Raw genomic sequence first — 288358 nt, forward strand, 5'->3', positions numbered from 1 at the left:
TGGCGTTAGATCACATAGTAAAAGCCTCGGCTGTAAGTAGAAACACTTTAGAAATGTTTTTAAAACCCGACAAAAATGACAGCTTGCACAGGATAGAGTAGCATGGAGAGATGCATCAAACCAGTCTCAGGGCTGAAGACCACAACTACAACAACACAAAAATGACTTGCCTGTAAAATCATTAATTACTGTACTAAAAAGTTTGAGGAATTAAAGACTGTCTTGATTGGACACTTCAGTAATTCGGTCAAATACGGTGGCAACTAGGAGCTTTAAATTGGTTTTTCTTTTTTTCACTTTGGGCAACGAACTTCAAACAAATAAGCAGTACGTCAAAATCGTAGAGAGCTGTTTACATACACACATCTACAAGTATTTTTAGAATAACTTCTTACTGTTGTCTATGAATGAAAACCAGTTTGGTTTCAAATCAACCATAAAAGCTATTGAAAGTTCGTTAATTGCAATTCACAGTGCTTGTGAAAGGAAACTGATGACCTGTGCTACACTTAAAACCTTAAGCAAAACTTTTAATTCTGCACCACACGAGCTCATTGGAAAAAAGCTAGAATACTGTAGTTTTGTGGATAAACCAATAAATTTAGTAATATCTTATGTAAGCAACAGGTAACAATTAGTGGGTGTAAAGAAGGATACATTGAAACTAATGAAAATTAAGAGAAGAATCCCACAAGACTCTGACCTTAGATCATTCCCTTTTAATGACTATGTTAATGACTTTCCAAGTTAAATGGCGCGAAAAAATGTTCTATATGCTGGTGCTATGACTATAATTTCATGTGGTGAGAATATGTAGTTATAGACAAAAATAAAAAAAACTAGTTGAAAAAAAATAGCAAGTGGTGTAAGGCTAACTAGCTATGTATAAATAAAACAAAAACCGAGGAAATATAGTTTTAAAGACATAAAAAGAAGGAAACAAAATATCAAACTGTTAGGTCTCATAACAAGCCAAAGGCTATCGTGGGATAGTAAACAAGATGTCTGACCGCTAAACTTACATGTGTAGTTTTTCTACAATATAAACTAAAATATTCTATCAACAAAAAATTACTGCTTTCTGTTACTACACAGTCTCTCAGTGACAGCTGTGGTATGGGCACTGTTATGGGAAAATTCACTAGGTAAAAACTGAGTATTTGCAAGACAGGAAAAACCAGTAAGATATAGTTGAGGATTGAGTTCTAGAGAACTGTAATAAACATTTCAGTCAACTCAGTCTAATCCTACTCCCAAGTTTTTATATGCTAAATATATGCTAAATATATGTCAATGAAAATGTGCAGAAATTTACTCTGAGAATGAATGTACACATACTTAGTAGCAGTACCAGAAACAATTCCATGCTATACATACCATACTCAAGGCTGTCCCTGATGGATAGTAGCAACAAACAGCTAAGTATGAAGGTACAATCAGTAAAAATCCTCGCTCAAGTAAGTGTAATGTAGTATTAGAGGTAGGGTTTAAAAATATGGCATGTTATTCAGTGGAAGAATACTTTCAAAGTAATCCAAAGGATATGTATAATGTGGAAAAAACCTTAATTACTAGCAAGTGTGAGTACTACATCTGTGTACTTGCTCAGATAATATGTGTAATCATAAAACATTTTTTCACTCATGTAAAATGTAGAAACACCATACACACAATCTGAAACAAGAAGAAAATATGTGAACTTCTGTAATTAATATGCAGATATGTAATGGAAGATATGTTGTACTTATTCATATATCATTGAGCAGATATGTAGTGAGAAATGCTTCCATGTAAATAATGTAATCAGAATCATCAATTTGTAAATATCTTAAGAAATTTTTGTGTTTAATTAAAAAGTGAATGTACATATACAACTTCAATAGACAAAGCCAAATGCATAGCACACATGCTGAAAGGCTAATAAATAAACATCTTAACATCCACAACATAATCACTCATATGGGATTGTGAAATTCTGAAAAATTAGATTTTCTGACTTTCTTCTTTGTTGATCTTTAAGCTCAGCTCTGGTTTGTTACTATAGTATAGCCATCACTACAACAGAGATCATCTTCATAATTGATGTCCTGAACATTGTGTGAATACCATGTAGAATTTATATACTCAGCACATGGCTTCATTACAATTATCTGAAGCTACAAACTAAAATCCAGGCTCAGAGGACGTTCTTGAATGTAAATATATAATAACACTTTAGACAGAGAATCATTCAAAAAAGTAATTTTAACAAGAATGTTGAGATAACAAAGATTTATGAAAATAACATCATCAGCAGCAGGATAGGCTGTGTTTATGTTTTCATAAAATTACGAGCAATTTCATATGCTGGCTTGCAGGAATGAAGTTTTCAAAGATAACTGTTCAGCTCTCAGATTGTCAACAATATTAAGGATATCTAGAGGGTAATCACTTCATTTATTCACTTCAGTTACTTGCTAAGCCTACTGCTCCTCCTATGGTTGTTCAATATCAGACACAAAACCCAAGAATTATATTGCACACACTGTGATGCAAACATTAAAAACAAGTTAACAGAAAATCGTTTCAAGTTACTCCACCATTTCAAGTAACTGTATTTTATGGTTAATTTGTTTTTCCTTATTTCATGTCTGATGTATCAGTAATTTTAACATAATTTAATCCACACATACAATGCATACATAGCCATATAAACAGAGATTAGAAATTCCTAACCTACGCATATATAACTGTGGATCATCACTCATTAATTGATTACATTGGTATATGTCCCATAACAAAATACCTCAGTGAGCTCACAGGAGGAGCCTTCAGATGTCTGTAACAGGTAAAAGCATACTTTAACAAAAGACAATCAGATCATATCAGCCTAGACCATAAACTTTATTACACTATGCCAGTTAGGTGTGTATTACATTGTCAGAGGTTTGAATTTTTTTATGGCAGCAGTGACCACACTGCCTCTTATTAAATATATCACAAAACTACAGCAGAACACTATAAAATCTTTTATAAAAAGCATTTTATAAAATATCTCTTGAGAAAGTTATTTAACAGCATAATAGTGCCTTAATACTATTTACACTTACGCCATTTAAATGTAAACAAGGACTTATATTAGAAAGCAAGCGGCTAGCTGGGAAAAGGTTGCTGTTTTTTTTCATATAAATTAAATAACTGCCATTTATCTAGTGTTGGTAGGTATTAACCTATCAATACTAGTATATCTGATTAAACTGGTATTTTTCGGTCAGACCTTTCCTCTGCATCTTCAGTGTAGAGTCCAGTTTACAATATATTACTACTGGTCATTACATTAACAATGAGCATTGCTGCCGGCCACTGTGGCCAAGCGGTTCTAGGCGCTTCAGTCTGGAACCGCACTGCTGCTACAGTCACAGGTTCGAATCCTGCCTCGGGCATGGATGTGTGTGATGTCCTTAGATTAGTTAGGTTCAAGTAGTTCAAAGTCTAGGGGACTGGTGACCTAAGATGTTAAGTCCCATAGTGCTTGGAGCCATTTGATATGATCATTGCTACATGCCATGTGACTGCCACGAAATCTACACTCATTCAATCCAGATAAAACGAAGGAGCGGCTGATGGGGAATGTTTTTAAGTTTCCGTTGAATTGATCATGATTCCCAGCTTGTATATTTCTTTCATCCATTTGATAATGTCAGCTGCAAAAATGTACTGTGATATTGGACACTGTAGTACCCTCTACTACAATATTAAAAATTCATTTACATACTCAGCAGTATACATCCGGATCTGAAATTTCTGTTCAGTACAACAACACAACAAAAGAATTTTTTGTCTTGACTAAAAGAGTAGTTTTCAATGGTATACAGTTTAGATCCAAACTTTATTTACAATACAACAGTACACTGGAGGGATTGTTCACCTCTCAGCATACAATAAAATTTTGTGAGTTACTGTATTTAATTCACATCTCTTCAAAAGAATAGAAATAGTTTTGTAGCGGATATGCACTAAGTGATCTCTGAACTAACTTTATCAACAGTGATCTTAATATGTACAGGTAATTTATAAAATAGCTCAGTTCTCAATTCAAAGTCCCTTTCCGATGAAAACTGAGTTCACATGTAGCAAATACAGTTTGTCTGCTTTCTTGGGCTAGAATTATGGACACTACTATTTATTTGTTTATTTATTTACTTATTTCGGCTGACATCAGCACTAAGGTACTAGTTTTAAGAAATTTCATGAATATAGGGGCAAGATAACAATAACATATCTAGTTTTCTATGAGGATGATAACGTTCTTCAAACTCAGCCACATCCTGCTGTATACATTACGGACTTCAATAGTCATCATGAGCAGTGGAAGTATAAAGACAATGATGCAAATGGAGAAGCACTAGCAAAATGGGCAGAAGACGAATACTTATACCATGTATTCTATGCTAAGGATCGATTTACGTTTAGATCAGCTGCCTGGAGACAGGAAATACAACCCTGACCTGTGTTTCATCTCATGCAACAACAGAGACCAACCTCTCATAGCCTCGCGTAGATTTCTGTCTGACTTTCCGCACAGTCAACACCGTCCAATCGTAATAGAGGTAGGAACTCAGATTCCCCTAATTACCTCTATTCCTCACCCATGATAGAATTTTAAAAAAGCCAATTGGACTGGGTTCTCCACAGATCTGGACAAATGTTTGGGATGGATACCACCTACTAGCAAAAATTGCCAAAGATTTGTTGGTGCCATGATAAGCATGGTCAAGAAGCACATACCAAGAGGGTACCGCAAAGAATACATCCCTGGATGGTCCCAAACCAGCAAAGAACGAACTATACCAGAGCTTGCTTGAATCTGGAGATCAGGAAATAGCAGATGAACTGCTTCACAGCTTGGTTGCTGCCAGAAGACAAAAGTGGATGGAAACTGTAGAAAGCCTCAATTTCCAAACATCTAGCAGGCAAGCATGGTCACTGCTGAGAAAACTAGGTAGCAGCCCACCAGCACAACGACAAAAAGCAGCTGTAAGACCAAATGCTATAGCTGCACATCTAGTTAACACGTCTAGGACACCAAAGGATAAAACTCATACAATCCAAGTGAAGCAAGAACTCAAAATCTTAAAACATGAAGCCACAGAAACTGAACACTCTCGCCCTTTCCCTAGCGAAGACATAAAAAAAAGCTCTGAAAGATGTCAAACCAACAAAGGCACCAGGTTTCGACAACGTTCACCCTGAATTCATAATAAACTGTGGCAAGTATACAAAAGTATGGCTGGCTTAATTTTTCACAAACATAATGCAAACTGGCAATATCCCACAAGAACTCAAACGATCTAAAGTAATAGCTATTCTAAAGCCTGGGAAGCCAGCTGACAACCCAAAAAGCTACAGACCAATTGCCCTGCTGTCTGTAATTTACAAATTACTAGAGAGGCTTATATATAACAGAATTAGCCCAGAATTGTTCAGGTCGATCCCAGTTGAACAGGCAGGCTTTCGGCCAGGAAGAAGTTGTACTGACCAGGTGTTGTCACTCACTACTTACATTGGGGCGGGATTCCAGAGAAAATTGAAAACATCAGTCGCCTTTATTGATCTCTCAGCAGCTTACGACACTATGTGGAGAGAAGGCAGCATGTACAAAATTCTTCGAGTAATTCCTTGCAAATCTATAGCACACTTAATAAACAGCACGCTCAATTATAGGGTGTTCCAAATAAGTATGGACACTGACTACAGCTCCATCTCAAAACTAAAAAATGGCTTACCACAAGGATCAGTGCTTGCACCACTGCTGTTTAGCCTCTATATTGCACACCTGCCGGAAACACAATCAAGAAAGTTCGGGTATGCTGTCGATTGGGCCCTCGCTACAAGATGTAGCACAATTGAAGCATCTGAGGATATCCTAACGAAAGACCTGAAGATAATGGGTGAATATTTCTGTAAGTGGAGACAATTGAAGCATCTGAAGATATCCTAACGAAAGACCTGAAGATAATGGGTGAATATTTCTGTAAGTGGAGACTTCAACCAAATGCTTCCAAAACAGAGGTTAATTGCTTCTATCTCAACAACAAACTCACTGGAAAGGAACTCAACATTCGATTTGAAAACACCATTCTCAGGCATAATAAAACTCCGAAGTACTTGGGCATGATGTTGGACAGAACACTATCTTTTAAAGAGCACCTAACAAAGACTGCCGAAAAATTAAAGACAAGAAACAACATTATTCAAAAGCTCTGTGGTACTACCTAGGGAGCAACGACCTCCACTCTCTGCACCTCTGCTTTAGCAATTGTATTCTCGGCTGCCGAATACTGTGCTCCGATTTGGCTAAACAGCCCACATGTAAAAAAGGTGGATGTCCAGTTGCATAACACTCTAAGGATGATTTCTGAAGTAATTAAACCCACTCCAACGCAATGGCTCCCAATATCAAGCCACATCCCGCCGCCACACCTGTGACATACTGACACCCTTGTACGTGAATACAAAAACATCATGGGAAATCGAAGCCTGCAAATCCACCAAGACATTGAGGCTGCAAACACTAATAGGCTTCAATCTAGGAACCCGCCAACAAGAACAGCAAGGAACTGTGTACAAGAAGGTTTCAGTATCACAAACGCATGGTCTGAAAAATGGAACACATGGCAAAATCATAACATGCCTTGCATCACACAAAAGCCACCTGATTTTGACCTACCATGCAAAACGTGGTCCACTCTAAATAGGATTAGAACGCGTCATGGCAGATGTGCTTACTCCCTGTATAAATGGGGCAAAATACCATCCCCTCAATGTGACTGCGGAGAAAGTCAGACCATCAGCCACATTGTTGAAGAGTATTCCAGAAGAGCCTATAATGGGAGCGCCGACGACTTCCTGCTCGCAACTCCAGAGTCAATAGATTATATTAATAGACTTGATGTTTGTTTATAATCCGCAAACTTTGTTATATTAGTAATGTTGGTTTCCAATTATTAACGTTAGTTATATTAGTGATTTCTCTGTTTGTTTCTTATGTGTCTGTATTGCCATACGATAAATAAATATGAGGATGAAAACCCCAAAAAGCTTCATGAAGTTTCGAAAAATTGTGTGATAGTGTTGGTAGGTGGCAGTTGTGTTCTTTGAAGTTCAGAAAGTGACTGACAGGTGGCTGAGTTATGCTACAATGCAGGAGAAGGCAGCAACGTCCACAACAAGATGGCTGCCCAACTGTCAACATGCACAGCAAATAAGCAGCGATCTGTGATGCGTTTATTGCGTATCGAACATGTCCAACCAATCGAAATTCATCACAGAATGATAGTACAATACAGTGATTCGTGTTCATTCTTGCAGCACGTGTACAAAAGATACAGAAAATTTAAAAGTAGTGTAACTTCTGTAGAGAATGGCCCAAAACCACAGCAGTCTGAACATGTAGTTATGGATGAGAATATTGCGACATTGGAAGTGCTTGTAAAGGAGAACACATGTGTAACTGAACGAAATGGCCATAAGTCTAAAGACTAGTATTGGCTCAGTGCAGAATATTGTTCACAATGCACTGCACTTCAATAAGGTGTCTGCAAGATAGTGCCACATCAATTGAATGCTGAAGCAAAAGACCATCACATCAATGCTTGTGAAAAACTTCTGCATCATTTCCATAGAAAAGATGACGTATTTCTGTGGATAACTGTTACAGGAGATGAGACTTGGGCCCACTATCACCGGAAACGAAAACTTTAAGCAAGTAATGGAGCCACAGCTCATCTACCGAAACAAAAAAAAATTTACCCTCAGCTCTCTGTTGAAAAAGTCACCCTCATCCTCTCTGAAGCATTACATGGATAGGGGAGTGATGGTAACTGGTGCAACTTATTCAGACATGTCTTTGCCCTGCAATTGGGAGTAAATGATGGGGACTTCTGACTTCAGGAGTATTGCTACACCCTGACAATGCCTGACAGCATACAGCCCATAAGACATTTGAGACTGTCCAGGAAATTAAATCTGAATTTCCGGTACATCTTCCTTATTCATTAGACCCCGCTCCTAGTGACTTTCATCTGTTTGGTGCATTTAAAAAAGCAATAGGAGGCAGGCATTATATAAGTGATGAAAGGTGAAAACCATGCTGCACGACTGACGACACACATGACCAAAACAATTCTTTCATAATAGTATCTATCCACTTCCAAAGCAGTGGAATACATGCATTCAGTGCCAGGGAGACTATGCTGAAAAATGACATGTAAGTTTTTGGTCATTGTTACAATTAAAAATATTATTGCACTTTTAAGGTTTTCATTTGAATCGCCCTCATAAATATGTGATTCCCTATTTTTCCACCTTTTTTGCAGGTTATTCTACTAATAACTTTTTGATAGTATTTATTTCTGTTGGTGAGTTTTCCCAGAAGATGAGTCAGTGTGATGAGTGGCTATATAAAAATGAGTAGCATGCGCTTTTTGCAGCACAGGTATGTAAGATTCCAAGTATTTCTCATGGCACCAAAGTTCACATGGAGGAGAAGGGGGGAAACTATTTTCTTTTCTCGGGGATCACTAACCTGCTGGCCAAAGATCACAGTTGTAGCTTATACTTCATTTTTATTGTATTTTCACACCAGTAAAAAACATGAACATTATTCCGATCATCTGCAACGTCTATTAGGGAACTGTTATTAGACCGGTACAACCTACATCAACAGACTAAACATTTTTCTAACAACGAAATAAATGACACAGATTGCATGCATCTGCCTATGCTGTAGCATTTATGAATGGAAGTTGCACCAGCAGACTAAGCAAACATCTTCTCTCATGGTTAAGGAAAGCTGTAATAGACCAAATGTTGGTTCCCACAATTCTAACCATGACACATAAGTAGTCTCATTTGAAGATTTATTTATGGTTCTAGACGCATACCACATTTCAGAGCTTGGGCAAGATTACTTGTCCCATGCTCAGAAACACACTCTCATTCCCAGAGATGTGTAAGTCTACACCTTTCTTCTTAAGGAGGGGGGTGGGAGATTTAACTCAGTTTGCTGTTGTCTGCTGAGCTGTGTGCTTCATCTATTATAAATGATGTGTTCTCTGCCCACCTCAGCTACAGTGCGAAACTGGAGGCATGCAAATGCCAGCTGCTCTGCAACCTTTCTCAAACGATTCTAAAGAAACTATTCAGTAAAAAAAAAAGAAAACTGGTTCTCAGGCAGCTCATTAACTCATTTGTCAGCTTCACGGTCGACTGCCTTTCATTCCATTAACGGCCATAATTATTGTGCTGTTTCTATACTATGTAAGGTACTGAGCTATATTAGAATAGTTTGCAATGAAAAACTGGGGTCACTATGAGTTTGAGTTAGGTTCATGCTACATCACATATTGCTGTATAGAAACTGGAGTGAATGTATTGAATTCTTCTTTACACTTGAGAAGAGATGTATACAGTAGTCAACCTCAGTATAAAGGCATGGATATTAACAAGAAAATTAACACTTTTGGTTGAAATAGTTATGCAAAATGTATATGGAATGGCATGAAATTCAGTATTGCGACAAATTCGATCAAATGGTGTCGCATTGATGTCAGTAGGAGAGTACAAAACAATAAATCAACGTTTCAGCTGGCAGAGATTGGAACTCAGCATAAAGGCAGTCAGCTCTAAGTCACGTCAGTGTGTGCATATGTTCCTTTACTGCAGATAGGAAACACACAATTAGTGACTGTGGATGTTGAATACATAAACCACAATTGTGACAATGCCATACATAAAACGTTTATCATCTGATTATATGACAATGAAATTGGACATTCCAATCGACAAATTCTCAAAAAGATGAACTGTTCATCTACAGCAATTGATATTGTCATTAGATTAGGTGCACGATGTGGACAGAATGGAAAATATGAGCAAAGTGGAAAATTATCTGAGGCATAGGAAGGGTTACTTTTGCACAAAGCAAGAGGCACAAACCGTTATTCTTCTCAACTTGTTGCTGATTTACTGTTGCCAGTAATTGCCAGACGTTGTACGACAAATTTTGTCACACAAGAAACACTTTGCATTCAAAAACAACTGCAGAAACCTGCATTAACACCCAAACATAAAAACGCTAGATCAGAGTTCACTGAAAAACGTGTCATAGACTTCAGAATGGGATAAAGTGATCTTAATTGATGAGAAGAGGTTTAATTTAGATGGGCAGGATGGATTTCAGCATTACTGGCATGATCTGAGAAAAGAGCACTAGGAAAGAATGAGGACAAATTTCGTTGGTGGAAGTATTATGACTTGGTCAGCATCATGTGCTAAAGGTAAATCATGCATTGCTTAGCTAAACACTAGGACAAACTCTAATATGTACACTACCATACTAGGAATAGAAGTGATTAGAATGTGTGAGGACCTAGGAGGCGAAAGTCTAATGCTTTAACAAGATAATGCATCTGTGTATGGTTCTGTTAGAACCAAAAAATGATTTGAAGATAAAGAGATAGATGTCTTATCCTGGCCTGCAAGTAGCCCAGGTCTGAACCCCGTGGAAAACATCTGTAGAATATTTGCAAGCGCTGTCAATTACAATAGAAGGCAATTTGAGGCGATATAGGTGAGCTGAACAGAGCGATACAAGAAGAATGGGTGACAATGTCACTGCAATAACTACAAACCTTAAGAAAATCAATGCTGAATATAATTTTTGAGACAATTAGGAAGAACAGAGGCCTGACAGAGTACTAACAATGCTACAACATCGTAACAGGACAGTAAGTATCCTAACATTAATTGGCGTCCAGGAAATGCTAACTCCTTTCTTATTACTTGTGCTATGAAAGAAACTTTGTAATTCCATTATGATAGTTTATATGTTATATGTATCTACTACTTTCACAGTAAATTCTATCATGTGTGCTTCAGACATTGTACTATTACTTTCATGAATCCCTGCCTTTATAATGATTTCCGTTGCTGTCTTTGTATGTATCACCAGTCTCAAGAAAATGAACTGTATGTAGTGCACTTGGTTCAGATCACATGTGCTAAGGATAGAGTGGAAGTGGTTCGAGATCCTAAAACAAATTTTTGGCAAATAATAGCATGTAAAGTAAGGAATATTTTGCTGAACAGCTAAACTGTAAAACTTTCTTATCTACTGCAATATATAAGTGACTCCAATTTTTTTTCAATAAAGTAGTAGTAGTAGCAGTAGCTTTACTCATCTGTCATCTCTTTTTATAAGGATATAGCACATGTCAATGTATTTATAAGTTTAGAGCAACTTAAAATAAGCTAATTCGTATACACATAAATTTACAGACTTCTAGTTAGACATAATCATTAGATTTAGTCCTGGTACTTTTTTTACAAATAACTTATTAAATAATGTAATGCCACACCGTTCACTCATAGCTCACTATCAGTCACTATAGACACTATACACACATTATTTCTGCAACTGGAAAAGTGAGTCAGCATACCTCCATGATGAGTGAGATGTTTAACTCAGAAAGAGGAAGAGGTGTTACTATTGTGCTATGTGTAGCTTGGGCATAAGTTTTTCTAGAAACGAAAAAAGCATAAAGTGAAGGTGTTATGTGGAATGTTGGATGTTTTATAATCATTATTATTAATTTGAACAACATTTTTTATCAAACCCCTACTCTGTTTTAGCTAAGTAATCCTTCAATGAGTAAAATGTATTGCATAACAGGTACTTTTTAGCTGCCTTTTAAAATAACTGTATTTTTGCAATTTCTTTAATGTCTATTGGTAATTTATTGTACAGTTTAATTCCTTGGTGGAAAATGCTGTTTTGAGTTTTATGTTTATTTTTCCTTGGTAAATGTAAGTTGAGTCTATCTCTTGTTGCATAGTCGTGGACAGAGCTGTTTGTGCAGTAATTACCAATGTTGTTTTTGATGTGTATAACTGACTGGTAAATGTATTCACATAGAGCAGTTAAAATCCCCAGTGTTTTGAATAGGTCTTTACAATGAGCTCAACTAGTATTTTTGGTTATTATTCTTAGGGTTCTCTTCTGGAGTTTGAAAATTGTTTTCATATTTTGTGCATTTGTTCTCCCCAAAAAATAACGTAATTATTTTAAGGGCTATCAACAGCTGGTAAAAAGTGAATTAGTACGAGTTTATAACAACATTTTTTATTTTTGTATTGTGCATAGTAAATTATTGTCCTTACTTGTTTTCAGTCATTTGATTAACAGCAGACTGTTTCAGGATTGCGTCGCAATTGCAACTGCATTAGTATGTTAGTGAGATGAAATTATATAAACCCCACTGTGTTTTTGGAAGAAGAGACTAATTTTAGCATGGCAACAAGAGAAAGAAAGAAAATGTACAAGACAGGTGAAAATAAATCTTTCTCTCTATTGCAGTTCCAGTTGCGTTTTAAAACTAAATTTTTGACATATTACTGGTAATATGATCTATTCCAGACTCACTAGCTGTAGTTTACAATTTCTGTATGGAAGGCATTTGTCTAAAGGATTCAGCATAGAACTAAACCTCCAGGACCACACTGTCCCATTGGCAAGGGAACCCCCACAACTACCATCTGTGCAGCTAGGGCCAAATAATGTTGTATGTACTCTATTCTGTTTTGAGTTCATTGGTTCAATGTTTACTCTATTTAATGTTAGTTTGGTTCCACATAAGCTAGAACTTATTGTTAGGCTCTTTACAGTCTTCAGAATTTTGCTGATTAATACAGACTCTATATATTCTTAATTGCTGAATGAAAGAAACTTATAGAAACAGTTTAAATACTGTTGATCATAAGTTTGTTGCTACAAGCCCAGCTCCTCGGATGAGTTTTAGCAGTATTTATTATTTCCTGATGTCATTCCATTCTTTAAACCTTGACTATTACTGGTGCATTATCTGCGAGCAGTGTTGTCTTATGTTCTTCTATATTCAGATCCTGATCATTTATTAATAAGAGTCGAGGTCCCCATTACAGAACCTTGAGAGACAACATAGTGGGTGGTTATAAGTAAACTGGCAGAGTTTCAGATGATGCAGTATGGGCAATGTTCATCACAGGAATCTGTGACATCGTAGGTGCTGTGTCGTTAGAACAAGGCACAGCCAGGACAAAAGAAGCACAGGTGCAAAATGTGAGCTGGTGCCACTGCCACAGGGACTCGCCATTAGTGCGAGTTCTACCAGTGCCTTGGACGCCGCTGAAGATGAAGATATCGACTTCGCCTGGTCCAATTGCCGGCCGAGTACAATCCGCCAATGACAGGACAACAGACTGAAGCCTACATCGGAGATGAAGAGCAGCTCTCGCCTATTTGGTTATAGATCATTGTCCAGGGCTGACTTACGCAGGGAACGTCGCTCAGTGAACTCTTAGAAGTGAACAGACAGTTGTTGTACATTGCATTTGCTATGAACTGTGAGGTTTACCTACTATTATTTTCACTTAGCCATTGAGGGCCTTTTTTGTGTTGTATCACATGCAGTGTCGCAGACTTCATTATTCAACTAGTCACAAAGATAAGTAAACCTTCCAACTCATTTGTGTTACTTTGTTCCTAATTTTTTGGAGAGTTGTAGAATCTTCGTTCTCCTATGCTGTTACCCGACCCTGGGGAACAGCTGTGTAATAGTGACAGGGAGAAATTGTCTTAAGAGTGTGCTGCACCAGAAGCCGTTTCACAAACTCGGCCTACATAACAACAGTGGCAACTCGGCCTCCACAGCAGTCACGACGAGGCCTTTACAAAAATGACGACGAGGGTTTACAAAAGTGGGTATGTTAATTAATTGGTGTGCTTACGGTGTATGCTGAAAATATAGTAACCCATTTTCTGCCACCAAGTGAAAATATGCCGCTGTATGAACTCAAAATATGATGTGGGTGCAGGAAAAGGGGGGAAATGATCAAACGCATGATAACGGTGGTTCTGGCACCTTTCAAGTTACAACATACATTTAGTATGGTCTTCCAACTCAGCAGCATGCTGCATACGTAGCACGGAATGTTCAACAGCTATTCACAGCATATCTGGTGAACACAAGACGATGTGTCACTATATGCTATCCTTCAGATCCAGAAGAGTCCGGGTACATCCCATATAGACACAGTCTTTCAGATATTCTCACAGGGGATCTGGAAAGCCACATATCTTGACACTGTCTAGGAATGATGCGGTCATCACCAAAAGTTTCTCAAAGAAAATGTTTCACCTGGCAAGCGACATGTGTCGCCACATCATGCATGAAAATAGTGGTATGAACAGAGTTGCTTTCTTGCAAAGCTGAAATCACATGCTTCACATGGAGGTCCTTGAAGTGTGCAAATGTGACTGTACACCTAACAGCCCCGCAAGGTGTCGTCTACTCCAAGAAAAACGGACCAAGAATGAAACAGCTTACGTAACCAGGCCACATTCACATAAGCCAAGTGCAGTGGATGTAACCTGTACAACATGTGGCAGAGTAGAACCCCGTATGTGGAAGGTAAGTGTATTCACAGTACCATGCAGAGTAAAAGGTGGCTCCTCCATTCTGAGAATATTCCGTGCCCACATGTCATCCATTTCCATGCATACCAAAAATCGAAGGGAAAGTTACGGCATTGTTGCCAGTCTTGGGCGTTATTTGGGTGCACATTCTAAATCTTGTAAAGATACCAGTGTAAAGTGTGCCACAAAATCTTCTGAGCTATTGATTGCGGAGAGACAATTACTGTAACACAACTCAAGCACTGGTTGCAAAGTATAAGGCATGTGTTGCACGGTCAGCTATAGCTACAGCAACTCCATCAACTGACATGGGAATAGGCCGCCTTCCTCTCCCTCCTGCATGACCTAATTCGCCTGTTTCTTCAAACTTCTTGATTCGTACTTTCTTTCTCACAGCTGTTGTGTCTGTGATATTCCCGTCACGTAGTGCTGCTATTGCTGCATTCTGATAAAACAACTTTACCAATAGTGCACAGTCATTCTTCTCAATAGCCACTGCGTTTTCTCTTGGCGCCAACAGTCTCTTCGCAAAAGAAATTAACATTTGCCGCCAAGTGACAAACAGTATACTGACCTCAAAACAGGAAGCATTTTACATTCTGACTGCTCACAGCGCATAAAGTGGAACTACGATTTTTTCAGCTTGTCATATATGTGTAAGTAGTCGTGAATCAATTTATAAACTGCATCGGACGGCAAAGACTAAAGGCCCGTCCACACGCAACGATCTGTCTGCGCAAATGTCTGTGCACATCACATCTGCGCAGACAGATCGTTGCGTGTGAACAGAAGATTTGCACCAACCTGAGGTGTGTGCAAACCTGGAAGTTGGAGTTGGAGGTTTGAGCGAAACCTCTCAAATCTGTCGGTTCAAACCACATCTGCGCAGACAAGTTGGAGCGTGTGGACAGGAGATCGTCGCAAATCTGGCGCGAAACAGCTGTTTGCTCAGTCTAGTGTTTGTATTTGTGTGCACAGGGCATTAAAATGGCTGATACTCGTCAGTGTTCTCGAGAGTTTGTAAGTGAATTCATTGAAATATACAGAAACCACCCATGTTTGTGGAAGATTAAAAGTAAAGAATATAGTGACCGAGACAAAAAGACAGCAGCATACAATGCTCTAATTGAAAAATTGCGGGCAGTTGGCGACTCGGCAAACAGAGAAACGGCAATAAAAAAATAATTTCGTTGCGAACTGGCGAAATTATTTGCGGATGGATGTCGAAACTTATAATTATCTCTTAAAGCATGTAACCCCTCATATTATGAGAAAAATACTTGTATGAGAAGGGAAATTTCTCCTCATGAACGCCTGGAAGTAACATTAAGATTCCTAGCAACAGGAAGGAGCTACAATGATTTGGAATTTTCATCTGCAATATCGAAACAAGCATTGAGTGAAATAATACCCAACACATGTGAGGCTATTTACGCTTTCCTGAAAGATGAGTTCATGAAGGCAAGTCAAGTAAATTAGTCTGTCAGCGAACTGTTTACCGAAAAGAGTTATCCAAAGTTCAGAAATCTAGAAGATCTGGTGTAGGAGTAGATCCAATATACCAGCCAACGTTATGGTATTTTGATCTACTTGGCTTTCTTAGTGATCAAGAAACGCCAAGACCAAGCAGGAGTACAATTAAAGATGAAATTGGAGTGCCAATGTGCGAGGAAATGGAACACGAGGTTATGTAAAACAAAACAGGTTCGCCCTGCAACTCTCGCAGTAAATTTACGTGACAAAACTGCTTTCGCTTTAGCAGCCACTGTCTGCACCATTTTGACCGCTTTCTCTGTTTCCTGCGGTTGGTCTGAATGTTTTTTGCAACACAAGTTGCGAACACAGACCACAACAGAACTTCCTCCATTTCTATTTTTCAAAATAACTGAATTAAATTTTGACGTTTTCGGGGAGCGTAGTCGCTTGCCACTGATATTTCTTTTCTACTCTGACAGATGGCGGGCGAGTAGTAGATTGGGGTTTGTGCCGTGTGAACACACCACATTTGCAGCGATCTTTTGCATGTACAGACATCTGCGCCGATGTCTGCGCAGACAGATCGTTGCGTGTGGACCGGGCTTAATTTCTCACCTTAATGTTATATGGGTCAGATACAGTTTCCTGTTAAGCTTCTGCTTACGTTTAAACTCATCACATATTTCACATTTTATCTAGTATTATTCACTACATTGCTGAAATCGAAAGTATACTGTCACAATTTAACCGTACACATCCAAAAATCGGTTTTACTACGAAAGTAGCGAAACAACAGCCCATCCATTTTTTTAGATTTGGCTATAAGGAATGACAAAAGCGCCCACAAATTCGGAATATCACGGAAACCAACCAGCACTGACATCATAATCCACAACAGTTCGTGCCACGCAAAAATGGTTAAGAAAAACTATTTTCTCTACATGACCAACAGAATCATTAACCTCCTTTTACAACAGAACGAAATTACTGAAGAGTGGTGTGTATTAAAACATATAGGAAGAAGTAAAATCTGCAATGCTGATAAACTAGAGAAATGTATACTACAAAATTACATAATAAAACCTATTATACTGATAAAAAAATAACATTGAAAAATACTGATTTACCTCATTAGGGTGCCATATCAGACAGAATAACTGAAAATTTTCGCTAAACTAATGTACGAATTGGGTGGCGCACAAACAATAAAGTAGGGACAATAATCAGACACACAACCCACAAAACAAGACCATTTACACAATCAAGGATTTATAACTCCAATGTGGTGAATGTGAAAATTTCTTTGTGGTGCAAACAGGTAGACGTTTCTCAACCAGATTGAGAGAGCACACAAACATAAGTGAGAACTGTAAACCTTCATTTAGTGCACATCTACGAAACTATAATCATAACACCAACAGCATTGACGATCCCTGAAGGTACTACACACGTAGAGAAAGGAAGATTAATTGACGTTCTAGAACAAATTGACTTTATAGAGCTTTCAAAAAACTACCTCAGTACAAACTCAGTGAACAAACAGACGTCAGCAATAAAAAATTTCTCGTCTGTTTTTGACATTTACTAAAAGTATTGTTTAAGTGCACACTTCTGTTTGAAACTTCTGGCAGATTAAAACTGTGTGCCGGACCGAGACTCGAACTCGGGACCTTTGCCTTTCGCGGGCGAGTGCTCTACCAAGTTTGGAAAGTAGGAAACGAGGTAGTGGCAGAATTGAAGCTGTGAGGATAGGTAGTGAGTCGTGTTTGGGTAGCTCAGTTGGTAAAGCAGTTGCCCGTGAAAGGCAAAGGTCCCGAGTTCGAGTCTCGGTCCGGCACACAGTTTTAATCTGCCAGGAAGTTTCATATCAGCGCACACTCCGCTGCAGAGTGAAAATCTCATTCTGGAAATACTTGTAGTTGTCTGATTTATTCAGTCGACTCAGAATCGCAGTACATAAAATAAGAATGGAGTTGTCATTACGTCATCAACTTAAAGCCAATGTCCACCATCTTATGTAGCCCAAAATATTATGTTCCCAGCTTTCACGTCTCCATCATTCAGCACAGTGATACATGCCTTTGATGTCAGTCTGACGCGCCCGGGCCCATTTCCGACTGTTGGGGATGTCTATGGTCTTTCGTGATCATGTCCTGAATAGCATCGTGTGCTTTGATTGTGTGCAAACGTAGTTGTTCCATCAAAAATGCCCAGCTTGCGACGTTTGCGTGTGTACTAATCGATCTGGCCGTAATATAAAGCTGAAAACAATTAGATTTAACTCGGAAGTAGAGCCATTGGGGGAAGCAATATTTTATTTTGAATGCATGAATTGTGGTTGTGATTTTATTCATTTCCGTGTTTTTCATTGCCTCGCAAACTGCAAACGATCAGAAATCCGAGCCACAACGGCCTCGTCCCCGCACAACACACGACTACGTGACCGCACTTACTGTTGGTGCAGCGTCTCATGCCTTAAATTCCTCCCGTCGGCAATTATTCATTGTTCACATTTCCTCCCTCTTTAAAAAAGATTCTGGCTAGAACAGCCAGAGACAGGGGTCATATGTGTGTATGTTTTGTGTGTATGATTGTATGAATCTGTGAGTGAGTTTTGCTTCCTTTCTGAAGCAGGCTCTGGTCGAAAAATTATTTGAACACTCGTTTCATTGCGCTTGCCTGCTGTTCGACGTGTGAGTAGCAATCTATCTGCTTCACAGAATAGTTAATCCCTCTTGAAGTTTGTTGTAAATAATCCAATGTACTTCAACAGAAACAATGATGTTCATAATTGCAGTATCAGAAGAAAAAAATGACATTCATTACGCCACATTAAGGTTGTCTGCAGCACAAACAGTGCTTCGTAATCCTGTGACCAAAAGTTTTGATCCATTTTCCAGTGATATGAAATACCTGACAAACAGCAAAGTCAAATTGGAAACTAAACTGAAAACATTTCTCTTTGACAACTCCTCCTATTCCACAGAAGACTGACTGTTATTGTAATGTGTAAGTGATGATGGGTAGGAATTACTAACAGCTGTCTGTCTTTAATGAGAAAACACAAATCTAATAAATGATCAGCAAGGAGCCATATTTACGAAACAAATTTTTTGAATATAAAATGACTCGTTCCACTTCATTACGATTTGTCATGCAAATGATACACGGAACATGAAACTAAGTAACTAACTATTGGGATATCATGAAGAATGGTATAGACTTGTATACAGTACTCTGAAAACTTCAAAATGAAATTCAAAAGTAAACTGAAACAGATGATCAAAGCAGATGCACGTTCAAGTTACGCTATAATTGACTGTTTCTGAAAAACTGACAGTTACTGGCGAGAAATATTCTGGTAAAATAGGCAAACAGGCTATTGTTGGATGGGGAGACTTGTACGTACACATGACTTACATAGATATTCAAGCTACATAATCATTTTACGGGATCTAAGCATTTGAAACCATTTGCTTAATCACAGTTATAGCATTGCACAATGCTGAAACACGCCTAAAATTATATCGGTTTTTTACCTTGTAAATTTCTATTATTGGTCACACACTGAATGACGCATATAGATAAGGTTTTACAGAGAAGATGCATAAACTACATTGAAACTAATGCACTGACAATCTAATAAAACAAGTACTCTATTCTGTATGGGGTAAACCTCTATGTTGTTCTATTTCTTTGACATTTCAGCAGTCCTTCACTTTGTTGACATGAACAAGATACGATATGCCTTGTGTCGTCCGGATTTACACACATTTATGGGACAGCAAAAATCACTTAGGTATTTTTATTTATTTATTTATTTATTTTTTGTTACCGTGGACATTACAAATGTTGAGCATACGAGTTGAAAGCTTAAAATGTAACGAACAAAAAGTGGTACCAGTAAGCAAACAAGCATTGGTTTCGGAGTTGCAGCTTCATTTGCTATCGATACAAATACAGTAAAAGTGGAATTAAACGCATTATGAAAGCATGCTTTGCACATAAGTTCCATTTCTTCTTGGTTATTTGAAACGTGTCAACAGAAATAAAGTTACACTAATGGGGCCAAATGTGTCGTATTACCAGAGCAAATACGCATTACAAAACAGAAGAACGTTCGAAATTGGCTTCCTGACACTATGTTATTCACGTAAGCACAGAAATTTTTAGTGTTTAAAACAGTTGTGTGCACAAGTCAGAAATAATGAATAAGGCTTCCCCTGTCCCCGATGATCCCCACACATGCGTTTTGGATAGCACGAACACGAATAGTAGAGAAACAGTCACTTCGTGCCTATATGAAACTGAAGCCTCGATTTATCTCCAACATGTGACAGAGAAATGGAGTACTTCATATACATCTTCGTTCGTCTAGAGGAGGGTACCAAAGCAGGTTTTCCATCGTTGGACATGTTTCATCGTCACACATGAATTGGACGTCCTCTGATGACACTGGTATGGAGACGTTTGCTGTTAACGATCGCAGATTGATAGTGCTCTAAGTCACACACAGGACAAGTAATTGTATAAGAGTCGATCGCAGGTTACACCACACAACTGATACACCATGAGAGAACAACGGAAAAAAATCGTTAAAGGCGTGTTAAAAGACCTGCAGCAACATCTCTCTGTCTCTAGAATGGGTCATCAGTCTACCATTACATCATAACTCGTCACAACCCATCTCAAACGATCACTCCATCTACTTTCTATCATTTTTTAATCCGGATCCATGTCAGTTACGAGGAAGATAACTCTCTTTTCCAGGAAAGCATCAGAGACAGCAGTTAACTTGCATGTTTCACTGTTTGCTCAACAGATACACAGTCGAATGTTGTTAAAAAAACTATACAACAACTGTTTGTAAGGTATTTGTTAGCTGACACCGCATGGTTGTGATTGGTGGAGAATACAAAGAAGCTCTGTAGCAAATACTGATTGTTAAGGTTGAAAACACCTAAATTGTCCTGTACAGGGTCAAACACGCGATCTATTCTGTTGTTGTATACTGCAGTCACACCAGCTGGTAATTCAATACTCTTCAGCTAAGGCACTTTCTAAAAATTTATAAGGCGGTTGCTAATAACTTTGGCGTCACACGTGGGGTTGTGATCCGACATGTATAAATTTATTACTCTACATTTGCTGGTCATTAATGTCAAACAATCTATTCCAACTGCCTTATCGCTGTCGACGAAAAATGATTCTTTCCCTCGTTTCCAGTGCTTCCATGTCAACTTTTTCTCGTATTGCTCTTGCTGTCACAAACTAGTCTCCTGTACAGTACAAGAATTTTCCTGCACCAAGCAGAGCAAATGCAAGTACTCCGTCAATTTCGCCCCGCATTTTTGCGTATCCTCCCTTAATTTACACATGTTTTCCGTCATTTTCCGTACTTTTATAGATTTTATGTCACTTCCACTCATGTAATCATGATATCACTTCTCGTCACGTCTTCCAGAATTGGTTGTAAATCTAGTACAGTTATCAACACCTAGTACAAATGCACTGTTTTACTGGTCGGGCGAAATGGTATAACACTGTACTCGAATGCAGTCAGTCACATCTAACCACATATTCTACAGTTGCAGTGCGTCTGCTTGTTTTCTATAAGTCTGTGTCTGGGGCACAGACACAGCTGTGCTTGTGTCGCAGATGACTCTCATGTCCCATAGTACAGAGGTGGCGGCGCAATATTATTGCGCACATGAGCGATACAGCTTAACATCGGGCTAAGACTTCTGTGTGCAAGAGAAAGTTTATCGGGTGGTGGTAAACTGCGGTAAGACTGTTACGTCTCTGGCTACTGATCGTACTGTTTATTTCCTCGTAACATGTCACTGCTTCTTGGTATGCATTTTTGGTTGTCGATGATCATTTTATAAGGCTGTTGTGAACATATCATAATTTCCGAACCGTAACTGGGTTTAAACTTTGTAAACAGCAGGCGTTATACACCTCTGGAAATCTATGTAGTGTTCTACATCTACATCTACATTGATACTCCGCAAGCCACCCAACGGTGTGTGGCGGAGGGCACTTAACGTGCCACTGTTTGTGATACAAACAGTGATCTCCATACTAGCTGGATGTACATCATCTGTCTTTGACCATAGCGCTTATCCGTGCCGTCTCAGGAGTGTTTGTTTATATCGTCCGCTATCTTCTGGTTAGGCAAAAAGTTTTTCTTGGTGTTAACGAAGTGTATGTTGTGAGTGTAAAATGGTTATTTCGTGCTCTGCATACAACTGTACGAACCGGTGGAACAAGGAAAGTAATTTAACTTTCCACAGGTAATAATTGAATGTCAAGAAATGACAACAATCTCGTAAATATCTTGGTCGTTGCCTTGCATGATACAATATGCCTTCTGTTTTGGACAGGTTTCCTCTGCAAAAAGGCGATTTGCTGAAACCGTGGGTCATTGCCACTAAACGCAAAGGTTTCACGCCTACAAGGGCTAGTTTCTAGTGTGGAGATCACTTCTTGGAAGAAGATTTTTTAGTAAGGCCTGGTACTTCGAGAAGGCATCTCAAGCCTGATGCAGTGCCATCACAGTTTGCGTTTCTGACGCATTTAATGCTCGAGGAAAAGTAACCAAGGCGACAGATTAGAATAACAACTGAGCAGCCTACTGTAGAGACTCATGATTATATTGAACTGGTTAGTCACTTCACATAAACATTGTTTCTGTTTTCAAACAAACATTTTTTCTCATAAGTACTTGCCAAACTTTGTTTCATGCCTATACTACTTGTATTCTATTCTTGTTTCAGTTTTCTCAGAGTTGTGAAACATCTAAGGAACGTTGATCTCAAACACAAATAGAAATGATTGGCAAGGCCACTGACACATGCAGTTTTTTACCAGATGTTGTGGAGACACTGAGAAGAAAAATCAAGAGCCTGCAGGAAACAATTAGGAGAAGAAAGAAGAAAAACTATTCAATCAAAGTGCTCTGAAAAAGAAGGGTCATCTAACAGAGAAGCTGCATGAATTCCTGAATCAACAAACAGGGACTCAGGTGGAATTAGTGTGCAATTTGTTGAATAATAGTGTGTCATCCAAGGGAAACAGGTACAAAACAGACATTAAAATGTTTGCAATGACAGTGTATTTTTACTCTCCTAAGGTGTATGAATATTTACAGACATTAATGCCTCTGCCTCACAAATCACTGATTTCTCGTTGGGCAGGGACTGTGAATTGTGATCCTGGCTTTTTAAGTGATGTGTTTAGGTACTTTGAATTTAACCATCAAGTGAGGACTGAATTTAAAGATTCTAGCCTCATAATAGACAGTATGGCAATTAGAAAACAGGTAGTGTGGGACCAGGAAACTAAGAGGTGTACAGGTTTTGTAGATTTTGGAGGAGAAGTTGAACAATCAAAAGAAGTGAAAGAAGCTTCAGAGGCATTAGTTTTTATGATTGTGTCCATAAAAGGTAAATTTAAGTGTGCTGTAGCGTATTTTTTAGTGAATGGCTTTGATGGTAGTGTGCGGGCGAAGTTAATAAACTCTGCTCTGGAGAGGCTAAGCAATTCAGGCATCAGAATTTGGGCAGTCACTCGTGATGGAACAAGGACAAATATACGTAATCTCCGTTCATTGGAGTGCAGTATTAATTTTCATCAAAACGTTTTTTCTTCTCAGTTCCTTCGCCCAGTTTCAAACCGCAATGTTTACTGTGTTTTGGACATGTATCGTTTAGTGAAACCTGCTCAAAATTCATTATCAGAAATAGGTGTTATAGAGTCTACAAATGGCCATATTAAGTGGCAGTTTTTGAAAGAACTAAATGAGTTGCAAATTGAAGAAGGCATGACATTTGCTAACAAGTTATCAGGACAACATATTAATTATGTTAATAAAAAGATGAATGGCAGCTTAGCAGTTCAAACACTCAGTTCTAGTGTTGCAGATACTATAGATTTTTTGAGAGGAGCTGGCAATCCCAGATTCCATGGTAGTGAGGCAACAGTGGAGTTTTTGAGATTTATAGACAGAATTTTTGATGTCTTTTAACTCCAGAAATCCTCTAGCTTCAGGATATAAAGCCAGCCTGAAACTCAGTAATCAGGCACATTGGCTTGATATTTTTCATCAGACAGAATCTTATATAAGAAGTTTAAAAGTAAACGGTGTTTCTCTCCTGCAGCACCCAAGAAATACTTTTGCCTTTGGCATAATTTTAAACATGCGTTTGATTAAAGCCATTGCACTGGAAATAATGATGAGGGAAAATTCTCCTCTGCAATATTTATTGACATATAAATTTTCCCAAGATCATGTTGAACTCTTCTTCTCATGTGTGAGATCTAGAGGGGGTTGGAATAACAACCCAAATTCATATCAGTTGAAGTGTGCTATGCGCAAGTTGCTTTTAGGCACTAATGTTAGCACTGTTGGGGGAAACTGTACAAATTTTAACATGTGTTCAATGGTACCTGTAGGACTGTATGATTTCCGATCACAAAAGTGTCCTCTTGTATGTTTGTAGACAAAGTTGAAAAATGGCCCTCACTTATTGAAGAGGGTACTCTGTTTTTCACATACAAGCAGAACATTTTGTACTACATTGCAGGGTATGTTGCCCTCACAATTTCAAAACAAGTTACATGTAAAGACTGCCTCTACATTCTTAGGCCACCCATTATTTGCAATGATGCAACATATGCACTTCTTAGTACTGCAGAAAAGAGCTCATTCACAAAATTTGTAAGCCGAGGCAAGCTAATTGAAACAAGTAATGCTGTATACTCTGTGGTGGAGCACTCAGAAAAATTGTTTCAAATGTTTGTTGTCAATGGTGACATGAGGCAAAAGCATTTAATTAGTAAGGTTGTCATGTGTGTTCTTAAAGAAGTTGTGAACTATTCATTCCCTAAACTTGACTATGACTTCCATAATGAATGCGGAATTGAAGATTTGCATGAGACACAGCTTGTACGTAAGATTGCATCCAGGTACATTCAGGTGCGGCTGAAAACATATGGGAAAAGGTTTTCACTTGAGAAAATAGGTCACGATACAACTAGTGTAAGACAAAAACTCAGTAAGATTATTTTATTCAGTAATGTGTAGTGTTGTGCCTGTAACATTGCAGCAGTGGTTAAAAATGTATGGAAATGACAAAAATAAATTTCGTGTTTCAATGTGTTTTTGTGTTCTCATTTCAATACCCTTGCTCATGCTTAATGTTTACAGTATTCATCATTTTACAAATGATAAAAAAAGTACATAGACATATGAGGGCGTTCCTTGGAACGTTACAATCAGGGTAACTTATAACTAATCATAATATCTTTGTACCAATTGCTATTCTTGTTTCAAATGGCTGGTGTTTCACCTGTTTGTATTATTTTGTACCAAATGTAACGTTTTTATTACCTCTTTGATTCATTCAAATGTCTTTCCACCTCCCTAAAAGCTCTTAGGCTTGTGACTTTTCTTTAATTGCTTTGACTGTGAAGTGAGCTTCTGACAGTGATTTAAGTTGAACAGTCAGGTTGATACAGATACCTTGATATTTCAAAGTAAATCTGGAAACTGAATCAACACTGTTTTTACTTCTTATTAACACCTGATTTCCTTTTGTTGGGATGTAAAATTATTCAGAACATTAGATATGGGAAAAATACTATGTTTTTTAAGACTAAAGTTACCTAGAATGACCGAGTAATTTTGTACCAGTATAAAAATTGAAATTTTACTCCAAGAGAGCGTCTGTAGTACACATTTCCTCATTGCCAAACACACAGCAATACGGGTGAATTTTTGTGTCTGTTGTGATGTAGATTGTGTGTGCAGTATTTTCAAAAAGACGGAAAAAAGTGGTGCAAAGTTACCCAGATTGACTGAACTGTTTATATACGTTAGTTCTCAGTTAAATATGTACTTTAAACTAATTGATTTCATCGCAATTTCCACGTTGGTACATTTGAATTAGTTCAGTAAAAGAAGAGAACAATTTTCGTGTCAGTGTCTCACGTAATTTTGGTTGTTTCATATGGTGCCTGACAATAATTAGCATATTGTTGTAGATATCCAAATTCACGTTTAAATACCCCATTACGTTTTTTGCCCACGCCAAAGATGATGTCGCCACTGATAAGTGCATTACATATGTGAATAAAACTGTTCCTTACGCCTGGGAAAAATATTGTTTCGCTTTTAGGTACTTTATATTTACGATATTACAGTAGACTTTAGTGTTCATGAGCGTAAAACGAAATTGGTAGTTCGTTGCTTTAATGTTAATCTAGTTAGTTTTATTATCGTCAAGAATGTATATACTTCCGAACGAAAACGAGTGCCGCCTTTCTAACTAAAATATCACATACAGTTTCTTGCCTAACTGCAATATGGCGGCGCTAACAGACGACGGCACGCTGTGACAGCCGAAGTTCGCCATCCAGTTAGTATAGAGATCACTGGTTACAAAGAATTGAAGTTTTCTTTGGTGTGCAAGGTAGTAGTTTTAATACTTTACAGTTTGTCACCATAGCTTATCATAGAGAATCTTGCAGAGAGAATGTACGTCATGCACGGGGAATATATTTCTTACATTGGAATATTAACAGCGTTGCATTCCACACGACTAATAGCTCGGAAGCACCACTGCTCTAGCATTATGGTGTGTTTTAAGTGCAGAAACATGCAGCATTAGGAATGTATGTGTTTGCTTTCCACGATTATTTATCTCTTACCGATACCTTCTTGTTATTGACCCCAGGCAATAGAACGATACTTCTGAATTGAAGGAGGATTTGATTTACGTAAAATGCTTCAAACTACATCCATCTGGAGATCCATCATGCATAAACCACACAGTTCTTCTTCATAAACGTCTGTTATGTCGTCACAACACTCTCATATCTACTATATACTGATAAGGGGCGGTAACCTCCTCGATATGCACGTCTGGAGAGATCACATGCACTTGGATATGCGCCGTGAGTAAGATTCGTGGGGAAAAGTCTTCGCTGAACAGCAGTTATGGACTCGGTTCACTTTGTTTCTTCACGAGACCTGGGAAGTAGTGCATATAGTAGCCTCTTACTTCTAAGTCAGCTGTAAATTACATCGGTCACAGTTGTGCAGGGAAGGTTGCTCAAAGACAATGTAGGGAGATCTTTCAATCTCCAACTTTATCCTAAGAATGCGAGAATGCTCTGTGAATCTCATCGCATGGGGAAACATGGGCAATCGCAATCGAAATTACGCACTATGGTCGAAGTGCTAAAAATATGTAGATCGGTATAGGACGCTGTCGGGTATACTTTGGTATCGAGAATTAACTATGAATGTATGTAATGCACAGTCATCTACCTACATTCGCAATCTAGTACGTGGTACTCACAAGCATGCTGTCGTGTCACTTTTCAGCATTGAAATTACGGAAAAAAAGTATTACAGCACATTGTCCCTCATCAACGGTGTGTTTTTCCATCCCAATCGTCGACTGGTACGCTGTTGACTACCACATAATCATTGACTAACATCACTTGTTTGAGATGGAGAGAGAGTCTTAGTGGGAGAAACATCTTCCGGTATGACCTGCACTGAAATAGTGATGCCATACAGGACTTCAGTATGAGGGATCAATCGAAATGGAACGCCTAGTCATCTGCTACCACGTCACTCTGAAAGATAACTTTAAATGTAGAGGTGATCATTTACCCTCAGACAGCTGCAAAACTCGCGATGTCTTCCACATTTTCTGTCAATAAGAAATACCGCCTCTGTCTTTTATTTCAATCATTGTGTGTGCGTTGTGGAAGCAGTAGCTGCATAAATCACACCGTGCGATGTATAGCTTTCTGTGAGAGCCAGTGGATCAAGAAGTGTTAATGTCAGTTTAGAACATGATGCAGACCTTGCAGTTGCGACGGTGGTGTATGCAGCTGTAGTCATACACCCCTCGGATGTGTTACACTAGAAAAAAAAAAAAAAACGATGTATCAAATAACAACACAGGGACCCTTTCTTGCGGTGGACAGTCTGTGGGGTATAGTCCTCCTACACCACAGGTGACGAAACTATACATTGGCTGTGGAAGCGACTTCCATCACGACCCACCTACTCCAATGAACCGATACTTGTGTATTTAAAAGGACAGTCACATATGGTCAATGCTGGCACACAGGCGGTATTTGTTTTCGATATATATATCGGGAGACGGGGACGCAGTAAAATCTGATCGAGCTCTCTACAGGGTGACGTTAGTGGAGTTTCTATAGTTCGTAATTTTTTCTCTCTGTTCGATGGTACAAAATAACGATGATAGAGAGAATGGTTGGATGACACACATGACTGTACCCTGAGTGATGCATATCTCCTTCAGACTTCTTGTCTGTATGTAGTTTGGAGACGTACCTCAGTGCAGTAGCAAAATCATCATCCTTCTTCCAGTTCTTGTAACTGCTCATACTGTCTTTTCTAGTACCTAGCGCTGCAGGAGAAAGTTTCGTTTGACACTGGCCTTACACATCGTACACAGTTGGCGGTGCTACAAAGAGCACGCTCTCATTTTACACCCAATGGTCAAAACATGGTCCTGTCGCAATAACTCAGCTCACACTGTTTCTCCGAGGGGAAGCGGAAGGTCTTAGATATAGTGCTCTTCCTTTCAGTTCCGACTTAAACTGGGACGATGATATGGATGAAGCTGCAGGGAGCTGTTACAGGATGCACCGGGACTGTCTGAAAAACCGCACTGGAGTTTATGCTGTATGGATTACTTAGCAGATAGTTTAGAAAAAGGTGATTTGTTTCGAGGTATGAGAGTGGCATGAACATGATTCTCCAGTGACTGAAATCATTAAAAGACGTCTCCATAGAATCCAAAGCAAGTATGTGGTTGAACGGATAGACTTGATTCCAAATTGCAGACGGCATTTCTACCAGAAAGCGCAACGCTATCAGCGACTCTTGTGTGCGCCTATAGAACCAAGACCGCTTTTTGTGCAGAGTAACTGCAACATGGTCGTTGTGATAGTGTTTTTAATAGCGCGGTCCTCACGCGAAATGTACACTCCTGGAAATGGAAAAAAGAACACATTGACACCGGTGTGTCAGACCCACCATACTTGCTCCGGACACTGCGAGAGGGCTGTACAAGCAATGATCACACGCACGGCACAGCGGACACACCAGGAACCGTGGTGTTGGCCGTCGAATGGCGCTAGCTGCGCAGCATTTGTGCACCGCCGCCGTCAGTGTCAGCCAGTTTGCCGTGGCATACGGAGCTCCATCGCAGTCTTTAACACTGGTAGCATGCCGCGACAGCGTGGACGTGAACTGTATGTGCAGTTGACGGACTTTGAGCGAGGGCGTATAGTGGGCATGCGGGAGGCCGGGTGGACGTACCGCCGAATTGCTCAACACGTGGGGCGTGAGGTCTCCACAGTACATCGATGTTGTCGCCAGTGGTCGGCGGAAGGTGCACGTGCCCGTCGACCTGGGACCGGACCGCAGCGACGCACGGATGCACGCCAAGACCGTAGGATCCTACGCAGTGCCGTAGGGGACCGCACCGCCACTTCCCAGCAAATTAGGGACACTGTTGCTCCTGGGGTATCGGCGAGGACCATTCGCAACCGTCTCCATGAAGCTGGGCTACGGTCTCGCACACCGTTAGGCCGTCTTCCCCTCACGCCCCAACATCGTGCAGCCCACCTCCAGTGGTGTCGCGACAGGCGTGAATGGAGGGACGAATGGAGACGTGTCGTCTTCAGCGATGAGAGTCGCTTCTGCCTTGGTGCCAATGATGGTCGTATGCGTGTTTGGCGCCGTGCAGGTGAGCGCCACAATCAGGACTGCATACGACCGAGGCACACAGGGCCAACACCCGGCATCATGGTGTGGGGAGCGATCTCCTACACTGGCCGTACACCACTGGTGATCGTCGAGGGGCACTGAATAGTGCACGGTACATCCAAACCGTCATCGAACCCATCGTTCTACCATTCCTAGACCGGCAAGGGAACTTGCTGTTCCAACAGGACAATGCACGTCCGCATGTATCCCGTGCCACCCAACGTGCTCTAGAAGGTGTAAGTCAACTACCCTGGCCAGCAAGATCTCCGGATCTGTCCCCCATTGAGCATGTTTGGGACTGGATGAAGCGTCGTCTCACGCGGTCTGCACGTCCAGCACGAACGCTGGTCCAACTGAGGCGCCAGGTGGAAATGGCATGGCAAGCCGTTCCACAGGACTACATCCAGCATCTCTACGATCGTCTCCATGGGAGAATAGCAGCCTGCATTGCTGGGAAAGGTGGATATACACTGTACTAGTGCCGACATTGTGCATGCTCTGTTGCCTGTGTCTATGTGCCTGTGGTTCTGTCAGTGTGATCATGTGATGTATCTGACCCCAGGAATGTGTCAATAAAGTTTCCCCTTCCTGGGACAATGAATTCACGGTGTTCTTATTTCAATTTCCAGGAGTGTATGTTCCGGCGGTAGAATCCTTCTGTGGTCAGCATCAAATGTCGGTTATCAATAGTGTTACTTCAAAAGAACATTGTCTTCCCTCCAGGGATTCCCATTTGAACAACCTGGTGAGTGCAATCCAACTGCTGAAAAGGAAAATTACTCGCCATGTAAAGTGACTCTGATGATCAGTCTAATTAATTTGCCAACCAATTTAATATCAATAACATGTTGTCTGTCAGGTGGAGGCGATGGCTAGGGCACCATGGATATGATTCTTGACTTGGAGCGGTAATCAGGCATTTCTTTCGTCGCGGCGAGATTTTTTAACGAAATTTCAATCTCCCACCTGCACAGGGAGAGACAATCATCGTAATAAAATCAGATGTATTACTAAATTTATAAAGTTATACGTAGTGTTAACCTGATATTTACAACTTCTCTGTGCTGTTATCTTAAGAGACTTAGTATGTGGCGAGGCATTTGTTTACCTTAAGAGAGTTCGAAAGAGAGGAGGCATCCTGTGACAGAGGTTGTTGTTGTTGTTGTGGTCTTCAGTCCTGAGACTGGTTTGATGCAGCTCTCCATGCTACTCTATCCTGTGCAAGCTTCTTCATCTCCCAGTACCTACTGCAACCTACATCCTGAATCTCCTTAGTGTATTCGTCTCTTGGTCTCCCTCTACGATTTTTACCCTCCACGCTGCCCTCCAATGCTAGATTTGTGATCCCCTGATGCCTCAGAACATGTCCTACCAACCGGTCCCTTCTTCTTGTCAAGTTGTGCCACAAACTACTCTTCTCCCCAATTCTATTCAATACCTCCTCGTTAGTTATGTGATCTGTCCATCTAATCTTCAGCATTCTTCTGTAACATCACATTTCGAAAGCTTCTTTTCTCTTCTTGTCCAAAGTATTTATCGTCCATGTACCACTTCCATACAGGGCTACACTCCATACAAATACTTTCAGAAACGACTTCCTGACACTTAAATATATACTCGATGTTAACAAATCAGAGGTAGATCTTAGCATTCCGTCATAAGCCAAAAAGCGTTGACAATTCTAGTCCTGTGATGAACGACGAACAGCTATTAAGCTGATTAGAACAGATTTTTTTTCTACTTGATGAGAGAATACTTAGAGGAAATGTAGTGTATGCCATACTGTCACAGGATTTTCACACAAAAGTAACGATATTTAAGCGATGTGAAAAAGCCCCAATTTCTTCTGTCCTCGGAAATAACTTGTGTAAAACGGAGAAACCTACATTTTGTGTGAGAAATTCGAGGTGTATGGTGAACAACATCGCTGCCTCAAATTGGGTAAAGTGGGTTTTGTAAACTGAGGAGGAGGGGTCGGTCTATATCAGGGCGGAATCGGCTAGAGCTACTGTATACGTCCAGCCCGTAGTTGCTTGATTCGCAGTGCACTGAGGATGGCTGCAGAGGCAGTTACGAGGAATCGGCAGCCGGAAGTAACAGATTAGCTCAGCATGTGAAGTGGGTCTAGGTACAAAGAATGCGCCTATCTGCCTGATCTAGCCCATGATAGCGGGGGCTGGTGAAGTGACCAGTGAACCGTGAATTTACACTTTCATAACTTTTTCTTGAGAAATTTACTTTATTTACTAACTCCCGTGGACTCATGTGGGGACCTCTCATGCGCCAACGCTCAAGACGGACTAGTCATCTTGTGTCCCAGTGTGCGACCGACCAACCGATCGATCCAACCGCCAATGACCATTGCCTGAACAAACTCGAGCAGACTGGCGGCCTAAGACATACTAGCACTCCGGACGACAGACAGACACTGATTGCCCCACACTGATCCGGCTGACCAACTGACCCTCTCTCCCCCCTAGCGAGATCATAGCGCCCCTGAAATGCACGTGAACAGGCAACCTTTCCCCTTTCGCACCAGAGGGAGACACCAAAACTGCGATTGCCACAGCGGCGCCACCGCCAGAAACGGAGGGCGACAGCTTCACACTACGCGCTGCGGCGAGCTCTTCAAAACAGCAATTTTTACCACGGCTCAACCAGTCTCCTGAGAGAGGAGTGGGAGAAGCGGATATATGTGTTGTGTGAGAGAATACTCAAAATGATGGGTGTTTACGCTGGATGTATTGGTAACTTCCTAATTTAGTCCAGTCATCACCCTCTGAGGCCGTGGATGGTGCACTCTGGCTTACATGCACTTCCACATCTGTAGCTGCGGCCACGCCCGAAGTTTTCATTGACCTCTGAGCGTTGGCACAGGTGGCATATGAGAGGTTTGGCGCACTGCGTGTGGACCTCGGGTCATGAGCATGCGGGATGTGCGAGTGTTTCAGCGATCTTCGACATCTAACCACGACAACTACTGCTATAGACTGGATTGTGGTTAAAGTGCAGTGGAATTTGTCTTGTAGTGGTATTTGCCGTTGTGTCTATTTGATCATGCAGTAGACCTTTCCTCCTCCTTCCAAATGTGGCAGAGAGAACGAATTTAGGAATTCTGTAGCTCTTGAAATGTCCAATCGTGACGTCAGATTCTCGTATGACAGCGAGCTCGGGCACCTATCCATGACATCTTATTACTACGGACTGGATCGAGGTTTAGGTGTGTCCTGTTTAGTGCTTCTCAATACATCGCAGTGGACTGTCTTGCAGCGGTATTTGTTGTTGTTGTTGTTGTTGTTGCTACTATTCCATCATGTGGTAGACCCTTTCCTCCCTTCTTCTTCGTGATGCTGTAGCAGAGAGAATCAGTTTAGGAATTCTGTAATTCCTTAAATAGAAAATACACTTAGCAGACCTGTAGTGGTCGGAAATTCGATAACCATGACGTATAAATTCATGTCGAAATTTGGAAGTCCAACAATCATTTCATTCGTCTTCGCTTCCAATCGTGATGTCAAATAATAATAGGTTTGGATTATTTAATGAAATTTCTCGTCAGAAACATAACACTGTTGTTTATGCTGTAACCTCCCCGCAAATAATATTGTTAAATAAGAATGCAAATTGGAGGAATGAAAATTGACCATAAACCAACGACAATATTAATCAGATAATGAACCATGAACCGTATGTAACATCTCAACAGAAATAATTAAACCTGATAAATTTTATAAGGACAGCAGCGCTGACCTTCGGCCCTGTATTCTGAATAACAAAAGCAAAAATTCTTACCTCAATAAAAACTGCATCTATATCTGCTCTTATTTATCGACACAGCTTCGTGCAATGCTGGCGTATATTTAATTTTGATTCTTGGAGGAAATGCATAGGAAATATTCTTTAAATTGAAATGAATGTTATTCTTTAAAAGAGTTACTTTATAAAAGATTATTATTGTGGCATTTTTGAACAAATTAATTACAATTAACATACATTACTAGATGTGCGAAATGCTGCTTCATTACCTTGTACAACAATACTCATCGTCCACCACAATCCTGACCAGAGTTGCAAGAAGAGCACGCCGCCGACGCATGCCGACTTCTGCTCAGTACAACTGTCCACTCGCTACTACTATCGACTAACTACTACTGCAGACTCGCGCAGACTAGCGCAGACTGACTTCTACTACCGACTCGCTACACACAACTGTTCCTGCCGACTCGCTACATGCTACTGACGACTCGCGCGGTCAAGCGCAGACAAGCAACGATAAATAACTCTCTGGTCAGAGATTCTGTCATGCCTCGTCATCGCTGGTAATGAATACATACGTGTTTCATAACCCTCCACTGGGTGGGGGGGGGGGGCAAAAATTTGGCAGCGATGGTGAGTCATTTGGACTTACCATGAGCAACAAATTTTTGTTAACTAACCAACTTTACAATCACAGAATATACAGATATATAGGTGTAGAACATGAAGTAAATAAAGTGCACATGCACCAATTACAGAAGATATCAGGTAATGACAAAATATATATACAATGAGTACAAAACAAATTAACAAATGACATAAGTGCACATGCACTGTAGTTCAGAACATATCAGCAAATCAAAATTGTATATGCAATTAGTAGAAATCATGTTAACAAATGACAAAAATGCACACGCACTGTTTTTCATAACATATCAGCAAATCAAAATTGTATAGATCATGAATACAAATCATGTTAGCAAAAATGATTTTCACTATGTTACAAGAATTAGGATAGGAAGGGAAGGATTGCATCATGGTTGTAGCACTTTAGGTTGTACACAGCTGCACTGAAAGTCCATATCTTTCTACAGAAGCACAACACCAAGTGAGACAATCTGAAGTTCTTTTCCCAGAAGTATTAATCAGCGTAGCCAAGACACTGAAATGTCGTAGTAATATTCCATGTTATCTTTTTGGTAGTACATTAGGTACACCAAACAGTGGGACCATAATAGCATCTCCATCGCTCACGGTGGTGGACAGCATGTCGTGTCAACACCACGTTCTTTTAAGGTACACCAACGTAGAATTAGTGCAAAAACCAAATATAGTGCTCCATGATCATGAGGATATACAGGACAAACGGATATTGCAGTAATTCCAGGTAATTAGGTCAGAAGGTGAAGGACATTAAGTCACATACTAGTCTTGATTGAGAATTACACTAATAGTTGGTGGCACTCAGTGCCCAGTTATTGAACATTTCTGTACCATGTATGTAGTATTACAGAATAATGTTCATGAGTTGTTTTACAGAGAACATTGGCACTCATTGTCTAATTATAGACCATCAGAAGTCATCATTGAAAACAAGAGCTACTAAATGACATAGTATTACAGAATAGTGTTCATCAGTCGTTTTACAGAGAACATTGGCACTCATTGCCTAATTATAAACCATTAGAGGTCATCATTGAAAACAGAAGCTAATAAATGACATAGTATTACAGAATAATGTTCATGAGTCGTTTTACAGAGAACATTGGTACTCATTGCCTAATTATAAACCATCAGAAGTTATCATTGAAAACAGGAGCTAATAAGTGGCATAGTATTACAGAATAATGTACATAAATCGTTTTACAGAGAACATTGGCACTCATTGTCTAATTATAGACCATCAGAAGTCATCATTGAAAACAAGAGCTACTAAATGACATAGTATTACAGAATAGTGTTCATCAGTCGTTTTACAGAGAACATTGGCACTCATTGCCTAATTATAAACCATTAGAGGTCATCATTGAAAACAGAAGCTAATAAATGACATAGTATTACAGAATAATGTTCATGAGTCGTTTTACAGAGAACATTGGTACTCATTGCCTAATTATAAACCATCAGAAGTTATCATTGAAAACAGGAGCTAATAAGTGGCATAGTATTACAGAATAATGTACATAAATCGTTTTACAGAGAACATTGGCACTCATTGCCTAATTATAAACCATCAGAAGTCATCATTGAAAACAGGAGGTAATAAATGACATAGTATTACAGAATAATGTACATAAATCATTTTACAGAGAACATTGGCACTCATTGCCTAATTACAAACCATCAGAAGTCATCATTGAAAACAGGAGCTAATAAATGACATAGTATTATAGAATAATGTACATAAATCGTTTTACAGAGAACATTGGCACTCATTGCCTAATTATAAACCATCAGAGGTCATCATTGAAAACAGGAGCTAATAAATGACATAGTATTACAGAACAATGTTCATAAGTCGTTTTACAGAGAACATTGGCACTCACTCCCTAATTATAAACCATCAGAAGTCATCATTGAAAACAAGAGCTAATAAATGACATAGTATTACAGAATAATGTACATAAATCGTTTTACAGAGAACATTGGCACTCATTGCCTAATTACAAAGCATTATATGTATATGTATATATATATATTAAAGCAATGCATTGCATTGGGTAATTACTGAAGAATGAAAATATTTGCTTTTGAGTTGTTGCTGCAAATGAAGATGTGTAACGTCATTCGTCATGAGTCAGCTGTAGCAAGATTATGAAACAAGTAGAGTATATGTAATCACATTCATAAATGACATAGGTTTAATGAACAACTGCTTATAGCACATTAATTTCATAAATAATTTCTCCTGCAAAATACAAAAATGGATTATTAAACTGAAAGAAGAAACGCATTTTTTGCTGAAAAGTAGTGAACTTCGAATTAACAGGTAGTGAAATGTGTATAAAAAAAGTGTTCCCTAGCTGTCCTTTCCAAAACCTTCAGTCATCATACTATGCAATATAACACATACTGTCAAAACAAACTGCAACAAATACTTAAATAACTACATAGCACCTCTTAACTAACAGCAAATATATAAACTTCATCATTATTTTCATCTGCAAAGAAAATCTTCATTATCCATATCACCATAACTCCATTAGTATCATCACCTGTAAAGAAAAACTTCATTATCCATAGTAGCATATTCTTCATCATTATTCATCACCATTCATTATCATGTGCAAAAAAAGTCACTTCATTACTCATTACACAACTATTCCTTATTTCTAGCATATTTCATCACTAAAACTAAAATGTGTAGTTCTGTCTGACAGCCTGCATCAATCGGCTTGTATTCTGAAAGAAAAAATTAGTTAAGACTGCTATTCTACGATGTGAATAGTATATTCTTGTTAATGCTTGATAATCCTGATCCATTTACTCTTCCTCATGAGGTTTTTTTTTTTTTTTTTTTGCATCTTCTTTCGTTCATTCCGAAGGTGAAATTCCCATTTCTGTTTAATTTATTTCTTTTACATGTTATTTCTTTCTGAAAATGATGAACAAAGATTAATGTCTTGCATTTAATTCATATACCTATTAGATAAAAACTGGTTTATAGTAGCATAATTGAGCATACAGCATAGCATGACAGAAAACGTAATATGTCAAAAACATATATAGTGTTCAGAGGCAAAAATGTACCCAGTATATCACAATGTAGCAGCAAAAAAAAGAAAAGAAGTAAAGTAGTCACGATGTTGAGATATCATAAGGGAAAATGTCAAAGTCAACTGGTGTTTGCTATATCTTAACTATTTCATAGTGCATTCAAACAAAACAGGAAAACAATCATACATACATAAAAAATGGAAAATATGCACGGTCTAGGGTATAACGACAAGAAAAGCGACCTGCTAACCCTACCTTGCCGAGCAGTTGCCCAGAAAAAATACAATCATCAGTAAGTATTCATGTGAATATAATCGCATAAGTGGTCATAAAAATTAGCAAATGGCATTACAGCATGTTAAATCATAAAGTATCTTCATTCAATAAAAGGTTTGATATTCGATATGTGGTGGTTTCCTTTGGTTTTTCTGGTTCTCAAAGTTTCGACGTGTACAACATTGGGGTGAGGAATGCTGCGAATCCGATATGGACCTGCGTATAGAAGTTCAAATTTACTGCACTTACTCTTTCCTTTGTTGGATAAATAGTGTGTACGTACTAATATCTTCTGTCCAATGTGAAATTCACGGCGTGTACAAATCTGTTTTTGCTGTCTTCTCCGGCGCTCTGCGGCACGTTTGATGTTGTTCAGCGCAATGTCAATTATTTCATGGTGTCGTAGTCGACGAGAAGTAGGAAAGTTTACTAATTCTTTAATTTTGTTAGGTGGTTCAACATTTTTCAGTATAACAGACGGAGATAGCATAGTGGATTCATTTGGTATGCAATTAATTACATCCTGGAATGAGAGTATGTGTGTGTCCCAATCAATATGTCTTTTATGGCAGTATATTCTACACAGTTTACCAATTTCTTTCATTAATCGTTCACAAGGGTTCGAAGAAGCATGGTACCTGGATATATAGCTCGGAGAAATGTTTCTAGCTCGTAACATACGTGTCCATATAGCAGATCGAAACTGTGATCCATTGTCGGAAATTACTTTCAACACATGCCCTACATGAAATAAAAAATGTGTTACAAATGCTTTCGAAACAGTTTTAGCAGTAGCTTTGCGTAACGGAGTGAAGGTAACAAATTTTGAAGTGAGTTCAACAGCGACAAAGATGTAGCAAAAACCTCTATTAGTTCTGGGAATCGGACCAAAAATGTCTACAGCGGCCATATGTCTCAATTTAACAGGTACAATGGGATGTAATGGAGGAATATGTGAAGTCGTATCTGATTTAGCTTTCTGGCAGATTTTACATGACGCTAAAACTCGTCGAATACGTTTCTCCATGTTCGTAAAATAACAGTTCTGTCTCAGTATAAGAAAACATTTTCTGGCTCCGTAATGTGCGTAACTTAAATGAGTATACCAGATTAATTTGTTAACAAGTTCATCAGGAATGCATAATAACCAATTGTTGCTGTCAGGATGAGAGCGGCGAAACAGAATGTCATTGCGTACAGTGTAAAGGTTTCTAATCGTAACATTTTTCCTATCTTGCCAAAGGTGTTTAATCTCTTTCCACACGTTGTCTTTATTCTGCTCTTGTGCTATGTCCTGTAATGACGACGAAATGAAATTTTCAAATGCAACTTGTTGAATGTACATGACGCTGAAATTTGCTTTGCGGAAGTTGGTTGCGATGTCTTGCTGATTGTTGCTAAGAGAACGAGATAGTGCGTCTGCTACAACATTTTGTGTGCCGGGAATGTGAACAATTGTAAAATTAAATTCCTGCAAGTAAAGTTTCCATCTGCTTAATCTGTCGTGTGTAAATTTAGCCGAAAGTAAAAACTGTATCGCTCTGTGGTCTGTGTAAACTGTCGTGTGTCTTCCATAAAGAAAATGCCTAAATCTGGTAAAAGCCCATACAATACCTAATGTTTCAAGTTCTGTAACAGAATAATTACATTCAGCAGGTGACAGAATGCGACTCGCAAAGGCTATGTTTTTAATTACCGTACAACCATCTTCCTCAATTTTCTGAAAAATATGTACGCCTAAAGCGGTGTTAGAACTGTCGGTGGCAATAGAAAAATTTCTAGTAAGATCTGGGTGCGATAAAAGTGGTGCATTCAACAAAGCATGTTTCAGGTTCAGAAATTCAGAATGTGCTTGCCCAGGACCAAATAGTGTTTTTACCTGTCAATTGACATAATCTAGGAGTGTCTAAAGCAGAGTAATGAATAAATTTACGAAAAAAGTTATTTAAACCCAAAAAACTGCGTAGTTGTTTCATCGTCGTAGGAACAGTAATGTCACGTAAAGCTTGAAGTTTTTCCGGGTCAGGCGCAATGCCTTCTGCTGAAATTACGTGTCCAAGAAATTTTATAGAAGTTTTACCAAAGTGCGATTTACTGAGATTAACTGTGAGTCCTTGTGCATGAAAAGTTTGCAACAGTTGTTCAAGAATCAGATTGTGTTCAGACCAGTTAGCTTCTGCAATAAGAATGTCGTCTACGTACGTTGTGATTCTGTCTTTAAGTTCTGTCGGAAGTATTGTATTCAAACCGCGAATAAAAGCTGCAGAAGTAATAGTTAAACCGAATGGTAATTTAAAAAATTGATAACAGTCACCAAAACAGAGAAATGCTGTGTACTTTCTGCAGTTCGGATGGAGCTGAATTTGCCAAAATCCCGATTTCAGATCTAATGTAGAATAAATAGCAGTACCGTGAAATTTCTGTAGAAGTTCTTCTAGTGTCTCTGGGCGATCTGTTTCATTAATAATAATGTCATTGATGTGACGCGAATCAAGTACGAGGCGAAGTGAGCCATCCTTTTTCTTAACAATATGGAGCGGGTTTATGTACGGACTAACTGCCGGTTCAATAATTCCTTGGTCAAGCAGAGCTTGCAATTCTTTCTTAACTTGTTCTCTATGAATATATGGAATGGGATAATGCTTGGCTTTAAATGTATCGTGCTGTTTGACTTGAAATTCATACATAAAACCGGACATAGTACCAGGAACGTTGTCAAAAACTGGAGCTTGCTGTAAAAGAATTTTGTGTAGTTGCGTGCGTTCGTCGTCTGTATTTGCACTACTATGTTTAACTTTATCAGAAATCGTCTGTATTACGTCATAGTCGGCTTCGTCTGGAGTATTATAGTTGTGTACGTACGTATCTGTGAACAATGTGGAATTACAGTCTATGCTACGTGATACGGAAATGACCTCTGTACAATTAATTGTTTGTTCTTCCGCAGATAAAGAATGCTGAAATTCTAAAGCCAGTTGTACATTTTCATCCTTTAACATTAAATAAGAATTTTGAAAATCAATAATTGCGTCGTGTTGTACCAGAAAATTCGTACCTAAAATAACGTCTGTTGTCAATAAAGGAACAATCCAAAAATTTGAGTGAAATGTGTGACCTGCAATACAAAATGATAAATGTGTCTGTAATTTAACATCTACTCCTTTACTCGATACTACTCCTTTCACTTTCGTTTTGCTTAATGGTAACGTAGGATAGGTATTCTCTTTGTTACACTCGTTGAAAGTTTCTTCCTTTATAACTGACATAGGTGATCCAGAATCGATTACTGCCGAAAATTTCGATGATCCAATTTTAATTTCGATGACAGGGTGTGAAATGGTTTTCTGAACAACTGGTCTTTCCTGCAAAAGAGTGTCTCGTATGTCGTCAAAAGTAATAACATTTTCATGAACAACATTTTGTGTGTCAAAAGTAGTGCTTGCGTTGCTGGAAGATGCAACCTGTACTGTATCTAGTCAAATTCTACCTGACGTGTTATTATTTTCAGGAGGATTCTGTGGCATTTCGACTATTTGAACTGTTCTGTTATTTCTTCCAGACGTATTACGTTCTGGATGATATCTACTGAGAATTCATCAGAATATGTACTTGCGGATGATTTTGCTGTTGGTAAGACCGACTGTTATTGAACGTACGCTGAAAATTGTGCTCATTGTTTTTACGTCTGTCGTGATAGTCATTTCTATACGGTGCATTGCGATAAGAATTGAAGTTGTGTGTTTTCTGTACATACTGATTCCCTTGTTGGTGTGCGTTACTATTTGTTGGGGCTGAGACTATACGTGCACGCGGCGAAACATTAAAGCCTGGCTGACCTTGCACACTGCATTGTTGGTTAGGTATGCTAACCGGCTGGCTTTGATGCTGTTGCGGAGAAAAACGTCTATTGTTACTAAAATGTGGTTCTTCTTGCTGATAATTTTGTCGATACTGATAATCAAAATTTTGTCTGTTATTAAAGTTCTGGTGGTTGTCGTTCCTAAAGCGTCTATTACCTTTGCTATTGAAATTGCGTGGCTGATCGTAATTACTGTAAGTTTGTTGGCCTTGGTTTTTATATGAAAAATTTTTGTTTACGAAGGAATAATCTGATTGCTGCACATCCATATCGACAGATAAGCAATAGTCATGGCGATACATTAAAGCGTGTTCCATCTTTTTGTCATAAAGTGATTATACACAGATACAAGACAATGCTATCTTATGATATAAAAAGTTACAGTTGTTCTCTTCCTTAAATGATGAATTCTATGGGCCCGTTCTTCTGTCAAATTGGTTAATTACATCGTCAATGGGACAATCAATGTCAGGGTGAGCGTTCAACCGAGCTAAGCCATTAAGTCGATTCCTATGTGCCAGGCAGAAACGTATAAAATACGCTGACGCGGACGCGCGTGCTACATAGGAAAGTACAACCACTCGCTAACTCGATTCAGTCAAGTCGACTAACAAAAGAAACGAACGAACAGAGGATGGCGTGACTGGCGGGGGCGGCGCGGGTGGCAATGCGGGCGGCCCCCATATGTATTAGCCACTGCCACTTTGAATCCAGTAATTTATTAAAATAAACAATATTCCACATATTTGCTATATTGTTTGAACAATATTCCATAGACTGCAATCAATTTCCCGCCAAATTCTTTAAATAAATGGATAAACTATAATCCGCATACTGCCATACATCCCATAAACTGTTTAACCCTCTAACCGGAACATCTTTTACTCGGCGGTAAGATGGAACATCGGTCTGCTAGACCGCTAGGACATTTAAAGTGTATTTTTCTCTATTTTTATGACTTTTCCGCACTTCTACGTTGCTTCTCTCTCTCTTTAAGGTGTAATTAAACATAATAATAGGTTTTTGAACCATAATATTTGTTAAAATACCAGTAAATTCAAGTTTATTACTAGGAAAAACTTTAATTTGCAGTGTTTTGTTGTTTACACATTACTCCTTTAGAAATACTTTTTTTTTACATTATTATAGTTACAACACAAAGAAAATGAATACTAAAATGTAATGCAAAGAAAAAATTTAACTTTTATTTTTAATTGCACAAGTCTTGCACACTTTTCGTGAACACTCCAAGCACGTTGGTTCTTCGCAAGAAATACACTTGTAGGCAGTTTTCCTCTTTTTTTGATATGGACAAAATCGACAGGTTTTTCTTTTACCAAGTGTGTCCGTCGGACACTCATCAACTCGAACAACAAATTTATTCCGTTGGCTAACGATTTGCTTTTCTTTTGCTGCCTCTTCTTCTAAAGATGAAATAATACTTTGTAGCTCTTGAGGCAGATTGGAGATTGCCAGTCGGGATTTTACGAAATCGTAGACCAAATATAGAGAAACTCTTTTCAGGAAATCAAAACGTGATACGGTTTTCTTCTCTCCAAAAAGTCCATAAAGTATACTTGCGTTTGATCCAGCCATGGCCACCATGTGGTAAAAAATAGCCAACGGCCACCTTCTTGTTTTGCGATTAGTAGAATAAACACTGCACTTCATATCTAGCGTGTCTATTCCACTTTTTGTGGCGTTATAAAAAGATATGATTTCAGGTTTATCATTTGAAACGTCAGTGTAATTGGAATGATGCATTGACGAAAGAAGTAGGACTGCCTTATTCCTTTTTGGGACATAAGAAAGCAGAGTCATTTCTTTCGTAAAGCCATAAAGGCTGGACCCAATTTCACGATCGCTTCTTGCTTGAAATTCTGCTGGTATCTGGGGTCTGTTTCTTTTTAGTGTCCCAACTAATGTCAAATTGTGAGCTAGTAGCTCCTGGGCAAGTTCCACAGAACAAAACCAATTGTCGCAACTAATATTTCTGTTTGTGCCATACAGCCCTTTAGATAGGCGGATTACAGACTGCGTGGGAATGCTCTTTTTCTTTTCTGCTGTAGAAAGTGTGGCTCCATCACAGCCTTTGCCGGAGTAGATGTAGGCATTGTAAATATATGCATTGTGTGCATCTGCCAGACCCATGACCTTAATGCCATATTTAGCCGGTTTATTCGGCATATATATACGAAATTTAACCCTCCCTCTGAAAGGCACCAAAGTTTCATCAACTGTCAAATGCGCTCCAGGGCTATAAATTTGTTGGCAGTTCCAAATAAACTTATTAAATATGTCTGTAATGGCAGCAGCTGGGTCATATTTTTCCCTCTGTTCCCTCGTGCTCGAGTCATCGAATCTAAATGCCCTAAGCAATATTCCTAATCGCTTTTCTGTTATTATTGATCGAAAAATTGGCCTCCCCAAGACCGAAGTGGAAAACAGCGAGGTCATAGGCTCCCTCGCAGATTTGAATATGCTGCAAAGAACTGTGACTCCAATCACAGCGTTCACTTCCTGCACAGTAGTGTCTCTGTAAGCTACACTTTCTTTTAGTTCAATAACAGAACGAATTTTGGCCAACTTTTCATTAGTATGCTTTACAATCGTCTCAATCATGTCGTCAGTAAACAAAAGGCGCCACACTTCACCTGGGAGTGGGTTTTTCCCCACGGTAAGAGCAGGCCCTTGTATCTTTGATAGCCGTACCTTTATTATATTGGATGCTGCTGTTCGCGTCTTAGAGCGAACAGGAGTTGATGACCATGTGAAACACTTGTTTCTTCCGTAGTAAGAAACTGGAAGACGACTCTCATCTAGAGTGTCATCAGAACGCGTAGATGAGCTAGCAACATCAGCAGGCTTCTGTGGAGTGATTAGTCTGCTTCCACCAGAAGTTATGTCAGACTGTGGTTGCTCTCCAGTTTCTTCGCGAACTGCGGTATTTTCGACTTCAAATATTTCTCGAATAGTTTCATCATCGCGATCATCATCATTGGGAGAGTCATCGTCATTATCTGTTTCATTGCGAGGATCTTGGATAGTAAGGTCCTCATCTGGAATGCATGATTCATCTGAATCCACTTCCGAGTCTGATTCTTCAAGGTAATTTTGAGAGCGTGCAAGGGCTACAATTCTTTTCGACCGATTTGAAACATATTTCGGACCTTCCATTGTAAACCTGCAAGGAAAAAGGGAAAAATGAGTTTTAACGAAATTTAATGGGGATAATTCTATCGCTGTAATAAGTTTGCGCGGTAAATTGGAGAATGTGTGTGAAAAACGGAAAGAGGAAAAATTAAAACGTTAAATACGAGTTGTTACACTTTTTTCTCGTTCTTCTATGAACACAAAAGTATTAAGCATCGTGTGGTGGCAAAAATTTCAATCAAATAGATGAAATGTTGCTACACAGAAAACAGAAGAGTTCAAAGAGTGGAACATCGGTCATACAGACCGACAAATGCGTGATACTTTTAGGAACACCGGTCTGGGAGACCGGCAAAAATTTGACACTTTTAGGAACACCCGGTCTGTCAGACCGGGAGGGGAATGCATTTTTTCGGAACACGGTCTCACAGACCGACAATACGTAACAAAAATTCTACTTACTTGAAAACAATGCATGCGCCGACAATACGTTGTTGGCCAGCTGCGGTTCGGGACCCGACTGAAGATTACTGGGCTTCTCCCCACCCTCACGAACAATGCAGCGCCGTTAGCATTGTTAATGTCAACTATGGCGGTATCTCAGACCGATGTTCCGTTCAAAGGGTTAAATAAACAATATTAAACACGTTGTCTAAATTGTTTAATCAGTGTTACATAGACTTCAACCGATTTCCGTCCAAATTCTTTATACAGGGTGATTATAATTAAAGGCACACTTTCAAACCGCTGTAGAAATAACACTACTGGTCAGAAAGACGTCAAATTGCAACAGAATGTTATTCGAAAAGGGGGAAACGTATAGCAGAAGAAAGATAAATAGTTACAAAATGCAGCATTAGATAGTGCTGTAAGTATCATAATTTAATAGTGGTCGACTACAAATGACAAATGAGTCATACAACAATGACTAAGGTGTACGTTTGACGTTAAACGAACTGTACTGCTCGTGGTGCATGGGTGTACAAGTGTGATACCGTTAGTTGCGTAAGCCCATCCACCACGGCAACGCCATATCACTTCGGATGGGAAGAATCGGTTTTTTACTGTCCTGAGGCCAAAAACCGCATAAAAAGCATCACTCACATCGGTTTTTTATTGTGCTGAGGCCAAAAACCGCATAAAAAGCATCAATCACATCAGCTTTTAATTGTGCTGACCCCAAAAACCGCACAAATATCATCAATCAAAATCAAATCGGATTATTAATTTTCGTGTGACTGGTGCAAAACATGTTCAGTATGCTTGGTTCAAATGGCTCTGAGCACTATGGGACTTAACTTCTGAGGTCATCAGTCCCCTAGAACTTAGTACTACTTAAACCTAACTAACCTAAGGACAGCACACACATCCATGCCCGAGGCAGGAATCGATCCTGTGACCGTAGCAGTCGCACGGTTCCAGACTGTAGCGCCTAGAACCGCTCGTTCACTTCGGCCGGCTGTTCAATATGCTGTAAGTGGCTCTAGGCACTATGGGACTTACCACTTGAGGTCATCAGTCTCCTAGATTTAGAACTACTTAAACCTAACTAACCTAAGGGCATCGCAGACATCCATGCCCGATACAGGATTCGAACCTGCGACCGTAGCAGCAGCGCGGTTTCGGACCGAAGCGCCTAGAACCGCTCGGTCACAGCGGCCGGCTCAATATGCTGTTCACCGTTTTCTGCAACAAGTCGAAATCGAGAAACAGCATGTTCCACAACTGATCGAAGTGTTTCCGGGGTCACCTTCACAATGTGCTGCGCAATGCGTGCCTTCAATGCAGCTAAGTTTGCAATCGGAACACTGACCAGAACATCTTTCAGATAGGCCCACAGCCAGAAGTCACACGGCTTAAGATGAGGTAATCGGGACGGCCAGGCTGTAGGGAAATGGCGGCTGATAATTCTAGCATTACCAATATGGCACTTCAGCAGCTGCTTAACTAGGTTTGCAAAGTGCGGAGGTGCGCCATCTTGCATAAAAGTGATCGCATCCACACGCCCACGCTGTTGGAGAGCTGGAATGACGTGGTTGCGCAGAAGGCACTCATAGCGCTTACCAGTGACAGCATATTACCAGTTACAGGACCGGAAGCACCTATCTCTTCGAAAAAATATGGCCCTATGATAAATGATGCCATAAACCCGTTCCACACACTGACCTTTTCAGGATGAAGCCGTACTGATTGATTTGCGTGTGGATTTTCCGTTGCCCATATTATGTGTATTGACATATCTTGTCAGATGGAAGTGGGCTTCGTCTGTCCACGAATCTTCCACGGTCAATCATTGTCCACTTCCATGCGAGCAAGAAATTCTACAGCAATGGTCTCCCTTGCTGGCAGGTCAACAGGAAGCAACTCGTACACATGGGTAATTTTGAATGGATAGCAAGAAAGGATGTTTCGTAGGATTTTATGCTCCATGCTCAGGGGTATGTCCAGTGTTCGGGCAATTCTCTGTGCGCTACACGTTTGCACACCACTACTCGTCTCCTCCTGCATTGCTGTGGGCACTGCTTCCACTGACGCCGAATCGTTTCCTCTGTCTACCAGGTTGCACACCAAAAGAAACCGTCTTTTCGAATTTCCGAATCATTTTCTCCAGACTCAAGGCAGTCATCAGATTAACGCCTTTTTTCAAACCCTTGAGTGTCCGGAACTTCTGCAGAGCGACGTGTGCACAGTCATCATTCTTGTAATACAGCTTTAAAAGCAGAGCGCGATCCTGCATTGAGACAATCATTGCAAACGTCGCAGACGCGCAAGGAGGAAAAGCCTTGTACCAGGCGTATTTATACCAACTTCAGTAGGTCGTGCCCATGAAAAGTGATTACACTTACGTATTCTGACACATACAGCGTCATCTATTGATCAACTTTCACACTATTTTTGTACTTCTGCCATACGTTTTCCTCCTTCTCCGATAATATTCCGTTACAATTTGACGTCATTCAGACCAGTGGTGTTATTTCTACAGCGTTTTGAAAGTTTAGCTTTAATTATAATCACCCTCTATAAATAAATAAACTATATTCCATACATCGCCCTGTATCCCATAAATTGTTTAAATAAACAATATTCTACATATTTTCTAAATTGTTTAAACAATAAAACATACATTGATATCGATATCCCATCGAATTCTTTACATAAATAAACTATATACTACACAGTCTTGTATCCGACAAATTGACTAAATGAACAATATTCCATACACTGCAACCTATTTACCGGCAAATGGCCAATCAGATGAGCCTTTTTCCCGCCGTTTTCCATGTGGGGGAGTGGGGGGGGGGAGGGAGAGCTGGGGGGTTTCCCATAGTGGGAGGAGTTAATTAATTGATCGATTTAATTGTTTAGTCAATCAAATTGATATCAAAAGTGTGCATGTATCGGTAAGGGGTTTCCCAGAGGGGCGGGGGAGCAGGAGGGGGAGGGGGAAGAGGAGAGGGAGGGGGAGGGGTGGGTTTTTTTCTGATAGCCACGTAACAGAACATGTTAAGGACCTGTCAATTAAAAGAACGGACTATCTCCCAGTGTCATAATACTCTTAGCAGACCGAGCGAGGTGGCGCAGTGGTTAGACACTGCACTCGCATTCGGAAGGACGACGGTTCAATCCTGCTTCCGGCCATCCCGATTTAGGTTTTCCGTGATTACCCTAAATCGCTCCAGGCAAATGCCGGGATGGTTCCTTTCAAAGGGCACGGCCGACTTTCTTCCCCGTCCTTCCCTAATCCGTTGAGACCGATGACCTCGCTGTCTGGTCTCCTTCCCCAAAAACAACCAACAACTCTTAGCAGAACCACGTGTACTAACCGCTAGACCACGCTGCATGGTAACATGATTATTTGATTTTACTGGTTAGGTTTTGACTATTGACGACAGAAAAATTATTTCGAAAAACTAGGGACTTTTTTATTTTATCGCCAATGGTCAAAACCTAGTGAATAAAATCAACGATTTGCTGTGTGCTCAGAATGCTAATTTTTTTCACTAGATATTACGAACCTTCATACTAATGTACCTGTTCAAACAACTATAGACAGCATTAAAAAAATCTACGCACTTTTAAAAAAGATATTTCTTATGAGCAAATCACTGACCTTATTCGTCTGCTAAGAACAGTAGTAAAATATAGCTATTTTGATTTCAGTGACAAACTATACCATCAACCTGACGGCCTGGCAATGGGTAATCCACTGGCCAATATTTTCATTAATTCGCTGGAAGAAAAATTCTTGATTAATTTTTCAGCTACTAATCTGGATATTATGCCATATTCTCGGTACGTAGACATTTTGATAATATACAGTGGTTCCTGGGAAGGTGTTGAGCATTTGTTTGAAATTTTTGATAGCCTTCAAGAAAAAATCAGCTTGACTTGTGAATTAGAAAGTATTGATCGTCAGCTACGATACTTGGACCCCGTATTGCCATAGACAACGACAGACTTCCATTCGGCACTATTCGAGAAGCCACTAATAGAGATCAGATTATTCCCGCTAGTTCAGTGCGTCCTCATTTCCATAAAAAAAGCATTTTTCTATTCAGCCATTCATCTTGGAGTTTCTGTGCCTTCGTCACCAGACAAGCTTAATGATGAGATGGATTTAATAAAAACTGTTGTAGTTAATAGCAGTTATTATTCTCTTCAGAGTTAAAACTGACGCCAAAATGACTCCTTTAGGCATCAGTGCTGTTTCTGACAGTAACGAGTACAAAAATGTTTTTTCGATTCCGTTGTTAGGGCCTGTTTCTTATAGAACTGCAGTTAATAACATTTATGAACGATCTTCAAAGTTAAAACTGACACTAAAGTGGCTCCTTTAGGCATCAGTCCTGTATCTGACCCTAACGAATATAAAAAATATTATTCGATTCCAGTTTTAGGACCTGTTTCTTATAGAATTCGTCGTCTTCTAGTTAAATAATATGGATGCAAAGTTGCCTTTCATATTAGCAATAACTTGCAGAAAAACCCTATTCGCAATCTCAAGACGCTGTTGCTCCTATACACAGTTCAGAAGTTTATAAAATCACTTGTGATACTTGTCATGGTTATTACATAGGATAAACTGGAAATCTTTCATTGTCTGGTATGAAGAATATTTACTGGGTAAAAGAGGCACTAATGCATATAGTTACACTTTTGCTGATCACAAACAGAAAAGTGTTGAAGAAATTTCCATTTTACTTAGGGAAAAGAAAGGTCAGCCTCGACGCACTCGAAGAGCTGGAGATTTTGAAGCATCTTTCTAAGAACGATGGCCTCATCCTCGACGAACAATTACAGTTGCTTAACAAACATTTTTTCAATGGCTTTAATCCATTACTTTTGATTCCTCTATTTTTTTACTACGTTTTACTGCCTCTAGTTCTGAAACATCTTTTCTTCAAATCTCATATAGATGTGTACTACTAAAGTTTCCTTTGACTGTGCAGCTGTTTGTGTAAATATTCTACAATATTCTGTACTTTGTGTAATTGGCATTTCCTAAAGCCCAATAGACGGTTCTTAGCAGAACATCATACGTCATTTACTTGACTACTTTGTACTTTCAAAAATATATTAAGCTCTCATCCTTTGAATATGGTGCTTTCATAATTAACTGTCTTTTAATTCGATTATTACCGTTATAATGGGTACTGTCGGCACCAGGTAGGCGGCGCAACTTGTATCTTGTTTTCGTAGCAGCAATGTAAGCCACTGAGACGCTCAGTCTGACGTTGTTCCTTGCAAGGCGTATGTGCCAAAGACTGTGACGTTTTTTTTAAATTTTTGACTTGAGTATGTTTGCTCTAAAATTTGACTATTGCCTTCTCGCAGTGTTATTTTAAGTAAGTAATCTTTCTATGTTATGACATTTTTCATCTTGGCTAATGTTTCCGTCAAACTTATTTTTCTATTATTATTTTATAGGGCTTTAAATTTTTTATTCTGATGAAGACATTCTTAGAGGTGTCGAAAATAGATAAATGTATTAAAAATTATTTTCAACCAGCTCGCTGTGTTATTATTCCACTGAAAATTTTCTGCAGAACTATCACTTATAACAAATGGTTCAAATGGCTCTGAGCACTATGGGACTTAACACCTATGGTCGTCAGTCCCCTAGAACTTAGAACTACTTAAACCTATCTATCCTAAGGACATCACACAACACCCAGTCATCACGAGGTATCACTTATAACAACTGCTGTGACAGTTTACGTGCAAAATGATCCACACAGTATCAAATCTTCTGGGTCCACAGTTTAAGGGAGGAGCTCATACTGCAAATGAGGAAAATCGAGCAATGGACTATGCAGCATCACTAAGGAATTTACTTCTGCTTGACTCCGGAATTATTGTGCCAAAATTTAGCGGAATTTTGAACTAGTGTTGCTTTCTTGTCGGAAAATTACCCGTGGGCTGCTGCTAATCACATGCCTCCATAGAGCTGGTGGAGATTACTGTGGATTAGGCAAACGCTGCGACAGAACACAACTGGTCCACTCATGGTCGGATTCACACAAGTCCGAAGCAGTTTGGCTCCGGTACGGAGAGAAACACTGGCGTCAGTGCAGTGGGACCTCAGATACAGTTCTAATCTGACATATACACAAGATCCTCCAGAAAATACTTCTCTTTTATCGGATAATGATTCAGTGTAATGGCCGCCCGCATATTTCGAAGTTTGTAAATTTTTATGTCATATCATCTCTCTGTTCGAATTTGGAAGAAATGCTGTGATCTTTTTTGCTGCAATTATATCTTCTAGCCCAAGTGTAAAACTATTGCTTTGAATAAAGAAAACAAACAAATTAAATGACACTATTGAATTTAAAACAACTGTTTTACACAAGAAAGTAAATTGTGAGCCTTTTCTTTATGGTAAGTATTTAACTCTGTCGCGTCCATCCATTTGGATAACTGAAAATCGTTACGAGACGGCTTAAATCAACTTCTTGTTTTAAACCAATCTTACTAAGCCGGCGCATCTCTACTGCGTTCGCACGCCACCCGTTGGACGAAGCAGCTCTGTGCTGCAATCAGTGCCTGCTGCCGTGTTTCAGTTGTGCTGAGGTTGTCCGACGGCACACACATCCTGCCACCACAGCAGTAACTGCGGCCGAGCAGCCTACGTGAAGTGTAAGTAAGCGCCTGTTGGTCATGTGTTGCTAAGAAATAACATCTGCATTGGTGTCCCTTAAGGTAGTCCAAAATCGCCAATGGCCTCGTTAATCAGCAGCTAGCCTAAAAAACAAACAGATTTAACTCGCAAAGTCGTTTACGGTACGTAAGCTGATCTGCTGCAAAATGCAGTATTTGTGAAGTTAAAGCCCGATCATTACTGTGAAAGAATCACGGCTGAAAGCTAAGGTTGATTCGAAGAGGTGAAATAACCGAGGTTGCGATCGCGCTAGCTGGACTCGCGTGCGAACAATTGTCGTCTTTCACACGCAAGAGTTCCGCGGTACGGCGAACTGCTTTGTGCTGTGGTAACCGTTTTTTCACACGATCCAACAATGAGCCGCGCCTAGTAGCTGTGTATCGGCGTGTCCAATTTCATTGTTCTAAGACATTCTTATGTAAATTAAGGTGCCAAATCTGTTACGGGAGTACACAGCTCTGGTACCAATCCCTTACCTTATCACTGTGATTGTGAAATCTCAGTAGTCGGGCCTATGTATTTGATTCACAAATTATGTATTGTAAAAGTGTGATTGCATGTAACCTATCGTTCTCTACATTTTAGAACATACATTACAGCATATGAAATGTTGCTTAAAGTTTGGAAAAGTTTTTAAACTTAAATATCAGTGCATTTCTATCGCTGTAATGTGACAAGCAGACCTATAGCAGGTTTGAGGCGGGCAGTCATTTCTACAGTGGTAGATGAAAGTTCAGTGCTTTGTCTGCTCTGGACAATGGCTCCAGAGGGTCCGCTGGGTTCGTTCCACAAATAAAAAAAAGGAACAAATGTGAGTAGGACTAGCGCTTCGAGGGCTCCGTACAAACTTAGTAATCATATAGGTAAGTCGGCAGTAGCTTTCAGGAGTGAGTTTGTCAGTATTAAAAAATGTGACATAAACGATCGTATCTTTTGACTTTATTGACTTAAAAAATTAAATTTTTCATAACACCAAAGACTTTTGAACTTAGTACTTGCGTGTGTGTGAATTCCTCACGGACCAAACTGCTGAGGTCATCGGTCCCTAGACTTACACACTATTTAAACTAACTTATGCTAAGAACTACACTCACACCCATGCCCGAGGGAGGGGTCGAACCTCCGGCGGGAGGGGACGCGCAGTCCGTGACATGGCGGCCTTAGTATTTAACGTAAATTTCAACTTGTAGTTGGGTCTTAACAGACGGATAGACAGACACAACAGCAATAAGAACGTTTGAGTCATTATTACAAATTAACAATTTTCAGCTTTTTCCTATGCTTATGCTGTGAAACCTTGCTCCTTGCCAAATATCAATTCTAGGTCAACGGGAACTATCCGACAGGTTTTTCTGAGTGAGTTTGACAGTGTCAAAACATCTGACGGACATGGCCGTTATCTTTTGATTGCATTGAATAATAAGAAGATTAAATGTTTTGTATCGCCAAGAGACTGTAAATTAACGCAAATTTCAAGCTGATACCTCTACTACCTCCTGAGAAAAAGGGGACTTAACAGACGGGCTGGCGGACAGACAAACGAACAACAAAGTAATATTGTAAAGATTCCGTTTTACGGATTAAGGTACGGAGCGCTAAAAAGGAAATGGTTCGATGCTTTTCAGCTGCGGTTTGAAGGGGTTAGAATAAACAAGAACAAATTATTTTTAATTTCTACTGGGTGTCTGTTAAATTTCGACAATTGCGTTATCGGTTGAAGAGAAATCTACAAACTTTATGATGAAAAGCAATATGAACTACAGTTTGACAAACACAATGTCTGATGAAACTTCCTGGCAGATTAAAACTGTGTGCCGGACCGAGACTCGAACTCGGGACCTTTGCCTTTCGCGGGCAAGTGCTCTACCATCTGAGCTAACCAAGCACGACTCACGCACCGTCCTCACAGCTTTACTTCTGCCAATACCTCGCCTCCTACCTTCCAAACTTACAGAAGCTCTCATGGGAACCTTGCAGAACTAGCACTCCTGAAAGAAAGGATATTGTGGCTTAGCCACAGCCTGGGGGATGTTTCCAGAATTCTCATTCTGGAGAATGTCTGATTTCAGAGAATACTACTTTTGTGCATATCTATAATCTTGCGCCATATCACAAATCTTTTCTGTATCAAAGCAATTAATTTCAGCATCCACTTCCCTCGAACAGGAAAACATCGAACACACAACAGAGAATGGATGTCTTCTGTATTATCTGCTCATAGTCTCTTTCGTCGCTTTGCTTGAAGACTGCTAGTTGCCTCACATGTCACCATAGGCAGACACTGAACCATACTCAGCCGAATACAGAACGATTTTGAAAATTAAGCAGGAATAGCGGTCCGCCAACAGCCATTTCAGTGGCGTGTATGCGGTACAAATTCACTTGCAATAGCATGTCCCATTGTACATTATCCCTGGAACACTAAAGGGGGAAAATGTTACATTGCTCCTAACCATCGTAAATTTTAGTGTTCCAGATTTATGCAAAGTCAATCATAATTCATAGGTTATGCATTAGTTACTTGCAGTTATTAGATCTCGAATGATATGTTACGTACCAAATTAAGTACAAAATGCTCTGCTTTATACCCTACCGCAACAGCTTGCGTGCGGAGGTGCTTGAGACACACCGCCTTCAGTATGCGGCCAAGTTGATCATTTGCATCTATCATAAAGCGGGATGCGGCACGAATGGGGAAATTGAATTGTGTTGCACGATGGTTTCGATTGATAATAACCTTTTATTGTTACTGTTAACTTTTTACCATAAACAAATTTTACAGAATACCACATAGTGCTGCCTATAACTGAGCTATGTGGTCAGCAGTTTAATTAAACCTTAACCTATGCCTATGGTATATCAGAAAACTTCTTTTCCTCTAACAATCATAAAGTGTATCGCGACTGACCCTTACAAACATCCCCTGCGACAACTCGCCAAAGACAAAGCCGACAGACTACCAGCGCCCTCGGCGATGAATACAGAGCAAACAATCCCACTGTTGAAGCCAGAGATGCAGTTTCTTATTCTCAACTCACCCACATCACTGTTCGTTAGGCCTGTGTGCATACACGGACATTCCGACGAGCTGCGAAGGATAGTACCTTACAACGTGAAGAAGTGCTAACATACGACTCTTGGTTTTGGTGGCAAAATTATGCAAACTACTCACATTGTCTACGATCCGTCCATATTCTTTTTTCACTGACTGGCGTTTCTTTGTAGATACAGCACTTTGGAAATATTATTAACGGTTTATTTTCAAAAACTGAATCTATAAAGTTGTGACACTGATTTGTAGCGTATCCTGAGGTCCACACCAAGCAAGGTGGCGCAGTGGTTAGCACACTGGACTCGCATTCGGGAGGACGACGGTTCAATCCCGCGTCCAGCTATTCTAATTTAGGTTTTCCATGATTTCGCTACATCACTCCAGGCAAATGCTGGGATGGTTCCTTTGAAAGGGCGCGGCAGACTTCCTTCCCTGTCCTTCCCTAATCCGATGAGACTGATAACCACGCTGTTTGGTCTCTTCCCCCCAAACAACCCAACCCCCGAGGTCTACGTTACTTTGGAAGGTGATAATGTGGTTGCGAGTTGGCGAAACCAACGGGCGTGAATATTGATTCTTGGTCGTGAGCGGTAATTACCTTTGAGACTGGTCGTGGTGCGTTAATTAGCCAAGAATGCCTTTAAGGCGACAAAGACGCCATTATCAGCACCTCACAGAGTTGTAGCGAGGTCGTGTAACAGTGCTACGAGATGCCGGATCTTCCTTCTGCGATACTGCAGAAAAGCTTGGCGGGAATTTAGACACTGCACTCGATTGCTGGCAGCGGTGGTCACGAGAATGTACGGTCTCAAGGGTCCGGTCGGCCACGTGGCACTATAGACAGGGAAGATCATCGTAATCGGCGAATGGCTCTGGCGCATCGTACTGCATCTGCAGCAGCAATCTGAGCAGCAGTTGATACCACTGTGGCACAACGAGCTCTTACAAATAGGCTACTTACAGGACAGCTCCGAGCCGAACCTGGTCCCAAGCCAGCGCCATTTGCGACTTCAGTAGTATCACTGATTCCTGGGCATTCATGTTAATGCCAGTCATGATCAAAATATTTGCTATAAACTGCCTGTATTATACGTTAATATGCAAATAGAAATAAGATATCAGATCACCTGAAGTTTGTTCTTGTAGTAATTTATTTATTTATTTTATTTTGTGCTCTGATGTTATCGCTAGTCCGATTAAAATATTTGCCCTTATATGTCAAGATATTTGTTACAAGCAACAGTTTTAAAGCGCATGCTGGTTACTGGAAAAGTCTCGCTGTTCAAAAATGGTTCAAATGGCGCTGAGCACAATGGGATTTAACATCTGAGGTCTTCATCTACATCTACATGATTACTCTGCAATTCACATTTAAGTGCTTGGCAGAAGGTTCAGTTCATCGAACCACAATCGTACTATCTCTCTACCATTCCACTCCCGAACAGCGCGCGGGAAAAACGAACACCTAAACCTTTCTGTTCGAGTTCTGATTTCTCTTACTTTATTTTGATGATCATTCCTACCTATGTAGGTTGGGCTCAACAAAATATTTTCGCATTCGGAAGAGAAAGTTGGTGACTGAAATTTCGTAAATAGATCTTGCGGCGACGAAAAACGTCTTTGCTTTAATGACTTCCATCCCAACTCGCGTATCATATCTGCCACACTCTCTCCCCTATTACGTAATAATACAACACGAGCTGCCCTTTTTTGCACCCTTTCGATGTCCTCCGTCAATCCCACCTGGTAAGGATCCCACACGGCGCAGCAATATTCTAACAGAGGACGAACGAGTGTAGTGTAAGCTGTCTCTTTAGAGGACTTGTTGCATCTTCTAAGTGTCCTGCCAATGAAACGCAACCTTTGGCTCGCCTTCCCCACAATATTATCTATGTGGTCTTTCCAACTGAAGTTGTTCGTAATTTTAACACCCAGGTACTTAGTTGAATTGACAGCCTTGAGAATTGTACTATTTATCGAGTAATCGAATTCCAACGGATTTCTTTTGGAACTCATGTGGCTCACCTCACACTTTTCGTTATTTAGCGTCAACTGCCACCTGCCACACCATACAGCAATCTTTTCTAAATCGCTTTGCATCTGATACTGGTCTTCCGATGACCTTACTAGACGGTATATTACAGCATCATCTGCGAACAACCTAAGAGAACTGCTCAGATTGTCACCCAGCTCATTTATATAGATCAGGAACAGCAGAGGTCCCAGGACGCTTCCCTGGGGAACACCTGATATCACTTCAGTTTTACTCGATGATTTGCCGTGTATTACTACGAACTGCGACCTTCCTGACAGGAAATCACGAATCCACTCGCACAACTGAGACTGTACCCCATAGATCGCTTGTGAGGAACGGTGTCAAAAGTTTTCCGGAAGTTCAGAAATACGGAATCAACTTGAGATCCCCTGTCGATAGCGGCCATTACTTTGTGCGAATAAAGAGCTAGCTGCGTTGCACAAGAACGATGTTTTCCGAAACCATGGTGATTACGTATCAATAGATCGTTCCCTTCGAGGTGATTCATAATGTTTGAATACAGTCCCCTATAACTTAGAACTACTTAACCCTAACTAACCTAAGGCATCACACACATCCATGCCCGAGGCAGGATTCGAACCTGCGACCGTAGCATAAGCGCGGTTCCGGACTGAAGCGGCTAGAACCGCTCGGACAGTGGGTGGCTGCATCCATATCGACAGATAAGCAATAGTCATGGCGATACATTAAAGCGTGTTCCATCTTTTTGTCATAGGCGGTTACACAGGTTATTAATTTCAAGTTTGTAATGGCCTATCTCTTGCTTACTTTAACCTGTGATCTTGCAACGTTAATCACTTACATGTATTACATAGACAAACATATTCTCGGAATTTCATTACCCTGCATTAATAATGTCTTGGTGTTGAGATTCTTACGTCAGTGTAAAATACTGCTTCAGCCTGTTAAAAGTCATAAATCACTGATTTTTCGTACCTCTTAAAAGGCGTTTCACGTGTCATCTTCACATTTGGAGGCAATACTGATATTGTCTCTGCAGTGAGCTACAAATTCTTTCAAACTCCTCCGTATCATTTCGCAGATATTGAAAGGACCGTAGAATCCCTGCACCAATTCTTGAATCATATCAGTGGGAGTGCTGTACAGTTAACTATTGAGATGACCTCAGTCAGAAAAACCCAGAGGACTGAGGTAAGGCAGTAAGATGTCTCCGAGCCACTTCATGCGTCTAGCAAATTATCCAGCGTTGCGCAAAGTAACTTAGGACTTGGGTGTGTGGTGTTTTTTAAAAATATATACATTTATGTTTTGATTAAATTTTTACTCTCTTGTGAAGATTCAGAAATCTGTTCAGAGTTTTGCACCACTTCTTGGCGGGAAGAACAAAGACTTTTCAAAAACTTAAGTACTGTATGTGATAGCTTATACGTCACCTGAAATCGTTTGCAGAAGGCGTAATGTTCTCAAGATTAAGAACAGAGTTCGCATTGCCACTTAATTTGTTTGTGAGGTGATCATGTTCGATCACGACCGGATATGAGACAAAGCAACTACGAACAGAGACACCTAAGGGACCAGACAGAGCTGGGAATTTTCTTTGCTATACTACATCACACATTAAAAGAAATTGGACTTAAATCACAAACAAGGTAACTGGCAATGCGCCTTCTGCCTTAACGACGTTTGCCGACATGCAGTCGGTCCCTGGTAGCTGTATGAAAACTACAAAAACACCGTTATTTCTGTTGCCATTAATAGGAGATGGATAGCATGGAAATACTTTAAGTAATAAGCAGGCACTACAGCATTTGAGAGCACAATAACCAATTTAATAACCTTAGTCAGTATTGCTAACAATAGGCCCCGTAACATATCAATTTTCTATCTCGCTGGCTGTTTCTTTAAATAAAGTCCTATAAAATTTTCGACATTTCATCTTAGCTGCACACACAAATTCTTACAGACCGCTGAACAATAGTAATATTTTTAATAACTAATTAGTGATTGCGGACCACGCCACGTAAGCGTCTGCCGTGGTAAAAGAAGAGGATTACGATTCTTCAGCTGTCAAAAAATAAGAAACAGAGAATATCGCTATCGATACAGTTTATGAACAATTCGTATTCTGCGCCGTGGCGCGTACGATATTGTTTGAAATATGAGGTGGTCGCTAAGAAACTTTACACAAATTGTATGGCTTTTATGAGCCTGCGTGGTTAGATTATCGAATGTAAGTTTCTTTAAGCTATCGAAACAGATACTAATATTACAGGTAAAATTTGAACCTAGTTAGATGGGGACTCAATCGAAAAGTCTACATTTCAAATACATTTATACCAGCTGGGACTATATTTCATACTGAAGTCAGTGGCGGCTCCTAAACAAACATTCGTAATTATCTCACCAAAGACATGTTTGCAGGCCATTGTTTACTGGGACATTTCGAACTTAACTGGAAATAAATTCGCAAATGCAAATATCTTAGCTTCAACTGTATTAGGCTTTGATATACTACTTATTAGTGAAAAATTTGTGTTGGACTGGACACGAACCCGTATTTCCCACTTATCGCTAGCAGTCGTCTTTACGACTTCGGCTATACTCGCACGCCTATCGAACTGACCCAAACGTCCATACGAGTATGTCACGCCTTCTATTTCCTTATACCATTGGAACTTTACACGGATACCCGAATTTGTTAAGGTGACCTCTCGTGATAAGCGGGAAATCCGAGGTATAGTCCCGGTCCGGCAATAATTTTCCAGACATTCGCAACTGCAAATTTATTTAGAATTAATTTCGTACAGATGTCGGTCGTCAATGTGAACAACAGACAGACATTAACCACGGTCTCAGCAGACGGCGTACTTGCTGAAGCAAAGATACAGCGTGAGCATCGATATTCCCGAAGCACGTCTTTGCTAGTCTGGGGTGAGATTGCGTAACGAGACTTTCCGGTGGCACGGAAGCGCCTGGTGGGAATAGACACTATCTGTACGACCATGTGACCAAGGCGATCCGGTACTGATGGCCTGCTCCTCAAGCTGTGAGTAACGTAATCTCCGCACTCCTTGTACGTGCTCCGCGAAAGGGCTTTTGCTCATTCCTATCGCTTTCTTTATTTCGTTATATTGAAGACACATTCAGGCTGTATTACAGCCACAGAATTTAGATTAGATGGTTTTCGCGAATCTTCTGTCTTGCAGGTACCTCTTCAAGCAGTTAGGCTTTTTAACTGCACGGTCGCACGAGGGTTATTCGGAAAGTAAGGAACGATAAGTCGCGAAATGGAAACCACAGTGAAAATCAAAACTGTTTTATATGCAACGGTTAGCTACAACTTTCAGCTACTTATCTTCATAGTCGCCGATCCGATTTAGGAAAAAAAAAAAAAAAAGATTCAAATGGCTCCGACTACTATGGGACTTAATTCTGAAGTAATCAGTCCCCTAGAACTTAGAACTACTTAAACCTAACCAACCTAAGGACATCACACACATCCATGCCCGAGGCAGGATTCGAACCTGTAACCGTAGCGGTCGCGCGGTTCCAGACTGTAGCGCCTAGAACCGCTCGGCCACACAGACCGGCTGTTCAATATGCTGTAAGTGGGTCTGGGCACTGTGGGACTTAACACCTGAGGTCATCAGTCCCCTAGATTTAGAACTACTTAAATCTACCTAACCTAAGGACATCACACACATCCATTCAGGGACTGGGTGTTGTGTTGTGTTCATCATCATTTCATCCCCGTCCGGCGTGCAGGTCGCCCAATGTGGCGCCGAATGTAATAAGACCTGCGATATGGCGGCCGGACCTGCCCCGCGAGGGGCCTCCCGGCCAATGACGCCAAACGCTCATCATCATCATCATTCCCGATGCAGGATTCAAACCTGCGACCGTAGCAGGAGCGCGGTTCCGGACTCAGGCGCCTATAACCGCTCGGTCACACCGGCCGGCCGGCTCCGATTTAGAAGTTTGTCGTAGTGTTGTACCAATTTTCCAATACCCTCGTTATAGTAGGCAGCCACCAGTGCTTTCCGCCAATTCTCTTCGCGGGCCTACAGCTCGTTGTCTGTGCCAAAATGTTGTCTTCATAGCCTGCGGTTCATATGAGCAGAGACGAAACTGAGAGGGAGACAATTACGGGCTGTATTGTGAGTAATCAAACATTTCCAACTGAAAACGATGCAGGAGCATCTTCATTGCCCCTGCGGAATGCGACTAAGATTTGTGTTGGAGAAGAAAACGCACGACAGTTATGTAATGTTGGATGCAAAGCTTCAGGCGAAATTTCTCACCAGGCCCTCGTACTTGGCGGAAGACACTATTGTTGTAGGTATCTTGATGTGCTCCCTGTGCGCTGAGAACTAAAAAAGAGCGACGTAACGCGATCGACGGGCATACTAGAGATACTACCCAACCCACCTGTGCAAAACTTCATCGGGTTTCACTGTGGCTTTCATTTCGCGACCGATCGTTCCTTACTTTCCGAATAACCCTCGTACGATGGCATTCAATAAGCAATAGAACACATTTTCTTTTCACCGCCAATTTCGATGGAAAAAAATGTGGAATTTCTTGTGGGACATCGTGGAATAATTCGCTTCATCCTCTGTAGTTTCATGAGGTTCCTCTAGATGGCAGCGCTGTACATAGCTTTCGCAGTGGCGTCTGCAACGGAGGCGCATTCCAAACAGAGAGCAATCATTGAGTTTCTTTTGGCGGAAGACCAGAGCATCGCAGATATTCACAGGAGCTTGCAGAATGTCTACGGAGACCTAGCACTGAATAGAAGTACGGTGAATTATTGGGCAAGGCGCGTTTTCACCGCAACAAGGTCCCGCAAACCTCTCTAACCGCCGGCGGGCTGCCGACAGCTGTGCTACTCTCAGGAAATTGAAGAAACGACTGCAGCGTGTTGGTCGCCACAAAAAGTGCAAACGAACTACTTCTCCTTGACAATGAAGACCTCACACAAGTTTGCGCACCCGAGAGGGACTCGCAAAACTTCTCTGGACTGTGCTTCCTCATCCATCCTACACCCCGGATCGTGCACCTTCCGATTTTCATCTGTTTCGCCTAAAGAACAACTCACTCCTCGGGACGCAGTACGTGAATGATGGGAGGGTTATTGATGCAGCAAGACGTTTGCTCCGACGTCAACCAGTAGAGTGGTACCATGCGGGGCATACCGGCCCTCCCAGTTAGGAGATGTAAGGCCGTCGCACTGAAGGGAGATTATGTTGAAAAATAGGGTTTTGTAACCAGAAGAGTGTGGAATAATAGGTGCATTGGAATCCTGAATAAAGCCAACCTGCTTTCAGAAAAAAATGTTGCATTACGTATTGAGGGCCCGTCGTATATTCGCTAGCGAAATTCGTCAAAAATAATCCGACAATTTGAGAAAAACGGCAATGTACATACCTTCAACACTACAACAAAAGTATGACCGTCATTACCGATTATTAAAGCTGTTCTTAGCTCAGATAGAATTTCAATACACACCAATAAAAATTTTGGATCATTTGCCCAATAACATGAATTGTGTAACAGGTATCAAAGCAAGTTTTAAATATAATCTAAAATCATTTCTTCTCGACAACTCCTATTTTAGGGGCGAATTTGTTTGAAAACTTATAAAATGATTTTTATCTTAATAATATGAATATTTATATATGTGTTTGGAGAGAGAGAGAGAGAGAGAGAGAGAGAGAGAGAGAGAGAGATTGATTTTTGATTGAGATTTTTCCTTTAAGTCGTAACTGGTACCTGAATTTTGGTTGCTGCCTCCTTGAATGATCAGCTTCTGCACCAGTTGTTGACGTATTACAATTTGGAGGAAGTTATTGTTCTTTAAGGTTTAAAGTACGACTCTGTTAGTTACTTGGCCGTATTGCGGATCGCTTTGAGCCCAAGTTTTCGTAGCTTTTCATACCTAAGGGACCACTGTTATAAGTAAATAAGATCAAACAGCAATCTGCTTTTCGTGAGAAAAGGAGATTGCTCGGCACACAAACTTCCTTCAAACTACACGTCCTGCCACATCAAAATTGGTTAGTGAAGTTCAGCACCATACTATTGTACAAGAACATAATCCAATTACTGTAATTAAGAAATTATGAGAGGTTGTTGTTAATTGAATGAAAACTATAGAGAATGCATTTATTTTCCTGTATTTTAGTGAACTTTGTACACTTACAATTCTGTCGATTGATAGACGGTGACGACAATGTTCACCTCGTTTTCCAAAAACAAGATATTTCTGTTCTTCACTTCCAAAAAATTTGTGTACATAAATGTTTGGCAACTCTTACACATACTTTACTCGGTTATATCACTAAAATATCAATTTTCATTAAATGCACCTATACGTTCTGAGCGACGGCTTAGCAACACGTCCTCTTTCCACAAGATACAGATTGACAGTTCCTTTTTTTAAATAAATCAATTGCCTTTTTTTTTAGAGTCCATAGTCAAAGATTCACAACTACTGTCGTTGCGGGGATAGTGCGCTAAAGAGTTTCTTGCTGTCCAGCTGCGCTTCACTTCAAGTACAGTTTGAATCACATTTACATTTACGATATTTACATACATTACTGAGCTTCTCAGAATAAAATCAGACACAAATTAGTTTAAAAAAGCGGCAGTGAAGCTCACATAACATTACAAACTGGTAGCATGTGAAGAAACTTCTTTTTAAGTGTACTTCCATGAGCAGGATTAAAATTAGTATTCATTGATATTAACACTAATAATGTACATATATCCTATAAACTCAATCGTTCCACATCATTTCGATAAAGTAATCGTTCAAATGACCTATGGAACATGTAACTAACTACATTAGAATGCTTAACGACCGACCGGTACTTTAACAAGTGTTCTGGCCAACATTGAAGGTTTTGCTTCATCTATTCGTTCTTGATATTTTGTGATACCTATTCTTAATCTATTTTTCAACGTCTTTTTGTAATTGTAATCATCGTTAGCGGTTCGTGAGACTTTAATTTTCGTAACACGTGGTCACGCATTGTCTGCCTTTAATATTCGCCCACGTGCGTGCTTGCCTTCTGATCGGAACCGTCATTACGTTTATGTTCGTCTCAACATAGATAAATTTGAAACTGTAGCTACTGATGCGCACACCGCTTCATAATCCCATAACCTACGGACTACCTTTTGAAAGGTCACAATTTCGGATTTTTGTAACATTCAGCTCCAAATATTTACCAGTGTGCAAACACACCTGGTACACAAATGTTCTTTCTTTCAGCGTAAGTGTACTCGAAGCACGAGTCTGTGAAATGTGGCACAGCTACACAGCGGGATTCCGTTGCGCAAATTAAATGCTGATTCATTTCAGGACTATATGAGGTATTGTTAATGCATGTGAGTTAGGAGCCTCGCCCAGTAGTAGAGGTACTGTCGACTCTTAACAAACAAGTTAAAAAATGAAAGCACGAAAGTTTCATTCAGCCAGTAAAAGCACGAAACTTTAACATTTTTCCGTCTGTTATCGAACACTTTCAGGGTGTCAATTTTCGCTAGTAATAGCGATCCACCACGTATATGTATTTTTTTTTTTTCACTGTAGGCTTGTAAAGATCTCAGGAATCACCTTAAATAGAAATGACTTGCTTCTCTTCTTAATATTTAGCAGTGGAATAAGAGTTGAACATTCAGTACTGTTGCAGAGGAATTTCTGTTTAGTACTTACTTTAAAATGCAGTGGTCATAAGATTTAAATTTATTTTTAAAGATCTTTTCAAGACCTCCAAGGAAATGAAAGTCTGGGGGGGGGGGGGGGACAGGGTGTAAAGGGAGAGGGAGCAAATGGAATGTCGCTTGCGAGAGGCGAAAAAATGTTCCCGAACCGGCCCTGTTTCAACAGTTTTTATTTTTCTTCTTGGAATACAGCCTTCTACTCTGATAATGTGTAGTTAATTTTCCACAGTAGATGTGACAGTCTTTTAGGCTGTAAGCCAGCTGGGTCACTTGGTGGCGATTACAGAAAATTGACAGCAACATTTGCTATTAGTCCAGTCTTATAGAATGGCTCAAACTTCTGCAAATAATGATGATGATGATGATAATGATGGCGTGATGGTGATGGCGTGATGATGATGGCGTGATAATGATGGCGTGATAATGATGGCGTGATGATGATGGCGTGATGATGATGGCGTGATAATGATGGCGTGATAATGATGATGGCGTGATAATGATGATGGCGTGATAATGATGATGGCGTGATAATGATGATGGCGTGATAATGATGATGGCGTGATAATGATGATGGCGTGATAATGATGATGGCATGATAATGATGATGGCGTGATAATGATGATGGCGTGATAATGATGATGGTGTGATAATGATGATGGCGTGATAATGATGAGGATGGCGTGATAATGATGAGGATGGCGTGATAATGAAGATGATGGCGTGATAATGATGATGATGGCGTGATAATGAAGATGATGGTGTGATAATGATGATGATGGCGTGATAATGATGATGATGGGGTGATAATGATGATGATGATGATGGGGTGATAATGATGATGATGGGGAGATAATGATGATAATGGGGTGATGATGATAGGGTGATGATGATGATGATGATGGTGTGATGATGATGATGATGGGGTGATGATGATGATGATGGGGTGATGATGATGATGATGGGGAGATGATGATGGGGTGATGATGATGGGGTGATAATGATGATGGGGTGATAGGGTGATAATGAAGAAGATGGGGTGATAATGATAATGGGGTGATAATGATGATGATGGGGTGATAATGATGATGATGGAGTGATAATGATGATGATGGGGTGATAATGATGATGATGGGGTGATAATGATGATGATGGGGTGATAATGATGATGATCAGGTGATGATGATGATGATGATGTGATAATTGTTATGAAGTGGTTGAAAGACAGAAAGAAAAAACATAGTGAACAGATGGAAGAATACTGAAAGGAAAAAGAACAATGAATAAGGAACTCAAAATGGCACGTCGACCTTAGTTGGCCCTCCAAGAAGAGGAGGGGTAAATAATGGTGATGATTCCGTGACAGTCTATCAGAAGGTCAAGACTATCAAAAGCTGATTATTCGGTCCACACAACAGCAGGAGCACGAACACTGAGGTTTTCTTGTGCCTGAATCACTAAAATTTCTGGCTAGGGGAGGCTACCGTCGACGATCCATAGATTTCGACGTGTTTTAACGCACTGATTAAGGCTCACTCAAAAGCAACTCTTGTAAAAGGGTTTGGGTCATTAGGCCTTAGTTCCCGAAAACACATCATTGTGTATTATCGTTCAGTCTCTTTCTGAAAATTTTGGTGACAATACGTAGGATGATAAATATCATAAAAGAATTCAAAACATACAAATCTTCTACATTTTGCATATTAAGACACTTTGGCGCATGCATATTATTTGTTTCGTCTGAAAGTACCCGAAAATAAACTAGGATTATATTATATTACGCGTTAGTGCGTAATTAATTAGCAAATAGACTACCTTGAATGATAATATGAAACAAAACGCGTATGATTATCCATAACTGCATATCGTATTATTCTTACCTACATTAAATTATCTTTCAATTCTTGCACAAAGTAAAGTTAATCTGCAATTTTATTAAATGATATTAATTAGTCGTGGTAAGTAATCGTTCTAATCGCTGCACCAACTTCCCACTTGAAGTAGTAAAGCACTTAAAAGTGATGACTGTATGTTGTTATCTTTTGAAAACTCAGTTATAGTGGCTTTACGGACACCTTCAGAGAGACTAAATGGCTTAATTTCTACATCTACATCATACTTCCCAAGTCATCTTATGTTAAATGGCCGAGGATACTTCTAGTACCATTAACTGGTTCCCTCACCTGTTCCACTCGCCAATGGCACGTCGCAAGGAGGAGTGGCGGCAAGCCCTGTATTTCAATTCCACTCCTAAGTGTGATAAAAATAACTGGCAAAAAGTTGCATGGGGCCACGGCTCTTCCTGGTTCTCTATTTCTCTATACTATCTATCCCTGCGGTGTTTTTCTCGAATTTTATGCAATCACAATATGAGGAATATTTAAGTGTTTAGCAGAGCCAGAAGATTTACGGAGTGCATGCACGGAAAACTAAAAATCCTAATGAAAGTCGGAAGTCTGTGATATGGAAACGTTGCCCCATGACATTTGCTTCTACAACTGCTGTTGAAATTGCAGCGTTGATACATTTTTAAAATTTTTAACTGTGCTAGTTTTGGCAGACTACGAAGTCTACAGAGGCTAGAATTTGATCCAGGAGCTTTCACACTGTCGATATTGAAGGAACTCGATAACAGAAGAACTGCAGCTTACATTGTTGCTACTCACTTTGTAAATTCAATTAACCTAAGAAGCCAAGCAAAGAAAAGACTGCTTGAGAATGAAGAAGAGAATGCATAAGGTATGCACTTTTCACCCAGATAAAATAAAGACTATTGTAAACGCTGTCAAATAATTGCTTCAGGATTCCAATAACTTAAATTTTCGATACTTTATGTACCGCTCCCTCACAAATCACTGACGTTATAGTATTTAAAGTTGGCAGACAACTACTCAATACTACAGTGAAAGATACTGTGGGAGGTATTTTCATTTAATGTGATAATAAGACATTTATGAAAGAGAAAAGCATAAAATTTGGAGCATTTTTTCACAGATATTTGTACAGCTGTAAAAATTCAGGAGAAGATATCAAAATTCTATTCCATAGATGAACGGTGTATCAAACTTTCTACAAAAATGCATTAGTTTAGTTCTGATGGATTTCTGAAAAAGGAACATTTTTACTTGATTTTTGAAAAAAATTCCGTTGTTTGTAATTAAACTCATGTAAAGTCAATTAGCATGAAAACTTGTGTTACTGTCTTGGAAAAGTTGGGTTTTATAAGATTTTTTTTCAAAGTGTTGCAACTTCGCATACGTTCCCCCTTAAATTGAGTGCCTACAGGGTATCATCTCAGTTATGTGACTGGATACGTGATTTCCCGTCAGAAAGGCCACAGTTCGTAATAACTGACGGAAAGACATCGAGTGCAACAAGTAATAACTAGCGTTCCCCAAGAAAGTGTTACAGATCCTCTACTTCCAGAATGAGATATTCACTCTGCTGCGGAGTGTGCGCTGATATGAAACTTCCTGGCAGATTAAAACTATGTGCCGGACCGTGGCTCGAACTCGGGACCTTTGCCTTTCGCAGGAAGTGCTCTACCATCTGAGCTACCCAAGCACGACTCACGCCCCGTCCTCACAGCTTCAGTTCTGCCAGTACCTCGTCTCCTACCTTCCAAACTTCACAGAAGCTCTTCTGCGAACCACGCAGAACTAGCACTCCTGAAAGAAAGGTAGGAAGGTAGGAGACGAGGTACTGGCAGAATTGAAACCCTGGGGGGACGGTCGTGAGTCCTGCTTCAGTAGCTCAGATGATAGAGCACTTGCCCGGGAAGGCAGAGGTCCCGAGTTCGAGTATCGGTACGGCACACAGTTTTAAACTGCCAGGAAGTTTCAGGCCCTCTGTTGTTCCTGATCTACATAAGCGATTTAGGAGACAATCTGAATTGTCCTCTTAGATTGTTTGCAGATGATGCTGTCATGTAATGTCATAAGATGATCAAAACGAATTGCAAAATGATTTAGGCAAGATATCTGTATGGTTCAAAAAGTGGCAATTGACTCTGTCATGAAAAGTGTGAAGTCATCCACATGAACACTAAAAAGAATCCACTAAATTCCAATTACACAAAAAATTACACAAAAAATTACACAAATCTAAACGCTGTAAACTCGACTAAATACTTAGAGATTACAGTTATAACTTGAACGATCCCATAGATAATGCTGTGGGGGAAAGTGAACGAAAGACTGCTATTAATTGGCAGAACACTTAGAAACTAAAACTGGTTTACTAAAGAGACTGGTTACACTACACTTATCCGCTCTCTTCTGTAGTATTGCTGTGCGTTGTGGGATCCACAACAGATAGAACAGACGGAGGGCAGCTAGTTTTGTATCATAGCGACATAGGGAGACAGTGCCACGTATATAATGTACGAATTGGGGTGACAATCATTAAAACAGAGTCGGTTTTCTCTGCGACAGGACCTTCTCATGAAATTTCAATCACCAACTTCCTCCTCAGAGTCCGAAAATATTTTGTTGGCGCCCACCTGCATAGGGAGATATGACCATCATAATCAAATAAGAGAAATCAGACCTCGCACGAAAAGATTTAAGTGTTCGTTTTCTTCGCGCGCTGTTGGAGAGTGGAACGGTAGAGAAATAGCTTAAAGGTGGTTCGATGAGTCCTTTGCCAGGCACTTAGTTGTCAATTGCAGAGTAATCATGTAATCGGATGTAGAGGAAGCGCGTTGTAAGCCACTTGCTTCGTGTGTGAGTCACACTTCCTTAAGATATCTGAGATTTGCATTTACTTTTCCCACTGTCCTTATGTGGTCATTCCGCTTAAGATCGCTCTGAATAGTTACTCCTAGATATTTTAGGGTAGTTACGGTTTCCAATAGTTTCTCATAGGTAGTGTAGTTGTACATCAGTGGCTTGATTTTCCTGTTTTTGCGCAATATGTTACAGTTACGTTCAGCGTCAACTGCCAGAGCCTACACCAATCTTCTGCAGGTCATTCTGCAAATCGATACGGTCTTCTAGCGTTGCTGCTCTGTTATAAACGATCGCTTCATCTGCGAACAGCCTTAAAGACCACCAGACCCTTTTTACTAGCTCATTTGTATACATTGTAAACAATAACAGTCCTATCACACTTCCTTCTGGTACGCCAGAAATTATCTTTACCTATGTTGATTTTTTTTTACGTTACGAGAGACGTGATGAGTTCTATCGGCAAAGAAGTCTTAAATCCAATCGCAAATCTGGTCCGGTACTCGATAAACTCGTTTCTTTTCACGAAACGGTAGTGCGGGACGGTGTCAAATGCTTTCTTGAAGTCAAGAGACACGGCATCAACCTGCGCACCGTTGTCTACGGCGCAATAGATCTTATGCAAGAACAGAGCGAGCTGAGTTTCGCAAGATCTCTGTTTGAGGAACCCATGCGTTTTTTATAGAGGAGATTTTCGTTCTTCAAAAAGTCATAATTCTTGAGCATAAAACATGTTCCATAATTCTGCAACACATTGATGTCAACGATTTGTCAATAACTGTGTGCACCTGCTCTACGGCCCTTCTTAAAAATTGGAATGAACTGAGATTTTTTCCAGTAGCTAGGTGCCCTTCGTTGCTCTAGCGATCAACGGTAAACTGCTACTAAAAGGTGAGAAGTTCATATAGTTTTTGTAGAATCTTATAGGTATTTCATCTGGTCCTGATGCCCTTCCACTAAGCGATTGTCGTTGCTTTTCTGTTCCGCGATCGGTTATCTCGGTGTCTGACATTTCGACGTTTATACGATGACTGAAAGGAGGGATTATGTTCCGATCTTCCGCCAGCGAGGCGGTTGATAAAAGAACGGAAGAGCGATTCCTGGAAGGAATTCAAGACTTCCATTAATCGATCCACTTCCCCTGCGCAATCTTGGGACTCAATAAGGCAGATTTCAGGCTTGGGCAGTACACGTCCCTTTACGGGCTTGTCAGGTAATTGGGTGTTGGTGGACAAGCCAGAAGACATGCCCCGGTTTTAGCTGGACACTTTTTTACTGTCACTACGTCATCCAGACAAGCTTCTGCTTTTCAGGTGTTTCGCATAATAAAGTCTACAACCTTCCATTCTCCATGTGAGAACTGGAATCAGCTGTCTGCGCCAGGAACACTGCTCCAGGACCTGATGAGATTCATTATGCCATGCTTCGTCATCTGTGCCCTGAAGTGAAAGAACAACTCCTTGTTTCAATCAGATCTGATTTGATGAACAGTACTCCACGACTTGGAAGGAGGAACTATTAATTCCTTCTGGAAACCAGACAAGGACCGTAGCGCCCCTAATAGTTACGGGAGTGCAGCCCTTGCCAATTGTACGGGCAAGTCTCTTGAACGCACGGTCAACCGCCGCCTCGCCCGGCTACTCGAATCCCAAGGTCACCTGAGCCGCTCCCAGAGCGGTTTCAGGCGTTACCGGTCCACCCTTGATAACTTAATTCTCCTGGAGACGGCGAAACAGGAGTCGTTCTTACACCGAAACCATCACCGAAACCATTTGCTTTGTTTGTTTGACCTCGAAAACGCACTCGACACTACTTGGAGGTATAACATCCATCGCTCCTTTGCCAGCTTCATGAGTGAGGACTAAATGGATGCTCGCCACTTCTTGTCCATTTCTTTTTCAAGGAGCGGCGTTTTCGATATCGCATGGGCGATGCCTTATCTGATTGCTATGTTCAAGAGAACGGGGTCCCCCAAGATAGTGTCCTCAGTGTCACATTGTTTGCCAGCGCTATCAATGGCATTTCCTCCAGTCAGGAGCCCTGTCAAATGCTCTTTGTTTGTTGATCACTTTGCAATCTTCTACTCTTCCTCTGATCTTAGGACGACGAGTCAGCTACAGCTGACCATTAGGAGGCTGGAAACCTGATTTCGGTCCTCACCAGAGGAGACTACATGTATCAATTGCAACTGTGCTAGTCGAAGTTTTAACCAACCTGTGCTCACAATGGGGGACAATATTTTACATTTTTCAAGAAACTGCGAGCTTTTTGAGTTTATTATTTGACTTGAAATTAACTTAGCTCCCACCTCTGAAAGACCTACGAACTAAGCGCTTCCAGTCATTGAATATTTTGAAATGCCTTACCGGAAAAACATGGGGAGCTGATAGGTCCCACCTCCTGCAGTTTTATAGGGCATTGTTCGATCACTTTTAGATCATCGCAGTGTGATCTGCGAATCAGTCTGTACTTCCCACCTCAAAATATTAGACGCTGTCCAGTATGACGGCATTGGGATGTTGACTAGAGCCTTCGGACTAGACCATTTCAGTCTCTGTGTGCAGAGGCTGGCGAACCATCACTCTGGATTCAGCGATGTATCCTTCTGGCTCGACAGTCAGTGAAAATCTCAGCGTCAGCTCAGTCATTGGCATTTAGGGCAGTGGTCCAAAGGTTGTTCAGGAATTGGCCCCATGTGACCAAGCCATGCGACTTTGGCAACATGTACCCTACATACTGATATTACGGCAGCCCTCAGTATCGATGGAGAGCTGCCTGTCAGCCTCGATGCTGCTGATTCCAGTGTTACAAGAGTGATGAAATTTTGTGAACAGTCAGGCCTCATCCCTAAATCGGTGGCGAAGGAAGGCAGATTTTAATATATTATAAACTGCTCCGCAGGTGGGGACAGCCTTCGTCCCCACTCATAAGATTGGCGTGCTGACTTTTCGTCAGGGCGCTGATGACCAAGATGTTGAGCGCCCCTCACCTCAAATCATCGTTACGATCTTCCGCGGGGAAACAATTTTCTTGTGAGATCACCTTATCCGAAGGCAAGAGTCATTGTGGAGTAATTTATCACGTTAGATATTATTCGCGTATGTGGTGGCAATGTTCTGTTGCGTTGACTGACAGTCCAATGTGGCGAGTTATGTCGTTGCATCATTCATTCTATAATAGCCTACGGAAGTACTTTGTTCAACGTCAGCAAACAGAACCACCTCCCTTTTGACTTCAGCCTCATCAACAGTGTCATTTGCGACCGCGTCATTGCTTTTGTCGAGGCAGAGACTGGTACATGGTACGGCGTTCCTAAGCTCAAAATGCAACGATGACTACTACTAAAACGATATCGTGGTGCTGGAGGATCCAGAAAGAATGTGTAACACTGGTCCAGAACAACGACACTGTAAACATATCAGGGCAAAATCTTTTTTTAACGCGGTGCAATTAAAACATCTTACTGCTAGTCCTGGGTCGGCTGACACTGTTTGGCGTTGGCTTCGGGAGGGTGGATCACGAAGTGTAAGAGTGGCCGACAGGGGATGATAATCGGCTCTACTGGTTAGCGTTTTTTGAGGAAACTATTTGTCGTGACTGGCGAAATGAAACTTTTTAGACAGTTAAAGATTTTCCATAGCGAATGATGGTCCATTAAGAACATAAATGCGGCATTGTGTTAGTTTCGACCCCAAATACGGGGTGTTAAAAAAACTATCCAATATTTCAGGGTATGACAAAAATGTATTGTGACCACGGGTGCTACAAAACATAATTCTGACATACGAAATATGAACACATGTTTGAAGGAGGTGCTCTTGCAACGTCATCCATGGCAATGCATTACTTATCATACTACAGACGAATACCCAATAATTAACGTTAACTACAACCCCTTGCATGGAGTACTGCGACGTAGGAAGGCATCACGAACATGTGTTTGCAGATATGAGGACCGTTGTTGCGTTGACGCTCCATGTCATACCAGGGTCAAAAGCACACTGGAATGCTGTCGTGTAGTATTGATGGAAACATCAGTTGGTTCAGTGGTCTGCAGTGAGTTTCGTGATTGTACTGTAGTCTTGTTACATCTGTTTACTTTCACATACATTTCTCCTAACTCCGAATGCGTACTGTGATGTTTGGCCTACTTACAGGTCATGTTTAAAGCACATGTTATTGTAATGTTTGTGGTGCAGTACAACATGTTTTCTCTCCTGCAGAAACTCTGACAGAACCTAGCAATGGATGCCTTTTATTCTGCAAGGGAAATAGCAGACATGATTTACTGCTATGGTTTAGATGATGAAGTGAATCATTGCAAACCCCTACCTTCCATGGCTATCAGGGCTATTTAAAGACTCTACCTGACTATGACAGATCATTGGGCAGAGTTTGCACTCACATTCTGGGCTCTGTCTACAGCAAGCACACGCCACTCGATAAGATTTAGGGAGCTGTGGCTGTTCGCATGAGATCGTCTCTGGATTTTATCGACTGTAATGTATATCTCCCACCTATTGGTGAAGTGTCTCAGATCACGTTATCTGCACTGATATCTCAGATCCCCACACCATTCCTTATGTTGGATGACTTCAATGCCAACAATCCATTGTGGGATGAAACTATGACCACTGGCGACAGTAAAATTATGGAACCGTTGCTCAAAGAGCACGATCTTTGTCTCTCTAATGCTGGTGCTGCCACACATTACATTGTGACATATGGCTCTTTCCATTTCTAGCCTTGTTGTACCCCCCTCCATCCACTGTAGAGTCCATGATGACTTGTGTGACAGTGATCATTTTGGGATCGTCCTGTTCCTCCCTCAGCACTACTGAGCTGGGCATCCAGTCAGATGGGCTCTCAACAATGCTGACGAGGATGCCTTTGCCTCTACCATAGCCCTTAGCAACCCATCACGTGGAGATACCAATGTGGCTGTCCAGAGTATGGCTGCAGCCTATGCATCAGCAGCAGACTTAGTGATCCTCTATTCCTTAGGATCCCCCTGTCAGGAGACTACCTTGGCGGACTTCAGAAATCGCTGTGGCCATTAGAGATTGCAGACAGGCTCTCCAGCGCTGTAAGTGGCATCCATCGATGGAGCACCTCAATGCCTGTAAACAGCTCCACGCCTACGTCTGATACCTAACAAAATGACAAACAACAATACTGGGAATGGGATGTTACTACAATTGGACCACATACCCCTCCTTCGCAGGGTTGGATAGAGGTTTGATACCTCTGGACACTGGCCCACACAGGTGTACCATGTGTCTCACTGAATGGTGTTGTCTTCACTGACCCAGACACTGACACTATTGCCAGACATTTCGCTGTGCATTGTGCTCGAGCTTCTGCAGGTGAGAAATATCAGCCTGTGTTTCGTGTCCTCAAACAGTGGATGGACCGAATTCACTTACTTTTCACTGCTCATCACGTAGAGCCATACAATTCTCCATTCAGTGAGTGGGAATTCTTCAGTGACACAGCCATTTGCCTTGACTTGGCACACAGGTCAGACTGTATCCACAGCCAAATGATCAGACCCTATTGGTGGATCGCCAGTGTCATGTTCTTGCCTTTTTCAACTGTAACTGAAGCGGGGTTGAGTTCCCATCTCATTGGCGGGAAAGTGTGATCGTCCTGGTAATCAAATGGGCAAACACCCCCTTGAGATGAACAGCTGTCGCCCAATTAGTCTTGCTAAAGTTCTCTGCAAATTGTTTCAACTTATGGTTAGTTGGCAGCTGCATTAGTACCTTGAGTCTTGGTGTCTTTCCTAGAGCGATTTTCGCCAAGGTCGTTCTACTGCTTATAATTTGGTCTGCCTGGAGACTGCTACCCAGTTAGCTTTTGCTCAGTATCACCACCTTACTGCTGTCTTCTTCGACTTGCAATAGGCTTATGACACCACATGGCATCATAACAGTCTTGTTACCTTACATGAGTGGGGTCTCTGGAGCCTGAACCTGATTTTTGTCTGAAATTTACCATCACACTGTGTGCCCCTTTTTCTAGTGGCTATAAAAGGTCTAGCTGCTGTGGAGTCTACAGTGTCACCCTCCCTGTATGCCAACGATATGTGAATTTACAATTGCATCTCCACTGTGGGTGTTGGTGAATACCAACTGCTGGGTGACATATGAAAGGCGCAATCCTGGGTTCCCAACCATGGCATCAGGTTTTCAGCGATCAAGATGTGTCAAGCACTTCTGTCGCCATCATACTGACCGTTCCCACCCAGAACTCTACCTCGATGACCAATTGCTCAATGTCATGGAGTCTTAGTACTTTTTTTGACTGGTCTTTGATGCCTAGTTGACATGACTACACTATCTTTGCCAACTTAAGCTAAAATACTGGTGACACCTCAATGCTCTTCAACGACTCAGTAACACCAACTAGGGCCCAGATCCGCTCAGCATCACTGCAGATGCTGGACCTGATGCGCCATTGTGAGGTCTGACTTTCAGCATATGTCTTATGGACCAGCCCTGCAAACAGCTTACTTGGGGGCAGGAATCCCTCCACTACACATCAGGTGCCAGCAACTGCTGCTCAGTTGTGCTATACGCATAATTACTCCCATGGCCATCTGATCTAACATGTACTTTTATGTACCCAGGACTGAAGTCACAACTGTTCTGAACTTCAGTTCCTCCACTGTCGTCTATTCATAGGGAAGAACTGTTTATCCCCCAACAGTATGTATTTGGTCCTCGAATAAGTCTCGACTACATGTCTCATGACTACATGTTTTTTCGCCGACCGTTTCTGGCTGTCCTTGATGCTTTTCTGGGTTCAGAAGTGGTATACATTGATGGCTCTACAGTTGACAAATGAACCAGTGAACTAGGATACCTACCAAACAGATGCAGTGTATTCACTGCAGCATTGACTTTCATCAGTCGAGCCCACAGTCGTATTCGTTTTTGCATGAGGCGTTCTTAGTTGGCAGTAACTCCTTGAGTAGTCTTCTGGCTATCATCCAATGCTACTCTCAACACCCACTGGTTATGACTAATCAGGATCAATTTTCTAACTTCCATCATGCTGAATGGTTGATCTTCTTTGTCTGGACTTCCTTGTCATCGTGGGATCCCAGGGAATGAACGCGCCGACTGACTGACCACGTTGGCTACCAGGGTGTCAACTTTGGAGATGGAGGTACCGGAACTGGACTCACAGTAGAATCTACACTGTCAATTTTTGGAGGCTTGGAACATGGATTGGTGAACTCTGGTTTCTCCAAACAAACTGTGACGAATGAAAGGGGTGGTGATCATATGGCGGTATTACTTTTGTGCTTCTCATAGAGAATCTACTGTTCTGATGGCCTTGCATTGGCCACACTTGGATGACACATAGCCACATCCTACAATGTGAGGATCAACCACACTGTTGGTGTGGTGCCCATCTGACAGTGGCAAACATCCTGCTCTAATTTGGCCACCTTACGGCGAAACCTTGAACTTGCTGGCACACTGCTTCTGGTGCTTGAGGATAACGCTAAAGTGGCTGAATGGGTCTTACATTTTGCCCATGGTGGTGGTTTCTACTCCTCTCTGTGAAGTAGGTACCTTGTCACCGACTTGAGAAGTTCGGGGAGGGGCATGCACTGTTGGCTACACTGACCCAAAGTCCATGGCTGCCCTAGCTTGATAGTGCATCTTGTTTCCTGTCCTTCTCACCGTTTTAACTCTTCATATTCTTTTACATCTGTCGTTGGTTTACTGTCTTGTCGTCGTTGTTCTCTTTCCTGAGATTTTATCAATTTGTCTGTGTTGCCAGCTTTTTCGTTGTAGTGGGCAGTGAGATTCAAAAGGCGCATCTCCCATTACATAACATGCCTCAAGGGTCTCCAGCTGTTTGCTGGGAGCACCTTTCGCCTCATACCCATCTCTCACTTCTGCTAGCTCCTGTCTATTGGTTTTACTGATTCTCATTTCCAATCGAGTGCCTGAAGATTTTTCTTGTCTGTCTTTCTTCTATGAGGACTCTTCCAGCTTGCAGCTTGATGCATGTAGGATGGAGTTACTGATGAGCACACAGCATGGTCCCTTTAACTCCAAACTAATCTAATCACTTTTGGACTGTCTCCCTAGCTGCTTACCTGCTGGCAGTAAATGAGAGATTTATCATCACCTCATAGACTACATTCCTTGCAGGCTGCAGATGGTCTTTAAAGTGGAATGCCTTTGAACAGTATATTAAGAGTTACAGGAACCAGTGGTGTGCTCTTTGGAGAGTCGAAAAATCTTAAGAGTCGTGAACTATTTGTTCTGTTAATTTCATATTTCTACAGATTGAACAAATTAACACATTTCAGCAACTGAATTACATTCTCCACCAGTGTTTCAACTACCTCTCCTGAAAAAAGAAATGTCCTGACCACTATGCTTCGGCCATCCACCGAACCTGCACAATACACTCATCCATCTCTATCCAGCCCCTGCTCCCAACCCCTTACCTCATGGCTCATACTCTTGCAATAGACCTAGATGCAAGATGTGTCTCATACATGCTCCCACCACCACCACCACCACTACCTACACCAATCCAGTACAAACATCACCTACCTGATCAAAAGCAGGGCTACCTGTGAAACCAGACATGTGGTCTACACGCTAAGCTGCAACCACTGTGCTGCATTCTATGTGGGCATGACAACCAACAAGCTGTCTGTCCACATGAATGGCCACTGTCAAACTGTGGCGAATAAACAAGTGGACCACCCTGTTGCTTAGCACGCTGCCCAATACAACATCCTTCATTTCAATGACTGCTTCACAGCCTGTGTCATATGGATCCTTCCCACCAACACCAGCTTTTCTGAATTGCTCAGGTGGGGTCTTTCTCTGAATATATCCTACGTTCCTGTAACCCTCCTGGCCTCATCCTTCGTCATTGTCCTCACCAATCCAGCCCCTTCCCTGTTCCCATTCCAGGGCTACACATAATAATTTCACCATTGCACACAGTCTTCTTATTTCTTTCCTTTCCGCTACCTCCCTCCCATCTTTCCCCTGCCCTCTCTCTAACCTCCTGACTGTACCTAGCTGCCCTACCCCCTCTCCACGTCGTCCTGCAGGCTCCTGAGCAGCACTTCACTGTTTCCCACCCACACCCTACCGTGTCTCCACCTCCCCGCCACAGCTTCCTCCTTACCCCCACCCAGTTGCCACTCCCATCATGCACTGCTGCTGCTGTTCAGTGTGGCTTCAGCTGACAGATGGCAGTCACGTGTGTGTGTGTGTGTGTGTGTGTGTGTGTGTGTGTGTGTGTGTGTGTCGTCTATTTTAGACAAAGGCATCTCCGCTACATGGTGAGTAGCAACTTTCATTTTCATAATACTGTTAACTATTTATGCATATATTCGTGTCTGTATTTGCAGGCAAGAAGTGAAGAAACTGAAAAAAAAAAAAAAACTCGTGCAGAACGTTCAGGAGACGAAGGTGGTTTGCCACTGTTACAGTCTACTTGACCGTGGTATGAAGTACTGACATCCCTTACAGACATGACTCCACAGCATAAAAAAGGAACATTTCGCAGAAGAAACGAACCACATCTCAACTAGTCGACGCACAGTTGTCAACAGCTGTTACAGATACCCAGAGTGCTTCAAATAACGAGAGCAACCAGTGTTCATCAGAGGCTAGCTGTCTGAGGCTGTTGGAAAGTTCAGAGGGCAACAGTTAAATGCCTCCACCCTCACTCTCCTCACAACTAGACAACCAAAATAAGAGACCAAGGAAATCTACAGATTCGGAGTTACTCAATACAGAAAAACAAAAACTGAAGCCTACGGAGCAACAAACGTCAAAAGGAGTTACCATTTTGTTCTAAGTTTGTTGCCTGTTAGGCGAAAACTATCACCTGAAGCTCAGTTGAGCTAGAATCAAAATGTAGCAGATTTGATTAGAGCGATTGGAACATTGTTCACCCCCTTCAACTGCACATACTTTCATTCTGGAACCTGAAATCAAGTTGAAAGCGTCGTTTCGAATTGAAACCGTATGGAAACTTTGATACTTCCAATGAACTGCCACGAGCATTATTTCAACGTCATTTTAGCTATATTATAATTTAGAAAATGTCACATATAGTAAATTTCAGATGGTAAAATGCGTTTTGTAAACTTAACTATGTGTACTTACCTAATCATGACTACAAATTTCTCTTCAGAGGTAAGAGCCTTCCTGAATTTTGTTTCGCTCCCGTAATGTACTTCAAACAGACAACGCAATACAATCAAACACGAGAGTTACGCGGAAAGTAAGGAACGACCGATCGCGAAATGGAAACCACAGTGAAAATCCGATGAAGTTTTGCACACGCGTGTTGCGCAATACCTCTAGTATGCCCGTCGATCGCGTTACGTCGTTCTTTTTTAGTTCTGAGCGCACAGGGAGCACATCAAGATACCTAGAGCAATAGTGTCAAGTAAGAGGGCCTGGTGAGAAATTTCGCCTGAGGCTCTGCATCCAATGTTACATAACTGTCGTGCGTTTTCTTCTTCAAGACAAATCTCAGCCGCATTATGCAGGGGCAATGAATATGCTCCTGCATCGTTCTCAATTGGAAATGTTTGATTACCCACAACACAGCCCGTAATTGTCACCTTCTGAGTTTTATCTCTGCTCACATGAACCGCTGATATGAAGACAACATTTTGGCACAGACAACGAGCTGTAGGCCAGCGTAGAGATTTGGCGAAAAGCACTGGCGGCTGCCTTCTATAACAAGGATAGTGGAACGTTGGTACAATGCTACGACAAACGTCTAAATCGGATCGGCGACTTTGGAGATAAGTAGCTGGAAGTTGTAGTAACTGTTTCAAAGAAAACAGTTTTGATTTTCACTGTGGTTTCCATTTCGCAACCTATCGCTCCTTACTTTCCGTGTCTCTGTACTCATTTTGAAGTTATTCCAAAATTTGTCTTCGTCTTTTATCAAGCCACTGTATCAATAATGTTATTCTCCTACATCCCCCCCCCCCTCTCCTTGTCGATTTTACGCGCCCATTCACGACTGCCTTGCATTTTGAGAATATTGTTTCCTACTAAAATCGAATTTAGAGGGTCGAAGAAAAACGAGATAGTTTCAAGAATGCTCAGCAACTACTACTCCTCCTCAGTGGCCTGATCGCACTGTCACATCACATCGCATTGGGGAATCTTTCATATCGCTTTGCACCATGGGCAGAGTATATTGGGGTTAAGTCTCAAATGCAAATGGCTACCGCTCGAAGCAATCAATGTCAGACAAAAACTTCGTCACCACACACCAATCTCAATCTTTTGAATCATGGAAACAAAAACGAAGGAACTACCACCAGTCCAAAAGATTATATCTGCTATCAACAAGACATGCCCATAGGCTCCAGTGCTTGAACATCAGCAGCTATAGTAGCCATTTTCCACAGTAAATGCATCCCATGCAATAAGAATTGACATACCAGAAGTGTTCTCCAAAACCCTAACATCGTCCTCAGTTTTACACGAGCTACACACCACCAAAATTATTATGTTCTTCCAATAGAAGTCATAGACTTCAAGGCTACTTCATCATGAGAAATCCGAATGGGCGACAAGAAAATTTCAGCGACATGCGCGCAACAGAAATGCCTACATATTACGGCAGTTCTTACAAAATGACACCGCAGTCGGGCTCCAATACGACTTCTTTATACTTATTAGTCACAAAGGATCAAAAGCACCAGACCCATTTTATATCATTCATGTGCAGGCAACTACTACTTTCCTAGATATGCGACAGTGTTGGAAGCTACCATCTACGCCTAATTCTCACAGCAAACCTACTGCAAAAGACGAAGCTACAAACAGCGAAAGCCTATCGCAGACCTCGAAAACATAGATATCAAGAGGTACTAATAGGAACTTAGTCAAAATACTCCCCACCGTCTGACACCGACAGCATCACTGGGCAGCACCTACGCATTGCTCCACGGAAGTTTACTAAATGCTTACGAACACAGTCCAGTGCTAAACTCAGTCAAAAAAAAAAATGGACAAATTCAAAAATTGCTTTGCCCCCATAACAGGGATCTCCAGATGATCAGCTGTTCTGTATGCCCATTACCCTCCTCCCTGTTATAAGAAACTGCTACGAATGTATCATACTAGCTCGCTTCTGAAAATATGCTAAAAGGCGAAAAAACGCGATCTACTCCCACTAATACAAGCTGTTTTCAGGAAAGGACGTGTTACAGTGGACCCCATCTTGAGAGTTTGTCGTGGGATGATCAGTGCCTTCAGTACTGCAGATTATGCATCAGCAGTTTTCTTGGTAAAGAATGGCATCAAGGGCTCTACTATAAATTTATCAAAGTGAGAATACCAACGCGACTTATTAAAATCTTAGCCAACATATTCGATAAAAGACCAGCAAGAGTCTCTATAAATAACATACCATCGTGCTTACCCGCCAGTTGGCATTCCAGAACAACATATACTTTCACTTCACTTATATAGCTATTACACTGCTGATTTATGATGGCATGATACTATTTGCTGCCGTGCCATGCTCGTTCATCAAAAGAACTAAACCAACAAAGAGAAAAATTTATAGATTTTCTCAAACCTAGGCTCAAAATTGGGAAGGTAAAACCAGATGCACTGAAGACCCAAATGGACGTTTTTTGACACTAAATTTAAGGACGACAACCAAAGCAAAACACCAGTGAGGTGGAAGAAAGCATTTGAAACCTTGACGTCACTTCACAAGATATCACGGAATATCTTGATATCACTTAGCTAGACCAAGCACATACCGGCCGGAGTGGCCGAGCGGTTCTAGGCGCGTCAGTCTGGAACCGCGCGACCGCTGCGGTCGCAGGTTCGAATCCTGCCCCGGGCATGGATGTGTGTGATGTCCTTAGGTTAGTTAGGTTTAAGTAGTTCTAAGTTCTAGGGGACTGATGACCACAGATGTTTAGTCCCATAGTGCTCAGAGCCATTTGAACCATTTGAACCATGAAGGCAGAGTAAATACGAAACAGTATAAAGCCGTCACCCACTACGCAGCAGCAGAACAGCAAGTTACATACTTACCTTTTTCTGTATTAATGTGTAGTTTAAGACTTGAATTCGCTGAGTGTTTTTCTGTTTAAGATGCGTAATCTCGCGTTTTTGTGAAGCGTAAATTCACGCAGTCTGTAGCACAGTTGTCATTTCCTTAGAACGGCTAGCTACACAGCTCAGTATGGCGTCAGACTCCATTTGTAACACGTCAGGAGGATAGCAAGTTGCAAATTTGGTTTCTCTGTGTGCTTTTATAGTTTCCTTCTTATATTTGCTGAGAATAGGATGCGTGCACGCTGTGTGCAGACTCAGGAGGAGCTGGCGGTATTTCGCACACAGCTGAAGGCGCTTTCGGCTACGGTCAGCAGTCTCCACACTGGAACAATAACGGAAAATCTGGTGTGACGCATGAGACACCCCAGGTGACACCAGTGTCGCCCACGGGCTCTGTTGCCGGGACACCTTCCATTGTACCCATTGTGGTAGATCCGCAAGGTGAGTGGCGGACGGTAAGGCGTTTGCTTCGCTCGAGGCAGAAGGTCAGTCTGGCCTTGCCCATTTACCCTGTGAGTGAACAAAAGGCCGTTCTGCAGGTTCCAAGCAGCGCAATGGGGCAGGGGTTCTCTAGTTATTGGGGGCTCCAATATTGGTTGCGTTATGGAGAACCTTATGGAAATAGAATTCAGATTAGGAAAGAAATTCAATGTGCACTCGATGTGTCTGCTGGGGGATCCTGACCTGAAAAGTGAAGGTAGCCCTACCTGCAGCTATTGAGCATGCAGGGAGCATTCGTTTGCAAGTTGTGGCTCATGTCGGCGCCAGTGACGCGTGTTGCTTGGGTTCTGAGGTCATCTTCAGTTTATATGGGCGGCTAGCGGAAGTGGTGAAGACTGCTTGCTTCACACACGGGGTGCAAGCAGATGTCGCAAATTGGAGCGTTGTTCCCAGAGTTGATCAAGGTCCTTTGCTTTGGAGCCGAGTGTAGGGTCTCAACCAATGGCTTCAGTGACGCTACGATGGTCTTGGCTGCAGATATCTGGACATCCGCTAATGGGTGGAGATTTGTAGAACTGCTGTTGATAGGTCAGGTGTGTGTTATGCAAAGACCACATTCAGAGTAAAGATACTTAAACTTTCAAATTTTATAATTGTCGAAATATTCGTAACAAAATTCTCAAACTTACTGCCCTCCATGAAATTTGTCGCGTTCAAATTATTCTCTGGATCGAGAGCTGGCTGAAACCCGAAGAATAATACTATGAAATATTTACCGAAGAGTGGAACATATATCCAAAAGACAGTTTAGTCATCATAGGAGGGAAAGTGTTCTTTGCAGTTGGCAAAAGTATTGTCTCTGTTGAGGTCAAATATATGTGTGACTGTGAAGTTATGTGGATGCGTATAACAGATCTACGTGAAATGGAGTTAATTGTTGTATGGTTTTAGCGGCCTCCCAATTCCATCGTGACAGTCTGTCATTCGAGGAATCGAATACAGGCTGGAACATCTATACAGACTTGTAAAGCACCTATGAACAAGTTTTCTGAAAACTTTCTGGGGCAACTAGTTAGGGAACCCACACAGGAGAGAAATATTTTAGACTTTGTAGCTACAAACAGGCCTGACCTTATCGATGGTGCCAAGTGCAGACAGGGTTCAGTGCTCAATCGTGATGTTATCATAGTGACAATTGTTACTGAAGTTAATAAATCAAGCCAAGAGGGATAGAAGTGTGTTTTTTTTTTTTTTTTTTTTTTTTTTTTTTTTTGCTAGAAAGAGCAGGTAATCAGTTGTTAGCATCCAAATTAGACAATGAATGGACACCATACATCTCCAGTATGATGGACGCAGAGGAATTATGGGCAGTTTAAACGGATTGTGAATCGTACATGCAGAGGTACGTGCCGAGTAAGGGATTAAGGACGGAACAATGGCAAATTTCAGAAAATGCTAAGGAAGCAAAGAATGTCTCACCCTCGGTTCAAAAGAGAATATACAACGGCAGGGTAATGTTAATAGAGATTTGTGCGTCTATAAAAAGATCCTCACGCGAAGCATACAGCAAATATCACCAACATGCCTTAGCAAAAGATCTTGTCGAGAACCAGAAAAAAGTCTGGTCCTACGTAAAGTTGCTCAGCGGTTCGAAGGCTTCTGTCCAGTGACTCATAGACCAGTCTGGTCAGAAGATAACAAAATGAAATCTAAATTTTTATATTTCTCATTTAAAAAATTGTTCACACTGGAGGATCGTACATTCATACCTTAGTTTTACCATCAGACTAACTCCCGTATTGAGGACATAGTAATAGACACTCCCAGGCGTAGAGACACAACTGAAAGAGTTGAAAACAAAGAAGTCACCAGGTCCAGTGGAATTCCACTTCGGTGTTACAAGGAGTATTCTTCAGGGTTGGCCTCTTGCTCTGCTTGCATTTATCGCGGATCTCTCGCTCACTTCAAAGTCTCAAAAGTATGGAAGAATACGCAGGTGACTCTTGTGCTGAAGACAAGGATAAAAGAATGGACCAGCAAAATTACAGACCAAGATCCTCAACAACAGAATTCTTGAAAATTTTCTCAGTTAGAATATGATAAGTTTCATTCAGACACAAGAGCTTCTGCCCACAAATCAGTACCGTTGTAAAAAGCTTCATTCATGCGAAACGCAACTTGCCCCATTTCTCACGTGATGTCCTGCGAACCGTGGATGGAGGGCAACAGGCAGCCTCCATATTCCTAGATATCTAGAAAGCATTTGAGAAACTGCCCCACTGCAGACTGTTAATGAAGGTACGAGCATGTGCAATAGGTTCCCAGATAAGTGAGTGGCTCGAAGACTTCTGAAGTAATAGAATCCAGTATGTTGTCCTCGACAGCGAGTGGTCATCAGACAAGAGTACCGCTAGCAGTGCCCCAGGGAGGTGTGAGAGGACCGCTATTATTATCTATCGTATATTCGTAAATGATGTGACAGGATTAGCAGCAAATTGTGGTTGTTTGCTGATAGGGGGTGTAAGAGGATACAAGATGACTTGGACAAAATTTCTAGTTGGTACAATGTAGGGCAGCTAGCTCTAAATGTATAAAATGTAAGTAAATGCGAATGAGTGGGAAGAACAATCCTGTAATGTTCGAATACAGCATTAGTAGTTTGCAGTGTGGGGGTCGCCGCGATGGCCGCTGGCTACCTAATTCAGAGAGAAATCCGCCGAATCCAACAGCGGACTGAAGGCTTCTGAGGACGCTGCAGTAGCTCAGAGTGGAAGTCGATGAAACCCTGAAGAGGTAGGCACGCCTTGTCGTTAACCCTGCTTGCAGATGATGACGGCCGCGATGTATGTGTTGATTCACACGCCGTTTCAGGAAGTACTGTCACTCCCAGATCACTGCTCACAGTGTCCTATTAGGTGGACCGCGATGTCGGATGCCGCGATTTCGTGCTTAATGCTGAACCTGGCCAACTGGTGTGGTAGGCCGCCGGACTCGTGCGACGCTGGAATTTAGGGCAGTTTCTGTCCTAGATTGGAGCCATGTTGCTAGACCCCTGGACTACCCACCAGTGCCAGCTGCTGTGCTGACTTCACTGCTGGTTACTGGAATTCACTGCCATGGCAAAAGGTCGTTGATTTTCTCGTAAGGCAGCAAGTGCCAGACCAACGCTATAACAATCTCACACAAAACATGTTACCATACCATAAGCAGAGAATCAGTGCGAACGACATGTACGCCATCGATCCAGCGGATCGAGTGTTCTAGGCTAGTGGGTATGGAATATTTATGACGTTGAGAAGGCACTCCACTCCACGACGTCATTCGCAATGATTGAATCAGTTCTACTCTTCTCGAGCCGTCAGCAGTCTTCATTTCCACTAGATGTGCTGGACGAATTTGTTACAGTGTCTTTACTGCTTAATCAAACCCCTGCTAGGCAATGCTGCGTCCTGCTTAGCGTCTCTTAAACAATGTTAAAGGCACGTGTCCACTAGCAAGTTAACTTCGGCAAGTCGGTTGCAGAAGCTACTTCTACAAGTTTCGTCAGCTTGGAGAAGTAGCTTCCGCAAGCTAGTGTAAACGGTTCTCCGTAGCTTGCTGCCATTACTTGCTGGACTTGCCAGTTGCGGAAAGATTTTTCGTAACTTGCAGAAGTGTATACAGTATGAAATGTCAGTCTTGAAGTTCGTGTGAATAAGTGAAAAAACACAATGGCTTATTCAGCGAATGGAGTGTTTTCCCGTGTTGTGGGACACACAACACATGGACTTTAAAAATCGGTTAAAAAACCAAGACGCATTGGAAATTATTGCGTCAGAATTCGACACTACAGAGCCAGAAATACGGAAAAAATCCGCAATTTGCTTACGCAGTATAATCAAGAACTAAATAAATCGGAGAAAAGAAAGAGTGGACAAAGTTCAGACGACTTATATAAAAGTGAATGGGGAAATTTATGTTTCGTTCCTACACACGAAAGAAACCGAAGATAATATGGTAAGTGAAACAAATTTAATATTGTGCATATAGTATTTATTACTTTTATTACAGATGTATTTATGTTTACACTCTCATCAGAAATCAATTGAGATTTAAAGGCGTCTGTATTGCCAGGCTACTTCCCCTTCTGGTGAAACAAAGTAGTTTGTGAATTCATTTCTGACTTCCTTGGCCATCTGTGGCCAATTATGTATATTTATTGGTCCCAGCGGTATATTCGTTTCTCTCCATATGTCTTTGCGCCATGCTCCTTGCGTCTGTAAATCTTGAGAATCAAATGTGCCAGGTGGGGCATAAACGGAATTTCTACTCTCTTCTGTGAGTAAAAAATTGTGGAGAGCACAAATCGCTTTGACAATTTGCCTCGATATCTCTGGGTTTAGAAGAATTTGCGTTCGTAATACTCGAAAACGTGTGCATATAAGCCCAAAAACGTTTTCAGACACATTTCTTACTCTAGAGAGCCGATAGTTAAACACGCGATTTTGCACTGGTTGGCCTCTAAAAGGGTAGGGCTTCATATTATATTTTTTTAGAGCAAATGATCAGCAACAATGACGTAAGGTATCTGCGCAGTTCTACCAGGTAAATTTCGAGGAACTGATAAATTCAAAGAATTAGACTCAAGACATTCTGACAGTCTACAATTATTAAAAACTCCATCAGATATTATACCATTACTGCCCACATCGAAGTATATAACTCTGTAGTCAGTTCCAATCAGTGCCAATAGCACAATACCATGGTTGCCTTTCTAGTTAAAGTTCTTTCTTGGGAGCCTGTATATGTATTCCATCCACAGCGCCAATAATGTTTGGAAAATCCCATCTATTCTCAATATCAGTAGCGATTGGTAAGCATTCTTCTTCTGTTGAGGTACCTAAAATTATAGAAAACAAAATTATACCTGAAATGTATCCCTTTGAAGATAAATATTACATTGCAATGTTTATTTTAGGGATCAGAAAACGCCAGGGAAGATAATGATTGTGAGGCAGATATAGTCTAGGGAAAAGCACAGGAAAGAAGAATTTTGAAAAGAATAAAAAATACTGCGGAAAATTAAGACACTATTCTAAACAAGGCAATAGAAGCGATGCACAAACCTATTGATGAACATCAGGTGTTTGGAGACTGTGTCATCGGAATTACGGTTATTAACACAAATGCCAAGTCGAAAAAAAATTGAGGATAATACAAAAGGCAATACTCGAAGTATCTGAGGAAGATAAAACTATAACTAATTCTTGGATGTCAGGTGAATTATTATTTCTGATACTACACAAGTTCATCACCCACAAGGTAACTGTTTCGTAAATTTTCTGCTTAAGCGAATTATTTGAGAGAGTTATGAAATATCAAAATACTAACCTTCAAATATTCTCTTTTCAAACATTCATATAGAGCCACACAGCAGTCCGTAACAACTCGAGAGATTGTGCAAACGGGTACTCGGAAAAGGAATATCAAAGAGTAAAAACTATCGCCTAAAACTTTTAAAAAAGTAATTCGGTTAAATAAATATAAAAGTACGACTATTGACAATAAATATTTATTTGACATTTACGTGTGGTGTTCTCTTACCTGTGGCTAAAAATTGAAGAGTAATGAACAGACGATCTTTTGGTGATATAGGCTGTCGCAGATTTGTATCCTGTTTCCGTATATTTGATTCTACAATTGAGAAGAGGTGTGCAAAACTTGCAAAAGACATTCTCAGAAAGTTTGTAATGTGAGCAAAATTCTCTAATTTCAGTTCGTTCAGTAGTGCTTCTTGGAAACTTATGTGCACACGACATTGTAATCTACAACTTGCCTGTCTCACAACGCGAGTACTTGCAGTAAGTTCGTGAAATTAATTTGCCGAAGCGACTAGCAGAAGTCAACTTGCGCAAGTTTTCATGCTAATGTAAACACCTCAGCAAGTACTTGCAGAAGTTACTTGCTAGTGGACACGCGCCTTTATGAAGACAGTTCATTCTTCATTTTTCTAAAGATTTTTTGATGAGCTCGCTCGCAGCTTCGCTCAAAAGTGTCGAGGTTGTTATCTTCCTGATCGAGTAACAGTTTTGAAATGTTTAAGCTTCCCAGCGTGGGATCTAATGTATTATTCGGGTAGGTTATGTTGTCCGATAGGTAACACACTAAAACGTTTTTCGTGCCAATACAACATTCGTCGGATTATTGTACTTTTAGTGGTACCTGTAATCGTAGCCGGAAGCTGAAACTTTGTTCTCGCTGTATCACACATGATTCCATTTACTTATAATCCACTTTGTTTTAAGTCTAATTTCGTCATTCTCATAAATGTCTTATTGTACCAATTCACTATTTCTGTCGCTGGCGAAAACACAAAATATAACCAGTGACCGCCAGTCCACTAAAAATGTGGTTAGGATGTTTATACTACTTTTTTACTCTATGGTGCTTCCATATTTCCTAGGGACAACTCAGTTTCACACGATCATTTGTCAGATCGAACCACTTGCATCGGGACCGATGACCGTCGCAGTCTGGTCCCTTTAATCCCTGAAACCAACCAACCAACCACTTGCATCGGATAAATGGTGACAAAATTGCGAAGGTTTGCTATCACGACATATGCAATGCTTTGTTTTGACACTACTAACACTTCATTAGTTTGCATTGTATCCGCTTATCGATAATTTTCCATTTGACTGGATACAGATGGACTATGAATCATTGGTAACGAGAATTTAATAATGTTCAAATGCGTGTGGATTCCTTAGGGACCAAACAGCTGAGGTCATCGGGCTCTACACTTACACACTACTTAAACTAACTTATGCTAAGAACACACACACACACACACACACACACACACACACACACACACACACACACACACACATGCCCGAGGTAGGACTCGAACTCTAGCAGGTGGTGCCGCGCAAACCGTGACATGACGCCTCAAACCGGATGGCCACTCCGCGAGGCGAGATTTTAAACTTGCAGCTGGAAACTGTGTGTTAATATACACCTTAGCTCGGTCTGAATAAACCTTAACTATAGAAATGTGAAAGCAGAATGCCATATTACTTTTCACTAATGTATAACATGTATTCCTGTTAGAAATTCTTTTCCCGCTTGCTGCAGTCCCGTTAGAATATGTTGTGGTGTCAACAACGTTGTACGTAACTATTCCTATGAGACATGATATATTGCTTCTTGTACCACTTCAATTTCTATTCTCCAATGGCTGGATTTTAATCACCTCTGCTTTACATATCTGCAAGAATATTGTATTCGTAATAGCATACTTTGATGTCATCTTCGAAACCACCTAGGAGAAAGGAATTACCATAAGTCCCCACCTTTCTCAGGACTAAAGTGTATGTCATAGAAAACTGCTATAGCAAACAAACAAAACTAATCTAGGTAACCCAACACAAAATTAAACACAGCACACTGCTGTTTCATCACTTATCCCTAGATCTAATCTCATAAGGGTTGCAATGTGCTACTCTCATTTTGTGTGGTAAGTTCTTTTTCTGCAGTACTGCAGTAATGATATTTTTCTGTAACATATCAACTGTGCCCTGTAAAGGTTTAAGTCGACTAATGTACAACCGATATTTTCGTCAGGAACTGCAACTTGAAATGTGACTGGTGAAGTCATGTGTTCTGCTGGGAAGAGTCCTTGAAAGTTTATCAAGAATTTCTTGGTTTTACCCTTTGTGGTATATTAATTTGCTAGTAGCACACTTTGTCCTAATCTCCACTGTGGCAATTTACTCGTACCTTGTCCAATTCGCTCTTGATGTTCCAGTGCCTTCTTATTTGCATGTTTCACTCACTGCCAAATTTCTCTTGATGTTATTGTGAATTGCTTTAAATGTTCGCCCTGAGTTCCAATCTTTGGCTACACTAAATCAAAAGTTGATGGAATCTTTCACCCATACACTACTATGCATGGTTAAAAACTTGTACCTGTGTGGATTTTTTAGTTGTATTCACTCACCACAGCCTAAATAGAAATCCCAGTCTAAATGTGGACTATTCACATAGTGACTTAACATCTTCACTATGGTACAGGAGACTTATTCCAACTGACCATTAGCTTCTGGGCAGAACAGTCTAGTATGTAGTTTCTTTACTTTCAGTAGACAACAGAACTGTTTCATCACATCAGGCACAAAGTTAGCTCCTTGACGTGTGACTATAGTTTCTAGCATACCAAACTTAAGTATATAATTGTTAACCACATCTTGAGCTACAGTGCTTGCTTTTTGGTCTGGTATTGCTATCATTACAAGATCTCTTGAAAATAGCCGATTATCATCAGTACATACTTACTATCCACTAAACTTTTATTGAAAGGTCCCAGTAAATAAATTCCTATCATTTGAAAAGGTTTTTCCAAATCTGGTAATCTCTGAAGCTGTATCTATTGGCGACTCAAATCTGTTCATTGAGCACATGAAATGTAATTTTTTACATATTGCTCCACATCACCAAGTTGTGTTCATCTTTCTGCAACTTGTCTGTTTGACATTCTGTAGCTACTACTTGCACCTTTTTCAAAATTACTAAATGCAATCCCAATACTTGAAACACTGCAATTCTCTTACTGAGTATATCTTTATTCATATGCATGACACCAGGCTTATGAACTACTTCACATTGAAATTCACTTGATTACATTGCCCATCTTATTAATAGACTTAAGGGTCTTTTAGTTCTAATAACCACTTCAAGGATGCATAATCTATAAGAACTTTAAATTTATGCTGTAGAGGTAGTAGTGGAGTTACAAAATACTATATTTCGAAGCTAATATTTGCTTTTCTGTAATAGAATAATTAGGCTCAGCATTATCCAGCTGGCAAGATGCATAAGGTACCACATGTTCTTCTCCAACTACAGTTGGATGTAAAATCACACCCAAAGCTGTGTTGCTTGCATCTCATAGTAATATGAATCATTTAGTAAAATCAGAAAAATTAATACACGGTCTGAAGTCAGTATCTCTTACAGACTTAGAAATGCTGCATCCAGTGGAAAATAACCACTTTTCAGTAACCTAGTCAATGGCTGCACAATTTCCACAAAGCCTTTGACGAATTTTCGGTAATAATTTGTCAATCGAAGAAATGATTGTTTGTGGAACTGAAGAACCATGTAGAGATGATCTGCCCTCACCCCTTGCTTAATAATAAGCCCCACATAAGTAACTTGTAAAGGGCAAAACGACATTTGTCAAAGCTTAATCTGAGACAAGCTGTTTTCAATCTATCACATACCAGTACTTCATTTAGGCACTCTGACTATTCATCTGGATCTATTGGATAACGATATTGTCATCACAATAGTCCATCCTTTTTTTATTTTAACCCTCAAAGGACTCAATCTAATAAGTGCTGAAATGCTGTGGGTGCGTTTTTTAACCTGAAAGGCGTTCTGGAATACTTGTGATGATCAGACAGTATTGTAAAAGCTGTTTTTGGCCTGCCTTCTGGACCTATTTCAATCTGGTGGAACCCACTCTTTAAATCTATTGTAGAAAAGAATTTACACTGCCCAGGTTATCCAAAGTTTCAGGTATATTAGTAATCACATGTGCATTGGGTACTGGTCGCAACAAATTTATATTTTCTTGCTCTGTCTGGTGATATCTTTGGCATGATTACTATACTTGCTAACCAAGAACTATTGCTGTGCACTGTTATGCCGTCTTGATATACAAACTGTTCTATTAATGGCTGCAGACGTTTTGCTAACCTACACTGCTTATGGTGAACTGAATTAAACAAATCTCTGTACTGAACTAACAATGACTCCATGACTGATAGATCATTATCCTGTAAGTGACTAACTTTGTTATGTAGTTATGTATGCAGTTATGTATGTTATGAAAGTGGAAGTGAGTGAGAGTCAGTGATAATGAGAGTCTATGACTATGACAATGACAAGGAATATTATTTATTTATTTATTTGACTCTTCAGCATCTAATGGCCATTTAGCCAGCTAAAACCTAAGTAAGAGCCATGTAGTGTAAATGACAAATTGATGACATAACAGCAGCAAAAGTACAACAATATTAACGATTAATATTGTTCCCAGTGCTGAGTTATAATTACAAAAAGGAAGACAGAGATAATGACAAGAGAAGAGGCGGCAGCAGCAGTGGGAAGAAATGAATGAGATAGTACCAGTAAGACAGAGCAAGAGTCTGACAGTAGTAGTAGTAGTAGTAGTAGTAGACTGTGACTGTGAAACAGATTACAGTTACAGTTATAGAGATACAAAGACATAATGACTGTGAGTTTGGCTGAGTGAATTAGTGAGAATGTGCAAGTGAGAATGATGTATATGTGCGACCTACACTGAGGTAACAAAGGTACAAGATAGCATTACGCACCTATACAGATGGGGAAGAATTGTGTACACAAAATATAAAAGAGCAATGCATTGGCAGAACTACTATTTGTACTCAGATGATTCATGTGGAAATGTTTCTGACATGATTATGGCTGCATGACAGGAATTAACAGACTTTGGACATAGACTGGTATTTGGAATTTCATGCATGAGACATTCCATTTTGTAAATAATTAGGGAATTCAGTATTTCGAGATCCACAGTGTCAAGAGCGTGCTGTGAATACCACATTTCAGGCATTACCTATCACCACGGACAATCTAGTGGCTGACAGCCGTCACTTAACAACCGAGAGCAGTGGTGTCTACGTAGATGTCAGTGCTAGTAGACAAGCAACACTGCCTAAGATATTCACAGAACTCAATCAGGAATATATGACGAACATATCTGTTGGGACAATGCAGTGAAATGTGGTGTAATGGGCTGTGGTAGCAAATGACTCGTACGAATGCCTTTGTTAATAGCACAACATTGCCTACAGCACCTCTCCTGAGCTCGGCACCATATTGATTGGACCCTAGACGACTGTAAAACCTGGTCAGATGAGTCTCGTTATCAGCTGGTAAGAGCTGATGGTAGGGTTCAAATGTAGCACAGACCCCACGAAGCCGTGGATCCAAGCTGTCGACATGACACTGTGCAAACTGGTGGTGGCTTCACAATGGTGTGGGCTGTTTTTTTCATTGAGTGGTCTGGGTCCTCTGGTAAAGCTGAACCAATCATTGACTGGAAATGTTTATGTTCGGCTACGTGGAGATCATTTTCTGCCATTCATGGACTTCACTTTCCCAAACAATCATGGAATTTTTATGAAAGACAGTGCATCATGTCAGAACATTCTGGACTATTCGAGTGATTGATTTGGCTAACCAGATCGCCTAACATGGATACCATTTAAAATTTATTGGACATAACTGAGAGGTAGGTTGGTGTTCAAAATCCTGCATCAGCAACACTTTCGTGATGATGGACGACTACAGAGGCTGCATAGCTCAATATTTCAGCAGGGGATTGTCAACGACTTGTTGAGTCCACGTCACGTTTACTTTCTGCATTACGTTGGGCAAAAGGAGTTTCAACGTGATACTAAGAAGTATCCCATGACTTGTGGGAGTGGGAGGTGAGTTGTATGACAAAAAGAACAAGAATTATTTCGCAAACCAAAATTTTTGGGAAAATTTTTAAAACTGCTGAGCAAGGTAGAGAGTGAGACAGTTGGTACTCCACTTTCCAGTGAGCCTTTTGAATAGGAGCACGTTGGTCTTTCTTATGCTCTGATTGCATTTTTCCGCTGCCTCTAATGTTGAATCTTCTCTTGAAGAAAACTTTGACAATCCCGTGTTGTTCATTTTTTCTTAGGTAAGGGATAAATTAGTCGCATATTTTTGGTTACTCAACATACTCAATGCTTGAAAAAATAAAAAAAACATGGTTTTTTTAACACACGGGAAAAAATCTAGCTTTTTAGTGGGAAATCCTATTTCACTGTTGGAGACATTGTAATCATTCATTTTTTCATTTATAGACAGGGTGACCAACTTAACGACACTCTCGCCAGGTCTAGCGACTCTGAATTCAATCTGGAATCTAGATATTACACTTTGTTCCATGTTCCATTTCTTGAGTTTTTAAATGCAGTTTAGTGACTAATCTGCAGTTTTTTATAGAATGGCAAGAAATAGCAAGTTTCAGTTGGACATGAAATACGAAATGACTGTCACAATTAACTTTTTTCATTCTTCATTAGCCGGCCGAAGTGGCCGCGCGGTTCTGGCGCTGCAGTCTGGAACCGCGAGACCGCTACGGTCGCAGGTTCGAATCCTGCCTCGGGCATGGATGTGTGTGATGTCCTTAGGTTAGTTTGGTTTAACTAGTTCTAAGTTCTAGGGGACTAATGACCTAAGCAGTTGAGTCCCATAGTGCTCAGAGCCACTTGAACCATTCTTCATTAGCATTTCATGGTCAACCGCCACCAGGGAAGACCCTGTTTCGTTGATTCAGCTCCCTCCTGCTGGCAACCAATAGAAACAATATAAAAACTGCCATAAGCAATACTCAGTTATTTTAACACTGCATGAAATCACACCTCACACATGTATAATTTGTGTGTGCACGCTTGTGGGTGGGGGATGGGGGGGAGTGTTGCTACCCAGTATCTGTATTTATATACATACTCCGAAAGCCATCTTATGGTGCATAGTGGAGGGTATTATTTTCTTTCCTGTTCCGTTCACAAATAGAGTAAGGGAAAAACGATGATCTGTATGCCTCCGTATGAGCCCTAAATTCTCTTGTCTTCGTGGTCCTTACAGAAAATGTTCTTTACTTGTTTCAATACGAGTCTTAGCTATTAATTAGTGCATTTTTCTTTTATACTTGCTGTTCATGGCTATATGTTGTCGTTCTTAACAGCATTTATTATTTCATAAAAAATTCGTTGTCACAAGTCTAGAGCTGAAAAAAAATACACTGAAGCGCCAAAGAAACTAGTACAGGCATGCTTATTCAAATACAGATTTACTTAAAAGGGCAGAAAACGACACTGCGGTCGGCAGTGCCTGTATAAGAGAACAAGTGTCTGGCGCAGTTGTCGGATGGCTTACAGGTTATCAAGATTTAAGTGAGATTGCAGGTGGTAGAGGTAGCAATGAAATGGGGATTTTCCCGTACGACCATTTCACGAGTGTACAGTGAATATCAGGAATCCGGCACAATATCAGATCTCTGACATCGCTGCTGCCGGAAAAAGAACTGGACCACCGACAACTAAAGAGAATCGTTCAACGAGATAGAGGAGCAACCCTTCCACAAATTGCTGCAGATTTCAGCACTAGGCCGTGTGCATACCGGGGGGAGTCATTCCAGATGTGGAAAGGGTCCTTCTGGATGCCATGAAGGGTACAGGGTGCACCCATCTGCAGGTGGTCGCTCATGTCGGCACCAATGATGTGCGTCGCTATGGATCGGAGGAAATCCTCTCTGGCTTCCGGCGGCTATCTGATTTGGTGAAGACTGCCAGTCTCGCTAGCGGGATGAAAGCAGAGCTCACCATCTGCAGCATCGTCGGCAGGACAGACTGCGGACCTTTGGTACAGAGCCGAGTGGAGGGTCTGAATCAGAGGCTGAGACGGTGTGCGCTGCAGATTCCTCGACTTGCGCCATAGGGTGGTGGGGTTTCGGGTTCCGCTGGATAGGTCAGGAGTCCACTATACGCAACAAGCGGCTACATGGGTAGCAGGGGTTGTGTGGCGTGGGCTGCGCGGTTTTTTAGGTTAGATGGCCTTGGGCGAGTACAGAAAGGGCAACAGCCTCAACGGGTGCGGGGCAGAGTCAGGACATGGGGGGACCAAGCAGCAATCGATATTGTAATTGTAAACTGTCGAAGCTGCGTTGGTAAAATACCGGAACTTCAAGCGCTGATAGGAAGCACCGCAGCTGAAATCGTTATAGGTACAGAAAGCTGGCTGAAGCCAGAGATAAATTCTGCCGAAATTTTTACAAAGGTACAGACGGTGTTTAGAAAGGATAGATTGCATGCAACCGGTGGTGGAGTGTTCGTCGCTGTTAGTAGTAGTTTATCCTGTAGTGAAGTAGAAGTGGATAGTTCCTGCGAATTATTATGGGTGGAGGTTACACTCAACAACCGAGCTAGGTTAATAATTGGCTCCTTTTACCGACCTCCCGACTCAGCAGCATTAGTGGCAGAACAACTGAGAGAAAATTTGGAATACATTTCACATAAATTTTCTCAGCATGTTATAGTCTTAGGTGGAGATTTCAATTTACCAGATATAGACTGGGACACTCAGATGTTTAGGACGGGTGGTAGGGACAGAGCATCGAGTGACATTATACTGAGTGTACTACCCGAAAATTACCTCGAGCAATTAAACAGAGAACCGACTCGTGGAGATAACATCTTGGACCTACTGATAACAAACAGACCCGAACTTTTCGACTCTGTATGTGCAGAACAGGGAATCAGCGATCATAAGGCCGTTGCAGCATCCCTGACTATGGAAGTTAATAGGAATATAATAAAAAGGGAGGAAGGTTTATCTGTTTAGCAAGAGTAATAGAAGGCAGATTTCAGACTACCTAACAGATCAAAACGAAAATTTCTGTTCCGACACTGACAATGTTGAGTGTTTATGGAAAAAGTTCAAGGCAATCGTAAAATGCGTTTTAGACAGGTACGTGCCGAGTAAAACTGTGAGGGACGGGAAAACCCCACCGTGGTACAGCAACAAAGTTAGGAAACTACTGCGAAAGCAAAGAGAGCTTCACTCCAAGTTTAAACGCAGCCAAAACCTCTCAGACAAACAGAAGCTAAACGATGTCAAAGTTAGCGTAAGGAGGGCTATACATGAAGCATTCAGTGAATTCGAAAGTAAAATTCTATGTACCGACTTGACAGAAAATCCTAGGAAGTTATGGTCTTACGTTAAATCAGTAAGTGGCTCGAAACAGCATATCCAGACACTCCGGGATGATGATGGCATTGAAACAGAGGATGACACGCGTAAAGCTGAAATACTAAACACCTTTTTCCAAACCTGTTTCACAGAGGAAGACCTCACTGCAGTTCCTTTTCTAAATCCTCGCACAAACGAAAAAACGGCTGACATCGAAATAAGTGTCCAAGGAATAGAAAAGCAACTGGAATCGCCTCAACAGAGGAAAGTCCACTGGACCTGACGGGATACCAATTCGATTCTACACAGAGTACGCGAAAGAACTTGCCCCCCTTCTAACAGCCGTGTACCGCAAGTCTCTAGAGGAACGGAAGGTTCCAAATGATTGGAAAAGAGCACAGGTAGTCCCAGTCTTCAAGAAGGGTCGTCGAGCAGATGCGCAAAACTATAGACCTATATCTCTGACGTCGATCTGTTGTAGAATTTTAGAACATGCTTTTTGCTCGAGTATCATGTCGTTTTTGGAAACCCAGAATCTACTATGTAGGAATCAACATGGATTCCGGAAACAGCGATCGTGTGAGACCCAACTCGCTTTATTTGTTCATGAGACCCAGAAAATATTAGATACAGGCTCCCAGGTAGATGCTATTTTCCTTGACTTCCGGAAGGCGTTCGATACAGTTCCGCACTGTCGCCTGATAAACAAAGTAAGAGCCTGCGGAATATCAGACCAGCTGTGTGGCTGGATTGAAGAGTTTTTAGCAAACAGAACACAGCACGTTGTTATCAATGGAGAGATGTCTACAGACGTTAAAGTAACCTCTGGCGTGCCACAGGGGAGTGTTATGGGACCATTGCTTTTCACAATATATATAAATGACCTAGTAGATAGTGTCAGGTGTTCCATGCGGCTTTTCGTGGATGATGCTGTAGTATACAGAGAAGTTGCAGCATTAGAAAATTGAAGCGAAATGCAGGAAGATCTGCAGCGGATAGGCACTTGGTGCAGGGAGCAGCAACTGACCCTTAACATAGACAAATGTAATGTATTGCGAATACATAGAAAGAAGGATCCTTTATTCTATGATTATATGATAGCGGAACAAACACTGGTAGCAGTTACTTCTGTAAAACATGTGGCAGTATGCGTGCAGAACGATTTGAAGTGGAATGATCATATAAAATTAATTGTTGGTAAGGCGGGTACCAGGTTGAGATTCATTGGGAGAGTCCTTAGAAAATGTAGTCCATCAGCAAAGGAGGTGGCTTACAAAACACTCGTTCGACCTATACTTGAGTATTGCTCATCAGTGTGGGATCCGTACCAGATCGGGTTGACGGAGGATATAGAGAAGATCCAAAGAAGAGCGGCGCGTTTCGTCACAGGGTTGTTTGGTAACCGTGATAGCGTTACGGAGATGTTTAACAAACTCAAGTGGCAGACTCTGCAAGAGAGGCGCTCTGCATCGCAGTGTAGCTTGCTCGCCAGGTTTCGAGAGGGTGCGTTTCTGGATGAGGTATCGAATATATTGCTTCCCCCTACTTATACCTCCCGAGGAGATCACGAATGTAAAATTAGAGAGATTAGAGCGCGCACGGAGGCTTTCAGACAGTCGTTCTTCCCGCGAACGCTACGCGACTGGAACAGGAAAGGGAGGTAATGACAGTGGCACGTAAAGTGCCCTCCGCCACACACCGTTGGGTGGCTTGCGGAGTATAAATGTAGATGTAGATAAGTATCAGTGTGCGAAACATTCAACGAATCATCATCGATATGGATTTTCCGAGTTGAAGGCCCATCGTGTACTCTTGATGACTGCACAATACAAAGCTTTATGCCTCGCCTGGGACTATCAACACTAACATTGATTGTTGATGACCGGAAACATGTTGCCTGGTCGGACGAATCTCGTTTCAAATTGTATCGAGCAGATGGACGTGTACGGGTATGGAGACAAGTTCATGAATCCATGGACCCTGCATGTCAGCAGGGGGCTGTTCAAGCTGGTGGAGGCTCTGCAGTGGTGTGGGGGTTGTGCAGTTGGAGTGACATGGGACCCCTGATACTTTTAGATACGACTCTCACAGGTGAAACATACGTAAGGATTCTGTCTGATCACATGCACCATTCAAGTCCATTGTGCTTTCCAACGGACTTGGGAAATTCTAGCAGGACAATGCGACACCCCACACGTCCAGAATTTCTACAGAGTGGCTCCAGAAAAACTCATCTGAGTTTAAACACCTCCGCTGGCCACCAAACTCTCCAGACATGAACATTATTGAGCATATCTGGGTTGCCTTGCAACGTGCTGTATAGAAGAGATCTCCACCCCCTCTTATGGACAGCCCCACAAGATTCATGGTGTCAGTTCCCTCCAGCATTACTTCAGACATTAGTACAGTCTATGCCAGGGTCGTGTTGCAGCACTTCTGCGTGCTCCTGGGGGCCCTACACGTTATTGGGCAAGTGTACCAGTTTCTTCCGCTCGTCAGTGTATTAGGTTGCACAGTAACAATACCTGTCATAATTGAATAACAAAAGCAGCGCATTAAAGTTTAGGGATTACACAGTAGTAGCTGTAGGCCTAGTAGAAGGGAAAAAATACAAATCCATTCTAAAAACTAACGTTTCTAAGGAAGCAGGTATAAGATGGAGGCGCAACACACATAGTAGAGAAGAAGGCATTAACTGCGTTTTCTTCAAATGTGGCGGGGCTATAGCCTGTATTTCATCGTACAATAAATAGCGTATCCAGATATTATACTAAAACTAAAAAGCTAAGACCATCCGAACAGGCCTTTAAGGGCCAATGGTACCGACTGGCCGTGAGTGCACCCTGCTTGCCAACAGCACTTGGCAGACTGGACGAGGACCCTTCTGCGTGCAAGCCAAGCCTGATATCACTTTGGAGATCTGATGGAAACCGGTGTTGACACTGAGACAAGGCTGTCGGCATACAACGACCAAGAAAGGGTAATTTTTTAGGTTGCAGAACCTTCGATCACGAATTTTCATATTGTGAAGGTCTAACTTGAATCAATAGTTTTTGAAATTTGGAAGCAGAACTGTCAGACCACACAAATTTTAATTCGCGGATATTATGACAATGGAAGTTACATATTACCACGAAAAAGTAAAAGAGTTAGTAGCATACATCATTCACAAGTGTTTTTAAATACTGCTTCAGCGATTATGATGCCAGGTAGTGGGAGCCATCACATTGAATGCAGTAAAACTAACTATGGAATCTCCCCATCGCACCCCCTGAGATTTAGTGGTTAGATGACCCAGTGAATAGCTTGTCAAAAACTGAACACAAATCAAGCGTGAAAACAGGAAGAAGGTGTACTGGACTGTGAAAAAAAGAAGCAAAATAGAAACAGTGAACAGTCCAAGCTCAAGATTTGCAACATCAAGCAAATTTGAACTGCTGAAGTGTTGCGGTTATGTGGTCATGGTGCTGGACTGCAATAGGGGAGATCTGTGTTCAAATCTCCCTCAAGCCCCATATTTTTCCCCACAAAATTATGAACTGTCCATCCTGTCATTGATAGATCTGTACACTGTATTCAGCTTTTTGTCATGGTGTAACGTCAATTTGCAATAGCATGCTGTAAGGAAGGGACCTCCAGATATATGTACCTTCTATTTGCCTCACACAAGGACCACATATTATGCCTCTTGAATTCCTTTGTTGCAACATAGCAACATCTGTTTATTTGTTTTAATTTCTGTGGAAGATCTATGCAGCATCTCACCTACTCTTACCATTAATCACATTTACTTGTGATGGTAATATATTCTTAGCACATGATCCACATTGTATAACCAATGTATAGTATGACAACTGCCAAGACTACAGAAGGAGAACAGACAGATCAATTACTGGACAGACAGTTAATAAATTTGTGGAAAAAAGGCATAAAGGAGATCTGAACACGGGTCTACCACTTTACTGTTAAACACCATGACCACAAACCATAATGCCATGGCTTTTGCAGTCCGCTTGGTGTTGTATATTGTAAGTTTGGACCATTCACTGTTTCTGTTTTGCTTCTTTTTTCACAGTTCAGGACACGCCTTTCTGTTTTCATGCTTGATCTGTATTCTGTTTTTAACAGGGTATCCACCGAGCCATTTCAACACTAAGTCTAAGGTGAATGTGATAGGGCGTTTTCCTTGTAACATACACTTTTAAACACTGTGGAAGCAGTTCCTTTTCTACTAATTTCTTCAGAACACTGATTTGAAGGCACTCTGGAGCTTAGCTGAAAGAATATGATGTTTAACATCAAACTGCGCATGTAAGTGAAATGTTACAATAAAACTGTGAACTGCTGTGGTCTCGAGAAAAATTTCAGTCAACTCTAAGTGAAACGTCCCTTTAGAACAATTATACATGACTGTGCTTAAACTGACACACAATATTTTGTTAGCGCAACGCAATCTGACTTTCAAAATTCCCTACAAAAGAATGGCCCTGACTAACATTAAACTATACCTTTCACAAATCACTTACCTCACAAAAATCTTCGCTGCTCAAGCTACTGCAATACAGCGAGCGACACTACTGCCAGCTAAATAAAAGATTCAAACTATGGAAGGCACTAACTACTGATAGGGATAGTTAGCAAATGAAAGATATTAATAGAGAACGAACAATGTATTTACCTTGATATCATCATATATAAATATAGCAGTTCATGACAAATTACAAACCTCCGCCATCTCTCTCCCCACATCCACCACTGCTGGCGGCTCACCTCCAACTGCACAACGCTACACGCTGTTCACATCCAGCTGCCGCTGCCCAACACTACAATGGCGAGTATTACAACAATGCAAAGCAGATACAGACTGCCCACAGCACAGCCAGTGATTTTCATACAGAGGTGGCGTTACCAATAAAAAAACCTAAAGAGCCTACTTACATAGCCCCCATGCTCCCCACAAAAAAATGTTTACAAATTGGATTGGGCAGTGGCCAATACAGATTTGAAAAAAATTTTTCATAATTACAATAACAAAGAAATCAAATGCACACACTTATTGATACAATGTTGGTCAAAAGCTAAAAATTTCTCACAGTCCATAAAGACAGTCCTCATCATTCGTCACAGTAAAATCGCAGTGTTTTTCTCAAAGTCTGACCAGTAAAAGACAATGCACACAGACGTAGTGGATTTCCATGCATTCTTGAAGAAGTAGTGTTGTCCTTCCAACGAAAAGACGGTGCAGACTCTTGACATGCTGACAGGTAATGGGCCACAACATAGCAAACCCACAGCAGAGTCATTCGACGTTTTGAAGAACATTGGTAGGTAGGTCATCACAGAGTAGACCCACTGCAGTCCTGGTAGAGATTACGGTATTAGTGGGCCATCAGAGTCGCAGACCCACTGCAGTCCTTGCAGAAATAATGGTACTGGTGAGTCAGCAAAGGTGTAGACCCACTGTAGTCCTAGTAGAAATAATGGTATTGGTGGGCCATCAAAGATGCAGACCCACTGTAGTCCTTGTAGAGATAATGGTATTGGTGGGCCAAAAGAGGTGCAGACCCACTGTAGTCCTTGTAGAAATGTCCAGCAGCCATCTGTTTCGATTGTGCAGGTGCACATTCACCATCGAAGAGTCTTGCGGAGAATATAGCAAGTCCATAAACCACCACTTGTGCACTCACAAAGGTTTTGGAATTGTCCTTAGAACAAGCAATGCTGTTATCCAGTCCCTTGCTGAATCAGTAACACATGTGCAAACACTAACAGTCTCAACTTCTCACATATTGTCCATATACTATGACCAACAGAAACGTGTGCAATGAAATGTAACTAACAAGTTCATAAGATCATGAACTGGTGACAATTACAATTTTATAACGTAAGAATACAATTACAAAGGTACAAAATACATCATTAAAGAACATAACAATACAGATAACATTTGTAGTACAGGCTTTACAAAAGAATCAAACTAACATATACATCAGTGGAATTATGACATGAGTACATACATAAAAGATCACAATAACTTTTGAAACATCAACTTCACACATGAGCATTAAACAGAACGGAATTAATAATGTATAACATCTTTACAAAGTAAATAACATATTATTAATGCCAATTATATTCGAGGATAACAGTATTCCTCATCATAGTGAATGTAGCTTAATATTAAAAGAAGAAAAAATTCTATGAAACTACACAGAGACAAGAAGAAAACAAATACACAAGGGTACACAAACATATAGTAGGATAACACAAAATGGAAAGGACAGGGTTTGTTTTACTGCAATATTTTGCGTGGAGATCTCCCTTTGTTCATCATTATTCCCAAAAAGTCCTATCTATACCTGCTTTCTGTATTTTGTTCACATCCTCTGTCAATAATAGTTTTTCTCCACTGTACAGTATCCTATTTCTTATAAATTTATAATAGTTAGTTTCTTATATAGTCTACCCCCTCTTAAGCTAACTTAAATCTACTGAGCTCAGATGCTAAACTAAGGGACGAGGCAATGCAGCAGCACATAAAACAATTAATATAAACAGCAATGAAAAAAATGGAAAATCGCAAAGCAAGCTACAGTAAATCTAAATTACCAAGCAATTCAACATTACAACTAATATGAGGCAATGCGCAGCACACAAAAAAATAAATCTGGCTTAGCAGAGTAACACAAATTAAAGTTCAGTGGCACTATGCCTGGCAACCAACAACAGAAAATGAAAGAACTTATACCTAAACATGACAAAGCTCAAGCAGAAAAAATAGTACACTAAAGACAACACTGCAGACAAGGGAAATGTATATTCACATCTTAATGTCTATGTAATTAAAGTGGTGCACCACAAGAAGTTATTCTACCAAAAAGTTACCAAGTACTTGAAAAGAAAATTATGTGTCCAGGTACTGTTACTAGTCCCTTCTTATTGTTCTTTCCTTTCCAAGAGCTCCTTTATCGAAGAATGTGGGTCATAAAATAATTATTTAATAGATCTGTTGACAGAAAGTGTTCACATTAGCAAATGCATTTTATTTTATAAAAGCAATGCTGCAACACAGCTGGAAACCAGATGTCAAACGAAATAAGCAATTACGCAAACCAAAGCATAAAAATATCATTCAATAGCTATGTGGCATTTCGTGTCAGTAGCTCTCAACTCTCGTAGAAAGACACTTGTCATAATCAGGTGTGCAGATGTACGAATATTTCCCATCAATTCATAAGCATTTCAGTAATTAGCACAAAGTACAAGTAACCATATGTTTTCAGGTAATGAGCGTGTAATATTTGCGATGCTTTCTCTAAAGGAATGACAATGGTGAGGATAATCGCCGCCCTTTCTTTTTCTCCACCTGTACCTCTGAATGGCACACGCTAATGGCCCTTTTTTTTTTCTACCTGTGCCGCTGAAAGGCTAATGGCTTTTTTTTTTTTTTTCGGGCGGCTGTTGCCCAGGTGGGTGCCCGCGACGCATTACGTGCAGGTGGTCACTTAACTTTCTTACGGAAATATTTACGACAGCAGTTTCCGCTACAGTGACAGTCTCACATAAAAATATTTCACAGGTCAAGAATTAGCGTTGCAAATCTGTAGGAACAAAATCCTATGAATATAGCAGTGTCCAAAAAAATTTTCAGTGGCATTGTGATACATTCACACATGATTCACACATGTACACACATTTCATAATTCTAAAGTATGATTCTTGGTTTCCAACATCCTTTTCCATAAGTCAGAGTCCCTAATCACTATTCATTACTCCTTACCTTATTACACACATATATATATATTCGTCGACACGTCAATCTTGCGACAGCACTTCAATATTTCATCATAATAAATACATAGCATAACCAAATTCCTCATATAGCATCAGCTTATTGATCATAAACATACCTCAACAGCATAATACACATCGTCGTCGTAAAAATAACATCATAACACCTCAGTCAAATCTCAAAATCGTCGTAGCTTCCTCCAATAATTAAAAAAATTCTCTGCTCATGTCAAAAGTGTCATCTGCCTCAAACGTACTTTAAAAATCATGAATCCATACCAAATACATCATTCAAAGCTCTCATAGTATCACAATGGTTCCGAAAATATATGAACAGTTCACAAAATACAAACAACATACAATTTTGTAAGTGTGAAGTTATCCAACGGTGTAATTACGTAAACGTCTGTCACTGATGTAGTAAAACAAATGCTTGTCTCTCTCAGGTAAATAATCAGACAGCTGTGTAATTTGTGTGTTAGAGAAATATGGTACCGATGTGTAAAGTTGTATAAGCAAATACCATATTAGCTAGGGTTCCTTGTGGTTGCCACACACATGGTACACAAAGTAGGCGTATACCCCCCTGAGGATTAATGTAATTATACCCTCAGGTGTTACAGATTACAGCAATGGAATGAAATGTATCACGGAAAACTTTCTTTGTAATTCAAAAATCTTTAAAAATAAATGTTTTAAGTACAACATTAATCACTGAAATGCGTGTCCTGCAGTGCTAAATGTGCATCTTGTTGTAAGATAATCTCTGTGGAAGTGTCGTAGTTATCGTCCTCCAAAAGCTAAGTTCTGCAGAAGCCAATGTACTTACCTCATGATAAACAAAAGTGAAATGCTTTGCGTATAGATATCTTAGTTATTACGCTTATTGTTGTGATGAAGAAATTACTGTGCTGTAACGTATTGTTGTGCTACGGAAAAGGCTGTCTCATTGTAGCTATATCACAAAAGTTACTATTAAAACATGTTTTACTTTCCAGAATAATACAGAAAAACTGTGCAGATATAAAACAGATACTCCGCAAAAGCAACAATGTAAATTGTCACACATTAGTAACGTCGTGATATAAATCGTGTAGCTGTCCCATAAACTAACCACTGTGTCATCTGGTATCTCACAGAAAGTACTTTAAATACAGAATGTATTTTCAGGTAACCAAAATGTTGCATTAAAATCTCATTAGCAGTACTGGTAAATGTTCTAAGTATGTAAGCCTGATAGTCGTTACGTAATCGTGCAACTAACAAGCAAGAATGTACAAATACAACACTGTGTCGTCTGTTCACTATAACAATACATTCGTAATTTCTGTTTAAAAATGTTCCCTAGGTTCTAGACTGGATATTTAACTTCAAACATTGTTGTATGTTAGCAGTTTCTTAAGTCTAACACAGCATACTAGTAATGTAAAGTGAAAAGTTATATGGCAAAGACAAAGTTAAAAAGCAGATTATCTTTCAATAAACGGTTTTACATGTGAAATGTGGTGTAAACCTTTACTCTTCCTAGTATGCAGAGTTTCAACTTCAACGCAATTATCATGTGGTATATGTCGGATTCTGTAAGGTCCATTGTAAACTAGAAAGAATTTGTGACTCAAGTGTTTCTTCTTATGTGACAATGAATGAGCTTTAATGAGAACTTTCTGACCAATATACAATTTCTTTGCATTTGCTTTACCGTGTAGTTTTCTCCTTTTGTCTGCTGCAGATTTTATATTTTTAAGAGCCAAATCCATTATGTCTTTGTGTCGAAGTTTACGTGTATTTGGGAAAGGCACAAGCTCTCTGATTCTGTTCGGTGGTTCTTTATTCTTTAGTACAAGAGTAGGTGGTAAAGCAGTGGAATCATGAGGCATTTCATTCAGCACATTTTGAAATAAGTGTAAATATCTGTCCCAATGCTGATGCTTTCTATGACAATAAAGTCTGCAAAGCTTATTGATTTCTTTCATAATCCGTTCAGACGGGTTACAATGTGGTGAGTACAATGAAATAAAAACAGGTTTGATTTTATGGTTGCGAAGCATGCGTGACCAAACAGCAGATCTGAATTGAGGTCCGTTATCTGAAATGACTTTGCTAACGTGTCCAACTTCACGTAAGAAATTTTTAACAAAGGCGTTGGATACAGATCGTCCAGTGGCTTTACGTAACGGAGTGAAAGAAACAAATTTTGAAGTAAGTTCAACAGCGACTAAAACGTACGAAAATCCATTAGATGTTCTGACAAGCGGTCCCAAGAGATCAACAGCAGCAAATTCTTTTAATTTAGAAGGAATAATAGGAAATAACGGAGCACGATGTGAGACAGTAGATGGTTTCGCCTTTTGACAAAGTTTACAAATAGACAAGACTCTTCGAATTCTTTTTTCCATATTGTTAAAATAACAAGTCGTTCGAAGAATATGATAACATTTTCGTGGACCAAAATGTGCGTAGCTGAAATGAATGTACCAAATGAGCTTATTAACAAAATCGTCTGGAATGCAAAGTACCCATAGCTTGTCATCAACAGTGCAGCGTTTGAAGAGTATGTTGTTTCTAACCAGGTAATAATGCCGAATCTGAGTGTATGTCTTTTCATGCCATTTATTTTTGATGTCTTTCCAAATCGGATCTTTATCTTGTTCATGGGCAATGTCCTTTAAAGATGTGGTGATGAAGTTTTCAAAGGCGACTTTCTGAATGTAAAGAATACTGAAATTTTTCTCGAGGTTGCCTTGTGTGTTACTTTTCTCAAGCCCAGCCGGTGCGCGTGACAGCGCGTCCGCAACAATGTTCTCCTTGCCGGGAATGTAGACTATTGTAAAGTGGAATAATTGCAGAAACAATGCCCAACGTTTTAACCTGTCATGATTTAATTTTGAAGACATAAGAAATTGTAATGCACGATGATCACTGTATACTTTTACGTGCTTACCAGAAAGAAAGAAACGGAATTTGTTAAATGCCCAAACGATAGCTAAAGCTTCTAATTCAGTAACGGAATAATTTTTTTCAGATTTTGTTAGCACTCGGCTAGCAAAAGCAATGGTTTTCTGAACAGTAATGTCATCTTCTATGGCTTCTTGAAATAAATGGGCACCAAGACCGACTTTGGAAGAATCCGTGCTAAGGCAGAAATCTTGTGACAGATCTGGATGAGCTAGTATTGGCGCGTTAAGTAACGCTTCTTTCAAAGAACTGAATTCCAACTGTGCTTGTTCGTCCCAGTTCCAAATAGTATTTTTTCCAGTGAGAGAACAAAGTTTTGGTGTAACTAGAATTTGCATATTCAGAAAACGACGGTAAAAATTTACGAGACCTAGAAAACTGCGGACTTGTTTTTTTGTGGATGGAACTGGAATGGCTCTGATTGCTTCTAACTTTTCAGGATCCGGCTGAATGCCTTCAGAAGAAATAATATGTCCCAAAAACCTCACCTTTGACCTACCGAATTCAGACTTTTCCAAGTTAACTGTAATTCCAGATTCTGCAAAAATACGTAACAAACTGTTGAGGATGCGATTATGTAGTTCCCATGAAGCTTCTGCTATTAGAATATCGTCCACATATAAGGTGATGTGACGTTTTAAGAACTCAGGTAATATGGAATTTAGCCCGCGAATGAATGCTGCTGAAGAAATGTTCAAACCAAAGGGAAGTTTCCGAAACTGATAACAAACGCCGAAACAAAGGAAAGCTGTGTATTTTCTACATTCTGGATGAAGTTCGATCTGGTAAAAGCTGGATCTGAGATCAATGGAAGACAACACTTTTACACCATTAAAATTTTGAAGAAGTTCTTCCAACGTTTGCGGCCTGTCTGTTTCAGGAATAATGATCGTATTGATTTGTCTCGAATCTAAGACAAGCCTGATTGATCCATTTTTCTTCTCAACAACATGTAATGGATTGTTGTATGAGCTTACTGCAGGCTCAATAATGCCCTCGTCGAGCATAGATTGTATTTCTGTTCTAACACGGTCCCTATAATGTGCTGGAATTACATATGGTCTAACACAAAATTTAGTATGCTCACGAACACGAAATTGGTATTGAAATCCCTTGATTGTTCCTGTTTTGTGCGTAAAAACTGAGGAATGTGCTTGTAAAATCTCAAAAAGGTCCTGCCTATCAGTGTCATTACAATTCTCAATTGTTTGAATTTTATTCTGAATTAACTTATTAGTGTCAAATGCGTCGTCGATATCATCCCTGTCAGTACTTGCAGAATGATTGTTAGCGTCAAGTTCCGTCGAAAATTCCGAACTGTTGTCTAACAGGAGGTAAAGCCGATTAATTTCTTCGTCATGGTTTGAGAGCCAATCTTCAAATTTCAAAGCTACTGACTTACCTTCTTTTTCTAAAGTTATTTCAGCATCGTGAAAGTTTAAGATTGCTTTGTATTCATTCAAAAAGTCTACTCCCAGTATAATTTCCATCGACAATAATGGAACAATAAGAAAGTTCATAGAGAAGCTGTGGCTTTGACAAAAGAATTCTAAGTTGGTTTGTTGGCGTACATCTACACTTTTTCCAAAGATTGCACCTTGTAATTTAATCTTACGTAACGGAAGTGTGGGGCAATCGTTCGATTTGTTGCATTTGCTAAAGGCTGTTTCACTGATTACTGAAATGGGACAGCCAGAGTCAAGTACTGCCGTAAATTTTACGTCATTTACTGTAATGCAAATCACAGGATATACAACGTTGTTATGTTTTACGTCGTGTTCTTGGAGTAAGATGTCCCTAATATCTTCCATTTTTACGTAATTACTAGCTACGGCAGCTGCGTCGTTAGTGTCATAAGAACGTTTTGTGGCTGCCAGCGGTGTGAGTCATTGCCTATTGTCTCTTTGTTGGCGCGCGTCGTTATTGGGATTTGGAGACCTAACTTCTACAAATTCACCGTGACGAGAGGGCCCTGCCCTGTTTAAGTCCCGCCAGTTCCGATGCAATTCAGGTCTGTCGTTACGATCACATCGTCTGTCGTCATGTCGGTAGTTCCTGTAGTTTCTTTCTTGTCGGTTAAGTGGTGGAGAATTTCTCCCTGAATCGTAACTGCGCGCTGGACCGTTGCGTCTAAAGTTATTCTGTCTCCCGTAATAATAATTATTTTGGTTCCCATATTGTCTGTTTCTCTGATTGTCTCTGTGATAGTCACTACTGCGGAGAGGTGATCTTTCCCTGTAATTATTACTACTCTGCCAACGGTTGTCGTACGGGTGGTGTCTGTTTTGGTCACGATATGTGTTGTGAGAATAGCTTTGTCGTGTCCAGTTATTATTTCTTTCATCGCGGAATTGCGACGGATGTGATCTGTAATTGTTGTGCTCCTGCGTTCCGCGATTGTCAGTGTCGATTTCCAGTTTTTGTAACAGTCCCTGAAATGCTTCGATGTCGTCTTTGCAACGTCCTGCCAAAATAATATGTCGTAAATGTTCAGGCAGTTTGATTAAGCAAATGCGGATGAGTTCTGAGGGGCTGTATGGGTTTGAAAGATACTGATTCTTATGCAACATGTCTTCAAAATATTTCACAAGACTGGAAAATTCAGATTGTTCGAAACGTTTCATCATTATGATGCTATGTTTTACTCGATCTTGTGTGGCTTGAGACCAATCTGCTGAGAGGAAGGCATGGTAAAACTCTCCTTCACTGTGGCAATCGTGAATTACCGATCGCATTCTTACAGCTGGTTCATTCTCCAAGTAGCCACACATAAATTCTAATCTGTGTTCTAACGACCAGTTGGGAGGAAAACAATGCGAGAATTGATGAAGCCATGCTTGTGGATGAATGTCGTTGCCAGAATTCTTAAATGTTTTGAATTTACATGTAGTAATGAACAGCTTATAGTCAAAATCATCATGTCGGCGAGTCGCATATCGGTCACTGTTAGGTTGTGTCGGCCGTTCCATCTCAAAATTCGGTGCACATTGCCAATTTCTTTCATAACTTCCGAAATGCCCTGTGTTATTATTTTGTGGCTGTTCCGTATTTCTGTGTCCCTCTTCCCGTATTGGGGCGCGAGTATCCTCTGAAATACGTAATTCTTGTATTACCTGTGTCAGCTGATCTTGTACTTCTCGGATTTCTCTTTTGTACTGTGTATTGATTTGATTTTGATTCTGTTTGAATTTTCTAATTTGTTCATACTCTTCTGTGTCAGTGAAGGCTACAGGTCTTGTGTCATTCAGATCATCATCTACCTTTGTAGATAAGTTAGTGACCTTATCCGAAAGTTCGGCTACTTTCTCCGATAGTGAACACATTTCCTCAGAGTGTTTTTCTGAACCGAGTTTCAGAGTGTCCATTTGTGTTGAAATCATATCTACTGTGTCCTTTAAGTTTTCTTGAGTTTTTGCAAGTTGCGTAACCGAATCGGTAGATGCAACTGAGTCAATTTTAGCTTGCAAGGTGTTGTGATTTTCACGAACAATGGTTTGCAGTTCTTTTATGGCTACTTCGTGATTCTGTAATACATTTTCATGCCGCGAAAAAATGGGTTGAAAATGCTCACAAATTTGTGTTTTTATGTCATTACAGACTTTTTGACATTTCGATTCAATGTTATGTAACTAACTAGTTAAATCTTCACGTGTTTGTTCAAGTGTGGTGTCTAACTTTTGAAGATTTTGTCCCATTGCGTCTAACTGTTGCTGTGTTTGTCTCTGGTGTTGTTCCATTGTGTCTAACTTTTGAAGATTTTGTTCCACTGTGTCTAACTTTTGCTGTGTTTGTCTCTGATTTTGTTCCATTGTGTCTAACTTTTCAAGCTTTTGTCCCATTTGTTGCATTAATTGTAATAACAATGCACTGGTGTCTGAAACATGTTCCTCAGTGCTTTTCGGCAGTGAATTTGCACCGGCAACATTCACATTTTGACAAGCGGAAAATGTGTCTTGACTCATTTGAGAAAACGGTGAGAACCCAAAACCTGAGTCTGCAGTATTTGCAATATTGTGTTCTGTCATTCCCAATTCCTGAGGCGAGCTGTTGCCGACCAATCGATCGATAACGCTTCCCTGTTCACTACCTGTTTCACTGTCTACACCATTGTTTGCCGCCCGCTCCATTTCCCTATGCGCAATTACCAAATTACTACTTTGAACATTAGTTAATTCATTACCCAGTGGTGCTGGCAAGCTACGCTCGTCGTCACTATCATTTCTCAATTTACTTTGGAGCCTAGTGTTACGTTTTTCACACGCCATAATTGTCACAATATTTCACACGATAACACAGAAAAGCACAATTTGAAGTGCAAAAATAGGAGAACACATTAGCATAGCACTGAAAATAATATCTAGTTAATTGCAAGCGTAGCTGCGAAATACTTGGTGCAAATCTATATGCATGCCACAACTGTTTTACTGTACAACAATGAAAGGCTACAACCACAAAGGGGATTCTCTCTACAATTATGCGCTAGCAATAAACAAAAGCTACACTAAATACACAAACTACAAGAAAAAAGCAGAAGATTCCAGTGAGGTATCCTAGGCTAAGGGTCGACATATGAAACGTCCCCTTAGAACAATTATACATGACTGTGCTTAAACTGACACACAATATTTTGTTAGCGCAACGCAATCTGACTTTCAAAATTCCCTACAAAAGAATGGCCCTGACTAACATTAAACTATACCTTTCACAAATCACTTACCTCACAAAAATCTTCGCTGCTCAAGCTACTGCAATACAGCGAGCGCCACTACTGCCAGCTAAATAAAAGATTCAAACTATGGAAGGCACTAACTACTGATAGGGATAGTTAGCAAATGAAAGATATTAATAGAGAACGAACAATGTATTTACCTTGATATCATCATATATAAATATAGCAGTTCATGACAAATTACAAACCTCCGCCATCTCTCTCCCCACATCCACCACTGCTGGCGGCTCACCTCCAACTGCGCAACGCTACGCGCTGTTCACATCCAGCTGCCGCTGCCCAACACTACAATGGCGAGTATTACAACAATGCAAAGCAGACACAGACTGCCCACAGCACAGCCAGTGATTTTCATACAGAGGTGGCGTTACCAATAAAAAAACCTAAACAACCTACTTACATAAGTACGCTTATATGTTTCCTGTACCACACAGAATCGCAATGGTACAGTACCCTAAGCAGATTAGGGAACTGACTTACATCAGATGACAATGAAGAAGTATAATTTCATATGATAATTTTTCCTCTGTTAGATGGTTTACAGTATCACATGATAGGGGTAAACAACCTAATTTCTGCATTTTGCAGTTTTGTGTGCCTGTTCATAGTCACTCTGGGCATCCCTTTTTGTCAGCCACATGAACCAGAGTTGCCCTGCGATACAAGGACACACACATTTTCCCTGGGTTACCACCACTTGACACCAAAAGCTTAATGTTTAATTTATCTGCACTCAGGACCTTAGTTCTTAGCATAGAGTCGAAGTGACAGTAAGAAAATAAATTTAGTTCTCATTCGCTTCTTTAAGAAGCTGGTTAGTATTAATAAAATTAACGAAAAGGGTAAACTGCTGTACCTGCAAAGATTTGGAACAGAGTGGCTAAAAAATGAACACTATAAAAAGTGGTTGTGTATGGTGGAGGGAGACAACACAAAGTGCTATTATAAGTATTTTTAAAGTGCATGTTTAGGCATAATTACGTGATTTAACTAACAAGCATAAAAAGGCAGAAGCACCTTTTTGTGATCCACATCAACATGTGTTACCATTCAAACCAATGAACATTGCAAGTGGAGACACAAATTGCATTATTCATTTCAAAGCAGTATTATTTCAGAGTAACTGATCAGATGTACGTTTTCTATAAATTGAGTTTTTTGTATAGAAGGTGTGCCAGTGAACTGAAGTTACACAGAACAAAATGTGCTGCTGTCATTTGCAATGTCATAACACCATATTTTGAGGAACAGTTGTTAAAAGGTATCGGTAATAAGCGTTACTGCTTACTCATTGATAAAAGTAATGATTGTTCAGTTGTAAAAATTATTAGGTATAGCCATCAGGTACTGTTCACAAACAAGGAAATGCATTGTTACAACCTACTTGCAGGTAATGCAGCTAAATGAATGCACCACTGCTGCTGCTCTTATCTCAGCCTTAAGGACTTGTATAAAGGGCAAAGGTTTTAATTTGGTGAAATTATTGTCAATTGGGAGTGACAGTGCATCGATGATTACTAGTGTCAACAATGGCGTGTATGCCAAGCAGAAATCTGAATTTTCTCGCGCGCAGCTAATTAAATGCATGTGTCATTCTGTACAGCCAGAAATTTCCCATGACACTGCAGAATTTCTTGCTAGGAACTTAGATTTTCTAATCAGAGAAACCTACAAGAGGTTCTCCCACTTGTGAGTTGGGCAACTCGCATACAAGTATGTGTATGGAGCAGTTAATGAAAGAGAACTCACTTCGAAAATTTAAGCGCAAGCGAAACTCATCGGCTGTTCGTCACTATGTTTAAACTGGCCCCCAAAGCCGGATTTTGTAACATGATTTTCCAATACCGCTTCTGGTTGGTCACGTAAACACTCAGAAATCGATTCTGGAAATCCAGATCTAGTTGTCGGTTTTCTATTCTCACACTCGATTTTCGCTCCCTTGTAAACGCACAACCGTTTTTTAAGAGTGCTTCGGTTGTCAGGTTATGTCATGTTCTCAAAATATTCAGCTTAATATGGATGGAGTTACTTTTATTTATTTAGTTATTTATTTGTTGTACAGTGAAAGAGAACCAGAAATATTAGACTGAGCATGAAGCTGACTACCTCTAACAACTAAGTGCAGCCCAGATAGCACAGTAAGCCGGTTTCAAACTTGTTTCCAGATGTAAAGTTCAAGTATGTAAGCTTGATGAAAGCTGGAATATTCAAGCCTGTTAGTTGGATTCAAGCTTGAAACAAACATCAAAGTTGGCAGAGTTCAAGCTATATTTCAAGCTTGACTTATCAAGTTTGGCTCCAGCTGTATCTACACATGTGGAATACAGCCTGGTATTTACAGCTTGTTTTAAGCTATATAATTATTAATTTGAATTTATTGAACCTAATTAATTAAATAAATATCAGAATGGAAATGGTGTGAAAAAAAATTATCAAGACATGTATGTTTAAAAATTTTTATTTTCGAAGTGTTTAAAATTGTTTTATTTTAAAATTTAATTATTCTGAAGCCCCTCCGGCCCCAGCACACAGACCAGAGCAGGATCAAATATCGCTGACTTCTGCTGGTATAATGATCCTGTAACAGGTAAAAGAAAATGTTAGCCATACCTAAACATAAAAAATGTAAAAAGTTGAAACTGATCAACCTAAATATAATTTATGCCCCAGATTAGCAAAATAACTTCAAACTCGCTGATGTAGTAAGAATCATTAACTAGTATAAACGTCACTGAGTAAGCAGCTGCTTCTGGTGACTTCATTCCAAAGTGTTTTTAAAGTAATTTGAAATAACTTTTTGTTTGAAATTTTGAAAGTAAGGATGACATTTGGGTAATTTTGCGATGCCTTCATGAAGAAGCCACACATCACTATTTCTAACAGTTTCAGGGCCATTTAATCTGAATTATAAAGAAACAATTACTTGAAATCATGTACACCTCATACTGTAAGCTTATAAGGAAACTACCGTTTAGAAAAATGTAGACGGTTTATTCTATCCACAATTATATTTTGGTGAGTAAAACTGAATCAAAATGAAATAAAAGATGAAATCGAAATGAATTTAAGAAATTACCAGTTCAGTGGAACTGAAATTTAAAAGAATAAAAAATGTTCTCCTTGTCATATTTTAATATTGCCTTTTATTAGATTTCATCCACATTACAAATAACAATAAAAGTAAGAAGTACCAGTAGGCCTTGCAGTATTATTTCACCCAGGGAACAACAAAATTAAGAGCAATTGAAGACCAGTCAAAGCTACGTAAATAATAAATACTGACACCTATGTAGTGACTGGTTCTTGATGCACTTTTCCCGTTCACCATGTCATTACTATTTGTATTAGCAAAGAAACGTTTCACACTTAACGATTATTCATTCATGGTGTGACACACGCGAGTATTTACAAGTAAACAAATGTAATAGGGCGATATATAAAAAGGCGAGATTTTAAAAAGGTAAAATAACATTAAGTTTTAATTTATTAGTGCCACGTACTAGAGAGCTAGTTTAAAATGACCTCTTCTTGCTGAACAACTTGTAATATGTTTTCTTAGCTGGTAATCCGTTTCACTTTCATCCAGGTTCAATTTTTCTACGTAAAAGAATATGATATTTCTTTACGTTACGTAATAATATTTAACATTTTTAATATGAGAAAAAACGCACCAGCGTACCTGTAATACACTATATATCTTCTTCAGACCCGGTTTAGCAGTAAGGCAGGGGACGCCACACACTTTCCGATCTATTTTCCAGTATAAAACAAACTTCACAACAGTCAACAATCATTAATGTACGTCACAAAAATAAAATGGCCGTAACTAGCAGATTCAGTGCAACTGCAAGGCTTGTGGCGCTTCCCGTGGACGTCTATGGAAGCTATGCTGCGCGCGCATCTGCTGTACAGCCTCCCAGAGAAATTACAGTTTATTTCAAGCTTGGGAAAATTATTTTAATTCAAGCTAAATTTTTACAGCTTGATGTAAACTGTGTAACAGGTTGATTTTTCAATCTTGAATTTTCAGCTGAACCTAAACTCGATATCCACGTTGAAATAAGCTGTGTAACAGGTTGACTTTTCAATCTCGAATTTTCAAGTGAACCTAAACTCAATATCCACCTTGAAATAAGCTTGAGTGCTAGCTGGAAGAGAAGTAGCGACTGTGCTGACTAACTCAGAACAGCTGTTTTCCGTATGTAACTGGACTAGCAAATCCGCTTCACATCAACTCGTAAACATGGCAGCAACAAACGGTTACTGAAATTCGGTTTCGTCTTTCAGATGTGTCGCATGTAAATGCAGAGAGAGTTTCTGTAGCAGCGAACAGAATACTTAAACAGTCGCTTGAGCTGAAAACTCATTTTAGTGTAGCTAGAATCAGTAAGCGTTGTTATCCCGAAGAGATCTGATACCAAATGTATGCAGACCGTCGTAATTATTTCTTGTTTTTCTTAAGTCGATACTCTAGAGCGTTATAGCTAGTTCATACGGCAAACTAAATCTTTGATAGTGAAAATGACGATCCCACAAAACATCTAGATGATTTATTGCTGCTTATTAAATCTCTTATGTACAGTAATTGTGCTTCCGGATTAGATAGTATACAGAAAGAACTGAAAGATCGCTTAGATCCAAAACAGTACTTTGGCAATGAATTTGACTGAAGTGTCTCCTGAAATATTTCTTCAGAGAATTTGGAGCGATATGCGTGAACGGGGTCTGTCTGGGCTAGTAAATCAACTACATCAGCGTCTTCCCAAGAACATTCAAGTTTAAGTATCATATTTTCACTTGACGAATGTCACAGGCCTGTAAAACGGTCTGTATATGGAATATCAAAACTGTTTACAGGCGGTAAACATATATTAGCATCTGTTGAATCACAGAGGAAAAATTTACGCAGCGTAGTGGCATGAACTGAATGACAGTGTTAAATGTTGGGTAGACGTGCACTATTAGAGAGACTCCAGAGAAGAAAAATCCTTTCTAGAAACTAGCCGATTTCGCGGTAAATGTTAATCACTCCCACATTCTAATGCAGATGTCGAATGTATGTTCAGTTTTGTAAATAATACGAAGTCAAAAAAAAAAAGTACAGGATGAAAGTGAGGACATTACATTACGTATTATGTGTCAAATTTGCACTAAAAACGGAGAGCAACGGTTGCTATTCATATGAAATGCCAAAAGAGCTGTCTCAAAGGATAAGGTACAATCATGCAACTCTCTATCATCAACTTCAGCTTGAGAATCAGCTTTAGTCCTATTCTTTGGACAGCGAATTCGAGGAAATATAATTGAGCACGAGGTGGTGACAGCAGAGGATAACACGATTAAACGAGAAACCTGTGTTTAATTTTAAGTCAGTGTTACTATTTTAGTACTTCTTAACTAAAACTTATTAAAATCTGTATTTGTGTATTACACATTCATTTGCACGTTTTGTAGCGTATTTGAGCGATAACTTTTTCCTATGTTTATTATATGGACGGTAAAGTTATTTATTGATGTCAAAAATGTAGCGGCTTTCTAGAGATGTTTTTATGTTGAAACTGGTGACAATTAGAGCTCTCAAGTTGGTCATCCTGTTCAGGTTTTGTGTAACGTAATGCTTTTGCAAGAGACATACGTTGGACAAATTGGTTAGGTGAAGTTACAGTGAAATCAGACCTTTAGCTGCTTGCAGTCGCTGATTAATACCAACCGGAACCGGGACAGTTGGAAAAAAATATGTGCCCCGAGCGGGAATCGAACCCGGGGCTTCCTGCTTCAATTGATTAGGTTTCATAACTTTGGAAACGGAAGAAATTCTTTGTGGAAGAAGGAAATATTTTATAATAAAATTTTCGCGTAGGGAATTGCTGTGTTCATGTATATTTAAATCATTACAGCGCATGCGTTCATTCTCCCAAATTCTGTAGTATGGTGGTGAAGTTGATTTCAGCTTGTGGAGCGTAGGTATCTCCATCTGAAATATGTTACGTCAATTAATCAAGGACTTTCACCTCTGTCATTTATAAGATAAAAAAGATTACAATGATACTCAAAGTTTGACTTGGGATCCACAGTACAATGAGGAGCACTTTTTGATGGGATGACTGGTCGTGAGGTATGTGTGTTAATCGTCTGCTACCGTTTGTTCTCGTTGAAGGAAGTAAATTACCGATATTAATAGCAGAAATTGGACGTGTGTGCATTGCTTGTTGTTACTCGTGCGATTGGCAAAATTTAACTGAAGGCTTAGTGGCGGGAAGACGAGATACGTTTTAAAAAGGCTCTCGGGATTCAATCCATATCGGACTTGAGTATGTTGCCCTATTGCATGCGAAGGTTTTGTAGTGCCGTTAATGTTTATGTAGCTGTCAGTGATCGCATAAACTGTCAAATTACATTTTGGCAAGGATATACGAAAGGATGAGTTGTTTATAAACCAAGAACTGGTCATATTTGAAGAAAAAAATTTGTAATCCGAGCTTGCAAAATAAAATTATCTTCCCTTTGACACTAACTAATTACTATATGTGACTTTGTTTCCTTTCACCATTTGTTGTCTGTGCCTGTTCACATAAAGCCAAAGCATGTTTGGAAAGTCCACAGGATAGAATCCTCAGTGAGTACACAAAAAATTAGCCTTGTTGCGTGTCTCTAAAGGCAGTTTTAATGGCTATCACAAATTGAAAATACTTGCTCGTACCTGAACTGTAAGTTTATCTGACCCTGTGTAATCTCCTGCCTTCAGTTCGTTTTCCAAAAACTTCTTGCTTTAAATGTTGTCTTTTTAGTTCTAATAATACATTCGTGGCACTACAGCTACTGAACATGAAGCTTTGTACATCAGTAACTTTCATGTTGGAGAGTTATTTGTGTTGATACATTAAACGTTTTTGAACTAAGTGCAAAGCAAATGTATAAATAAAGTGTTGCCAATTCTTAAACAGCTTTAGTCATTTTCTTTTTCCTATGTTTATTCCACTCTGCCTTTCAAAAATCACAACATCCCATATGCTTTATAGTTGCCAGTAATTGTGCATTTGAATGATTGTTGACGGTCTTTGAAAATTGCCGATTTGCTTCCAGAAATTAAGACTACAGTCAAGTAGAAGAATAATGTATACCAAATTGAGTGTAATACCTTAGAGATGATGCACTGACAGTGATTTTTATGCGTTTTTTTTTGTTGAGTTTGAAAACACCTCAGTATTGTGGTACTTGACCTGAGGTACCGAATTTGAATCCTGTTGCAGGAAGAAATTCTAGTTTAAATATTATGCTGAAGGGAGGAGAGCTGCTGTTTCAAAGTTCCTAATCACCAGATGATTTACTTAAGTCCTGGCTCAAACCAAATCCTCTACAGTCTCTTGTGGAGTCAAAAGTTATGCCTGATCCATAGTGCTGTTTGAGAACAAAAGAGCCATAATATCAATAATAACTACCACAACAGCAATTAGTTTTGTGGTCTGTGAGCATGTCCCCACTGTATCCAGTTTTTTGCAGTCACTTTTCAGGCTATTGTATTTACAACTATTATATTGGTTGTCGGGACCTGAGCCTTCTTTTGTTCTTTTCATCTCTTCCCATCCACATATATTTAAAATTGTCATGCTTTCTGAGTACATGTTCATTCCAATTTTTTATCCTCTTTAATTACAACCAGTAATTGCTTTTCTTCTCCCACTCTCCTCGGTGTTCTCAACACATCTTCATTTATCACTGTCCACCAGTTTGGCTTTTTTTTTCCACACCAAATCCACACTTCAGAAACCTCAAACTGCTTCATATCTTCTTTCCTATTCGTGTAAGTTTTGGCTCTATATTGTTGGACAGTCCAGAGAACACTTCATTAATCATTTCCTTAATCTTGTTTACACACAGCGCAGAAAATACCTTTGGATAATACCAATTTTGTTGTTGCTATTTCTGATTTAATGTCTGTTGTTCCACCAGTTGATTTAGTCTCCATTTAACATTATTTTTATCCTTTCATCTTCTCTTGTTACGTTAATTTTCTAATTGCTAGTTTTAATCCTTTTCAACTTTTTTGGCCACCTCCACCACTTGTTGGAGCTTGTAGCCACTCCGGATTAGAAGAACCGTATTGTCTGTGAATCTTGAGCATTAACTACATTTTTTGGCCTCTGAGTTTTACTCTCTTGATCGTTAAAAAACATTTAAAAAATGTTTCAGTGTATGTTGAAGAGTGTAGATGATAGACAAAAACTTTGGCTCTACATAATGAAGTGTGTGAGGTCATCACATGAGCGATAAAAGGAATCTGTTAAACTTTGGTTACAAAATAAATCAGTCAAATCTAAAGGCCATAAATTAAACTACATACCTAGGAATTACAATTATGAACAACTTAAATTGGAAAGAACACACAGAAAATCTGGGGAAAGCAAACCAAAAATTGCGTTTTTTCGACAGAACACTTAGAAAATGTTACTGATGTACTAAAGAGACGGCCTACACTACGCTTGTCTGTCCTCTTCCGGAGTATTGCTGGGCAGTCTGGGATCCTTACCAGATAGGATTAACGGAGTACATTGAGAAGGTTCAAAGAAGAGCAGCACATTTTGCATTATCATCAAATCGAGGAGAGTGTGTCGCTGACACAATACAGGATTTGGGGTGGACATCGTTAAAACAAAGACATTTTTTGCTGTGGCTGAGTCTTCTCACAAAATTTCAATCACCATCTTTCTCTTCCGAATGCGAAAATATTTTGCTGACACCGATCTACATAGGGAAAAGCGATCATCATAATAAAATAAGGGAAATCAGGGCTTAACATGGAAATATATAAGTGTTCATTTTTTCCACTCGCTGTTCAAGACTGGAATAATAGAGAATTATTGTGAAGGTAGTTCAATGAACCCTCTGCCAGGCACTTACGTACAATTTGCAGAGTATCCATGCAGATGTAGATGTACATCTTTCCCTGATTCTATCCAGTTAATATTCTTTTCTTTCAGTTTTACTGAAGCTTTTTGGTTCATTTACGAGTTTATAAGTCAAGTCAATTTTCTTTCAATGCATTCATAAGATTTTTCCCAGTTCATGCTGTTGAAAGCTTCGTCAAATGTAGATACACATTCTTTTTCTTCTCAGTAAATCTCTCTCCTAGACTGCTTAAAAGCCCTATTGCGTCCCTTGTCCCACCATTTCTTTTAAATCAAAATCTGCCTTCAGATGTTCCTTCCATTTTAATTTTCAGCGTGTATTTGTGGTTCTTAAACATCATCAGCATGAGAAATGAACCTGGTGGTTCAGTGTGCACTACATTTTCTGATTCCCTGTTTCTTCCCTTGAGATTGTATAAGTTGCTACTGCTACCATTCTTTGTTGCAGTTAAAACAACCTTTACTTATTCTACTAAGATGATTACCCCATGTCCTCCTCGTCCACATCATTCAAAGACTCAAGTTGAAGCTTTGTACTTTGTATCATAAAGCTGTTGCAAGTCCCATTCTTGTAGGACTCTCTCACAAACATTGTGCATTATTATTATTATTATTATTATTTTTATTATCATCATTATTAATATTTTTTGCTAAATTCTCACATCTGTGTTTGTATCATATTGTATATCTCAATCTTTAATACAGGATATCATAACGTATCTTCCTTTAAAGTACCTCAATTTCCTTCCATTCCACTTCATGCCACTTCTTTCCTGGCATGTTCAACTCATCTCTGCAATTCATTATCTAGTCTTCTGCTCATCCTCTTTGGTATTCCTTTTCTTGTCTGAATTTTCTTCTCCTGTCCATTGTATAAATCACTTCTTGTGTTTTTTTGCTCATTTTCCATTCACATATCTTATAAATTTCTTTTTTATTTGTGCTGTTCCTTTCTTAACCCTACTTGGGCTGTTCTTTGACAATGTCATGTATGTATGCATGCCTGCTTAGAGCACTGATCACTTCATTCGAGATATATCAGTATATATTTTGTTTCCCTTGCCTAATTCTGTCTATATCAAACGTCCTTATTGTTGTAATCCTTTTCATTTTCTTTAGTTTTGTTTTTTATTTTGGCTTTTCATAAACCGTGATTACTGTTAGTATTCTTTGCCCTGGTAATGTGTGCACTTTCTGAATTCCATTTATATACCATTGATCCATCTGTATGAAGTTAAGCATTTTAGACGATGCTACAACACAGACTGTTAACGAAAATACAAGCACATGGAATAGGTTCCCAGATATGTGAGTGTCTCAAGACTTCTTAAGTGACAGAACCCAGTATGTTGTCATTGATGGCGAGTGTCCATCAGAGACAAGGATATCATCAGGAATGTCCCAGGGAACTGTGATAGGACCACTATTATTTTCCAGCTACAGTAATGATTTAGCAGACAGGATGAGCAGCAATTTGTGGCTGTTTGCTGATGATGCTGTGGTGTTTTTGATGATATCATCATTCACTGTCTTTCAGAGGATACAAGAAGACTTGGACAAAATATCTAGTTGGTGTGATCAGTGGCAGCTAGCTGTAAATGTAGAAAAATGTAATTTATTACAGATGAGTAGGTAAAAATACTCAATGTTAAGAATATAGCATTATTAGTGTGTTGCTTGACATGGTCACATCAATCAAATATCTAGGTGTAACGTTGCAGAACAATATGAAATGGAATGAGCGCGTAGGGATTGTTGTAGGGAAGGTGAATAACTGACTTCAGTTTTTTGGGAGAATTTTAGGAAAGTGTGGTTCATTTGTGAAGAAGACTGCATATGGGACACTATAGCCTGATTAAATTTACTTGATAGTTGGCACTTCACGCATTGGATTTGGTTTCCTCCAATTGGATTGCTTAACGTCATGCCTGAACCGTTCGCCATTGCCAAACTGCCACAACAGTCGGTCAGTTCACTTTCTGTTCCTTGTCAGACATTCTTTCTTAGTGTGTTTGAATCTGAAACCATGGATCTGGCACTTTTATTTTGTATTTCATCATACATGATAACTACATCACACACACACACACACACACACCACACACACACACACACACACACACACTATATAATGATGCTAATGAAATACACACATTTCATACACAGCACTAACTAAACACCACTGGATACTTTGGCAGAAGACATGATTCAGCATCACATGTGTGGTATCATCATAGAGATCAGCTTGCATTAGATAAGTTTCGTATGACACTGCGTGAAACTAAGTTTTTGAAGGCTGCAATTCATAATTGTGACCAGGTGATCACAGTAAAAAAATATAACAACTTGACTCAGTGATGTACTTTAACGCAACGGTTAGTGTAATCACTTGTCATGCTTAAGGTCATAGATTCAAATCTCATCAAGTGTCATGATAATTTTTTAATTTCTAAATCTAATCAAGAGAGTTTGATTATCATTTTTATTCAATTAACTGGTTTAAATGTAATTTTTTTTTATTTCTAGTTCTTTTGCCACATCATTTTCGTAATCACATTGACTTTTTTGTTTGCTCTTATTTTTCTACCTATCATTATCTTTTCATCTGGAATCTGCCTGTGTCGCCTATAATCTGTAACCAAGTGCCAGCGAGGACTGCTCGTCGGTTGGTAATGTGGCAGCTCATGTAGCCCTTGAGAGGACAGCTTTAGGTTAACAATGATAGCAAGAAATCACGGTTTGCTTTTAGCACTGAAACTGAAGTTTTTTCTGTCTTTGAGTGTTTGTAGAGGTTAGCTTTAATAGCCATGAACAAAGGGATCTTGATTTTAGTTCTGCTGCAGACTGTTGACCACCACTTTCTTGGAGAGTGGATGGTTGTGGTTAGCTTAAGATATGTGTTTAAATTTAGGGCTACCAACAGCAGGTTAGTCATTGGTTGTCTAAAATCAGCTGTTGACAGAGCATCTCTCATTTCCAACATACATTGCTGCATCCACTTCCCACATTGCTCATCACACATTAACAGCATTTGTGAACTGACTTGCTGTGTTTTGTGCGTTATTTATAAACGGCAGCCAATGTGGCAACACTGTAGTGGCAAGTGACAAACAAAAACTATCAAGTAATTTTAAATGGAGTATAGTGTAATCCATTGTTGAGTACTGTTAGAGTGTTTGGGATACGCATTAAGTCGGATTAAAGGAGGACATTGAAGCATTTCAGAGGCAGGTTGCTAGATTTGTTACCAATAGATTCAAACTACACACAGGTATTATGGAGATGCTTTGGGAACTCAAATGGGTCACTTGATGGAAGGCGACATTCTTATCAAGAGGCACTATTGGGAAAATTTGGAGAACCGGCATTTAGGGCTGACTGCAGAACTTTTCTACTACTGCCAATGTGCATTGTGTGTGCAGACTCTGAAGATAAGATTAGAGAGATTAAGGCTCAAATTGAGGCATACAGTCATTTTTACCTTGCTCTATTTGCAAGTGGAACAGGAATGGAAATGACTGGTAGTGGCACAGGGTACTGTCTGCCATGCACCATACGGTGGTTTGCGAAGTATGAATGTAGGTGCTGATGTAGAATTTGATTTCTGAAGTTATCTCCAGGTGGCTTTCAAGTGTATAATGTACTTTTATGATTTATGAACTAATACTAGATTTTTTTTTCCCCTGCAGAAATCAATCAGCCGCACATCCATGTCCTTTCCTAAGACAACCACATGTGTGCTATGGCTCCTGTACTCTCTTCTCCAACAGTAGCATTCAAATAATTCATCGCTACTGTGCAACAACTGCAAACTCCAAACTTCCTTCATAATTCTCTCTATAGTGGTATGTTTCCATGATGAGTTGGTGCATATTCTTGGATAATTAAAATATCCTTTTGTGTACTCATGTCACTCATATACCTTGTACCATAGATTTATTAAAACATTTCAGACATTACAAAATCAGCACTCTGTAATTCTCCACATTATCATTTCTCTTTTATGTCCTCATTCCAGGTTCTTTTCCATATCCCTGTATAGAATACTTCTGGCATATCAAGCAGTGCTCGAAAGTAAGCCACCAAAGTGCGTGCTCATCTGTATTTGAAAATTGAGCAGTATCCTGGAATGGGTGGATCACGTTGCAATGGTGATCCACCAAGCTACCAATGAATCCATCCTGAAGTCTTCAGACTGTCTAAATAACCTGTGGCCTGGTAAAGTAAAGAATGCCACTCCTGCAGCCACGGTCAGGTGGTTGGCCCTGTGCACATTCGAATGCTAGCCAACAGCAGAGAATCTGTTATCCAGATGGCATGGTTCGAATGACAGTGTATTAGTAATGAAGAGTAAATCAAGAATTCCTGAAATTATTGAACCAATTCACTATGTCAGATTATGCCACCAGAACTATTTATGTAAAGCACATTTACCCTACCATGGAAGCAAATGTCTGCAGGCAACGAGGCCATTTAGGATCTGTGCAAAGCAGGACCTAATAGCACTTGGATTATGAAGAGTACAAATTCTAATCCAGGGTTTGGTGTCACTTCTCCATGATATGTTTTTAACTTTAGAATTTTTACAAGATATTGAATCATCTCTTCTACATATGGGTCTAAATAGGGGATACTGCTGGATGTTCAATGGTTTTTCCCAAGAATGTCCTCCAAATTGATTCACCATGTGAATTAATTCTGTTTGTTTTGGTATTATGTAATATTTAAAGGACACTGAAGAAGGTGGGACATATCTGTCCTATCTGCTCTGACTGACTTAGTGCTCCTACCTCCATACAACACACATAATCAGCAAACAGATATGCCCACAACAGCCATGGTTACCTGCTCTGCTTACACAGGCTGAGGAATGAGCTTTCATTGCGCAGGATATCAGGTTACTTAGCAGATGTTGCAGCCTGTTAAGCGTGTACTCAAAATCACATTGCTCCATGTGCCATTCTCCTGCTATTGAGGTACAGAGCTGTGTGCCAGTGGCTAGAAGTGATGGACAATAAGCTGTTGCTGTTAAAATCAACTACACAACAATGGCATACTTCCTGCCAGCCACTGTGATGAGCTGTTCCTTTTGTTTGACTACAGGCAGGGCATAATCCAATGACATGGCTTCCTGCTAGGGTTTTTTGAAGTAATGAGCCACTCGTATTTCTCAGAGTTATGTTTCTCTGATATTCTATAGCTTGATTAGGATTTTACACACACACACACACACACACAGAGAGAGAGATATATATATATATATATATATATATATATATATATATATATATATATATATATATATATATATATATATATATATATATATATATATATATATATATATATATATATATATATATATATATATATATATATATATATATATATATATATATATATATATATATATATATATATATATATATATATATATATATATATATTTTTTCACTTACCAAAGCCTTCGAACGTGAGAAGTGCACTACTTACCGAAGCATTTCAAGGACTATTTTTCTTTGAATCAAAGTGGCTTAACTTGTTGCAATACTTTAGTTGTAGAAAACAGAAGATCACTTTGACAAACACCACCAGAAGAATAAACTAAACTCAGAATGGAAGAATTTAACTGCATAAATAATACTCTTCTAGTGATTTTAAAACAGTTTTCTAAAACTGCAGTGTTTGTTGGTGACACAGGCATACTAACAAAGTGCCCATATTCAGTCATACAAGAAGCAGTCCTAATGATAGCTGAACATGCTTGTAACTGGTTTACAAAGAACAATTTGTCTTAGTCCCACAAAGACTATTGTTGTAAAATTTTGAACAAATAGAAATTACCAGCTAGAATAGACACAAACCATCATATACTAAGTGAAGCACTAAGTGTGACTTTCCTTGGGACCCAGCTAATAAGGCATCAACACACAGAAAAATTGATCAAGAAGCCCAGGACCAGTGTATGTTGCACTTAGTCTCTCTCATTACATTGATTTTAAACCAGGGTATTGGCTTCTTACAGTTTTGTCATAATTAGTGTATTTCTTTTAATTTTACTGTGTTAAACTGAACTTGAGTAATGTCTACTCATTCCACATCTCTGAAGGTTCTCTTTCATGCAGCTGTCTGTGATATTGCCGCATACTGTGCATCATGTTCATCGGTATAGTGGCCTAGCAGTTATAGTCACTGGCTAGTGGTATGTAGGTCACCAGTTCGAGTCCCACTCCTGCAGTTATATTTGATTTCTCGAAGGTTCTGGGACCTTCTTATTTATCAAATATTGTAGGTCACTGGAAAATTCCCTATATTTATAAATAAGAGCACTCACCACTGAAGCAGCAAGTGTGCTCCCTAAATGTCTCCTCAGGGTGAAGTATTAGTTCTTGTTGACAGCCCTTCTCTTATTACGGGTCCTATGTCACACTGTTTGTTGAAGACACCAGATATCATACACATCGACATCGCCATGGCTCCAATAAGACTATATGAAAGCTGAGTCCTTCATGATCAGGACCCAAATACAAACAATACATTCCGCCTGCATTCCCCATTGTCAGAGCAGCACTGAATACTAAAACATTGGTGAATGAGTTGCACATTAGGCTCCCACCAGTATTTTCATTAGATGCTGGTCAGGATCTGATGAAATAGCTTAAAAGAATTTGACAGTACTGCTAAATACAATGGGTGGTTACCTACTTTTACTTGGGTGGTACAACCCAGTAATGAATGGTTTGTATACAGTGAGGAAGAGCTCGGGAGCTGGAACAACTGTCAAAAAAGAATAGGAAAGGCAAGTCATGGCATAACATAAATTTGAGACATGATGAAGAGAGTGAATAGTGACCTGCTGAGGACTGTAATGAAGAAGTTAACATTGAACCACATGGATATAAACAGGACTGTGCAAAACAGATAGGCCTTAAACAACAAAGTATTACACTGCGGAAAGAGATTGAACAAAAAGTGATTGTGAACAGTAAAAACCTGCCAAACTCAAGCAAACAAATTGGGGCATTGATGTCTCCCATACAAAAAATTATCAAGGGCACTAGTTCAAAAGAAAGCATAGCAGTCCACAATAGTATTTTTGAAACATGTGAACTTCCCTCAACAAGCGTAGCTAAATTTGATCTGTTTACAGATAGTCAAGGACAAGGAATAGCCACCGAATTAAGTAATAGATGTATTTACAAAATCAACACCATTGTGAAACCAGGTGCCAATTTCAAAACTGTGACTGCAATAAGCCATGAAAAAGTATTGGAATTGAGCACAAATGACTTCTGTTTTCCTCACTGGAACATACGGAAAAGGAACTCACGATTTCTCTTAAGCGAAGATTGCTTGAGTTCATAAAACACAAATGTGATCGTTTTTTCAGTTGCATATCACCATGACCTACCAGACTGGTCCTGTGTAAATGAAGTGGTACAAAAAGCAACAAAGACATTCAAAATATCTGCAGAGGGTTTAAAAATGCAACATTCATGGATATAAGTGAACTTGGAAGAAGATTCCACCCAAATCATGGCCTTCATCTCAACAGAGTGGGAAAGAAATTCATTATTTGCAAGATTTTAGAAATAGTAGGTCAAAAACTACACCTTAAGCAGAATATCTCGGTAGCCATACCTCTCAACAACAAATGTGTTGTGTCTAATTCTATAAATAAGAAGTTTATGGTAACAGAAGTGACATCTCTCAAGACTGGAAGTGGACCATTTATCTCTGTGCCAGATGAGACCGAAAACCATCAAATGCAAGCAGCCAATGAGCCTAAGCAATCTAAGAAAATCTGCGGAAATGATGGGGTGCAAGAAACCAACAACAGCACCACTAGAGAGGCAGCCACATGGATGAACATCTCAGGAGCAGAAAGCATTCCGAAGTCAAGACAGTTGTTTTATGTATCTATTGCTCTCCAAATGGGAACTTTGAGGTATTTATCAATAAACTTGAAACATTACTAAATAGAATACATGTAGGCAAGAAATCAATAGTACCCTGTGGGGATTTCAACATTGACTTTTTTGCAACAAGCAGGAGAAAAAAACTGTTGCTCAACCTAACAGATACATTCAATTTAAAACAAACAGTTACAGCCCCAACAAGAATTACAAAAACTTCATCCACTGCTGTGGACCAAATATTTGTTAACACACCCTATACTGCAAAATGTGTAAACACAAATTATAGTGATCTTGAAGCTCAAGTGGTAAAGTCATCCTACTACTCCTCTTACTGTCGAACATGTGACACAAAAAGGCAGGTAGAATGAAAGATAGTTAATGATCCTTTTTGACTGACTGAATGATTTACTCAGGAAGACGACAATGGTCATAGCCCATCGTTGTCCACACCAAAACTGAGTTCATTGTGCAATTTGTATTCCTGTAATTCTAGAAAATACAGCCAGTACTTTTAAAGAGTAGTAGGAATTCTTTCATAATTATTTATTAGAGACAGTTCCTTCAGGAATTAATGACCTGAATATACTGTCTTTTGGCCTCCAACACTTCTCACTGGAAAATTAAATGTGGTGCAGTTTCATTACTCTCATGGCATAGCCTGCACTTATTGACTTTTGTCTGTAGCTATTGTGTGTGTCCAGGTTCTGTTTATATAGAGGCTTTCTTTTTTCTATTAAATCTGTTGTCATGTTTATAAATTTCAGTGGCTTCCCGTAACGGAGAGATGAAGTAGCTCTGCTCCACAGTGAGAACCTGCATGTCAGCGAATTTTATTACATGGTCGGTCTCTGTGTGTGCTTCACCACTGCCAATTTCTCCACCTGCTCCAAAGTGCAGTACCGTACGTTCACTGATCCTGGTACTGATGGATCACGTGGTCATTCTAATACAGACTTTTCCACAAGTACATGATATCCAATATAGACCTGTCACTGCAAGTGGATCTCTTTCGATCTTTGCTGATCTAAGACACACTCTGATTATCTTCATAAGCTTGTATGTAGTCTGCAAGCTATATTTATATAATAATATGGTTGATTCCATCCATCAACCTGGGGATGTATGGCAGAAAGGCCATACCCAACCTTTCTTCTTCTGGCATGTTATTCCTCCATGATGTTTCATGAAACTTCTTATATAAGTGGTGGAGTACACATTCCAGGTGTTGCATATTGCATCAGAGGTGCTATGACTCACATACACATCTTGCACTTGTTATGAACACATTTATCATACCTGTTTTCTTTCTTGGCTGGTGGTTTGAAAGTCCTTGCAGGTATCAGTCCATGTGTGTCGGCTTTTGATGTATGCTATTGCTTAGGTTCTCACCACTCCTCATAACTAGATCATCTATAAAAGGTAGTTGTTACCGCTTTTCTACCGCCATACTAAATTTAATGTTGGCATGCAAACAGTTCAGACGTCTTAAGAAGTTACCAAGTTGTTCCTCAACATGGATCCACATGATGTGCCTGTACCACACCTTAGGCTTACAAGATGTCAAGTCCAGTGTCTGTCTTTTGAAATTCTCCATGAAGAAATTGCAACCATAGGACAAAGTGGACTGCCCATGATAACACCCTTCAGCTGCTCAGAGCAATCACCATTCCACATCAACTAGCTCATGGTAAGATATGCATGAAACAGCCTGGTGAAATCCTGTAGGAAAAATGGAATTGATATGCTACAGAGAGCCACTGAGTGCCACTATGGTAAAGAACGTAACAGCAGAAAAGCTGACTAGCATCTCGTCAGGTCCACATTTCTGTTTCTTCATTTCTCAATGAAATATCCCAAGTTCTTTGTGTTTGTGCCAGTCTTTCCAATGTGTGGCTGAAGCAGGGGACAAAAGTTTCACCAGTTTATATGTCAATGAGCTAGGAGTGCTTACGATGTGTGAGACCATCCATGTAATAAAATTTTCTGACATACAAGCCCTTGCTCTGGAGAAGCACCACTAACATATGTTCAAGGAAGCCACTGAAGTTCTTAAACATGACAATAGTTTTAATAAGACAGAAGTAAAGCTCGAGATATGCAGACCCTGGATTCCTTTGCTCCAATAAACAATTGTCATAAGTAATGCTGGAGGAGCTACAGCAATAATGAGCAGGAAAACATCCACTGAGACGTTAACATTGAGAGTACACACACTACCTGACAAAGTGAAGCACCCAGAAGAAATGGTCAGAAGTCAGTATTCCTTCACACACATACACTCCATTAACTAGTATGTAAATGATTAGAGATTCATTTCTCAGTGACAGGTAGAATGGCCACTGGAGAGCTTCAGTGTTCATCTTTGGCATTGTTACATGTCCTGATAGGTATGCAAATGCCAACAGCATCAGATGTTCAGTGATCACTACGAAGGACACAGAGATGGCACATATTCAATTGAGACAGTGTTATTGGCACCAGACAGGTGTTGGAGGCCTCATTTTATTTTGCCATCTAATTGATTTGTGCCGTATCCAGATTCATAAGGATTTGGATATGACAGTAGCCCAGAGGGAGTGTGAGGGCAAGCATACTTTCGTTACGGTTCCAGTTGACCATATCTGACCACCATAAGAAAGGATCAACTTATTTTGCACCCAACACACTGTAACACCCTTTACATCAGGGTGGGCTATCTTAAAACAAGTAATGGACTCCCTGTACAGTCTATATTAACTTGCACCATTGGTCAGAGACTAGCAGTAGCTGGAATGATTAGGCTGCCATTGACACAACACACTGCATTTTGAGTGGTGCTATGATACAGAAGCATGGACTACTGATGAATGGCACTGGATTGTGTTCAGTGATGGATCATGGTTCTCCACTACATCAGATGACCCTCATCACAGAGTATGGTGGCGACCTGGGGAGAGGCCCCATTCTTCCAGTGTTCCATAGAGGCACAGTGGTGTTATCCTTGGTGACTATTGGGTATGAGCTCAGGTCAGAGTTGGTAGTGATTGAACAAACTTTAATGGCACATCATTATATCACAGACATCCTGCACCCTCCTGTGTTATCTCTCATCTGGCGGCATCATAGTACCATTTTTTTATCTGGAAAGTGCACATCCACACTTGGCATACAGCCCTATGAACTGTCCGCATGATGTTGAGGTACTCCTGTGGCCAGCAAGATCCTCAGATCTGTCACCAATATCACATGTGTAGGACCAGCTTGAACATCAGTTCTGTCCCAGTATCAAGGATATCTAGGAGCAGTTACAATAGTTGTGGACTAGTTTGCCTCAAGAGATGATACAATGGTTTTATGAAACCCTTCCTATCTGAATTAATGTATGCATCCAGGCCAGAGGGGTACAAAGTTCTTGGTGTATCTAATTTGATTTTGTAATCATTGAAGTAACATCACATACCTTCTCAACCCATGAAGTTTCATTTCATTTCATCCTCCCCTTCTGTGCACATCATCCTGAGCTCCACTCTGCTACCAACAATGGAGGCCGAATTTTTAAAAATGTCAGTCAGCCACTCATGCTGGCAAAATGTCAGAAACAGATGTCTCTGTGAAAGTGACTACATATGTGGACACCACTTAAGGATGAAAGGTGCAGCATTCTGCTTATTCATTGTAAAGAACCTTTTGCTGAAACCTGCACTGATAAATGTACATTCACTAGATGTGGGCGTGTGAAGACTACAATATGCCACATTAAAAAGATTACCTTGCAATACAGAATCAGCAACCAGCAGTGATGGGAGAGAAGCTTGCAGCTACAGAGAATAACCATACAGAAGCTGCACATTTCAACATTGTCAGATTCCAAGTTGAAGCTATGTGACACACACTTGAAACTCTTAAGAGTTGACAGCACAAAGATGATTGCTTATGGCCACAATTGCAGGAGAAGGAAACCAACCTGAAAAGAAAGAAAATGGCATTATAGCACTGCATCTCAGTTTTGGTGATGCATTTTTTCAAGCATGCTATAATTTGTTGATATACTTTCATGATATTCATGTGGTTTGAAGAGGATTGCTGATTGCTGTGAAAAATAAAAACTGGTAATCTGCCCAATAACTGTGATTTTGTTGGCTGAACATGGATTTCTGAAATGAAATGAAATATTGGTAAACATATCTATCAGGACATAATTTTGTGCTTTAAGAGAATAATTGATTTCTGCTGTTCATGACTTATTTCACTAAAACCTAATAAAAATCAAATATTGTGCACAATAAAATGGTAATATATAGCTTACTCTTACTGCATCTCAATAAGATTGTATGAAACATAATAAAGCTTGCAGTTGTTTCAATTATTAAAATTAACCTTACATGACATATTCTACTTCTAAATACGTACACCTCAAACTGTTGTGAAATACATGGTAGAGGCTACGTAGCATGATACACATGTTAGTTTCTTCCCATTACAGTCACTGCACAGAAAGCGTAACTGCTTAAATGTAGTGCATCTGTAATTAATGTATTTTTGTCTTCACGGTCCTTATGAGAGCGATATGTAGGGCGGTGAAGAATATCTCAAGATTCTTCACTTAATGTGGCTTCATCAAACTTTGTAAGTGGGTTTTCATGGGATAATTGGCATCTATCTTAAAGCATCTAACAAACAAAGTTTTTCAACACTTTTGTAACTATCTCTTATGTGTCAGACCAAGCTGTGAACATTTGTGCCACCCTGCTTTGTATACATAGAGTATTTATTGCTTGTTAGTCCTAATCTGGTATGTATACCACACACTTTAGCAATACTCTAATATGGGACACACAAATGACATATAAGCAATCTCCTTTACAGACTTACTGCATTATCGTAGTATTCTGCTAATGAACTGGCCTCCCACCTGCTTCACACATAACTGAGTCTAAGTGATCATTCCATTTCATACTTCTTCAAACTGTTACTGCCAGGTTTTTGTACAAGTCAGCTGATCCTAATTGTGACTCACTGGTGTTGTAGTGAGGCACTACTTTTCAGCAGTTTTGAAGTTTATGCTTTTACATTTCTGTACATTTAAAGCAAGGTACCTTTATTTGCACCACATTGAAAACTTATCAAGATCTGATGGGAGTATTTCATTTATAGATAACTGCATCATCTGCAAAAATTCTGAGGTTATTATTAATATTGTGTGCCAAATCATTAATATACACTACGAAGAACAAGGATACCAACACATTTCCTTGGCATGCCTGAAGTTTTCTACTTTTTCATTGATGACTCTTAATCCATGAAAACATTTTGTGTCTCACCTAACAAGGAATCCACAATTGAGTCATATTTTTTTTATTTATTTATTTTGGAATACTCCATTTCATTGTAGTTTTGTTAAGAATCAGTGGTCTGGAACAAGTCAAATGTTTTTTCAGAAGTCAAGAAATATTGCATCCACCTGACTCCCTCAGTCCATGGTTTTTGGGATGTCATGACAAATGTGCAACTTGGGATTTACATGATAGATATTTTTGGAACCCATGATGGTTGGCATGAAGCAGGTTATTCTGTTGAAGATAAGTCCTTACGTAAATACTTTAGCAGTAAAGGAGAGAACTCACTAAAGAGAGAAGTGTTGAGTCACTCCCCAAACTCTTGCTCTGTTATCCAGATCACCTTATAACCACCTAACACTTGCACTCATCAATTATTTGCATCACTTTCCGTTTACCTAACACCATCCCTACTCCAATTGACTCTTGCTCCATGCTTTTCAGTGAGTGGTCTCCTTCCTACAAAAAGATAACTCACCTCTGAGATCAGAATATGTTCTAGAATTCTACAAGAGATGGATGGCAATGAGTTGGGATGGAAATTTTGTGGATCATTTCTGTCACCCTTTTTGTGGTGTGGCCTGAGCTAACTTCCAATTATTAGGCACAGTTTTTTGTTCAAAGAACCTACAATATATTGTTGTTAAAATGGGAGCTAAATCGATTGTAAATTCTGTAGACACTAACAAGGATTCCATTGGGTCCTGGGGCTTTGTTTTTATTTCAGTGATTTTTAGGTGTTTCTTAACACCACTGACACTAATGTCTACATCATGCATCTTTGCAATGGCGCAAGAAGCAAATTGGGCAGTACCTCTGTATTTTCCTTAGTAAATTAACATATGAAAAGGAATCCAGCATTTATGCTTTTGCTTTACTACCATCAATTTTAGTTCTTGTGTCATCCATGAGTGTATGGATGCTAACTTTGGTGCTACTGATAGCTCTTATATATGACTTTCTGAGATCTAACAAAAAGATTCTGCTACAGTAGTAACTGCTGGCTTCAAGCATTGCCCCCCTGATGGCCAAAGTAATTTCATTCAGCATCTCTTTCTTACACCTATTACGTAACAGGTGGTGTTTCTTTAGGTTGACTGTATTTGAAGGAGGGTACACCCTTCATGAAATGTTCTACTACATATTTATCTAATCAATACATGCTCAACTATTCTTTTAGTCTTGAACCAAGGTTCTTCTACATGCTCATGGCCAGAGTTAAACATTTTGGATTCCATAATGCCATTCTCCAATACAGCGTGTGGCAAACTTAGAGTGACAACAAAAATTGAAATTGCTTCGTTAGTCACATTACTTGGAAAATAAAATTAAAGCTCTCAGTGCAATAGATGATGATGAACCATGCTGTTGACTGTATATAGATCTATCAAGAACCTTTGATGCTATCTGTCATCAGTTAATTATTGAGAGATATTGTTAACATGTCTAGGAAATGGCATGAACTGTTTCAAGTTCTGACTGCGAGAAAGGTATCAGAAAGTACAGGTGTGCTATAAAGATGAAATATGTGGCCCATCATTCACAAAATGAATCTATCAGACACCCCAAGAATTTTTTTGGGTCCATTGCTGTCCTTAATTTCTGTGTATGTTTTCTCTGCCCAGATGGTATCAATCAGTTTATTAAGAAATTAAGTAAAGATTGTTACAGGAATAGTCCATGTAAAAAACAGAAAAAATATAAAAACTGTGTGAAAGCAACAGTTTGGTGTGGGGGGAATGAGCTACAGCCTTGCAAGGAAGGACAAAATTAATGTAATAGTACAGTTTGGTTTCTGTACAAATATATTGTCCTTATTTCTTAAAAAAGAAAGTTGGGAACATCAATTCATATTCATCTAAAATGGTAAAAAAAATCATAGAAATCCTAATCTAAAAGTAGTTGTGACCTCAAAAAAATCAGCTAAAGACAGCAGGAGCACGGGATCAGAATGTGATTTCATTAGGCTCCTTCTCACCACAGGCAGGTGGACTTCTGGGTAGCACACAATGTTATGGAGGAGAGGGCTAGAATTGAGAGGTAAATCAGAGGAAGGTTGTGGAGAAGATGTGAGAGTGCAAGATGAGTGAAGTTAGGGTTTTGGGGCAAGCATGGAGTTTAGTGTGGGGAAGAGGTTAGCAGAAATTGGGGCAAAGATGATTAAGGGATCAAAGGATATAATATGATTGTTTCATGCCCATGTGTAGCTTACTGACATTTGTGGTAATTTAAAAAAGAAAGACTAATTCTTCAAACTGTAGAAGATCTTGTAATGTTTGCTAACATTTGAGACATTCAAATTGCAACCTATAATGCACCATGCACTAGCCATTACAAAAGCTATTGTTTCTTTTAGGTTGCAACAATGCTTTTCATTACCTGACTTTGTATTAGTGACAATATTAGTTAGATTCAGTATTGTAACATCTGCATCTTCAAAGCAAAGTTTATTGATGATACAAAGATAATTCTATGTAGCCACTGCAAACTCTGTTCCCATTGTGCTAGGGTTGTAAGAGTCTTACAAAAAAAAACCTCTTCCCTTGGCAACAGCTCTAGCAGCAACCTCATCGACTTCCACTCTCTCTAGCCTCTTCCTCAAATTTGAGCATAGCAGACTCACTACAAAGTAAAACTTGTGGTATTCATACCACTGCTTCACATCAACCTGAACTTCACACATCAACCCCCAGCAGTGTGGGATCCGTACCAGATAGGGTTGATAGAAGAGATAGAGAAGATCCAACGGAGAGCAGCGCGTTTCGTCACAGGATCATTTAATAATCGCAAAAGCGTTATGGAGATGTTAGATGAACTCCAGTGGAAGACTCTGCAGGAGTGTGCTCCCTGCCGCCGTTGGATAAGCAGCTGCAGCAGCGAGTCGTATACTCCTAGCTCCCTCATTTGTTACATAGTTTAATTCTTAATTTCTTTGCGTGTTTTTGGTACTTGCATTGTTTAATTCATAAATTTTGGGCGTTTTATAGTATTTGAGAGTTGTAGCATCGCGTTTTAGTACCTGAATAGTGTAAATTCGCGTAGTCGTCTGTCTTCTGTTTTTGTTTTGAACGGCCAGTGTCGGTTGATCACAGTCAGTGTGCTCCCTGCCGCTGTTGGATAAGCAGTTGCAGCAGCAAGTCATATACTCCTAGCTCACTCATTTGTTACATAGTTTAATTCTTCATTTCTTTGCATGTTTTTGGTACTTGCATTGTTTAATTCATAAATTTCGGGCATATTATAGTATTTGAGAATTGTAGCATCGCGTTTAAGTACCTGAATAGTGTAAAATCGCGTAGTCTCCTTCTGCCGCTGAGCAGTGTGTCAGCGGTGTGCAAGTAGCAGCATTACTGCATTTACTAGGCAATCTTGTATTTTAATAACCATTTAAATTTTGTGTCGATTTGTTTGCGCTCTCTGTAGATTAGTTCAGACGTTCTTTGCACAACAGTTTTTAGCATGGATAGGGACTGTAACTGCTGTGTTCGGATGCAGGCTGAGCTGGCATCCCTTCGCGCCCAGCTTCAGGCAGTGTTGGCTTCGGTCACACAGCTTGAGGCTGTTGCCAATGGGCATCACTGTGGGGGTCCGGATGGGGGTTTGTCGGGGACAGCCAGCTCGTCCCATGCATCCCCCAATCAGACTACGACTGTGGTTGTCTGGGATACTGCCCGCATTGAGGCAGATCCCTCACCTGTGCTAGAGTGGGAGATCGTCTCAAGGTGTGGCAGGGGGCGAAAGACATTCCAGAGGGCTGAACGGAAGGCCTCTCCAGTTTGTCTGACGAACCGGTTTCAGGCTCTGTCTCAGGCTGATACTGAGATACTGAGATACTGATCTTCGGCCTGACATGGCTGCTTGTCCTGTTCGAGAGGTTGCCCTTCAGTCTGCAAGATCCGGGTGGTCGCAGAGGGTGGGCTTACTGGTAGTTGGGAGCTCCAACGTCAGGCGCGTAATGGGGCCTCTTAGGGATATGGCAGCAAGAGAGGGGAAGAAAACCAATGTGCACTCCATGTGCATACCGGGGGGAGTCATTCCAGATGTGGAAAGGGTCCTTCCGGATGCCATGAAGGGTACAGGGTGCACCCATCTGCAGGTGGTCACTCATGTCAGCACCAATGAAGTGTGTCGCTATGGATCGGAGGATATTCTCTCTGGCTTCCGGCGGCTATCTGATTTGGTGAAGACTGCCAGTCTCGCTAGCGGGATGAAAGCAGAGCTCACCATCTGCAGCATCGTCGACAGGACAGACTGCGGACCTTTGGTACAGAGCTGAGTGGAGGGTCTGAATCAGAGGCTGAGATGGTTCTGCGACCGTGTGGTCTGCAGATTCCTCGACTTGTGCCATAGGGTGGTGGGGTTTCGGGTTCCGCTGGATAGGTCAGGAGTCCACTACACACAACAAGTGGCTACACGGGTAGCAGGGGTTGTGTGGCGTGGGCTGGGCGGTTTTTTAGGTTAGATGGCCTTGGGATAGTACAGAAAGGGCAACAGCTTCAACGGGTGTGGAGCAAAGTCAGGACATGCGGGGACCAAGCAGCAATCGGTATTGTAATTGTAAACTGTCGAAGCTGCGTTGGTAAAGTATCGGAACTTCAAGCGCTGATAGAAAGCACCGAAGCTGAAATCGTTATAGGTACAGAAAGCTGGCTGAAGCCAGAGATAAATTCTGCCGAAATTTTTACAAAGGTACAGACGGTGTTTAGAAAGGATAGATTGCATGCAACCAATGGTGGAGCGTTCATCGCTGTTAGTAGTCATTTATCCTGTAGTGAAGTAGAAGTGGATAGTTCCTGTGAATTATTATGGGTGGAGGTTACACTCAACAACCGAGCTAGGTTAATAATTGGCTCCTTTTACCGACCTCCTGACTCAGCAGCATTAGTGGCAGAACAACTGAGAGAAAATTTGGAATACATTTCACATAAATTTTCTCAGCATGTTATAGTCTTAGGTGGAGATTTCAATTTACCAGATATAGACTGGGACACTCAAATGTTTAGGACGGGTGGTAGGGACAGAGCATCGAGTGACATTATACTGAGTGCACTATCAGAAAATTACCTCGAGCAATTAAACAGAGAACCGACTCGTGGAGATAACATCTTGGACCTACTGATAACAAACAACCCGAACTTTTCGACTCTGTATGTGCAGAACAGGGAATCAGTGATCATAAGGCCGTTGCAGCATCCCTGAATATGGAAGTTAATAGGAATATAAAAAAAGGGAGGAAGGTTTATCTGTTTAGCAAGAGTAATAGAAGGCAGATTTCAGACTACCTAACAGATCAAAACAAAAATTTCTGTTCCGACACTGACAATGTTGAGTGCTTATGGAAATGGTTCAAGGCAATCGTAAAATGCGTTTTAGACAGGTACGTGCCGAGTAAAACTGTGAGGGACGGGAAAAACCCACCATGGTACAACAACGAAGTTAGGAAACTACTGCGAAAGCAAAGAGAGCTTCACTCCAAGTTTAAACGCAACCAAAACCTCTCAGACAAACAGAAGCTAAACGATGTCAAAGTTAGCGTAAGGAGGGCTATACATGAAGCGTTCAGTGAATTCGAAAGTAAAATTCTATGTACCGACTTGACAGAAAATCCTAGGAAGTTCTGATCTTACGTTAAATCAGTAAGTGGCTCGAAACAGCATATCCAGACACTCCGGGATGATGATGGCATTGAAACAGAGGATGACACGCGTAAAGCTGAAATACTAAACACCTTTTTCCAAAGCTGTTTCACAGAGGAAGACCGCACTGCAGTTCTTTCTCTAAATCCTCGCACAAACGAAAAAATGGCTGACATCGAAATAAGTGTCCAAGGAATAGAAACCAACTGGAATCACTCAACAGAGGAAAGTCCACTGGACCTGACGGGATACCAATTCGATTCTACACAGAGTACGCGAAAGAACTTGCCCCCCTTCTAACAGCCGTGTACCGCAAGTCTCTAGAGGAACGGAAGGTTCCAAATGATTGGAACAGAGCACAGGTAGTCCCAGTCTTCAAGAAGGGTCGTCGAGCAGATGCGCAAAACTATAGACCTATATCTCTGACGTCGATCTGTTGTAGAATTTTAGAACATGTTTTTTGCTCGAGTATCGTGTCGTTTTTGGAAACCCAGAATCTACTATGTAGGAATCAACATGGATTCCGGAAACAGCAATCGTGTGAGACCCAACTCGCTTTATTTGTTCATGAGACCCAGAAAATATTAGATACAGGCTCCCAGGTAGATGCTATTTTTCTTGACTTCCGGAAGGCGTTCGATACAGTTCAACACTGTTGCCTGATAAACAAAGTAAGAGCCTACGGCATATCAGACCAGCTGTGTGGCTGGATTGAAGAGTTTTTAGCAAACAGAACACAGCATGTTGTTATCAATGGAGAGACGTCTACAGATGTTAAAGTAACCTCTGGCGTGCCACAGGGGAGTGTTATGGGACCATTGCTTTTCACAATATATATAAATGACCTAGTAGATAGTGTCGGAAGTTCCATGCGGCTTTTCGCGGATGATGCTGTAGTATACAGAGAAGTTGCAGCATTAGAAAATTGTAGCGAAATGCAGGAAGATCTGCAGCGGATAGGCACTTGGTGCAGGGAGTGGCAACTGACCCTTAACATAGACAAATGTAATGTATTGCGAATACATAGAAAGAAGGTTCCTTTATTGTATGATTATATGATAGTGGAACAAACACTGGTAGCAGTTACTTCTGTAAAATATCTGGGAGTATGCGTGCGGAACGTTTTGAAGTGGAATTATCATATAAAATTAATTGTTGGTAAGGCGGGTACCAGGTTGAGATTCATTGGGAGAGTCCTTAGAAAATGTAGTCCATCAACAAAGGAGGGGCTTACAAAACACTCGTTCGACCTATACTTGAGTATTGCTCATCAGTGTGGGATCCGTACCAGATCGGGTTGACGGAGGAGATAGAGAAGTTCCAAAGAGGAGCAGCGCGTTTCGTCACAGGGTTATTTGGTAACCGTGATAGCGTTACGGAGATGTTTAACAAACTCAAGTGGCAGACTCTGCAAGAGAGGTGCTCTGCATCGCGGTGTATCTTGCTCGCCAGGTTTCGAGAGGGTGCGTTTCTGGATGAAGTATCGAATATATTGCTTCCCCCTACTTATACTTCCCGAGGAGATCACGAATGTAAAATTAGAGAGATTAGAGCATGCACGGAGGCTTTCAGACAGTCGTTCTTCCCGCGAACGCTACGCGACTGGAACAGGAAAAGGAGGTAATGACAGTGGCACGTAAAGTGCCCTCCGCCACACACCGTTGGGTGGCTTGCGGAGTATAAATGTAGATGTAGATGTAGAGACGCTCAGTAGCTCGGTACCGGCTTTTGTTGAAGTTTCGAGAACATACCTTCTCTGAGGAGTCAAGCAGTATATTGCTCCCTCCTACGTGAATCTCACAAAGAGACCATGAGGATAAAATCAGAGAGATTAGAGCCCACACAGAGGAATACCGACAATCCTTCTTTCCACGAACAATACGAAACTGGAATAGAAGGGAGAACCGATAGAGGTACTCAAGGTACCCTTCGCCACACACTGTCAGGTGGCTTGCGGAGAATGGATGTAGATGTAGATGTAGATGTAGATGCAGAACCTGAACTCTGAACACAGTGCACTGGGCAACAATGCTGAAAGGTGAAACTTCCTGGCAGATTAAAACTGTGTGCCGGACCGAGACTCGAACTCGGGACCTTTGCCTTTTGCGGGCAAGTGCTCTACCAATTGACCTACCTGAGCACGACTCACGCCCCGTCCTCACAGCTTTACTTCCGCCAGTACCTCGTCTCCTACCTTCCAAACTTTACAGAAGCTCTCCTGCGAACCTTGCAGAACTAGTGCTCCTGAAAGAAAGGATATTGCGGAGACATAGCTTAGCCACAGCCTGGGGGATGTTTCCAGAATGAGATTTTCACTCTGCAGCGGAGTGTGCGCCAATATGAAACTTCCCCCGTCCTCACGGGGGTGTGAGTCGTGCTCGGGTAGCTCAGTTGGTAGAGCACTTGCCCGCGAAAGGCAAAGGTCCTGAGTTCAAGTCTTGGTCCGGCACACAGTTTTAATCTGCCAGGAAGTTTCATATCAGCGCACACTCTGCTGCAGAGTCAAAATCTCACTCTGGAATCATCCCCCAGGCTGTGGCTAAGCTATGTGTCCGCAATATCCTTTCTTTCAGGAGTGCTAGTTCTGCAAGGTTCGCGGGAGTGCTTCTGTAAAGTTTGGAAGGTAGGAGATGAGGTACTGACGGAAGTAAAGCTGTGAGGATGGGGCGTGAGTCGTGCTTGGGTAGCTCAGTTGGTAGAGCACTTGCCCGCAAAAGGCAAAGGTCCCGAGTTGAGTCTCGCTCCGGCACACAGTTTTAATCTGCCAGAAAGTTTCATATCAGCGCACACTCCGCTGCAGAGTGAAAATCTCATTCTGGAAATGCTGAAAGGTGGTTCTTGAGCTTATGGAAGTAAGTTCCACAAATCCCATCAGTCCAAAAATTTTGTGATTGGATTAATAAAAAATAGAGAAAAGTTAAGATAGTGGTTTAAGCACTTCAGGAGTTCTACGTAGTCTCCCCCCAATTGAGTACCATGCACAGAATGTTCATATGGCTGTGTGAAACCATTAGAAAAATTATCCTGTGGAATATTATTCATTTCACACATGACATTGCTTTGAGAGTCAGTTATGTTGTAAAGTGTTGATCCTTCATATGAGTTTCTGCATTTTGTCAGAGGCTCATATTGATAACACAGTCGTGTCACCTGTGTTGATTTTTTTTCCAAAAAATAATTGTCTGCATTTTGCATTTCAATCAAGTCCCCATGTCATATTTTTTGTTTGGGGGTGAAGGTGCAGGCCAAACTTAGCACAAATTTCTCTCATCTTCAAATCATCTGGAAGAATGTCTTAAACACCTGATTTAAAGATGTTCTTCATTGTAATTTGTGACATGACAACATTGATACACTATTGCCATACATCCACTATTTAACACTGCCTGCTCACAACTGGTTGTCCGAATGCCTGTCTTTTGTTTACACTTGTTATCACCATAATTTCTACACTGATATTGGTTGGACCCAGGAATAAAATTGTTTGCTAAACTTTTTGTATAGATGGTGTTTATAAGAATGAGGTTAAAAATAAAAGTTTCTTATTAATTTTACTACTGAAATTGAAATTTTACTGAAAGAAATTTGTAATTATTGTTTCAGCACCAAGCCACAACAGTGACAGCATTAATCAAGTGAAACGCACTTGATGTAGTTAAGTCTATTATTTGCAATTAAACATGTCATAGTTCTAGGCAGTCTGTAAGTTCAATTACTTGCAATGTCTTTCCAGCATTGTGCAACAGTACTGGTAGTCTATTTCTTTTTTTGGCAGTCCTGGAAGATACTTCCAGAATTCTGTTTGGTGGCCCACATTTGTGTGGGAGGAATGGTGTTGTCAGACAGCTCCCTACCTATTCTGATATTGTACTCCAGTAAATTTTCTGAAATAAAGTTTATAATGCACAGACTCAGTAATTTACAGTGATGATGAGTGGTTCAAATATATTTTATAAATAATGTATTTCCAGCAAACATATATTTTATGTAAAAGCAGTTCTGAACCATTGCTCCAGCTTTAAGATCAGATGGTAAAATGTTCTTCCAGCAAGTCTCTGAAGCTACAGGGGTTGTTTCACAAGATGGCAACAGTCTTTTCCTTTATTTTATGCAGAAAATGGTGGCCTTCTTTACTTTCAAGACCAGTGTCCAGAGAGTCAATGCTCCCTAGGTGTTGTGAGCTGAATTGGCATGTAATTCTGTAGGGAGTCTCCAAAACAGCATCAGAAATTTTGCACATAAAGGCAGGTCAGGTGGAGCTGGTGCCGCATCCTCCTTCGCCAGTTTGTGGTGAAGAGCCCCAGCTGGCTGCAATGGATTTGCCCACTTGCAGCGTTGAGCCTTTGCATTTGTCAAACTTCAGCCACTTCTGTTTCACAAAGGATCCACCCTCATGTGTCTTTCACCACTCACTGCACTCATGAAGAAATGCTCTCATTGGTCGTCTTTCAACCTACTTATTTACATTAATATTTTAGACCACAGGTGGCAACCGGTGGCCCGTGGGCCAGATCCAGCCTGAAATTGATTTCAATCAGGCCTGTGAATGATATCCATGGGAGAGGGCAAGGCACTCATACTGTGCTCCACCAAGGATGCATTTTCTGGTATTCCTGCCAATACTCGGCTAGGCTCAGCACAGGTTTGCAGCTCATGCTGCAGACTAGTGAAAGTCTTGCTTAAAGACTCAAACAGAACACAGCCTGGTGACACATCTAAGGCCATGGTGCTTAACAAACTAGTTCTCTGTTGTCAGTTCATGCGTGAAGTTCTGTGCTAGTTATTTCTTAATTTTGTGCGAGTGTCTCTGTGTGTCAAGTTTATTCACAAAATGGTTGGTGTTAAGAAGAGGAAAGTAAATGCTGAATGTCATCAGTTCCAGGAAAAATCAACTGAGGATTACTTCTTCACATGTACAGCAATAATAAACCTGTTTGCTTGTTGTGTAGTGAATCATTATCTGTTGTAAAAGAATATAACATGAAAAGGCAATTTTCTTTGAAACACACTTCTCAACAACAGCTAACAGGATGACTGCGGAAAGACCAAATTAAGTTATTAATTTCCAATTTGGACAAATGGGGACACAGTGTGACAGTTTGGTTAAAGCTATTTTTATAGTGAGCAGAAACATTGACAAGCCATTAAAGCATTTTTCTGAAGGTGAATTTGTGGAGGAGTGCCTTTGGATGTTGCAGATGTACCATGTCCTGATAATAAAAAAGTTTGAACAAATAAGTTTGTCATGATGAACAGTAGTTTGTTGAACTGGGTTGATGGCTGGTGACATTAAAAAAAGTTTGCATGATTGTGCTGCCACATTCAAAGGATTTTCCATTGCTTTGGACGAGAGCACTCATTTGTCAGACACAGCTCAATTAACAATTTTTGTTCGTGGTGTAGATGTGGACTTCAAAATAACAGAAGAATTACTAGCATTATAGTCATCAAAAGGAGCCACTGCTGGTGAAGATGTTTTTCATGAAGTTGGTGTGAGCAGTTTTGGCCTTTCTGTGCAGTGTAAACAACATATGATTTGTGCATACAATTAGAAATGATACAAATTTCACATAAATGTCAGGAGGCCCTCACAGTTGCAATACTATTGTCAGTATGTCAATATAATGACCATCTGAGGGTGAATGTTATCTTATTGTTAATACTATAAATATCGAGCAACTGTACTGATGTCATCCAAAATATTCTCAGTATTACCGACATGTGTTGTGTGTGAGGACAATTATTATCAGTTTGACAAATTGCCATTCTGTTCACATGTTTACAGTTCTTTCTTACATAAACATTAGCAGCTAGTTCTTGACTGTTATGGACATATTAGAACACTACAGCTGGTGAAATTGTGGGTAATTTATAATGAATTAGTGGCAATCAGTTATTTTTATAGGAATTTATTTCTCCATGATGACATTTCAAGTAGCCTGGCATCCCATCTTCATATAATTTCATTTATTTACATGTCATGAGCATAGTTTCTTTACTAACAGAGTTCCAGAATTTTCCAATGGAAGTTTTAAACCAGTCATTGCAAAATGTCATAGAAAAAGACGCATTGTTTACGACACACAAATAAATGAAAATGTGACCAATGGATGAACGTAAAGTTACATTCAACAGTGTTATTTTCGTATCATAATTTGTTGGTGTGGCTTGTTGGGGAAGAGGTGTCATTCATATCAGTCCGTTACCCCTTAAATACTAATGTCACAGGCCCATTAGTTTTGATCTTGTGTTAGGAGCACTGCTGCCATGTTATGTGGCCTGCGAGCTGAAATGTGTGTGTGTGAATCCAGCCCGTAGGTCACCAAAGTTTGCCCATGCCCATTTTAGACCCTTGCATGATTCAGAATAGCACAAAATTTATTCTAAATGTTATTTGTCTAAAATAAAAATGAAATATTAGTTAGTAATAAATGCAACAGTGTAATAGTCTATACAATAACATAAAAGATTCCTGTTTGGTACAATATCTGAGAAGCAAATTCAATGGCCATCTTTGTACCCTGCAACAGTACTGCACCATATTTGACAATGAGGAAAAACACTTGTCAAAGTAGAGTAGAATAGTTCTTCTGGAAATGAGCTTAACCAAAGATAATAATGTAGAGCATAATTTACAGAACTTCAATAAAGTAATGACACTATAAACTATCTATGCTCAAGCCCAGGGGGCAAGGGGAGCTGCAGGTTGCCCCTGCATCTCAGGGAAAGGAAAAAAAAAGAATATATTGTAGGCAGGTGTTTTTCTTTTAAGCAAATGATTTAAAAGATGGTATTATGTAGGTTTCCAACAGGATTGGAACCGGAACTTTGTTATGGCTATTACAAGTCACCATTCATCTTCCAAAATATTAAAAGTGCCCCATACCCCAAGGTCTAACCTCTCCCCCCCCCCCCCCCCTCCCCTTGCCCCCTCACAAACTTTTGTATGGACACCCATGCTATGAATGCATCAACTTCACGCTCACCCTCTATGTCTTTGTTTCAAGTGTAAAAGACTTGAAGGCATCCATATTTGTACCCTGCAACAGTACTGCACCATATTTGACAACGAGGAAAAACACTTGTCAAAGTAGAGTAGAATAGTTCTTCTGGAATTGAGCTTAACCAAAGATTGAGGATTTTGTTAACACTATACATTGATATTCATGATTATGAAGTACAAGTAAGGTTAAACATTGATAGAAAAATGCATGTGATAGCTTTGTGTCACAAAAATGCACTACACCAACAAAACTTTTATTCATTGTGTTGCACAATTACATTAACAGAATCCTTCAGTTATAAAGATTTACAACAGTTTGAACACTTTGGTAGCTACAGCTTTTACAGTACTGATGATTCTTTTTTTGTGCAAGCCTTTCATTCCAATCTTTATAAGCACTTTATAATTTCATATTTTTTACTCCAGCTGAGCAGGTGATTGCTAAAACATATTGTTCCATTGTTGATTGATTCTACCAAGCAACAACAAATAAGCAAGTGATAATGCACATAAATTTCTTTGGTCTTAAAGGAGTATCTCTGTCTACTGTGATACTGATAGTGATCTCAGGTTTTGTAAGCTTTATAGGTTCTTGTAAATAACTACCACAAAACGAATTAATATTTTCCCTAAGATTTTAGAAAAAAAATAAAATATTATGAAATCAAAGGAAACAACAAAGTCATGCTTTTGCATCAGTTACAGTAACAAAAAAACTTTTTTTTCAGGAGAATGGCTCTCAAAGGACTTCATGTTGTTGAGCTGGCTGGTCTTGCTCCAGCGCCATTCTGTGGTATGATTCTGGCCGAATTTGGAGCTACAGTTGTCAGAATAGATAAGGTATTATTGCTAACATTCTTTATCCATTATTCCATACCTCAGTTTATAATGACTCAATAAATATTTATTAATGCAGGTCAGTGATGGAAATGTATTTGATTGCATAGCAAATGGAAAGAAGTCAGTAGCAATTGACATAACTCATCCTAAAGGAGCAGCAATTTTCAGACACTTATGCAAAACTGCAGATGTTCTGGTAGAACCATATAGAAAAGGTATGTACTGTATACATTAAGTAGCATTAAAAAATCATCCATGATATAATTTTTCACCTGTTCGTATCAACAGAATCAGTGATTGTTATATTTATAAATACAAAGTATTATATTGCCCATTTACTTATCCATGCTGTGAACAGCACAAGCACAAACAGAGTGAGGTGAAGCAGTGGTTAATGCACTGGACTTGCATTCTAGAGGATGCTGGTTCAGATCTGCATCTGGCCATCAAGATATGAGTTTTCTGTGATTTTCCTACATTGCTCCAGGTAAATTCCAGGGTGGTTCCTTTGAAAGGGCACAGATGATTTCCTTCATCATCACTGAAACATCCCAAGCTTGTGCCCCATTTTTAATGATGGACCTTGGTGTTGATGAAGTATTAAATCCTTATCTTCTTTTTATAAAAGCCCAATGTCTAAGGTGATCAGATTTTGCTATAAAACTCATAAAAGTTTTGTCATATTCAGTGAACACTTTCACAAAAATATGAAAAAGGGAAATACTTATGAATAGTTGATTGATGTGTGGTGCCAACACACACTCAACAGCCAGGGACTTAACTACCTTATGAGCTAACACTCCATTTCTTGAGTAAGAACACATACTCACACTTACAATTGTGTGATCAAGGATTTACTGTAATTATTTAAGTGCCGAACAAACACACACCGATGACACCACTTAGCTTTGGATTTCTTGTTTGAACTGGTTGAAATAATTGTGAAAAATAATGCTATCTGTAGTTTTATCATAGGTGTACAGTCATTTTTTAATTCTACAGGAAAAAACATATACATATGGCCACTGTCAACTATTAAATTTTCGTTGGTTCTGCCCATGTATAATGGGCAGTCATAAAGCTTAATCATCCCCTAAAAATAGTTATTTAATTATTTTTTGTTTGTTTGTAGGTACATGTCTACAGTCATGGTACACAATGAAATCACCAAAACAAAAAACTGTAGCATCCCAATATAGTAGCCAAAACAAACTGGCACAACCCACCTCTGTTTTGTCAATGGTCTGTGCTATTATGTTTTGGCTCCTCCAGAGGCCTGCTGTGGTGCTTTGGTGTGGGGATTTCAATGTGTACCAGAACTGCTGACATGTACTTGCAAACAGACAAAAAATTAATAATGTAACTTTTTTTTTTCAAGGCGATAACTTTGAATTAATGACTATCCCTCTTACTTGCTGGGCAGGAAATACTGTGTTTATTTTGTACATGTATCATATCTTATTGTATTAGCTATGTCATCTTTTCACAGTTTTAAACAAAATATTGTAATACTTCTCCTCCGGGCACTGTGGACAAGAGGGGGCCCTTAAGCCATAACTGGTATAACTCTGTCTGCCTGTCTCTCTCTCTCTCTCTCTCTCTCTCTCTCTCTCTCTCTCTCTCTGTGTGTGTGTGTGTGTGTGTGTGTGTGTGTGTGTGTGTGTGTGTGTGTGTGTGTGTGTATGTATTCTTTGTTTGTTTCATGCATCATTTGCATGGTAAACTCTAATGATGTGGAATGAGTCATTTTACATACATACCGAAACTTAAGTTTTAAATATGGCTACATTTTGAACATTTATAAAATTATTGTTCTTGTTTTTTTAAAAAAAAAAAATCTGTAGATGTGAGTTAATAATTCCTAACAACCACCTTTTACATGTTACAGTAATAGAAATTATTTTGCAGAATAGAAGGAATTTTCTAAGAGAAACTTCTTTAGTGTGTTTCGAAATTTTGCTTTATCTGTTAGACATTTTATATCTCTGGATAAATTATCAAAGATTTATGTTGCAGCACAAAGGGTCTATTTTATGCTAGAAACAATGTGGAGTAATGAATATCATTTTTCTTCTGGTATTGTAGTTATGTACATCATTGTTTCTTTTGAACTGCAGTGGATGATTTACAACAAACTTTGTGAGGGAATAAATATGGTGTGAAGCACTTGTCAGACTGACAAACTCCTGAAACAATGTCTACCTGACAATCATGGGTGTGCACCACATATTACTCTTACAGCACATTTTTGAGCAATGAAGACTTTAAGAAAGAAAGACGAGTTGCCCCAGAACATAATCCCAGATGTCACTATTGACTGAAAATATACGAAATATGTCTACTTACTGATTTGTCTCTTCCCAAGATTTGCAATGATTCTAATTGCAAATGTGGCTGAACTAAGTTGTTTTAGGAGTTCCAAAATGTGCTTTTTCCATTTTAAATTCTCACCAACATGAACATATTAGAATTTTGAAGTTTTCACCCTATTTATTATTTCCTCACCATTTGTTGCACTTATCATTGGTGTGGTACCCCTAAATGTGCAGAACTGAATATCTTGTGTCCATTTGAAATTGAGGGTGAGATCATTCACAGAAAACCAGTCAGCGATACTTTTAAGAACATTGTTTACTAACCGTTTCTTCTGTTTCTGCATGTATCCTTGGACTGATTACAATACTAGTGTCATCTGCAAGAAGGACTAATTCTACTTGTATATTAAGCAGAAGATCATTTACATATATGAGAAACAATAGTGGGCCTAAGATTGAGCCTTGGAGAACCCCATATGTGATTTCCTTCCAATCAGAATATTGTCCATGGTCTGCATTGGTTGAAATACGAAGTACAACTTTGACAATGGGCATTCGGTGTGATCCGTTGCATGAATTTTTAAGCATCTGACTGCATTTCCTCACAGCATGTGTGCATTAATTTATTAGGACTCTGTTACTTTATGTTTTTTTACTGAGAATACAACAATTTTGTCTAGTTCATGTGTCCACGAAAGTCTCTGTTAATAGTGCAGTGCAGTTTATCATTAAAAAGAGAATTATCTTGTATACGTACAAACTAGGTAGAGTTGATAATTTAAATTCTTTACACTTATATTCACAGGATTCTTGAAGTTTTAGTTTCCCTATGCATCTGATGGTTTTCTTTTGAAGTTTTAAAATGCTCATAATACTTTCATCTGCTATTCCTCCCCAACTGGTATACAGTACAATGCGCATGGAAAGATAAGCCTGTAATAAAATTTAAATAATGTTTCTGTATCCATTACAGAGGACATTTTCTTTTAAAAATATGTTTATACTTCATTTGGAGTGGATCATGGAAATGTTGTTTTTCCACATCAGAAATTTGTCACATTTTTCCCAAGAACCTATTACAATCCACTCTTATGTCAGTACCCCCAATGCTAAGAATAAGATACTCTGAGTTGTTGGTCTGGTTTGTTCAAAACTTTGTGCATGCTGTTTTCTTTTTATTTATGAATAGGTTATTTTCTCTGAAATACTTTGTGTCATTTGTATTTCCTCACTGGCTCATCTCTCTCTAGTTCTTTTACTGTCACTACACACTAGTAGAGTTGTCATGGGCATACATGATCACCTTGCCATTTACTAGGCATATCACTTACATAAGAGTAAGAGTAGAGATCCTAGTACTGAACCCTGAGCTACTCCATATGTTACCTCAAAAAAATCAGAATAAACACTTTTTCAAAATCACCGGAGTTATGGCTTTATTTTTCGGTGCTGCTGTACATTTTCAAGGAAAGTTTAAATGTTGGAAGAATTCACTCTCATGCCATAGCAGAGCATATCTCTCTCGAAGAATTCTCTAATAGACACAGTTGAAAGCTCTGGGAAGATCTAATTGTACACTGGATACTTTCCTCTGACCTAGAGCTTCAGTACATGGTAAATTTTTTAAGGTGATCATGAAATTATCTATTTTACTATTTTTAGACCGTACATGTACCCATCTCACATTTTGAAGCAACTATATTACCTGTTAGTTACTATTTTTTTATAAACTGGGTGAGGATCCAGTGCCATGTTACAGTTTACTCTTGGCAGAATTAATTTTATGGTCAGATAAGCCAGTGGTGATATTGTGCAGTCACTTGCATGTTTCGTAGATCATAATTGTAACCACTCACTATGATATGAAATGAATCAGTTTCATGATTATAATATACATTCTCTCTCTCTCTCTCTCTCTCTCTCTCTCTCTCTCTCTCTCTCTCTCTCTCTCTCTCTCTCTCTAATAGGAAAAGTAATGTATGTCTAAAATCTGATATTGTCCATAATGTAAATGTTGCAGAGCCTACGTGTTAAGATGATCTGTAATATGTGACACATTTTAAGGTTCTTATGAATATAAATACCTAAGAATTTAGAATAATCTGTTTCACTATTTGTTCACTCCATTGTATTGTTTATAATGATGTGGTCAGGTGTTGTGCATTACAGAACTGCATGTATTGTCCAGGGACACTCCACTTGTATATAACTAGTTACTAAAAACAAAGATGATAAAGCTTACCAAACGAAAGCATTGGTATGTTGATAGAGACACTAACAAACACAAACACACAAAATTCAAGCTTTCGCAACCCACGGTTGCTTCATCAGGAAAGAGGGAAAGGGAGGGAAAGACGAAAGGATGTGGGTTTTAAGGGAGAGGGTAAGGAATCATTCCAGTCCCGGGAGCGGAAATACTTACCTTAGGGAGAAAAAGGGACAGGTATACACTCGCGCGCACACACACACACACACACACACACACACACACACACACACACACACACACACACAGACACACAAGCAGACATATGTAAAGGCAAAGAGTTTGGGCAGAGATGTCAGTCGAGGCAGAAGTACAAAAGCAAAGATGTTGTTGAATGACAGGTGAGGTATGAGCGGCGGCAACTTGAAATTAGTGGAGGTTGAGGCCTGGTGGGTAATGGGAAGAGAAGATATATTGAAGGGCAAGTTCCCATCTCCAGAGTTCTGATAGGTTGGTGTTAGTGGCAAGTATCCAGATAACCCAGACGGTGTAACACTGTGCCAAGATGTGCTGGCCGTGCACCAAGGCATGTTTAGCCACAGGGTGATCCTCATACCAACAAACTCTGTCTGCTTGTGTCCATTCATGCGAATGGACAGTTTGTTGCTGGTCATTCCCACATGGAAAGCTTCATAGTGTAACAGGTCAGTTGGTAAATCACGTGGGTGCTTTCACACGTGGCTCTGCCTTTGATTGTGTACACCTTCCGGGTTACAGGACTGGAGTAGGTGGTGGTGGGAGGGTGCATGGGACAGGTTTTACACTGGGGGCGGTTACCAGGGTAGGAGCCAGAGGGGTAGGGAAGGTGGTTTGGGGATTTCATAGGGATGAACCAAGAGGTTACGAAGGTTAGGTGGACGGCGGAAAGACACTCTTGGTGGAGTGGGGAGGATTTCATGAAGGATGGATCTCATTTCAGGGCAGGATTTGAGCAAGTTGTATCCTTGCTGGAGAGCCACATTCAGAGTCTGATCCAGTCCCAGAAAGTATCCTGTCACAGGTGGGGCACTTTTGGGGTTCTTCTGTGGGAGGTTCTGGGTTTGAGGGGATGAGGAAGTGGCTCTGGTTATTTGCTTCTGTACCAGGTCGGGAGGGTAGTTGTGGGATGCGAAAGCTGTTTTCATGTTGTTGGTGTAATGGTTCAGGGATTCAGGACTGGTTCAGATTCGTTTGCCACGAAGACCTAGGCTGTAGGGAAGGGATCGTTTGATATGGAATGGGTGACAGCTATCATAATGGAGCTACTGTTGCTTGTTGGTGGGTTTGATGTGGACGGATGTGTGAAGCTGGCCATTGAACAGATGGAGGTCAACGTCAAGGAAAGTGGCATGGGATTTGGAGTAGGACCAGGTGTATCTGATGGAACCAAAGGAGTTGAGGTTGGAGAGGAAATTCTGGAGTTCTTCTTCACTGTGAGTCCAGATCATGAAGATGTCATCAATAAATCTGTACCAAACTTTGGGTTGGCAGGCCTGGGTAACCAAGAAGGCTTCCTCTAAGTGACCCATAAATAGGTTGGTGTATGAGGGGGCCATCCTGGTACCCATGGCTGTTCCCTTTAGTTGTTGGTATGTCTGGCCTTCGAAAGTGAAGAAGTTGTGGGTCAGGATGAAGCTGGCTAAGGTAATGAGGAAAGAGGTTTTAGGTAGGGTGGCAGGTGATCGGCATGAAAGTAAGTGCTCCATCACAGTGAGGCCCTGGACGTGCAGAATATTTGTGTATAAGGAATTGGCATCGATGGTTACAAGGATGGTTTCCGGGGGTAACAGACTGGGTAAGGATTCCAGGCGTTCGAGAAAGTGGTTGGTGTCTTTGATGAAGGATGGGAGACTGCATGTAATAGGTTGAAGGTGTTGATCTACCTAGGCAGAGATACCTTCTGTGGGGGCTTGGTAACCAGCTACAATGGGGCAGCCAGGATGATTGGGTTTGTGAATAGTAGGTAGAAGGTAGGGGTGAGGGGTGTCGGTGGGGTCAGGAGGTTGATGGAGTCATTTGAAAGGTTTTGTAGGGGGCTTAAGGTTCTGAGGATTCCTTGAAGCTCTGCCTGGACATCAGGAATGGGATTACCTTGGCAAACTTTGTATGTGGTGTTGTCTGAAAGCTGACGCAGTCCCTCAGCCACATACTCCTGACGATCAAGTACCACAGTCGTGGAACCCTTGTCCGCTGGAAGAATGATGATGGATCGGTCAACCTCCAGATCACAGATAGCCTGGGCTTCAGCTGTGGTGATGTTGGGAGTAGGATTAAAGTTTTTCAAGAAGGATTGAGAGGCAAGGCTGGAAGTGAGAAATTCCTGGAAGGTTTGGAGAGGGTGATTTTGAGGAAGAGGAGGTGGGTCCCACTGTGACGGAGGACGGAACTGTTCCAGGCAGGGTTCAATTTGGATAGTGTCTTCGGGAGTTGCATCATTAGGAGTAGGATTAGGATTATTTTTCTTCATGGCAAAGTGATATTTCCAGCAGAGAGTACGAGTGTAGGACAGTAAATCTTTGACGAGGGCTGTTTGGTTGAATCTGGGAGTAGGGCTGAAGGTGAGGCCTTTGGATAGGACAGAGGTTTCGGATTGGGAGAGAGGTTTGGAGGAAAGGTTAACTACTGAATTAGGGCGTTGTGGTTCCATATTGTGTTGATTAGAATTTTGAGGTTTTGGGGGGAGTGGGGCTGGAAGTGGGAGATTGAGTAGATGGGAGAGACTGGGTGTGTGTGCAATGAGAGGAGGTTGAGGTTTGCTGGAAAGGTTGTGGAGGGTGAGTGAGTTGCCATTCTGGAGGTGGGAAACCAGGAGACTGGATAGTTTTTTGAGGTGGAGGGCGGCATGCTGTTCTAATTTGCAATTGGCCTGCAGGAGGATGCTCTGAACAGCCGGTATGGATGTGGGAGAGGAAAGATTGAGGACTTTTATTAAGGATAGGAGTTGACGGGTGTGTTCAATGGCTGAGTTGATGTGTAGGTGAAGGATTAGGCAGGTGAGGGCTATGGATTGTTCAGTTTGGAACTGGTATAGGGATTGATGGAAAGAAGGGTTACAGCCAGAGATGGGAACTTTAAGTGTGAGGCCTTTGGGGGTAATGTCAAATGTCAGACAAGCATGAGTAAATAAAATATGGGAGCGTAATCTGGCTAGGGTGAAGGCATGTTAGCGGAGGGAAAGTAAATAAAACTTAATGGGGTTGTTATGGGGATGTTGTGAGGGTGACATGGTATTAGAAGGTGGAAAGTGTAACATGAGGCTGAAATGAATACGAAAATAAAAATATATGGGGAGAGATAAACGTAAAGTAGAAAGCAACTGGAGATCTGGTGTGAAAAAAGTTGAAAACGTGTTGGTTAAAGCTGAGCTATGTTGATCCTGTGGTGAACTTCTACCTACTTCCTAAAATTCACAAACCCAATCATCCCGGTCGCCCCATTGTAGCTGGTTACCAAGCCTCCACAGAACGTATCTCTGCCTACGTAGATCAACACGTTCAACCTATTACATGCAGTCTCCCATCCTTCATCAAAGACACCAACCACTTTCTCGAACGCCTGGAATCCTTACCCAATCTGTTACCCCCAGAAACCATCCTTGTAACCATTGATGCCACTTCCCTATACATAAATATTCTGCACGTCCATAGCCTCGCTGCGATGGAGCACTTCCTTTCATGCTGATCACCTGCCACCCTACCTAAAACCTCTTTCCTCATTACCTTAGCCAGCTTCATCCTGACCTATAACTTCTTCACTTTCGAAGGCCAGACATACCAACAACTAAAGGGAACAGCCATGGGTACCAGGATGGCCCCCTCGTACACCAACAGATTTATGGGTCACTTAGAAGAAGCCTTCTTGGTTACCCAGGCCTGCCAACCCAAAGTTTGGTACAGATTTATTGATGACATCTTCATGATCTGGACTCAAGTGAAGAAGAACTCCAGAATTTCCTCTCCAACCTCAACTCCTTTGGTTCCATCAGATTCACCTGGTCCTACTCCAAATCCCATGCCACTTTCCTTGACGTTGACCTCCATCTGTCCAATGGCCAGCTTCACACATCCGTCCACATCAAACCCACCAACAAGCAACAGTAGCTCCATTATGATAGCTGCCACCCATTCCATATCAAACGGTCCCTTACCTACAGCCTAGGACTTCGTGGCAAACGAATCTGCTCCAGTCCGGAATCCCTGAACCATTACACCAACAACCTGAAAACAGCTTTCGCATCCCGCAACTACCCTCCCGACCTGGTACAGAAGCAAATAACCAGAGCCACTTCCTCATCCCCTCAAACCCAGAACCTCCCACAGAAGAACCCAAAAAGTGCCCCACTTGTGACAGGATACTTTCCGGGACTGGATCAGACTCTGAATGTGGCTCTCCAGCAAGGATACAACTTGCTCAAATCCTGCCCTGAAATGAGATCCATCCTTCATGAAATCCTCCCCACTCCACCAAGAGTGTCTTTCCGCTGTCCACCTAACCTTCGTAACCTCTTGGTTCATCCCTATGAAATCCCCAAACCACCTTCCCTACCCCTCTGGCTCCTATCCTTGTAACCGCCCCCAGTGTAAAACCTGTCCCATGCACCCTCCCACCACCACCACCTACTCCAGTCCTGTAACCCGGAAGGTGTACACAATCAAAGGCAGAGCCACGTGTGAAAGCACCCACGTGATTTACCAACTGACCTGTTACACTATGAAGCTTTCTATATGGGAATGACCAGCAACAAACTGTCCATTCACATGAATGGACACAGGCAGACAGTGTTTGTTGGTAATGAGGATCACCCTGTGGCTAAACATGCCTTGGTGCATGGCCAGCACATCTTGGCACAGTGTTACACCGTCCGGGTTATCTGGATACTTGCCACTAACACCAACCTATCAGAACTCCGGATATGGGAACTTGCCCTTCAATATATCTTCTCTTCCCATTACCCACCAGGCCTCAACCTCCACTAATTTCAAGTTGCCGCCGCTCATACCTCACCTGTCATTCAACAACATCTTTGCCTCTGTACTTCCGCCTCGACTGACATCTCTGCCGTGTGTGTGTGTGTGTGTGTGTGTGTGTGTGTGTGTGTGTGTGTGCGCGCGCGCGCACGAGTGTATACCTGTCCCTTTTTCTCCCTAAGGTAAGTATTTCCGCTCCCGGGAGTGGAATGACTCCTTACCCTCTCCCTTAAAACCCACATCCCTTCGTCTTTCCCTCTCCTTCCCTCTTTCCTGATGAAGCAACTGTGGGTTGCGAAAGCTTGAATTTTGTGTGTGTGTTTGTGTTTGTGTTAGTGTCTCTATCAACATACCAATGCTTTCGTTTGGTAAGTTACATCATCTTTGATTTTAGATATATTTTTCCCACGTGGATTGTTTCCCTCTATTATATTTAACTAGTTACTAACTTTGAAGTGTCAGAATTAATAAAGAAATCATCAACTGAGGGATGGGTTGTAACACATATTTGGGTAGCTGTGGTGGATGAATTTTCTAAATTATAACACTCTCAAGTACTGAGTAGATTTTCATGATAGAAATTTTTGCATATGGAATCTATTAAAATCAATGCACATACTGGGTGAGCCCATATCCAGTGATTGATAGATGCAGATGATGATTAATCTGAGTAGTGCAATTTCTTCTATCTGTGTTTGTCATCACTTAAAGGCTACATTAAATTGTAAGTTGACTCTTGATAGAATTCAACGTCTTCTTCTCCTGTAATCAGTTCTTTAGACTTTTTCTACAAAATGGCATCCTGACAGTGAACAGTGAGCAACATCTTTGTCCCTGTCAATTGTCAGCATTACAGATTGTGATACATTGTATTAATTATCTTTATTATCCAGCAAGTTATGGTAAAATGTAAATCATTTGGTGGAGTAAAGGTAATCGCTCTCCAAATAGCAAGTGTCAAGTTGTTGACAGGCACACAAAACACACACAGTACACTGGCTGAAACAAAAATTAGTCCAAAAGCTAGCAAATTGTCATTCTTTTATGTGTACCTGTCGCAATGACTCAGTGCTTCAACTATTTGATGTTTGGTCTCATTTACTCCAGAACTATTTTTATAAGTAGGTTATATTAATTTTCTTGCCTCAATCCTTTACTTATTTCTTGCAGTATTGTATAACCGCATGAAATGGCATACATAACTGTTTCAAGCTGTCTGTCACAAGACCCCAGTGTATGTGTATCAGTAGCATGGAATAGGATGAAAACAAGATTACTCACCACAGGATGTTTACTTATTTGAGAGTACCTGCTGTGTTCTGGTACACTGCTCAAAATGAATATATCTAAGACATTAATCAGAAATAACTTTGTAATAGAAACCAGTTGTTATCAGTTATTTATGGGCAAATAATGATTGTTGACTTGCAGTTGGTTATGAGCTTTCAGATGAAACATCATCCTTCAAAGTTTCGAAATATCCATAAAACTGATTCTCTTTTTCTTAAAAAGATATGTTGCTAGTTCAAAGTGAAGTAACAAAATATTTTTCCTAAAGTTTATCTGTATTCCATTTATGATAGGTGTGATGGAAAAGTTGGGACTTGGACCAGAAATACTGCTTGCTGAAAATCCTTCCTTGATATATGCCAGACTTACAGGATATGGTCAGAGTGGCACCTATTGTGAAAAAGCAGGACATGACCTAAATTATGTGGCAATGAGTGGTAAGTAATGTTTAAGTCAGTAACTTATTAAGTAAAATGTGTTCAAGAAAATAAAATTCAAAAGTTTCTGCTGCAATGACAAATTGAAAAGAAATTCAAATTTTCAATTACAGCATTTGCTAATGAAAGGTGATAAATTCAAACATATTTATTGCTAGCTTTCTCATGTTTTGAGGAGATTCTCTTTGTGCTGCAATTACAATTTAATATATGTTTATTCTGCACTGAGAGGGAATGTTACATGAACATTTGACAATATAAATTCTGATTATAATATGGTGCTGGGAATGCTGGATGGAAGATAAAAATCATGGCAGGAAATGACTCACACCAACCTACTGTACAATTCATTATGGTCTGTGTAAAAAGATTCAAACTTTGATATTAGCATTATGTATTGAAAACAAATTCTTGCTTTTGTTGCTTCTCACAATGAAAACTAATTTAGGAATTAAGAATGATATAGCATCATTTAACCGCATCATACACTGCTGGGAAGGTAGGCGTACAACTTGCTATTAGAGCAAAAATGGTGGCAGGTATTCCAGGCAGGACAACATCATGGAGTTTCTTCCAGCAACTGCTGGGATGTGAACGCATTGCGTTTGGCAGTGCAAATGCATGTTTGATACAGTGTCACACAGCACACGCTGCAGAGTCTGGTTCGCCCTGCATTAGTGTGTCCACAAACACACCGTTGCGTTTGGTACTGTGAGAAGTGGATGGGAAATTGAGTGCTTTTCTTGGGAGGAAAGGGCAGACATGTATTGTGCTTATGGCACAATGGATATAAATGCTCTCACTGCTCAACAGTTGTGGATTCAGCAGTTTATGAAACAGCAAGTGCCATATCCATGCACATTCACTGCCACCCACAGCTGCCTAAGAGAGATAGGTGCACTTCAGTTGTCCACTAATGTATTGTAATGGCACCTGTGCTTTTAAGGTCATCATTGAAACCCAGTAAATTCATTTTGCGATGCAGATGCGAAGGCTGGACAGATGCGGACATTAATGCACAGCGCATATGCCAGAGTTTGAAGAGAAGTTGATAGCACTACTGCAAAACACACCCTGAACAAGCTCACCGAGTGTTACTTGCAAAATGGATGTAAGCCGTTCCACAGTGTACCATGTCTTCAAAAAGTTCTAGCACTTAACTTAGAAGATTTTCCACATTTCATTGACTTCTGCCAGTGGTTTTTGCAGAATTGTGCCATTCAACCTCAATTCCCACACTTTATACATTGTACGGATGAGGCATCCTTTACAACAGAAGGTGTCTTCAAGAGCCACAAAATGTGGGTATGGAAAAATCTGCACACTACCTTTGTTCATGGTCATGAGGAGCACTTTGCCATCAGTGTTTGTGCTGGTTTGGTAGGCAATAATCTGATTGGTCCATACATGCTCCCCGATGACTAACTGCGAACAAATACTTAATCTTCTTTAGAAAAACACTGCCTAAGTTCTTCAAAATGACCCACTCAATGTGCAACAGTGTTTGGTACAATGCTCATGCAATGTGAAATAATTTGTATGAGACCTTCGTTGAGAAGTGGATAGGGTGCGGTGAGCTGGTGGCATTGTCGGCATGTTCCCCCTGATTTGATGCCCCCTTGATTTTTTTTTCATCTGGGGATAGCTGAAATCTGGTATTTATAAAAGAACTATTGATATGGATGAAGAGCTGATAGCACAAATTATAGCAACCTTTGATTCACTCTCACTGTGCCAGGTGCATTATCAAAGGGTGAAACAATCACTCCGGCATTGTTGCACAGTGTGGATTCAAGCAAGAGTGCATAATTTTGAGCATTCATTTTGTAAATATTTGAAATAAAGGTATGAAATGCCAACACCATCTCTCTTTTGCCTTGGTGTCACAAAGAAATTGAAAATTTTGCCCTGCAGATCTGTTACTATGTCGAGTCAGATGGCGGGTTGCATGCCTACCTTCATGTTGGCTGAAGATGCTGTTAAATGGTGCTTAGCACCAAAAGCTAGTGGATGCAAACATCTACATCTACATCAAACAATGGAAAATCCAGGATGGAATGTAGCAATACAAGAGAAGGAAAGTTGCTACTCACCATATAGCGGAGATGCTGAGTCGTGATAGGCACAATAAAAAGCTTCACACAATCAAAGCTTTGTCATTAAAGGCCTTTCTCAGCAGTACACACACACACACACACGCGCACACACGCACACGCACACACACACACACACACACACACATAAACACAACTTGCACACACGCCTGCAGTCTCGGAGAGAGCTGAAACCACACTGCGAACAGCAGCACCAGTGCATGATGGGAGAGGCGACTGGGTGGGGGTAAGGAGGAGGCTGTGGTGGAGGGGGAGGGATAGTATGGTGATGGTGGGCGTGGCGGACAGTGAAGTGTTGCAGTTTAGATGGAGAGTAGGAGAGAAGGTGCTGAGGGGGAAAGGGGTAAGTAGCGGAAAGGTGAGAAATAAAAGAAATGAAAAGCAATTTAAAGACTGGGTGTGGTGGTGAAATGACGGCTGTTAGTGCTGGAATGGGAACAGGGAGGAGGATGGAGGGGTGAGGACAGTGACTAACGAAGGTTGAGGCCAGGAGGGTTACGAGAATGTAGGATGTATTGCAGGGAAAGTTCCCATGACGCTCCATCTACATTTGTATATATACTTCGCAAACTGACGTTAGGTGCCTGGGAGAGTGTAGTTGCCATTGTACCAATTATTATGGTGCATGGGTGTTTAAATGCCTCTGTGCTTGTAGTAATTATTCTAATCTTATTCTCATGATCCCTATGTAAGTGATACACTGGAGATTGTAGTATATTCCTAGAGTCATCATTTAAAGCTGGTTTTCGAAACTTTGTTAACAGACTTTCTTGGGAAAGTTTACATCTATCTTCAAGAGTCTTCCAGTTCAGTTCCTTCAGTATCACTGTGATACTCTCCCATGGATCAAAGAAACTTGTGACCATTCGTGCTGCCTTTGTTTGTACTAGTTCAGTATCCCCTATTAGTCCTATTTGGTATGGGTCCCATACACTTGAGCAATATTCTAGGATAGGTCGCATGACTGTTTCGTAAGCTATTTCCTTTGTAGGCTGATTGCACTTCCCCAGTATTCTACCAATAAACCAAAGTCTACCACTCACCTTACCCATGACTGAACCTATGTAATCATTCAATTTCATATCCCTACAATGTGTTACATCCAGGTATTTTTAAGAGTTGGCTGATTCCAACAATTGCTCATTGATATTATAGTCATAGAATACCATGTTTTTTCATTTTGTGATGCGCACAAATTTACATTTCTGAACACTTAAAGCAAGTTGCCAGTCTTTGCAACACTTTGAGATCTTATCAAGAATTGACTGAATATTTATGCAGCTTCTTTCAGATAGTACTTTATTGTAGATAGCCGCACCATCTGCAAAAATTCTGAGGTACCCATTAATATTATGAACAGCAAGGGTCCCAACACACTGCCCTGGGGCATATCTGAAGTTACTTCTGCATCTGACGGTTACTCTTCATCCAAGATAACATGTTGCACCCTCCCTGCCAAAAAGCCATCAATTCAATCACAAATTTCACTTGACACCCCTTATGACTGTACTGTTGACAATACGTTTACGTGTGGCACTGAGTCAAATGCTTTTTGGAAATACAGAAATACTGCATCTCTGACTTCCTTAATCCAGAGCTTTCAGTATGTCATGTGAGAAAAGTATGAGTTAGGTTTCACATGATCAATGTTCTCGGAATCCATGGATGAGGTCATTCTGTTCAAGATAAATGTGTGTGACCTGTTCTTTCTTCCAACTACTGGGCACAGTTTTTTGTTCAAGGTATCTAAAATAGATTATAGTTAGAAGAGGACCTAACTCAGCTGCAAATTCAGTACAGAATCTAACAGGAATTCCCTTGGGCCCTGGTGCTTTGTTCAATGTTAACGATTTCAGCTGTTTCTCAACACCACTGACACTCAAAGTTATTTCACTCACCTTTCTCAGTGTTATGAGGATTAAATTGTGGCAATCCTCCTGTGTTTTCCTCTGCAAAAGAACATTTGAAAATGGAGTTAAACATTTCATCTTTTGCTCTGATTCCCTCAATTTCAGTTCCTGTCCCATTCATGAGTGACTGGATACTTAACTTGATGCCACTAACAGCCATTACATATGGCTAGAATTTTGTTGGGTTTTGTGAGAGATCATTTGACAGTACTTTTCTACTATAGTCATCAAAGGCATCATGCATTGCTCTCTTGACAGCCAAAAACACTTCATTCAGCATATTTCTATTTATAGTCCTAAACTTTACTTTAAACCTTTTATGCAGTAGTCTCTGTTTATTTAGAAGTTTATTTACAGTGACTGTTATGAACTGTTCAACGGGTACATATCTATCAAGTGCATGCTCAACTAAATTTTTTGAACTTGAGCCATAATTCCACTAGATGCTCCTGCCCTGTGCTCAAAGTTTCAAGTCTCTCATTGAGATAGACACCAATACTTTTTTATCTAGTTTACTGAACATATATATCTTTCTGCTTGTTTTAGTTGTACTTTGGTTATAATTGTTGCCACAGCCATGTCATGGTCACTGAGGCCAGTTTCATTGTGGACATCCTCACAGAGGTCAGGTGTATTTGTTGCCATTAGATCCAGTACATTTCCATCATGACCAAAGTTACTACTATGTGTTCAAGGTAGTTTTCAGAGAAAGGATTTAATAATGTTTCACAGGTTTTATCATGCCTGCAACTAACAAAACAGTAATTTTTGTAGTTGATTGTTGAATGATGAAAGTCTCCGCTGATGATTACGGTATGATTTGGGAACTTGCGTACAAGTTAATGGATTGTTCAAACAAATTTCAGGCTTGGAGCCGGTCGTCATTCAGTACCTCACACGATATTTCAATTGGGCACCTGCCAGTCATCTTCAGGTGAGCCTTCACAGACTGGCAAAAATGTCCTCCATTCTGCAATATATAGCATGCTGTAACTATTCTGCACATGCGTCAAAACTTGATCGATGGACCACATTGCCCGCCGGCAGCGCCCTCACTGGTGGAATAGCGAAACTGTCACCCTCAGCATTGCTGTTTGCCACGGCCATTAACACACTCTGTCATCTTCGTTTCGAGCAAATTGTGGAGATGATGGGATTCCATGCACTGTCCAGCTGATAGCCGCTGTCACAGTTCAACAGATTTCCACCAGTTGTATTTCTACGGATTCTTTAATAATGGAGTCCCAGAAAGACGTTGCTATGGACAAAATCATTGTTTTCTCAGACTCCATTGAATGTCCAGTAGAAATACGATGTTCAGCAATAGCGGACTTGCTTGGCTGCAAAAGGCAGGTGTAATGTTGGTGTTCAGTGCAGCGTTCTTTCACAGTGTGTGTGATTTGACCTATGTAAGCCATACCAATAGTGCGCGTCCAATAGTGAGCAACATTGGAGCTCCTACATATGATTTAGCAAAACATCTCGCTTCCTTGCTGAGACCTTTCATGGGCAAGTGCTCACATCACATACAAAACTCAGCTAATTTTATCAATAGACTGGGGCTCTTCGTCTTAGCAGTGTAGACCTTCTAGTAAGTTTTGATGTGGTCTCACTTTTTACAAAAGTGTCCCTTGCAGATTCTTTGACACTGATTGGTAACATGTTTCCTGTTGATATCACTGCTTTGTTTAGGCATGCTCTTTCCTCAACTTATTTTATGTTTAATCAAGAATATTTTGAACAGACTGACGGTGTCGCCATGGGTAGCCCCCTGTCAACTTTGGAGGCCAACCTTTTTATGGAGGATTTTGAGGGGAGAGTGCTTGAATCAGCTGCCATGAAACCAACAGTTTTTTGCAGGTATGGGGATGATACTTTCATAGTGTGGCCTCATGGAGAAGACAAATTAATGGAGTTTCTACATCACCTAAACCCCATTCACAGCAACATCCGGCTCAACATGGAAATAGAGAAAGATGATTGTTTGCCTTTCTTGGATGTCCTCGTTCGAAGGAAGAATGGTGGTTCTCTAGGGGATTCAGTTTACCGGAAGTCCACTCATACTGATTTGTATCTGCAAGCATCGTGTTGCCATCACCCATCGCAAACCTTGAGTATGCTTAAAACACTTGTTCATAGAGCTCATACTATCTCAGATCTAGATAGCTTACCTCAAGAACTCGCCCATCTAAAGACAGTATTCAGCAAAAATGGGTATTCTGTCTGGCAGATTAGCAGGGCACTAACATTTAAAACTAAGAAGCAGGAAGTGGATAAAGAGGAGAACAGAACAATCTTTAGCTTATCTTTCTTTCGTTGGCAACACTTCATTTAAAATAGCAAGAATCCTCTAAAAATTTCAGGTAAAAGTGGTTTTCCACCTACCATCGAAGATTGCGGACCTTGTGGGATCAGTTAAAGACAATCTGTTACTACGAAAGGCCGGAATTTACAAGATACTGTGCCAATATGTTATGGCTTACATAGCTCAAACCACACACCGTGAAAGAACGCTGCACTGAACATCAACGTTACACTCGCCTTTGCAGCCAAGCAAGTCCGCTATTGCTGAACATTGTATTTCTACTAGACATTCAATGGAGTATGAGAAAACAATGATTTTGTCCACAGCAACATCTTTCTGGGACTCCATTATTAAAGAATCCATAGAAATATGACTGGCGGAAAATCTGTTGAACTGTGACAGCGGCTACCAGGTGGACAGTGCATGGAATCCCTTCATCTCCAGGTTTTGCTCTAATAGAAGAAGACAGAGTGCGCCGACGGCAGTGGCAAACAATCAACGCGGAGGGCGACTGAGTTTCGCTATTCCACCAGCGAGGGTGCTGCCGGCAGGCAGTGTGGTCCATCCATCAAGTTTTGATGCACGCGCAGAATAGTTACAGCATGCTATATATTGCGAAAAGGAGGATGTTTTCGCCAGTCTGCGATGGCTCACCTGAAGATGACTGGCAGGTGCCCAATTGAAATATCATGCGAGGTATTAAACAACAATCGGAGCAGGCCCGAAATTTGTTTGAACAGTCAATTCACCAGGAAAATTTTAAAATTCACAACAAGTGAACTGATGTTTTCTCTTAAGTTTTTGGTTACCTTAGGAGATGAATCTGGTGGGCGACAGAAGGATCCAGTTATCATTTTTTGCCCGCCCCTGATCCTGAGTCTTGCCCACTCAGATACAGCTTTAATTTATATGTCAGTGGATCTGAGTTTGTTGTCTACTGCGACAAAAACACCACCCCCATTTTCCTATCCTTTTGATATACATTTAAATTTTCCCCAGAAATCTCACTGCTATCAGTTTCAAGTTCCAACCAGCTTTGTGTACCTAATATTGTGAGTTTCATCACTTTTCATGAGCGCTTCGAACTCTGACACTTCATTGCAAATGCTTCGTCATTTTAGCATTAGAATTTTAATAATCACGTATACAAGGCATTTCTTTTGATCTTATGCTGATGCTTGTGGATTTACTACACCGATCATTATCTGGATCAGATGGAGAGTTGCTTAATCTAAAAAACCCTTGTGTGCACCCTACACACAGAGTCAGCTATCTTAGTAGCAGCCTTTGATGTGTAGTGCACACCTGACCCATTTACGGGGACCCTACAGTATTCAAACATATGACACAAGTCCAGGAAGTTGCAGCCAAATGTGTCACAGAACATTCGAAGTCACTGGTTCAGTCCTTCCACTTGACTCAGAACCATGGTCCACGATTAGTTCTGGGGAAAATGCTTTAATTGTGGGCTTTGTGGAAACCTATGTGCAATGCTGGTCTCCTCAACCTTTTTCACCAGTCACTGGAATGACTGAAGTATCACCTTGGAGCCCAGCAATAGGCATATTTGTTCCAACGTGCGCCACAATCTCCAATTGGTTGCACCCTGTTCCCTCAGTGTTCACTGAGAGCCTCTCCAACGTGTTGAATGAGGCCCCCAAGCATACACGCTGAGTGCACTTGGTGTCCTTTCCTGCCTTTGCAGCCATTTCCCTGAGGGCTACCATCATTTACCATACATTTGAATTGCTGACAATTAATAGATCCCTAATTAATAGACCCCTGCCCCCTAATTAATAGACCCCTTCACCTTTGTATTCACATCCTCTTGACACCAGAAAAAAACATGTTTCCCAAAACAAGTGAAGTGAGTCCCACTGCCTCAGTTTCAGTTTGAGACAGGATCTCAAACTTATTGCACGCTGTCTTCCCTGGTCCCCATGCACACTGTGCAGGATGCCTAAATCTACTATTGACATGCCTCTCACAGTCAAATAGACAGCTGGTGACAGATTCTGTGCTTTCTGCAGAGGAGACAGGATTCACAGGAGTGGACTGTACTTGAGGTCCTTCTGGTACCGGTGTCACATGCACACGAATCTCAGTAGCTCTTCCAACACACCAGTTCACAGCAGCTGCCAATCATTTGACAGTTGTCTGAATTCCAACTGCTTACAAATGTCAACCAACTGATCCCATGTTCAAGAAAAACATTCACAGTGTGGCTGCATTTTGACTGATGCAGTGTATTACAAGGCACTGAACAAATAACTTTAAATCAAACCCACTGATTGTCTTTCAATTTGTTGAGCTACAACATTGCTTATTCCATATGATAATTGAAGCAAACACACAAAACAAGATTTCTGTTAAGGTAACACAGAAACCTGTGGTAAAAGCTACCAGTTTTCTAAAACGTTTTGAGATTATTATAGTTGCTAGCAAACTTGAAATCAGAGTTAATTTATGATAAATGCAGATAATGTATAGGCCTACTCCTTTTTAAGGGAAAACTAGATGTAACACGATATGTTAGTTAGAATATCAGCTACAGTAACTAAATCACAAATGCTGATTTACTGCAGATTGCTCATAGATTATGCAAAGGACAGTAGTAGCTTCCAACAATTCGAAAAACGCATGTTTATTTGCATTAATAGAGGGAAACATTCCACATGGGAAAAATATACCTAAAAACAAAGATGATGTGACTTACCAAACGAAAGCGCTGGCACGTCGATAGACACACAAACAAACACAAACATACACACAAAATTCAAGCTTTCGCAACAAACTGTTACCTCATCTGGAAAGAGGGAAGGAGAGGGAAAGACGAAAGGATGTGGGTTTTAAGGGAGAGGGTAAGGAGTCTCCCTAAGGTAAGTCTTTCCGCTCCCGGGGTTGGAATGACTCTTTACCCTCTCCCTTAAAACCCACATCCTTTCGTCTTTCCCTCTCCTTCCCTCTTTCCTGATGAGGCAACAGTTTGTTGCGAAAGCTTGAATTTTGTGTGTATGTTTGTGTTTGTTTGTGAGTCTATCGACGTGCCAGCGCTTTCGTTTGGTAAGTCACATCATCTTTGTTTTTAGGTATGTTTATTTGCATTGATATACAATGGTATTCAGCAGTGATGTATTTCTTAGCAGAACTGTGAACCACAAACGCTGATTTGCTATGAAAAAATTACGTTTCCAAACCACTCGTACTTGTAACTTGCGATGATCAGAAGTTCTCAAAAATAACATAACTGTGCAATGAAATTAGAGAATGATTGTTGTGAATAAGGCTAGGCATACCGTTCTCAAAAATTTCAGAAGAGCACAATTACATTTAAGCCTACAATTGGCAATAACAGTAAGAGTTTGTGGTACTCGCTTGTGTTTGAAATTTCATAATATATCACAATGCAAAGGGGTCTTCATATGATTAGTGAAAGATTAGGCAGAAGCAACGGAAACAGTAAAATATGCAAATCTAGAACTTCAAATCGACACGTGAATCTTGTACACGTGGTCTCACACAAAGGAAAATTCCGAAGTAAGCTTTTATGGAGTACTGTATGACCCATTCTCCCAGTCCTCTCATTTTTTTACTTTCATTTTAGAAACATCCTGCATAAAGAAAATAATAAAATGAATTAGGGAATACTTAAAGTGAATATAATTCTAAGTCAGATCCACTTCATGTTTATTCCTGCCTAACAACTACACTCACATTATAAAGTAGGCCTAACATTGTTGACACTTACTGAAACAGGATAGAAATATATTTCACAGTCAATCAGATGCAGTTAGTGGAGACTTCCTTGAAATATACATACTCTCAAGAAGAAATAAACTGTTGTAGGAAATACATTGCTTTTTTTTTTTTTTTTTTTTTTTAAATCCCTAAGCTATTTCCCTGGCTGTTTCAATGTTCCTTAGATGAAGTTCATAACAATAATACTGATGATGATTGTTATTATGATGATAATTACATGCTGGCCACTTACAGGTTTTTTCAGTGACTATTTATCTCTATTTAAAAATTCCTCTTTGGTAAAGAAAGAACTGTGAGAGAAACATGTTTACTCTATATTTGAAAACACTTCTGCTATCTGTCATATTTGTTACTTCTGTGGATATATAGTTGAAGAGCTGGTTAGCTGCATACTTTACTTCTTTCTGTGCCAAAGTTAGCATTAAAGGGTAAAGCAAATCATTTTTCCTTCTAGTGTTGTAATTGTGAATACCCTCTTATTCCCAAATTTCGATGGATTGTTGATGGCAAATTCATAAGCGAATAAGTGTACTGTGAGGCTGTGTTTAATATTTCCAGTTGCTTAAAGGGATACCTGCAAAATGTGAGTGAATTCTGCACTTAATTCGAATTAATTTCCTTTGTGCAATGAATATATTTTGCCTAAGTGAGCAGTTACCTGAAATATTACCTATAAGAAATCAGTGAATGAAAATATATGAACTATGATAACTTACTGACTTCTGTAGCCCTACAAATGGGAATTATTCTTATGGCAACAGTACCTGAACCTAAATGTTGTAGCAGGTGTATTACTTGGTTTTTCCAGTTTAAATTTTCATCAAACCTAAGAACTAAATTTTGACATGCTAGGTTAATAGGAGGTGGGACATTTTTGACAGTATTAAACTGAATGAACTCCGTTGGTGGGGGGGCTTGCCTCAGCGATACAGATGGCCGTACCGTAGGTGCAACCACAATGGAGGGGTATCTGTTGAGAGGCCAGACAAACGCGTGGTTCCTGAAGAGGTGCAGCAGCCTTTTCAGTAGTTACAGGGGCAACAGTAGATGATTGATTGATCTGGCCTTGTAACACTAACCAAAACGGCCTTGCTGTGCTGGTACTGCAAACAGCTGAAAGCAAGGGGAAACTAAAGCCATAATTTTTCCTGAGGGCATGCAGCTTTACTGTGTGGTTAAATGATGATGGCGTCCTCTTGGGTAAAATATTCCGGAGGTAAAAATTCGGATCTCTGGGCGGGGACTACTCAGGAGGACGTCGTTATCAGGAGAAAGAAAACTAGCGTTCTACGGATCGGAGCGTGGAATGTCAGATCCCTTAATCGGGCAGATAGGTGAGAAAATTTAAAAAGGGAAATGGATAGGTTAAAGTTAGATATAGTAGGAATTAGTGAAGTTCGGTGGCAGGAGGAACAAGACTTTTGGTAAGGTGAATACAGGATTATAAATACAAAATCAAATAGGGGTAATGCAGGAGTAGGTTTAATAATGAATAAAAAAAAAAAAACAGGAGTACGGGTAAGCTACTACAAACAGCATAGTGAACACATTATTGTGGCCAAGGTAGACACGAAGCCTACGCCTACTACAGTAGTACAAGTTTATATGCCAACTAGCTCTGCAGATGATGAAGAAATTGATGAAATGTATGATGAGATAAAAGAAATTATTCAGGTAGTGAAGGGAGACGGAAATTTAATAGTGACTGGTGACTGGAATTCAGTAGTAGGAAAAGGGAGAGAAGGAAACGTAGTTGGTGAATACGGATTGGGGCTAAGAAATGAAAGAGGAAGCCACCTGGTAGAATTTTGCACAGAGCACAACTTAATCATAGCAAACACTTGGTTCAAGAATCATAAAAGAAGGCTGTATACATGGAAGAAGCCTGGAGATACTGACAGGTTTCAGATAGATTATATAATGGTAAGACAGAGATTTAGGAACCAGGTTTTAAATTGTAAGACATTTCCAGGGGCAGATGTGGACTCTGACCACAATCTATTGGTTATGAACTGTAGATTAAAACTGAAGAAACTGCAAAAAGGTGGGAATTTAAGGAGATGGGACCTGGATAAACTGAAAGAACCAGAGGTTGTACAGAGTTTCAGGGAGAGCATAAGGGAACGATTGACAAGAATGGGGGAAAGAAATACAGTAGAAGAAGAATGGGTAACTTTGAGGGATGAAGTAGTGAAGGCAGCAGAGGATAAAATAGATAAAAAGACAAGGGCTAGTAGAACTCCTTGGGTAACAGAATAAATATTGAATTTAATTGATGAAAGGAGAAAATATAAAAATGCAGTAAATGAAGCAGGTAAAAAGGAATACAAACTTCTCAAAAATGAGATTGACAGGAAGTGCAAAATGGCTAAGCAGGGATGGCTAAGAGGACAAATGTAAGGATGTAGAGGCTTATCTCACTAGGGGTAAGATAGATACTGCCTACAGGAAAATTTAAGAGACCTTTGGAGAAAAGAGAACCACTTGTATGAATATCAAGAGCTCAGATGGAAACCCAGTTCTAAGCAAAGAAGGGAAAGCAGAAATGTGGAAGGAGTATATAGAGGGTCTATACAAGGGCGATGTACTTGAGGACAATATTATAGAAATGGATAAGGACGTAGATGAAGATCAAATGGGAGATAACCATACTGCGTGAAGAGTTTGACAGAGCACTGAAAGACCTGAGTCGAAACAAAGTCCCGGGAGTAGACAACATTCCATTAGAACTACTGATGGCCTTGGGAGAGCCAGTCCTGACAAAACTCTACCATCTGGTGAGCAAGATGTATGAGACAGGCGAAATACCCTCAGACTTCAAGAAGAATATAATAATTCCAATCCCAAAGAAAGCAGGTGTTAACAGATGTGAAAATTCCCGAACAATCAGTTTAATAAGCCACAGCTGCAAAATACTAACACGAATACTGTACAGACGAATGGAAAACTAGTAGAAGCCAACCTCGGGGAAGATCAGTTTGGATTCCGTAGAAATATTGGAACACGTGAGGCAATGCTGATGCTACAACTCATCTTAGAAGCTAGATTAAGGAAAGGCAAACCTACGTTTCTAGCATTTGTAGACTTAGATAAAGCTTTTGACAATGTTGACTGGAATACTCTCTTTCAAATTCTGAAGGTGGCAGGGGTAAAATACAGGGAGCAAAAGGCTATTTACAATTTGTACAGAAACCAGATGGCAGTTATAAGAGTCGAGGGACATGGAAGGGAAGCAGTGGTTGGGAAGGGAGTGAGACAGGGTTGTAGCCTTTCCCCGATGTTATTCAATCTTTATATTGAGCAAGCAGTGAAGGAAACAAAAGAAAAATTTGGAGTAGGTATTAAAATCCATGGAGAAGTAATAAAAACTTTGAGGTTTGCCGATGACATTGTAATTCTGTCAGAGACAGCAAACGACTTGGAAGTTTAGCTGAACGGAATGGACAGTGTCTTGATAGTAGGATATGAGATGAACATCAACAAAAGCAAAACGAGGATTAAATCGGGTGATGCTGTGGGAATTAGATTAGAAAATGAGACGCTTAAAGTAGTAAATGAGTTTTGCTATTTGGGGAGCAAAATAACTGATGATGGTTGAAGTAGAGAGGATATAAAATGTAGACTGGCAATGGCAAGAAAAGCGTTTCTGAAGAAGATAAATTTGTTAATTTCGAATATAGATTTAAGTGGCAGGAAGTCATTTCTGAAAGTATTTGTATGGAGTGTAGTCATATATGGAAGTGAAACATGGACGATAACTAGTTTGGACAAGAAGAGAATAGAAGCTTTCAAAATGTGGTGCTACAGAAGAATGCTGAAGATTAGATGGGTAGATCACATAACTAATGAGGAGGTATTGAATAGGATTTGGGGAGAAGAGAAGTTTGTGGCACAGCTTGACTAGAAGAAGGGACTGGTTGTAGGACATGTTCTGAGGCATCAAGGGATCATCAATTTAGTATTGGATTGCAGTGTGGAGGGTAAAAATCGTAGAGGGAGACCAAGAGTTGAATACACTACACAGATTCAAAAGTATGTAGGTTGCAGTAGGTACTGGGAGATGAAGAAGCTTGCACAGGATAGAGTAGCAGGGAGAGCTGCATCAAACCAGTCTCAGGACTGAAGACCACAACAACAACAACAACAATTTTCATAAAAACATAATTTATTATGTTCTCTGTTGATGCTTACTTCTCAAAATGCATGTATCATCTGCATACAGATCTAATTTGGCCTCCTTATTCAAATAAAATGGCAGATCATTAACATAAAGCAAGTACAGCATTGGGTCAATAATTGAACTGTGTGGCACTCCAATTGTAAATTCTCTCATGCAGACGATGCAGCAACCCCCATTGTATTACTAGGACACCCTAGAGAAACTTTCTGTTGGCTGTGAGCCCCAGGCGGTGCCAGTAAGTTTACATATGATGTTTTTCTGGGCAGAAACTTCTAGATTTGTTTCTTGGAAATGATCTCTGAGTGTAAGAATGTGGTCCAACTTTACTCCCAGGTATTTTGGATTATTGTAGTGCCAGAATTATTGTCCTCTCCAGGTCTGTAAAGGACACAGTTTAGGCGCTTTCGGTTACAGGATTTGGTCTCCATGAACATGTATCCCACTTTTTTATCTTCATAATTGTTGAATTTGTGTGGTATGATAGGCAGTAAATCAGAGCTTATGTACACCCCTATTCCACATCCTCATCTGTTACATCTGACATGTGTTAGGAAGAAATGGTCAATTAGATTTATGGAACTGATGGGAATGTTTGGTTTGAGCCAGCTCTGTGATAGAAATATTAAGTGGATTTCTATATCTTGATAAATAAGGTGGAACTCATCAAGATGAGATGGAAGAGATCAGACATTTGCGTGTGTGACATGGTGCATAGTGTGTTCAGGTAGAGTGTGCATGAGGACAATGCTGGTTGATATGACATCTGGCTTTGAGTCAGTGCCCACACAGGAATGTGCTGGGGTGGAAGGTGCTGGAGATGAAAGCAGCTCAGGTTGTTTCTGGTTGGATGGACATATTGTGCCCAAGGTCAGCTGGGTTCGCAGCACTCGTGAGAAAGCAGAGGGATGGTAGGAAAACAAACTTCACTATACAGAGCAAAAATAATTGACATGCAACAGTATTAAAAGTAAGGCAAAAAGAATAAAAACAGATTAATGGCACTAATGTTGAGTAACACCAATGCTGACCATAAATTGCTGAATAAAAATGAAAGCAACATGAAGTTATTATACTAACTGGCAATTTAAAACCTGTTAATATGTTAGTAATCTACAGTTGACTACAGAAACAATATAAACACACATAGAACTAGCTGCAACAAGAGTTGACAGGTTCTTAACCCCTAAAGCACAGGCTTTTAAGTTCATTTGCATTGTATATTGAGCTTCTTCCGTCTCTGTCTTATGGTTGTTCACTTTTTGTACTGTCTCCATCAAACACAGGTAATAAGTGTAATACAGTGTATAAAGAGAAGAATATGTATCAACAAGCCACTATGTGACAAAGACTTAGTACTATAAAATATAAAATTACAGCCAAAGAAACTACTCTGTATATCATTTGTCTTTTCTTGAGTGAACGTCACTTGTTTCTTTTCTAGACGAGTTCTTCCTTCTTCTCTTGTTGCTCGACTGGTAGGATGTGTCATGTCATGTAAGGAACTTTATGTTAATAACAGTGTTTTAAACCAAATGTGGTTATAAGGATCAATTTAAAAAACTCATTTCCTTCACCAGTACTATATTAAAGATATCTGTTCCATGTATTTGAAATTATTGGCCTTAAAAAGAGATAGAATAGAATAGAATATTTTTATTAGCCTTTCAGTATTTTTCATACAGAGGGTTTTAGTTTCGGTACAATATTCAAATAGTTACAGAAAGGGGAGAAAAGGAACTAAGGACCTTTTCTTCAGCATTATGTAAAACAATGTTTTATACAGTAATTAAATACACACATAAGAAAAGAATCACAGTAAATAACTAGCTTATATAATATCAAAACATTTTCTTCATAACTTAGGTAAAACATATATTTTGATGATTAGTTTCTAAGAATTCTTCAGTTGTATAGAATTTGTTGTTTTTTAGCCAGGTTTACAATGTATTCTTATATTTATTTAGTGGTACTGTACAAGCTGAGCATGGTAACTTATTGAAAAATTTTATGCTTAAGTACTTATAGTTATTATGGACTACAGCAAGTCTTGTGGAAGGTAAGTCCAGCAGGTGACTGTTTCTTGTACTGTGTGCATGCACATCACATCTCATGTTCAATTTTTTCAGATTTTCTCTGGCATATATTAGACAGTTATATATGTACGTGTTTGGCACTGTCATTACGCCAAGAGATTTAAAATAATTTCTGCAGGACTCTCTGGGTGCTAACCCCTCCATGCACCTGATTGCTTTCTTCTGCCATCTGAAAATACATTCAGCCCCTGGGGAGTTACCCCAAAGCAATATTCCATGTTGCAGGTGGGAATGAAAAAAAGCATAGTATGAGTGGAGTAGCAATTGCTTGCTCACACTGTTTCTTAATTTATACAATAAGGAAAGTACTGGTGCTAGTTTACTGCATAGATAATTGGTGTGTCCTTCTCATGAGAGTTTTTGGTCTATGAGTAGTCCAAGTAATTTCACTGTTTGGTTTTCTTTTTTAGTTACTTTGAGATTAAATATTATTTCTTCTGTTTTTGTTTGATTTATGCACAGCTGGTTAGCCTGACACCAGTAATTAGCCATTTGCATAATTTCTCAATTTTTGTCCAGTACACTCTGTAAGTTCTCTCCTGTACTTATTAATGTCATATCGTCAGCATATAGTATGTTCTTACACGGTATGTAATTCGAGAAGTCATGGGACTAGGTTTGTTAGTGGTTAAAATGGTTGCACACTAGTAGTGTACATTTTCCTGCTTTCCACGAAGAACCTGCTTTCATATGTTAACTTCAGTTATATTTAAATTAGCATTTTACTGCCTGATAATTTCAATAACTTATACAGTTAAATGCCACTAAGCAATAACTGGAGCCAACAATGCACATTAGTCTTATTCAAATAAGAATTTTTGATGTGAATATTTTTGAAAAGTCATTTTCAAGTAATTTTTATGGCTTCAGTTCCATCACTTTTGAAGTGTGTTTACTTGATGCAATGACTTATAGATATGATAATTTTATGTATTTTTTTTCTTTTCTCCTTGTGGTCACATACTTTAGAGATCAATCCTGAGGTGTCCATAAAATATAGGTGAGAAAGTACACTTCACTCTTTACCATTGTGCTTTCATCTTTCATCACCTCGCCCATACATTGTGTGGTAAACCCACAGTTACCACTACCTTTTGCTGTCCACCTCGCTCCACATCTGTTCGTTGCACAGTGTGCCAGCTGCACATGCAACTGCCTGTGCCGACAAACCACAGATTTTACTTGATGCACTGAACTATGGCTCTCTAGCTGTGGATGTAGGGATCGACACCAGAGGTTCCACCATTGGCCTCAAGTGCAAGTGTACAATACCGACAGTGTGTGCCAATTCCATCAGTGATGTCTACACTTGTCTATATGTAGGCCAGTGTGAGCTTCCCAGCTCAGTCCACACCATGCCTTCAACTGTTACTTATTGTGCAGCCTTCAAGATTTGGATGTTGCTATGCTACTGACACTGTATCACCTCTGGGCAGTTTCATTTTGTTGTACTTTGTGCAGTTGTGTGTTGTAGCCTATCAATAAACCAATTCGACAGCCAGTGTTCATTTGCATTGTGTGCTAAAGCACATTATGTAGTCCAAATAAAATCTTCACCTACTGTCAGACCTGACTTCATTCTGCACATTTCAATTCTTTTCCCATATGACAGTAACTTCACTAGTGTGGGTCTAGGTTTCACAGGATCTGGCATCCTGCATCCCACTCAGTGACTTCTGTCGATGTTGTTCATTGTCACCTGCAGGCCTAGCTTCTCTAATACAAGATTCAGCACTATTTGATCTGTGATCTCTAGAATCTTGAACAATCTGAGATTATTGCATCTCTGATATTGCGCAAGCTTGTCATGTTTCTCGGTTAACTTCTGTTTGAGCAATCATGCTTTATTGTCAGTTTCTTTTAATGATTTGTTGAGAGCACAGACATCACTCTTTGAAGTTTCCTGTATTTTTTTCCATCACTGGTGCAGTGGGAGATACGGCATGGGAGATCTGCTTGCAACTATTTGATAAGGTAACGTTCATCTGTGATGACTTTGATGAGAGCAGCACCCTACAGGAAGTGAGATTGTTTGTCACCACCGATATAGTGTCAGCAAATGACAAGGTTGGGGTAGGGGAGAGTGTGTGTGTGTGTGTGTGTGTGTGGGGGGGGGGGGGGGGATGGACAAGAACAGTCCTTTTTGGTGAGGAAGGTTGACAGTTATCAAACTGAATGAATGTTAGTCCAGTATAAAGAGTTAAAAGAGACCAAAGTTTTAGCAAACCATCAAAGGAGGTGACTTCCTGCACAGAAGAGTAAAACAAATTAGAAGTAATATGTTGTGCTGAAGGAGTGATGGAAAGGGTGACTTGGCTCTTAGTTCAGATCATAATAATAGTCATCCATTAACCTGGATCAAACTAGGTACTATGATTTTGCGTACTTGGAAAGGATTCTCTTTGATGGTCCATAAGCATTTTAATATAGAGAGGTACTGTACAGGTGCCTATGGCCTGTCATGGATATGTTTGAAAAACTATTGTTTTGTAGTATGCAGATGTTGAGACAGATAGTGTTGCTGATAACAAAGACAATGCCACTGGAGTGTTAATAGGGAGATGATATCAACAGTAACAAGCAGAGTGCCTACTGGTAACTGAATAACAACTTTGGAAAGTTGGTAGGGGGCCAGTTGATGCCTTTAATGTAGGAACATGTGCTGCTGACAATGTGCTGAAGGTGGCCATATTTTAAAATATTCATAACTTTTTGATTCAGCTAGTTAAATAACCCACTAAACATAATGTTTTGTGGACTCCACTTCTCATTGTACAGTGTTCCATCATTTTATTTTACTTGATTATGATAGTTAGGTTTTTGTAATTTTATTTATTTTCTTCTTTTATTATGTGTTTGATGAATATCTGAAATAGGCGGACTTATGGATTTAGAAAACTGTACAGTAGTACTTATATAAGAAGTACAGTAGTATTTACTAATATTTACAGGGGCACAAATGAAGAAAAAATGTTTATGGAAGTTTATTATATGGTAACAGACAATAATGTACTTTAATGAAGAAGTCCAGAATATTATATATGCCTGTACAAAAGGACACAGTCTAGTATGATTGTGGTTTTATTCCACACAAAGGTGACTGCACAAATGCTCTTCCAGATTCAGTGTATTAAATTCATGAGTTTTACACAACCTTATTATAAATTCTCATTACACAAATTGAGGGTTTGTAGTGGTGACAGAGTAGGTTTAAATCACAAAATGCTATTTTAAATAGCATGGAATTTGTTCCGAAAGATATGATTAGCCTGAAACATCTTTCAGAATTGGCATACATATTGGGTAAGTGCATAAAGTGAAGTGAACAGAGTTAAAAGGGACATTCCCTGTGTAAATTAGTTTGTGAATAAAAACTTTATTTCCACATTTTATTGAAATGTGGTCACACATTATAAAAACAAATCAAGCAACTTTATGTATTTTATTATTATGTGCAAAATAAACAAAACTGTACAATCTGAACTATGCTTTCATATGATCACTTTCAGGATTATTGCCATTTCTCGGCAGGAAAAATGAGAAACCAACACCACCACTCAATTTACTTGCTGATTTTGGAGGCGGTGGCCTGATGTGTGCTTTGGGTATTGTAATGGCATTGTTGGAAAGATCTAAATCCGGAAAGGGACAAGTTATTGATGCAAGTATGGTAGAGGGTGCAGCATACTTGGGTAGTTGGATTTTCCGTTCCCAGCATTTGCCTTTCTGGGGGAATTCCCGAGGAGAAAATCTGTAAGTCCATCTTCTCACAAGGAGAGTTGCTTTTAGTAAATGTGCTGATAAGCTTCAATGGTTTATGCTTTCAAGCTGTTCATACACATGTGTTTTAGCCATCATTACATTATTATCTATACTTTCACACTGTATATTTTCTGTGCTACAAACAATAGCTCATTAAATACTACTGAAACTAGGTATTTACAAAAAATTTATAGCAGACATAATGTTCAAGAATCTCTTAAGTGCATAAAAAATCTTTCAGTTGATAAGTTTTAATTTGTCCTTATAAGGATTTCCATGATTTGCTGTATATCATTAGACAACTTTTTAAAGAAATGTCCATGGAGACAAGTGGTTAATTGATGCTATTGTATTTTTATATTTTCCCTAAAATAGATATTATTAAAAATATGTTTCAATCTCAGGTTACAAGTGGTATCTTTGTGACATCCAGTGATGTGTTATTATGATATGAATTCAAACAGTGGAATAATAATAATATGAAAACAATGGGTTGTTAGTCACCACATAGATAGGGCACTGACTGCCAGACAGGCACAAAGAAAAATACTGCTGAATATTATTCAGCTATCAGATTAAGTCCTTAACCAGATGTAGACAAAAAAAAACACTCGCATAAGCACCAGTCTCACACACATGGTCACTGTTGTCTCTGGATACTAAGGCTTATGACTGTTCATTGCATCTGAAGTGAGCAGTGATCCTCGTTCTGGTGGTAAAGGGGGCTAAGAGGAGGCGTGGGGTGGGGAGGGACAGCAAGTTAGAGGTGAGGAAAGATGCAGTGGGAGCATGCACAGATAGTCAGAATAATGGGTTACTAGGTGTAGCTTTGGGAGGCTCTATTGGAGGGGGGAGATGTCAAAGGGGAAAGGAGACCAAGTAGGGAAGGGAAAAGACTATGTAGATGTCAGTGAAAACTTCTTGGTTTTCTAGCCACGTCGGGCTTTCGATGGCTAGCTCAGCTTTCGTTGTCAGGATTAAAACTACTGAATGCCAGGGCTGGCACTATTTCCTGGTTATATATCTACGATTACAGCTGCTGGCACCAGTCAGAGTGGGCCAAAACAATGGGTGAATCAAAGGTGAGTTGGGCAGCTCATAGCACCCCCGGCCTGCTGCGGGCCGATTGTTGTCCAGTAGTGTGAGGGGCCAGTGCCACATCTGAAACTGCCACTCCTGCCTCCCTACAAGCATTAAGCATCTGTCGTTGATTCCTTTTGACATCCAAAGCCTGCCTCCATGTCCTACCTATAGTGTACCCTGGTCTCTGTTGAAATTGTTGCTGTTCTTTCTAGTCTCAGCTGCCTCTTCTATATTAGTCTAAGTGTGTTGATGCATGAGCCAAGACTCTTGTTTTCTCAGATTGTATTTTGTGACCATTTTCAAGGCAATGCTCAGCTATGAGCAACTTGTTGAGCTCCCTTTGCTTAATATGTCTTTTGTGCTCAGTACAACACTCTGCAACTGTACACATTGTCTGGCCTTTATAGATGCTGCCACACTTGCAAGGGACACCATACTCATCAGGCACATGAAGAGCTATGTCATCTTTAACAGGGTCCAACATATTTTGGGGGCGGGTGGAACACTGGTCTCAATCCACGTTTTTGCAGTACACTTCCTAACTTGCTGCTCATTGCCCCACAGTATTACAGGAAAGCTGCCAGCTTTGCTGCTTCTGCTGATTCACAGGGTGCCTCCTTCAGCAACAACTTCAAGCATTTGCAATATCTCTTTTGCTGTAGCCATTCTCCCTGAACACATGTCACAAGTGCTGCAATTCAGACTGTAGGCCGCCCTCATCAGAAATAACTTTGGCTTTGTGTATTGATGTATTCAGCACCACTTTTTTGTGTACAGGGTGGTGAAAACTACCAGCAGTCAAATATCGATCAGTGTGCAGCAGTTTCCTGTACTGAATGACCGAGCCCACCTCCTGCCTTCCATTCAATTAAAACACCTAAGAACAGTAACTTGCCATCCTTCTCCATGTCAGTGGTAAATTTAATGTGGGAATAGACATCGTCATCTGATCCATGAACTGCTGCAGTGTATTTTTACTGTGAGGCCATATCAGGAAGGTGTCATTGACGTACCTAATGAAGCAAGATGGACGCATCACCGCAGAGTTCAGAACTTGCTCCTCAAAGTGCTCCATGAAGAAATCTGTCACTTTATGTTAACAGAATCTTCCATTGGTTCTTGGTAGAACAACATTGTAATAAAAGAAAAGCACCAGTTTGCTTTTGTTCTACAGTATTAATCTTTATTGTGTTAACCGGTTTTTGGGTTACAAGGCCATCTTGAGACATTTACTGAGTATTGTCACCAAAGAAGTTACAATGTTTGCAAACAACGTTGGAAGAGTAGTAACATGTATAGACTGAAGCAGAAACATACAGAATGTAACATCTTTGACAGTGTGGTGGTAATGCAATAAAAAGTAAAAAATTGAACTGTAAATAAATAAAGTGGAGTATACAGGAAAACTTTAACACAAAATAGGAACAGCATGCCCACATAACAGCTTCTATTAATAAACAAAACTAATAAAATAAAATAAAATAAAATAAAATTAGTACTTGACAAGGCTACATCAGGAGGTATAAAACATGGAGAGTGATACACAAATCAATTAAAAGAAGAAACAGTTATCAGTGTAACTACAGAATACACAAGGAACTTGTGAAATATCAATAAGACAAACAGAAATAAATAATTGCAGGAAAATGGAAGAGTTTGAGGGAACATATGCAGTCTTTGTGAGTGTGCTGGTACTGCATTTTAACATTTAATTCAAAACTGTGGCTATGTAACAGATTACATTAAATAAATCAACCAAGTAAAATATAAACAATATCTGATGAAGCAACTACGAGAGATGTTAAACGTGGACAATAATACAAGTACCAGTTGAAACTGCAGTCTATATGGAATGCATAGACAACTTCAATAAAACAAAAGAATACAGGAAAATGGGAATATGTAGGAACAGACAGTGTGGGAAGTAATGAACAACAGAGATGATTATGTGAAGTTTAGGAGAGGGGAAGTGTTGAGCTGTGTCTGGTCATTTAGGATTAGATCTGGACTGTGAGCAAGATGTTTGTCAATTTCCAGGGCTTCCAGCAGGTTGAGTTTATGGCCTTTGTTTGCTAAGTGTAGTACATGGGACACTGGCTGATAGTTGTGACCCTCACTCAGTACATGCTCAGCAAATGTGGAGTCAGAATTTTGAAAACTCCAGTTGCATTCGTGTTCAGCTGGCCTAGTTGCTATGTCTCTGCCTGACTGACCGATGTAAAATTTGTCACAATCAGAGCAGGTGATTTTGTATACCCCACTGTTGGCTAATAACTGGATCTTATCCTTGCTATTAAAAATACACTGGGATGTTGTGTTCTTAACATAGTAGGAAGCCTATACTTGCAGGCTTTCAGTGCTTTGGCTACAATCTGTGATACCTCACCTAGATATGGTAGTGTGCACCATTTCTTGCAGACAGAGGATGGGGAAGTAGGTGGGGCATTTTTCTGTTTTTGTTTCCTGTGCAAGACGTGGCCAATAAGAACTGGACTGTAGCCATTGGCTGTGGCAATAAATTTTATTGTATCTAACTCTACTTTAAAATCATCTCTGGACATGGGTGTAAATATGAGATGGTGTACCATTGAGTGGAAAGCTGCATGTTTGTGAGCTATGGGGTGTTGTGAGCAAGAAGGTATTACTCTGTCTGTAGTTGTAGTTTTTCTGTAAATTTTGAAATAATGTGTGTGTGTGTGTGTGTACTGATGTCAGTGGTGAGAGCTAAGAAGTTTATGGATTTGTTGCCAACCTCCATTGTGAACTGAATATTTTTATGTTGACTGCTTAGCTTTTACTAAAATGTGTTGAGTTTCTTGTAGTACCAGTCCACATACACCACACATCATCTACATATCTAAACCAGTATTTGATAGTTGCATTCAAAGGTTTTGTTTTTAGAAAATTTTGTTCAAAATGGTCCATAAATATTTCAGCCAACAGTGGACTAAGAGGGGACCCAAAGCTAAGCCATCAAATTGTTTATAAAGAGTCCCTTGTAACTGGAAATAATTCTGTGCCAAGCATGACTGAGTAGCCAGTTTCAAGTCATTCAGTTCCACAGGAATGACATTAGACTTGTGCATCAGCTCTGTCAGAATATCAATGCATTCCACCACTGGTATGTTGGAAAACAAACTGCAGACATCAAAGGATACTAATTTATCACTGTGTGAGACAGATATACCTTTTAACTTATTTACTAGGTCAACAGAGTTTGAAATACCATACTTTGGTTTGAATTTAAGATGGAGCAGTTAATGATGACACAACTGGATGAATAGGAACAGCTTGTTTATGCAGTTTAGGAAGCCCATAAGTTCTAGGAGGCACTGGGTTCCTATTAGTTAACAGTTTTGCTTCAGACTCAGAGAATATGCTTTTGCATGAACTGATTGCATATTTAACATCCTATTTGAATAATTTAGTAGGATCTTTAGAAAGGACTTGGAAGCCTGTAGTATTCAGGAAATCATTAACTTTATCCACATAATCATATTTGTTCAAAAGTACAATAATGTTGCCTTTACCAGATTTTGTAGCAATGGTATCTTGGTGTTGTAATTTCTGTTTTAAAGACTTGAGGGTGTGAAAGTCAATAGACCATGGGATGTTACACACAAATATGATTTCATTCTTTAGTGCAAGGGCAACTAAATATTTTGCGGTGGTGTCTTTCATTAGAGCATATTCAATATCTACTTTCATAACATCCATTTGTTTTTCTGATAGAGGGTGGGGAGGAGCATATTTAAAACCTTTCTCTAGCACTTTTTGTTCATTTGGAGACGGAACCAAGTTTGATAGTTTAATTGCGCATTGGGAAAACTTTTGTTTACAATTTGAGGTTAGAGGTGCACTCACTTTCCTAATCATAGATAATTTCCTGTTTTGCTGCAAAAATATGTATTGTCGCCGCAGGAGACAGTGATGAGCACATTGCTTTGCCATCCTTCATTCCATAATATTCATCGTGGTACAAGAATTATGTTGCCGTTAGAACATGATGGAACAACCTGACAATTCTAGGTGGAAACTGCTATGCTAAAAGATCCTGCATGTCTTGTACTGGCACCCCATAAAAAGTGACACCACATCCAGACTAACTATTACATCGTTTCGACCAATTTTCATTTGCTTGAGCATTTCAAAAAATGTCTGTGAGTTTACAACATGGTGTTCACAATGATCCAGTATCATTGCTAATATTTCTGCAAGATATTTTGCCAGTCTGTAGGTGGGTGACTTGATTGTACTAACAATGAGTCTAAGAGGAACATGTTCCTTATGTATCTTCAGTAGTCCATAAAGCCAGGGAGGTCTGGTGGTGCAAGGCATTAATTTCTTCACCACTTCATCTGGTAAACCACATTCCTTTAATAGCTTCCCTGTCTTCCTGACTATGGCCTTTGTCAGTTTGCAACTTAGCTTCTGGTATGCATCATCTTCTAATAAATGTAGCTAGCACCTTCAGATGTAGTCTTCAGTGTTCAGAACCACAGTGGCATTCCCTTTGTCGGCTGGCAAGACAACCAAGTCCTGTACTCATGAAATAAGCGTAAGCCATGTTGTAATTCTTCATGATTTCCCGGTGATCTGTTGACATCTTGGATATTCGGGAATCCAGCCAGATGTTTGCGTCGTTCTCGCACGATATTTCAACAGCGTGCCTTTCTGTCTTCTTCAAGTGCTACCTGAGACTCGTCCTTGGGTCAATCGAGTCCAGCATTTATGCCCGGAAGGAGTTGGGCGTTCCCTAATCGGTCCGCACTGAATTGAGTGTTCCGTCTGTGGTCCACGCCCGCCAGACTCGACTTCCATGTACCCCTCCAGTCGCAGATGTTCAGATTGCCATCCACACCTGTTTTGGCCGTCCTCAACGGTTGTGGTCGTCATCTGAGGTGTGTCAGATCCTACCTGAAATGTTGGGTACTCTGTCTCATGACTTTGACTATGATTTCCTCTTCTGTTTCGTGCTGGGCACTCCATAATCGGTCCGTGCCGCGTCATGTGTTCCATCTGCAGTCCACGCCCACCAGATGTGGCTACATTGGCCCTCTCTGGTCGCCGGTGTTCCAAACGCCATCCGTGCAAGGCCTGGCCGTCTTCTGAAGTCGAGTTCATGATCTGGGGTGTGTCAAATCTGGTCTCTAATGTCCTACACCTTGTCTCACAGCTGTTCTCTCGGTCTCCACTTCTATTTCTTGTAGAATCCCGAAGTGTCCTGCATTGAAGCCATTGAGATTAAGGTCATAGACAATCTAATCAACCGTGACTTGGGATACCAAATCAGCACTGCCTGGAATCCAGCGCTTGAGATTGTGAAAACTCAACACAGGACCAGATGAGGTAGTGGTGAAATGAATGCCCCATGCTGCCAGACCTCCCAGGCTTTATAGACTGCCAAAGATACATAAGAAACATGTTCCACTTAGGCCCATTGTTAGTGCAGTCAGTTCACCCACCTACAGAATGGAAAAACATCTTGCGGGATTATTAGTGCCGAAACTGGCTCATTGTGAAGGCATGCTGTCAACTCAGACATTTCAACAAATGCTCAAGAATATAAAAATAGGTCAAAACAACATAATGGTTAGTCTGGATGTTGTCACTTTTTATGAGGGTGCCAGTACAAGACAGGCAGGATCTTACGGCCCAACAGTTTCCACATGGAATCGTCAAGTTTTAATGACAACATACTTCTCGTACTGAGACAAATATTATGAAATGAAGCATGGCTCAGAAATGGGCTCACCACTGTCTCCTGCAATGAAAAATTTCTTCATGGAGCACTTTGAGGAGGATGTTCTGAACTCTGCGGTGTTGCATCTATCTTGCTCCCTTAGGTTCATCAATGACACCTTTCTGATATGGCCTCACGGTGAAAATACACTGCAGCAGTTTCTGGATCGCATGAAAGGTGTCCATCCCAACATTAAATTTACCATTGACATGAAGAAGAATGGCAAGCTACTGCTCTTAGATGGTTTGGTTGAGTGAATGCAGGTCATTCCAAGAGCAGGAAACCGAAACACACTGATCGATATTTGAACGCCAGTAGTTTTCACCACCCTGTACACAATAAAGTGATCCTAAACACATTAATACACAGAGCCAAAGTTATTTCTGATAACGATCACCTACAATCTGAATTGCAACACTTGAGACGTGTGTTCAGGGTGAATGGCTACAGCAAAAGTGATACTGCAAATGCTTTCACGTGTCACTGAAGAAGGAAGCCTTGTGAATAGGCAGATGCAGCCAAGCTGGTGGCTTTCATGCCATACTGTGGGGCAATGAGCAGCAAGTTAGGACATGTACTGCAGATACAAGATTTGTTGCGCCCTGTTAAAGATGACACAGCTCTTCGTGTGCCCGATGAGTGGGTGTCCCATGCAAGAGTGGCAGCATCTATATAGGCACTAATGCAGAGTGTTTTACCAAGCACAAGAGACATATTAAGCAAAGGGAGTTCGACAAGGCAGCTGTAGCTGAGCATTGCCTCGAAAACAGACACAAAATACAGTTTGAGAACACGAGAGTCTTCGCTCATGCATCAACATACTGGGACTCCATTATAAAAGAGGTGGCTGAAATTAGGATGAAAGTAACAATGTCAACAGTGACCAGGTCTCACAATTAATAAAATATTCTTGGCTATTATGCCATGGTTGATTGCATTTCACTTTAAAACTCAACGTTTCATCCCCATTTGTGGAGGACAAAATATCAGGTTTTAAAGTGAAAGCCATTCAACCATGGCACAATAGCCTGGAATATCTTATTGTGACAATTCTGGCCCTGAAAGTTTACATTTTATGGAGACCAAGTGGGTAGGGCATGGGGGCAGGATTTGGATGTCAAAAGGAAGCAACGGCAGATGCTTAACACTTGCAGGGAGGGAGAGCAGCAGTTTCAAATGTGGTGCCAGCCCATTGAGCCATCTGACGTCACTTCGTCCCGCGGGGGTCTGGAGCTGCTATGAGCTGCCCAACTCACCTTCCACATGTGCATCGTTTCAGCCCTCTCTGATTGGTGCCAGCAGCTGTAATGCCAGCAGCTGTAATCATAGATATATAAGCAGGAAATAGTGCCAGCTCCGGCAGTCAGTACTTTTACTCCTGATGACGATGGTGGAAGTAGCCATTGAGAGCTTTTATTCTAATTGATGTGGCTTGAAAACCAAGAAGATTTTATTCAGTCATGCTGCGGCAAAAGACTTCAAGGGCACTATATAGATGTGTTAGCAGGATAGAAGGCATGCATAGGGCTGAAATGGGGGAAGGGAAGGAGATAGGCAGTTAGAGGATAGGCAGGATAGAAGGCATGCATAGGGCTGAAGTGGGGGAAGGGAAGGAGATAGGCAGTTAGAGGATAGGGACTGCTGATGGTAAGGCTAGGGGTTTCTGGGATTGGAGAATATGTTGCAGGGAGAGTTCCCACTTGAACAGTTCAGTAAATCTGGTGTTGGTGGGAAGAAGACACAGTCATTGAAGTCAAGCACATCATTTTGGGCAGTTGGCTGAGCAACTAAGTGGTCCAGCTGTCTCTTAGCCACAGTTTGACAGTGGCCATTCATGCAGACAGATTGTTTGCTAGTTGTCATGCCCACATATAAGCAGCACAGTGGTTGCAGCTGAGTTAGTAGATCACATGGCTACTTTTACTAGTTCCCATGCCTCCGATGGGATAGGAGATGCCTGTGAGAGGACTGTAGTAGATGGTAGTGGGAGGGTGTGTGGGACTGGTCATTCATTTACATCTATTACAGGGATATGAGACATAGGTCGGGTGCATTGTGAAATACCACTGTGGGAGGGATGGGGAGGCTATTCCTTACTTCAGGGCTGATAAGAGATAGCCACAAAACCTAGAAGGTAATGTGATTCAGTAGCTCCAGTCCTGGAAGGTACTGTATCATGAGGAGGGTACTCTTCTGTGTGGGTGGATAGTGGGTATGTGCGGGACAGCAGGTAATTGGGAGACAAGGCACAGAATATCTGTTTCTGTATAAGGTGAGGAGGGTAAGTTCAGTCAGAAGGCCTCAATCAGACCCTTGTCATATTTGGAGATGGACATCTTGCCACTACAGATGCAATAACTGTAGGTGGCTAGGCTGTATGGAAGGTACTTCTTGGTGTGAAATTGGTGGCAGCTGCCAAAGTAGAGGTGGTGTTGGCAGTTGATAGATTTGATATGGATGGAGGCTCCATCTCCAAGGAGGAGGTCAACATCAAAAGAGGTGACTTGCTGGGCTGACAAGGACTAGATCAAGAAAATGGAGGAGAGGGTGTTGAGGTTTTGGAGAAATGAAGGTAGGGAGCCCTCACATTCACTCTAGGTCATGAAGATGTTGCCAATGAATCTGAAACAGCTGAGGGGTTTGGAATTCAATGTGGTTAGGGAAGATTCCTCTAGAAAGACCACGAATAGCTTGCATAGGATGCTGCCCTGCTGAGGCCCATTTCTGTACCATGAATCTGTTTGTAAAAATAATTGTGGAGGAAGATATACTTGCTCATGGTGACCAGGAAGAAGGTTGTAGGTTTGGAGCCAGTCAGCCGTTGCTAAAGGCTATGATCAGCAAGGCCATGAGCATAGGGGATGTTAGTATGGAGAGAGATGGAATTGACAGTGACATGTGGGATGTCAGTTGGTAAAGGAAGGAAGATTAGAGTTTAACACGCCATAGAGAGTGCAGTCATTAGAAATTAATCACATGCTTGTATTACAGAAGGGTGGTGAAGGAAATTGGTTGTGCCCTTTACAAAGGAACCATCCTGGCATTTAGCTGGAGTGATTTAGGGAAGTCAGAGGAAACTTAAATTTGGATGCCCTCCCAAATGAGAGACCAATGTGTAAATCACTGTGCCACCACATGGGTAGGTGGTAAAGGAACAGGCACTGTGGAGAGATGGTAGAGGAAATGGTTGGTGTCTTTTATATATGAGGGTAGGTTATTGGCATTAGGCTGGGGATGTTGGTTGACAAGGGTAGAGATTCTCTCTTTGGTGGTGCAGTAACCAGCTACAATGGGGTATCCTGTATGGTTGGGTTTATGTACTTTAGGAAGCATGTAGAAGGTAGAAGCGCACGGAATGGTGGGTGTGAGAGAGCTGAGGAGAGACTGGAGATAATGCTGGATTTCTTGAATGGCATCACGGTGGCAGAGCTCATATATGGATGTACCTGACAGGTGACAGTCTCACCACCAGGTAATCTGTGCAGCTCATAACAACAGTGGTGAAGTCTTTGTTGGCAGGTAGAATTATAAGGTCAGGATCAGTTTGCAAGTGGTTCTTTCTGTGATGTGAGGTTGGTTGTGATGTTGAAGAATTTGAGGAAGGATGGGGAGGAAAGGTTCCAGATTAGGAAATTCTGGAAATTTAACAAGGGATGACTTGGGGGGCAGTGGGAGGGGAAGGGGGGGGGGGGAGACTACAGTTAAATGGAGCAGCAAAATGACTCAGACAGGTATCAGTATTGGTTCTGAATTGAATTTGCCTTAATGACACCATTCCAGAAAGTCAGCAGCATCTCCAGTCCCTCCTCAAATCCCTAAGTCCATCCTATAACTTCTCCCCTGAGTCTCCCTCCCTCCTCACCACCACCACCTCCACCACCACCACCACCACCACCACCACTCCCTCCACACCTATCTTCTACACGCCTCCATCCACCCAGAACACTCATAATCTATGGTACAGCAACTGGAACCTGCATGGCACTGTCCTATGCAAACCTATTCATGGGCCCTCTAGAGGACTCCTTCCTAACCACCCAGAATCCAAAACCCCCTCATCTGGTTCGAATTCATTGACAGAATCATTATGCAGACTGAGGGTGAGGACAGCCTACCCACATTGTTCCAGAACCCCATTTGCTTCACCTGGTCATCCTCAGCCCAACTAGCCACCTTCTTCAATGTCAACCTCCACCTCAAGGATTGGCTAATTCAGTACCTCTGTCTACATCAAACCTACCAACCACCAATAGTACCAGCCACCAAATCCACACCAATAAGTCTCTTTCATAGAGCCTAGTCGCCTATGCTCATCATGCCTGAAATGATGAGCAATCCCTTTCTTAGGGTGTTAAAGGTCTCATTGTGGCCTGCAGACCAAAATTACCATCTCAAGCTTGTCCAGAAACATATCTGCCATGCTCTGTCTCCTCATTCACTTATGATCACCTCCATACCAGTTGTCTAGCCACAAAGGAGCACATCCTGTTACTCAGCACCACCCAGGACTGGAGCAACTGAATCACATCTTCAGCCAGGGTTTCGACTACCTCTTATTGTGGCCTGAAATTAGAAATATCCTCCACACCCCTCCCACAGTGGTATCCTTCAGTTCATCAAATATTGTCCATCCTTATTCTACCCCTGCTTCTAAATTCTTGCCCCATGGCTCATATCCCCACAGTAGACCTAGATGCAAAACCTGTCCCATACATCCTCCCACTGTCATCTACTTTAGTCCTGTCACAGGCATCCCCTATCTCATCAGAGAAAGAGTCACTTCTGAATGCAGTCATTACTAACTTAGCAGCAATGACTGTGCGACATTTGACATGGGCATCACAACTAACAAGCTATCTGCCCACATGAATGGTTACTGCAAACTGTGGCCAAGAGACAGCTGGATCACCCAGCTACTGAGCATGCCACCCAACATAATCTTGACTTTGGCTGCTTCATAGCCTGCCTGAGGCATCTGGATTCTTCCAACCACCACCAGCTTTTGTGAACTGCACAGGTTGGAACTCTCCCTGCAAAATATCCTTTGTTCCCTTAAACCCACAAACCCACTAGCCTCAACCTTCACTATCCCCGATATCCGCCTGCCTATCCCCTTCCTTTCCTTCATTCCAACTCTAAACACATCTGCTACCCTGCCAACAAATCTGCATAATCTTTCACCTTCCCTACTTTTCTCCTATTCCCTTTGCTCCCCCACCTTCCCTCTCCACCTCCACCTCCACCTTCCAAAATGCCATCTGATGCTGCACCTAGGAACCCATTATTCTGCACATCCCTGCATGCTCCCACATGCATTAGTAGCATCTTCACCCATGCCTACCCTCAGTCCCTCTCCCTCCCAACCCCATTCTTCCTTTGTAGCCCCACTACCCAGTCCAGCCTGTTGAGCCTTGTACAGCATTGACCATATGTGTATTATTTGTTATTTATGTCTGATGAAGGATTATTCAGATAACTGAATAATATCCAGTATTTATTTTCATTGTGCAAATCTGCCACACTAAAACTCCCCTGTATGGTGATTATGTTATATATTCAAATAAACACTGTTGCATATAGAAATTAATTTGGTTTTCTAGTGTATTGCAGTCCCCTTTTTCTTCATCTTTTTATCTGCTGCTGATGATTTGTACTAAGTTGAAACCATTAAGGATATAACTTCTGTTGCCTGAGGCTGAAATATACAATTTAAGAAAAAGTTAAAAGATTGCCACAGTTTCCTCAAGGCAGTAGCCTAGTCTGTGTACATAAAGCAATGTTTTCCTGCAGGATGTATGTTGTGGTCCATAGCTCTTTTATTATTCATTATCATATGATGATCATTTCTAGTTCATGAAATGTAGTGGTGAATTTGTCCATTCATGATGCTAACTCTTACACTCTACATTATGAACATAGTCTTACAGGCATACACAAAATATGTTGTTGTTGTGGTCTTCAGTCCTGAGACTGGTTTGATGCAGCTCTCCATGCTACTCTATCCTGTGCAAGCTTCTTCATCTCCCAGTACCTATTGCAACCTACATCCTTCTGAATCTGCTTAGTGTATTCATCTCTTGGTCTCCCTCTAAGATTTTTACCCTCCACACTACCCTTCAATACAAAACTGGTGATCCCTTGATGCCTAAGAACATGTCCTACCAACTGATCCCTTATTCTAGTCAAGTTGTGCCACAAATAAAGTCAGTAAATTATTCTTGGTACAATTTTTCTTTCTAGATTCATGTTTTCTTGTATTAGCAATTATTCTAACCAACCAAACTTGATGATGTAGACTGCAGATGCCTCTCTCCAGATCTGAATCCCACATTGCAGACATGAGTGGTCTATCCATAGTACATTTATCATAGATCAGATGGAAATACTATAATTGCAAGACATTTTAAGAAGTAAATATTGCAGCTTGTTTTCTGAAAGATGTATCTGACATGTTCTTTCCTTGTCATATACCCATTCATCCTGTGTATGGATAGGGCAAATAGGTGATAAACTTGAGTTTTTCTCAGTACCAGAAAATGAAAGAAGAGGGGTAGACTGAAAAAGCTGGAATGAAAGAAGAAAAATGTTACAATCTCCAGAGATAGGCACAGCAAACCATCCCTGCCACCGTGAAATTACTCTGAAAGTATGTTGCTTTTCCCCACGTTCTGGAGGACTGAGGTGTTCGTCAACCTTATAGAATAGAGACTTTCCTAACGCAGCCTGAAAATTGGTTTCAGCTGTCTGCTGTTGAAAGCAGTGCCTGTTGTTTACACTACATTCGACCCCCTTTCAAAATTTCTTCATAGGTGTACCCAACATTGATTCCTCAATCACCACAAGAATAACAATATTTTAATTCTCCATTTACATATGTTGATAGTGGGTCAAAAGCATTAATTCTTGGCTTTCTCAGGAACTATTATGTTGTGGACTGATCATATACAGAAAAACTGTTTATTTTTGAGTGTTCTATATATTCCATTTGAACGAAAATGGATCCTACACCATGGTCTTGGACTATAAATTAATTACAAAAGATTCCTAAGGTCACAATTCAAACACCCTTGAAAATTTTCTTGACATTTGTATCCATTTCCAAAATATAGAGGTTGAAAGTTACTCTACTTCTACACATAATATTCAGTATGAGGCAAAATCTAAATAATAAATAACCACAGCAAGCTGCCCAAATTTTAAGGGTATATTCGTTAGACATTTATCTAGAAGAGCCATCTCCGTATTTTCAAAAATCTGACTGCAAAGTGGTGTACCAGCTGCCTCATCTAGCTTCCTCAGCAACTTTAAAATTTTTCCCTAACGTTTTGGCATGCGAACATATTCGCGGATTTTTATGCTGAGAGAAAGACAATGGCACAGTGAAAGCGATGGCGAAGTAATACATAGTGGAAGATAGTAGGCAGTGGTTGTGTTATAGAAAGAGCAAAGGAGACAGTGACAGTGAGATGAAACTGTAGTAGTGGGGCAGAACAAAAGGGACTGTGCTGTGACACAAGAGACAGTCGGAGAGAGACAGACAAAGAGATAATGACAATGAATAGAGCTGAAAGAGTGAGTGAGTGAGAAAGTGCAGCTGGGAGTGGATAGATATGAGCAACTTACAACAATGAACTAATGGGTATGAGTGAGTTACTGTTATGGGAGCTTGTGGAAGTTTGAAGGGAGTTGCATGGCGTGTGTGGCTTTTTATTTACTTTTTAACCTTTTTTATTTGTATTTTATTTTTTTAAAGAAAGAAACAATATGATCACTTTCCAAAATTTTTTAGAAAATTTTTAAAGGTGCTGAGGAAGGTAGAATGAGGCAGCTGGTACCTGACTTTTCAGTCAGTCTTTTAAATAAACAGGAACATATTCACATTTTTTTGTGCTCGATAGGAGCATTTTTCTGCTGGTGGTTACATCAGTTATGAAATTTCATACTTTCTGTTCAGTCTGAACATTTACCAATCTTAGCAAAGTAATTATTTGCAATTTAGACACCACCTTCAAAACTTTACTTTATGTAGCTATTAATGCAAACATACTATTCAGAGTTACTCTTTGGAAATTATGAATCGAGAATAAAACAATAATTCTAAGTAGGCAATGATCATTCTTTTGCAGTCAATGCATTACGGAAAGAACTCTCTTCACAACTCTTAAATATGGTGAGCACTATTTGCAAAATACATGCATATGAGACCCTTTATATTTTTCTAAAAGTCTGTTTTGCAAGCCATTGGTGAGTAGGCTGCATTTTATCTTGTACTGGGATGATGTTAAAACTACAGTCTTGCTCAGCACTGGTAACTGTTCTAGTTTATTTGCCTGATCTCTTCACATAAATTACAAAGCATATATGTAGTTGTATGGCACTGGTATGTGGAAGTAAGTAATGTTGTATGCGGTTATCACACACAGTCCATTACCATCACAATAAACTGTAAAGTAAGCTGTTTGAATCCTTACTCTATAACAATTATACATTCAGTTGTCTCATCAGGCAATCTGTATAGATTTGAGATATCCTCTGTACTCAGTACAAATTTTGGGTAACATGAATATACTGTACGTCTTCCATTTTTAACAAGCTGTCTGCCAGCTCTCTCTCTCTCTCTCTCTCTCTCTCTCTCTCTCTCTCTGTATTTGATTGTATATATAATGATTAAAGAAGGGAGGGAAGAAGATAGGGCTGGAGGTGGGTGTGGGGCAGCAGAAATTAGGAAAAGAAGATTGCAAGATAGAAGGATGTGTTGTAAAAATAATTCTCATCTATGTAGTTCAAAGAAGCTCATATTGGGGAGGATCCATATGGCACAAGTTGTGAAGCAACCACTGAAATAGAGCATGTTCCACCACTGGATGGTCAACTTTGTTCTTGTTCTCAATTTGGCAGAGGCCGTTCTTTCTGGTGTACAGATAGCTGCTGGTCGTGCCCACATATAAGGCTGTGCAGAAGTTACAACAGAGCTGATATATGCAAAACCGCTTCCATAGGTGGTCCTGCCTCTCACAGGATAGGATATGCGTCTGATAGGGTGGGAGCAGTACGTGCTGGGTGGGCACTGTGGGCTTTCAAATAGAAAATGTGGTGTGGCCCTCAACTTTGTACCCTCAGACTCAGAGTTGAAATATTAAAAGTTTTGGCTGGTTTCATTGTGTAGGGGCTGCGATACGTAGTTGCTGCATTACAAACCAAATGCTGCTGAGTCTACAGTATACAATATGAATATACAAATGAATTGAATGGTCGAAGGTTCCTATCACTTGGCAATTGTGAATTTTGAACGTAACATAGAAATTTATAAATGAAAGATTGCAATTAAATAAAATCTGCAGGTATTATTTTTAACAAATTTAAATGATGAGTATGATAGCAGAAGTACGTTTAAGTACGCCGTTTATTACTGCAAAACACTTATTGGTGTCGATGGTCCAGCAATTAAATAAAATATAACTTGACTAACAGGGAAACAATAGAGTCCTCCTTCACGTAATTAGTTATGAGCAGCAATATAGTTCATGAAATATTCACTTTTAAACGCATACTACGTCTTCACTGCAGAAGCCATGGAAATCTCACAAGTGCCACTTGTCAGCACTACGAAATATTTCTATCTTCCGCGACCACGCGCAAACTGCTCAACACTCCACATAGTTCCTGCGACCAACCGTTGCTGCTTCCCATCCAGCACTCCCCGTGTCCTGTCTGCAACCCAATGCTCCTCCCCCACTTCCATGCAGTCTCTCCATTCTTCAGTAGTCACCTACCGTAGTAACAAGCGCTGTGATTGACTAGAGCGCTCCCGCCATCTCTCCAAGCCAACGCACACTTACAGATATATTGAAACACATACAAAATACTGGATATACATTTAAATAACTTGAAATTAAATAAATATTACTACGGCTGGACCATAAACAAATCAAATAAACATATATCAAAGGAACAGAAACGAAAGCAGGCCAGTAGCCTAATGTCTCTGTGCTTTCTAAAACACAGTAAATATTTGACCAATTTATTCATGAATAGTATATATCGGATATAAACAAAGACAGATGAATAAATATATTTATAAGCTTGCTACTACCGTTTTTTCGTGTAACTGTGGAGTTCTTATGGCCTGACGTGATCAATAGTAATTGGCCACTTTGACCTCCAATAACTCGTGTACAATTCAAGTTACATGCCTGTAATTCATACCAATTTAGGTTTGCACTAATAGCTTTCTAAACACACATCAATCAACAAAATCAGATGAACCATTTAGATTTTGGAAATTCGTTGCTGGGTGTTAGTCAGATCCTAAAGTTTAAACTAATAAAGATATTGAAAGTCTGATTACACCATCAGAATCGTCATGCAAATAATGGCAATGGGTAATGGGTAATGTACATGCTCACATGGATTTTAGCACGAAGTATAGATCAACTAACACAGTCTTTTGACCAGGTGCCTCACAGAAATCGTGTCTGCCTCTGAACTCCGAGCTCCACTGTTTATCATGACAAATCTGTCCACAACGAAAACCAAAAGTAGAAACCCGTCAACAAACCATTTCCCAAAACCAACCAGGATCCTCGCTAAAGATTCCCTCCAGTAGAAAACGATAGTTTAAGAACAAAGTCACAAGGCAAATGACTGAATCACACTAAGCTCAAATTTCCACAAGTTCTTATAATTGACTTTAATAAATCCTTCCTACCTCCATGCACCAAAAAATGCATGCACATACAATTACAATATTAATACCCTTCAAATTGACCACTAAATTCTTTGCCACACTCTTATACAAAGCATAAATTAATACAAATTTTACTTAAATCCATGAGGTCACTGACCTCCACATAACCTCAGTGCCTAAACTTGCCCCTCTTGCACATGTACAGTGCCACAATAAACTAACAAATTACTAAGGAATCCCCAAGTAAAACATGTAATTACAATTTAGAACAGCTTTTCATCCCCCCCCCCCCCCCCTTTTCTCTATATACAGCCTCAACTCTGTCACATTTCTTAGACCCAAAGGTGTCCCTGAGACAGGGTATTTTAAATGGTATGCATTTGGGTGAGGGCACTCTGCCACAACAAATGGTCCATAGTATAACTCGAACAATTTGTTGATCTCCCTGTCCACTTTGCTGGAATGCTCTTTGGTGTGTACAAGCACTTTGTCCCCCAATTTGTACTTCATCGGTTTGTATCGCCCATCATGTTGCCTTTTCATTTCAGCGGCAAACTTTCTCATGTGGGCCGTTACTGCCTGCTCTCTTTCAGCAGCTAATTCAGCTTTTAACGGCGGGAATTCTACTGTTTCTGTGAGTACGAACTTTTGGTTTCACATCGGTCATGACTTCCAAAGGTGAGTACTCCGTAGCCTTACTTTTTACACTGTCGAGTACATCCTCAAACGCACTCACATACTCCACCCACTTGGAATGACAATTGCCGGCAGACGTCCTACATAAACGTCCTACTTCTCACGTATACCATTCACACGGTTTGCACGCAGTGTTGTAAACGGATATTTGGATATGTTGCACAGCCTGGTCATTCATGAACATGTTCTAATCATTCAGAGTAAACTGTGATCCGTTGTCAGGCAACAGCCTTATTGGTTTTACAATATTCTTGAAGAAATACTTCTCCAGTTTGGCGATCAGCGTTTTAGTGTTCACTTTCTGTATTGGATACAGTTTAATGAAGTTAGAGAACGCGTCCACCACAGCAAAGATGTACTTCATGCAGCCACATCCTGTGGGTAGTGGGGCAAAATTGTCCACAGCCAGTAACTCGCCCACATTAGTAGGTACAATGCTTTGCATTTTCCCATATTGTGCGGTCATGCAGTATTTGACCCATTGGCAACGGTCACATGCCACCAGCTGTGCACAGACCCGTCTGGCCAGCTTATTTATGGGCGGTTATTCCTTGATGATTTCGGTGCACTTTTTGGCCCCGTAATGTCCATGACTTAAATGGATGTAGTCTATTAACTGTTCCACATACCTATTGGGAAAACACAGTCTCCATTTGTCTGTCTTGTCATCTTTCTGCTGGAATAACACTCCCTTGTGTATCTTAAAATATTTGGGTACTTTCTCATATCCCTTGCTGTCGAAATTCACTTTAATGTGTTTCAGTTCAGGATCATCGTTTTGTGCTTGCCGCATATCTTTTGCACACCTCACGAATTTCTTTCTCTCCCACTACCTCCTTCATATACAGTAGTTTAAATTCGTTCGGCTCCTCCCTTCCATCGTCTTCCGCCCCCACTGGTAATCTGGACAGAGCCATCAGCAACACAACTTTCTGTGCCCTTGATGTAGCAGATTTCATATTCGAATTGCTGCATTAACATTGTCCAATGCAGTAAGCGGTCATTCAGTATCCTGCAGTCCTGCAGATAACTCAGCACTGTCACTTTTCTGCCCTCTAAATACATGCAGAATTTCTTAAATCCATGCACGATCGCGAGCATCTTCTTCTCTAATATGCTTATCCCCGTTTGTGCTTATTTAGCATAAGGCTGGAGAATGCCACATTACGGTGTTCAATTTTTCAATTGACTAGCTTTTCCTGAAATAGCTCACAACCTATTCCCTAGCCCAAACTGTCTGACACTAAACAGAAAGGGATATTCATATCTGGGTAGTACAACATCTTACTATTGCACAATTTGTCTTTTATACCCTGGAATTCCATTTGACATTCCTTGTTCCACCTCCAAGCTGCATTTTTCTTAAACAATTCGCCTAAATTCAGAAGATTCATTCCTCCCTCCCCCAAGAATTTTCTGTAGAAACCACACAAGCCCAAGTGTGACTTCAGTTATTTCCAAATTTTGGGTCTATTACATTTGGCAATGGACTTTAATTTTTCAGAACTAGGTAAAATTCCTTCCGAAGTAAGGATATGCCCAAGGGATTGAATTCTGCTCGAATAAACTCACATTTTGGGAGTTTTAAAGTCATTACACCTCATCTCAGAGCCGCGAGTACCTCCTCCAAAACTCGACAATGCTCATTCCACATTTCTGTAGCGATCAATATATCATCTATGTATATCGTAAGTTTGCTCATTAGACCCTCCCCACGACTTGACTCAATGCTCTTACAAAAACTGCCACAGAAATTGTAAATCCGGATGGTACTACCCTAAACTGGTAGCTTCACCCTTCAAAAAGGAAAGAAGTGTACCTTCTGCCTTCCTCTGCCAACAGGATCTGCCAAAATCCCAAGATCAGACCAACACTGGACATTAAATTCATATTATTAAAATTCTGTAGCAGTTCCTTCATATTGCCTGGCTGGTCTAATTCCCTTGCAATTACTTTATTAATTCTGACCAAGTTATCACATTTTTTAACAATAATGATAGGATTACAGTAATCTCTCCTACATTGTTCGACTATACCCCAATCCAACATTTGTTTTAATCGAACGCTGATGGCATCCCAATCAGCTATAGGTATTACATACAGTTTGCACTTTGTTTGTGAGGTTTCACTTTTATAGAGTACTCAAAATTGGTAACTTGACCAGGTCGATCCAAGAACATGTCCACGTTGCGATACAACAACCCACACAACTCTTCCTTTTCTCCTTCTGATATACCCTTGACTGCATCAATCACTTCCTTAATTCTGTTATGCATATCGACTTCCTCACTCCAACCCTCAGTAGCAATGGCATGAGCAATCTGAATTTCACCTTTTAAAAGTCTTTTAAATTTTACTTGCCCTTTTTCATTCTGAAATTCAAATTCTGGGCATTTCCCTACACAATTAAACGAAGTATTGTATTTGCACAGGAAGTCAGTTCCTAGAATTACCTCCTTTACTAAACCACTCGCTACAAAACATTATACCTCAAATTTATTTTCTCCAAATTTAAATTCTAAAAGTATTTATTGTCTTATTGGCTTACTCATACCACCATCTGCCATTTTAATCTGAACGCTAGTGACTGGGAAGATTACTAGTTTCCTATTTTTGATCATGTTCATAAAACTTTCTGTCAATGCTGACACATTACTACCTGAATCTAGAAGTGTCTCTAGCATTTCTTTGCCAACTTTAATTTCAATAATTAGCTGTACATGTACCATTTCCTTTCATTCTAAATATTTCTCCCTTAATAAATCATTTTCTACGTCTCGTCTCTCCTCTTCCAATTCTAGCATACACACATCCTGTTCTATTCATCCCTTAATCTCATGTTCTACATCTACATCTACATCTACATTTATACTCCGCAAGCCACCCAACGGTGTGTGGCGGAGGGCACTTTACGTGCCACTGTCATTACCTCCCTTTCCTGTTCCAGTCGCGTATGGTTTGGGGGAAGAACGACTGTCTGAAAGCCTCCGTGCGTGCTCTAATCTCTCTAATTTTACATTCGTGATCTCCTCGGGAGGTATAAGTAGGGGGAAGCAATATATTCAATACCTCATCCAGAAACGCACCCTCTCGAAACCTGGACAGCAAGCTACACCGCGATGCAGAGCGCCTCTCTTGCAGAGTCTGCCACTTGAGTTTATTAAACATCTCCGTATCGCTATCACGGTTACCAAATAACCCTGTGACGAAACGCGCCGCTCTTCTTTGGATCTTCTCTATCTCCTCCATCAGACCGATCTGGTACGGATCCCACACTGATGAGCAATACTCAAGTATAGGTCGAACGAGTGTTTTGTAAGCCACCTCCTTTGTTGATGGACTACATTTTCTAAGTACTCTCCCAATGAATCTCAACCTGGTACCCGCCTTACCAACAATTAATTTTATATGATCATTCCACTTCAAATCGTTCCGCATGCATACTCCCAGATATTTTACAGAAGTAACTGCTACCAGTGTTTGTTCCACTATCATATAATCATACAATAAAAGATCCTTCTTTCTATGTATTCGCAATACATTACATTTGTCAATGTTAAGGGTCAGTTGCCACTCCCTGCACCAAGTGCCTATCCCAAAATAATTCATTAAATATTTCCTTCGCCCCAAATTCATTCCTTCCCTTTTCTAAACCTCTAGCAATTTTAAACTACTCTCATTTCCACATATTCAGCAGTAACGACCATAACGTTCTACCGTACCAATGCCAATCAGTCACACTAAAGTCACGCTCCTCCTTCATATACCAATTCATACAAACTTCATTAAACAAAATATCTCCATCTACACTATTTACTTCAGCCCTCTCTAAATTTTCTGTTAGTTCTTCCACATCTTTTGCTGATTCACTACCCACAGCATGCACAACTTTACTGTTTCTCCCCTCCAAAGTATCGACACTAGCAGCTTCAACAAAATTACACATCAATTCACTGTTAAACATTTTATCTTCCTGAAATAATACATTGATGCCTAAACCATCATCACCATAAATATTCATCTCAGCAACCTTATCTGCTGATACACCATTTAAATCACTAGATAAATTCACATTAGAAACCTTACTTTCCTCCATCAACAAATTAACTTTATGTGAATTGAACACAACTTTATCCTCCGCTGCTACATCACACAAATTGCTGCTGCCTTGTCATACAATTTGGGACTTCCAGACTTGCTACATTCCGCTGTAGTCAGACAAAAATCAGGACACACTACCATTTCTACACACTTTTCATCCAGATTAAACCTCGATCCTGCTCTACATACATTCTCACATTTATACTCTGACAAACGTTTTAGATCCACAAATTTATCAATAAGTTTCATTTTGCTTTTATTCGTGACTAGAAACGCGTAAATTCCTTCCTCCAAAGTATCAATACCAGTGGCTTTTACATTATTACATAAATTACCATTACTCGGTTCCTTTAAACAGAAATTATCTACCTCTGCCAATACATTTTTAACTTCAAATGCTGGTGAGACCAGTGCTAAGCCTCCGTTTGTAACATTGACACTGCTGAAACACAATCACCCTCACTTTCAGCTGGCGAGACCAAAGCTACGCCACCTGCACTAACATTGATGCTTTTCGCCAACTCACAAATACTTGCTGCTGCAACACCATCCTTACTGCAATTGCTACTATTTGTTAATACCTCTTCAGTACTCTTCACACAATTTGCTTTCACAAAATTCATCTCCTCTTTAACTTCTTTTTGAACCACTGAATGTTTCCATTCATCACCATTCACACCACATCCATAACTTACATCATTCCCCGCAAATTCATTCCTATTACTTTTACTTAAATCTCTCTCAAATCTCTGCTTCCACCATTTATGCCTGCTTTTATTGGAAGAGCCACCTATATAGCCATCCTCTTTAACGTACTCCATATTACATATTTGTTGCCTTTCTCCAAACCTATCAACATTTCTACCATTATGATTATCTCCAGTTCTTTTCATCGCCTGTTCAGATCGCCATCCCCGGACCTGAGATGTGGCGAACATCAGTTTCCCGACTGGTTGTTACATGACTGCACTTCGCACGAATTTCCCCCGTCAAATATGCATTCTTTACTTGGGTCCTATTCATGGAAGTTATCACTCCTGTTCATTCTCCAACCATCCTGCTCATTCCAGCTACTATCTCCCTGAGAATTCCTTTGATTTCTCTCACGATTATTATTTTGGTGATGATTATTTGGATTCTCGTTTTGATAACTACCACCCGGTTTGCTCTGAGGTTTGAAATTCAAAGCCCTCTCTAATTTTTCTATGAATTCTAGAAATTCATCCACGGAATCACATGGACTATGGACAAGATCCCACTGCAAATTTTAGGGTAATAGCCTTTTTAACGTGGTGATTTCCATTAAAACCCCCAATGGATGTTTCACGTGCATAAACTTGCCAAGTTCGCGCTTGCAAAGATCTCTCATCATCCCATTACCATACCTGTAACTAGGCCCGTTTAAAAATTCATTTTGGATCCATGTCTGTTTTGCCTCACTCCAAAATTTATTCAAAAAACACATTTTTCAAACACTTCGTACAATTCGCATGAACTACATTTAACATTTGCCCGAGACTGTGGGTCTCCCTCCAAATACCATTTAACATATTTTATTTTCGCTTCGTCCGACATGCTGTGAACAAAAGTGTCCCTACATGCAGCCAAGAAATTTATTGGGTGATATCTTCCGTCATCTGTGAAACATTTCACAGATCCGATATTTGCCCAAGGTATATTTATAACCAACATGGTCTGTTGGGAGGCTAACGAATTTAAATCACTTTTTATCTGTTGCATTTGTTTTTTAAATTCATTTTCACTATTTTATCTTTAATTTTGCACACCTCTTTCTCCCCCTCACCTACACGATTGGCAGTGTCACTAATTGTTAAATTTATATTGCTTTTATAAGCATCTTGTGCTTTGATACAGTCGCTTACCTTGCCCCCAAGCTCCGTCTGTATCTTATCCATTTTTTTTCCAAAGATCTTTTTCCACTGATTCGATTTTAGATTTTACTATTACAACTTCATCTATAACTTACCCCATATCCACTCAGACACATTTTAATTTATCATCAATTGCTTTTTCAAGGTTACCCATAATTTTTTCAACTTCCTCTTTCATAGCGATACCTTTCATTTTGCATTGTACCCGTATCAGTCCGAATTGTATCCGTAACTGTTCGAATTGTACTGATATTATTTGCCATTGTATTAATATTATTTCCCAATCCCTGGATCACTTGCATTGGCTGAGACATCATATCTCCCCCACATTCATTCCCCTTGCCTGAATTCCTACTAGTTACAATTTCGCGCTCTGATTTCGGACTGACCGGCTCACTTCCATTTTCAGAATTACACATACTAGGTGACTGTTTTATATTCATGAGATCTATAACCAGAGCTTGAACTTCAGAGTTAAACACTATCTCACTATTTGAGCAGGCACTTACCTGATCTGACATTGTTTTCTCTGCCACGGTGATGCTGTCAGCTGTAGTGGATGTCGACATTGAAGATTGCCCTGGAGTACTCAAAGGTGCTGCTGTTGTACTGCTGTTATTCTGCGTCTGCCACTGGAGAAGTCACCTGAAGTAACTGTAGCTGCTGCCGGTTATCGCCTGTTCCAACCATCTCCGATACAGCTGTCTGTTAAGCACACTAACCGCTACTGTTCCCTATTCCCTGCACTCACCTTACTTAGACTCTGAGCCCCCACACAAATTGCCTTTAACGTGATAGATTAGGACCTCTATTGATAGCATGTGTTAGTTGTGAAAACTACCGCATAATTTCACTATTTCCAGAAACCTACTTGCGGAAGAAAAAACAGATGTCACACTGTGTTTTGTGAGATGTTCACTCTACAGAAATCTCTACTGGTTTTGCAGAGGTTTTAATACTTCAGATAGTACACTGAATAACAGAGTCCAAAGGAATTACCACTTTGCAGGACACAAATCCCGGGTGAGCCCCCAATCGCGGGCTTTCAAAAATATAATGATGTGGTGGCCCTGAACTATGTACCTTCAGACTCAGAGCTGAAATATTAAAAGTTTTGGCCGGTTTCATTGTCTAGGGGCTGGGATACATAGTTGCCGCATTACAAGCCAAATACTGCTGACTCTACAGTGTACAATATGAAATACACATGAATCGAATGGTTGAAGGTTCCTATCACTCGGCGATTGTGAATTTTGAACGTAATGTAGAAATTTGTAAATGAAAGATTGCAATTAAATAAAATCTATGGGTACTATCTTTAACAAATTTAAATGATGAGTATGATAGCAGAAGTACCTTTAAGAATGCTGTTCATTACTGCAAAACACTTATTGGTGTTGATGGTCCAGCAACTAAATAAAATATAAGTTGAATAAGAGGGAAACAGTGGAGTCCTACTGCACTTAGTTAGGAGGGTGAGTCAAATGAAAACCTTGAATATTTTTTAAAATATTGTTTATTGTGCAGAAGTGGTACAAAGCTGTATCACTTTTCAACATAATCTCCCCCATGCTCAATGCAAGTCCTCCAGCACTTACAAAGTGCATAAATTCCTTTAGAAAAAAATTCTTTTGGCAGTCCGCGCAACCACTCATGCACCGCGTGGCGTACCTCTTCATCAGAACGGAACTGCCTTCCTCCCATTGCATCTTTGAGTGGTCCAAACATATGGAAATCACTTGGGGTAAGATCTAGTGAGTATGGTGGATGAGGAAGACACTCAAAATGTAGGTCTGTGATTGTTGCAACTGTTGTACGGGCAGTGTGGGGCCTTGCATTGTCATGTTGCAAAAGGACACCTGCTGACAGCAATCCATGTCGCTTTGATTTGATTGCAGGCTGCAGATGATTTTTTAGGAGATCTGTGTATGATGCACTGGTGACAGTGGTCCCTTTAGGCATGTAATGTGCCAAACTGACGTCTTTTTTTGTTCCAAAAGAGAGTCAGCATAACCTTCCCTGCTGATGGTTCTGTTCGAAACTTCTTTGGTTTTGGTGATGAGGAATGGCATCATTCCTTGCTCGCTCTCTTCATTTCCGGTTGGTGGAAGTGAACCCAGGTTTCGTCCCCAGTAACAATTCTTGCAGGGAAGCCATAACCTTCTCGTCCAAAGCACCAAAGAAGTTCTTCACAAGCATCAACACGTCGTTCTCTCATTTCAGGAGTCAGCTGCCATGGCACCCATCGTGCAGACACTTTGTGAAAACCCATCGTGCAGACACTTTGTGAAACTGGAGCACAACATGCACCATGTGGTGAGCTGACCCATGACTAATCTGTAAACATGCTGCAATGTCATTCAGTGTCACTTGGCAGTTTTCCTTCACTGTGGTTTCAACTGCTGCAATGTTCTGTGGAGTCACAACTCATTGTGCCTGACCTGGACGAGGAGCATCTTCCACTGAAGTCACACCATTTGTGAACTTCCTACTACATTCATAGACCTGCTGCTGTGACAAACATGCTTAACTGAACTGAACCTTCATTCATCGATGAATTTCAATAGGTTTCACACCTTCACTACGCAAAAATCGAATGACAGAACGCTGTTCTTCCCTGGTTCAAGTTGCAAGTGGGGTGGCCATCTTTATACTGATACTGCGACGATATGTGTGCATCTGCACTACGCTGACACCTACAGGCCATTCTGCTCGCTGTTTGTAGCATGCTTACCAACTTACAGGGTAAAGGCGCAAAATTTCAATTTATTACAAATTTAAGGTTTTCATTTGAGTCACCCTCTAGTTATGTTCAACAACATATCTCGTGAAATATTCACTTCTAAACACATACTACGTCTTCACTGCAGAAGCCACGAGAATCTCACAAGTGCACAGGTCGGCACTACACAATATTTCTGACTCTTGCATCCACGCGCAAACTGCTCAACACTCCATGTAGTTCCTGCGACCGACTGTCACTGCTTCCCATCCAGCACTCCCCATGTCCTGTCTGCAACCCGATGCTCCTCCCCCACTTCCATGCAGTCTCTCTATTCTTCGGTAGTCGCCTACCGTAGTAACAAGCACTGTGATTGGCTAGAGCATTCCCGCTATGTCTCCAAGCCAACTCACACTCACAAACATATTGAAACACATACGAAGTACTGGAAATAAATATTCCTATGGCTGGACCATAAACACGCTCTAACACACATTATCAGATCCATAAATAAATCAAATAAACATATATCAAAGGAACAGAAACAAAAGCAGGCCAGTAGCCTAATGTCAATGTACTTTCTAAACACAGTAAATATTTGACCAATTTCTTCAAGAATAGTATATATCAGATATAAACAAAGACATAGACAAATAAATATATTTATAAGCATGCTGCTACCAATTTTTTGTGTAACTGTGGAGTACTTATGGCCTGATGTGATCAATAGTAATCGCCCACTTTGATCTCCAATAACTCATCTACAATTCAAGTTACACGCCTATAATTCATACCAATTTAGGTTTGCACTGATTGCTTTATAAAGACACGTCAATCGACAAAATCAGATGAACTGTTTAGATTTTGGAAATTCGTTGCTGGGTGTTACAGTCAGATATTAAACTTTAAACTAATAAAGATATTGAAAATCTGATTACACCATCAGAATCGTCACGCAAATAGTGGGAATGGGTAATGTACATGTTTCTTTTTGAGGTATCATGATTCCTCTGGCTGTCATTAATTTCTACATGAACTGTGAAATGTCTGCCATTGTGGTTTCACAAAGTCCGCCATCTTTGGTACTCCCAGCATACAAATCTCCTTCATTGACACAAAGCACAGTCCTCGACACTGGGTCAACATGGAATTCCCAGCCACGCAGTTGGCCTGTACCATGAGCTGGGGCTACCCCTCTCTCTCCGGCCATGCTAACTCTGAACTTCGAATATTTTCAGGGCCCCACAACTCGCCCGTTACCTCACAGTGCTTAGGACAGAACTTGCACTTGGGTCTGCCACAGGGATATGAACCATTTGGCAAGGGGATGGGAGTAGGTGTGGCATCGGATGGACCAGGATGTTTTATAATTTAAGTGGACAGTGGGATGTCACTTTGGGAAGGACCGTGGGTAGGGTGTTCCTCATTTCTGGACACGATGATTAGTACAAGAAGCCCTCATTTGGGGTAATGAGGGAGTGCTCCTTTGCAACTGGTTTGTGGGGTGATAGGATTAGAAGCACATGAGGATATGGCATGGAAAATCTGTTGACTAGGTTTGGAGGGTAAAGCCTGTCCTTACCTCCAATTTGGTCTCTCTCTCTCTCTCTCTCTCTCTCTCTCTCTCTCTCTCTCTCTCTCTCTCTCCCTCTCTCTCCCTCCCCCTCTCCCCTTTCCTAGGTTCCTACCTCATAAAAAAAACTGTTCAATAGATAAGAACATCCATCCACAACTTTAAGACAGACTACAATTCAATCATCCATCCCATTAATACCTAGATTCCTACACATCACTGTTGAAACGACATCCTCGTACACCAATATTCCCCATGCCTATGATGTTATCATTGAACCCTACCTCCCCAATGCCCAGCCAACTCCAAATCCACCACCTCATTGCTTTTACATCTGGCAAACTATATCCCTACCCATAACTACATCTCTTTTGTGGGGAAGATACTGAAACAAATCCACAACAAGGCCATGAGTATGTATATGGTACATCGATATGTCAACCTGTTTATTGGCAATCTATGGAAATCTGCATAGCTAATAAAGACCCCCAAACGCCTTGTCTGATTTAGGTTCATTGATGATATCTTTATGATGTAGATCCAGCCTCTGTTCCTCCGCAGAATCAACTTCATCTCCCCTACATGGTTCACTTGGATACTCCTGAGCCTAGCTTGACATCTACCTTGTCCTCCATGCTACTGATACTTCCATGACAAACGTTTGTTTCAACCAAACCAACTAAATGTCTACAGTGCCACCATTTTGATACCTGCCATCCCTTCTACAGTAAAAAGTCTCTCTCATAGTCAGGCACCTAGGAACAGTGAGTTGGCAGTGGTGAACATTCCTAGGTCCAGTATACTGAAGTCTTCCTATGGCTTCCACAGACAGCCATTATGCCCCAAACCTAGTCCACGAACAGATTTCCTATGCCATATTGACACACACACACACACACACACACACACACACACACACACACACACAGCACTAATCCTATGGTCACCCCCCTATGAACCAATTGCAAAGGAGCACCCCTCTTATCCATTATCCTCCTAAGTGTAAGAACTTGACAATATCTGTCACCAGAGCTTTTAGCGTTTTGCCCAACTTTTTGAATGATATACACTGCTGGAAAAAATCACAACACCAAAAAGTAATGAAATTTTGGGAATAAATTTGTCTATGTAGCATATGTAAGTGATTAACATTGCAAGATCACAGGTTAATGAAAGCATGAGGTAAGGCATTGCAAATGTGAAATGCTGGTACATTAATAACCAGTGTCACCACCAGAATGTTGAATTCAGGCATGCAAATGTGCATGCCTTGTGTTGTAGAGGTACTGGATGTCGATTTGTGGGCTGCCTGTTGCATTTTGTCAGTTGATACACAATCAGTTAAACCTGATTGTGAATGATGCTGGAGATGTTTTCTGCTGGTGTTTCACATGTGCTCGAATGGGAACAGATATGGTGACTATGCAGGCCAAGGCAACGTGTTTGACACTCTGTAGAGCCTTTTGGATTACAACAGCAGTACGAGGGCGAGCATTATGCTGTCTGAAAACACTGCCTGGAATGCTGCTTATGAATTCTGGCACAGCAGGTTGAATCACCAGATGTAGGTACAAATTTGCTGTCAGAGTGTGTGGGATAACTACGGGAGTACTCCTGCTGTCATAAAAAATTGCACCCCAGACCCTAACTACAGGTGTAGGTCCACTGCGTCTAGCATGTAGACAGATTGGTTGCAGGCCCTCAGCTGGCCCCTTTCTAAGCAAGACATGGCCATCAGTGGCACTGAGCCAGAACCAGCTTTCATCAGAAAACACAACAGACCTCCACCTTGCCCTCCGATGATCTCTTGCTTGACACCACTGAAGTCACAAATGGTGGTGGTTTGGGGTCAGTGGAATGCGCACTACAGGGCATCTGTCTCACATCTGCCTTTAAAGTAATTGGTTTCTGGCAGTTTGTTGTGTCACTATGGTGCCAGTTGTTGCTCAACTTACTGCTCCAGATGCAGCACTATGTACCAGAGCCATACACCAAACACAATGACATTCCTTCACAGTAGTGTCACATGGACGTCCTGAGCCCGACCTTCTTGCAACCGTACATTCTTGTGACCAGTGCTGCCAGCAGTCATGTACAGTGGTTAGATCCCTGCCAAATCTTTCTGCAGTAGTGCAGGAGGAACATCCAGCTTCTTGTAGCCAATTACACAACTTTGTTCAAAATCAGTGAGGTGTTGATAATGGCGTCTTTGTCATCTTAAAGGTATTCACGACTTATATCAACTCATTGCCTCCAATCTATAAGGTGACTAATGCTCACGATCATTACATTGGTACTTGAAGCAGACGTGATTTGCATTGTCGTAGTGGTGCTAGTAATGTTGCCCTTGTGTGACATGCTCGAAATTTTAATAAACATCATCTTTCAGATGTAGAAACACACCTACCAACTTTTGTTTATGTTGCACAGCTCCTTCTTGATGCTGCAATTTTTTTCCATCAGTGTATTTTAAATATCCCTTTTTATGTAATTTCTGCAAGGAATGGCTATCAATTACTATTTTATCTGAAACTTTTACACTGCCGATCCTACCTTTTATAATCAGGATTGGCTTGTTTTCTGAAAGCAAATGAGCGAGTCTCTGTGCTTCCCAGGTTAGCGTAGCTTGTAGAAGGACATAAGTTTAATGCAGACCAGTTATCACTAATGTAATGAAGGAAAAGTATTCAAGAAAACAGTGCTATTGTTGATGAAATGAAATAAATTCTGACATAATCCACAGTTGGGCACTGAAATGAATTTACTGTTAACAGGTGAAAACTTGTGCCAGACTTGGACTTGGACTTGGATTTCCCACTTTATGTGAGCAGTCACCTTCACCGCTTCGGCTATCTGAGCACGCTTTCTGTCTGACCCAAATTTCCCACTTGTCACCACTACTTACTTACCTCCCCCTGTCCACCATACATATATAAATATATACGACTTGATGCCCATTAAGATAATTTCAATGCAAATGTACACTCTTTCCTGAACTCTCGCAGAAATCCCGTGTGATGCGTGCAAGTAGTGAGTATGCTGGATGTAAGCAGTGTGTGAGATGTTGGAAATTTGGGTTGGACGGAAAAAGTGCTCAGGTAGCCGAAGCAGTTATGGTGACCACTCACATAAACTGAGAAATCCAGATGCAAGTCCCGATCCAGCACAAATTTTCACTTGTCTCTGCAGTCCCCATTTGTGGCCGATGTCAGAATTTTTCATTTGATCATCTACAAGTACAACTGCAGGATCAAGAGTGGTGTCTTTTCTTTTGGACTTGTCCAAAAGAGCACACGCAGTGCGTAATAAGTGGTATTATTCATTGACTTATGGAACCGACATATTGTTACTATGACTGCATGCAAATCAATTCATGCTGAGTATAAAATGTCAAGGCAAGCTATTTCATTCTCTGCTCTCATTGGAAAGTGACTCATGTCTAATAATACTAATGTGAGCCAATGTAATAAGTCCTAACAGTATCCATGCCATAAATGATGTGAGAGCTTGCATGGAGGATTGTGTCCAATGCAGTCCACAAACAGTAAGTTGAAGTGTAAAACTCATTTTGTTATAAATTACTTGTGCCAAAATATTTAAAAAGCCATATCTTAATCATCATATCAATGCTAATAATAAACCTGTAAAACTATCATGTCTGTCTGTTTGAATTTGCTTCTCTAAAACTGTTTGATGAACTTTCATAGAATTTTCGCAGGTAAAGTGAGCATAGCTTGGGGCACCATATAGGCTTTAGTTCCTCAAAATTGGATTGTGGAAAAAATATGTGATTTAAAGTTTTATCTAAAATCATCATATCTGTCTGTTTCTCTGTTTGAACATACTAATCTACAAAACTTGCTTTACCATAGCATGGGGCATCATACAGGTTTCATTTAATCAAAATCGTATCATTTAAAGAACAAAGAATACCATAAATGAAGTTCTGTCCATACTAATATTATGAATGCAAAAGTAACTCTGTTACATTTTCACAACTAACCAACTGGACAGATTTTGATTAAATTTGGTATGGAGATAGCTTGAATGCTAAGCAAGAACATAGGCTTCATTAGGAAGCATTTTAATACAATTTTAAGAATATTATATGAATTAGGGAAAAATATTTACTCTTTGGAAAAGCTATTTCTCTTTGATTTTTGTTCTTTGCCATACCAATGAAAATGCTTTTATTGGTTGATAAGTGTTATGTGATAGGATTCAAAGCATAAATACAATGATTATACAATCTGCAATGTGTTTAATTCATGCTTTCACAGTATTTGTTGCATAATGTACATGTTGTACAATGTAGAGCTACTTCATTATCACAATGGAAAATCCAGGATAGAATAATGACAATATTATGAGAAGGATACATTGCTATTCACCATATATTGGATATGGTAAATCACAGACATGCACAACAAAAAGCCAGCTAAACAAGTAAACTTTTGGCCTAAAGCCCTTCTTCTGAATTAGACAACATACACACACTCATTCACTCGAACACAATTCACACATACACGACCATTGTCACTGTTTGCTGAGGACAGACTGTACATTCAGTAGTTTATTTACTCACCATCATTCATCATAAAAAAAAGCTACTGATATGCGAGGGCACCCATGGATAATAGCTAGTCTGGAATAAATTTTTAGAACACTATGGGCTTGACTACTTATCGTCATTCTCAGAAATGAGGAACATAATCTTTCCCAAAGTGGTAGTCCACTATACATCCAAACTACTTGTACAAAACTTCTTGGTCCATCCTTATGCCATACCTACTCTCTCAGTCCCTTGCAACAAAATTCACTTACTCCTTAAAGGTTTTTGTTGCTGACAATACATTGAAGGTCAAAGAAACTGGTATAGGCATGCATATTCAAATACAGAAATATGTAAATAGGATGAATACAGTGCTGTGATCTGCAATGCCTAAATAAGACAAGTGTCTGGCGCAGTTGTCAGATTGGTTACTGCTGCTACAATGGCAGGTTATCAAGATTTAAGTGACTTTGAACATTGTGTTGTAGTCAGTGCATGAACAACGGAACGTAGCATCTCGAGGCAGCAATGAAGTGGGGATTTTCCCACATGACCATTTCAAGAGTGTACCATAAATATCAGAAATCTGGTAAAACATCAAATCTCTGACATCGCTGTGGCTGGAAAAAGATGAAGTGCAGCCCTTTCACAAATTGCTGTAGATTTAAAGGCTGGGCCATCAACTAGTGTCAGCATTCGAACCATTCAATGAAATATCATTGATGTGGGCTTTTGGAGGTGAAGGCCCACTTGTTTACCCTTGATGACTGCACAACACAAAGCTTTATACCTTGCCTGGCCCTGTCAACTTCGACATTGGACTGTTGATGACTGGAAACATGTTACCTGGTCAGATGAGTCTCGTTTCAAATTGTATCAAGTGGATGGATGTGTACGGGTATGGAGACAACCTCATGAATGCATGGACCCTGCATGTCAGCAGGGGACTGTTCAAGCTGGTGGAGGCTCTGTAATGGTGTGAGGCGTGTGCAGTTGGAGTGAAATGGGACCCATGATACATCTAGATACAACTCTCACAGGTGACCACACGTGAGCATCCTGCAGGTCACCTGCATCCATTCATGTCCATTGTGCATTCCGATGGACTTGAGCAATTCCAGCAATGCGGTATCTCACACTTCTGGAATTGCTACAGAGTGGCTCCTGGAACACTACTCTGAATTTAAACACTTCCACTGGCCATCAAGTTCCCCATCCATGAACATTGTTGGAATATCTGGGATACCTTGCAATGTGCTGTTCAGAAGAAATCTCCACCACCTCATACTCTTACAGTTATGGACAGCCCTGCAGGATTCATGGTGTCAATTCAATGCAGCACTACTTCAGACATTAGCCGAGTCCATGCCACATCATGTTGCAGCACTTCTGTGTGCTCATGGGGGCCCTAAATTATATTAGGCAGGTGCGCCACTTCCTTTGGCTCTTCAGTGTAGAAATCAAATTCAGCTGCACTGTAATGTAGACAGTCACAACACAAGGCAAAAAATAATTTTCATACAGAGTTTGCCTCCTCATCTACTTATGTCCTCTCTGTAGTAAACATAAAGCAAGAAATTGGTAATCCCTATCAGTTCAAAAGAAAATTAAAAACATACCTCATTAGCCACTCTTTATACAAATTCTGTGATTCAGGGGTCAAAATATTAAGTCAGCTATGGTGCAAGCACCAAGGTTAGTTATAAACTGCATGACAAGTAGTAATGTGATATAAATAGGACTCAGTATTTACATATGTAAAAAATATTTTCTCCAAAAAATACAATTGTAATGAAGTACATATTAAGCTATTAGCAGATGAACAGGAGGTGTACAGTATAACCTGAGGATGTAGTAGCTTCTTTCAACCTAACAGTTTTCTTACCCATGAAATCTGGAAAAAATGCTACTGAAACCTATCTTTCATTAAAAGAAGGGTATGGAAAAGACTGTTTATCATGTACGCAAGTTTAGGAGTGGTTCAAGCATATGCAAGATGGCTGAGTAGAAATTGAAGATGACTTGCACCTGGGACACCCTTCAACATAAAAAAATAGATGAAAATATCACAAAATAGGTAATCTGATTCAATCTGACCGTTGGTTTAGTATTTGACTGATTGCTGAAGCTATAGGAATTGACAAAGAATGTCTAAAGAAAATTTCACATAACGAATGAAAGGTGTGTGTGAAACTGGCGCTGAAAATTCTCACATTTGAACAACAGGAAGCTCATCAAAATGTTTGTACCTACACACTAAACAGCACTGAAAATGATCCTAATTTCTTGTAGAGAGTGATAACATGTGGTTTTATCCTTATGACCCAAGAAACTAAGTGCCAATTCAAGCATTGAAAGGGCCAAATTTCAACAAGAGCAAAAAAAGCTCGAATGAAAAAACTCAGGATTTAGAGTGATTATAATTGTTTTTGTAGATATTCAAGGAACTATCTATATTCAGTGTGTACTTGAATGACAAACTATTAATTGACATTACTGCCTTGAGGCTCTTGCTCAGCTCCATAAAAAAAAAACTTGAATTGTGGAGAACAAGTCTTGTGTTTTGCATCAAGACAACACACTGCATTGTCTGTTAAGAGGGTTACAGGGATGTACAGCATCCCAGTGTTAGACCACTCACCTTATTCAACTGACGTAGCACCATGTGACTTTTATGTATTCCCCAAGGGCAAATCTGCATTAAATGGAACAAGATTTCAGTCCATTGAAACAATGAAAGAAAAAGTGGCACTCATCATCAAGGAGCTCACGGGGTAAGACTTACAGCACTGTTTCCATCAATAAGGAATTCACTTCTGGGCATTGCAGGGATAGAAGAGGGGATTATATTGAACTTGATAATAATTAAATGTATTTGATTTCGAAATAAAATTTTTTACAGAAATAGTGCCATTATTTTATAGCCACTCCTCATACATCACATCAATGAAATAATTTGTTTTGTTTTCATCCTAAATCAAACATTAACATTAGTATTGTCTAATTCTCCTCACCCCTCCATTCTCTCCTCACCCACTCCACCTGACACAATTCCCCATCTCATTTGACCTGTAATGCTGGTACAATGTATTTGATGGGATGAAAGTGAATGTGTATTCTCTAACAATCGAAAGTCCAGAATGGAATAACAATAATATCAAAAGGATAGAGAGCTACTTGCCCTATAGAGGAGGTGCTGAGTCACACACAGGCACAGTGGAGAAAATTGCTAAAATATTAAAAATTTTGGACCAAGTCCTTCTTCAGCAGTAAAAAGCACACAAACATGCACAAGTTAATACACACTTGGCCACTGCCTTAGGGCACTGGAGCATCCCCTGAGACAGTGCCCAAGTGTGTGTGAAATGTTCTTGTGTGACTGTGTATGTGCTTTCTGCTGAAGAAGAACTTTGTCCAAAAACTTGAATATCCTAGCAGTCATTTTCATTGTGCCTGTCTTCAGCTCAACGCCTCTTGTGTATAGTGGCTGTTGCAGAACTGAGATTACATGCCTGTAGCTGTAGCAGTCCATCTAATTTAGTTTAGTCCCCGTTCCTCATGTACATCTGTGAATGAGTGAAATTTACCTGCCTATTTTATTGAACTGACTAGTATTTACTAACTTACTCTAAACTTTTTGCTTAAATTTTAGTGAATTATCTTTATACGAGGTTACTTTCTTGGGTAGTACAGACTAGAGGTAGCTTAGCAGCAGAACTTAGATTGCACCAGATTGTTTTCTTGGATTAGTGTTATGTTACTTGTGGTTCAGACAAAAACTGAGATTAAAGATGGATACAGACCATGCTGGTTGTGCACAGATGCAGGGGAATTGGCCTCTAGTCAATAAATAGCTGTGCTGGCCACAGCTGACAGACTTCAGGCTGCTACCCTGCACTGCGGTGGCTTTGCGGCACCTGAGATGAATGGTTTGGCACTTCTGTAACCTATAGCACTGCCTGGTATCCCAGGTGCTGTTGCGTCTTCAGATTCACATGCCCCTACCAGTCGACACTTGCCTGACAGTGACTGGCGAACAATGGCAGTCACAAATCTCTTGGTGGAAGGTGAAAGTGGATTCTGGCTTTATGGCTGTACCCTTGTGCATCGAAAATGGGTTTGAGGTATTGCCCACTGCTGAAAGTACATCTGAAGGTCTGGACAAGTGCAGAGGGTGGGATTGCTTGTCATTGGGAGCTCCAGTGTTATGCAGGTGATGGAGCCCCTGAGGGAAATAGCAGGCAGGTCGAGAAAGGAGGCATGTTCACTCTGCTTGCCACGGGGTCTCATCTGAGATGTGGTGGAGGCTCAGCTGGCAGCGATTGAGTGTATTGGGTGCACCTGGCTGCAAATTATAGCTCATGTCAGCACAAATAACACCTTCTGTCTGCATTCAGAGGCCATCCTCAGTTCCTACATGCAGCTGGTGATAAGGTGAAGACAGCTAGCTTTGGTCTCAGAGTGGCAGCAGAGTTATTGTTACATAGCTTCTTTCCCAGAACTGATTGTGGTCCTCTGGTTTGGGGCTAAGTGGAAGGCTTAAACCAGAGGCTCTGATTATTCTGTGCAATCTTGGATGCCAGTTTCTTCACCAGCACTATTGTGTGGAGAAATGTAAGACACCCTTCCCCCTCCTTAACAGGTCAGACATGCAAGAAGTGGCTATCAGGTTAACAGAGTACATGTGGTGTGCACATGGAGATTTTTTAGGACAGAGAAATCCCTTCACAGGTCCAATAAGATGCATTTTGTGTGCAGACATGGTAGATTTCAATATGACAGATCAGAGAAAGAAAATGTTAACATAGTATTAGCTAATGCCTGATCTATTGAAAGGCGTCAGAAATAGTCTCACTTATAAATAGTAACAATGTCCACATAGTACTAAGGACAGAAATCACGCTGAGACCAGATGTTATGAGAAATGAAATTCTAAACTCAGGCTGAAATATATATCACAAAGCTAGGTTGATACTGAGATTAAAGATGGATAGGGGCCATGCTGGTTGTGTATGGATGCAGGGGAACTGGCCACTAGTTAATAAACAGCTGGAAGCTATGTTGGCCACAGTTGACAGACTTCAGGCTGCGGTGGCTTTGCAACACCTTGCGGCTTGTCCAGACCTCTCAGAGAAATCGGGCACCACGCCAACAGGTGAAGCACCTATGCTAGCTCAGATGTACTTTCAGCAGTGGGCAATACCTCAATGTGTTCTTATAGGGATAAAAAATATGATAACACTGAGTGCTCTTAGTACAGATACAGAACACACAATAATTTGACTGAAGATGTTAAAGGTGGACCAAACATGTCATTGGATTCTTTTATAGGCCGCCTGCCTCAGCAGCAGCAGCAGCAGCAGCAGCAGCACCAGCTTGGAGAATATTTGACATAAATTTCCTGGCCAGTATAGTTTTAGGTGGTGATTTTAACTAACTAGCTATAGACTGGGAGACTCAAGTGATTCAGACAGGTACTAGGGGTAATGTGAAATCGATCAAAGAGCATAAGAGGAGGAGGAGGTTAGTGTTTAACATCCTGTCGACAATGAGGTCATTAGAGATGGAGCGCAAGCTCGGGTTAGGGAAGGATGGGGAAGGAAATCGGCCGTGCCCTTTCAAAGGAACCATCCCGGCATTTGCCTGAAACAATTTAGGGAAATCACGGAAAACCTAAATCAGGATGGCTGGAGACAGGATTGAACCATCGTCCTCCCGAATGCGAGTCCAGTGTGCTAAACACTGCGGCACCTCGCTCGGTCAAAGAGCATAAAGTGATTCATTGGAGAATGGACTCAGGAAGGTAATATCTTCGATCTGCTGGTGACATACAGAGCCTAGCTTCTCAAATCAGTTGGCACGGAACCGGGAACCATGGATCATAAGGCCATTACAGTTTTGCTGAATATCGCTATAAATATGTATATAAAGAAACGTAGGAAGATCTCTATGTTTAGCAAGAGTGACAAGATAGATTTCAGATTAGCTGAATGGTCAGCATGAAAATTTCATCTCCAGTAATGACAGTGTTGAGCATCAATGAATAAATTCATCCAAGAGCGTCATGCAATATGCTTTAAACAGGTATGTGCTGAGCAAAATTGTGAGGGATGGAAAAGATTTCAGGTGGTTTGATTACCATGTTAGAAAGCTTCTCTGAAAGCAAAGTGAGCTTCACTGCTAATTTAAACACAGCCAGATCCTCATAGACAAACAAAAAATAAATGAAGTCAAAATTAGCATAAGGACAGCTATGTGTGAACCGTTCAACAAATTCGAAAGCAAAATTCTATCTACTGACTTTACAGAAAATCCTAAGAAGTTCTGGTCTTATGTTAAATCAGTAAATGGATCGAAGCCATCTGTCCAGACACTCTGTGCCCATAATGGCATTGAAACAGCAGATGGCACAGAAAAGGTCGAAATACTAAGTCTTTTTCCACAGCTGTTTCACAGAGAAGGATCATACTGTAGTCCTTCATATAAATATTCACACAAATGGCAAAATGACAGCTGTTTAAATAAGTGATAAGGGATAGAAAAGCAGAGAAAAGCAGCTGAAATTGCTCAAAAGATGAAAGGCCACTGACCCGATGGGATATCAATTCAGTTCTACACAGAATATGTGAAAGACCTTGCTTCTCTTCTAGCAGCAGTGTACTGTATGCATTTACAGGAGTAAAGCATTCCTAATGATTAGAAAAAACCCAGGTCATTCCTGTTTTCAGGAAGGGTCGTTGAACAGACGCGCAAAACTTTAAGCATATATCTCTGACATCAGCCTCTTGTAGAATTTTGGAACATGTTTTATGCTTGCATATTATGATGTTTCTGGGGACCAAAAACCTCCTGTAGGAGTCAACATGGATTCTGGAAACAATGATCATGTGAAACCCAGCCAGCTGTGATCATCCAAGAGACTCAGAAAGTAGTAGATGCAAGTGTCCAGCTAACTGCCATGTTAGTTGACTTTAAGAAGGCATTCAGTACAGTACCACACTGCCACCTAATAGACAAAATAGAAGTGTACAGAATATCAGACCAACTGTGTGACTGCATTGAAATGTTTCTAGCAAACAGAATGTAGCAAGTCATTCTGAATGGACAGAAGTCTTCAGGTGTAAAAGTAATTTCAGGTGTGCTTAAAGAGAGTGATATAGGACCATTATTTTTTCAGAGTATATATATGTGACCTAGTAGACAATGTTCCATGAGGCTTTTTGCAGATTACGGAATTGTAGACAGAAGTCGCAATGCTAGAAAATTGTATTGAAATGCAGGAAGCCATGCAGACGATAATAACTTGATGCAGAAAGTGGCAATTGACCGCAACATAAACAAATGTAATTTATTAGAAAGACACTTTATTATATGATTACATGATTGCAGAAAAATCACTGGCAGCAGTTACTTCCGTAAAATATGTATGACTATGAATATGGTGTGATTTGAAGTGCAATGAACACACAGAATTAATTGCAGGTAAGGCATATGTCAGACTGAGATTAATTGGAAGAATCCTCAGGTAATGTAATCCATCAACAAAGGAAGTAGCTTACAACACTTGTTTGACCAGTACTTGATTATTGCTCATCTGTCTGAGATCTGTACCAGATAGGCTTGACAGAGGAAACAGAGAAGATCCAAAGAAGAGCAGCACATTTCACTACAGGTTCACTTATAAAGTGCAAAAGCATTATGGAGATGCTCAGCCAACACCACTGGCAGTCGCTACAGGAGAGGCATTCATTGCAGTATGGTCTAATGTTAAAGACAAGAGAGCTCACGTTCCTAGGAAGAGTCAACCAATATATTGTCTCCTCCAATGTATATCTCAGAGAAAGATCATGAAGATAAAATTAGAGAGATTCAATACCGCACAGAAGCTTACCAGCAACTGTGAACCGTACACGACTGGAACAGGAAAAGGAGGAAGTGACAGTGGCACACAAAGTACCCTCTGCCACAAACTGTAAGATGGCATGCTGAGTATAGATGTAGATATATGTGCTGAAGAGCAATCTATCCTTTCCTAATCTGTTAGCTTTGATGCATACTCCTCCAAAAGCTTAAAAATATCTTTAGTCTTGCTTTATGCCTGTTAATCACTCTCTGTCTCATGTATGTGGTGAGTTGCTACCTTTACTTTTTTCTTTATTTATATTCCCCCAAAGTCTTTCCACTACCGTATTTATTTCTAACTTGTATTGCTTTTAAGACTGCAGTACACTAAAAAGGGACTTTTCCTTAAAGATTGTGATCTAGAGGATGTGGTATCTTCAATATTGGGAGGAGGACATTTTGCAACTCCCTGTAATGATGACCCATTGAGTTGCAGAGAGGCACAATGAAAAGACTGTTACACATTATAGCGTTAAGCTGAAGCCTTGTTCAGCAAAAGAAAAACACACTCTCTCTCTCTCTCTCTCTCTCTCTCTCTCTCACACACACACACACACACACACACACACACACACACACACACACCACACACTTTCACACAAGCAAGCTCTTCTCATGCACTTGTGACCATTATCACTGGCACTCTGATCAGAGCTGACAGTGGTAGTGATCATGTGTACATGAGCTGTGTTTGCTTTTGTGTGTGTGTGTGTGTGTGTGTGTGTGTGTGTGTGTGTGTGTGTACTTTGCTGTGCTGAAGAAGGCTTTGGTTGAAAGCTATAATGTGTAACAGTCTTTTCGTTGTGCCTCTCGGAAACTCAATGGGTCATCTCAACCTGGAGTTTCCATTGTCAGATGTAGTATCTTGTAAGAAATCAGAATTTTTATTGTATTTCTTATATTCTTCAACGTAACTTTGTGTTTATTAACTTGACATTGCACAGCTAATGGAAGTTACTAATATTGTATTTTACGCTCCTTGCAGGTTAGACACTGGTGTACATTTTTATGAAGTATATGAAACAAAAGATGGAAAGTACATGGCTGTTGGTGCTATAGAAAGTAAGTTCTATGATGAACTAATCAAAGGATTAGGTTTGTCTAGTGAAGAATGCCCACATATTGGTGATTTCAATGAAGCAAAACTGATTTTTCAAGAAAAATTCCTTCAGAAAACACAGAAAGAATGGGTTAAAATATTTGATAGCCTTGATGCTTGTGTCACGCCAGTCTTATCACTCGAAGATGTTGTCACACATCCACATAATGCAAGCAGAAAGGCATTCATTAGCCCTGCAGATTCTCAAGTACCCGTTCCTTCACCTGCACCACGGCTTCTCAGAACACCAGCGATTTCCTTGGCATCACAGCCTCAACCAAAACATGGACAGCACACTGTGGAAATACTTCAGAGCCTCAATTACAGTTCTGATGAAATTATGTCTCTACATAAAAATGGAATTGTTAAATGTGACATGGGAAGATCTAGGATATAATTAAAAAAAAAAAAAAAAAAAAAAAAAAAAAAAAGCATGGTTATGTTCTCAGGTGTACATTATGGAAGTATTTTTATGCAATCTATATGAAAAATAAAGAATAAAGTGAGTAGCGCCTGTGTCTTAACACAACTGTCTTATGAAAATGCTAGCCTAAAAGAAGTTATTCACAGATTTTTAATATATTTTTGGACTTCTGCAGCATTGAAAACCTTAGCATACAAATGAGTAGTAATTGCAACATTACATGTTGGAAACATAAAAAAAGAGCCATAAATATACATATTTATTTATCAGTTCAGCCTCACAGTGGAGGGTCATATCACCAACAAAATATTAAGACACTTTGTTGCTTTATAAATTTGATAAGACCATGAAAGCAGATGCTCAATGAATTGTTTCTACTCTTATACTGTAGGTAATTAATTTGAAAACTCAGTTTTATATTTTGTATTACACTCAACACTGGATAGGTGCACTTATAAGTAATTAAATGAAGTTTTGTTTGGAGCAGCAAACACTTTTTTTTGAAAAATTTATATCAGTTCAAGGTGGCCAGGGCAAGCATATATGCCCCCGCTCAGTTGGTAACTTTATTCCATTGGAACCATGCATTCATTCAGTGCTGTCTCTGTGCCAGTCATCAGTAGGATGTGCAACCAATTAGCTACAGCTTCATTTAGCAGCACCATCGACAAATGAAGATCTACGAGCCATCAGGAGGCCGTGATGGTTCCGGTTTCAAATTGGATTTGCTGGGTGAGGCCACCCATCATGTGCCATTGCCTGGCATTCCAGCCCATCTCTGAGAGTACTGGGTTCAATTACGTATTACACCCAGCCTCTTGGGCTGTGCTCACTGTACACCAGCTGTGTTGTCTAACTACACTTGTTGTTGGGCAGACTCCTGACTTGCATCAGCAAGGTCACTGTAGCCACCAATGCTGTTCTGCTGCCACAATATTCTGCTATCACAGTTTACTAACTCACTGCCCACTATCCATGGCTGCTTCTTGGGCCACAGTCATCAACCTCCAGTACGGAAGCTTATTAATAAACAATGTTGTTGTTGAGTAAGCATTGTTGATGACTCTGCACTTGCCTCTCAGTACACTGGAGATCCCATCCCACAGCTGCCTCCCCCCCCCCCCCCCCCAACTGCCCCCCTGGCTCCACACAAACACATGCAACTTTGCAGACAGAAATGGCCATGCTGCAACACTGGTGTTGGTAGCAGTCATGACACAAGCACGATACCATTACACTTAAAAATGCTGCATTGTTATGACATTACAAATAACTTTTCCACAACCAATATTCTTGTTCAACATTTGTGACTTACTTGTAATTTCTTCACTTCTCCATTACAAAACTTTTCGGTAACAAATGTTGTGTCACAATTGTGTCAAACTGACCAAAATATCAACTGCATATTGCCAAAACTGCCCCTGTGGTCACAGCCATGATCACTTACATAACATTTCAACAATGTAAACAATCTTATGTCTTATTAGAAATGGTATTTCAAGGAATTTGCAATTAAAATTTATGCAGCCACAAAATAAAATTTCAGTCTATAGTAGTGTTTATTTACTGGATGTATTGTATGCAGCAGATGAATCTTCACCTGTTATATTACAACAGGACAGATTGTTTACTTTTCATACTTTCTCTTACTGTTATTATGTCATGAGTGATGCCAAAAACTTTGTGACTGACTGCTATTATTAAAGAGAGCGGTGTGCTGACCACATGCCCCTCCTATCTGCATCCTCAACTGAGGATGACATGGCGGTCGGATGGTCCCGATCGGCCACTTGTGGCCTGAAGACGCAGTGCTATTATTAAATTATACTAACTTACCTGGGTACAGTGGTTTACCAGTAAAGTAATCATCATGTTTTTCTTCTTTTTCCTGACCATGACCCCAGTGTCTCCATATGGTTCAGTACATTAATCTGGATTTGGCAGTGGTAGTGGGTGGCCAGTTGCCTACCGTCACCACCCCTTCTCCTTGGGACAGAACTTGTGTACTCCATCTGTCTGTGTCTAGAGTGCCATCTCGTCCAAAAGTGTGAGAATGTGCTCGAAACATTTGCAAATTGTGTAACTGAGGCTGGATGTGGGTACCAGCTCGGTATTCATGTACGCCGATACAGTAAGTCGCCCAAAAACCACATCCAGGCTGGCCGGCACACCAGCTCTCATTGTTAATCCCCTGGGCAGTTTCGATTAGGGTGCCTCCCCAAAACTTGGATGTGGCATGCTAACCTGCATAGGTATCTGGGTAGGTCTGACATAAGGGTTCAACAGATAATAATAGTCAGACTCTCAGTTTGCCTTCTTACTAAGTACTCAACAGGGAATCGGACTGGATTAGAGGCACAAAGTGTAGTGGGGCTTAAACAAGAGTAACTGATCTTAGAATCACAAGCGACACTTATTAGGGCCTTTAACATATAAATTATAGAAAATATGATACAGAAATTCATACATGATTGTTTTAGGAACCTAAACTCAGAATGGTGAAGACACCTCCAAAGTATGTACACTTGTTCTTCTATTCTATATAATGTGCATAAGTATTGGCAACACATTGTCAAGTTATGCAGGTAATCCATATGCAATTACATCAGTAGCTGAACAGGAACATTTCCATGACATATTCTCACTCTGCAACAGAGTGAAATGCGTGCAGATTTGGAACTTCATGGCAGATTAAAACTGTATGTGGGACTGGGGCTTGAATCCAGGAACTCTGCCCTTTATGGATAAGTGCTCTGCTAACTAAGGTATCTAAGCATGGCTGATGAGCCATTATTCTAGAAACAATTCCCTATGCTGTGGCTAAGCCATTCTCCACTATATATCCTTTCTTCCTAGAGTGCTAGTCCCACAAGCAAATGCAGGAGAATCTCTGTGAAGTTTAGAAGACAGGAGAGAGTTACTGGCAGAAGCAAAGCTGTAAGACAGGATCATACGTTGTGCTTTGTTAGCTCAGTTGGTAGAGCACTTACCCACAAAATGCGACAGTTCTAAGGTTGAGTCCTGGTCCTGCATATAGTTTTAATCTGCAGGAAGTTTCAGGAACATTTTTTTGTGAGTAACTCAACTCTGATATCCCCTTAGAAACCTATGCGATGCATTAAATCTAGAAAAGTAATGACACTCTTCACTCATTTAAAACATTAGTACTGCATGACAGATACCTGAAAACAGTCATGTAAAATCCCTGGGTGACTGAATGTGGAATAAACAAAATGTCCACTACCCTTATTACATCGATTGAACAACAAGAATGCTGTTTATGATTTTCAGCATCAACTGTTTTCATTTTTGTTAACACATAGTGGTAAAGTTTGGGATCTCTCAGTATACAAACTCTATTTTGCATTCCATTCCTTGTTGTGGTGTGGGACATTTTTCTTGGGTTGTACTGTGGGGGTTGCAAACAAATTTGTTAAAAATAAGTCATAAGGCTGTTATGCAGTTATGAGATGAAGCATATTTATGTTTTACGGCTTTTTGTCATGGTTTGGGCAGAAAAAATACAACAAAACATTGTCTTATTGCCTTTACTTTGCATTCTGTAAAGTCTTTGAGAAAGTATATACAATTTCACTGTGAGCATCTTTGACAATTTTGTCATAAAAAAATACAATTTAGCTCTTAAAATGTGTGTCTCCTCAATTAAAGTTTTTTAATTTTATTTTACAAATGTCTTGGTATTGTTAGATGTGTGTGTGTGTGTGTGTGTGTGTGTGTGTGTGTGTCAGAAAATAAGATAGTATGAGATATAAGCAGCAATTTGGAAGACATTCTCAAGTGTGTCTCGTGAATCTGTTATTAGTCTCCTACTGAAGATATATTATTGAATAACCAGTCCTTAAAATACTATGAAAGTTCAAAAGGAATGGAGTGGGGGGGGGGGGGGGGTGGGGGGGGGGGGGGGGGGGGGGGGGAGGGGGGACGACACAGCAGAGCTGAACATTACTGCGGGGACAATTCATCAAACAGTATATAAATACTGAAATGACAAAGAGCAACTAATTATCTTATTTACTAATTGAAACTATGACATTTGATTGCATTTGTTGTTTTATGTTTTGTATTTGTTTGTGAATTGACTTCTTATGCATAATCTATGCTGTGGTTTGTCTACAGTAAAATGAATCAGCATTACTATCCTGCTGTATTCAGCACTTTTGGCAAGCACAGTGCATGAGGTAATTCCTAATAGTAAGAAAAGGTACTAATTGAATGATCAGATGGAGACAGGCATTTCTATGAAAGCAAAATTGCAAATTAATATAAATGTACAAACTGTTCTGCCTACCAGCACTTTGTCGTGCCTGTCCACAACCTTTATTACATCGATTGAACAACAAGTATACTGTTTATGATTTTCAGAGTAAACTGTTTTCATTTTTATTAACACACAGTTCAAAGCTATTTGGAGAGAATTTGAGATCTGTCGCAATTACTGTGCATAAGTTAAATAGTACATGCTGTTACTCTGCTACATTGAACTTACTACATAATTAGGCTGACCTGTGTATCAAACTCAAAAGTACTGTTTAGGCAAGTTCTTAGTCTTTCTCCATTTTATATTACAATTTGCTTGTAAAAGGAAGGAAGGAAGATTAGGGTTTACCATCCTGTCGACGTCGACGTCATCAGAGACAGAGCACAAGCTCAGAATGTTTCAAAGATGGGAGAGGAAATCAACTGCGTTCTTTCAAAGGAACCATCCTGGCATTTGCCTGGAGTGTTTTAGGGACATCACAGAAAACCTGTATCAGGACAGTCAGATCCTCTGAAATGCAAGCCCAGTGTGCTAATAACCACACCACCTTGCTCAGTTTTCATGTACCAACCTTGCAGATATACAGGGTGATTCAAAAAGAATACCACAACTTTAGGAATTTAAAACTCTGCAACAACAAAAGGCAGAGCTAAGCACTATCTGTCGGCGAATTAAGGGAGCTATAAAGTTTCATTTAGTTGTACATTTGTTCGCTTGAGGCGCTGTTGACTAGGCGTCAGCGTCAGTTGATGCTAAGATGGCGACCGCTCAACAGAAAGCTTTTTGTGTTATTGAGTACGGCAGAAGTGAATCGACGACAGTTGTTCAGCGTGCATTTCGAACGAAGTATGGTGTTAAACCTCCTGATAGGTGGTGTATTAAACGTTGGTATAAACAGTTTACAGAGAATGGGTGTTTGTGCACCGCCAGGCAGCCCGTGACAGAGCACTTCATCACTGGCCTCCAAGAAGCCCTGATCTTACCCCCTGCGATTTTTTCTTATGGGGGTATATTAAGGATATGGTGTTTCGGCCACCTCTCCCAGCCACCATTGATGATTTGAAATGAGAAATAACAGCAGCTATCCAAACTGTTACGCCTGATATGCTACAGAGAGTGTGGAACGAGGTGGAGTATCGGGTTGATATTGCTCGAGTGTCTGGAGGGGGCCATATTGAACATCTCTGAACTTGTTTTTGAGTGAAAAAAAAAAACCTTTTTAAATACTCTTTGTAATGATGTATAACAGAAGGTTATATTATGTTTCTTTCATTAAATACACATTTTTAAAGTTGTGGTATTCTTTTTGAATCACCCTGTATTATGAGACAAATACATCAACAGTTTCAATCCTGTTTTGTTTTTACAACAGACTGTCATGAATCTGCATATAATCTACAAACAAAGAGCATAAATGCTGTACTATTATTTTCATAACCATGATAAAGTGGAAGATGATGATAGTACATAAAACTGGTTTTTGCTGCTGAAGTATTAAATTAGGAGCTCCAGTCACTGTTTCTTTGTAGTACTCTGTAACTGAGTGGTGAGGCTTTGGCAAGTCTCTCTGTGTGAAATTTCATGTGACCTGCTGAGACCAGCATTACAAAGCTGATAGTTGCTGATGATGTAAGTAAACCAGTACTGCAGTTTTCCTGCTGTGAGAGGATTGTATGGGATGAGGAGAAAGGAGGAGGGGAGCAGGACAGTGTATTAGACAAGGGTGGCTGATGGCTGGAAGAGAGTCTCTCTGTGTGTGTGTGTGTGTGTAGTACTATCACTGTCTTTGGTATGTTTCCCAGATGATCTTTTCCATGTGTTCAGTACCAGTACTTCAGACTCCTCTGCAAAACAATGTTATGAACCATGTTCCAGTATTGAAACTGTCACTATGGCACCATCTGCTTTCCCTCAGCTGAATTTATACCACTGAATTTATTTCAGACAACAAGTCTTTTGGTTTCTGTACATCCAGTTCCTTCAGTGCAATTTCACAGTCAGTGTCAGAGAGGAAGAGGTTCAAAACTTCATTTATCTTAAGTAAATCAAAAACAATATGATTTCTGCCAATTCTCCAATTTCCATAAACTATTAAATCATCCTTTCCATGAAGAGACTCAATTCTTTTCTTGCTAATATGTAATAAAAACCTATAAAATTCTTCATAGTCTAACCCAAAAGAAGCTCTAAGCATTATTTGACAGTGGCTATTCCATTCCTCCATTTCCTTGCAATCTTCTATTTCCTTTTTCACAGCAGCCAAATGATTCTTCAATGACAACCACATTGTTTTGATGTTGCAGCCATTAACCCAGTTGTGATTGATGGAAATTGTGTCTTTCTGCAACAATATCACTGTCTGAGAAAATACATTCAAATTTATATAGAAAATTTAAATTATCAAAAAGTAAAAGAAAATATTTTTTTATGTACTGCACACAAGTTATTTATGATTAAAATTAGATGCAGTCATATGCAAAATGGTTCAAGATATTATAGCCTCACACCCTACAAATATCCAATCTTTCTTATTGCTGCCATCTGAGAAATACTTCACTAGCAAAAAATTTAAATTTCTAGTGTATGTTGGTAGTGTTTGAAAATAGATGGAAGTATTAGTGATAATGAAAGCTTGAGCCAGGCCAGGAACTGCACTCAGGTATCCTAATAGCTAAGGCAACTTTTCTCAATAAGTGTGAAATACAAAATTGATCCTGGCACAAATTTTCAATTGTCACTACATATTTATTACAGTCCATCTTCATAGAAATATTTGTTTATGTCACATGTAAACCTGTTGTCTTAATTATCTGTCAATAACAGGAAATGACAAAAGAATATCCTGAATCAAAAACATGAACCATAGTAGCATAAGAGTTATCAATTAGCACAAAATATCCACACATAGCAACTGTACACTGATGAGACACAGCATTATGACCACTGCTCACCATGTTGTCGGATGCCGCCTGGTGGCATTGCAGGCACGTGACTTGGTAACAAAATTGTTTAACAGATGTGGATGGGGATCACCCTAGCGAAGATGGGGGGAAATCCATCGTGGTGAGCGACTTTGACAAATGGCAGATTATTATTACATACAGCCTGTGAACGAATATCTCAAAAATGGTGAAGCTGGTCAGATGCTTGCGTGCTACTGTTGTGAGCATCTATGGAAAGAAGTAGCACTATGAAACTGCAACTAGGCGCTAATTGGTTGGAAGTCTATAACTCTTCGCAGAACATGGGGTTCAGCGGCTTGTCTGCTATGTAAAGTAGGATAGATGGTGATCTATGGCATCTCCGCTCAAAAAGCACAATGCTGGTGCAAACACAAGCGTTCCGGAGCACACTGTTTGTTGTAGATTGTTGAACATGGAGCTCTGCAGTAGAGCACCCCTACGTGCTCACATTCTGACTCAATGACATTGTCGTTATGATAGCAATGGACAAGAGACCATTGGGATTTGAGCATCGATCAATAGAAATGTGTTGGCTCTTCAGGTGAATTATATTTTTGGTACTCTACGTCGATGGTTACCTCCACAAATTCCGAAATCGAGCCGAACAGCGGCTCAAAACGTGCAGTGTGCCACAGACCCAGGCTGATGGGACCAGTATGATGCCATGGGAGACATTCTCCTGTGCTTGGATGGAACCTGTGGTAGTAATTAACGACATACTGACAACTGTGAACCACCTGCATCCCTTTATGCTTGATGTCTTCCCCGATAGCGATTTCATCTTTCAGCAGTTTAACTGTCAGTGTCTAGGAGCCAGAACCATGCTTCAGTGGTTTTTTTAGGTGCATTATAGTTTACTCACACAGATGTCTCAATGACCAAAATCGCCTGTTGTAAATCTTATGGAACCCATCTGGATCACTGTCAGGCACCATCACTTTGTACACAAATCAGCGGCATGTTATTTACACGAATTACATGACCTGTGCATTGACATCTAATGCCAAAACCTCCACAACCCTACTGACAAAGTAACAGAATGTTAATATGCAGAATCAGTGATGGATTTTGTTCCAAAGATGCAAAAACAAGCTGTCAGGAGGTGGTCATTATGTTTTAGCTCATCAGTGTACAGGTGTAATAGGCAGGCAGAGCCATATGGTGACAATCTGTCAGTAAATTTATGCCACACACAGATTTTAACTGCAGCATCAGTAATATAAAATTAAATGGTCCTCTTTGAATTTTCTCATGCACAGAATGTTTTTTTAGACTCCAAAAGTTGCCTCTTGATACTTTCCACATGATGATCTGCTTTACATGCCTCACTGTGCTCTGTGTGTTACATAATTGATGCTAATAATAACTACACCCTGAAAATCACTGCAATACAAATAGCAGATGGCATATTTATTGCAACATATATTTAATTTCCTTCTTATTTAATTCAGATGTAGATTGTGGAAAGACTGACTGCTTATAATTCACAGTGCTACTTGTTATTAAAAAAATTATCATCACAATCTCTCCAGGACCAATAAATAGGACTGTTGAAGAAATATCATAAATTCCAATCTGAAAAATGGTTACTGTAGTATCTTAAGTACATTCCTATGAGATTTTAAATATCTTTCTTTGAGTGGCTGCCCATGTGAATTTCTTCATATTTTTATTACACACTCGATGAGTCAAACATGCCTACTGTCCTTCGTTGTACATTCTTGGTGTATCCTATTAATCTAGTTTGATATGTCTTGTAATCCTGCTGGATGTATTGAGTGAAAATATGGAATTATCGACAAGTGTCATTACATCTACACACAGCGAGGGCACTACCTTCACAGAAAACAGCATCTACAACTGGTCAATTGCATGAGACCAGCGAGCTAGCCAGTTCAAGCCCAAGTGGCAAAAAATGGCTCTCATCCTCTGCGAGTCAGTCAATATTATGTTCTGATCTTAACCGATGCTTTCCTAGATGACAGTACTATATTTACGGACTAATCAGGTTATCGAATCCAACTGCTCTTACTGTTGTGCAAATATACTAGGCCTGCATTTGTGATAGCTGGAGTGAAGTTATACTTTGGTGCCTACACTGAAAGTTTAATGAGAGATGTGGTAAGTAACCTGTTTAGCTTGTGATAAAGATGTTTGTACACAGAGTTTATGACAGTTACATCCCTCTCAAACAAAATTGTTAAACACTACATGTGCTTTTGAAGTCGCACAGGTTGCACAGCAGGTGTTTTCTTCTGATTCTGAAATCTCCACTATAGCTCTGGCAAAAACACACCAGTGTAAAAGACTACCATATTAGATTCTAATGCAATAAGCATGTCCTACACAGAGGCAGCCTTTGAGCCCCATTGTGTTCTACATCAACATGTATTATATTGAGATGGGAGATTCAGTTGTTCCTGAGTTGTCCAGACTTTTACATTGCATGCATTCCACAAAGTTTTCATTATGAAGCAAAATGCTGCAGTTGGTTTCACAAAGGAAAGATTGCAAAGTTATGTCAAGATGTGATAAGTATCAGACCATGTCCTTTGCCCACCCTGATTAATATTACAGACACTGGCCATGTGGAAGCATCCAGAAAGATACTGTTAAATACAGAATTATAGAAAATGCCAGTGATGTTTCTTTTTGGTACTGGTGCACAGTCTCAATGATAAATCAGTCTGCTATTTCAGCATTTGTGGTCTGCCATTTGACAATGTGCAATCAAAAGTGGATGTACAGACATCATGAGATTCCACTGTTAGACCAGGTGCAACTTTCAGTCAAACGTAACCAAGTTACTTGGACACTTTTCAAAAAGGCATCTCAAGCCCTGAAATCATGTCTACAGTCTGCACCCTGTTTCTGATCTAACAGTCTCACTTACTGTTAATTCTGGCTACAGGTGCTTCACTGCATGGCACTGAGGCCATCCTGCCTCATAAGCTTGCCCGTGGTGCTGAACAATCTAGTGTTTGTGTCAAAAATATTAAATCTGGGCTAGGAATGTTGCTCACAAATTGGGAAAGAAGTGCTGGCTATCATTTTTGGCATACACAAATTTCTTTTTCTTTCTTTCTTTTCTTTCTCTTTAAATGCAAAAGTTCCATCTAACTAGACATCATAAGCCATTATTACCACTGTTTAGGCACCATCTTAAGCTCCAAGAATGCAGTGTCCATCGCCTGCATCAGTGAGCCACGCGTTTATCAAACTATCAGCACTCTACATAGTACTGACTGTCTACCTTGTCTCAGCTTCCCCTGGATCTTTAAGTGGACCTGGACTTCAACTGGCAGGAAACAGTCTGTTTCCAAATGTACACCCACACAGAGCAATTCTTAGAAGATTTATCAACCGTTCTAGAGATGCGGTAGTAGCATTCAGTCATTACCAACTTCTGCAGTGGATCTTCCAGCTTGAACACATGGGATGACTTTACCACACCAACACCAACACCTTCATCCAATGACATCAACTTCATCTGCATCAGGATATCTTGCTAGTAATGCACAAAGATGAAAATAGCCAAGTTGTGGCACCAAAATCCCTGCAACAACGGGTGTTGCAGCCACTCGACCAGTTGTATTTGGGGTACACCTGGGTGAAGCAGTTGGCTTACTGCTATGTCTACTGACCACACATGTCAAGCAGTAGTTCAGAACCATACAACCTGCCAAGTGCATCAGTCGAGCTGCTGCCATCCCCCCCCCCCCCCCAACCCCACCCCTTCTATGCCAGACAAGTTGATGTAGTGTTACTCAAGCAAAGGCAGGTCATTTGTCCTACCTGTAATTCAAAGTCCACAGTTTTCTTGACCTATACATAATCACTTATCTTCACATATCACGACACATTTTTACTTACAAGAGTTTGTGTTAAGGAAGCAAGGTTAGTGTTTAATGTTCCATGAATGACAAATCATCAGAGATGGAGCACACGCTCAACTTGGGAAGGAAATCAGCTGTGCCCTTTCATGTAAACATGCCCGTATTCATTCTAAACAATTTAGGGACATCACAGGAAACCTAAATGGAGGGATGGCAGGGTGGAGATTTGAAATGTCCTGCCGAGTATGAGTTCAGGGTCATCCAGGGCCCTACCACTGTGCAACATCACATAGTGCTATTTGTATGGCAACACTATCTCATTAATCATGCAATCAGAGACTATGACACAGAGTTGAGGCAAAACTGTTTGATATGTAGTGTTTTAACACTACTGCAATGTAACCTCAAAGATATGCATTGTAGGATCAGTCACACAGAAAACAAAATATTCACTCTGCACCACTCCAACATGTCATTGGATGATAAAAAAGAATACTTGATTGTAATATGACTGTTGCGTTCAAAGAGATTTCAGGATTGCAGCCAACCATCGTAAACTTCACTCCATGAAGTTTCAACTAGACACCTGCCTGTCATCTTCAGATGAGCCACTGCAGAAAACATAATTTAAATCTCACATGACTGTTGTCTTCTACATCAAGAAGATGTGCACATGCATCTGAAAATTTAAATCTACATCTTCGTTTACATTCTGAAAATCTGCATGTTAGAGGGTGTACTTCCCATTGAACCACATATTATGGTTTCTTTCTATTCCATTTGGTAATAACTGAAACATAGGGGGCTCCAGTACACTCTTAGTTTTCTCGCTGAATATAGGGAATTTTGAAATATTCTTCATAAAATAGGTTATCCAATCTCCCCTCTTGGTCAACATGAGACATGGCAGTGATATGTACTCTCACTGATCTCACTCATTCAAAGTTCCTAAAGTCCTGGAATTACAAGAGTTAATTAAGATAACAAAAATCTCATCATGGTCCAAGCTCGAGATAACATTTGACTGTGTGCTATAGTCAGAGCTGAAAGTAATGGGAGATGGCCATGAGGAGCCATTGCCATGTGGTGTGGTGATGGAGCATCCACAACTGGCAGGCATTATTGTGGGGGTTCAGAACCAGGCTTTGGGACTCTGGAAGGCTGGTGTAAGAATATAAAAGGAGTAACAACTAAATATTTGACACCCCTTGGTGGTGAATAGGAGGACCTGTTCCAGGTTGTGCAGCTCAGGAAAGGAAAATGGTTCCTCAGGAAAACATATTGTGTAAGAGTTAACTGCGATAGAAAATTATTTCAAATACTGTTATGTAAGCATCTCCACTGGAGGAACTGATGTAAGAATCTATATTTACATAAAGGGAAAATATTAATAAAGTGGACTGGCTGATGTCACAGTAGCCCAAGCAACTTAGAAGTGGGTGTGATGGATCATTGTTTGCAAGAATGTGTCAGATGTCGACAGGAGGAGGATGTGTGTCAAATGGCAGCTTTACATGGCTTGTGTAATAAGCTTGTCTTCGTTCATTTTCAGTTGCCTAAGTCTGATTAAGTACTGTTGCATAGGCTGTGGTTTTAAATGGAATTAATAAAAATATAATGTGATAATGACAATATAATAAAAAGAGGCAGGGTAATGTACGAAGCTTATGTCGTGTAATGAACCTTCACTCGAACATACAGTCAGTAAGTTACATGATCCTAATTATCTACGAGGTCTGTACGGAAAGTAAGTATTGTTTTGAGAGGAAACAAAGGGGAGGGAGGGAGGGAGGGAGGGAGGGAGAGAGAGAGAGAGAGAGAGAGAGAGAGAGAGAGAGATCCTCATGAAAACATTTTTTTCTTCAAACCAAAATTTATTTCTACAACAAAGGGCATTTCTTGATTTTTTCTTTTTACATAGTTGGCACAATTGCGCAACCATTTGTCATAGCAACAAACCAGCTTTTCTATGCCCTTGTCATAGAGAATGCTGCCACGGAAGACAGCCACTGCTCAAGACCATTTCTTGCATTCTGCTTGTTGAGTTCCTCCTCAGATGTGAAACCGTCAGTGTGGTACGATACCGTGAAACAATGAGAAAACTTTGGAGCAAAATCAAAACATAAGGCGTAGAATGCTCAAGCAAGTCATTGTATTGGTTCATGAGAACACATGCTCACATTCTACTGGTGTCTCTCAAAACCTTATTCAGTAACTTGGTTGAGAGCAGTTTGATCACCTGCTATATGGCCATGATCTCGCACCTTCTACCCGCCATTTGTTCTTGAACTTGAAGCACAATTTGGAGGAAAACCCTTTGATAGAAATGACGATGCAAAAAATGGTGTTCAGCAGTGGCTGTCTTCATTGGCAGCACCTTCCTATGAAGAGGACGTTCTCTATACTTTATACAGATCATTTGTTGCTGATGGCCTTCTGATCATGAGTGCGAGTTTGGAACAAGTCTGGCAAAGTGTGGTTTGTAAGCCATGTCTCTCCAGTGAGCGCTTCCCTTCAGACTCAAGCACTGCTGGCATGGCCTTGTCACTGCCACACCAGCCAATTGCAAGGCCAACTGTTGATTATTGTGAATCATGAGCCCTATATGTAAATGTATCAACACATAAATTATTAAAACTTTGATTTTCATTTCATTATATGTGGCAAGGTTTACTTACATCAATGGGATACTTAAATACATAGGCTAGATTTATTTGACTTGGTCTTGACGATTTCTGCATATCAACTTCAGTTTGTGTTGTAGTGAAGCAAAGTTGATGTACCAATAATTCATTGTTCACTACTGCTTGCTGAACAGGTTTAATGTACTTTCACATATATATGTTGGTCCAAAAGATGATTTTATTTTAAGACTGAAGTCATCAAGTTACGGGTAATGATTTTATAGCACGACTTACAAAATTTCAGCTTTTCTTACGGTTCAGGATAGTATGAATGGATATTTTTTAATTCCACATGTCTTCTTGAAAGTCAATTTTCCAAATACTTTGAAGACTAATCTTCATTGCATTATCAAAGAAAATGACATCCAGTTCAAGAGATTTAAATCTTTAAAATGACTAAGAAACTTTTGGAGGCTTCATCAATAATGGAAGTAAATCTTGAAAATTTTAGTTCCTTGTATTCTTGTTTCAATGCATAGTATACTTGAGAAATAAAAACAATTCTTCTTATTTAGTTTCTATTTAAACAATGTATGTTACACTGGAATCCATTTGCAGCAAACATATCAGAACTATTGCATTCCTTTTGTTGAAGACATAAATTCAAATTATTTGTAAATGATTTTTAAAAACTGTTAGAAATGTTAATCTATAGCAAAAATTGAATTGTACAGTTTATTTTCAAATCCTGTAGTATCTGATTTCACTTCTTTATTTATAAACTTGAAACATACTTTTCTCAGTACAAAATTTTTTCCAAAAATTGGCCAGCCGCGGTGGCCGAGCGGTTCTAGGCGCTTCAGTCTGGAACCGCACGACTGCTACGGTCGCAGGTTCGAATCCTGCCTCGGGTATGGATGTGTGTGATGTCCTTAGGTTACTTAGGTTTAAGTAGTTCTAAGTTCTAGGGGACTGATGACCTCAGATGTTAAGTCCCATAATGCTCAGAGCCATTTGAACCAATTTCCAAAAATTGTTTACCTTGTCAATGAGACACTGATACATTTCCTCCACATATTACGTTCATAATATTTGGAGGTCTGTTACAGGGAGATAAGCCGAGAGGCTCATATCTCTGTAATAGACCTAGATGTGAGACATGTCCCATACATCCTCCCATCACCAGCTACTCCAGTCCTGTCACAAATGTCACTTATCCCATCAAAGGCAGGGCTACCTGGGAAACCAGCCATGTGATCTACAAGCCAAGCTGCAACCTCTGTGTTGCATTCTATGTGAGCATGACAACCACAAGCTGTCTGTCTGTATGAATGACCACAGACAAACTGTGGCCAAGAAACAACTGGACCATCCTCTTGCTGAGCAGCTGCAAAAAATGATGTCCTCCATTTCAACAACTGCTTCACAGCCTGTGCCATCTGGTACCTTCTCACCAACACCAGCTTTTCTGAACTGCACAGTAGTGAAATCTCCCTGTAATATATCCTACATTCCTATAACCCTCCTGGTCTCAACCTTCATTAGTCATTGTCCTTACGCATTGGGCCCCCTCCCTGTTCCCATTACAGCACTACACAACCCTGTATTCCACCAATGCACATCCTTCCAGGAACATTTTCAGCTAAAGGGCCAGTGGCACAACTACTGAGAGACAACATTAATTTACAGAGAGGCTCCCTTGGATCCTTAGATCTTTTGCTCCATTTGAGGAACAATATCAGGCCTGATACAGTGTTTGTTTGCAGACTCACAGGTACTAAGGACAGTGTGTAGAAGTGACTTTTAATAGAAAGTGGCACAAGTAGTGTTTACACATGCTTCTTTTAGATGAAGTGAAGAGCATTAAAAAAATTGATAGTGTTTATGAACAAGCGACTGTGAGAATATACTGTAACAAAGTGACTTTTAGTGGAATATTAGCAGAAGTCTACATTAACAACTTATTGTGCAAGGAAACTTTGGTAAAGCACTTTAGGTGGGAACTTATGAAACATTCAAGTGACTTTTACCAGAGTGTACACTTATGTAAAGAACAAGAACATGACTGAGTGAAAGGTATAGTGACTGGTAAAAAGTTTTTGGAACAAACTGACTATTTTGAAAGATAACTGGAGCTGGACAGTGAGGCAGAACAACAGAAGAAAATCATTGAAATTGTGAATAACTGGACCAATCTATAGGAGAGGGAATGCTGAATACTGGAGCAGATGAAAGGGCAGGCATCTTGAAAATTGGACCAATCCCATGTTTGGCATGCTGTAACAGGTGGCATAGCAGATGTTACCAGATGGTACCAAATAGTTCTGGAGGTAGCATTGCTGAACTCATCAGGTAGATGTATTTAAATACCACTGTTTAATTCAGCATGCGATTTAACTCTATAAAAATGATATGGAGAAGAGCATTAGTGGTAAGAAAACTGTTGATGTAAAGGAATCGGGATAATAGTGTAACGGTTGTACCTAATTTTCTCATTAATATTGAAATTTTAAATGATACTAAGGTAGATAATGAAAGAAGTTCAAATGACAAGGGCTTCACCCACTAATGGGAAAAAGGTATGTCCAGTATCTATGAACTGATACATCACTGTAATGTCAAGCAAGAACTTGTCAGTGACCAACTGTTTTAAAGTTAAAACAGAACAAAATGGTGGTATGGATAATAGTATGGCAATGGTAATAGCTTTGCTTAGTAATTTAAACACAAAAATAAATAAACTAAAGGGAGAAAATATTCAAACATGGTTGAAATAAACTGGGATATGGGGTTGTAAATGAAAATTTAACAAAATTTGACCAAAGAATTGCTGAAGTAGAAAGTAATTGTGAGAACCAGTTGAGTGAGGCTTATATAGAAACAGATTCTAAATTGGAGGAAGTAGCCAATCATTGTAAAGCTAGTTAGGAAAATGTAAAAATATGTAGGGATGGGTTGGAAGCAGTAAATGCTAACTATCAGGAAGTTCATGAGGATAACAAAACTTATGGTGACAAAAATAAAGATGATTTGAAAGCACAGTTAGAAGAGACAAAACAGGGAAAAATTCAATTCCAAATCTGGAAAGTAAAGTAGAAAATAAATGTATTTCTATAATTAAGGACACTCTGTTGGGGGTTAATGAAATCATGAATTCAAAATCTACTGAAATTAAAAATAAGGTGAACCACAGTGTTGGTTGAAACAATTACTCTCTGTCAGATGTTTCATCTTTCATTATTTGTAAGAAATGTAACAATTTTGAACCTTGTGGCAATGTACACCTAATGGACTTTATTAGAAAATTTGATGATTTACCCAAGAGATGGAGTGATAGAGAAAAAATGTCTTTTGTAAATGTTTTTATGAAAGGGGATACTTATGGTTGGGCAGCAGAAGTAGCAAGTGAATGTGATTCTCGGGAAGAATTCAGAAAGGTCTTCCTAAAAGAATATTGGTCCAAACTAGAACAACAGAACATCTTTGGGGTAGAGACAAATATGACCACAAGAGAGGCACAATAAAATTGTTTAGTCCGTTTAAATAAACAAACTCAAATATATTGATCAGGATTTGGGTAGTGAATCATTTATCTTGGGGTTAGAAAACAAATTGCTCCAAAGAGTGAGAGAATTACTCTTATCTGCCCTTAGAGAAAATTTAAATGATTTTTTAACATAGATGGGAAGAGTAGAAAAAGCTAAACTAATTTTGGGGAATGTGAACGCACTTCATCAAGGGAAAATTGGAGTAGCAATTATTACCAAATGAGTAGGATCAGTAGATCAGATGACCAAAATAATCACAGGGATAACTGGAGAAGTAACAGTAACGGAAGAAGTAAGGACAGAGATAGAAACTTAGATAACTGGAATGGAAGGAGAAATGGTCATACAAATCAGGGTGAGGGAAACTAAGATTTGCACCAGTTGAGGCTCAAACTTAGGAAAAGGGTTGCAAAGAGCAATAGAATTTCAAATATAACACTGGTTATGTACCAAAAAGTAGTGTAATTAAAAAAAGGACAATATCAACCATATCAACAGGTTACGTCGAAAATGAAAATACTGTTCCACTGTTACAAATTGAAAACAATGGCAATCAAGAGGAGATACCAGAAGATAAGTCCATACAAGGAGCATCAACTTTTGAAGTGTCTGGCTTTTTGGTCTAATAATAATGAAGAAAATGATCAAGTGGTTAACCAAATGTTGAATGATAATGATAGTGACACCAGTAGCAGTTCAGAAGATGAGGTAAATGATGAATCGTAAAGTAGTGATGATGAGGAAGAAGTAATTGAATTTGTTTATTATGAAATTAAAGTAATTTAATTAGTAAAGAGAGAGTAATTCTGAAAAATTGGGATTTAATGAAGAGAGGAGTACAGATGTAGTAAATAGTGAGAACGTTCCTGCTATGTGTCACTTGACTTCAGCAGAAAACAACTTTGGTCATCCAGGTGACAGTTTTTCTAGAAGAAAAATAAATAGACTTGTTGTATGAACCAGAAATTTCAGAGAATAACAACAAAATATGTAATCCTTTGGTTATGCCTAAGGTAGAAGAAGTAGTAGTTAAGTGCCTTTTGGACAGGGGGAGTGAATTAAACAGAATATCTCAAGCATTTTTTGGTTCTATAAAAAAACAAAGGGGAGTGGTTGCCATGATGGTTTCTGGAATTCGTATTATTGGTGCGACTGGAAAAATGTCAAAGAACATTAAAGAAGAGGTAATGTTAACCACAGAAATGGCTGATGAAAGGTAAGATGTACTTTTCAGAAGTGGGTTTTTGTGCAGATGGAATGTCAAAATTAATTTTGCTGCTGTAAAATTTTCTTTTGATTATAATGGTAATACAATTACAATAAATTTTCCTGGTAAAGTGGATAATGTGAGACATGTAGAAGGAGATTTTCTTCTAAGGTATCTTGCTGTAGATAATGGAAATAAAAGAGAGGAAGAGAAGACTATTGAACTTATCAGGGAAAAAGTAGAACATATTGAAGGTTTAACCGTAGAACAAAAGGATTATTTAGCTAAAATATTAATGCAAAATAATTAGGAATTCTCTGAAAAATCTGAATTAGTAAAAAAACTTTGAGTGTAAATTAAAATTTAAAGATCACAAACCCTTTTTTTAAGAAACCTTATGCAATACCATTTTTAAGAAAAGAGGCAGTTAAAAGGGAAAGAGAAAAAAATGATTTAATGGGGAATTATAGATGGATCTGATAGCAGATACAAAAAACCTTCAGTAGTAGTTGGCAAAAAGAATGGGGGTGTGAGATTAATACTAAATGCCAGAAGACTAAATGAAATTGTGTTAAGAGAAAATGATAGGCCTGCTAATATACATGAAATTCTACAAAAATTCCATTGTCCAAAATTTTTAACTTCTTTTGACGTCAATTATGGGTAATGGAATATTTGTTGGCTAAGGAATCAAGACTTGCACTGATTTCCTAAATGACAGTAAGTGTTATCATTATTGTGTGGTGACTTTTGTGATGAACGTATCAGTTTGTATATTCGTCAAGGCTATGGATCAGGTGATATGTAATGAATTACTAAATAGAATAAATGTTGATGTAGATGACATACTTATTGCAAATTCCAGCTGGTTTGAGCACTGTAGCTCAATAGATGAAGTTTTACGGCTATTCAAAAGGGGGCCATGAAATTAAATGTATCCAAATCAGAGGTGGTTAAAAAGGAGATTGCATGGGACATATAATAAATGAAACGGGAATCCATGAAGACCCCAAGAAATTAAAGGTTATAAAAGATTTTCCATCTCATAGGAATAAAAATGAACTGAAAGCCATGTTGAGCTGGTTTGGTTTCTACTATAAGTTTGTATGTGATCAGTCATTTAGTCACCCACATTTAGGGAATTTATCAAAGAACAATGTAGTTTGGAATTGGACAGATGAATGTACGGAAACTTTTCAAAAATTAAAAGATCAATTGGTTAATCATCCAGACTTTCTTTGCTGTTCTGTAGGAGTACTCATGCTAATTATTGTGGGCTGAGGGTAGAAGTTTTTCAACTTGTCAAAACAGAAAAAACAATTAACATAGGACCATACATAGCCTTTACCAGTCAAATGTTGCATTCTCACAAGAAAAATTATAGAGTTTCAGGGCTAAAAGCATTAACTGTTATATTTACTTTTCAGAAATCTGAGGGATACTTATTAGGATACAAAAAAATTGTTTATACCGATCACAGAGCTTTGAGTATTTTGCAGTAGTGCAGGTTGAAGCAGAACAGGTTGACAAGTTTGACCATGTGGTTGCAACAATTTGATGCAAAGGTAATATACATAAAAGAAAAGGATAATATTACTGCTGATGCACCGTCCCATTTACCAGAAGGGAGAAGGGGTAACATCCAAGAAACAGAAAGGGGTTTGATAAAAATATTCTATATGCAAGGATTGAAGGAAGAAAAAACTATTAGAAGAATTTGCAAATACATGAGGAGAGAGCAAAATGCAGACCCCAAGATAAAACTCGTTAGACAATATTACAATTCTGATAATTTTCAAAAATAAATAATATTATCTGATTGCTTTGTATGGCAGAAGATGGAAAGAATAAGTTGGAGGGACAGAGTAAAAAATGAAGAGGTACTGAGAAGAGTGGGAGAGAAAAGACAGTTACTAGATGTAACAAAGAGAAGAAAAAGAAATTGGATTGGACATATATTAAGAAAGAATGACGGACTGTTATAGAAGGTTATGTAGAAGGGAAAAGGAAGCGAGGAAGGAAGAAATTCCAGGTACTGGATGACATGATGGACGGTACAACATACAGCAGCCTTAAGAAGGAAGCAATGTATTGCAGAAAATGGACAGGCAAAGGACCTGCTAATATAGCACAAAACTGATGATGAAGATGATTGCTTTTTAGAAGGAAGTCTGTAGACAATCAGGAATGGAAATTACAGTACGTTACCCAGAGCGCATGTGGATACTTTGACTGATTACGTGCATGAAATTATAGTCATTATGGAACAAGACATTCTTATGCCGAAGACTTCTGGCATAAGAAGTCACCCTTATTCAGCCAATGGCCTTGTCAAAGAGGGCGAAGGAGCAGACAGTGGTTCAAGGCACTCTCTTGTCCTAGGGCTGGGAAACTGCCCCTGAAGGCAGAAGAATCAGCAATGATGAACGGCATGAGTATGCAGAAGGCAATGGAAACCACTGCATTGAAGACACGTAACGTGCATCTACAGGACATGTGGTCTGTAATTGGAAAAGTGTCATGATGATATCTCCATTGGCAAAAGATTCCAGAATAGTCCCCCCATTTGGATCTCTGGGAGTGGACTGCCAAGGGGAGATGACAATGAGGAAAAGATTGAATAATCAACAGAAGGATAATGTTCTATGAGTCAGGGCATGGACTGTCAGAAGCTTGAACGTGGAAGGGAAACTAGAAAATCTGGAAAGGGAAATGCAAAGGCTCAATCTAGATATAGTAGTGGTCAGTGAAGTGAAGTGGAAAGAAGACAAGGATTTCTGGTCAGATGAGTATAGAGGGTAATATCAACAGCAGCAGAAAATGGTATAACAGGAGTAGGATTCGTTATGAATAGGAAGGCAGGGCAGAGGTGTGTTACTGTGAGCAGTTCATTGACAGTGTTGTTCTTATCACAATTGACAGCAAACCAACATTGACAATGATATGACAGGGTTGTTCTTATCTGAAATGACAGCAAACCAACACTTACAATGATAGTTCAGGTATACATGCCAACGTCGCAAGCTGAAGCTGAAGATGAAGAGAGAGAGAAAGTGTATGGGGATATTGGAAGGGTAATACAGTATGTAAAGGGGGATGAAAACCTAACAGACACGGGGGACTGGAAAGCAGTTGTAGGGGAAGGAGTAGAAGAAAAGTTTACAGGAGAATATAAGCTTGGGACAAAGAAAGAGAAAGATTAACTGAGTTCTGTAACAAGTCTCAGCTAGTAATAGTGGATACCCTGTTCAAGAATCACAATAGGAGGAGGTATAGCCGGCCGGGGTGGCCAAGCGGTTCTAGGCGCTACAGGGGGAACTGCGTGACCACCAAATCCTGCCTCTGGCAAGGATGTGTGTGATGTCCTTAAGTTACTTAGGTTTAAGTAGTTCTAAGTTCTAGGGGACTGATGACCTCAGCAGTTAAGTCCCATAGTGCTTAGAGCCCAATTTGAGGAGGTATACTTGGAAAAGGCTGAGTGATATGGGAAGATTTCAGTTAGATTACATCAAGGTCAGACAGAAATTCCAAAATCAGATACTGGATTGTAAGGCATACCCAGGAGCAGATATAGACTCAGATCAAAATATAGTAGTGATGAAGAGTACACTGAAGTTTTAAGTCATTAGTTAGGAAGAATCAATACGCAAAGAAGTGGGATACCGAAGTACTAAGGGATGACGAGATATGTTTGAAGTTCCCTGAGTCTATAGATACAGCAGTAAGGAATAGCTCAGTAGGCAGTACAGTTGAAGAGGAATGGACGTCTCTAAAAAGGGCCATCACAGAAGTTGGGAAAGAAAAGATAGGCGCAAAGAAGGTAACTGTGAAGAAACCATGGGTAACAGAAGAAATAATTCACTTGATTGATGGTTGGAGGAAGTACAAAAATGTTCCGGGAAGTTTAGGAATACATAAATACAAGTTGCTGAGGAATGAAATAAATAGGAAGTGCAGGAAAACTAATACGAAATGGCTGCAGGAAAAATGTGAAGACATCAAAAGAGAAATGATTGTCGGAAGGATGGACTCGGCATACAGGAAAGTCAAAACAACCTTCAGTGACATTAAATCAAGGGTGGTAACATTAAGAGTGCAACGGGAATTCCACAATTAAATGCAGAGGAGATAGCAGATATGTGGAGAAAATACACTGAAAGCCTCTGTGAAGGGGAAGATTTGTCTGATGTGATACAAGAAGAAACAGGAGTCGATTTAGAAGAGATAGGGAATCCAGTATTAGAATCAGAATTTAAAAGAGCTTTGGAGGACTTAAGGCAGAAGGGATAGATAACATTCCAACAGAATTTCTAAAATCATATGGGGAAGTGGCAATAAAATGACTATTCACATTGGTGTGTAGAATGTATAAGTCTGGTGACATACCATCTGACTTTCGGAAAAGCATCATTCACACTATTCCGAAGATGGCAAGAGCTGACAAGTGCGAGAATTATCGCACAATCAGCTTAACAGCTCATGCATCCAAGATGCTTACAAGAATGATATACAGAAGAATGGAAAAGAAAATAGGGGATGCGCTAGATGACAAATTAGTTTAGGAAATGAAGTAGTAGATGAGTTTTGCTGTTTGGGGAGCAAAATAACTGATGATGGCCAAAGCAGAGAGGATATAAAATGTATACTGGCAATGACAAGGAAAGTGTTTGTTAACATCACATATAGATTTATGTATCAGGAAGTCATTTCTAAAAGTATTTGTATGGGTGTAGCTATGTATGGAAGTGAAACATGGATGATAAATAGTTTAGACAAGAAGAGAATAGAAGCTTTCAAAATGTGGTGCTACAGAAGAATGCTCAAGATTAGATGGATAGATCACATAAATAATGAGGAGGTACTGAATAGGCTGTGGAGAAGAGAAATTTGTGGCACAACTTGACTAGAAGAAGGGATCGGTTGGTAGGACATATTCTGAGGCATCAAGGAATCACCAATTTAATAACTGTTTTAATATTTGGCAAGGATTATTTCCTCCAGATTTGGGGCATTGGATCCAGTCAGAAAAGAACACTTGCAAAATTTGTAATAGTAGTCTGATCACTTTCTTATGTCATTCTTTTGTTCTTGATAAAAGTATTACAATTACAGGTCAATAAGTAATCTTTAATAGCTCTGTTGCAGTAGGTTGCACATATACAGATTCTGCTTTAGTGACAGTCTTCCTTTGATACCCTAGTTCTGGTCCAACACTCCCTTCAGAGATCCTTTTGCAGTTGCTTTAGTGTTATCTTTATCTTTGAAAACCATTAGTACCACTCATGTTTTTTCACTTATAGCCTCACCGGTTTGGCTTACAGTCTTCGTCAAAAGAGGCAAATTTCATTGGTCATGTTTATAGTGTATTTTGTTAATTTTCTGAATATGTCATGCTATTTTTAAAATTCTGCATGGTAGAGGCTAGTTCACAAAAATTATTTCAATTATTATTATTATTATTATTATTATTATTATTATTATGTGTACTTACTATTTAAAAGCCTCATCAGTGGAGGCAAGATTCATAACATAAAACCCAAACAAATCAATACATCTCTCTCTCTCTCTCTCTCTCTCTCCCTCTCTCTCCCTCTCCCTACACACACACACACACACACACACACACACACAAGAACATACTTAGTATATTCTTAGGCATGTTTATCATAAGTTATGATGAACTTCAGTGTTTGTATTTACAAAAATTTTGCTCAAAAATAGAAAAAAAATTAATAGGTTTACTTTGACTAATAAAAAGTCAATATATATCACTTCTACCAACAAACTGAATACTACATATTTTATATAAAAATATCTTCTATTTTTTTAAATGAAAGAATTATCTTACTTTGGTATTATTATTGTCATGCTTGGTATTGATTCTGTTTACTTATATATTACTGATAACTATTTTGCATTATGAGTGACTTTAATAAATTTTGATATCATCTGTTAGGAGTTTAGGGAAAAGTTTCAGTGATAAGGTTTCTTATGCTACTGTTGAAGCACAACCCAACCGTCCGTTTCTGCCAGTTGGCATGATAAATTATATTGGTGGGTGGTTGCCGTTGCATGTTCCTGAGTTATTTTTCAAAGCCCTGCCATTTTAATTAGTTACTCTTTTACCCTATCATTGAATCTATCCTTTCTTTCTTCTTGGTTGATGAGAGGGGACTTAGGCTAACCCTCTTCAGCATTACCACAGCTTTGTCTTTCCATCCATTAAAAAAAAACAAGGCATTGTGCTTCTCTTGTAGCAGTATTCTACCAAACCTCCTTGAACTGATACCATTCAAATGTTAGAATAATAAATTTTGATAAAAGAATATTGTCTTGTGATTTTGTAGTGATGGGTATGGATATTCTACATGAAACTATCAAGTGCTGTTGTGAAAATGTTAGTATTTTGTGTATGGAAACTGAAAAGTAGGTGAATAACTTTTTTCTTCTTCGCAAAGGATAATAATAACTGAAAATTTCAGGGTACAAATAAAATGTGGAGACAGGCAAAGAAAGAGGGCCTCAATTACAAAGTTTACAAAATATGTGACAAAACTGAGCTCACTGACACTGAGAAGAGGATGATTGGAGACTAAGATTTGCATTAAAGAAACATTTGAGTCCTGAGGGTAAAATAGGGACAGCTTCCAAACCATCCAACAGTTTATACGATTATTATTTGGGGGGGGGGGGGGGCTAATAAAAGGTTTATGTACGTATTTGTGCTTGTATTGGTATGTGTAAGAATCTGGGAAATGTAATAAGTGTACAGAAGGTGAACTGGTGGAAAAATGACAGCTATTTACAGTAATATTTACAGCTATTTACAATAATATGTCACAAATAAAGACATTAAATTTTGTAGATGACCAAAGTCCAATGTCTCCAGTGACATTGCACTGAAATTTGAGATATAATATTCAAAATATTGGCTTCACATGGTATAAAGGTAAATCTTTTTTACCATGGAATTATCCAGGTTTTTATTTCATAATATTCACCTGTATAATTCCATGGGGGGGGGGGGGGGGGGGGGTGTGACAAAGCTAATTTGGCTCCCACCGTCCTACTTCGTCTTTTATACTCCTAATTTTAATAGCCAGGGTCTGCACTAGTTTTTCTCTTGCTGTCATTCTTCCCAAAACTTTTGATGACAGAATCCATTATCTGGGCACTAATTAATTTCTGTTGTGAAACTACTTACTCAGGTTACACAATTCACTGTTCTGAATGTTTTGTATTAATTAGTTTTGCTGGAAATAATGTATTTCAAAAGTTATTTTATTTAAAAGTTTTTGATCTAGACAGCACCCTTAAAAAGGGCCAATAAAAGGATTCAGAAAAGTAGCTCATCTCTAAACTGTAGACCAATTTTTGCTCATTTCAATGATGTGTTTGTTTTATCACAAACCTATTTAATTCAGGAGATATAATTAACCAAAGATTCAACCACCCCAAACTTTCCACTCATATTGTGACCAAACCACTATAAATTTCTGGAATATGTTAACATACATCAACATATTATTGCTGTGCTAAATTTTCTGAACCCAATGATAGCAATACCAAATACATAATTGCCATAATTAAGAACTGCATAATTTTTAATACACACATTCTAATAATCAGTATGGATACCATACCTAAAAGTCAATAATTTCCGCAGTGTAAGTATAACTTGGTTCTGTATATTTTAATAGCTACTGCTCATATCAGTAACTTAATTAACAAAGTCTGACAGTAATTACTACATCTGTTTAAAAAGGAATAATTTCACATAGGGAAATTTAAAACAATAGTCAAATAAACAAAATCACATAATATTCTAGCGCACTTCTATATACGAGTGAAACATGTAGTATCGTGATTACGCTTCTTGGAGTTAAGTCATGGTCAGCATGCAACTTGCTCCAGGATCTCAGTATTCTCTAAACTGTGTGCTCTATGTTGTTGTTCAGCCTAGCCTTAGGATTATTCAAGGATCAGAGCTGTGACTATCAGAATGTCATCAGCAAACCTCAAAGTTTTTATTTCCTCCCCATGGATTTTAATTCCTACTTCCTACAGGAAGCAATACACTTTTCTAATTTACACACTGTATATGCCAAAAGGAGGAGAATCATTGGCACATAGTAATTCTGTCAGATACAGCAAAAGACCTGGAAGAGCAGTTCAGTGGAATGGACAGTGTCTTGAAAATGAGGATATAAGATGAACATCAACAAAAGCAAAACGGTGATAATGGAATGTAGTCAAATTAAATCATGTGATGCTGAGGGTATTAGATTAGGAAATGAGACACTTAAAATAGTAAATGAGTTTTGCTATTCAGGGAGCAAAATAACTGATACTGGTCGAAGTAGAGAGGATATAAAATGTAGACTGGCTATGGCAAGGAAAGCATTTCTGAAGAAGAGAAATTTGTTAACATCAAGTATAGATTTAAGTGGCAGGAAATCTTTTCTGAAAGAATTTGTATGGAGCGTAATCATGTACAGAAGTGAAACATGGATGATAAACAGTGTAGACAAGAAGAGAATAGAAGCCTTTGAAATGTGGAGCTGCAGAAGAATGCTGAAGATTAGATGGGTAGATCAAGTAACTAATGAGGAGATACCGAATAGAATCAGGGAGAATAAGAATTTGTGGCACAACTTGACTATGAGAAGGAATCAGTTGGTGGGACATGTTCTGAGGCATCAAGGGATCACAAATTTCATACTGGAGGCAGACATGAAGGGTAAAAATTGTAGAGGGAGACCAATGATGAGATGAATACACTAAGTAGATTCAGAAGGATGTAAGTTGCAGTAGTTATTCAGAAATGAAGATGCTCGCACAGGATAGAGTAGCATGGCGAGCTGCATCAAACCAGTCTCTGGACTGAAGACCACAACAACAACAACAACAACATTGCTTCCTGTACCACGTGCAATGAAGTCATGGAACAGCTAAAAGTTGTGGTACTGGATGTTAAGGTGTGGGCTAGGAATGTGTGGCTCTGATCGTATGCATCAGATCATGCGCCAGTTGTCATCTTAGATACCTCATTGGAATTGCAACTTAAATGAGAGCTACATGCTCATGCATGTTTTTGAGCACCTCCTTGAGTTAAGACACTACTGGCCCTTTATCGACTTTACTGGGGATGTAAACTTTCTACTCATTCTAGTTGCCCTCTTTTGCTCTGGTAATAGTGGTTGCTTCAATTACCTCATAGTCACTGTGGACATCCTTAAAGCAATCAGGTGTATTTGTTCCCTTAGGCCTAATATATTTTTGTCATGAATGGGCTTCCAAACTGTGTGATCTAATGAGGAAAACACAGCAAGTGGCTTAACCTGATTTCCCAGAAACTTTGCTAGGTGGAAGAGTATTCAAAATAAGTAAACATACATCTCAACTCTTATTCGTAGGTACTTGACTGTTCTGAAGAAATGACAGGTTCAGAGCACAATAATGTCAGAATGAGATTTTCACTCTGCAGCGGAGTGTGTGCTGATATGAAACTTCCTGGCAGATTAAAACTGTGTGCCCGACCGAGACTCGAACTCGGGACCTTTGCCTTTCGCGGGCAAGTGCTCTACCAACTGAGCTACCGAAGCACGACTCACGGCCGGCACTCACAGCTTCACTTCTGCCAGTACCTCATCTCCTACCTTCCAAACTTTACAGAAGCTCTCCTGCGAACCTGGAGAACTAGCACTCCTGAAAGAAAGGATATTGTGGAGACATGCCTTAGCCACAGCCTGGGGGATGTTTCCAGAATGAGATTTTCACTCTGCAGCGGAGTGTGCGCTGATATGAAACTTCCTGGCAGATTAAAACTGTGTTCCCAACCGAGACTCGAACTCGGGACCTTTGCCTTTCGCGGGCAAGTGCTCTACCAACTGAGCTACCGAAGCACAACTCACGGCCGGTACTCACAGCTTCACTTCTGCCAGTACCTCGTCTCCTACCTTCCAAACTTTACAGAAGCTCTCCTGCGAACCTGCAGAACTAGCACTCCTGAAAGAAAGGATATTGCGGAGACATGGCTTACCACAGCCTGGGGGATGTTTCCAGAATGAGATTTTCACTCTGCAGCGGAGTGTGCGCTGATATGAAAATTCCTGGCACATTAAAACTGTGTGCCCGACCGAGACTCGAACTCGGGACCTTTGCCTTTCGCGGGCAAGACCACTTGCAAGAGCACTTGCCCGCGAAAGGCAAAGGTCCCGAGTTCGAGTCTCGCTCGGGCACACAGTTTTAATCTGCCAGGAAGTTTCACAATAATGTCAGTTGAAAGAGTAGCACAGTAGCTAGTATCACAGCCTGTCACTTTTGTGCCCCAAGTTCGAAAACCGATTATTGCTTTCATTTAATTTTTTTTTTTATTCCTCCATTTGTCTACATATATCTGTAGAAGGTTAATACAAGAACATTTTTTATCAAGTTAGGAGATACAAGGACGTTATATTAATTGTAAAATTACAACTGGGTTTCACACTGTCATACATTTATTACATAATACATGTATGTATGGTATTTTCAGGGGTTACAATCTTTTTAAATTGTGATATTCCTATAATTCATTCTTATATCAATTCTTATATGTTTATTGTTCAGGAAGATTTGGTGCATTCCCTTGGATGATACTGACTGTAGAAACATTGGAAACATAGAAATTCCGAACACTGTGAGCACTGCACAAAGGCAAGTTAATGACACTTTTTCGCATGAATCTCACTCGGGAAAGAAACATCATTAACTTTGTTGAAGATTTCATGTGTTGGCAATAATTTCACAGCAAATCACTATGGATCACTTTTCTGAAAACTGGGACTTGTAACTGAATTATGAATCAAGAAATACTACAGGAATTTTACTAAAAACAATTTCAAATAATTTTCTCATTCAATTTTTTTTAATTCATTCACCAAATATATAGTTAGCAGGACAATGCTATTTCAATATACATTGGAAAACATATGTGTGGCAATCTTCCACAGACACGGGTAAATAAATGCAAAACAAAAATAAAAATGATAACTGGGTTTCAAACATGGGAGCAAAAGCATGAAGCCATGATGATAGCCACTATGCCACCATTTTGGTTTGAAGCATTTACTCACTAAAAGGCACATAAAGTACTTCAAAAACTTTGATGTCATTTTCTCAGAAACGGTCGAGTATCTACGTATAACCTGAGATACGTGTATGCTTATTTTGACTGCTCTTCCAATGAGGGAAGTTTCTGGAATATCAGAATACGGCACTTGCTGCGTTCTGCTCTTAAGTAGTTTTCAAAGAAAGCATTAAGTATCATTTCACAGGATGTCTTGTGAAGCCCACCACTTACAAAACTGCAGTTCCCCAATCAATTGTTGGGGGGTTAAAGTCTCCTCCAATGGTGACAGTATCACTGGGGAACATATGTATTAGAGAGATGTGGTTTCCTTTAAAACTTTTGTTTATATCTGGAAGGGAGTCTGTTAGTTGATATATTAATAAAGTTTATAGTCACACTTGCTATTTTGGCTTGGGCAAACAATCTAGCACACAGTTTCAATTCTTAACTGAGTGTATTTGAGTTTCTCGCTTACTCAATGACTACACCACCTCCATTTGCCTGTCCTTTCAATGTACAATAGGATTTACTCCAAAAATCTCACAGCTGCCAGTTCAGGCTTTGGCTAGCTTTTTGTACCTAGTATTACATGAGCTCCATTTCTTACAGGAATCCTTCAATCCTGTGACTTTGCTGCTAATGCTTTAACAGTTGATTACTACAATTTTAATAAACCTTTCTTTGTGGCCATTTTCTTGTACATCAGACAACTATCATTATCTGTAATGGATGGAGAATCACCTCATCTAAAAAAGAACCTTGTGTGCACCCCACATACTGTCAGCTATTTGGCTAGCAGCTTCTGATGTGTAGTGCACCCCTGATCCAATTATGGGGACCCTACAGTTACAACTCTATGGTGCACACCTGCTCTCTCAGTGGTTGCCAGAACAGACTTTTAAACATTAGTGAGGCTGCCAGGCATACACAAAGAGTGCGCAAGGTGGGTCCTTCTTACCCCTTGCCATTGTTTCCATGAGCTGTATCATTACCTGTTATACATCTGATCGCTATTTTAAGAAGATGGTGGCCAGTTTAAAAGTATTTCATGCATCTAACTGTGTGCAAACAGTAATAAGAAGATATCAAAACTAAATGAACATGTATCCGTGTACAATACATAAACTGCTGACAAAGCAAAATGAGGCTAAAATTCTGCCAGAAAAAGGGCTCTTTTCTCATAAATGGTCTACAGTTACCAAGGACAAAGCTAAAAAAATGCTGCAAGAAGAAACCAGTGTTATGAAGTTTAAAATCAGGGATTCAGAAACACAAGTAACTTGCTATGAATAAGAAGTAGTGAAGAATCTGAATTATGTTTCATATGGAAACACACAATTCGTCAGGCCTACAATAACTGCTTCTAAAGAAGATAAAGTTCTTATCATATTTGATAGTCAAGATAAGAACTGTGAGAATATAGTAAAAGACAAATTAGGTAACAAGGTGTGCAAAGTATTGTAAAACCTGGTGCTTCAATTAACGAAGCTGTAAATACTGTGGCCAAATTACGTGATAACTTCTCAGTAAATGATGCATTGATTGTTATTGCTGACTCAAATGACAATGAAAAACCTCTGGGAGAATTACAGAGGAATTTGATGGATTCTCTCGACTGCGTACTGAAACAAACAAAATGAACATTGTAATTCATCCAGTACCTCTTAGACATGACATGCAAGGCTGAATGGAAGAATCAAGACTGTGAATCGTGTCATATTAAATAAAACCAATATTGCTACAAATGTGTGTAGGAAGAGAGACTGTCTGTGAATCCCAAAATCATATGATCAGAAAGAAACGAATATACGGCTCATGGATTCCATCTACACAAATGAGGAAAGATTCACATTTGCAATAGGCTTGCCTCTTTCATACACATGGCAAAAATAGAAAAACCCAGTACAGAAATATAGCATATACAAACAGGTAAAAAGTGACTGTCTTGAAGTGAAAGTACCACACAAGAAAAGACAGACCATTATGGACCAGTATCTAAACAGAAAAAAACAGCAACATACTTACAAAGCTGAACTTCAAAACACAAAATACAGCACCAAGAGAATTAATGGATAAATGGTGGAAAACAAACTGTAATTAAGTGCAAAATGGCAACATCTCAACAGAAGAAAGGCAGAATCCTACAGCTAGTGAAAAAACAAGCCACAAGTAAAACATGAAGAATACCATCACTTGAGTGACTAGTGTAAAAAGTGAGGGAAATGGTCAAGCAAGAAACATATGTATTCTGAGTTGCAGATAGGCGCCACAAAAAAACTGGCACAAATAAAGCTTTCACCCGTAACGCCTTCGTCAAAAATAGATGACACAAGATGACACACACACACACACACACACACACACACACACACACACACACACACACACACAAAACACAACCCTCAAGTCTCAGGCAACTGAGCCACACTGCTAGAGTGGCTATAGTTGTCTGAGACTGTAGTCATTTATGTGTGAGTTGCATCATTTGTTTGTTTGTTTGTTTGTGTGTGTGTGTGTGTGTGTGTGTGTGTGTGTGTGTGTGTGTGTGTGTGTGGGCGCGCGCGCGCGCGCGCGCGTGTGCGTGTGCGCATTCCCACGCACGCATATGTGTCTACTGCCTATTTTTGATGAAGGCCTTACAGGCCAAAAGCTTTATTTGTGACAGTCTTTTTTTGTTGTGCCTATCTGCGACTCAGCATCTCTGCTATATGGTGAGTGGCAACTTTCCTTTTTCATAATAGTGTTACATTCCATCTTGGATTTTCCACTGTTTGAAACATATTTATTCCCTGTACCTAATTTTGAATTGCTCCACCAGGATGTTCAATCACTGTACAATAAACTTAATGAATCAGAAATAATGCTAAATGATCTGAATGATATTTCTGCCCTGTGGTTTACTGAACCCTGGCTTAAAAAAGATGCATCGGAGCTAACATACTTCCCTCAGTTCAAACTTGCAAGTGTGTCTTGTAGGAAAATATCAAGTCATGGAGGCTCCTGTATATATGTTAAAGGAAATATTGAATTGTGCGGTTTAACTAAATACAATAATCTGTCCAGTGGAAAAGATATAGAACTTCCTATAGTTGAATTACCAAGGCAAAATACAATTATTATTTGTGTGTATATGTCATCAGATGGGGACAAAAAGTGTTTTATGATCTCATGTAGGAATTTCTGGGAGAAATTCACTCTCCCAAGAAAAATATAATTATATGTGGTGACTTCAATACTAATTTCTCACAATCCAATAAATTCGAAGATGATGATATAAATTTACTACAGTAATTCAACGTAAGCTAAGCTGTAATTGAACCAATTTGAGAAACAACAACCCCTGCATCTATCATTGACCAGATTTTGATAAATACATGCAAATCTGTCTATAGCACACAAGTGGCACACACAGGTCTTAGTGACCACTGTGCTCAAATTCTTACAATGAATGCTGCAGGAAACTCAAAACTCAATGCAATAAGATGCACTGTCTATATCACACAAGTGGAAAACACAGGTCTTAGTGATCACTATGTTCAAATTCTTACAATGAGTGCCACAGAAAACTCAAAACTCAATGGAATAAGATACAATGTAAGGAATTTCAATACAAAAAAATGTGGAATATTTTTGTTTTCTCCTGAAGGGTGAAAACCAGAATAATGTGTACAACTGCAAGGAACCAATGAAAAATATAAGTTTATGGCCACACATAAGCATTTCTTGAAGTAGCTTTTTTCAAGAAAACAACATTTAACTCCATTCAAAAAACAAGCAAGTGAATTACAAAAGGGACATCATTTCAAAATAAGAGGAGATTGTATGAGTACTCTAAACAAAATACTAGTCCTGATTTTACTACCTATTTCAAAAGATACAAATGAATACTAACACAAGTTATCCATTTCAATATAGAGTTTATTATGGATAACAGTAAGCTAACTGACACCAGACAGGTGGCTAGTGCATTCAACCATTATTTTTCAAACAGAGCGCAGCAGTTGATAACTACACATCATAACAAACAGCCAGATAGTAAGATAATACATTCAGCTCAAAAAATTCATCCAAATACATTATTCATGTATCCGGTGATACCCAAGCAGCAGCCAAAAATCATTAAAGGACTGCCTTGTAGACATAGTACATTCATTCATTTGGGAGCTATTATTTCCAAATAGTCTTAAAACTGCAAAAGTAACGCCTCTGCATAAGAAGGGTGCAAAATGTGAAATTTTTTTATTACAGACCAGTTTCAGTTTTGTCAGGCATCAGCAAAATTATGGAAAAAATGTTCCTTAGGAGATTAATGGGCTTCTTAAAGAAAGGCTGATAAATGACTCACAACAGGTGTTCAGAGCTGGAATGTCAACCCAGTCACAATCTTCGCCTTTTTAAATGAAATATTAAAAGTACTGGTTGATAAGCAACATGTATCTGGAATATTTCTTGATCTTAGTAAAGCCTTTGATGTTATCGATCATGAAATTCTCTTGCATTAATTAAGTAATTACGGCATTAGAAGCCAGTGTGAAAGATGGATCCAATCATACCTCAACAATTATCAACAAATTACAGAAATAAAATACAAAGACAGTGAATCACAAAGAAATTCTAGTTTTTGCAGAATGTGATCAAAAATCAAGTATGGAGTCTCACAAGAAACAGTGCTGGGACCTGTACTACTTCTGCTGTGTGTAAATGACTTGGCTGGTAACATACATGATTGAACCACAGTGCTCTCTACAGATGACACTAATATTCTAATTGAATCACACAGTGAAGAAAATCTGCAGGAAATTGCAGCATCAGTTATGCATAGTTTAGTACAGTGGTTCAAGATCAATAGGGTCATCATAAATTCTGAAAAAAAGAAGAAAAAATGGTGGCAATCAACTTTCATACAGTGCAAAACCTCCATCCTGCAAACCCTGTTTTCACCACTGAAGGCAAAAATGTCTCAAACATCAGTCATACAAAATTTTTAGGCACACATATTCAGGAGGATTTGAAATTGGAAATGCACCATCACTAACCTTAATAAGAAACTGAATACACTAATGGATGCTGCAGGAACTGGCACTCAAAATACAAGCTGCACATCAATGGTGACAATGTACAAAACTTTACACAAGGGAGCATCTCAAAAATAAATAAATAAATGAACCTGTTCAAACATAAATATGGTATACATGCATATGAAACTAGGAAGAAGCCGAACTTACACATAAACACAATAAGCACAAACTTGTGCAGAAGAGGAGTGTATCATGCTGGAGTTATGTTATATAACCATATAACTTCATACTTAAAATGCCTACCAAGATTAAACACGTTCAAGGTAAAGCTGAAATAGTTCTACTCTGTCCTGGAATTTCTGAAACATCATTATAAGTGAACCTCACTTACCAAATAGTGTTAATTATGTATTATAACAATGCAAATAATCCATTTTTGGCAATATAATGTAATTGAATAGATAAAAAAATCTACTCACCATATGGTGGCAGGAGAACACATAAGTAAAAGAAGGCTATGCTTATGCAAGCTTTCAGATCCAGTGGCTCCTTCTTCCAGCAGAAGGGTTGAAGGGGAAGGAAGAAGGGTGAAGGAAAAGGACTGGAGAAGTTTAGGAAAAGGGGCAGATTTTGGGAAAGTCACCCAGAACTGTGGGTCTCGGGAGACTTACCAACGGGATGAGAAGGAAAGACTTATTCTTGAGGATACCATGCATGAGTTAATAAAGAGTGAAAAGCTTAGTACATTGTACATAACAGAGATAGGAAGGGGGATGGCAAACAATAGACAAGTCAGAAAATGAAAGATGTAGAAAACTAAAATGGAGTGAAGAAAGGAGTGGCTACTGTGAATAAATGTTGATATGGAAGAATTAATGTAAATTAAGGCCATGAGGGTGGAAAAATCCAAGGACATGCTGTAGCAGTAGTGCTCATCTCCAGAGTTCTGAGAAAGTAGTGCTGAGGGAAGAATCCAGATGGCACATATAGTTAAACAGGCACTGAAGCCATGACTGTCATGTTGTAGAGCACACTCTGCAACAGGGTATTGTGTGTTGCTGGTATACACCCTCTGCCTACACCCATTCATCCTAACTGATAACTTGGTGATAGACATGCCACTGTAAAAAGATCTGCGTTCCCTAAAAGCTGATGGCTCCATCATTATCCTCCCAGCTGACAAAGGATCTACCACTGTGGTACTTGAACAACAGAAGCATATTAGTGAAGATCTATGCCAGCTGTCGGACACCTCTACATACAGCATAAGCCATCAAGATCACATTCAAACTGACCTGCAGACCCTACTTAAAACCTCAGGCCCCTCACAAAACTAACACCTCAATTAAAAGAATTTCTTACCCCACCCAAACCACACACTCCCCCCACCTTTTACCTTCTTCCAAAGATCCATACACCTGATCATCCTGGCCGTCCTATAGTTGCTGGCTTCAAAGCACCCACTGAACGTACACTGAAGTGCCAAAGAAATTGGTATAGGCAAGTTTATTCAAATGCAGACACATGTAAATAGGCAGAATACAGCGCTGCAGTTGGCAGCACCTAAATACGACAACAAGTGTCGTACAGTTGTTTACTGCTGCTACAGTGGCAGGTTATCAAGATTTAAGTGAGTCTGAACATAGTTTTACAGTTGGTGCAAGAAAGATAGGACACAGTATCTCCAAGGTAGTGATGAAGTGCGGATTTTTCCATATGACCATTTCAGGAGTGTACTATGAATATCAGGAATCCAGTAAAACATCAAATCTCCAACATCGCTGCAGCCGAAAAAAGATCCTGCAAGAACGAGACCAACGATGACTGAAGATAATTGTTCAGCGTGACATAAGGGCAATCGTTCCACAAATTGCTGTAAATTTCAAAGCTGGACCATCAACAAGTGTAAGTGTGCAAACCATTCAACAAAACACCATTGATAGGGACTTCTGGAAGCAAATGCCCACTCGTATAGTCTTGATGACTCCATAATGCAACGCAAAGCTTTACACCTTGCCTGGGATCGTCAACTCTGACATTGGACTGTTGATGACTGGAAACATGTTGCCTAGTCGGACAACTCTCATTTCAAACTGTATCGAGTGGATGGAGTGTACGGTATGGAGAATCCATGGACCCTGCATGTCAGCAGGGCACTGTTCAAGCTGGTGGAGGATTGTAATGGTGTGGACATGTGCAGCTGGAGTGATATGGGACCTCTGATACGTCTAGATATGACTCTGACAGGTGACATGTATGTAGGCATCCTGTCTGTTCACCTGCATCCATTCATGTCCATTGTGCATTCCGATGGACTTGGGCAATTCAAGCAGGACACTGCGATGCCCCAACATCCAGAATTACTATAGAGTGGCTCCAGGAAAACACATCTGAGTTTAAACACTTCTGTTGGCCACCAAACTTCCCAGACATGAACATTATTGCGCATATCTGGGATGCCTTGCAATGTGCTGTTCATAAGAGATCGTCACCCCCTCCTGCTCTTACAGATTCAGCCTCACGGTATCAGTTCCCTCCAGCACTACTTCAGACTTTAATTAAGTCCATGCCACGTCATGTTGAGGCACTTCTGCAAGCTCGCGGGGCTCCTACATGATGTTAGGCAGGTGTACCAGTTTCTTTGGTTCTTCATTGTATATCTGCTTTAGTTGTTCAGCACCTGCAACCCATAATATACAGGCTTCCCTCCTATATTAAAGACACAGACAATTTCCTAGATCATTTGAAATCTGTGTCTGTCCCACTCTGACCACACACCTTGCTTGCCACCACTCATTGCCACCTCCCTCTATACCAACATTTCCCATGTATTTTGTCTGTCTGTAGCTGAACATATCTTCAATCTGCACCAACTTGATTCCAAACCTATGATGCCCTTCCTGCTTACTTCAATCAACTTTATACTCACCGGCAATTACTTTATCTTTGAAGGGCAGACAAACAAACAGATCAAGAGCACAGCCACGGGAACCAGGATGGCTCCTTCCCATGCTAACCTTTTCATGGGCCACTTGCAAGGGGCTTTCATAGGATCCATAAATCTTCAGCCCCTAGTTTGCTTTAGATACACTGATGACATCTTTGCTGTAGGGATTTATGGTGAGGCTGATCTGTTAAAATTCTTGGAATCTCTAAATATATTCTGCCAATTAAATTTTACATGGTATTATTCTGAATCCAATGCCACTTTCATTAAGTTGACCTCATCTTCACCAAGGGTCAGATACACTTCTGTTCATTTTAAAACTATTAAAAAACAACAGTACTTACATTTTGACAGTTGCATTCCTTTCCATGTCAAACTTTTCCTCCCTGCAGCCTTGGCATTCAAGGTGAATGTATTTGTTTGGATGCAGGCTCTTTACAGTAATGCACCACCACACTCAGCTCAGCCTTCACTGGATGTAATTTCCCCACTGGCCTAGTTCAAAAGCTGATTTTCTGGGCCATCGAATCCAATCCTGGTACTGTTGATACTTCTAAAAAAGAACTTCTGGGCACACCACTTGTCACTCAGTATTACCTTGGTCTTTAATGTATTAATCAACTACTTTGACAAGGCCATGATTTCCTAAAGTCGTACTCTGAAATGAGATTGATTCTGTCTGATGTTTCCCACCACACCTGGAATAGCTTTCACTGTCTTCCCAATCTCTGAAATATCCGTGTCAGACCCTATTCCTTCTGCACCCATCTCCCTACCCTATGGCTCCTACCCCTGTGACCATCCATGGCGCAAGACTTGCCCCATTCACCCACCTACACCACTTATACCAGCCCTGTAACTGGTAAAACATACTATCAAAGGGAGAACCACCTGTGAAATGACATGTCATATACCAGCCGTTACGTAAACACTGCTTGATCTTTTACATCACATGACTAACACCAAGGTATCAGTTAGGATGAATGGGCACAGGCAGAGGGTGTATACCCCCAACACACAATATTCCATTGCAGAGCATGCTCTACAACATAACAGTCATGGCCCCAGTGCCTGTTTCATCACATGTACCATCGGGATTCTCCCCCCAGACACCAGTTCCTCAGAACTCTGCAACTGGGAACTAGCGCTACAACATGTCCTTGGTTCTCACCACCCACTTGGCCTTAATTTAGGTTAATTTCTTCCATATTAGCATTTCTTCAGGAACTACTCCTTTCTTCACTCCGTTTCGGTTTTCCATATCTTTCATTTTCTGACCTGTCTGTTTTTTGCTATCCCCCTCCCACATCTGTTATGCACAATGCACTTAGCTTTCCACCCCTGTTACTTGTGCATGACATTTTAGCAGTTATCTCTATCTTGTATATTACCCTGTCTTCCACCTTTAAGCTGTCAGGTTTTCAAATCTCGCACGGGGCAGTCCCCAACACTCAATCTTTCCTTCTCATTGCGTCTGGTAAGTCTCCCTTGACCTGCAGTTCTGGGTGACTTTTCTGAACTCTACCCCTTTTCCTAAACTCTCCAGACTTTTTCATTCAACCCTCTTCCTTGCCTTTCAACCCTTCTGCTGCAAAAAGGAGCCATTGGCTCTGATAGCTTGTACAAGTATAACCTTCTTTTATGTGTGTGTTCTCTTGCCGCTGCTTGGTGAGTAGTAGATTTTTTCTGTCTAACCAGTTACATTATAACTATGTTTTACACTATAAATTACTTTGTGTTTATCATCTAGTCTCTCTTACTAACCTCTGCTATAAATTTGAAAGCAATGTAATATGTCGATTTGTCAATTAATATTATTATGCACTTCGATCGTGTTGACCATGCAGTCACAATGACAGCTGTAATTGTAAATTAATTATGTTTACCATTGTGCTACAGTATAAGAACAAACAATGGACTAAAAATGATTCTTGGGCTAAATAAAAAAATAAAATGCCAATGATTATTTGACCCCTAGCCTTTTGCTTTCACTTCCCCCTGGCTCCCCCCTGATGTGGGACACAGCTGGCTTCCGCTCAGATGAAGTGCTTATCACTGGCTCAGTTGCAGTATGAGTTGGAGACATCATCTCAAACCTGTCAATAAGGCACTTACTCACCACTCAGAACTTATATGTCAAATAGTTACAGGTCCTTCACTTCCTACAGAGGATGCAATATCCATAAGAGAGTATCATATTGGAGGTATTTTTGGTGTCTCTGATATGTGACTCCCTGTAGTTCACCCAGTACACCCATACACAACATCTTCCAGTAATTTGACAGCAAACAGAGCAATTTGTAGCTGCTTGCAAACAGCAGCCAAGTCATTCAGTGCTTGCAAACAGCACTCTCAATGGGGCTGCATTCTGATTGGTAAAATGTATTTTTCAACAGTAAACACCTGGTGACTAACTTGAAATTAATATTACTGACTCTTTTCTGTTTCAGGATCTGTTACAGTACAAGAATTACAAGTTCTATTTTAAACTGAAACTACAATGGCCAAAGGTGGTTTGTTTTGTAATGAGAGAAAAATTGGGATAAAATGTATTGAACCCTTTGAAGCTATTTGGAAGTTTGTGACTGGAGCTTTTGGTTTGGTAAGTTTAAGCTTACTAACAGACTCACAGAATAAACCCATAAATGATGGAATTTGAGATAAGAATGTGTATGCACAACTGTTGAAGGGGGCACTGGAACATGATATGATGCTTATACCATGTGCAAAACACAATATTACAACACAGCAGTCGGCTTTGTATGAGTTACATTTCATCATGATTGTAGGGTACTGAATACATCTTTAGAACAAACTTGTCAATGAGTGGAAAAAGGTGGAAATATTGCACTTGTAAATACATAAACACAATCTATCAAGACGCTCAAAAGTTTTTGTATAAATCAGTGAAAGGTAACAGCGAAAAGACACAAAAATATTACAATAAAAAAACACAATCTACCATGACACTCAAAAGTTTTTGTATAAATAAATTAAAGGTAACAGTGAAAAGACACAAAAATATTAGAATCTAGAATGCCAAAGTAAATTTATCTGACACATGTGGTCCCACTTGTACACAAAGAAAGAAGAGGTTCTTTTATAAAGAGGCAGACTTCAAGTTTTATGTTTCTATTTACAGTTTAGGTATAAAATTTCTGCATATTAGATGTCTGGATTACACACCATGTTCCAAACTTGATGATGCCAGCCAGAAGGAACAAATACTGCTTCACCGGCTTGCTGTAATATTTCATATGGAGGATTTAATTTTTTATATTCTGGAAACAAATCTTCATTTTTAAGTTCATCACTTGTACAGTCATATGGTAAGTTCCCAAACTTATTTCTTAAAAAACTTTCCTGTCCTGGAGGAAACAGCAACCATCTCTTCTGACCGCAAATATTTACAGACCAACTAAATGATGTGAATACATCAGCATGAAATGGAGTCCTACAAAAGAAAAATATTGTCCATTAATACGTATATCAAATACTGATTATTTTAAGAGCAGATACAAACAGTATTGTTTCAAGTTCCTGTACCACTAAAACAATTTAATATACTGTGCTGTCAGCTATTAGTTTTGACTCTCCTCAGTGCATGTGGACAACCTCACAGACTTGGAATAACTGATGATGAATTTAACAAGGTACAAATTTATTTAAGTCACAAATACGGTTACTGTTTTGTTTTTTTCCTATTTTCTTTACTATCTACTGTATATCCAATATCGTACTATTACTTGTATCACACATCTGTATCTTTCTCGCTGATGATGTTGTGTATTTTGTGATAAACATATTCATAAACCTTTGAAATGTGAACATTCATTACTTTTTTGCAGTTTTCTATTTAATGTGAAAATAATTAAATCATCAAACATTAATCAAATGTGCCTTTATAGCACTGTTAATTTTAAAACTGCCTCAGTTTTATAGAGTATAATGCTTCAGTAAATAACTGTAACACACTTCACTTCGTAAGAAAATTATACACAAGATGACTGTCTTTAGGTACTGAATTACATTGTCATTTCTCACTAGTAACTGTCTTTTGAAATTAATATATCCTGATTTCCATTAATAAGTCAACTACTGAAATTCATCTCCAACCAACATATCAGCAGCTTTTAACAATAAATTCATTGTTGTCCATCTCTAACATCAGCGTACTTTATTCCTTAGCCCTGTCTACCTTCTCCCTACCTGCTGCAGACTGGCTTCTGATTTGGCATTGTGGGATGAGTGCAAACCAACTTTCACTCAAAAATGGCTCTGAGCACTATGGGACTTAACAGCTATGGTCATCAGTCCCCTAGAACTTAGAACTACTTAAACCTAACTAACCTAAGGACATCACACAACACCCAGTCATCACGAGGCAGAGAAAATCCCTGAACTCGCCGGGAATCGAACCCAGGAACCAACTTTCACTCACACTTTACTGAAAGGGGCAGCTTTAGGGTACTGAATCACATTTTCATCTTGAGATTAAAGGGGATCACCTCATATTCTACAGCATTCTGCAGGTGTATTCAGTGGTTGTTGTGATGGAAGTAGCTAATGGAATGTTGAAAATAGCCTATTTCCCCCTTCCTCCTCACAGTGTGCCAGGTATTAACCCAACTTTTTGATTGCATTTTTCTACATGAAATTTTGATGAGCAAACCAATCATCTTCTTCAGGTGCCGTGGACTATGGTATTAAGCACACTCACCGCCTGGATATCAACCAGACTGCGAAGTACTGTTGGTGCCGCATTGCTATTTACAGCAGAGTTAGAATCCTGGCTCTGCTATGCCCTTTAATGCTAATTTGTGATTTTGGAGACTGCACTGTTATTCCATGAACACATATTCTCTCAGATTTTGTCAACTCAGATGGAGCAGACAGGCTATGAGATCTTAATAAATTGAGTGTCTGAACCCAAATCTTGATTATGTTCGAATCTCCATTCCAGTTGTAGGTTTTTTGACGTTTTTATTTTGACAGACTCTATGGCACAACACCAACAATACTTCACAGTCTAGTTTGAGTCAACCAAGATATCATACTAGAAAAATTCAAATTATAAAAGACACTCCCAGTGATCTTGTGTGAGCACATTCCAGTGACTTTTACAATTAATTTATAGAGACTACAATTAACTTAAAACAAATGGTGCAAATTGCATGAGACACTGATGAAATCAGACTTCAAGTCCTAAAAAAAGTTTTGATTAACACTGAAAAACAACAAAACTGCATTCTTAAGGTTCAACAGTATAATTCTCACTACCATGTCTGGAAATAAGGACCAATATATACACAATCCTACCCACCCCTCCAAAAATGGAATTCACAGCCCACACAGTCTACCACACCTTGACAAAAACATCATATACCAGTAGAAAATTAAGGTGCAAGATCTGTCCAATGCACCGACCCAGCGCATCCTACTCCATTTCCATTACAGGCATATCCTATCCCATCAGAGGCAGTGCCAACTATAGAAGGAAGGAGTTTAAGGGTGTTCAACAGTGAGGTTATCACTGAGGACCAATTGTGGAAGCAACTGTATCATATACCAGCTCCACACGAGTCACTGATGTCTGCTTTGAACGCTCTTTGCAGCATCACAGAAAAATATACAGTTCTATTTTTTAAAAGTTGGTGTATAATCTGACAGCTACAAACATTAAAAATTGCTTGTGTATGCCAGAAAATTTGCCACATTGTCCCCTTGAGCTCAGTAACACCTACACCTCAACATACCCAATCATTCTCAATATATTTAGCATGTCTGGTTTTAACTGTCTCATCTTGTATAAGCCAGATGGCCCAACTACAGAAGTGGTTAACCTGTTGAGATGATCTACGTGGAGCAGAGACTGAAGACTAAAAACCAACAGAATGTCAGTACTTCATCATTCTAGAAACTGAAACTTCACTTGACATTTCAATTGCAATTTACAGTTAGAAAGTGATAATGGGATCTGCAGTGTGAATAACTGCACAGAAATGTTCACAACAATTATTTTCTGATTAACACTCTGCAGTGGTGAACAGTAAGGTTTCAGCTGTCTTGTATGAGAAAACTTGTGTGGAAAAGTCTCACTATAGAGCACTTGGATAGTTCTAGTAAATATTGTTTCCAAATCAGTTTAAAAAGGAAGATTTTATTCATATCCATCCCTAAGTCCAAACTGCTTTTATCAACCTCGTCCTTTATCTAGACAATGCTTTTGCCAACCACCATTCCCAACTACTGTCTGTTCAGAATCCTCGACCATCCAGCACCTGGATCTTCTTGCTCCCTCAGTGTAATTCTTCTTGAAGCCAGCCATAAACTTGAACAAAACACTTCACACCAACTGTGGATGCACCCTGTTACTAAAATACTTCAAAAGTGGTGTCCCTTTCATATCCACTATCCACAACAACTCCCACTCCTATCCAACTAGTGTATTTTGATCGCCATATTTAACCTCCCAATCCTAGCATATACAATATTTACCTGATTGTAAGATGAGGTTTTTTCCCCAGATTTGTCATTCAAAAAAATGAGTAGGTGTAAGTTAACTGTTTAGGCAGAGAAAGTTCAGAATTTTAATTAGTCAGAATACATTAAAAATAAATTTTTCTCAATGAATTTCTTAAAAAAAAGTGTCGTCGTCTTATATTCATGGTCGTCTTATAATTGGGTAACATACTATCAGGCCAAAGGCCAATCACAGCTCCAGAACCTTACAATCCCTGCCCCAATTCAGTCCTAAACCTCTCATCCAGACTGCTCTCCAATAAAAGGAAGCCCATTATTTCACAAGGCATAACATTTAATTTCCCAGCCAAATTCAATCCCACTGCCTTGGACAAGGATCTCATCCCATTTATTTGTACCCTCAATTGGAAATGCCATTTCACTGGCCAGTTCCAACCCACTGCCAGAACATCAAACCCTGCCATGAAGAATTCCAATCCAAATCCCAAAGAGACCTCCCTCCTCTTCTCCAAAAGTACCCTGTCCATGCAGTCCAGAAATTCCTCACTTCAAACATTGCCTGCCAATTCTTCCTGAAAAAAACTGTATCAAAGCCTAAAAAACCTTACTTAACCTAAGTCCTAATTCATCCATAATTTGATGACAGGCTTCTCTGTCAGTATCGTCCCTTTGAATAAACGCTGCTCCACTGAGGTACTTGGGCAAAGGAGAATGTGGCAGAGGGACATCATTATCTTTTGGACACCTCAATGTACAAAAACTGTTCCTGATAACCCAATTCCTTCCTTCCAGACTGAGCTATAGACAATCCTAAAAACCTTATTCCTCTCACAACTACTTCAGTAGAGCTCTTGAACCCGTCTGACCTTCACACTCTGACCTTCAACTTACTTCTAAAAATATACAAAAACAACTATCCCAGCTGCCCAATTGTAGTAGGATTTCACTGTTGAATGCATCTGGTGCTGGTAGATCAACACTTCCACATCATCGTTCAGAGCTCTCTCTCTCTCTCTTTCTCTGTCACACACACACACACACACACACACACACACACACACACACACACACACACACAAAAACTACTTCACATTGTTGGATGGCCAAACCTACAAACAAATCAAGAGGGGGGGGGGGGGGCAATTAAAGGAACCAGGTTGACTCCGTACTACGCCAACTGTTTCAAAGGCTGCATGGATTAAGCATTCCTAGTGCTCAGAAGCAGTCTCCTCCCCACTGCCCCCGTCTTTTGGTCTGGAATCACAGATGAGGAAAAACTTTCCTGCAGCAATGCCCATGCCCCATCGCATCATGACTCAGGGACCTGAGTGCTTGCTATACTGCTTAGGACCATTTTGAAACCTACTACACATCACCAATTTTCCCTGAGCTTCAGATAAAGGAAATTATTCTTAAGCATATTCTCACAACAACCCACTGTAGTGTTTCAAGAATATCTGCGTAAATTCTAGAACCACTCAGCCTTCCACTGTCTCGAACACACAATGTTTTAGCCGTGAGCAGGAGAAAGGAACCCTATCTACTGCATGTCACCTGTCTGTGTGTACAGGTGTGAAATCAGTCATGAGCAAAATGTCGATGCGGCGGTTGAACAGCACCGACAGGTACCTGTAGAGGCGATCCATGGAAGTCATTGTGAAAGCACATGGAAGAACCGAGGAACTTCTGTGTTATTCTGTGCTGTTTGTAATTGTGACTACTGTTATCGACAAAAGAACAATTGAGATTTTGAATTGTGAAAAAACTCTTACCTCATGCTGGAAGCAAGACATATTTTACAATACATTTATAGTAGAGAGATGGCTGTTAAGCCAACTCTTTTCTAATTGGACTCGAATTTGTTTCTAACGTGATTTGATATGAGATACTTACGGGAAGTTAAATGTTTATAAGCAAAGTGTGAATTTCATTCTTATGAAGCTCAAATTTACCAATAGGTATTATGGTGAAACTTTGCTCGCCAAGAGCTGAAGTTTTTAGGTCATATTGTAGGGGTGCAGGGAATTAGACTGGACTTTGAATGCATCAAAGCTGTTAAAGAATGTTCACACCCTAGAAATGTAAGACAGTTGAAGGGATTTATAGGAATGGCAGGATATTATTGGCCATACATATGAGGCCAAGAACTGAATGACCCAAAAATTTTACGTTTATTAAGGAAGGGAGTACCATGGATTTGGGATCAAGAGGCAAATGATGTGTTTGAAAACTTCAAAAGAGCACTTGTCGAATCACCCCTATTACATCATCCAGTTATGGGCGAACCATTTAAAATTTCAACAGATGCATCTGATTACGGTATTGCTGCAGAAATTTTCCAAGGAGAGTGGGATGTAAATAATGTATCTTTATGGAAAGATACAGGTGTTCATTCTTTCCACGCGCTATACAAGATTGGAATAATAGAGAATTGTGAAGGTGGTTTGATGAACCCTCTGCCAGGCACTTAAATGTTTTTTGCAGAGTATCCATGTAGATGTAAATAGATGTAGATGTAGATGTAGAACCCCAAACCATAGCTTTTGCTAGCTGTAGTTTAAATAAGCATGAATTAAATTACATGGCTACTGAAAAAGAACTGTAGGCAATTGTGTGGAGTATCCAAAAATTTCAAACACTGGTATGGGGGTCAGAAATCCATGTTTATACAGATCATGAAGCTCTATCCTTTAGAATGATTAGTCGATTGTTACATAGTAGATTAATGCGATGGATGCTTTTCCTACAGGAATACATCAGAATACAATATGTAAAAGGTTCCGAGGATATTGTAATGGATGTTTTGTCTAGGTTACCCATAGGAATGGAAGAATGAAAATGTACGGAAGGACCCGGCATTATTTTTGCAATTAATTTTACGTCAGTAGAATATCCAAACATCAGGGTACAGGAGGTGGCTCAAAGAATAACAGAAAATATCCATTGTAATCCCTATTTTACAGAAATGTTTTCTATGTGTATCCGAAATTCCTTACCTCCTAATCAAGTAGGAAAATTGAAAGTTATAGGTCACAATTTGTTTTGGAGAGACAGCGCAATATCACAACATTGGCGCTTATGCATTCCGAAGGTATTGGAAGATGTGCTTGTGTGGTATGTTCATACAGGATATGGACACTTTGGAATCAAAAAGTGTATAACCCATATGAATAAGTTTTATTATTTTAAGAAGCTAGTGCATAAAGTAGGATCTTTGATTAGAACTTGTGAAATCTGTCAGAAAATGAAAGAGAATATGCTCATGTGAAATACAAAATTTATCTGATTATTCCTAAGTCTTACACGATCTCACAGCAGCAGATTTTTTTGGACCAGTTCCAAAAGCAAAGGGAGGAGTGTCATACATTTTGGTCATCATAGAGTGTCGGTCAAAATATGTTAAGCTATATCCCATCAAAAAAGCAAATACGCAGACAGTTATACACTGCTTACAACAATACCATCTAGAAGTAGGTAAACCAAAACGGATTCTTATGGATAATGGTCCGCAATTCGTGAGCAATGAATTTAAAGAATTTCTAGTGTGGGAAGGTATTTGTCAAGTGTTAATATCCAACTATATCACATACTCAAATCCGTGTGAATGAGCAATGAAGGAAATTGGAAAACTATGCCGTACCTACTGCCATAAAAAACATACTTTATGGGCAACGAAAATTAAAGACTTTGAACTTATTCTAAATGAATTACCACATTTATTGACTGGGTTGACACCTTTAGAAGTAATAGGCAAACCTGTTGTAGGAGAACCTCTCATTAGATATTTTAGTTGGCCTGAACAACCGAGTGTGAATTACAAAATAAACCAGGAAATAGTTTATAGAATTTAGTTGAAAAGACACAACAAAGAGTAAGTAAACATAATGGAAAAGCTGTTGAAGCTCAGTACAAGGTCAATGACCTATTTCTGGTCAAACAACGTCTTCAAAGCTCTGCCCTGAAGAAAGAGACACACAAATTTTTCCAAAAATATGAAGGACCATACCGAGCACATCCCAAGGCATTATTTTTAGTGGATCCTATAACTAGATCAGAAAAGGGAAAGTACAATGTAAAGGACGTATAGTTGTACAGCCCCCAGGGACGTTAACATTCTGAGTTAACAGGTGGAGTGACGACTGTCAGATCCCGAGTTTTTTTTGGTGTTTCTTCCAAAATAGTTTCCTGCACCGAATTCCTTGCAAATCTTAAACTATTCTGTCATCTATTCCTAAAATCTTAAACTATCTTATAATCTTATATATTAGAAAACCAGATATGACAGTCAAATAAAAAACAATCCTAGAGAATCACAGATAAAAAGTGATATTTAGATAAAGTAAACTGAATGGAATATTATGTTTGGAGAAAATATAATATTGTGTGACTAGTTGAACAACTAATATATCATAGTATATAGATTTTCAATTTTGTATAGAATATTTTACACCTTTTGTGAGATGTGATATAAATGGGAGGGTTTGTATTAAGTTTGAAAGGGGTGGGTATTGTAGATAAAAGCATGATTTACAAGAACACGTAAATCATGACTGACTAAAAAAACACACATCACACCTTTCAAACAACCCTCACAAACAAGTGTGCCTGATTCTTCATCATTTGCCATTTCCATAGGGTTGCTAAGATTTCCTTCGGGGACCTCAACGATGAAGGTGGGAATGTCCGTTCTATAGGAGACAATTTAACACCAAACCTCCTCTGGCGTCTCCCTCAAGTACCTGCGAGGTAGGGATCCTGGGGAAGGGGGTGGGAAGGGTTTTCTGTCTTTCGGGCTATCTTCTTTCTCTTCGTCAATCTTTATATATATACTATGATGATCCTACATCAAGTATACATAAAAAGGAGGCATGAGTAATGAAAGAGAATGCAAGCAAGATTGGAGTTTATCGTGATGCTTATTTAAGAAAAGTTAGTGTAACAAATACTCTGATAAATTGATGAATAGTAGGATACTGATACTTGAATTATAGGTAGACATAGTATATACTAAAGGTATAGGAGTTGAGAAGTAGAGGAGGACTCCAGGGATTAAATGATGTATTGTAAAAGTGAATGTGAGGTGTAAGATAGATTTGCAGCTTTGCTAGTACAAAAGGTGAGAACAGAAAGTAAATTACTCATGTGTCATTAACACCTGAAATTTACGATTGAAAAGAAATTCATATTGTTGAAATGTGAATTATTATTATGTGTGATATTAATGTACATAATGTTTGTATAAAATATCGCATGTTCGATCTGTGGTAGGGGGGGAGGGGGGGATATGTAGTGCTTCGAGAATTTCAGTATAAATTCTAAAACCACTCGGCCTTCCACCATCTCAAACACATGATATTTTAGATGTGAGTGGGAGAAAGAAACCCTATCTACTGCATGTCACCTGTCTCTGTGTGCAGGTTCGAAGTTTATTGTGAGAAGACGGTAGACACGGTGGTCGAATGGCACTGACAAGTACTTGTCGGTCGTGCCATTGAAGTTGTAATGAAAGCACACAGAAGAACCGAGGAACTCTTGTGTTATTCTGTGCTGTTTTAAAACTGTGATTATTGTTAGTGACAAAAACAGTTGAGTTGAAAAAAGATTTGTAGTAACTTTTAACTTGAACTTGCTAGAGGCAAGAGAGGTGTATAATTTCTGTATAATAGAGTCATGGTCAGCCAGCCAACGCTGTTGTAAATGTAACTGTGCTTCTAACGTTTGGACGCACGAGGAGACTTACTTAACAGTATTTATTCATGTGGAGAGTGAGATTCGTAAAAGTTTGATGTTTAAATATAAGTCATTAAGTGAAGCAAAAGAAACTGTGTACGTTGACTTATTTTTATAAGTAGCAAGAGTCTTGAGAAATGCCTGTTCCCAGCAATATGCTGAAGAGAAGAAGAAAAGGGAGTTTGTAGCAGCAGGCTAACCAGCTAGGAAAATCTGATGACCATCTCAAGTAAGTCGTATCGTTAAAGAAGTTTGAAGTTTGCACACATACTTCACCACTTCAAGTCATCCAAAACATTAGATCACCCTCCTGGATTTAAAATTAATTAACAGTCCCTTTATTTATTTATATTTTTTCATTGGCAGTATTTCCTTATCTACCAACTTTTTACTCTAGTTCTTTTTTCCATTTTTTATATTTCTTTTTCTTCCTCTTTTTCCTTCACTTACTTTCATTCTTTTCACTTTTTATTTTCATCTTTAACTCTGTCTTTGGTTTATCCTCAACTCTTTTTCAGATTTCTTCCCTATTCTTAATTGCACTACTCATTCAACTTCTCATTTCTCTTCCTCTCAACCCATCTCTATTTCTCACTCTGTCTTCCTATCACACATGGACTGAACCCAGAACAGAGCTTATCAATGTACTATCCTTAGTCTTGAACTCTAACACATAGCCCTCCATCATTGTCTCCCTATCATTCTTACAACAGGTGGATACATCTCATCCAGGGTTCTGAGTGATCTGCCCCTTCTTCCCAACTTTCCAGAACATATCCTTTACTGGTCTTTCAAGAAGGAACTAACAGATCTGAATGCTATAGTTTTTTCTTATTCTAAATACGTAATTTAGCATCACACTAAGGAGACCAAATATTCTATTAAGAATGAATAAAATACTCTCCAAGGGGGGACAAATGAAAAGAAAAAAACATGGCACAGACCCCGAAGGAATTATCACTGGTCATCAGGATTCAATACGAAGCAGGACTCATCACTGAGGACATTCTACTCCAGTCAATGAGATTCCAGGATGAAGATGCATCTGGAGACAACACGTACAGCAGTGGGAAGCCAACATGACTGTCACCAGCCAAATGGCTTGACAACCAGGAGTGATCGTTTATGGTGCCATTCCATTTCACAGCAAAACCCCTTTGGTTGTCATCTGTGGCACCCTCATAGCACAACGGTATGTCACCTAAATTCTAAACCTCATTTTGTTGTCATTCATGGCAAACCATCCTGGGCTTACATTTAACAAGATAATGCCAACAAGAACACAGCGAGAATTTCTAGTCAGCTGCTGTGGCACTTCAGTCTGGAACCACACTGCTACTACAGTCACAGGTTCGAATCCTGCCTCGGGCATGGATATGTGTGATGTCCTTAGGTTAGTTAGGTTTAAGTAGTGCTAAGTCTAGGGGACTGATGACCTCAGATGTTAAGTCCCATAGTGCTTAGGGACATTTGAGAATTTCTACTGTTTTTCTTCACACCTACCAAACCCTAAATTGGTCACCAAGGTTGCCATATCTATTCCCAATTGAGAACATTTGGAACATCATGAGCAGCACCCTTCAACCAGTTTGGGATTTTGATGATCTAACACACTAACTTGACAGGATTTGGCATGCTATACCTCAGGAGTTCATCCAACAATGTTATCAATCAGTGCCAGGCTGAATACCTGCGTTCATAAGGGTCAGAGGTGGATCAATGCATTATTGGCTTGAATTTTCTGATTTTTTTTGCTGTACATGTACATTAAATCCACTGATTACCATCCCATTTGGATAATTCCTTCGTGGAGAGTTGTTTTTCTGTCTTAGAATGCACATGTTTTGAGTCATGCCTTGAAGTTTCCATAATATAGAATTCATATGTCTCACACATATGAAAACATATGCAAATGTTTACAAAAAGTGACTCAGCTAAAGAATGAGAGGGGATGGTGGGCACAGCCCTTCATTATGTATTAATGAGGATTAAAATCACTAATTTCAATCACGATATTCATGCCATTGCAGTGTTAGTACCCATAAGGTAATAATATACATGGTCCTCTTTGAAGGGAACAAACCAAATCATGCACTGAAGATAAAGTGTGACTCAAAATCTGGTACACTGTTGACTAAATGTACAGAATGGTCCATTGGCATGGAACTACCATTCTAAAACCAAAACAGGTGGATGAACGAAACTTAAAAGTCAAGCAGTATGAGATGGTAGAGTGGGAAAACTGCTGAGGCTGTTATCAACATGGTGGCCATTTCTCAAGCTGCTTTCGTGGATGTAACTCCCACAAAGTGAACTGTTTGAAATTATTTAACAAATTACCACCTACACACTCAATACTTCTTTCAATAACGTTACAAGTAAACTGAACAAATGATTAATAGACAATCCATACAACAGTCGTACAGAATTCTTGGATACTTGTAGAATCGAAACTGATTGCAATACTGTACAATTGATTAATGTAGCGTAAATAATTTGTACTTGTAATGTAAACACTAGCTAATATAGTAACTTCTTATGTATCTTGACATCATTTATGCCTATTTCGCTGCATGTGGTCAATGGCAAATAAAAAATCTGAATCTTGTAATTTCAAATGGGAAGGGTTCATATAACATACCAAACAGACAGAGATTTACACAAGGAAAACACTGGTATCTTTCATATGAACATACTTTATTCATTCTCGAGTTATGTCACTTTTGTACAGATGTTAATGACAACACATAGAGGCTATGGGATGTGCTTGATGTGTTGTCACCATGTTGTAAGGTCACTGTTATCCAGTTCATCGATTCCTCACAGAGTTTAACCAAAACACGTACTGGAATTTGAGCACAAGCGTAAAAATCTGCTCCATGAAGTGTGCAATGGTTTTGATCTTCACCACATACAAAATTGTCTCCACATGTCCCCAAAGATAAAAATCAAATGATCTTAAATTTGGAGAATGTGGTGGCCACTCCATGGGACCTCTATGACGTATCCATTTTTGGAGCAACAGAATATCCAGCTATCCCCACATGGCTAGCCTGTGATGAGGTGGGGCACTATCATGTTGAAAGAAATTTGGAAATGTCCTGTCTTCAGACAGAAGCAATGGCAGCACATCTGTTCCAATACTTGCAGATAAAGGACTGCTATCAGTGTATCCTGAATAAAGAAGGACCCAACAATATGGGAACCCCATATGCCATACCAAACCACCACTTTCAATATACTAGCTATCTTTAATGGATCCATCCAGAAAATGTTGACATATTACCAGTATCTAAATTTCTGTTTATTTACCTCTCCCTTCTCTACATCTACATCCATACTCCGCAAGCCACCTGACGGTGTGTGGCGGAGGGTACCCTGAGTACCTCTATCGGTTCTCCCTTCTATTCCAGTCTCGTATTGTTCATGGAAAGAAGGATTGTCGGTATGCTTCTGTGCGGGCTCTAATCTCTCTGATTTTATCCTCATGATCTCTTCGCGAGATATACGTAGGAGGGAGCAATATACTGCTTGACTCTTTGGTGAAGGTATGTTCTCGAAACTTTAACAAAAGCCCGTACTGAGCTACTGAGCGTCTCTCCTGCAGAGTCTTCCACTGGAGTTTATCTATCATCTCCGTAACACTTTCGCGATTACTAAGTGATCCTGTAACGAAGCGCGCTGCTCTCCGTAGGATCTTCTCTATCTCTTCTATCAACCCTATCTGGTATGGATCCCACACTGCTGAGCAGTATTCAAGCAGTGGGCGAACAAGCGTACTGTAAGCTACTTCCTCTGTTTTCGGATTACATTTCCTTAGGATTCTTCCAATGAATCTCAGTCTGGCATCTGCTTTACCGACGATCAACTTTATATGATCATTCCATTTTAAACCACTCCTAATGCGTACTCCCAGATAATTTATGGAATTAACTGCTTCCAGTTGCTGACTTGCTATTTTGTAGCTAAATGATAAGGGATCTATCTTTCTATGTATTCGTAGCACATTACACTTGTCTACATTGAGATTCAATTGCCATTCCCTGCACCATGCGCCAATTCGCTGCAGATCCTGCTGCATTTCAGTACAATTTTCCATTGTTACAACCTCTCGATACACCACAGCATCATCTGCAAAAAGCCTCAGTGAACTTCCGATGTCATCCACCAGGTCATTTATGTACATTGTGAATAGCAACGGTCCTATGACACTCCCCTGCGGCACACTTGAAACCACTCTTACTTCGGAAGACTTCTCTCCATTGAGAATGACATGCTGTTTTCTGTTGTCTAGGAACTCCTCAATCCAACCGCACAATTGGTCTGATAATCCATATGCTCTTACTTTGTTCATTAAACGACTGTGGGGAACTGTATCGAACGCCTTGTGGAAGTCAAGAAACACGGCATCTACCTGTGAACCCGTGTCTATGGCCCTCTGAATCTCGTGGACGAATAGCGCGAGCTGGGTTTCACACGACCGTCTTTTTCAAAACCCATGCTGATTCCTACAGAGTAGATTTCTAGTCTCCAGAAAAGTCATAATACTCGAACATAATACGTGTTCCAAAATTCTACAACTGATCGACGTTAGAGATATAGGTCTTTAGTTCTTCACATCTGTTCGACGTCCCTTCTTGAAAACGGGGATGACCTGTGCCCTTTTCCAATCCTTTGGAACGCTACGCTCTTCTAGAGACCTACGGTACACCGCTGCAAGAAGGGGGGCAAGTTCCTTTGCGTACTCTGTGTAAAATCGAACTGGTATCCCATCAGGTCCAGCGGCCTTTCCTCTTTTGAGTGATTTTAATTGTTTCTCTATCCCTCTGTCGTCTATTTTGATATCTACCATTTTGTCATCTGTGCGACAATCTAGAGAAGGAACTACAGTGCAGTCTTCCTCTGTGAAACAGCTTTGGAAAAAGACATTTAGTATTTCGGCCTTTAGTCTGTCATCCTCTGTTTCAGTACCATTTTGGTCACAGAGTGTCTGGACATTTTGTTTTGATCCACATACCGCTTTGACATAAGACCAAAATTTCTTACGATTTTCTGCCAAGTCAGTACATAGAACTTTACTTGCGAATTCATTGAACGCCTCTCGCATAGCCCTCCTCACACTACATTTCGCTTCGCGTAATTTTTGTTTGTCTGCAAGGCTTTGGCTATGTTTATGTTTGCTGTGAAGTTCCCTTTGCTTCCGCAGCAGTTTTCTAACTCGGTTGTTGTACCACAGTGGCTCTTTACCATCTCTTATGATCTTGCTTGGCACATACTCATCTAACGCATATTGTACGATGGTTTTGAACTTTGTCTGCTGATCCTCAACACTCTCTGCACTTGAGACAAAACTTTTGTGTTGAGCCGTCGGGTACTCTGTAATCTGCTTTTTGTCACTTTTGCTAAACAAAAAAATCTTCCTACCTTATTTAATATTTCTATTTACGGCTGAAATCATCGATGCCGTAACCACTTTATGATCGCTGATTCCCTGTTCTGCGTTAACTGTTTCAAATAGTTCGGGTCTGTTTGTCACCAGAAGGTCTAATATGTTATCACCACGAGTCAGTTCTCTGTTTAACTGCTCAAGGTAGTTTTCAGATAAAGCACTTAAAAAAATTTCACTGGATTCTTTGTTCCTGCCACCCGTTACGAACGTTTGAGTCTCCCAGTCTATATCCGGCAAATTAAAATCTCCACCCAGAACTATAACATGGTGGGGAAATCTACTCGAAATATTTTCCAAATTATCCTTCAGGTGCTCAGCCACAACAGCTGCTGAGCCAGGGGGCCTATAGAGACATCCAATTACCATGTCTGAGCCTGCTTTAACCGTGACCTTCACCCAAATCATTTCACATTTCGGATCTCCGTCAATTTCCTTCGATACTATTGAACTTCTTATCGCTATAAACACGTCTCCCCCTTCACTGTCCAGCCTGTCTCTGCGGTATACATTCCAATCTGAGTTCATTACTGTTTACGTCTGGTTTCAGCCAACTTTCTGTCCCTAGCACTATATGGGCGTTGTGACCGTTTATTAATGAGAACAGTTCTGGGACCTTTCTATAGGTGCTCCTGCAGTTTACTATTAGCACATTAATATTGTTATTCCCTGTTGCATTTTGCCTACTCCTACCTTGCCGCGTCTCAGGAGGCATCTTGTCGGGCCTAGGGAGGGAATTCTCTAACCTAAAAAACCCCCATGTGCACTCCACACGTACTCCGCTGCCCTTGTAGCCACTTCCGGCGTGTAGTGCACGCCTGACCTATTCAGGGGGACCCTACATTTCCCCACCCGATAGCGGAGGTCGAGAAATTTGCACCCCAGATCTCCACAGAATAGTCTGAGCCTCTGGTTTAAGCCTTCCACTCAGCTCCAAACCAGAGGACCGTGATCGGTTCTGGGAACAATACTACAAATAGTTAGCTCTTATTCCACCACGCGAGCGAGGCTTTCCGCCTTCACCAATTCCGCCAACCGCCTGTACGAACTGAGGATGACCTCTGAACCCAGATGGCAGGAGTCATTGGTGCCGACATGAGCAACAATTTGCAGTCGGGTGCACCCAGTGTTCTCTATCGCCGCCGGTAGTGCCTCCTCCACATCTCGGATGAGACCCTCCAGCAAGCAGAGTGAACACTGGCCTTCTTCCCCGACCTTTCTGCTATTTCCCTAAGGGGCTCCATCACCTGCCTAACGTTGGAGCTCCCAATAACTAATAAACCCCTCCCCCCGTGTGCCTGCTCGGACCTTGCTGAAGGAGCAGCCACATGTCCACTCACAGGCAGAGCGGGCGATGCCACACGGCCAGCCTCCACATTTACCCTCCGCCTCGTGCGCCGCGAACGCCGCTGAACCCGCCACTCCCCTTGGGGAGAGGGTGGCCCAACCGTGCCCGGTACCCGCGAAGATGTCTCGACAGCAGGGACAGTGGGTGAAGCATGTAACACCTGGGGTGTACCTTGCAGCAGCCTGAAGACGGCTGACCGCGGCCATCAACACGTTCAGCTGTTCGCGAACAATGGCCAGCTCCTCCTGCGTCCGTGCACAGCAGTCACACATCCTATCCATCCAAAGGAATCAATTTACTGAAGAGAGTTAATCAACTTTTAACTAGACTGCTAATTCACTAAAGGCGGCTGATTATTGACTAAACTGCGATTGCTAGCCACTTCTTGTAGAAAACAATGAAAATAGCACTACCTGTCTCTGGACTGTATTGAAAACAAACACTAGCACTACTGGCACAATGGTTGACTAAAGGGACTCTCTCTGACTGTATTCAAAACAAACATGAAATCTATGGAACACTATTAATAGCACTCGACAATTAAAGCTTCCTAAAAGCAAAAACACACGGAAGAAGAAGTGACAAGTAAGAAAAATACTGTTAATACTTAAATTAAGGTAGCTCGTTGCACAGCAGACGTGAAGCAGGCGGCGGTTAGGACGACACTTCACACAGAAACCAGCTGCATCTGTAAGCAGTATGTCTTAGGGCAATTATGATTTTCATCCAGCTCACGTGTTACCTATTCTGAAAACTGAACTGAATAATCTGGATTGTCCTCAGTGAGATCCTGGAACATTTTTATTTTGTAAGGGTGTCAAAATTCTCATTACTGATGGAGAGCTAACCCTAGTCTCCTGCAAGATGCAGTGAGTACTATGCTCTGGACTCTTACTAAATGCTGTCAAAACTGCAGTTGATGCTGCTTCATCTACAGTCATTTTTGAATGTTCAGCTTCTGCTTTCTCTGAGGCAGAGCCAGTTTCATAGAATCTGAGAAAAGTTTCACCACAACACTGTGAGTAGTGAGTGGTCTGTCTGGATGGCAGTGATTGACATTGACACGGGTGCTCCTCCGTTCTGATATCAGGACGATCTCAGTGTATTCTGCTTGTGTGAATGCTGTCAGCTTTCATGTAACCTGTACGGAAGAAACATTAGTCATAACTCAAAAATGAATACAGTTATGCATATTTTTTAACTTTCTGATATGTCGCATTGCCTCCTTTCCCTTTCAAAATTAAGAGCTTCAGACAAGATGAGAGCTTCCAAAATGGCCTACTTGTTGGTAACAAAGCCTCAGAGATTTTACCTCTCTCTCATTGACTTTTACATTATGTTTATCCACTTATTCTTGTTTTAAAAGGATGGATTTGCGCCCATTTCCTACATCTACATCGCCATGATTATTGTGATGTTCACACTTAAGCGTTCGGCAAAAGGTTTTAAAGAATCACTTTCACACTATTTCTTGACCGTTCCAATCTCAAACAGCATGTGGGAAAAATGTGCACCTAAATCTTTCTATGCAAGCTCTTATTTCTTTTATTTTATTACTATGATCATTTCTCCCTACGTAGATGGAAGTCAACAACATATTTTTGCATTTAGAGAAGAAAAATTGTGATTAAAATTTTGGCAAAAGGTCACACCTTTCTTTTAATGACTGCCACCCCTGTAACACTCACTCTCCTATTTCGCGATATTACAAAAGAGCTGTACTTCTTTAAACTTTTACAATCTCCTCCATCAATCCTATGTGGTGTGGGTCTCATAACTTGCATCAATGCTCCAAAGGAGGACAGACAAGCATAGTGTAAGCAATCTCTTTAGGAGATATGTTGCGTCTTCTATGTGTTGCTTCCACGTATCCCCTGTTAGACCTATTTGCTATGGATCCTGTAGACTTCAGCAATATTCTAGCATGTGTTGCATGAATGTTTTGTCACCAATCTTATTTGTAGACTGACTGCAGTTTCCTAGTACCCCACCAATGAACCTAAGTCTGTTAATGGGTTTACCTTTGACTGAGTCTGTGTGTTCTTTCCATTTAATGTCCCCAAAAATTGTTACAACCAGGTATTTATATGAATTGACTCCAAATAAGACTCGCTGATATTATGGTCAGAGGATACTAATTTTCTTAGTCTTCTGAAGTGCATAACTTTACATTTCTGAACATTTAAAGCAAGATGATGGTCTATGCACCAATTTGAAATTTTATTGACATCTGATTGGATATTTGTGCAGCTTAGTAGATAACTGCATCATCTGCAAAAACTCTCGAGTCTGTAAAATCAATAATATATTATATGAACAGCAAGGATTTCTACACATTTCCCTTGGGCATCATAAATTTATTTCTACATTTGTTGCTGAATCTGTATCCAAGGAAACTTGCTCTGTCCTCCCTAACAAGATATCCCCAAAAATGTAATTTGTACTACCTTTTCCATGTGTGAATGTGTCATGTCCAGCTCTATAAAGGTCATCTTATTTATTTGTCAGCTCTATAGTGATTTTTTTTCATTTACACGTATGCTTTATAAACAAAATGGCTGATTATAATACCACCTGCTCAGAAAATATATTTATTGGAATAGTAATATTAGCAATAATGAACTAAAAATAACAATTTGCTATAGCAGCAGGAAACAGCAGTGATTTTCACACATTCACTGTGAGTTGCACATATGGTGCATAATAGCAGTTTGTTTGGTGTCCCATATCTAGTACTTAATTGTGGAGTCCACTTTTGGGCTCTTCCTTAAATGTTTGCTAGGTGCTGAAATTTGTCTTTGCCTTTCGTTGTTCTGCACTTTTGCCTGGGTCCATCTTTACTTTATTTTATTTTATTTTATTTTTTTAATATCACACGACGCAAACATTTCACAGCGAGGATAAGTAATGGTCAGCGACTTTGCCTCATAATTTATTAGTTTTCTTGACTGGATTTTCTTTTGACAAATGTTTGGCTTCTGCATATTGTTATTCTAATAGAATTCTTCATAGTTCTATTAGAAGTCTCATTATGTTTTACTCAACTTATGAGTGACAGACATTACACTCATTAGCAACACACTTGTCTTTTTTGCACTCTTGTTCCTTTCAGGAGATAGATCATACAATAAACTCCTTTTACAGTCACATTATTGGAACTGATCCCCTTTTTTTTGTCTTTTTATGAAGATGTCTGATAATGCTGTATTATTGACATAGTGTGATTCTTCCAAGAAGCAATCTGACTTCTTAGATGCCTTCCAATGTTTGCAAACAGTAATAGCAGATGCAGTGTGAGTGAAGTTTCACAAGCTGCTGAAAAATGCACTCAACATGCAGTTTACGTACGAGAAAATCAACAGCCCACAAATGTCAGCAACTGTAATGAGGAAGTGGCATATAGTTCAACCTGCTGACTTACAAACACTCCAATTTGCAGGTGCAGAACAACAAAAAGCAGCCTTGTTACAAGGGACTCCTTTTGCATGTTTACAGTTGTTTTTCAGTTCACCACTAATGAAACAAACCCGTACACTAAACACATTTTGCATGGAAGCACTCAAGAGCAAAAAAGTGGAAACTGTAAATTTATTCCACATAATGCTCAATAAATCACATATTTCTTTATAACTGGTGCAGTGAGGCCTACAGAATGAACATACATGATTTTCAAATGTTTCAAAACTGCTACCTGAACACCACACAGTGCCCAAAGTCATTTTTTTTTCATTTGCCAGCATACTTGCCAAAGAACACAAACAACAAAACGCAAAGATAATTCTGCAAATTTTGTTAGGGAAAAGAAGAAGATTAGAATAAGACCCCAGTTTTAGCTGTCCTTTAAATCCTAGCATCCCAAGATTCTGCATGACATCTTATTATTGGGAATTCTGTGGTTACTATTGGCTCTCACCTATGATTATCACATTTCTGATCAATTTAGAACTGTATTCTTGTAGTATTTTTCTTTTTAACAAATTGTGTACTTCAAATTTTTTTATGTTACATAAGAATCATGACAACAACAACCTAATAAGTTCCTTTATTTTTTTAATTCTTGACCGTGATATCTTCTAAAACTAATTAGATTTCTTCTTCACCAAATCTTGCACATAAATCAGAAAAGCCACACCACGTTTTAATCTTCAACCAAATAACACACATTGTCCAAGTTGAATTACTAACTTGTATACTGACATCTTAAATATACATCAAAGAGACCTTCCATTAATGCTCATGATCAGCCACAGATTTCACTTGTTTCTCCTAACATAATGTCCTTTGTTCACATATTTAATCTTAGGAAGTCGGTACAGCTTCAAAGCAGGTTGGCAATCTGTGGAACTTCTATTGTCATGCCTGAGCTGTTACTTACTCACACAAAGTTTCTGTGATCGCTGTCTTATGCTGAAGGTGCACGTCATCCCTCGACATGACTTGTCACATGCAAATAAAAATAACAACCCCAAATAATACCTGTACTTTCATATCTGATACCTTATTTTATAACATTTTTGTTGTGAGTATCACTTGTCAAAAAGAAGACAGAGGAATACACACCACTCCTCTGGAATAGTGCATATCACCATATACAACTCCCCTCCCCCCCCACCCCCCCACTTTAACTTTGGCGAATGATGTAAATACATCTACTTGCTCTATGTCCTAAGTAGTTTTTTCCATTTTTTTCATTAAATAGCCTTTGTCTATTAGTAATAAACTCTTTTGATACATGTCCCCATCTATAGTTATCCATAACATACCCAATCTGCTAAGTATGTTTTTTGTAATAATCCATTTGCATCTCTATAACTGCTGATATATTAGAAAATTAATAGCAACTTACAGGGGGGTCATTCCATGTCAATTCAACCAATCTGAGAGAATGTTCTAGCTGACAGTCTCAGATTTGGCTGAAATTTAGCACACCAATGCTACAAAGTGTGGAACACTCATGTACAAAATTTTAAGTTCCCCTGCCAATTAGTTCCAGAATTATGGCTTGTGAAAGAAGGTGGCGTGACCTGGAAATTGCAACCCACATCTGGCAATCTATCTTCAGACCCAACTTCAGGTCTTAATAACTTTGAAACTATTCCGCACAGTCCAGTGAATTTTTTACAACCCAGTAACACTTAGAGAACACACTCTATGAATCAAAACACCAACAACAAATTTCTGAGGGAAAATAAAAAATTCCAAAATGCGATTAAAGAAATGTAATGCATTAAAAGGTATTGCCCTCTATGCCAAATATAATTCACTCAACAAGGGTATAAATTTTTTTGTGGTAAGCTTAATGTGGCCTAAACACACACAGAACTCATCATGCCCATATCAGCCACACAAACAGAGTTACATGCACACGAAAATACAAATATTTGAAAAATTACCTGAAAAACATGGATTTTCTAAGTGTGGTAGCACAAAAGGAACAAGTGATATCCAAGCCAAATTTCAAACACTGCATAAGTAGACCATAATATAATATGTGGCAAAATTTCAAATTGTTATTGCAAGGCATTTGTGTACAATAAAAGTTGACAGAGATGTATTTGGTTACATTTCTTTTAACACGATTTAGCAAGTAATAGTGATGATACAGACAGCTTGTTTCAGATAAAGCTGCAGCAATTGTTGGGAACCATTAGGCAACAGAAAGTTAAACAATGGTAGTTTTCAGGGACAGAATGAGTTATTGTTAGGCAGGAACAACAAAGGAAACAAGCAACAATTACAGGTTACTCATGTTTTTAAGATTGTAGTTCAGACTGGTCAGTACTGTTGTGGAAAGTCAGTATGGAAGCAGAAGAGTGTACTAGTGGTGCTTTTGTTCAAACAAGTTCCAGTATTGGTAGAGCACAAGCATCTGAATGTCATAAAACAACATGTGGAACAAAATGTGGCATTCACTTTGTACTGTATGATCTGGATGAATTGGACCAAGATTTGTTGCTATGGAGATCCGGGATACACCCTGTGGGCACAAGAAGTACAGTTCCAGGAAACTTTAGTGTTTGTTATCATCATATGAAAGTGTTTCTGGATAAGTATTCTTTCCTACAAAGAAGTTGTTTTGATCCATTTCGGATTCATAAGAAGACTGAAGTGTAGCCTCAGAGAAATTGATATAAAATCAGTATTGAAAGTGAATCAGTGCATGGGACTTAACATGAAACCAGGACAAAAGTTATGTTCCAGGTGTGTTACACTGCTAAAAAATGAAGAATATTCTGATAATTTACATGACAGTGAAGAAAAAGTATCAGCCACCTACAACCACAGCAGATGAGCAATTAAATACTTCAGTGACTGCTCTTGGTTTGTCTCCCATGAAGACACACAAAGTTGGGAAAAGAGACAGGCCCAGCTATGGTAGAAGAAAACTACAAGAAGCTCAAATGGAATTAAAACACAAAATAGCTGACACACTAATGGTGGAAGAGGAAGAACTATCTGCTCCAAAGGAACAGAAATGCTCTGATTTGGGCAAAATTGTGCATGATTTGAAAGAAAAATGTGCCATATCGACACGCCAGAAAAAAATAGCTATTCTTACCCTTGCACCTTCCAGTTGGTCTATTGACTACACTGCAAAGGAATTCAATGTTTCTACATATATGGTAAAGCAAGCTAGGAAAATAAAAGCAACCCAAGGAGTGCTTCCACAACTTCAGCAGGCTCAGGTTAAGCAATTCTTTTCAGAAATAAAGGTGCTAGTGTCGGAGTTTTATGAAAATAATGACTACAGCCGAATAATACCTGGAAAAGAAGACTATGTAACAGTGAAAATGGGAAAGGTACGTGTACAGATGCAAAAAAGACTGTTGCTATGCAACATACCAGAACTACATGTAGAATGCAAGGAAAAGTATCACAATACCAAAGTAGGTTTATCATCTTTTTTCAATCTTCGGCCAAAATGGGTTGTGCCTGTAAGTGCAAGGGGCACACACAATGTTTGTGTATGTGAGACCCATCAAAATGCTAAGCTGATGTTTGCTGCTATAAAGGATTCTGGTCTGAATTACATAGGTGCAATGAAGCTGCTAGTGTGTGACATCAGTTCCTACCAGTGCATGATACACAAGTGTGAAAAGTGTCCTGGTAAGGCAAATCTTGCAGAAAACATGAATAACAAACTTTATGGTGAACTCCTTATGGATGACGATGGACTTGTTTCTTATAAACAATGGACACACATGGATTGCACAAGTCTTGAAACAAAGCAAAGTACAGTGGAAGATTTTGTTGAAATGTGTTGTCAAAAAACGGACAGACTGACCACACACACAGCTTCACAGCAACAGCACAATCGGCTTATCTCCAGTTTTCTAAGGATAATTTGAAACAAGATGAAATTATCCTAATACTAGACTTTTCTGAAAATTATGCATTTATAGTTCAAGATGCCATCCAAGGATATCATTGGGACAACAGTCAAGCAACTCTCCAGCCATTTGTGATTTACTATAGGGGTGAAACAGGTGATGCGTCTGTCATGAACCTGCGCGTTTTTAGTGACTGTTTAATTCATGATGCCATTGCAATTCATGCCCACATTCGCACTGTCATGGCATATGTGAAAAACAAGCTGCCTCACATACATTTTGCGAAAAACTTCAGTGATGGGGCAGCTAGTCAATACAAAAACTGTTAAAATCTCAAAAATTTATGCATACATTACCATGATTTTCAGATTCACGCAGAATGGAATTTTTTCGCAACAAGTCATGGTGAAAATGTATGTGATGGTATTGGTGCTACCATTAAGTGCATGGCATCATGAGCTAGTCAGCAACACCCTACAGGAGGTCACATTCTAACACCTCTTCAATTATTTACCTGGGTACAGAAAAATATCTCTGGCATACAATCATTCTATGTTTCAAAAGATGAGGTGAAATCAGTCGAAGAGTTGCTAAGGAGCAGACTAGAACACATTACAACTGTTGCAGGCACAAGGAGCCATCATCACTTCTCTCCAGCGGACTCTGACAATGTGCAGATGAGCAGACTGTCCAGTTATAACTATAGCTTCATGCACAGCATGTGTCTTCACAGTGTGTCTGACTCAGGATTCAGAAGCAAAAGCAGCAACATACAACCAGGTTGCTATGTTATTGCTGTTTATGATGACAAATGGTACTTAGGATGTGTTGCAGAATGCTGTGGAGCAGAAGGTGATGTATTTGTGAACTTCATGGCACCAGCAGGACCAGCAAGATCATTTAATTGGCCACGTTTGGCAAACAGGTGTTCGATTCCTTTTGAACATATTCTTAAGACAGTTCCAGTTCCTACCACAGTGTCAGCAAGACAGTACAATTTGCCACTCAATGTACAGAGTACAATAGCTAAAGTGTGGGAGAACTGTTCGAAGCACAATCGACTGGTTTTTAGCAGTTAAAGTGCAGTAAACATTAATAATAGGTTGTGTTAATCTGTCTATATGTTGTTGCTTAGTGATTAAACAGTTGTGGGAGAGGATAAGAAGAGGCAGAACAGTTTACAATATGTTTTCACAAAATCGTGTTGTGGAACAATGGCCACATCACCAAATACATCTGTCAACTTCCATTGTATACAAATGTCTTGCAATAACAAGTTGAAATTTTGCCACATATTATATTATGGTCTACTTATGCAGTGTTTGAAATTTGGCTTGGATACCACTTGTCCCTATTGTGCTACCACACTTAGAAAATCCATGTTTTTCAGGTAATTTTTCAAATATTTATATTTTCGTGCGCATGTAACTCAGTTTTTGTGACTGATATGGGCATGATGAGTTCTGTGTGTGTTTAGGCCATGTTAAGCTTACCACAAAAAAATTTATACCCTTTTTGAGTGAATTATATTTGGCATAGAGGGCAATACCTTTTAATGTATTACATTTCTTTAATCCCATTTTGGAATTTTTTATTTTCCCTCAGAAATATGTTGTTGGTGTTTTGATTCATAGAGTATGTTCTCTAAGTGGATGTTACTGGGTTGTAAAAAATTCACTGGACTGTGCGGAATAGTTCCAAAGTTATTAAGATCTGAAGTTGGGTCTGAAGATAGATTGCCAGATGCGGGTTGCAATTTCTGGGTCATGCCACCTTCTTTCACAAGTCATAATTCTGGAACTAATTGGCAGGAGAAACTAATACTTTGTACACAAGTGTTCCACACATGATAGAATTAGTGTACTGAACTTCAGTCAAATCTGAGACTATGGGCTGGAGCCCCTGGTTGAATTGACATGGAATGACCCAGGGAGATAATGTAC

The 288358-nt window shown here is 39.9% G+C and overlaps 2 protein-coding genes and 1 non-coding gene across 5 annotated transcripts in view; 1 reads left to right on the forward strand and 2 right to left on the reverse strand.

Annotated features, from left to right (window-relative positions):
* Positions 1-51629: 51629 nt before the first annotated feature.
* On the forward strand, positions 51630-222536 carry LOC124776315 (alpha-methylacyl-CoA racemase). 3 transcript variants are annotated; one of them, XM_047251250.1, is made up of 6 exons: positions 51630-51696; positions 148583-148694; positions 148771-148909; positions 159805-159948; positions 179819-180062; positions 222008-222536. In XM_047251250.1, exons 2-6 carry the CDS (start codon positions 148587-148589, stop codon positions 222516-222518), a joined length of 1146 nt encoding a protein of 381 aa, XP_047107206.1. In that variant the 5' UTR covers positions 51630-51696; positions 148583-148586; the 3' UTR covers positions 222519-222536. The 3 variants fall into 3 exon arrangements, with proteins under 3 accessions (XP_047107206.1, XP_047107204.1, XP_047107205.1); XM_047251248.1 differs by lacking the exon at positions 51630-51696 and adding an exon at positions 118695-119035; XM_047251249.1 differs by lacking the exon at positions 51630-51696 and adding an exon at positions 118696-119190.
* Positions 222537-228026: 5490 nt separating this feature from the next.
* LOC124773477 (2-oxoglutarate and iron-dependent oxygenase JMJD4) overlaps positions 228027-288358 on the reverse strand; it is a 136663-nt gene continuing 76331 nt past the window's right edge. Inside the window, exons 4-5 of the mRNA XM_047249405.1 lie at positions 263264-263531; positions 228027-229165 (exon numbers count right to left, since the gene is read on the reverse strand). Of these exons, the coding sequence (XP_047105361.1) occupies positions 228746-229165; positions 263264-263531 (688 nt within the window). The 3' untranslated portion in view covers positions 228027-228745. The remainder of the gene's footprint in view (positions 229166-263263; positions 263532-288358) is intronic.
* Trnas-cga lies at positions 250833-250907 on the reverse strand. The gene has a single exon. It is a non-coding gene; the product is annotated as a tRNA-Ser (tRNA).

This window comes from Schistocerca piceifrons, chromosome 2 (assembly GCF_021461385.2).
Source record: "Schistocerca piceifrons isolate TAMUIC-IGC-003096 chromosome 2, iqSchPice1.1, whole genome shotgun sequence".
Classification (NCBI taxonomy): Eukaryota; Metazoa; Arthropoda; class Insecta; order Orthoptera; family Acrididae; genus Schistocerca; species Schistocerca piceifrons.

Coding starts and splice junctions, on each gene's coding strand:
- LOC124776315 (XM_047251248.1), top strand. CDS start 119,004: ATGGTGGTGAAGTTGATTTCAGCTTGTGGAGC. Junction 119,036..148,582: donor TTGATTTCAGCTTGTGGAGC/GTAGGTATCTCC, acceptor CTTTTTTTTCAG/GAGAATGGCTCTCAAAGGAC. Junction 148,695..148,770: donor CAGTTGTCAGAATAGATAAG/GTATTATTGCTA, acceptor TTATTAATGCAG/GTCAGTGATGGAAATGTATT.